This window comes from Sparus aurata, chromosome 7 (genome assembly GCF_900880675.1).
Source record: "Sparus aurata chromosome 7, fSpaAur1.1, whole genome shotgun sequence".
Lineage (NCBI taxonomy): Eukaryota > Metazoa > Chordata > Actinopteri > Spariformes > Sparidae > Sparus > Sparus aurata.
Genome location: NC_044193.1, coordinates 27146221 through 27419371, shown reverse-complemented (window position 1 = coordinate 27419371; position 273151 = coordinate 27146221). Strand labels below are relative to the sequence as shown.

The following is a 273151-nucleotide window of genomic DNA, read 5'->3' as shown; positions in this document are numbered from 1 at the left end:
TGTGTGTGTCAGCGCATAAGAAGGAACTGATTAAGCAGTTGTTGAAGGGAACAAGCTGCTTGCAAAAAGAAAAACGAACTATAATAATCTGTGGTGGGTTGATGGAGTTGTTGATCAATACCTTATTCATTAGTCAGGTTCTTGGGATCTCGGGCTGTTCTGTGTTGGGAGTAAAACTTCACCTACTGGAGCCAAAACACGAGTCACATAAGGCTTGTTCTCCATGCAAAAGCATCAGATTGCATCAAATCGTGCCAAATCACCTCTTACCTTGATTCTGTTTCTGATGGTGCTGTTGGATCCAATTAACCCCCTCACCACTCTCTACTCATTAAACATGGACTTAAAGGTCCAATTTGTAAGATAGTTGATTGGTGACTCTCAGTGCCAACTCCTCAAATACTGATGCTTTGGGTTTCCGAACGCGATCTACCAACACAAAGCGCCAGTATTTGACGAGTTTTGACTCAACAATCAACTGTCTTGCCAATTGGACCTGTGACGGTACCTCGAAGGGCCGTTTACTTGCCGTAGTATGATGGAGAAGAGGAAGACAAATTAAACAGGATGTCGGATCACCCAATGATTAAAGCAACATTATCCATGAAGTGGTATTTTTATGATTTGGACAGCTGCATTGTTAGAATTACAGTACTTACATCAAGCAAATGAAACACTCCAACCAACAGCAAGCCAGCTAATATTACTTACTAGTCCAATAGCAACAGGTCTACCTCAGCGTCCGTCTGGCAGCCTTTTGTTTCACAAAGCTCTCACATATGACTGTAAATCCATCTCATCCGTCTTAGCCTCTCACTCAGTCACTGTATCTTTTTGTCGTCTTGGTTTTCGCCATTTACACCTCTTTGGTCTCTTTGAGTCTCTCATGAAGTCTGTAGAGGCTGCTGTGCCCGGTTCTGTTGCCCGCTTGCCTGATTCCAGCTCTGGTTTCCATTCCAGCGCTGCACCTCGCCAGTGTTGTCCGCTTCAGGCCTGGAAACCAACTCCCACCACTCAATCCTGATTGCACAAAGGTCCTGTGCTAGTTCTGTGAAGACCAACAGTCCCTAGTGCTCCAAGCTCCCAGTTTAGTCCAGGCAGAGTCAGCTAGCTGCACAGCTAACTGAGCTAACTAGTTAATGGCAGCTACAGTGGTTAATTAAGCACCAAGTAAAGCTGTCATCCATCAGGAAATTACAGCGAATGGGGGCAGAGCAGCAGAAGAAAAGTCAGATAAATTTTCCCCATGAAATATGTTCCAGTTTCAACAACATAGTTGGCGGTATCTGACTTTGTGCCATGCAATTCTCGCAGGAGATCACATAATTCCACACAAGTTACATAGTGCAAAAACAGGTGTTCAAGGCGTGGTGTGGGAATGGAAGAGACACCATTCTCCCTATAACAACCACCACATGAAGCTGTTAAAGCTGTTACATAATGTTGCTTTAAGAGATTCAATGATGCCGAATAAGTATTCGACAAAACATGTTATTGCCCCATAAACGGCACTAATGAGGGTTTGTCAGTTTCCTGCAAAACCCGTTAAAGAAAAAGAGGATTCATTTGTTTTCTGATCTTATGTCTCTATATGACAAAAATTCGTTGGATTTGGAATCTAAAGCTATGCAAGCTAGAAAGTCTATGGCAGCCCATCCAATAGTTTTTGAGACAATGAAGTCTTGGTTATGGTTCAGAAAATATTGCAGTGAGATAACACGAATGTTGGAAATGATAAGCAAAGACAAGGCAGTCCTGTGTATCAAGGTCACCAAGCCAAGCCTGCTGCTGTTGCTTTCCTTGAGGGGAAAGATTGCTCACAAAATGAGAGGACATTTTTACACATGCATTTCACTAACATCTGGTGGTTGGTGGAGCTCTGAAATGAAACAGTTCACTAGTGAAAGACAGGGATAGAGACGACTGCTAGGATGCAAAACAAAGCAGGAAACACACCGCAGCCGCCAAATCAAAGCTTCAACCTTCATCGACTTTCATTCATCTTGGAGAAAAACTATATTTCTCCTGTGCTGCGTTTACGCAATGTGGCCAACCTAAAACAAAATGTAATGTCAAATTCTAATGAGTATCAGTGCAGGCTGACGCTTGACATGCAGTTCGAAATGCTCTTCAGCTGTAAATGTCCTGCACATATTGTTCAGTCACAGGGAAGTCTACTGTTGCACAAGTTTGGTGGACGTGCCAGATATTCATTGTTGTTGCCAAAAGAGTTTAAAGTCTATAAATATTACTGTAACAGCCCCATGACACAGTACAGATTTAACTGCAGCGCAGTGAGATGTGCCTTTTTTCTGCTTCAATAGAAAAAGACGGAGCATGTTTTGGTTTGCTGTTTGACATTTAGACAGATCACTTTGTGTTACGCTGAAGGAGCTCTCGCAGTTGTATTTACGCAAGCTCTCCTGTGACAAGTTAAGTACAGAGAGTATTGAATAGCCATATGAGCTGGGAATGAAGGTCATCCAACATCATCTATTTTTTACATTACATCAACACTTTTAATTTATAGCTTTACAGTCCAGTTGTTAAAGCGCTAAACGCTAATTAAGGCTGAGCCTTTTTTCTCTCTGCGGAGGTTTCTCTGACAGCCCTCCAAAGAAAACAATGCAGGATGAGTCAAAATCACTAAAATCAGGGTGGGGGTGCAGAACGCAGAGTTTATATGATGAGAATCAGTTGTTGGACTGACTTTGTTCCCCTCCCAGGTTCCTTGAACTGGACCTACGAACCTAAAGTATTTTGCCGGCCTGCTTCTGGCAGGTCCCACCAGAACACAAGTTAGCAATATGAACTGTGGGTCCCACGGTAAGACACTAGAGTCTCATTTGGATCCAGGGGATGAAATTTTTCAATAAAAAAACCTTGCTTTAATTTGAAGCAAGAGGTCAGATCTGCAGGCTTTTCCACTGATTCAGTGAAACGCAGCCTGATGAAGCGGCTGGCTCGCTGCAGGTTGTTTATCAGACCCGCTCAACACATCTGAGTCTCATTTTGGCCAAATAAAACAACGCTGTGCATCACTGTCAGATGCATGGAAAACATACGGAGTGTGTGTCCTCATGCATGTGTGTGAATGAGTGTGTGTTTGAAAAAGAGAGAGAATATGTTTGTCATTAAAATGACTGAATACGAGGGCGAGGTCCCTTTGGAGGGGTGGGTAGCTACATATCTACACACACACACACACACACACACACACACACACGCACGCACGTATTTTTGAATGTTTTTTCACTTCTTGAAGTTCAACGATGTCACATGGTGAATTTGTTGATGTCACTATCAGGAATCAAACCAGCAACCTCTCAGACTTCTGTGCAACATCAACAAACCACAGACACATACATCTTTGTCCTAACCACACACACACACAAACCGTCACACACCTTTCTGACGGTCTCTCTGACTAACTCCTGTTCACACTCGTCGTCTCCCGCTCACACACACATGGAAAGATGACTCCAGATGTGGGTGTGATGCTTGTACACACTGATTAGTGAGCGAGAGCTCGCTGTGTTGTGTGTTTCCACCTCCCCTCCTCTGTTTTGGTTACCGGCCTCGTCTGCTCAGTCTCACTAATCAGTCCCGCTGTCAGGAAGAGAAATACAAGATACAGAGGCCTGAACGCTCAGAACAATTCACAGACAATGGACCGTCCTGTCAATCACAGGATTCCCCACACAGCAAAACGACCTTCAGAAAGTAAACTTACAGCCTTTCGGATTATCCACAACCTGGAAGATTCATCATTCATTTCCCTTTGGAGGAAATTCACTACATGGTAATGCAGATAGTAATAAGAATCATCTGTATGGTTTGACATTGAGATTCCAGTTAGTCTAATCAGATGCAGTGAGAAATGTATGTTCACTTTGATAGATATTTGGAAAAAAAGCCCATAACTAGCAGCCCAGTCACCAAGTCAGATAACATTTCTGCAAACCACCTATACTTCCATACGTGCCAGTGGCCACGTACCATACTGTCATATCCCGTTCACATTGCATGTTTATCACCTGGCCGTATTATCTGGGTGTAGAAGGGATGGTGGTGTGGTTAAAGGCGACAGTGCAGGCAAGCAGGTGACCGCAGTTCGAGTCGGCGTTTTCTGAATTTGTAAATGAGAAACTACTGAATATCTTTGGTGCAGAGCCACAACATTTCAACATTTGTAAGTGTCACACCCGTGTATATTTGTTAAGGAGACCTCGTCCTCTGGGCACCTCCAGGCATGTTTGTAGCCAAAAAAATGAGGAATTTTAAGCAAAAGCATAACGTTCTCTTAACCCTTACCAGGTGTTTTTTTGTGACTAATTCTAACCAGAGAGTAAGCACAGCACTGACAAATGGAAAATTGACCTTAGAGAGTTGCAGAGATGCAACAGTTTTTACTTATCTGTGTTTTTTGCAGAAACATACTTTGCCAACATTTAGTCTGGCGATTTGGTTAATAACTTGCTTTCAGTTGATTGATTAGAATTTCCACTGCTTGAAATGTTATCAACCCCACTTGTCTCTCATCAGGATTATGGTGGCTGAGGGAAAGGATAAGAAAGACTTCAATAAGAAAATCGTCCTGAAAAATAAAACAAATATACAGCCTGGGGGAACATGATGCCTGGGACACAAAAGTAGAGCTGCACTATTCAATAACTTAATATGAACAACGGATCATATGACTACAGTGTGTTTAATGTCAAAAAGGTCACTTGTAGTGAGAAACCCGTGAAGAGTTATCATCCTGCTTCACAGGTCCTTTTAACTCTATGAAGCTTTTAAGCCTCTTTTACTCATTGTTTTGGTTTTCTTACCTGTCTTATTAACTTCACTGACAGCACCATGTGGCTGGAGAGGAAAAGGACTGATGAACCCCACTGTACACTCCCTGCCTAGCATCATTTACCACAGACTGACACAATTAGTGGCTATAAGTGGAGTATTTAGCAGATAAAGAGAGAGCAGAGTGAGAAATGCATTTGCACTCATCGAATGGCCAAACAAATCAGAGTCCAAATGAATGCTTCTGTTAGATGCATAAATAATTACTTGCTACACTGACTGCCTCAGGTCAACAGAGCGTTTCGATGGCTTTCAAGTCCAACTTCTGTTTTACTTCTCTGCTCTGGTTCACTCTCACCTGTTGCGTCAGCCCCTTTTTCCAGTGGCAGGATTTGGTTTTCCGCACAAAAAATGTAAATAAACCCGCTGTGTGATAAACTACGCTGAAGTATGCGACTACACTGCCAGATATTTCCCTCAGGAGTTTTGGGATTACATAGCGGGGCTAATGGAGAGTTAATGTTGGATTATCATTCACCAGTCGGGCAGACTCACACCTCCAAACAAATGCTAATGTTGTGGGGTTTTTTTTTAGTTTTTTTTTTAGTTGGAAGCAAAATGATCTTTCAGTGAAGCTCTTAGAGTGATCAAGCTCCTCACCTGTTGCCCGGTGGACACCTGAGACTCGGTCTATCCATCAAATGAAGGGGTGGGAACTTCCTCTACGAGCCACTCTGCAATGAAACCCAGATGTAAACAATGTGGTCCAGTTATGTAAACCTGAAAAGTCAAGATGTTCCAAACAACTGAAAGTTAATAGCTTCAGTCAACACAGTCCGCCCAGACTATTGACTCACTCTGCATGAGTAAAATGATGAAGTTAAACCAATCCATGTTTGTTTGTCGGGGAGACGCTGCAGGTAAAGTTTAGACAAGTAGACAGCTGCGGCTATGGAGATGGTTTAGATTAGGCAACTAAAACTACTTGGTTGGGATTAGGTTGAGAGCATGTGGAGACAAAGAATGATGTAATGATGTGGGAGTAAAACCAACACAAGGAAAGGAAAGGAAAGGAAAGGAAAGGAAAGGAAAGGAAAGGAAAGTAGCAGCAGGACAAAGAGGAGGTGGAGCAGGAGGAGGAAGGAGGGGATAAGATGGGGTCCAGACCCCTGATCCCAGCAGCTGCTGCTGTTTTGTGGGTCAGCATTACATCAGTAGGTTTATGGAAAAGGCTGGGAATCACTTCTCTACTTGACCTACTTAAAGAATGTTAGTGTTAGGTGACATGCAATACTCCCCGACTTCCCAGCACTCACTCACTCACTTCCTACCCAACACGCTGCAACACACATTGTTTTGTCATCTTGTTTTATTAGCAGTTGCTGAAAGACTGCATAATTTAGGAAGCGGGGCCTCTAAAACGTTGGCGAGGTGAATTGTTATGAATTTTCTAACCTTTGTTTCTTCAGTTCTTTTACGTCCGCACATTTTATGTTCTGATATTTTTTTTCAACGCAGTGCTTGTCGACTGAGCTTCGGATACAACATCTGCTCAGTTCATTTTTTCATTTTTTTTTTTTTTAGAAAAAACGTCAAGAACATCATCATCCACAAAAATAACATTTCACCAGCGATTTTATTTTTTTTTCCTTTCTTGAGCGCAAAAACTCAGCCCACGCTTCTCACTTCTTATCAAAAATGTAACAGAGCCGCTTGAACCCCCGGTGTCAGAGTGCACGGCTCGTCAATATCACGCTCGATTTAACGTGCCAGCTCTCTTTTCAGGGAGAATTATGGTTTTAGCTTCTTATAAAAACCAGCATCAAACCCAGAGGAGTCAGAACAATTCTGCGGAAAAAAACTGAAATGTGTTGCTCAAGAATTTATAGGTCTGTTTGAATTTATGTCGTCCATATGTTGGGGGAATTTACGGTGAATGGATGCGGTGAGGGCCCTGTGTGTGTGTGTGTGTGTGTGTGTGTGTGTGTGTGTGTGTGTGTGTGTGTGTGCACGTGTGCATGTGTGTTTGTGTGTATGTTATGCCGAGGTTAAGTGGTGTGGTTCTGGCTTCTCAGGCAGCAGCCTTCCTACATGGGTCATGTCTTTTTCTTCACTACTAGTTAACCACATGGGGCACACACACACACACACACACACACATGCACACACACACAGATCCTATAGCACACATGAGGTCACCAACAGCATAAAGCTGCTGCACCACCAGCTGCATATTTGTCTGACAGCGTGAATTATGAAGGAGAGGATTTGGCCAAATCACCCATGGGTGCTGTCGTTGTGGCAACAAAAGCCGCCGTACACTCCTTCATACACACCTAATGAGGCGTATCCAGGGTTTACTTCTTGATGACATCATGAAGACAGAGCTGTCTCTCAGGAGACTTTGTTGATAGTCACAAATCCAGGTTCAAAGAACAGTGTGCCGTTCTTTAAGCCAGAGCGACATCACCATTTGTGCACCAGTTGTGTAACAGTCCATCTGACAAAAGAAACACAGATATGAATCAGCCTAACAACAGCGCATTGTTCGAGTGCGCGGGCCGCACTGTCATATTTCAGTGTGTTTAACAGCTTGTTGTTAGGGCCTAACGTGAATGTAAATAAACCCTGGATTCATCCAAACATCAGTGTCTACGTGACGCTGCCAGTGATGTACACAAGTGTCACGGAGGCAATGAAGACAGTTTATTCTGTCCAGCGCTTTACAGCTGTTTAAGACAGCAACGGCGTCATAAAACAGTGTAGGAAATAACTGAAGGCACATAAAAACTCCTCGGTCAGAGAAGGACAAAATGAAGAAGAAGGGACATTAACCTGTAAATGAATGAAAAGGTCACTAATAACCTGTTTAAGAGATCTAACAGTGACCGATGGCCGAGCACAAAACAAGCGCGTCAACCAGCCTATAATCTGTGATGGGAAAAAAATGAGCATTAAAGCGTGTCGTGGCATGTGCACAGACTGGTGTGTGTGTGATTTTAGGGTCTAGCGTGCGATAGCATGTGTGAATTTAGACATCTGGATATGACAAGCACATTTGATATAGTCCATTAAAATGACACGTTAGTTATACAGCAGCTCTGTGGATACAGTGGCAGCACCTGTGGGTGATTTATACAGAGGCACAATGTTATGCAATGAGCCTGAAAAATGGGCTGAGGCGCAGATTGTAGTCACTTTCAGCGGCTGCAAACAGAGGTGGCGAAGACAAGCAGAGAGCTGAACTTGTGGCCATTAGTGACTGGAGTGTGTTCATCTCTGGTCTTAATGCTGGTAAGACTCTGCACTTTTGAAAGGATTGTGAGGATGGTGGACCAAGGGAACCTTCATAAAGTTGGGGGACGAGAGAGACAGATTTAAAAAGGACCACTAAAATCGAATCAGCAGACGCCCTCTTACAGTAATATGATCTGTACCTGCTGTATTATCTGGACATCTGATCATAGGCAATTACATGCATACCTGATATGAGGAAATGTTCTCCTCAGCTTGAGTGTTGCCACATCGGGACTGTATCTCAGTATGCAAATTATTTGGGACTTATAATAATAATGCAATAAGCATGATTCATTTCTGAATCACTTTTTACAAGGAAGTGACTGCTTACTATGGCTACTACTGTAGTTTTAGCTGCTGGGTTTGTTTAGGCTAGCAAGCCACCTCCACATGTGGTCTGTCTGATTTAATCACATCACGATCAAGAACGCCTCGAGGGAATTTCTTCAAATTGTGCCCACATATCTAATATGATAAAATGGCTCCGGCTGTCACCGTCTTGGTAGTGCTTGACTCTGCCAAGCCTCTGCCTTATCCAAAAATGAGCATAGAGGTAGAGTGTGGGTGGAGCTGAGGAAGGCTGAATGAAGGCTGTCAATCAAAGAATTCTTTAAGACTTAATATAAATGAGTGAGTTATATAAACATTTACCCAATTTACAGTCGCCATGACTGTGAAAATGTGCTGTAAACATGTTTATTTCAGCTGTTAAATTAGGCATTAGTAGCTCAGGGTCTCCTGGTGATTCACTAGCCCTTTTTAGATGGAAAAGGCGGCACATTTGCTCCAATGTAAGGGCGGCAATGTGCCGGCCTGTCTTTCTAAAATGGAGGCGTAATATTCCTCCTTTTCCAAAAGCCGCCTCAGAGGTAGGCGTAAGCATGTGACGTGACGTGAAGCTCGAAGTTGGGCAGTGAACGGTGACATAGAATTTGTCTTCAAAATAAGAGCTTTACATTGCACCCCATTGGAGTTGAGAACTGGGTTCTTAGCGGGGGGCTTTTAATTTGATAGTAGCGACCGTCCTTAGCTTTCCGACACAACATCAAGCTAACACAACAAAACAGCTACAGAGACCGAGGAGACGCTAGCATCTCCTGGATCTCAGCAGCTGTCCAGTTGTTCATCTTAATGTCCGCGGGTGAAGTGATGGACTGACTGCTGAAATCAGCTGTTTCTTGGTTTTAAAACTCCCCGGCTGTGGGTCGCAATACAGTGCAGGTCATTGACACCTCCGCCCACCTCACGCAGAGGCCGGCACATTTCCGCCTTGTTTTTAGATAGCAGTCTCTGCGGAAATAAGTGTACCCTCCAAGGCGGAAAATCGGCGGACCACAACAGACCCCCAATTTGCCGCCCTCTGTCTAAAACCGCGGACCGAGCTGCCAAAAGGACGGGCAAATTGGCGGCTTGGTGCCCTGTCTAAAAACGGCTACTGTCTCTTAGAGACAGCCTCAAGTGGCCTTTCGAAGTACTGCAGTTTTTGCTACTTCCACATTGGCTTCATTTTTAGCCCCGGAGGGTTGCCTCTAGATCAAGATCCAAAATTAATGGATTATACATTTCCCATAATGCAACTAACTCACCGACCCGCTCAGTCAGCTAATGCCACATCTTCAAGCTTCATGACCTCGTCTTGTATCGCAAAACTTTTGTTGAAAAAGAACCAGTCCAGACAACGTGTTGGACTCGAGGATGTGGCCACACCTGAAGCGCGCCACCATATTAATAATATGTGATAAAACGTCAATATTAAGATAAGGAGACGCCCATTTTCATACTGTCTCCAATGGAAGGCAGTCACAGTGTTGCACTGTACACAAGAAAAGTGACGGAAATAATTGTGTAACGAAGGAAAAAATGAACGTTTGAGAGGGAGAAAATCTTGGTTCTGATTGCTTGATTTTGGGAAAGTTACAGAAGACGTTGGACCCAGCCAACCCAGTTTCCAACATGGGAAAGGTGTGGGGTGAGGGGGTTTCCAAACATCTCTCACCAGCCAAAAAAGATACCGGCGATTTAATGATCTGGACTGTAGTGGCTGTGAACGACACGCTGCGTTACCGAACCTTCAAACCGGCCAGAAGGGGATGAAAACAGATACTCTGTGTTCTGGTATTCAGCCAAAGAAAATAATTGAGACGATAAAAGGGACCAAAATAGAAAGTCGTGCTCAAAACAAGACATTTCCTGTGTCCATGTATCTTAATTTAGAAACATATCTACTTTATCAGCCTGTTTCACTCAGAGCGAGACAGAAAAGAACTCTGTCCAAACCACAGCCGTCTTTTCAGAGGCATAATATCCCTGTTATATATTTAGAAACTATTTACACGCGGCCAACTCTCCGCTTGACGAAGCCAGATGGGGCTGATAGATTTGCGATATCCGAATGCCGAGCACGGATCTGCCGAGGATGTGGAGATGGATGGACGGAGGAAGGAGGTGAAGAGGGAACACAATGGGTCTGGGAGAAAGGGAGGACGGAGGCTCTCTCAGGGGGAAACTGGAAGGGGATTTTTTTCCTCCTGCCTCTCCATCTCCCATCCTCTCATTCACGTCTCCCCCACCTCCTTCATTCAGAATCTAGCTTTTCCTATCTGTAGCTCTCTCTCTCTCTCTCACACACACACATCTACACACACACACACACACACACACACACACACACACACACACAGATGAGGTTTTGTCTGGAGGAGGCAGCAGTGTGAGTAAGAGCAACAGCTGCAGGGATTAGAGACAACGGAGGGAAATGGAAGAAGGAGTGTGTGTTTGCGTGTGTGGGCGAGTGTGTAGGGGTCGAGAGAGACAAAATGTTGTCAAGCGAGGTGTGTGTGTGCGAAGATAAAGATAGAGTTGTGGGTGAGAGAGACATATGTGACGGAAAGAGAGATTTCTGTGTATACTCACATGTAGCATGTGTGTGTGTGTGTGTGTGCAGATAACATCAGCAGCAGCACCACAGACCCTATACATGCAAAGGTCTATTGCAAGTGTCTATACGTTGGTTTGTCTTGGTGGTGGGCTCGTGGTTTAGAGGCAGTGTGTGTGTGTGTGTGTGTGTGTGTGTGTGTGATCAGACACTTTGTTGTCAGAAAACACCTGTAACTCCACCGAGCCAGCAGTCGACAGTGTCACACGTGTGGAAGATGTAATCTGCAGCGGCTCGCTCCTCTCTGCAGGAGTTCCCTGTGAGGGATTTTAAACGGAGAGCGCGGGGGGGGGGTCTCGCCAAAATATCACTTGATCACACATCTGGATGTGGGACTGCTTCCATTATATGATTATCTGTTTTTAATCCTATCTGTGGAATGGAAATCTTACACAAAGGAGGTTTGCAAGATGAATAAATCTAAAGGTAAAAAGAGCAAGTTGGAAAACTTTCAGCTTGGTTCTCGCCTTCCAGATGTATTTTGCTTGTTCATTTGCTGTTGCATCAGACATTGGGTGATCAATGCTGTCGGGATTCAGAGAGCTGAAGCCATCGCCCCCCTCCGGTTTGCCCCACGCGACCTTATGTCGGGAAGAAGCTGACCTTCATCAGCAGCTGCTGAATCACCCGATCTTTATGGGACTTTCAAGCACTTCTCAACCACGTCAGCTTCAAACAGCTCCACCTGCTGATGAAAGATCATTGACAGCGGTTAGCAATCCAAACAGCAGGTTCATGCTCTCTGCACGCTCAGACCGGACCGCCTCTCTATGGAGTTCTTTGTCCTGATTGGATGAGGTGGGCAGGGATACCAGCAAATGTATTTTCTCACGAGCAGGAGGAGGGATTGTGCTCCAGAACAGATAGATTGTTGAGATCGTTTTCCTCTACAGCCTCCTCCAGGGTCAAGAATGAACTTTGAAACTCAGATTTCAGGCCAACATATTATAGAAATCCTCAATGGAAAAGTTCAAACACAATGGAAGATTCAGTCATTATTTACTCACGTTCGTGCTGATGGGAAGGCGGGTTGAAGTTTTGTAGTCTGCGTAATATTTCTGGAGCTTCACAGCAGAACAGCAGAGCAGCAGAACAGCAGGACAGCGTTCCCCTAAACTTGGATTGGACAATAGAAAAACCACAGGAAAATAAAAACATAAAATGGCTACAAGCAGCTCTTTAAAGTGTCGAGAAAGACATGTTATTTGTACGTCTACAAGTCCATGACAACCGAACAAACTCCATCCGTCTACGAGGATGTGATGAAGATCGTGTGCTCTAGAATGGCTAATAAATGAGCCTTGTGGTGAGACCAGGGCCGCGACCTTTTTCTATCTGACAACTGATGATCATTTTCATTATCATGTAATCTACCAGTTATTTTGTCTGATTGATTCATTGCTTTGTCTATAAAATGTCAAAGAATCTTGGAGCATGCCCAGTATAATTTCCCAACTCAACCCACAGTGATGAATTCAGATCGTTTTATTCATTTAAAGGTCCCTATATTATGAAAAACACGTTTTCTCTGGTCTCTACATATATAAGCTGGTCCTCCCTGAACCTACTAACTCCCAGAATGAGGAAAACAAGCGATTCTTGCATGGTCTCTGCAGCCCACTCACTGGTAAAACAGCGCTCCTACGTGCTGTTCAGATTCAGCTCCTTTCGTTACGTAACGAAAGGGGTCATTTTCATAGTCCGGCCTCCTCAGCGCGGTGATAGGAGATATCCGAGAGGGGGGCGTTCATCCCTGAGGTGAAGTTCGGTGTGTAATCGGTAAGATAGCAGTGTTTCGCAATGTCATAGCTCAGAGTTAGACACGCAAATTGCTCTGTTGTTGGTTGTAATAATCAACATAAGTGCCTATATTCTGTCCCAGCTACAGAACAAAAGAAGAGACAGTGGTTGCGTTCCATTTTTAAAGACAACGTGCTGGCTACGGTTCGTGTTAGCTTGTATGTGTGTGCTAACCACTTCACATCGGACTGCTTCAGTAACGAGGGTCAGTACAAAGCTGGCTTTGCCTCGACACTGACCCTCGTAAAAGGATCAGTCCCAGCAACTGCACCCGAGCTACAGGTAAGTGTCCCCACGTTTTGATAGTATTTACAGTTGCCTACGAGTGTGGTGAAGTCAGCTGGAAATTTGCTAACTAGTTAGCTCTGCTTCGGTCCGCTATGTAATGGCATTTGAAGCAGGTTTAATGTTAACAATATTACGATGGAGCTTGTCACAGTAAAAAGTCTGGAAACATGTGCAGACTGGAGACAGAGACGATGCGAACAGTATCCAGGAGTTTGGAGACTGTGTTGGAGACAAACACAGCTTTCGCTAGCTGTAAGCCATTGGTAGTAACGTGGTAGTAACTGTAACAACACATTATTTAGACACTAACCATTCTGAAATGTCCTGCTGCAGCCGCAGAGTCTGTACTTCTTCTGGGTCCGATTCTGGGTCAAACTGATATGGTTGAACTACAGCATCTTGGCGAGCAATAGCGTAAACATTAGCGCATGCTACCGCTAGCGTAAGCAGCATCCTCTCCCTGAGAGGGGCCTGTCGCAGCAAGGCAGACGTTGACAGACGGAGCTCATTAGCATTTAAAGGTGCAGGCACAGAAACAGCCTGCTCTCAGTAGAGCTCACTTGAGCAACTTTTAGACAGCTGAAATTCAGGACCACGGATGGGTTTGGGGCAATGCATTTCGAATACAGTGTTGCTGGACCTCTGACAGTTGTGTGAAATTGATGAAAACCAATATAGTATGGGACCTTTAAAATCTCTGTTAACTATATCTAACGTGTCTTTCTAGCACTCGTCCCTGACATTCATAGAGCTGTATTCATTCACAGATGGGATTTGCCAGCACAAGTGGCCCACTCTGCAGCTGTACAAGAGCAGATGGACGATCAGGGTTGCTTCTATAACCTCCCTGTCATTAAACCGCCACTTAGAGACAAATCAAAGAAAGAAAAAAAGTGTCTTATGAGTGGTTTCTTCAGCACCAGCAAACAAGAGCAGCTTCAGTTCTCGTTTACGGAACCTCCAGGGGCTCACAGGGGGGGTTATAAACTCTCTCTTGATTACACATTTCACTCAAAAACGTAAAGTCTATCTACAGTACATCTCAGTGTTGTTTTATTGACCCAAGAGACCCATTCAGGCGTCCGGCAGGAGTGGGGACGTGCAGCCCAAATGTGGGCCCTGACCTGTAGGTTGAGAAAATATAATTTCCCCCCAAAAGTACTCAAAAATCTGGAGGTGCTATTTTAAGAGCGTCTGTCGGATGGAAATGTAGTGGAAATGATAGTCACGTAACATAAAAGTGTCCGCCCTGAGGTACACTTCAAATGAAGCACAGTGTTTACTTCCTGTTATTTTGGTCACACGCACACACACACACACACACACATACACACAAACAAAGTGAAGGCAGACAAGCAACCACGCTGTGCAAATAAGGACAACAAGCTTATCAACCACTGTGGAGAAAATGTGCACTAACACATGGAGAGGACCTTGAGTCAACATACACAGTTTATTTAGACCCAAACACACACACACACACACACACATTCTTCCTGTGTGTGTGTTTCAGACTGTCATTACGTGGTGCTCTGGGACTATTTAGCTGAGGGAACAGCTCAGCGAGGGAGTCGTCAAAACAGGAAGTGTTTTATGTAGCTGAAACATTCCATTTTTAACTCTCACACAGGCTGGCTAAAATAAATAACACACTCAGCACCCGACCTGGGAGGTGACAGGACGGAGTGTGTGTGTGTGTGTGTGTGTGTGTTTAAAGTGCCTTCATGTGTGCCTTGTTTTGTTTGCTGTGTTTTTTACACATGCAATTGTGCATTTGTGTGTGGCAGCCTGCTGTGCACATTCATGCATGATTGCAGATCTTTGCAGGTGTGTGTGTGTGTGTGTGTGTTTCTGTGTGTGTGTGAGTGTGTGTGTGCATACCAGCCCTCCCCCCGGGCACGGCAGAGGCCTCACGGTCTCGTGAAGTCATTTCCTCTTTGATGGGGGACCTTGACTCTGTGGCTGCACACACACACACACACACACACACACAGATTTACAGTCCTCTAGACCAGGACTCACTGTAAGATCCAGGTACCTTTAGTCCAGTGAAGCCCCAAACCACCTCTGGTCCAGTCTGTGTCATGATGATGGATTTGATGCATTTCATAAACTGACTATAGGACTGATTGATACTACACTGTCTCTCTGACAGGCTGCAATCTCAGCTGATCGAGAGGTTCGTTAAAGGTTTAGAAGGTTATTCATAATTGGTAAGATATCCGTCCCCACATCTGTCCAGCAGTAGTTTCACTGACTTCAGTATCTGAGGTGACAAGCAGCTTTTAAAAACACATTAATCCTCTGACCAGGTCGGAGGGCAGAGACCTTCTCCTGACCTGTAAAAAAAAAAAGGAACTCCGGGAATGCTCGCCACTCTGTTTAGAGGTTTAAATGACAGAGTCAATTATAGATGATGAAGACAGCTAGACAAACAATTCAGTGAGTGAGGGAAACTATGAACACACGTTATGTTGATCCTCAAATCATATTTTCCAAAAGCTTAAAAAAATTCAACCAACTTGATGTCCAGCCTGTCACTCAAAGGTCAAGTGTTTTCTTCTGAACAAAGTCCAGAGAAATGTGTCTCTATATGTAGGGTTGGGTAGCGTTCACATTAGAATCAATGCCACCACGCTGAACTTGAATATTGGTTATTCCCTACTTTACTTTATGGAATTTCAGTTGTTAAAAAAGGAATGTGGGAGTTTTGGCTAACGCTAGTCAGAAATGCTAAGATAACGCCCAACAAGACAGTGAGAAAAGTCTAGTTATCTCAAACAACAACCCTTCCAGCCTGCTAATTAATCACACGGAGATGTGGATGAAGACGTTGCTGCTTTGCTAATCATGCAGGAGGGTTGGACTCTCTGTGAAGCAGCACAGCTCTGGCTGCGGCTGGTGCAGCGGACCTGGCTTCCACCCTTTGAAACATGGGACGCTTTATCAGCTTTTCGATATATATTTCATGTTTGACGAGGTCTCTCCTCAGGTACCTTTGAGTTTTTTTGCATAACGAATTTTGTAGTGAGTGTTGCCTTGACTTGCTGCTGCAGGAGCGATCTGGCTCTCTCTTCCTCTTACTGTAAGATGCATTCTTGGACCGCGATTGATTTGACATCAATTGGAACTCAGTGTTTCCAACATAACTTGGCCAATATCCTTATAACCCTTTGTTTTAGTGTCTTGCATTGTATATTTGGCATGATTACATGTTTGCATTTCTTTGCTGATGATTCAAATAAAACAAATACATGAATAAAATGTTAAGATTGAGTTATTTTGTCAAGTTCAGCTCATCTGCACCACCGGCCCTTTTCACAGCAGACATATTGAGTCATCGCAGGAGTTTCCCAGGTGTTACTTATCACAATAACAATGGCTCTGTTGTATCAAAGTGTGCCAGCCTGTCATAACAGTGTGACAGTGAGCCAGCACAAACAATGCCATGAGTTTCTGCCATCGTTCATTTTCTTTTATTTCCAACTGTGCTTTTCCTGCTGCCACAAGTCAAACTGTTTTTCTGTGGAAAAAAAAGGACTTGCTTTGTGAAGACCACAGGTCGAGGAGCTTAGCTGCTTCATGGCCTTATCCCAACCTGATAGTCACAATAAATGTTGGCACAATGTACTTTACGTTTCTTTATGTGGCAACTTGACGTTTCTTTATGTTCAATTATCAACTTTATGTTGTGATGACACTGTGCTTACGCTCTGGTCAGTTTTAGGCACAAAACCACTAGGTTAGGGTTCGGAAAAAACAAAATGTTTTAGCCACAAACACTGCCGCAAATTGCAAAAATACGACGTTTTGTTGCACTGACATGGCTGGAAATTGACCGGAAAGACAGCAAATTGTCCCCACGTCGCATCAAAATTAAACTTTTGAATGTCCAAAGAATGAGAATGAGAATGTCAAAATGATTTGTCAAAAACATTCAGTTTCTGAATGCTTACAAATGTTGAACTACCATCTATAATAGTATTTGCTGCATCATATTATTTTCACTTTGTTTTGTTTTTTTTTGGGGGGGGGGGGGTTGTTGTCTTAACATTTGGTAAAAAGTCAAAACTTTAAAGTGATGACTAATGTTTGGTCTCACTTCCTGGTCATGCATTGGCTAAGGTCATGAATCACTGGATCTCATGTTTCACTTCTTTCATCATTTGAGAAAAGACAGTCTTTCTGGCTCAAGTGTTTGATTGCTGTTTGTTAACATTCTGCATTAGAGGATTAGTTTGACACTAGTAGGCTTACTCACTGTCTTTCCGAGAGTCAGATGAGTAGACTGATATCACTCACACGTCCGTCCAGTAAATTTGTAGCCGGAACTTTCTCAATTTACACAGGAGGACCAAAATACAAGACGCACAGAGGTGAACAATAACATGCCAGCTGACAAAAACTTGCCACAAAATGCATGCAAAGGAAACATGTTAAAGTAATACAAATCTGAGGAAAAAAACGGAAAAACACAGGGAACAACCAGGAACACGAGGAACACAGGAGGGAAACAGAACACTGGGAACACAGGTGAGAAGGAACTAGAGAGTGGCAGCAAGACACAAGAGGATACAACTGCAGAATAAAACAGGAAGTCAACAAACCAAAAAACCCAAACCATGGAGGGAACCAGCACCTAGTTAGCTTATCTTAGCATAAAGACAGCTAGTCTGGCTGCATCTAAAGGTTAAGAATGCCTACCAGCGCCTCTACACTCATTCCCTCAGTTGTTTGTCGGATGATTCCTTGGTTTTAATTTTGTGCTAAGCTAAGCTAGCATTCTCCTTGCTCCAGCTTCACACTGGACAGAACGGGGACAGTAGCGATCAACCGTCAGAAAGATCATTTTCTTGTCTTGACCAATTACATCAGCTTTAAACTGACAAAATGACAATTAAATATCACTTGAGGTTCATTGGGATAAAGAAAAACATCATATTTTAAGTTTTATTTCAAACAATGAGTTTACTTTAAGTACAATAACACGTCATTATAAGCAGCCACGTTGACTCACATTGCGCTGATAATGCTCCTGTACCACCAAACAAAGTCTTTAACGAACATCTGTCTCTTCATTCTAGGTGTTTCGGTTCTATGCTCTCCTTGTCTCTGGTTCCAATCAGCACTGCAGCCTTCACACAACCACTTTGTATATCAAACAGAATCCAAGCTATGTTTTGAATATGAATTTCTCCCGCAAACACCCGAACGAATGCTCCGCCCTGCCTCCTCTTTAAGGACTTGTGAACCCAAGCGCCAGCGCTCTTGTGCAACATAACACCGCCTGTACATTTGTTGGTATTTGTGCACTTGCACATGTTTCTTATTAGTCACAGTGACAGCAGCCTGCTCAGTCCTAGCCACACCCAAGTGACCGGCTGAGTGAAGAAAGCTGTGGTCAGTGCTGACGTGGACATAAAGCTGCTCGCAGGCGACATGCTAAAGCAAAGTGAGCGAGGGCAGTCGTGATAGAATACTGCATTTCAGCCACTTACAGCTGTTGCTCATCTTAAAGGTAAAGTTTTGCTCCTGCGGTTTGCGCTCTTAAGCGGCTGTTGTCCCCGAGTTATTTTATTTCATTTTTATGTATCACACTTCTGCCCCAGTTCACCACATATCTCCACTCTGCATTACACCAGTAACTGCTGATGGCAACAGAGCAACAGCTACCAACCACAGACATCCCCTTTTTGTTTCCAACTAAATGTCTGCTCAGACACCAGCCCACGCATTTAGGAGTGTCAATCACAGGGCAAGGCGAGATGAGACTGGAAATGATCACTTTGACACCACTGTCACTGCAAGAAAACGGATTTGAGCTGTTTCACCTTCACACTTTGATGATGATTTGTCATTTTAGATTGAACTCTGTAATGAATAAAGAAAATACACTGCTGTCATTACCACTCTTCTTATGCAGCAGATACTGACGGATCCCGAGCATGCCTGGGTTTTGCTTTACTATGTTGAGAGGTTTTTTTTTTTTATTGTCTCCTTTACTTGGTAATTCTGATGAAATCAGTTTCCGGACTTTTTTTAAACTTAAGTCAACTTTTAGAATTTACAGCATAGGTTCAGGGACAACAGTGATCATCATCAAAGCTCTACATATCTGACCTGAAATCTTAAATCTTTATTTGAATATTTGTATTTGAATACTTTGGGGATTTTACTTGCTCTAATTTATCTTTTTTCAAGAGGAGGGAGACATTGTGTCAGCTACACCCACGAAGGGTCAGAAGACCAAAATAAAAGGTTCTTGTCTGACACTTACGATTGTTTCCTCATTTCTTTCTCAGGTCCTCCAACAATCATCTTATTTAACGAAACAAACTAGTTGTGGACTGAATGTCTCCAGCTCTTCTTGAACATATACATTTGAATTGTGAACACACACTTTGCTAGTTGAAGCCTATTATGCTTGTATGTATAGAGACATTTTATTTGGTTTGTTATCTGTATACGGTCACATTGTAAAATTCTTCCCCAAAATGGTTTTCAGGGCAGCATTAGTCTTGACTTTGTCCCTAATACACGTCACACCTCAGCAATGCTGCACATCTCCTTAATGCACCTTAATAGCAGCCGTGCATTAAGCCCAAGCTGCTGCCTGCTAATCGTTCACTTATTTTAAATCCCCATCTTTTCAGGCTATATGTTGAGATTAACCTGAGATTAACGTGACGACCACGCTTCGACATCGTTGGACTTTTTATTTTGATTTCTTCTTCTGCAAATGTCCTGCAGAACCACATAATACATTATAAAAGTAGAAGTATAAAAGTAGAACTCCTCATGACTAGAAAACCGATTTTTATTTGTAATATCTGCACAGCGCCTCTTTAAAGTAGCACTATGTAGTTTCGGAGAAGAAATTCAATTCACTGTTTATTTGGTTTATTCAGTGATGAAAACACAGAGAGTTTGTTCATTTAGTGTGATTAAAATGTCTTCTCTAAAACTACACAGTGCACCTTTAATAATGACATTTCTGGATTTCTTTTTAGATGATTTTTCAAAATAAAAGCTCCTAAAAATTTGCCTGAAAGTCATGTGCATGCTTGGAACGGGAACACGCATGGAAAAGACATTGCCCTCAAGTAACACGCATCTATTGGCATATACTGAAAAATATAATATGTTGACAAACTATTTCAGTGCATGCCAATATATTCTCGTTGCTATGAGAATATATTATAAAGTACAATTAATTACTGAAATGAATTTAGATATATACATACAAATATTTTGCATCTATTACTTGTTTTGGTAAATATATTGTATTTCTTCTACTTAATATGAAAAAGGGCAATTATTTGTATATTTTGTCAAAATACATCCTTTGATATATTCAATAATACATTACAAATACATTACTGAAGATATATATATATATATATATATATATATATATATATACATATATATATTTACATATCCCAAACTCGAGCCTGTGTCAACTCTTCATATCATTGTAATTTGAATTACAAGGTTAATATATTGTCAAAATACTGTTTAATTGACACAACTGATGGACAAAAAAAGATATATGATCTACATATATGGAAAATATATTTCTGTTGCATTGTGGGAAGTAAATAGTATTGAGACAGGGATGCAATTTGAAGATTTTAATGTTGACTATTTGCAAATATCCAAGGTTCAGCTGCAGGATTTAGACCAACACGAGGCACCAATCCCCTCCACTGAAAGCTCTAACATTCTTCCCGGGTGTGTTGACAGCTTCATGGCAAGGCGAGCCTTCAGACTCATTCACTGGTCGGAAAACTCACATCACTGCCTTTGAGCGAAGAACGAATTGTCAAAGGTCAGAGGTTTCGCGGGGAAGAGCCTCCACAAAATATCGATGACAGCTCTGGACGAAGGCCAGTATCAGCAAAGTCAAATATCATAAAGACTTCTGCAGGTTAGCAGCAGTAAGACTCCGGGTGAACAAAACAATTTGCTCGCCCACCATCCCCCCTTGATGCAATCTGAGCAGGTCGCCCACCCTGCACAGGAACCGTTTCCATGAATGCAGCAGCAGCAGCGGTAGTAGTAGTAGTAGATTGCCGTAGCAGACATCATGTTAAACACAGGTCAAACCGAGAAGTCAGAGCGGAGGAGGCTTTTTTTCCTATCCCAGAATTCCTCCCAACCCACACACACATCCTACAGTGACAGCCATCGAGTTCAGCTGAAAGGGAAGCAGGAGGGAGAGTGGAGGAGAGTTTTACAAAGGGATGACAGAGATTAATCATCCCCGAGGAGCAGATTGACATACAGCGGCAGGAGGAGGAGACGAGGAGTGATTTGTTTGATCTGTCAAAAGCAGCGCTTTGGGGGAAGTAATTATCGGTGCTAATTGTTTGGAGAAATTACAGTGATATTAAAAAATGGCGACCGGCCGCTGTGGTTGCCTTTCTATTGTGTCTAAAACGAGACCCAAATTGTTGTTTTCACGTGCTCTGCAGAATGGAAACGGAGGAAGAAAAAAACAAACAAACAAACAAACAAAAGAAAGAAATGAGTGATGATCCCTCCCGTCCTGTCCCGGCTTACAGAGAGCGGGACCCTCAGGAGATGCTCGCCAATCCTTAACTCCATTCCCCAAAAAAAGACTTTCCTATTTTTACCCTGCGCCGGCGCGGATGATCCCCCTGAGGGAAAGCACCCGCTCCGGGCCGTTTGGTTTTCCCGCAGATATGTCGTCCCTCAAGAGAACCCAAAATAAACATGCGGAAAACCACGAGGATAAATTTGGCTGCTTGTGCGGAAAAGCTTGGAGTCTCCGTGATTGCGCTCCCTCACATGCTCCTTACAACAACAAAAAAGGAAGAAGAAGAAGAAGAAGAAGAAAGGTAGCTGAGAGGCACCGAGTCGGAGATGAGGAGACATGGGAAGGAAAACAAGGGCTGACGGGGGGGAAAGTGAGGACTCCTGTCGAAAGTTTGTGACATGAGTCAACATTGCGAGCACACGGGGAAAAGTACACTGAGGAGTGCAGCATAAAAATCATCTTACAAAGATATTCTCCAAACTATTCTGAAGACATGCTTCAAAATATCTGGATATTAGAGGGGCACTGTGCGGTTTTGGAGAAGAAATTCAAACTCAGAATTTTGATATTATTGATATTAATGAGGCAATAATACAAACTCAGAAATGTTTATTGTTTCCATAGCTGAATAAGCAAGTTGTTCCCCGAGGAAAATACGGTCCCCAGAACACAGTTTGAAGCGAAAAAAGGTGGCAGGGTCCGCCACATATAACCAAGGAAAACGGACTGAAATTGTGTCAGTTTGTTCATTCAGTCATGAAAACAAAGAGTTTATTCATTATGATTGTTTACGCATAAAAATAAAATAAAGACATAAAAAAAAAATCAACTCCCCAAAACTGCGCAGTGCTCCTTTAACCCATAAGGACCCATTTAGGGACATTCCAAGTGTTTGTTACGAGCGTGTCACCATGGTTTCTTATGGGTTAAGTAAGAAAGAAACCATGACATGGGGATGAAAGGGAACTATTTGACTACACAATGGCACAGAAGGCCCCCCACCAAAGCTTCAAAAAAAAAAAAAAAAAAAAGCATCGCAGCCGTGCCAAACAATAAAGGATGCCTCGTGTGATTGGAAGATTTCCATCAGCCGCTTCTGGAAAACAGAAGGAAAAAGGCAGCGCTCGGATTCAAACTAAAAATAGGCCCTCCTGCAGAGTATTTCTGAATTCCTGTTTACATGACCTCCGATCTGCTGTTTATCTGCCTCGGCAGGAAATCAACCGCGTGCTTCACCGCGGCGACACACATACCAAGCGTTCAGGACAAGGGGAAGAGTTGGGTTGGATTTCCGATTGAAGATACCATCCCATAGAAAGAGAGAGAGGGAGAGAGAGAAAAGAGCGTCTGGAAACTGAATTTCAATGGTGTGAGTCTGAGTTTGAGGATGGAAGCACTCTGCTGAGGGAAAAGGAAAAATAATGACTTGTGCATTTGGTTAAGCAGAAGAAAAGAAGAAAAAAAAAATGTTTACTGTATGGTATGAATCCCTCCATCTGTCGGCTCCACCCAAAACTTGAACTTCTCTTCCCTGACAAGAGAGCATAGATGTAGCCCGAAGCCAGACGAGCCAAACTTGCAGGCTGAGGAATGAGGCGCTGCGCTTTGAAATGGTTTTGCATGAACGTTTTATTATCATGAACTCTGAAATGTAAGACGTTGATCATCACGAGGAAAGTTTTTTTTTTTTTTTCCTTCTTATGTTTGACTCCAGAGTAGGTGGGACATACTGTAAGAGGCAGTCACGTGCAAATGAGAATATGCATCATCATTTTTCAGCGTCTCTGATGTTCTTGGTGAACTTCTGGTAAATGATCGAGCGCCCTCACGGAACCCCCGGGGGTTCACGTTCGGGGCGGATGGGCCGAAGACAAAAGCGAGGAGGTCGAGGAGGAGGAGTGACGCAACAATGTACTTTTTCAGCATTGTCGGTATCTTGTAGAATCATCAGCAGCGTGGAGCAGGGAGGATCGGATAAACACTCAAACTGCTTACTCTGCTTAACACTGTCGAAGCTGCCCCCGGCCGCATCCCAACACTCCCAGTCCCGTTTGTATGACTACAACCTGACCAGCACGACACCAGTCTGGTTCTCAGCCGACTCGCACTCCCTCTGTGATTCATGGGGCTGAAGCTAGTAGACTATCATGTCAAGAAATGTAAGACAAAAATTATGGAAAAACTATATTAAATGAAATTGCATATTTAGGAAGCTTAAAGGAGAACTTCGGTCGATTTAAACATGCAGCTTCATTGCTCAAGCTACCCTTGACTTGCCAGTACCGAAGACGCGAACAAATTTGGTCCAACCATTACAGAGCCCCGTGAACGAAGACTTAGCATTGAACGCTAACAGCATGGGGTCAGAACTTTACACTGTGTTTTAACCGTCTTAACATGCTCCACATCTCACACCAAAAGTTATGCAACATCAGCAGACACCTTAGCACACAGCACTGTAGCGTGTATGACTCAAAATGAATAAAAAAGTAGTTAAAATAGTGTGTTTGTGCAAGCAGCTACATACCTGTTTGTTGACATCCGTGTGTTCCAGTAGCTAGACCAAACTAGCATATCCATCGAGTGTACACTTAACAGGCTTAAGAGGCTATTGTAAGGCTCATGGCTCATGACAGGCTGTAACATGGACATGTACATTATGAACATAAACACGAAAATGCTGGATTACATTTCCGTCTCCGCCAGTGAGGGAGTAAGTGCACGCTCGACGGATTGACTAGTTTGGTCTAGCTACCGGAACACACGGATGTCAACAAACAGGTAAGTAGCTGCTTGCACAAACACACTGTTTTAACTACTTTTTTATTCAGTTTGAGTCATACACGCTACAGTGCTGTGTGCTAAGGTGTCTGCTGATGTTGCATACCTTTTGGTGTGAGATGTGGAGCATGTTAAGACGCTTACAACACAGTGTAAAGTTCTGACCCCATGCTGTTAGCTGTCAATGCTAAATCTCCGTTCACGGAGCTCTGTAATGGTTTGACCAAATGTGTTCGCGTCTTCGGTACTGGCAAGTCAAGGGTAGCTTGAGCAATGAAGCTGCATGTTTAAATCGACCGAAGTTCTCCTTTAAAGGGCACATTTATAACATTTTTATGTAGAAAATTCTTTTAACATACATTTACAGAGCTTGTAGAAAGGACTAAAAGTTTCTCTTTTCCAGCTTCTAACGAGGTTTGGGAGCCAGTAGTTTAATGCCACTGGCATCAGGTGGTATCTTGTGTTTCGTCAGCATTAGCAGTCTCGGTAGTTTGTGGAAATATAGCATTGGATGTAGATTTATGGTGGATTTATGTGCTGAAAATAAATAATAAACTACATGAAATAAGACCAACCGTGCGCATTCTAGCAGCCGCTTGACCCCGTTACACTAACTACAGTCCAAAAAGAGAAGGCCGCCAAGACACTGAATGCAACTCAAGACTGGGTTTCAACATTTGTAAGGGTGACACCACTGGATACTTTGAAGGAGGACAGATATTTTAAGCCAAAACACGGTGAAACCTAAGTAGACCAAAAGCAAAGTACAATATGCAACGCAATATGTAATACAAAAATTTAATCTAAATGAATATAAAGTGTCTATAATCCGCGTTAGCAGAAACCTTGTGATCTGTTCTGCAGGACAGGTTGTAACTGACTTTGTTCGCCGTTTTGGCGGTTCTGTAAAAGGTTTCACAGATGTTGCTTTCATGCTCCACAGGGAAAATACTTCTTTGTCCAATTAAACTGGCAGCAAGGCTCAGAGGAGGCATCGTATCCAGCTCTCTTAATACATACATACTTTTTTTTCTTTCAACTATTTCAACTTCCTGGACGGATCGTGTTTTGTCCTTCAGTGTGGCACGGCAGACGGATATGAATACTACAACACCCAGTAGCAATTCCCTGCTGTTGTCATGGAGAAGGGGCCGGTTAGAGGTGCACATCTGAGCAGGAGCGATTTCCAACTCACAGTTCGAAGGCACGCTTGCGATGCTGAACCTTGTAAAATCCGTTTGCTCTTCGGTTTCAGTTTCGCGCCCACTGGTGCACGTAACAGCTTGTTTGCCTCTTGTTAAAATGCGTCTCATCAACGGGGGTTTGTACCTGAGTTTTAACTTTGTGCGATGATTTTACTTTCTCAGTCAGTTCTTCATGTTTTGATGACTGAAAAGAGAGAGTTTCATATTCCTTGTGGCCGCAGAACTGCGTCCACAGTGAGTTAAGGAACGTTGTGGGGAAAACTGAATTCGAATTTACTTCCGGAACAAGAATTAAGTCGCCCTACTTCATAACTTTGTTGGCTGATTTGTTCACGCCTTCACCATCGCTCTCAGCAAGTGCATGTGAGGCGTTCTCTCCAGTCTCTCCTTTCTAACCTGTGAGTGAACAGACCTGTTGGTCATCATTCCCACCCTAACCTCTCCACCTGCTGCTGCTGCTGCTGCTGCTGCTGCTTCATGTCACGGCTTGTCTTCTTGGGTTACCCTGGTTAGTTTGACTTTTTCACCCCGCCGTACTTCGGTTCTGCCTTAGTTTGTTTGGCCTTTTTCTGAAGTGTTTGAGTTATTTAAACCGACTGGTGAGTCTTTTTGGTTTCATTGTTATTTGAGGAGGAGGAGGAGGAGGAGGAGGAGGAGGGGGGAGGAGGAGGAGGAGGAGGAGGAGTGTCTGGGGTTTGGTCATGGTCCCTTGTGGTAATATTTAATAACAAACATTAAAAATACCACAGAAATCCTTCACCACATTCCCACGCTCCGACTGGCCAGAACACACACACACACACATGTTCACATAAGCATGCAACCGCCACACACACACACACACACATGCGCAGCCTGTATACATACCGATGAGGCCGTCTATCTGTCTCACTTGCAGGGAGAGTGCGCACGCAAACACAACAGATGCGTGTGTTCACATCCCTGTGCAAAAATAAAAACACTCGAGGGGTCACGCAAAGCATTACAGACACAGAGAGGCACACCCCCACACACACACACACACACCCACACACACACACACACCGTGTATCGGACGAATCACAAATCATATACAACATGAAACAGTGTGCGTGCCGCATTTATGGTGGAAAGCTGCACAATAGAAAGGGCTCGGTCAGACTGTCAAACACAGCCGCACAAACAGCCAAAACATAATCCATTCAACACACTGGCTAATGTCAGAATGCATGTAGCCGTAAACACACATACACACACACACACACACACACACACACACACATCAGCACACAGGAGGGGAGAGGAGCAGGACTGGAGGAGTGCTGACAGAGGGCTGTCCCACAGAAACAAACCCTCACTCCACTTTTTTATCAAAAATAATGTCTTCTGAAGGTGTGTGTGTGTGTGTGTGTGTGTGTGTGTATGAGAGGGGAGGGGGGGCGCTTTGGGTTCACCACTCTGTTCCCTCGCTCCCCTTGGCTTCATGATCATGACCCCATCAATGATTATCACCTATTAAACTACTATTTACTGTTATTATTACTCCGGTGTGTGTGTGTGTGTGTGTGCGTGCGTGCGTGTGTGTTCGTCATGTCGCCAGTGGCTTTCTGACCTCGTCTCGAGGTTTGGTGATCTCTGCCAGAGATTCCTTTCCATGCCTCCCTCCCCTCCGCGTTTCACATGTGCGTCAGCAATGTTACCGCAACCTTCCCCCCCCTTCTGTAACCCCATGATCCTCCTTGTTTTAAAACTACCCCACCCTCCTGTTTTCACCCGACACCTCCTCGATCTCCCTCTCCGTCTCTCCCTTCTTTTTTTCCCCCCTCCACCATCCCCCTCTCCTTTTTTTTTTTTCTTCATCATCTTCCTAGACCGTCCTCTTTCTTTGCAACTTCCTCTCCCTCCATCTTGTCTTCTTTCTCTTCCTCTGCTTTCCCATCTTCAGCTCCAAATAAAGTCAGCGGGGGTCAAGGTAGGCTACAGCTCACCGCCTGACTTTCAGTTTCAGATTCCTAACGCCTCCTATTCCGGCTGTGGAAGGAAGATAGCAGTGTGGAAGCCTTAGCATGTAGCAAATTGCTTATTTCTTCAAGATGTCAAACAAAAACCACCATAAATCCACCAGTGTGCCCATCAAAACCAGGACACATGGCACAGCAGACTACTGTTCACACACTCAGATCTTGACTGATTTTGTCACAGTACAGCCGGACTCTTCAGTTCCTCTTCGCTGCACAGAGCATTTTAACATCTTTCAGCGTGTTGTTACCGTTTTTTGCTTTACCGGTTGGTTCATCCTCAAGGGCGTTATAGACACCAACGTGACGATGGCACCATGGCAGCAGCCACACACGAGGGGCGGTAGCTCCTCCACATTTTGCTACATCACCCATGACAGAAATACATTTATTAGCATTGGAGAAGAGAATGCAGGTTTCCGATTAGTGCTTGTTTCGAAATACGAGCAGCAAAGCTGAAGACGATCGCTGGCATTTATCCACCGTCCAACCAACCCAGGGAGGAGAGGGCGCGAAGAACCAGGATGGGAGTGGTGCTGATCCGGCGTGGAGTTACGGCTGCTGATGTCTGGTCCAGACTGTTGTGCCCACACCTTTACAGAGACCTGACTCCACCCCGACGCCCCCGATCAAGCTGTTGAACTTGACAGGTGGACCGCGTTCCAGGCCGACAGAGCGCAGGACTACAGAGAAAGAGGAACTCAACCCCGAGGAACAACAGACAAAGGAATGTTAGCGACTAGCTGGTGAACATCGTGCAGCGTCTAATGTCTAAAGGGACGAGTAAGCAGGCGCGCAACTGTTTGCCGACACATTCACTGCCACCTAAATTTATAAGGTAATAATAAGTCAGTTTTGTGTTTCCACTGCTTCCAAATTAGATTAAGGGGAAACAGGGGGAACAAATGGTCATAAAGTTATAAAAGAAATGCTGCATGTTATTTTATTTCACCGCGCCTGAAAGGCAAAGAGATAACATGAGCGCCGCTGAACTGGCTGACTTCCTGGGGCTTTTATTTGTCTTTTCTTTTAAATGGAAGCTCTGGACATTTGGAATCATAAGGCCACTTCTGCGTTTTTACCGCTGCGGAGAGAGAGAGAGGTTAACATTTGTTATACAATTGAAGTAGAAAAATCCAGCTGCATCTGAAGCAGATAACAACTGACATCTGCTCAGCTGGTTACACTTGCGGTCGGATTTTGACACAGACAAACACCCAAAGAGATCTGGATCTTTATTAACATGTACTGTAAAGAAGTGAGGGGATCTGCCTCTGGTTGTGGAGCTGTGTGAGTGTGTGTGTGTGTGTGTGTGTGTGACGCAAGGAAGATTGCTGTATGTCACACTGTGTGACGTTTCTCATGTAAAGACGTGAGCGCGAGCCTGATCAAGTGTGAGAAACGGGAGGTGTAAATATAAATGTGATTCTGACGAGGCGACTCCCTCTCCATTTGTCTGCAGCCGCAGCTGTGGATGTCGGACGCTTGGCCGCGGAGACAAGAATCTTATTCACTAAAACACTCCTCCTCCTCTGGGAAACGTTGACGTGAAAATGAGACAAGCAAGAAATGCTGGAGGTGACTCCCTTCTGGGCTTGGACGGCTCTACATACGGCGTCCTGGGGCCAGAAATACATATGTGTCTTAATCCGCTGCTGGAAGCGGTCACCGACTAAAGCAGTGTTTACTCCCGACAGAGTGAAGCTGGGCGGCCAGCTGTTTGAGGAGATTACTGAGCCTGTTCCATGAATGAGATTTTACATTTCGGGACTTGTAAAGACACATGTCTTTTTAGAACTTGGCTGCATGGAACATAAAGTCAAGGGAGTCAGAAAGCACCGAGAGACGGACGGACATATAAACTGTGGTTTCACGGAGATTCCATCTGTTTGCATGGATGCTAAATAAAGTGCTGCACTGAGACGTGCGTTAACAGGCTGCAGAGCGTTGATTCAGAATAAACATTTGACGCGCACGCTGTGAGGCGCCTGATGTGTCTGAAATACAACAGAAGAATAATGACAAGTTCTTGGTAACACTTTCTATGGAGCCCGTGTCTGTCATGATGTGTTATAATGGCCTATAATGCTGTGTTATAATAGTTATACGAGCACACAATCACAATAATCATAACTCATAATGAGGCAAGTGTCTATTATAAATCAAAAACATACTATAGTTGTAAAAAAAATGTCTTATAGATCATTTTAAAATGAAGTGGAGACAGTGTGACGGAGTTAGGGCGACCAGACGTCCTGAAAAATGAGGAAGAGTCCCAGATTACAAGCCTTCATCCTAAATCCTGAACCTGTTGGTCCCCATAATTCAACTAAGTCAGCCTAATAAAACACTGAATAATAAAACATTATTTTGGTGTTTCCATAGAGGGGCACTGTTCTTGTGCTCTATTGTCCACAACAGAGACTGAAGGGTGATCTTTTCAAATGTAAACATCTGTCCCTCATGACTGCTGTAATTTTTATTCATTCACTTATTTATTTTGCCGTGTAGAGCAAACTGTGAATGGGCTGCCGTTGATGAGCCTCACCCAGACAGATCCAGCAGGCGCTGCACTGATGAACTGCTTATATGAAATCACTTAAAGGATAATTATTTACACACAAGCTGCATACAACACAGTCATTGTTCCGGATGACAGACAGTTGACTCAATGAATTTTGGCATTCCATTTTAAATTTGACACATTCTACTGTTCGTTAACATTGAATGTAAGCCTCGGGTTGTTTGGTTGTTTCTGTCCCTCCCGGCAGCAACGTCAGCTAATGTTAGCCCCAAGCTAATATTTCCTTATTTGACGTCCGGGGCCTTAATGCCACTGGGGGGGCCCAGCTAGAGGAGAAAAGAAGCTGCCTACATAAAATAATGTTTAACATAAATTTAACAAATGTATCCAACATCTGAAATAATATAGTCATGTTTAAGTAGATTTCTTTGTTTACCAAATATCAAAATGTGCGTGTAGGGAGACCAGAAACATACAGTAATCTGTCCGTTGAGCCCGGCCCTGACACCACCCCTCTCCGTCTGATTGAAAATTCATTCAGATCGAGCCAGATTGGATCAGTTTCTTCAGATTAAGTCGTTTACATGAGACATTTTCATTCCGTCTTGGCTGTAAGTGGAACATTAGGGTCTAATAACTTGAGTGCTAATTTGGATTTTAGTTCTAGTGTCTCAAATGGGTTCCAGAGGTTTTTTCAATCCTGACTGAAACAGAAATTCGGCGATCTTTGCTTTAAAAAAGCTCAAAGTCAAAGATCCTGAATCCCAGCATTGGCACTGGCTTTTCAAAAACCAACATGTGCCCCTCCCGTGCGGAAAAAAGGCAAACAACTCCCAATAATGACTGAATAAGACACGTCTCATGTCTCTCGCGTGCCTCTTAAAAATGACTTCAGTCAGACTTCGTCAAGTCCTGATTTGCAGCGGCGTTGCGCACCGTCGTCGTCAGAGCAGATTCCCGACACCGCCGTGTGCACTACTTCTGCAGGAATGTGACTAGTAACACTTCAGACGCCCCGTCCCGACTGTAACTCTGTTTATGTCAGCCGTGGAAGCCAGTGAGATAATAGTCAATCAGCGCAGAGCGGCGTGAGCCATTAGCATCTGGTCGGCGGTCGGAGGACTTAATATGGGAGAAGCAGTCGTTATGGGAACCGCAACGGGTGGAATACAGTGGAAGTGTTGACGGCAGCCTCCCCGTAGTTTATTTCAAGCCTGAGAACACAGTCATCCGAGCATGGGGAGCTGTGTCATTAACATAAACAAAGGGAGCACACTCACTAAACTCAGAGGGAGGCCGAGCATTGTTGTCATTTTTGTCATGAGAGCGGTCACACTGAAAAGACACTCAGTAATTACATCAGCTTTCTAAAAACATTCGTCAATCAAGGACGTCTCCCCTCCCCTCCCCTCCGTCGCCCTTCTTCTCTCTCACCAGCCCTCCTTGTTTGTCTGTCTTTCCAAGGAGTCCCAAGATCTGCATGTGAGGCGTCTCCAGCAGGAGTCACATGGAGGAAATTGTCGCTAATGTTGTTTGGATGACTCTCATCACAGACGGGCCAAGGCACTCTGTCATCCTCCCGCTGACCGCCCCCCCCGGGTCACAGAAGGGTCTGCGCACAACTCCCAGCCGCTTTTTGTTTCATCCTGCCCGCCGGGTGGGGTTCGTAAACGCGTAAATCAGGAGGAGCGTCAACTTTGTCTGCAATCAAAGAGAGCTCAGAAATGATTCTTACACTTTCCCCCCAGCTCTTGTTGAATTATGACATGCTGATCTCCATCCATCTTGTGCCGTTTACATCACGTCAAACAGGCCGTCTTCTTCTCTTCCCTTTAATCGTGCCTCGGCTGCTTTCTTATCGCAAGAAGGGGGGGGGGGGAGAAAAGACAACCAACAAACCGCCAGGAGGAAAGTGAATGTGACATCCTTTAGAAACAGGGAATATCACCTTTTCTGTTTCTGAGAGTGAAATGATGGAGATTTGTAAAGAACTGCTGGATCGTTAAAAATGTAAAGGGGCAGTGTGGCAGGTTGGTATGTGGTTTTAAGGAAGACATTTTAATTGGAACAGAAAGATCTATTTTTTTTATGCTTAAACAAACCTAATACACAAACTGATGTTAAAGGAAAACACAATTTCATTTCACTGTTTAACTTTTCAAAAAAAAATTTACATGTGGCGGACCCTGCCACCTTTCTAGCTTCAAACAGTGTTCTGGGGACCTCGTCTTACTTTGAGAACAGCCTGTTTATTCACTTACGGAAAAGCGAAATGTTCCTGAGTTTGTATTATTACCTCATTCACATTGCGAGTATTAAAATTCTGAGGGTTGAATTTCTTCTCCAAAACTACACACTGCCCCTTTAATATTTTTTATAATCTGGAAAGCTGCATCATTTGAAGGTGGTGTGTTTTTGAAACATTATCCTCGGTGGAATTTTATATTTCAAGGGAGGTATGCAACAAACTTCAATATTAGATTAGGTAGAAAGTAAACAGTGTAAGGAGGCTTCCCAATGGATCTGCTGTAAAACAAGAAGGAGCCACTAAATGTTCGCCAAAATTAAACGTGACAGTATTTCACGGCATTGTGTCATCGATAATTCCCCCCCGCAAGTCACAGCTTCGACTCGTATCTTAGCTAAAAGCGGAACTTTTACTACGAGACGTTTGCCCCTTTGAGATTGTTCAATATGATGGATTTTTAGAAGCCTGAAGTATCCAGTATTTCACAAGTAAAAACATTTCCATAAATCAATTGCGTGGATATTATTAAGCAACTTGGTTCTCATCAAACGTGACTAACCTGTCTTTAGAAAATGTGTCATTTCCACATCCTGTTTTAAAGCAGAAATATGTGACGAATAAAGAATTTTCTTAAACTTTTTAAATTGTGACTTTTAATGAAGCCTTTCAAAATAGAAAATAAGGGGTATTGTGTACTCTCTTTTGTATGCGCGCACACACACACACACACACACTGACCTATTCTACAAGTCTATCCGCTCATGTTCATGACTACTACGGCGTGTTAGCACCCTCCACTGGCCAAACACAAGTACTTGCGCAACATTCAAACACTATCTGACTGTAGAGTGTTATTGTACGCGCCATGTTCAGCGTTGTGATTTAAAAACAAGCAGAGGGCCTGAGGGTCTGTGATGGATACTAGAGAGAATAAACTGAACTGAGGATACATTCATGCATTGTTGTGTATGCTTTTTTTTCTCTCCTTTTTCCTCTTCTCTTTTATAACTTCTGGCTTTTCTCAGTGTCAAGACAAATACAACGGCGATGAAGGGCTTCTCACTTGTGGTGCTCACAGAAACAAAGACATTAAAATTCCAGAACAACATGTCTATCCTGCAGGGGGAAAAAATGTTCCAATTATTCTAAATTGCTGTGAACAATTTTTATTACTTCCTCTTAGGAGGTTTTTTGTTTTTCCGGCCGTGTCCTTTTGCTGGTTTGTTCGTCAGCAGCAGGATTACACAAAAACCACAGAATGGATTTTCATGAAACTTGGATGGAGGATGGGTCTCTGGCCAGAATAAATCCCATGATGTTTGGGTGCATCGCAAGCTAGGACATGTTTGTTAACTTCTCAGGGATAATGCACTGTTCTTGTTGAAAAGAAATCAAGCGTTTACAGGAAGCCAGTGAGGACATTTTGATGTGGATCCGAATAAAAATCTGGATCTGGCAGATTTGAATATGTTTTTATTTGATAAAAGCTTGAAGGAATTAAAGGGGACTGTTGGGCGTTGGTGGAGGTAAGCGCTTCACTTGGTGGAATCCTAGTTGGAACTGCTACCAAAGAAACGTTCACAGTGTGTCCAGTGGATTATTGAGAGGAGCAGGGTCGTTGTCTCTGGAAAGCAGTTTTGCCTTTTAAAAGGCTGCGAACGTCACAAGAGAAACGTCATTAATCTCTGTTTTACAGTGACAAACATGTCAGATGCTGGAGAAACAAACCCCAGTTTGAGATACATAACTGACGACCAACAACTCAAACTCAAGGAACCGTCGTACAAAACAGAGCCAGGAACACGTGGGATGCTTTGCATAATTATGTACAGCTGTTTTATTTGTGATTTCCCCCAAACATTATCAGTATTTTACTACATACAATGCATGTAATCAAAGTACAATGGATCAACTTCAAAGACAAGAAGAGCAAAAAAGAAAAGAGCAAAAAAAACAAAAAAACAGGCCGTGATTTTGACCACGAAGAGAGACGTTGGTTAAGGTACTGTATGTATAACATTATTTCTTCTATATAGGGCTATTGATGGTGCCATCAACAGCGACGCTATGGCAACTATATGTGTTGAAAAGACAAGTTTCTGCTAGAAACACTGAGGTTTGGTGAGTTTTACTTTACTGCATGGTGGTGCGCATGTGTTGAGGGGAGGGTACTTATCTTGGGACTCTGCTGAGATCAACTACAATTTTATTTGTCAACTTGGTTTCTTTTCCTCTTCTTTCGTTCTCCTGATGATGAGAGGAGTTGGTGCTGCGCGAGGTCGCCGTCTGCTGGATGTTCTTTAATTAGGTCGAATTCAACAATCAAGAAGTTTCATTCGACTTGGTTTCATCAGAAACGGTTCTACTTGACACTTGACTTTTTTTTTTTTTTTTCAGGGGGGGGGGGAAACAGGTAGGCTTTACAGGAACCATCTGTCACTGAAAAACGAGCTGAGGGGGAATCAATGGGACTGAACGAGACAAAAGAACAAACCAGCAGAGAAAACACTGACGCAGCACACCCCAATGCGCCTCCCGACGGCACGCTACTGTTGACTCATAAAACTGATACAACAACGGCAGACTCTACCAAATGTGTGGATATGAGGAGAGGAAAAAAGAAATAAACAGCCACTGAAACTAAATGAAACTGTCTTAACATCAGTAATACAGATTGTCCTGTATTCTGGTTTAAAACCCCTGATATTGTCCCAAAATAAGGCTGTGGGTTCTAGGCACACCAAGGTACAACTGAGCTGAGCAATATGTGCATTTATGTTCTTTTTTAAAAAAGACATGAAACTTCTTTTTCCTTTACGTACTAGATGAATTAATATTCAATTTATCCCTATCCGCCTGGCTAGCCCAGGTCTTACTATCGAGATTAGAGTTTTGTTGTTTTTTTTTTATTCAAAGAAGAAAAAACAAAGATGACGACAACAAATCATTTTCTAGACATCACACGTTTTGCAGAGCATTAAGAGACAAAAACACAAGTGCATCATTGGCAAAAACTGCTGGTGAGGGAGAAAGAAGTGCACACTAGGGTGCGCTGTGTGTGTGTGTGTGTGTCTGTGTATGTGTGTGTTGTGTTCAGTGTCTGTCTTTTTCCATCAGTCCGTATGAGTGTATGTTCGCCTGTGAGCGCCGTTTGTTGAAGTGCGTGTGTGTGTGTGTGTGTGTGTGTCTGAGCAAGCGCATATTTAAAGAGGTAGCAGAGAAATGCAATCAGAGCAACAGATGATAGTCCGTCGTAAATGACAACCATCCATCTGTCACGAAAAAAAAAAAAAAAAAAAAGCTGACCGTCTATCTGCCTGCTCTCCTCAGGTCCATGCGCGGGCGACGACATTTAAGTACGAGCCACAGAGCGTAACCGAGGCAACTCCAAACTGAGATCTACTCAAAAATCTGTCGAAAAACAGCGTCAATATTCAGTCTGTTGATTTTCATTTCATTTTTTAGGATACAGTTAATTTAAGTGTAAACACTGAATCAACAAATAAGCTTCCTAACATCTGTTTCAAATGGCTTTTCGTTTATCTTTTTTTTTGCTTTTTGCTTAAAGTCAGTTGATGAATCGGGCGCCACTCCATCCATGTGAAACTGAATCCTTTTTTTTTTTTTTTTTTTTTTTTCCATTTTTTAGAAAAAGGCCATGAAACAGATAACATGCTTAACACAGTACTATGAAATAAAATCAGTCAATCTGTGAGTTTCCATTTCGGACCAAAGTTTTTTTCCACTAACAGCAGCTGGTAGCAGTAAATGTATTGGTTACTTCTGCATGCTGTGAGCTGAGACGTGATTCATTAGTCGATATAATAATAATACAAGAGTGATCACTAAAGGCTTGGTGTGTCATTCACAGCATATCTGAAGGCCTGGTTTTCTGAACGTTTGAGTGTAAAGCAGCAACATAAAGTTGGTGGTGTGAGTTAGAAGAAGGCAGAGTGCGGAGGTTGGGGTTGAGCAGTGTGTGTGAGACTTGGCTGGCTGCTCAGTAGACAAAAAAAAAAAAAACTCAACAAAATGATACACACACTATTTGTATCTAGGATATCTAAAATGGGATCCCAATGTTACAAACCCTTTTTGGAGGACAGCTACAGCTACGGACAAACAAAAAGGAAAAACCTTAAATACCAAAGCGAAGCAGACTGAGGGGGACACCAAGGTGTTGGGTGTTAAGTTCAGGCCACTACTTTTTACACGTGGGGTGTTATGACAGAGCAGTTATCAAAGTCTAACTACCACTCCCCTTTTCTGAGTCAGTGCGAACCAATTCAGAGACCTCCATCTGTGTCTGAACAGATGTGTGAAGCCGAAGGCCCGATCCAGATGTTTTGGACTGTGCCACATCAACCTCTTAACTTTTTAATTTTTAACAACTGGCAGCTCTGTAGAGTCCCATCAGACGAACACAACATACAAGACTTCTGGCCCAATCAGGTGGCGAGTAACGACAACACCTGTTAGCTTAGTAGCATCAAAGTATCTTGAAGGAGGAGCAGCTGCTTCCTGTTGGCAGAGTCCAAATTCTCTTGGTTAACCGTTTGCCTCTGAAGTTGCGCACGGCTGAGCCTCCATGGCCTCATGCTACATTCACATAGCAGGCTTTCAAGCTCAGTTTCAATTTGCAGATGGTCTCTGAAATTTGTGGAACCTTTCTATTCTAGGATTCTCTAAATTAGTCTCAAGCCAACGGTCTGTTTTGCTTAAATGTGTGTGTGTTTGGATTGCTTTGTCATTTAGTTTTGTCTTTTATTGACTTGGCTACTTTCCAATATTTTGCCGTTTTTTTGTTTCTTGTTGACAATTAGCTACAAAAAATAATTTAAAAAATACTACCACTCATATCTGTATGTCAAGTATGAAGCCACAGACCGGGGGCAGTTAGCTTAGCTTAGCATAAAGAATAGAATCGATGGAAAACGGCTCTGTCAGAGGGTAAAAACTACCTCTAAAGTTCAGCCATGCTAGCTAAGCTAAGCATCTTATTGTTACAGCTTCACTCTTAGGCTTTTATTTATTCATTTGTTCACACCTCTTAGCTGTCCAGCAGAGTTAGCTATAAGCTACGCATCTTTACCACTTGTTTGACTCACTGTCTGTTTATAAACCAGGCTAATAAACTTGGCTTTGTATAGATAACTGTATGGACAAAGCCAACAGTTCATAGTTGATTTTCAGTTACACAATGCATCTTCCAGTTTTAACTGTATCAAAATGATACCAAACACCAATCACATCAGCGATCTGGCTTTCTTTCTGATGTGTCCAATCCTTTTTTTTTTTTTTCCAGTAGCCGAGAAGCTACTGTGGCGGCTTAATCATGAAGCAACATAAACTTGTGCCTTTGCTACACAGATCTGAGCTGTCCAGATTAAAAAATTAACAAATTTGATGTGGTTCTTGCTGTTGAAAATGATTAGAAAATATCATATCTATGTCATATATGACAGAGTTAAAAGAAACTGGGCCCTTTCAGCTGCTATGTGAACGTAGACTTACTTCCACGCAAAGATCTTAACATGCATTTACACACTTCAGTGATGACGTGATTCTAAAGAGGCCTCTGATTTACTGACTTTAAGTTTTGTAGGCTTGTATTGAAATTTGAGGTAAAAAAAAATGTTTTTTAAAAAAGAGAAAATCATCCAGCATCTGAAAAGAGAAACGAGATAAAAATGAATATACTGTACATATACATAAAAAAAAACCTTCTAAATTAGTGTTAAAATAAGAATGGATGCTGTATCATAAACATAATTATGCTGCAACAAAAAAATATATATTTCTATATATGTGCGGAAGGGAGAGGTAGTATGTTTGGTTAAACGCAGCGCCAAAGCTTAGCGGCACGTCATCTGTTTGTAGAGACAACAAAGACAAGAAAAAAAAAATACACAGAATGAGGCAGAGATGAGGATCAAATGAGTAAAGCAGAAGAACAGAGATAGTTGATGGTTAACATTTAGAAACATTGGGATCCACTCATATACTGACTAGACTACTGGCAAGAGGACTCTACTGGACAACCTTCTTCTTTACACAACTGGCAACTAGTTGATTGTACGTCTGAAAACGTAAAAACACTGCAGAGGTTGCTGAGGAGAGTAGTTGTTGTTTTTGTGTGTGTAAGTGTGTGAGTTTATGTTTGGTTCCCTTAAAGGCTATTGTGAAAAGTCATCCTGTAAATTATTGAGGTATCTGTTAAACGTTTCCAGCTGAGTGAGGTTTCTGTAAGTAAGGCTACTGAGGTGGAGCTGCTGACCTGGGTTCAGGGGACGAGGGCTTGAGAGGGCAGAGCCTGCTGCTTTGTTTGGGTTCATTTGAGCCCGAATAGCCTCTCGCTATTAGGTACAATGCTCATGTTAACCATTGTTGTACACATTTTGAGCCAGATCTGTCTATTGGTGTTCCTGTAAGACCCAAAATGTAACCATAAAAGATCTAGTTTTAAAAAAGTTTAAAAAGTTAAATAGCCAATATTTCGCTCTGAGAACCTGTAAAGCTGAGCAGACTCTGGCCATCACCCCGTCCTGCATTCCTTTTGTAATGGTTGATGTAAATGTTGATGTAAAATGTCTAACTCTCATTTCACTATTCTTCAACAAATGATCTTTTTAAAAACTTGAATTTCAAGAGCTGCGATGCGACACAAAGAGTAGTGAGAAAGGTAAAATGTCACACTTTGGATTTAGGAGGCGACATCTCGCCTGTCAGTCACGGCACACTCCGCCTGTACAGCACGTCACCACATCTGCCTGCGGCCATCCTCATTTAAAAAATACTTTTTTTTATCTCCTAAGATCTTCTACACAGATTCTACACAGTCTTCTGGAGGTCTGAGCCGAGCATTTTCTGGGTCAAGCAGGACAAAAACGAGGAGCCGTGTCCGCGCCGTCTTTTTCACAGTAGTGTGACAATCCCACAGCAGCCGTTCGACTTAACCCTCAGACTCCCATCAGCCCTTGGTGCACCACAGTTTTTGTCCAAAAAGCAGAGCCTGACTGGCTGCTGAGTTAAAGCTATGAAGAGTAATCCTGCTGTAATTGGCTATTGCAGAAGTAGAGGCGGTTAGATGGTTGAGTGATGAATGAAGAGGCACGCCCATGCTGCTGCGGCAACTGTTTTCCATTGGCTAAATCCTGTGTCAGTCAGTTGAGGCAGTGTTAGTTCATGATCACTTGATTGTGTTTGACATCGTGCTTCTGAAAAAAACAGATTTAGATGGGGGTTTTTTTTGTGTGTGTGTTTGTTTTCGTTTAGTTTTTTTTAAAAACAGAGCTGGGGACTGCCTTTTCCGTTGACGATGAAAAAGATTTGGCTCCACTGTGTTCCTTCCCCTCGGGTCACAGCTCCAGGTGTAACTCGGGCTGCTCTGACGAGTCTGTTTGTATTCCATTAGGAAAAACAACGAGGGAGAATGAGTGCCAGTGTACCTTCCCTGCCCCGACAAGAGAGTGAAGCCGCATCTTTGGATCCACTCACTTGAAATCAAGGTAATCGAAGGGGAGCTTGTTCATCTGCACTCGGGAAACAGGCTCCGGGAGTCCACCACGCTCATCTCTGCTTCTCTAAAACGACGTCCCAGCGGAGCAAGCCAAGCGCTAGCTAGACAGCAAACTCTGACACGCATTAAAAATTGACAATCTTGAAAAAAAGAACAAAAGAGGAAAAACAAAAAAAGAAAGATCTTCCCGAAATGAAAATATTCTGGGTATACTGTATAATTGTCAGAAGCTCATCGATAGACTTTAGAAAGAGAGAGAAAAGATGTACATCCATAAGCTTGGAATGGACAGAGAGGACACTTCCCGCTGATACTGACTCGGCGGCCGCCTTTAAAAAGGCTGACGGAGAGCTGAAGATGCTCGTACTGATGTTTGAGATTGTTCGAGACTCAGCCGGTTGGAATGCTCAACACAACCACCACTGGGAATGTTCAGTCACATAAAGCCTTTGCAATAATTACACATCAGATTTGCGAGTCCGACCGCACGAGTAAGAGCATCGTCCCAGCTAGGGCTGGGCCTTTGAATGTAATTTATTGATGAGGAAATGAATAAAATTTAGCTCAATCTTGGCCTAAGATTTAAGTCAGTGATATCAGCTTCACTGATCAAACTCAAATCCGACAGCCTTCCTCGCTGCAGCCTGAGCCGACTCAGTAACCTGACCGGGACCGCCTCCTCTGTCCATTCTGAATACAACATAAGAGTCATCTCCTACTTGCATATAGTGCTGTATCTCCAGAGCATCTTGCCATCAACAATTGAATTCTCTTAGTATTTTGCCTACATTTATGTCTAACTATGTACAGACTTAGCAAGTGGTATTTACAAAGTTCGTCCACAAGGGGGTGATCCAGGCCTGCGTGAGGGATGAGCATGCACTGTGTCGACAGAAAACATTATTATGATATGTAGTGACGTTGAAAAGTAACATCCTAAACCTCGCTTATGTGGCTGGTGTTGAAATGATATAAATGTGACAAAAGGTATGAGGCTTGATTTTATAGTTTATATAAAAAGGTTGTTTTTTTTCCTGCTGTTAGGAGCATTTGAAAGCTCCAGAAACACTCCAGGCTATATATCATTTGATTACTGTACATTGCTACCACCTGTAGAATACTCACTTTGCCCTGAAATAAATCAAACCAAGCTAAACTTAAGGCTGATATCAATCAATCTATGTTTTAACACAGATGACTTTGCTTTAAAATGTAACCATTTAATGATCTCTAATGGATCGTACAATCATGCAAACCATTTTAAAAGAGTTTTGAATTGAGAAGATAAGCTTAGGAATGAAAGTCTTGTAGTTTTTGAAAAAGTTTCACTTTTAGCTTACTTATACTGTTACTAGTATGATTAGAAATCACAGTGATGCCTAGAGCTTCATAAACAATCTCTGTCTTATGATTGTAAGCTTACGCCACACACACCATAAACACCGAGTACACAATATCATCAGACAAACTTTTCCCTGAGGCAACAGCCGATAGTTGGTTTCAGTCCAACTATCCAGCCCTAACTGTCTTAGCAGCAATCTAACCAGCCGAACAAATAGTTTGGGATAATCACTATCCACGAAAATGTGACGTTGTGTTTGCGTATGTCAGTCTACAAACTTCACAGGTCCAAAAAACGACAAAATCCAACAGAGAAGTGCTTCCCTGCACTAAACCCTCAGTCAGAGCCTGCGCACACACCCCCTTGTGGTCCATCAATATTCTCATGTACTGTACACACATCACAAAAATAGAAGGACTCCTCGCACACTTGTCAGTGCTTTCTTATGTGTGTGTACATAAGTCTTTGAAAAGATGACACATACATACACACACACAACTGAGGAGACACCTTCAAATCCTCTACATTATACAACACTCAGAACTATTTGCTTCCATGGAAGCAACCATGTTTCACTCTCTTAAATATATATATTTATATTTATATATATCTATCAGCTTATACGTATCATTTATATTTATATAGCATTATACATACATTCTTGTTTTGTGAAATTCCCTTTTGTCTTGTGAACAGGGAATTCCAACCATCTCCCTCCATCTGTCCAACCTCCTTTACCCATTCCTCCAAATATCCCCTTTCTTCCCAGCATACTTTAACTTCTGTTCTTCACTTGAGCTGACCATCTGAGACCTCTCTTTGCACATACACAGATACACAGGGCTAAGCAGGAAAAACACACCTGCTAGACTCCATCTTAGCAAAGTATTTTTCAACTAGTAAACCAAGTATTTACTTTACATGAAGCTTGCCCATGGCTGGCCATCTTGATGTTTAATATATTTGGATATCTCTGCTGTCAAATAGTTCATAGCTATCTAACATTAGTGTAGTAACATTGCAAGCAATTAATCTGTACTTCACAAGTGCTGGCACGGTTAATAAGATGTAGCTCTGTGTATGTATTCCTGTTTGTCATCGCCATGGCGTGAACATGGAGCAATGTTATGATGATGGTGGTGGTAAGAAGGGATGTGAAAGTCACATCTGTCAAGCTGTCTCCACTGAAAAAAAATTGGCAGGAATCTAGCAGTGATGTCTGGGGAGAGGTTGTGACGAGGAAAGGTGATTTTTGGAGTTGGTGGATGTGGATGGACCAGAGATGTCTGTCTGTTCCAGATGTGGTACTGAGATCCAGAGGTTTAAATAGAATCTGGTTATCCAAGCGCTGTAGAAAATCAACAGCATATTCAGCTGACTTAAATCCATAAATCCAGAGGTCCAGGCATGTTGCTGCTTGAGGTCCGGAGGAGAAGGAGGAGGAGGAGGAGGAGGAGGAGGATGATGAGGAGGATGGCAAGATGACAATGAGCTGAAGGTTACTGTCTACCTATCTGATTATCCATCTTTCTCCCATATGTCCAGGTATATCAGGGCTGGGTTTTCTGGTGGAAAAGGCGGTAAGGGTGGTAATGAGTGTGCACGAGTGCGAGCATGTCCTCCTCCTTTGCTACGACACCTCGCTGCCAAACACCTCCAGCACCAGCGGGGTGAGCTGCATGCTGTGCTCGGGCTGGAAGGAGAGCGAGCGGTACTGCTTGGAGTGCTCCTCGTTCAGGCTGCGCAGGTCAGCCAGCTTCTGGATCATCTTGGCGTAGAGGAGGCGTCCACCTGGGTGGTTGACACGGATGTAGGCCTGCAGCGTCTCTGACAGATGGTCCTGGAGCTTCTCGATGCGGCCATGGTCTTGGACACCTGGACGATCTGCCACCGGGGAGTGCAGGGGGTGCATGTGCCCGTTATGAGAGAGGAGGGAGCAGGGAGAGGCACAGCGAGGAAGTAGAGGAGAGAGAGGCGGGGAGGAACGGAAAGAAAAAGAGAATGTCAGTCAGAAAGATGGCTTGTAATCGTGGTCTATGGACAACTTTATTGATCATGGTCAAAAGTTTTTAAAAATTGTATAAAGGCATCGACACAACATTTACGTTTCTCTGACATCACTTGTCCCTCAACACAACTTTCACAAGTTTCACTGTTGGACACGAGTCCATGTCAGGGAGGTCTTATGCCATCTCAAAGCGGTGGTGGGATTTAGATTAATGTGTTTAGAAACGTTAATAAAACTTAAAAAAAAGAAAAAAAGATATTACAAGCGAATATCTTTGAATTGAAGGAATTAATGAATATTTAACAAATGTTTTAATAAATGTGAGTTGATACATGTTCAGTATTTGGAGCGACGCATGCTTTTTGTTTATCTAAATCATTTCATTGTAGAAAGCACTTCCTTCAGGACCGATTAAATTGTATTCCGGAATGGTGTTGAAAACAGTTGAGTCAAGGTTCTGACTTTTAATACTCAAGGAATCTTGTCTCATCTTTCAAAAAGAGTTTTCCATGATGTCAATTCATGAACATTCAGTTTATAAAAGGATCGATTTGAATGTGGCAGTGGAAAGAGTTTAAGATGTTTTTCACGTTTTGTCGGCACTGTTATGACGAGACTTCCTTCATCCCATTTGTTTTAAGTTTTTGTACTCTTACATCAATGAAAGAAGTTTTGAAGTGGAAGACCATAAACATCTATCTAAATGGCTCATTCATTCACTACATTGTAAGACTGTCAACAGTAGATCAATAAAAGTTTGAGATATCGATACTGAGACTGCATAATCTATTCTTGTGAAGGGCCTTGCTGCTCAGTGGCCTCATTCAGTGATTACACACATTCATTATTTTCAACCTTTCGCTGAATGTTCACAAGCGTGAATTTTTGATGTTTGTAACTTTATACTTTAATCTGTTGCACAGAACATTTTCTCTTCCAAGAAAAGCTTAAAAAGCTTCCAGTGTGTTACTGGCAGCATCAGAAAAACACACTAATGCTTGGGTGAATCAAGGTCAGCGAGCAACACGAATCCTGTGCTTAGTCGTCAGTCAATCTGCTAACAATCCAACTCTTAAAAATTGCCTCAGCTGGAAATACACCTAACTAGGAACACGCAGACGAACACATAAACACAGGCAGTACCTGGGGAGAGCAGGCAGATGGCCATGAGCAGCACGTGTTCCTCCTCGTGCAGGTTGAGTTTCTTCAGGCCGACCTGGAACTTCACCAGTGGCTCCAGCAGCTCCAAAGTGTGACCCGCTGTGGAGGACGACACAAACACAACGTCAGCCACAGCTCCACGCGCTGAGACACGCAAGAAAATATTGTGCGTTTTTTTATTGACTTTAATCATTTAAACACTTTCTGCAGCAGTGACATAAGACTCATTATTATCTATGTGTATTTATACATTGTGGACAGAGAGCATTACTTCCTGGCCTGCATTTGTGAAGGACTAAGAACTGTGTGTGTGTTTGTGGCTGCTTTATTGCTTCAATGAAAATACCTGAAGTCAAAACCTCACAGTAATGTGCAAGTGTGCGTAAAAAAGGAGTGTGTGTGTGCGTATGTGTGTGTGTGTGTGTGTATGATCCTTGTAAGGTCCTCTTATATAAAGTGGGGGAAAGAAAAGAAAAAAAAACCCAGCTGTGTCATCAGCTCCAACATTGAACGCTTTTCTCTCCCTCAGAGTGTGTGCTTGTGTGCACAGTCACGTTTCATCAGTGCTGTACTTGGTAATGCGGCCTTCGTGGAAACTTCCAGAGGATTGGGCCCACGAGGAAGATGAGGAATGTGTGTACTGATGGCGATGTGTGATCAATAGGCAAGGTCTCAGGCAAGGACATGCTTTGTGTGAATGTGTGCGTGTGTGTGTGTGTGTGTGTGTAGTCATGCAAGTCAAAACATGCTGCTTATGTGTTCATGTACTGATGCAGTGCAGCTCGGCTGTTTCACTGCAGCACTGTGACAGATGGGATGCAAACCAACCCTTTGTAACATCAGTGATGCAGTATTTGAAGTCAGGCCCTCCGCAGCTCCAGGACATGTCCTCCAGACTGAATGACTGGTTTGAACGCAGCATGATGATCTCAATGGCACTCGACTTCAAGAGAGCGATCTGGTCTTCTGCTGTCAGCTCTCTGGAACAAACAGTCACAGATACAGAGTGTTACTGGACTGACATGTTTAAAGTCGGACACGGGCACGGTTAAATAAAAGGCCTGTTCTGAGACAATGTTATGGAAGCCATCTTTATTGGTGTCTTTTCATCAGCTTTAACCTCTTTGTACTGTATCAACTCTCATACTCATTTCACTTTAGTTATAGGAGCTGCAATGTCATTCTCAATTTTAGAGCTAGCCCAATAAATCAGCGCAATAAATAACAACATAGTGGAGAACAGAAATGGAGGAAGTTTTGCGACAGTGCCTATTTCACTCTCTCTCCATCAGAGAGCAGCGTCATGTTCACATTTCACTCAATAGATATCTAGGTCATCTAAAATGTGGAATTAAAAGAATCAAAGTTATCCTTACCAGAAAACATTTGTTTATGTCTTCCATTGTGTTAAAAATGAATAATGGCTGATGTACTGTTCACAGGTTATTCCTACTCTGCAAATATCAACACCATTATCAGTCTTAAAGAGCCACTATAGGTATCTGGCTTTAGAAAATGAGCAACTAGCAACCTGGGCAATCAAGCAGTTAGCCAACAAAGTTAACAACAGAAAATACTTTCTAAATAACAAGGACACATACACTTGCAAGCTTTAGTTCAATCAAACTGCCAGATAACACTCCTAATGACTAAATGTCAGAGTCAGATAGTTTTATTATTATGTGAAAAGGTAAGTGCTCCAACCCTGAAAAGACTACAAAGTGCAAGAAAGTGTAGCAGGAAGGATGTCTTGATTTGCATTCAGACTGAGGGGAAAAAAAAAAAAAACTGAGGTACACACATTCCAGCATGAGTACTTACTGCACTCACAGTTAAGAGACATGAACAAGAAAGGCCGAAACAAATCATTCCGAGATATTAGCTCACACTGTGTCCTGCCAGGAAGAACAGCACATATCTCTGTTCCCCCATGCCCCCATGACCAGCCCCAGGTTTCGAAGAAAATTTGACAGAGGCCAAAATCGTGCAATTGCGTCACCTGACATACACTGGCTCTACCATTGACCTTTCCCATAGCACTTTGATAGGAACTACTGGGGCTTCATCTCTGACTCTGTGTGTGATAAAAAAGCAGTGACTGCAAAACACGAGTTAAAGTGCTGCAAATTAAGTGGGATGAAAATTCACTTGAAACTGCAAACACAAATAAAACAGCCACCACACACACACACACACACACACACACACCCTAAAATTTCAACTTACTCACCACTAACACTTGGAATTGTGTTTGCCTATTTTTGTGCGTGTGTAACTGATAAGCACAGCATTCACAATGAATGTATTATGTGGTTACTGTAGCAACAGAGTGTCCAACCACAGGCTTTATGTTGTCACTTGCGCAGATGCAAGTACAGTACACAAGCATGGTCTATCTTTAGCAAACCCTCTCCTCAAGCTCCCTTTAATTACATTAAAATTAACTGTACCTACAGAACTACACTATGTGAATTTCATGCTAAATAGACTGTCCTGTACCGTCTTTTTTTTAGTACTCCTACTATTCATAAGCTGACAAAGTAAGTTGGGACACACGTTTTGCTAAACAATTCATATTTCATAATATAGCTTCTAAAAATTCCAGCCTCTTTTATATTCCTATGGAAAACACCCCTTGTACCCATGATGCACTGCAACAAGGCCAACAGTAAGACCACATTTATGTTAATATTAAGCCAAATACATATCGGTATTATTCCACAACATGCAAACACACGTAGGCATTATGTATCCTCATATTGCAGATGTGTCTTCCCTATTCCTTAATTATGTGGTCTTTGCATGTGCGTACATTTATGAAGTTATCTCTCAGCCCAGCATGTATTTAAAAAGCTACAGCCTGTTCCAGCGGTTTCTTGGAAGAGCTTGCTTGTTTGGAAGTGATAATAGTATTACACCTTGCCCAATGATATCCCACCTACACGTAGGCAGAAAAATCAATGTGCTGTGCATGTGGGTGGGAAGCTCAGTCGGGCTGCTAGAGTTTTTGCCTGTACGTTCTGCTGGTTGGATGCAGCAACCAGTCACCTGTAAACAAAACATAACCACAACAACAGCAGACAACTGCAGAGGTAAAGAAGCTTAATTTTCAATATGGCTACAATATGAGTCATGGTACCAAAGGATTATAGAGTATGTTGCATATCAATATAAAAGCCCCTCTGAGCCAATCAAAGATGACCTGCAGCTACAGGTCAGCGTCAGCAGTCTGCTGTGACTCCAAGGGATTTCAGTAAGAAACTCACATTAACAAGAGATCATTAAAAGCATTTATTCATTTAAAGGTATATTATGCAGGATTTCCTGTTAAACCATGTTCAGACAATAAACCAAAATGGCCCTCTGTAGAATTTTAATTGGGATCTGCATTACATTTTACTCAAAATGCCTTGATCTGCCCATTCATCTGGACGAAAACTTAATGGGCTCTAGCCCTCATTGTTCATCCAAGATTCATGAAAATCTGTTTGGAAGTTAATGTGTAATCCTTCTGACAAACCAACTAACCAACCAACCAATCAACCAACAAACAAACCAAAAAGACGAGGGTGGGGAAACTTTACCTTCATGATAATTTCTGTTTCAGGCAAACATCAACAAATCCTCACATCTTGTAAGCTGGAACTAGCAAATGTTTGGCAATTTTGCTTGAATATTGACTCCAATGATTACAATTATGATTATGCAGATTCATTTTTCTGTCAGTCAACATTGTGTAACAAGTGATTAATGCTGCTGTCACAAGTCTGAATCGGGGTCCAGCTACAGTACTTCTCAGAAACAACCTTGAGTTACAAATGATTTCTTAAAGCCCCACAGTGACATATTAAAGGGGCGATGCGTAAGAATATGTTGCCTGTCAAATTCCTACTCCAAACAAACAGGGTGCATTTCACCAGAGTAACTCAGGGTTTCCTCCAGGTGGCCCGCCAGGCTTAAATTTCCCACCGCCAGGCTAAGCATTGTTTATTTATTTATTCAAAATAGGTTTGTATACATCAGTTACAAAGCAGAAAGCTCAATGGTGACGTCTTATGGTCAACACATGAACACATAGGTCTGAGGTCAGGTGTCTTTTTCATCAGCTAACACCCCACACCCCACAAACCATTGCTACTGTCATTACACGCAAACTAGGCTACTTGTGATTGAACATAACGGGAGGTCATAAAGAAATGGCCAAAAAAGGCGGAGACGTTAAACCCGCTGGTTCACCTGTTGAACAGGAGTGCAGCGGCACGAAGTTGGCTGAGCCACGGGTCTATGAGGCAGCTAGCATGGATGTAGCATGGATGTTAGCTCGTTGTTTGCTGAAGTGGCAGAGCAGCCTTCTCCGTGCCGCGATGGGAAACAGTGGATTTAATTAAATAAAAATATTAAAGATTAAAAATGTGTTGGTGGACCAGAAATTCAGCGGGTGGCTGTACCTGACCAATTATAGTAAGTTATGTTTTGTTTGTTTTGTTCTACGTGAAAATATTAACAATATTACGTGCACTAATTTCAAAGTGGTTTAGTCGTACAACGCCACTGTTAAATTCAGCATTAGATAAGCTATGGCCGTAGCTGTTTTAATAAAGTCAAAGTTTCGGTTTTAGGTATGTTTTGCCGAATCTGTCGCAGCCACCGCCAGTGGGCAACGCAGGGATCCTCAACCAGAACTTTTATTGAAGCTCCTCACACTACTTATAGGCAAGATGCGCTAAATGCTCATGTTGGGTCTCTCCACCATCACACCAGCATCAATATGGCAGCAAGCAGAATGCTACATTGTTTCAAATGTAAATATATGTCAGTGATTATAATAAAATATCCATTATGCAAAATCCAATAGTTAGCTTGCACTGTTTTCATGTTGTAGGCTTGTCAATCACTGCAGCATTCTAGCCAGTGATTAATATGGACCATGAAGCCATAATTGGTGGTATTAAATGCCTTAACTGGCTCCTAAAGCACGTAATTTCCCATCTATTAACTTTTAACATTGATTTAATGCAAAGCAGTATGGAACCACTCTAAATTCTACCATATCATGAATCTGTTACCTATAGGGCACTGCCATTAGTCAGTGACATAACATCAGCGCTGTTGTTTCTTCATACTCCCTTTATAAATTTAAGTAATTCTTTTAATGTTCAACATCAGAATTCTTAAGAGAAGTCTGACTACCTGGATAAGACACTGTAGCAGGAAGCAATGTATGCTGCAACACTGTATTGATGTCCCCAAAATTAAATCAAACTCAGTTACTGCAGTGCCTGTAGTTTGTACCTGAAGCCTGGGATCATCTTGGCAAAGCCTATGACCTTCTGGATGCTGTAGGAGACCAGGTCGGCCAGGTGGGGCAGCATGGAGAGCTTTGTGTCCTCCTCATTAGAGTCTGGACTGCTTGCACCATCCTGATACATCATTAACAGGCTGTTGAAGTTCATCTTGGTGTCCACCGACTCTGTTTGAGAAGCGGATTAGGAGAAAAGTTGAGTGCAGGGTAGCAGAGTAAGAAAAGGGGAGGGGCAAGTAAAGAAGTGATTGAAAGGAAGCATTTTGAAGTCAGAGATAGCAAAGAGCCAGCAAGAGGTTATATCAGGCAAGATAGCAATTGAGTTTAAAGTGGACGAGAAAATACAGCCAAGAGTATTGAAGAATGACTGCAGTTTCTATAGATAATTTTGTTTAGTTTTTTTGAAATGAACAACAAAAACAATAAGTTGGCAAAAAAAAATCATATGACTTGCGACCATAACAAAGCCACAGTTTTAAAACTAAAATGAGAAAAATGAGACACATTAAAATAAACTTAGCTGAGTGCAAATATACTCAGTGTGGTGGAACAAATATGACATTTTTGTATGAAAGGCAATTAAAAAGTCTGAAAAGGTTTGTGGCAGCCAAACCAAAGACTTTTAAAGACCAATATATGCTGTCATAGCCACATTAAACAACATGAATAAGAACATAAATACTTCCTGTCTTCAAAATTACACTCATTAGTCCCCATGCTGGCACTTTCGTGCAAACTAACACACAAAGTTATATATCTGACTCCTGCTGCAAGCTATTTATTTGTAACAACAGCAAAATTAAGGTCTTGCAATATGAAACACAAAGAATTTAACGTCTTGAGTGTGCAAACATATGCATACATGCATATTTGCTAAGGCACACTCCAACGCAGTATGCAAGCAGAGGCAGACAGTGGGGGCGGAATACCTGCCTGTGTTTGTGTTTTCAATCAATGGATGTCTTCATCAGAGTGTCCTTGGTCAAGTTAACCATGAAGTATGAAAGAAAACAAGGACAGGACGAGAAGGACCCTGTGTGCATCTCACCTGGTGAGTGGTTGAATGAGTCAGAAGAGGCATCAGACAGAGAGTGAAGGGAGGCGGCTCTGCTGGCACTGCGTGTAACTGGGCCTTCACGCACTGGAGGCTGCGAACACACACAGAGAAACATAGATATTAATATCCTCACTGTAATACTGTCAAAGCTAAGTGCACCCTGGGCTCCCGCCACCTGGAGCTGAGGAATCAAATCCTTTGCAAGAAGAAGTAATCACCACACACCAGGAGACAGTTTCACAAAGCAGTGTTAACAGGTTACCCAATTATGTTCTTTTTACTTTATCCCATGTTCCACATGTGTGCAAGTTAGCTTGCATTAAAAAAAGAGTCAGCAATGTAATGTAACAAAGTAAATTTACTCAAGTACAATTTTGGCGTACTGTGGAGCACTGCATACTTCATTTGAGTGTATCCATTTTCTGTTAATCTATATATAATTGATTTAATTTGTAATTGGCCAAATTTGCTCAAGTATGACTTTAAAAGGTCCTTTTTTAAAAACACTGCCAGAAGTACATCACAAGTTCTTTTATACTAAAAAAAATGAAGCCAGCCACCGCAAGATAAAAATCTCTACAGTTTTTAAATCTGGAGTCAGAGGCAATAGGTTCTGCGTTGGCGTCATGAGAACATTGGCAGGGTTAGTGTTATAACACTCAATGTCATAGGGGGAGACAAAAGTCCCAGACTGCAGGTTTTAATGAAACAATTGCTTATTATTTCCAAAGCACACCCTAGTTTTCAGTCTGGTCAGAAGTTCAGTTTTTGTATATTTTGGTTTTAGGATTACTTCATTTTGCAAGGTTCACACTCAGTTCAAAGTGACAACCACAGCTCAATATCTGGAAAACTGAGTCATTGCATATCTGCTACCCAACTGGAGCGTGGTTGTGGCTGTCTGAACAGTGTGTGCTAAATCACAGACGCATGGAAGGTTGTGTTTTGAAACCTTCTCACACGTTCCATCATATCTGTGTCCTCCATTTCATTCACTTTGGTGACCCACTTGTAGTCTGCAGAGAGAACGTCATCTGAAAGTATCAAGTTCATGACTTGGGAGGAAAAAAATAGGCTGTTGGGCAGACAAACACTTCTGCTGACTAGTGTTACTGGTGTCAAGTATTGTTTATTGGAAACACAAACGGGAAATGGTGGTTGAGGTGCTGATCTGTAGTTAGCTTCACTATGATTACAGACACTGTTTACAGCTATCTCAAGATCACAGGGATGATGCTGAGTCCCATTAAATGATTAACAGTACAACACATATGTTGATACACCACAAAGAGAATAAATCTGGCTGTTACTACCACCTCACATGTGTATATGGCTTGTGTGATCTTTACTGATATGAAGACAAGAGAAGATAAATTAGAACAAAGAGGCACAGTTGCGCAACAAGCTTGCTAATAGCTTGAGCAAAATACTCACCTAACCATGTGGAACACTTTGGTCATGGCTTATTAGAGGCCTGCGACAGCCACAGACACTTTTGTTGGTCAAAGCATTTGATTTATTGATTGCTGTCAGGGAGAGCTTTTTCTGACCTTCCAGCCGTTAGTTGGACACAAATAATGCCATCTCCAAGATCACAGCTAAGCCTTTTTGTTACTGCCCTTATACTAGAGCATTAACTTAAAACTACCAGATTTATGGCGTCTGTTTATACTGTGTGGTTACTAAAAGTTAAACTATGCCTTCCAGCCAATCTCAATGGCCTGGCCATGGTCAAAATGGCTGGAAATTAAACATGAAGTTGCAGCCTTTCCTGGCGTTTCAGTTGTAATTGTAACCTACTTCAGCCAATTACAGTCACGGGTACAAACTACAAGAGAGAATGCCAAGGTCTGTAGTGTTGTGGTAAACCAGAGCAGATGTTATCCATGTCCTATGATTACATTTTCTTTGAACATTAGTTCTTCAGCATTTGATCTCCAATTAATTGACTTTGCATGGTGGCAGGCTGCTAACCTAAGAGTACAACAAACATACTGCTGTTTGCAACCTGTGTTGCTTTTTTGTGGAAAATGCAGCTTGATGCTGTGCTTTAAGCAACCCTCCCTTCTGCATGACATCATGACCTGCTCCACCCAAATTCACGGTGGAGAACAAAGTGAGTTTGGCTGCAACACTGTCAGCGTGGTTTTGGTGAAGGGAGAAACTTTGTACTGAACTAACCCTGAAGCGGGAGAAGTCTGAATAGGAGGCATCGTAGGTCTTGTGGTGAGCTTCCACCAAGGAGGAGATGATCCTGGCCTGCTCCTCATTCAGACGTGGCCTCATTGCCTCCCGGGCTGCCTCCTCCTCTTTCCTCTTTATTATCATGTCCTTCTTCCTCTGGACTTCCTCGTCTGTCAGGATGACTGCAATATAGACAGGAAGAGAGGATATGTCAAATATCTTGCAATACACCGATGGAAAAATTCACCAGCACACACACGCAATTATTTTCCTACATCATATATTGATTTCTTTATAAAGATGGCTTGCAGTCATGACAGAACAAATGTTCAAAATCTGTATTTTGGACTGATGTTTTTCGACATGTTTGAATCCATCAAAAAAGGCCTACATTACGGTAAGTATCACTAAGTGCTGTAATTGATCTGGTCTCCCCACACTGTGTCTAATTTAGTGGAAGTAAACACACGCACGAACCCGCACGCATGATGTAATGATGTCACATAGTGCAGAGACAACACAATCCCTTCACACTGACTGCACTACCAATGGTGTTGTACACTGGAGAAAATCGAAGGTAACAATAGGTCAGAGACAGCTTTTGTGCAGTATTGGTGCACACAGTTACAAAAATCTTGTCAACTGATAGAAATATTTACATTTTTGCATGAATCCCCTTAGTCCTTTTGCTATATAGCTCCTCATGTGTCAGTTATTATTTCTGCTTATTGTCTTATCTCCAATTTTTCTTTTAATGGTTACATTTACATTCTACGGCATGGATTTCACAGGAGCTTATAGCTAATTTTAGGGTTGCAGTAAAACTAATATTGTTCTTTATTCATTATTCATTTCTTCTGTATCTGTCCACAAATTACGGGTTATAAGATGAGTTTCAAGCAAAAAAATCAAACAGGTAAATTGAAGGTATGACCAACACTTTAGTTAGTATTTGCTTATTCTCAGCATGTAAGGACACGGTCTGAACGCAGGCTATGATAACGGAAAATTGAAAACAGTTTCAAGATGAATTGCAGATTGTGGCAAACAAAGTACTACTTGTCAGCTGTAAAATGAAGTTAGCTTTCAAAACCAGATGGAGGAGTTGTAATGTAAGCTCCAAACATTTCCATCCTGGGTTACATGGACCATACCCCTTAGCCTTGCATGCAGAAAAAGCCTGCCATGTCTGCTGCCTTTTAATATAGCTGATGCAGCGGGTGTTGGATGTTGGATGTTTAAGTGCCTTTTGCCTTATTCATGCTGCAGCACTAGACTGCAGGCACAGTGGTGCAGAATGGATTATACATACTGTTTATAGTGGCTCTTTTGGGTATGACTAGTTGAGAGGTTCCTTTGGTAATTCCTGAGTTTGCATGCCACCACCACATGTCCTGGAGCATTACGCTACGTTTTAATCTTTTACTCACACTCATTATTCATCACAGATCACAACAGATTGAAATTTCTATTGGATTCAAAACAGTGTTTCCCTCACATAGACTTTACTTGGGTGGGTCATCCAAAATTGTAATAAACACTCGCGAACATTGTGAACCGTTTTAGAATTCTTTAGTTTCTTTTCATCTGTCTGAGACATTACCACCTGTGATAGATTAAGTAGCGGACAATCTCCACTCGCTCTTCCCCTCCCAACTACTGACAATTGTACATGCTCTACAGAAACACAGTGGAAATCGACAACTTTGAAAATTTGAAAATCAATATCAATCCCAGGATGACCACAGTATGACTGTGAACACTGTAAAACACAATGCTCTCCAAGACAAATCATGAATGTTGCACATTTATATTTAGAATTGACCACATCTGTTTAAAATCTGACCCCTGTGACCATAATAAGATGTCGGAGTTGTTATAAAACTTATTTTGTTGTTTTAACAAACGTCAAGACAAAGAATGCTAAAGAATCAATGTTTGAAAAATAAAACTTTTGGCAAAGAAAGCGGAACTTACTCTTTTTGTCAGCATTTCCTGAGCTGGCGTGACAATATAGGTAAACCACTGATTTTGTATCAACCCCTCCTGTCGCTTTACACATTAAACATTAGCTTAATGCAGCAAAATTACACAACAGAACAAGGCACAGCTGAAATTATTGAAATACCATGTGAATGACAGAGCAACTGACGCCAAGCAGTGATAAGTGGCAATATTGTGCACTGAAAATTCTGCTATGGCGGGGCGCCATTAGTGTTAAGTATAGCAGAAACACTGAGTCACATTAGGCCCAGTCTATTCGGTTTTTTTTTTAATTCAAATTTGAACACGTAGTGCAGATGCAGTCTATGGCAGCCCTCCGAGTACTACTCTTAGTATGATCATCATTGTGCTCTGTTCATTATTTTGATTTAGTTTAGTACGAGTAATACGCACAACTCCTGCAGTATAGCAATTTTCTTTTAAAAAACAGGAAATGTGCTGTGCCTGAAGATGTTATATCAACATGAAAAACAAATGTGAAGTGTGTGGATGTAATATCTGTAAAAAGATGGTTTGAAAAAGTCCTCTGCCATTATATTTCTTGTTAGACTACTTTACACTTCAGCACTATGTCATCATCATCATTTCAAAAGTGTTATATGATCATACTTGTCATAACACACAAACAATGCATGTACAACATGCTTCATTGTGAAAGAACAAACTGAACAAACACATCAAAACACACCTTATATACGCATATATATCAAAATTCAAAATGCTGTGCTCAGGTATGCGTTTGTCTCCTACATGTTCTGAATATGATGTTAACTTTCAAGCCCACAGAGAGAAGCAGGAGGAGTTTGACGTCATCAGTGTTTGATGCTGTTGATGACTATGTGAAAAATTACAGGCTTCCAAGTGCACACAGGAAACTGTGCAGAGTATACTGTTGTACTATTACATACTAAGAGCAAATATTAGCCACCAAAAAAGATACACTATATTTGCTAAACCATGCTTCATATCTTGATTGTTATGTCCAGACAGTAAATCTCACGTGACCTTTCTTCCTCAGTTTATTGTAGTAACCTGAACATAACACAGGATATAGAAATAAGACATTAAAGTTCATTTTGTACTTGTTTATTGAAAAAAACAACCAATCACTTTGTGAAAAACACTATTGTGGTCTGGTATGAGGTAAATAAATATCTTTTGGGGGCAATGAACATTTCAGCCCAGCCAAGAGTAATTTGGGATTTAAAAGTTGGTTAAATAAGGGTATAACTAAGCTTTTAGACCTATATAAGGACAATACACTGATGTCGTTTGACGATCTAAAAGTGAAGTTCGACATCCCAAAAAAGAATTTCTTTAAGTATTTGCAACTTAGAAGTTTTATTCTGACTCGCCTCAAACGTTCATTTCGGCAACCTCCACTGTCCACACTGGAGTCATTGTCCACACAGAACTGTTTCAGTAAGGGATGGGTTGTGCAGTTATACAAAATTTTGGTAAATAACAACAAAGATAATACAGAGAGAAAGAGACAAGATTGGATACAAGACTTAAAAGAGGTAATATCACTGGAGGAATGGGGTACAATATGTTCAAAGGCCCAATCACAGACCATTAACACCCGACTACGCTTGATACAATACAAGTGGATAATGAGATTATACACTACCCCTGTAAAATTAAATAGATTCGACCCTAATATTCCTGATCTTTGTTATAAGTGCAGTGAATATAAAGGTACTCTGTATCATTGCTTATGGGAATGTGAGGAAATTCAAAACATTTTGGAGATTAGTGACACAGTATATCTCACAAATTACCTCTACCTTGATTCCTCTAAATCCCAAATTGTGTGTTCTGGGTGTCTATCCTACCAGTTGCTCTCTGGCCAATAGAGAAAAAAAGATGGTGGATTTGTGTCTACTACAGGCTAGACGGTCAATTGCCCTGCGCTGGAAAAATATTAATGGTCCTAACCTTTGCTTTTGGCTGAGAAATCTAACATCAAGTCTGGCTTTAGAAAGACTCACTTATACTATCAGGAAAAAAACCTCTGAAGTTAAAGACATTTGGGAAAGATTCTTAAACTTTGTTAAACGTGGTGATATTGAAGAAGTAAATATGAATGTGTCTATGATGTGATGTGAAGTGTTGTGATCATTTGACGTACCGTGGGGATAAATCAGTAAGTGTCCAATGTTATATGCTGCCTGTACGATTGGGGAAGTTGGATTGTTTTGCTGTGTGATTGTTGTTGTTGCTTGTCTTTGAGTTAAATGTGCTAAATGTGAAAAATTTAATAAAGAAATGTTAAAAAAAAAAAAAAAAAAAAAGGCAAAGTTCAGGTCAGTATTCTCGTCATCCAGGTCTGTCAGTCACAGCTGGAGTAATGCACTGACCCCTCAATGCCTCGGCACATATTATCCTCTTGACTCTCTGCCACAGTGACTGATTGCCCATGAAGCGCTCAACTGTGCAGACAGAGAGACGGACAGACGGACAGACAGACAGCATGACTGCCAGACAGACCGCGACTGCCAAAGAGACACAGGCCCAGAGCCATGAGGTCACAACACTTGCAGATATGACAGCAAGTCTGGGGCTCTGGCAGCTAGGGAGCAACTCTCTCACTATTCATACTTACTGACATTAAATTTAGCTTCACTAAATGATGTTGTTTGCTTAAAGTTATGGCAGAGCCCTTGCTCATGCCGGCTGAATGCAGGGTAAAAGCTCCTCACAGTATTTTCTTTGCCATAGTAACCTCCTCAAAAATAGCTTTTGACTGGTTGAACTGATTTAACGTCTTCACCTGTTAATACAGCAATCCCTGATGGTTAACCAAATGTCATTAAAATATGTTGTCATGTGGCAAACTACAACTTTTATCCTTTACAATGGTAAGGACATATTTGGATCAAAGGAATAAGGACACCAAATAAATACATGCTTTGTCAGTAACTGCTAATTAAAGAGACCAATGTGATGGCATGGATGACTCTAAATTAAATAGTGCTCAGATCATGCACTTCATACTAAATACTGGTTGTTTTCCTGGAAGCTGTAAACAACTATATTTGAAGTGGATTTTCAGTGATTGCACCCTGGACTGCAACCACAGCAGCAGAGTTACATAACCACATAATGTGGCAATGCAGACGACAACAACAACAGTTTGGCTACACAGGCTTAAAAAGGCAACTGAATTAATCTGACTGCTTAGCTAACCAGAGAATTTACTTGGCTTTCATCTCTTTTGACCCACCGTCATTAATTAGGCTTTGGCTGTGCTCCAATGTCCATCCAGTCCCAAGCCAGGAGCGGACTGCCCAAAACCACTCCTTGTGGTGAGGACATCCAAGTATGCAGCACGGAGCCCAATCATGAATAGGCACAGTTTGGTCAAAGTTTGGCACAGGCTGACAAAGCAGCTATTCTAAGGCTGGGACATGATTGGACCAGTCAGTCTCAAGCCAAGTTTGAGCCCTAGATGGCATCACCACGGCAGGAGTCCACCAAAAACAACAGACCATCAAAGGAACATCTTGACCACCCAACAGCGCTTGGCAGGCGCACAGCAGTTTACCAAAAAGACAGTTTGCTGTTTGGGAAGCAACTGATTGGAAGTGGTGATGTGGTGCCCTGCATGGCAGAGAGGAGCAGAGAAAGAAAGACACACAGTAAGCGTCTGGGCAACACTAGTAATGCCAGAGACACCGACAAAGAGGGAAAGGCAGAGTCTGCCTGTTGCAGAGGCCAGAGGTTCACAGCAGGTATACTCATTAGCCCTCAGACCGACCAGTTAAACACAAAAGAGGCGGCTACAACTCAGATTTGGTGTGATATATGTCACGCTGGATTTGGTGTGCAGCCAATATTTGTCCATTGCTGCCCTGGGTCTGCGATGTTTCAAGAGGTAAAATCAGGTCAGCCAGGCGTGGAGGCACCCACACATGCTGAGTGTGACGCAGAACAGCTTATCAAAAGATCACAATGGAAGTGTGCAGGGTGGCAAGAGGGCATGGGGTAAAAAACACACTAGGCGGCACTTGATTGTGTCTACTCAGCAATTTGAGAAGAAAAAATAAAAAAATAAAAAATGTAATCATGAGGGCTATATTTGAGTTAACAATTCAGGATATGCTAAACCAAAAGTGATATATGGCAAAAAAAAGAGTGCAAAGAGTCCAAATAGCTTACAAAAAAGGATGGCAATGCTTTTAAAAAGATAAGCTAAATAGTCTCAGAGTCTGTGTTTTTGGAATTCATATTATTATACCAGTGGTGGAAAGTAACTAGGTACACTTTTTTAAGCAATATTCTTAAGTTAAAATTTATGGTTCTTAATTTCCTGGAGTATTTCCAGTTTCTGCGACTTCATACTTCTACTCCACTTAAGTTAGGAGGCAAATATTGCATTTTTTATTCATTCATTATTTTATTCTACTTTGGAGATTCAGTTTAATACAAAATATAATCGACACATAAATTAAGATGTAGTATCATAAATTAAGATACTGTAAAATAAACTCAGTCTTTGAAAGTATACAGCACTAATTAACTAATAATCAAAGTGACACATTCATGCATTCATACTGTACTTATTTGTTATATTAATAACATAACATACATTATAAGAAATGCCATGCCATTACTTGTGTACTTTACTTACTCTACACTGTGGTATTGCTACTTTTACTGAAATGCAAGATCTGAGTATCTCTCCCACCTCTGAATATTTGATAAGGTAAAAAACTACTTCAACGGATGTTGTGATTGCAATATGATTCTCAGTAAAAGAGGAATGATGTTTTATGCATCACAAATTTCATTTCAACTTACACTGAAAAGAACTATCAAAATAATGATCTTTGAAATTTGTTGTGGTCCGTCCCAAGCAAATTACATCTGAAGAACAGGATTTGTAGGCCAGGGAATCTCTGCTATAAAAAGGTACTTTGTCAAACAATTTACCGGATTTAAAACAACTGCAGCTTGTGATTTGGCTATAGCACTTGGCTGTATTGCAATTTTGATAATATTGTGATTAATAGTGCAGCCATAATTAGAAGTTTATTTATAGGGAACATTAAAAACGTGTAAAGCCAAAATGTATTTCAATCTACACCTCGTTTGACATATTTTTGATATATCCAACTATAAATAGAGCACCTGGCACTTATGGTAATGCAGGTGTAAAGGGCATCAAAGAGACAGAATACAAAAGACTCAGAGAGAGGATGAAGAATATGAATTGGGGAGGCAAACGGAGGGCAGCTCTGCAGGAGAAGCTTTGCTTATGAAAGGCACAGAGGGCGGGAATTCATTCCTCTAAAGGCTAAAACATTTCAAACACTCCTGCGATTCTAATCCTGTTACAAATACACACCCGCGCAAACAGACAAACACGGCAAGCAAATACATACACTCACACACTCACAGGCGGGGAGGTCTTTTCCTGGCATCTCTCTAAACTCTGTCAAACAAGGACAGCGGAGGGGTGTTTACTACGAACTCAGCTGGCACCACTCGCAGAGGGCACACACACACACACACACACACACACACACACAACATAGTTCTGAACTGAATGGTGGTGAAGCTTGGACAAAGCTGCCAGTATAAAGAAAGGATAGCACAAAAGGCAGACACACACACATACCAGCAGGAACAGGGTAAGTGAATTGTAATTTATCCTCAAAGATGCATTCATGAATACAATCTTCCAAAAAGAGGTAAAAATCTAACTCTGAAAACAATGAATGATTACAGCCCGACACCTGATCCAAACTGGTGTGGTCACTCAACAACTTCTAAGAAGCCACAAGAAATGTATTTTAGAAGTTATCCAGAGAACGATCGCATCTCATCTTAGTAGAGGTCACTCTCTGCCAGTCCAACAAGTGATAAATGACAGTATCAAATTCTTCAGGATACAGCAGACAGTCCCTTTCTATGCTTGTCAGTGTCTTGTTTGTTAGTGCTGTCAAGATTAATAGTGACACGGATTGATAAAACACAACATGTATAGTAGAAATATGCACAAATGCTTGTTTTCCTCCCGTCACAGGAGTGACAGTCACAGGACCAAGAGACATGCTCCTTATGACCACCACGAAAACACAAAACAACAACATGGAAGTCATCATGGCCATGTCTTCGTAATTAACTCCACATTCTGGTCTGCATCCGTCTCTGCCTTTGGACAGAGAAACAAATGCTCTATGGTTGGTTGTGAATCTTCAAGCTTCCCACAGATTAACACCCAGTGCCACATCCTCATCTATTCATTATTTTGCGCTGCTTTAATATGTTTACACAGCCACACAAACACAGAACACCACAAGGCCGCACACTAACAAAGGATGTGGCGAAGATGACACATCGACTGCGACCTACTGAACCTGGATTTATTTATTTTTGACAGGAAAATAAACTTCAGCATGGGCGAGGTCATGAGCAAATGCACAAGGCCACATCCACACAGACGGAGTGGGAGGACGCTTCTGGCATTTTTGTGATCGGAGGCACAAGCTTCAGTCTATATGGTCTTTGCACCAGTTACCCACACTGTTAAAGTCTCTTGTCCACTTCATAATGATTGTGTTACAGCTGTGAATTCAGACGTAACAAAGGACTGTTGTTGCCATTCTTGCTTTGCATTCGCAATTTGTTTTCAACATATGTATGTTGCTGGACAGAGGAGGAATCTTTCGAACAGTTTACATCACAACGAAACCATATTAAATCAACTTCAGCACAGGGATGACTGATGGATTGATTTTCTTTTTAAATAAAACAATTCTGACTTCCACTGAGTAAACTGAAGCTGCGTATACTACCAGGATATAAATCATTAGTTACATGTACACAAGAGAGTACAAGTTTGTGTGGTTATTCTGAAGCTGCCAGTGGTTATTGTGCAATATTTTATCAGTGTAACTAGTGGATCTGTAGTGGGTAACATTTAGACTGCAGATGAACACAAACCTGCTGCCTTCAGGCAAATGTGATGGGAATTAATCAAAGCTAATAATGCAAATTATGCTTTTATGCACTAATTACTGGTGTATCGTCCTGCCTAATTCTCAGCACCACCCGGGAGTGATTGTGCCTCTGCAATTACAGTTGGTATTAATTAAAAAAACAAACAGGTTTGTTATCACAGAGGATTATGTACAGGAAAAACAGAATATGAAATAAGCTGTTGCCTTTAAGTTCTGTACAGTATGTGGAGGGGGGAGAATCAATGCTCACGGTAGAAGCAGAGGAGTGGGGAAGTACAAGCTGTGAGAAACAAAGAGACTGTTTTATACTGATAAGTCTCTCTCTCTTCCTCTCCTCCTGCTTGCTCCGCTCTCATCTTTTCTCAATGAAATACAGACACTTCAGTGTCATCATGTGGTTCTTTGTGGTGAACCCTGCCCTGCATCATCTCTGTTTGACACAAATACAACGTGCTTGTGAATGAAATGTGGGCCAGACTATTGTGTGTCACTTTAAAGAAAGAGAGCCATTGTTGAACAGGACTTTAACCCCATTTGGCTTCTTTCCTTTCCTTTCCTTCCTTTCTCTCATTCTCCCCTGTCATCTACTGCTTGTCATGGTTAAGGTGATGCACTGCTTTTGGTGCCAAGTCCTGCTCATAGGTTAGTTTTTTATTAAGTGTTTTTCAATGTTTATAAAAGTGGGATTCAGGACTGATGACATAACAACTGGATAATATGATGATTTTCGACAGGCAGGATAAAGACTCCCCTCAGTGTTAGTTATTATAAATCATTTGCGTTGTCACTTTGTATTAAAATGGGGTGAGATGATGTCTCATTCTCTCTTTGCGTGTTCGAGTTGTATTACTTCCTGGTACTGTATGCATAAACAACATGGTTAAGATTGTGTCAAACAGCCTTTCAAACACAGAAGACAAAGCGATATCAATCTCCTTAAGCTATATCACAACACTTTTGTCAACACCTTGTAAAATGCACTGATGATAGAAACTCCACGTAGTAAACAGGATCAAATCCACTAGTTAAAATGTTCTATTATCCGACCCAAGCCTTAGTTTGCCATATGGTACAGCCTGCCTCATGATTATCAACTATTGGCAGCCTCTTTGTTGCAAATCAGATCAATTTACACCTAACCATTGATTCTATTGGCTGCTGCTTCTTCCTGATGTCTTTAAATATTAGATTAAATGCAATGCAAGCAGGAAACCAGTTTACCACTTGCACCAGCCTACCTGTAACTGATCTCTCTCTGCAGTTGGTGCATTGCAAAATGACTCTACTTGCATTTATTTAGCTTTTCTGCACAAAGATAAAACAATCAATGGATAAAAGATCAAATTTAATAAGAACGATAACAGCAAGCCGAAGAGCTTCAATAAGAAAATAACAGTAAAATATAATGTCATCCTGCAAGTGGCTTTATGTGCAATAAACAGGGGAACATGAAGAAGCATGAAAAGCAGCTGCTCTACTTTAGACACCAACATGAATATTACATCAAAGGGATGTCAAGAGGAGGCGTGGAGGAGATGTTACATCCTGCCTTAAAATCACCTCAGTATCAACCTTTAGAAATCTTATCTACTGTAAGTGGAGATGTCAGATGTCATGATGTTAGTATGTCTTCTTAAATCATTGAATCTGGTTATGAGACTTTAACCTGAAGTAAGTTTAGGCAAGCAATTTTCTATGGGGTGATATGTGAATTTAGAGGATTATAGATATTACTGTTACTGTCTCACAAATTCTGTGTTTGTCAAAACACTATTAATGGACAGCTGACAACCAATTACAATAATGAATAAACACAGTGAAGACGAGTCACAGGGTATCACGACAAAGCTCACTAACTTGCAGCTGAACTTGTATTTTCATCTGAAGTTTTGACTCAATGTCAAAAATGTCAACTCACACTCTTTCATCATGCCGATGTCGATGCAGCGCTTCAGACGACAGGCCTGGCAGTGACGTCGGTTGTCCTTGGTGATGGTGCAGCTCCCGTTGAAGGGACAGGTGAAAGAGGCTTTACGCTTCATACTGCGCCTGTAGGATGAAATTTGTAATGAATCCATTACTCTGGTTCGAATATTCCATTGCAGGGACAGAAGGAGGTGACTTTATGCTTCATGTTAAAGAGATATACAAGTAGTGATACCCTAATTTATTGTCTGAAAAATCGGTATCAACCAAAAAAATGTATAAGAAAATGTTAGCCTTGTCCTAAGTACTGTCTCTGATAAAGATCAGTGACATGGACTTTCCAAGTTATTACAGTGACCTTTCTGATGTGATCTCCTCGGTCAGAGCTCTGAGATGTCTTGTGGAGGCTGACACAAATCATGGTGTTAGAACAACTAACACTGCATTATTAGAGGCTGTGAACAAGAGCTTTGCTTGCAAATCAAGAGTTGTATAGAAGGCTAAAAAGGCTATGAAGCAGTTTAGTTTTCAAAAAAAAGAATCAAAAGAATATTTTATATTTCATTTCGGTTAAGGCCATTATTTAAAGGTTTTTAAATATGTATGATTGAATTTGTTTATTCTACATAAACATTATTCTAAACATTTGTATTGTTCCAATATTTCCAAATGGGTGCATGGATGTGATCTGCTGTTATTAACGTTAGCAGTCCGGCAGGGAGAGCAGCCTCTCTACCGCACTCTTAGCTCCAGGGGGTCTGTCGCTGTACAAGACGCTGAACAGAAGCAGATTTTTGAGCAGAGTTATTTTCTTCACCACAGAGTTTGTTTAACACGTTGAATGTTGCAGTGTGTGTTTGTAAGCAATCATGTGGCCTGCTTAATGTTCGTCTATCAAAGTTAAATATCCAGTAATGAAATAAAAGAAACAGTTGCAACTGCTGCCTTTTATAAAGATGAACTTCAAGATAACCCCAGCGTATGCTAGCCTAACTTGTCCAGGTGCTGCACTACACTCTCACAGGTCAGTTTCACCTTTTTCATTCCATCAACATCACACTACAAATTAACTTCCAGAAAATCTTCAATATATGCGGGAGATAAGAATCACGATGCGATTTGTTTCTTTGCCCATCCCAATCCTGAACAATGAATAATGAAGTAACTGTTATGAATGATAATCCAACTAAAATGACCCTTGAAGACATGTTGTGCAAAGCATCACCATTTCAGGAAAATTAACTGAAAACTATTCAGATATAAGCAGCCAGCTAAAACACTTTGTTGGGTAAATATTTGAAATATGTAAGAATAGGAACAAGCAGAAGAACATTAGGAAAGCACTGCCCAATTTGTATACACTGTATCTATCGTACACAAAACCTTTAGCTTGTAAAAATGCCTTGACTCATATCAAAAATCAATGTTTGATTGAAGGGATGGTGTCTTTAATACGCTCTCTTCGGCTGATAAGGTTTAATTTAATTATGATGCTTCATTATTTTTGAATCTGCGTGCATTGTGTGTGTCCCTCTGTGTGTGTGTAGGTGTGCATGAGTGAGAGCGAGTATGAGCAGGAAAAGGGGAAACGAGGCAAAGACAGAGTAGGATTATGGACTCGACTAAATAATTCATATTGTTCTAAAAACACTGCATGAATGTTCACACAGGCAGACAGAAAACACACGTACTGTACCGTAACATTGAAAACAGTGTGTACTGGCAGGCAGTCATGCATACTCCTCTTTAAATGTTTATTTGCCTCTGGATAATGGCAACATGTTGAAGAGACGCAGCCAGAAGAACCAGCCAATGGCATAACTTGATATTGCTGATATTCAACAAAAACATTTATCTCAAAAATAAATGAATTATTTAGGATAAACAAAATAATTGGTGCCTGTTTGATTAATACATTATTGATATACAGTTATGTGAAACTGAAAAGACCGACACAAAGTATCTGCATCCTTTCTATCAGAAAAAATAGACTGATTGTAACTGAACACGAGCAATGACGGTACGGAAAAATCCTGTTTTTAAGTATATAATGATCAGAATACATACTGTGAACATCTCCTCCACATGACAAGGATGCATATAACACCTCACACTTGAGAAACACACAAACTCACACACTTAATCTTTAACCCCATCAGTAGATAACACTTAAAAACTCCAAAGTACACACAAACCCAAAAAAACAGACAACGTGTAAACTACACAGGGTCCACACCCACCTGAAGAATCCCTTGCAGCCTTCGCACGTCATAGCGTTGAAATGGAAGCCAGTGGCCTTGTCGCCGCACACGCCGCAAATCCGCGGGGCATTGCGGTCAAACTCCTCCGGTCCGACCACCGACGTCGTCACCGTCATGGGCTCCATCACTGTCGAGAACAAGAAATGAAAACAGAAGAGAGTTAAGAGCTTGTTTCACACTGCTGGCCTGCTCCTCGTTTTGAAATGACACGCAAACATTAAAAGATGGACTGTCACAGGCTTTCCCTGTGCGCGTCTATGAATTTGAACAACCTCGGACAAAGCTTACAAATCAGTTCTTGTCCTCTGCTCGGGTGCTGTGTGGGAGTGTCAGAGCGAGTGCTTGATGGGGAGGGGTGTGTTTTCCTCTTCTTATACAAACAGGTGTCGGGCTATTAGCATATTTAGCAAAAGGCATTGACAGCCACATTCTGCATCTTGCAGCTATTGGCTGAGTGACTCAGCAGACGCAGGGTCACACACACACACACACACACACACACACACACACACACACACACACACACACACACACACACACACACACACACACACACACACACACACACACACACACACACACACACACACACACACGCTACATACATTCAGAGCATTAAAAATCATGAAATTACAATGTTAATTGGAAAGAGAATTAATGACAGAAAGAGAGCCATATGCCAAAGGTGAGGAAATGACTGATGCATTTAATACTGCCAAGATGAAATATTCTCTACAGTGCTCATTTTTCAATACACATTCACACCATCTGGTTGTCCCTATGAAATAAACAGCAGTAGAGTAACACACACCGGCCGACTGTGACCTAATCCATATCAATGTGTACAGAGAGATCCTCTGTCTGAAGTCTGATTTAAGAGGTAACCGCACTCTGAGGAAGTCAAAAAGGAAAGGAAAGAAATTATGCAGGATGAAAGAAACGGAGTATAGTAAGTTTGATGAGTGGGTTCAAGTGGGTGTACTGACACTATATAAAATGAGTATTGAAAACGTCTCAAAAATTGAGGAACGATATGTATCAATCCTTTTGACAATACTAGATGCGATCTTATGAGTATGTTTCAGCTGAACTGACCAAACTGTATAAAGCCTTTGCAAGAAAAGAAATCAGCCTAAAAGTAGACACACAAAACAAGATTAGTAGCGTTAGGGCACCAACCCAAAGCAGCCGTATTTGATTACCTGGGGCTGGGACTCAACAATCAACCATCTCTTCAGGAAGTTACATTTTGTTGCTTTAAAATTTTACTTGATTCTTTCAATAATTGGATTCAATTAAATTAGATAGATGATTATGAAGATACAGACAGGAAGCACGGGGAAAGAGCCCAGGGTCATATGGTACACCCTTCTCAAATCATTAAGCTACCAGCCGATGCCCACTCCCCTTTTTATGTCATTTCTTATTAATTTTGACTGAACAAGGCTAATGAAAGAACACAAGACAAAGGCGATGTGATGAGTGACTAACTGTTTGCATGAAACGGTTTCATACTGCATAATATCTGTGTCTCTTCCCTTAATATACATTTAAGGATGGCTTATTGGCTTATTTACAGCGCTCATATGGTGTTATTCAGTTTTTGTTGTGGGAGATGAAATCATGAGTGGGGGGGGGGGGCTGGTTGTTGTGATGAGAGGGAAAGTAAAATGGCTTCTTAAAAGCCCTAATATGATGTTATTTCAGTTGTTGTTGCAGGGAAAAACATGGGAAGGGGAGTAATGCTGGTTTTTTGATCGGAGGGGTAAAACAATGACTTAAACTTAAGAGACAGCTTTATTTGTTAGATTTTTTTTATTCAAGCCGAGTAGTACAATATGCAGTTCAAATATGCCCCAGTTTAAATTCAGACTTTCGTTGACTTTTTCCTCTCAGGCAACAACAGGGAACAGGTAGCCCGATGTAATATTACACCACCACACTCTTCTGTATTAGCTTAACGCTATGAATGAATATCAATGTGCTGAATGGAAATTTGTTTGAATTTAATAGAAGCCTCCAAACGTAACAAAGAGATAGAATTGTTCAACATAGAAACACATGGTTAGAAGGTGTATGGTGTTGTTACTGTGTGTGCAGAGAAAGACATCTGCGCATGTACACCAATAACACTATGGAGAAATCCTGTATGTAAGAGACGAGAAAGGTCATGTGAGGGGAAGACAACAAAATGAGGACAAAGAGAGGAGGGGGTACATGCACTGAACTCAGGCTCAGCGGGAGGGGAAACGCATCACGTGGCTGCAGAATATAGCCTGTGGGGATTTGATGTGCAAAAGAAGAAGGACTCCGATAGTGTCATTTGAGGGGAACGCGATATGAGGACTGGTGTGGAGGAGCTGCGTGTGACGAGAGAGAATTAATGAAAGAAAGGAGGCGGGTGAGGACACAAGCGGAGGATGGAGAAAAACAAAGTGGGACGCCATTAGCTCTCATTACATCTGGGCTAGATGAAGCTACGGCACCGCTTCCCAGGAAAACACACATATGCATGAGAAAGGAGCGACTGGCTGTGTAGCATCAATACCCAGAATGCATCCACACCATGAAGCAACACGCAGGCTGTGTCCGAAATCACTCGCTACTCCCTATATAGTGCACTACATAGTGACTTCGCCATTTTGTAGCGCTGTCCAAATGTCTTGTGGGAAATGTTATACCCTATATAGTGGACTCAAAGTATCCCACAATGCATCGCGAAAAAGTAGTGTACGGCCGATGGTTACTTACCAAACAATATCTACCATCATGCATTGCACTGCAGATGAACGCATGGAGGTTTCAATTCACGTTTCAACTGTGCGACACTAGTGACGTCCTTAAAGGCGCCTAAGCAGTGTCCGAAAGTGCGTTTTTCTTTCTGCCGATGAGCTCACTATATAGTCCACTATGTTGGACTCCCTATGTAGTGAAGGGAATGAGTGGGTGATTTCGGACACAGCCGCACATTTCAATACAGCTGGCCTATCACTTTAAACGTGTGTTGTTTATCTATGCTTGTGTGTGTGTGTGTGTGGTTTACATTAGAGTACAGAGGGGTTTCTCATTCACAAACATACGATGGTGATTTCATGTTTCAGTGTTTGTATGGGGTGGGTGTGTGGGAGAGGAGTGCGTGACAGGACAGACAAACAACACACTCGCCATTAGTCATTCTGTCACAAAAAACAGCTTTTTTCCCCCTAATGCAGGAAGCAGCAGGTGAATAATGAAAAAGGTGGAGGGACGGCGTGTCAAACGTTCCTACAAAAACACAAAAACAACCTGCACTTTCATTAGTGCTGCTGATTAACAGCAGTGTGAACAGGCTCCAGGTCCGTCATTAACAACTCTGCTGTTATTTCACCTTTATTACTTCTCTGTCACTGTTTTTTTCCCCTTTATGTGTTTTTCTCTCACTCGTTTCTCATTTGTAACACTGTTTAATAATTAGCGCTTTCATTAATTCATAGTCAGCATGATTAGTAGGTAGAGAGAAGGGAACCAGTCTGACAGGTAATTGTATCTAAACTCTTTCCCCCCACCGCTTTAACAACTTTTGTTGTACTTTCAAATGCATACACTTTTTATATACAAATATTGCTACTAAATCTGTCACTACTTAATACTGAAGATCATGGTCAAAACCATGATCTTCAGTATTAAGTAGTGACAGATTTAGCAGTATCTGTTATGTCATGATCAGTGTGTCAGTAACATCTTTAATTAACACTTACTTTATGTGAAAACTACGGTGGATCAGACTCTTTATCAGAGTTACAGCCACACCAGGGCTTGTTTGAGCCCGAAATACTTGATCGGGACATCCATCATTTTGATTAAATTGATTCAATCCCACTAAACCAGGTTGTGCTGTTTATTTTTTGTTAATGTATTCAATTTCTATGCTTATTTTGATGGTCAGGCACCAGTTAATATGACATCCACGCCAACAAAACAAATTGGAAGTGACCTGGAAGGAACAAGAGAGGCAATGTTGCTGGACAAAACAGAACTCAGCTATGTATAATGGATTCTTCACGGATCCATTTTCATTCAGAGAGAGAGAGAGGGAGAGAGGGAGAGAGGGAGAGAGAGAGAGAGAGAGAGAGAGAGAGAGAGAGAGAGAGAGAGAGAGAGAGTGGCTAAGGTCAGAGCATCTCTGTGTATGAGGAAGAAAAACACATAGACAGGTTCAAAAAGAGATGAGTATAATTTTAGTGTTACTCATTCGCACCCTGTTCCCCTCTAGGCACACTTAAAAGCGCCATTAGTGAGCGCTGACAGTAATTCATAATAACTAAATTACTCTTATTCATGAACACATACTGTGAAGCCTCCAGTTTCATTATGTTGTTAATACAGGAGGGAAGAACTTATATTGTTGTGAAAGTGAATTACCACTGTAAGTCTTTAGCCATGCATTATAAACACACTTCCCATCTTTAAAGAACTGTAAGTAGAAACCTTAATTTAACCTATTTCCATTTTTTTATTTAGATCTACACATTCATCTGTATTTTTGAGGTGATTACTAACGGCATCTTTATTTGGATATCAAGCCATTTACAAAAGAAATGTGACATCATGACAGATATATATTCTACAACACTACCCAAACCACTATCGAGTCATATAAATGTCTAATTTAAGTCCAGGTGTGTACAACTTTTCTTGCTGCTGACATCACAGCAGACTACCTCTACATAGTAACTTCCAGTCTCTCCGAAGAAGAGCTGATTTAGGTTCACAGTTAGCCATCTGACTGCCCAAGGATGGCTTGTTTATAATGTACAATTGGATCTGTGTTGTTTTGTCAAGCTAGCCCCACCACTGTTCAACCAGTATCCCCCATTAACAGCCTTGTGACTCCCATCACTTACTGCACCCACAGGCCTTGCTGGTGTTGACACACAACAAAATCCAATGCTACATCAATACTGTTCCAAAGACTGCAGACTGAAAACTGACGTCTGCAAACTTTTAGACTTTCAACAACTTTGACTAAATACTGTCCACAAGATGAATTCCCACCTCAGAGTCATGTCTGAGGATGTGCATATGCAGAAACACTGGTACAGTCAGATATCTGGTGCCATGGCCTCAACAGTCAACACACCGTTGCCCGTCATCCCATCTTAAATTTCTGTGTGTTTCATTCCTCTTTGTTAGATTCTCATTTCCTTTCCCAACAATGTCCCTCTCCACCCTCACATGTAAAGACATTTGTTCATGGTTCTTGGGATAGCTAAGTAGAGTCGGCTACAAGTGACATCTAATGTCAATAGATGAAACATTTTGTGAGAGGGATCATCAGGGCCGGATTACAGCTGAGCCACTCAGTCTGTGTTTTACTAATGCTGATGACATTTTCCTCTTCAGAAAAGAGAGCAGTGCATGTGACTGCAATCTCACATGTAAAGCCCCTGCATGTAAACATTTAGTCCCATTAAGACAAAACATTAAGACCATGTCACAATTTAGTGTGAAACATTCACTGAAGGAGAGGAAGGAGTAGAGCTTCTCTTTCAGCAAAGTTGCAAGAAGCATTCAATTCAGAAAGTGCATCAGAAAACAGCCAAGTCTGTTTAAAAGCAGAACTCTCAAACATAATAACAGCCATCACAACAGGACCAGCCTGTGAATACAACGCTGTGCTGAAAGCTTCTGGAGAGGTACTTGTTGCCTAAACAAAAAACATGTTTGTCTTCTTTAGTGAATTCTGTGATGTATCATAGCAAACATATAAACAAGGACTTCTACATGTTCCAACTGCACATTAATGACAACAATACAAACACTCCATTTTTTTTATGGCAAATTATAACAAAAAAGATGACATTTAATATACATTTCTTTAAAGCGTTAAGTAAAATAATGCTACTTAATGCTGTTTGAGAGGCTTTTCAGCAGATGTGAGTTGAGTGGAAAGAAACACCAAATCCCTAACACGAGTGCATGAAAAAGTTCAAATTTAACAATATGAAAATGTTTAAAACCCTTAGCTGTGCACTCCGAAGCAAAAAATACACATCAGTAATTATACCAATGAATGTCATATTGATGCTCAATAAACAGTCCCTAATGAGTTGGTAAGTGCTCTACAAACATGGACAAAGCCATCTTAGCCAGTGTAGAAGCTGTTGTACCTCTTACAACACTTCCATGTAGCCCTCTTTTGCCTTTCTGTCTGCTTTTCTTTACTCTCCAGCCTCTTCTGTGCCCCTTGGAGGCCAGTCAAACTGCTGAGCTGCGTTTGCCGTCATGGTTCCCTCCAATCATAAATCTGATGTTCTGGTTTGCAAAACCTATGCAGCCCATGAGTTGCTAAAACAACAAGACTACCTGAGTGAGGAGGAGGGCAGAGAAACATGCCCGATATATAAGGATTAGTATGTAATGTATGCATTATGCTATGACACTCAAGGAGGCTTGGACTACCAGCCTCTGAGCTAGTGTGTGTGTGTTACTGTGTGTGAGGCTTTCTGTTAAATGGAGCATGACATGGACTTATCAATGTATTGATAAACCTGCAGCAGAGCCATCGAAAATCACCACCATGATTGAGTATTTTGTCATTACAACACCGACACCGAGCCTGATAATTAATGATGATCTTGAACCAGAATGTGCTGTTTTCATGGAGACAGAGAAATGTTTTCTGAAACTACGGGTCAACAAACTGATTACTGTGGATTTTGTTGTGAAGAAAAATATGTCAAATTTGCTGAATAACAAATTGGAAAGAATCAGCATGGATGAAATGTTTTTAACCATTTTTTACTCTGCTTCAAAAGCTGTTTCAGCAGAGAAAAAGCTGAGTATAAATGGAGAAGGGAGGTTTGTGTACAGAAACAATGAGTCACACAATATTTTTTTTAATATCTTTAAAATCCTGTACTGTAATACTGGCGACATGGGAACACAGAGGTTTAAGAGAGTGTCCCTTAACTGAGGACCTGAGTTCACGCCATCATACCACCAATTGTCTGCACTGCAGAAGTCCCTGAACTACTGCACCCAAACCTCAACCAGCTGCAGGTCTGCTGCTCCGTGGATGACCCTGACCTCTAACCTCCCAGTGGAGGTGGCAAGAGAAAAGACAATTTCCCCACAGGGATCAATAAAATATCACAGCATTGTCTGAAGGAGGACACGCTTTGTTTAAATTGCTGCCTACTTATAGAAAAGAAGAAGATGTATGTTCAGCTAGAACTACACAAAATATGGAAATTTGTCTTTTGGAATTCTGCTGAGAAGATGCCAAAGACTTGTTGCTTTCATCTTTGTATCCCACACTGAGGTTTTGACCTGGGGTAGGTTGTTGGGGTTTACATGCTCACACGCTACTCCTCTGCGATTTCTAAACTTACCTTTGATGAGGATTTACAATAAAGAGCCAAAACAGGAACCAAATATCTATAAATGTACCGCATAAATATACATCTATTACAACTATGTGTCTATTTAAGGCATACAAATCTGATGCAAATTAGAGCTCAGTCATTTTTAAAGCCCAAATGTCAGACATTTGCTTATTCTGATTTCTTAAATGTAAGAATTTGCATGTTTTCCTTGTCATTCCTTGAGATTTGGAATTTGTAAATTTGCTTTTTTGTTTGTTGGATTGTTTATTTACATTTGACACTTTATAGACTACAACTTAATCATGAAAATAATCAGCAGATTTCTCAATAATGATAACGTTGCAGCCGTAGTAGCTGCAGTTTGATCCAAATACTGGTGGGATCTGACTCAAAGCTGGACATGCTGTGCAACATTTCGATATATCAGCGAGGAAAATAAAGACCACCCACTGATATTTTGTAGTGGATGTCCTGATGTGAGTCTGTGAGTCCTGCAATAATCAAATCTTAACCAATTTCGCCATAATCATTCATATTTTCCTACATAATACAGCTACATGCAGCAAACTGTAAACCCAAGTTAAAATTAGACGAGACAAGCCTCCTCTCCCTCTCTGCTCTCTCAGGTGGGCTGTCCTTCATAAGAATTTCAGGCTGAGTAGTTCAACACAGTATTTTCCACCTACATTTCCTTTCTGTCGAGTCTCACTCTCAGTCCCTCCCTTTGCATAGTTTCTCTTCAAAGCAGTAACCCAGCACTGCCCAGTCCTGTATAAGGCTCAGTATATGAGGGTACCATAGGAAACGGAATCTGTTGCGTATAGAGGGGTTCACTCTATAGGAGGCACAACAGGGAGCATGGCCTACTTTTACCACCAGCTGCCTCACAGTGGGCCTCACTAACAGCTAACAGCAATAAACCCCAGTCCAGTGCAATACAACAAAGCGGCAGCCGGGCCAGAGCTTAGCACGCACACACACGCTAAAAAAAAAACAACGAACCGCAGCTCCGTAAGTATCCTCACGTTGATGTAACACACAGACTTCTGGCTCTGCCATCTTCGAGTTTGTCTTGATTTGTTAACTGAGCTGGGCAGTCACAACATCACAGGTGAAATTGTGTTTGAGCACAGTGTTTTTTCTTCCTACAAGTCCCCAGGTATTCAGTTCCCGTTTTGGCTCTTTACTGTAAGTCCTCATCAAAGGTAAGTTTAGAAATCGCAGAGGAGTAGCGTGTGAGCATGTAAACCCCAACAACCTACTCTGGGTCCAAACCTCAGTGTGGGACACAAAGATGAAAGCAACAGGTCTTTGGTCTTTGAGTTTGAAGCCAACAGCCTGTTATGGAGAGATTATGGCAGGTCCACAGGTATTCTCCCAAAGCAGCTAGTCCATGTAATCTCAGACTGAACATTATACTAAGTTGGATTTAGTCTAACAAACTACTAGATTTTACTTTCTGTCCCTCATATTTACATCTATAAATGGAGACAAAATCACCTCTCGCTATATTATATAAAAATATTGTATAGAAACATGCAAAGAATTTGAAATACTACCACACACTAAGACAGTCATGTATGTAAATGCATAAAAATGAGAAATGAAATACACTATCAATAGGCTATAGTGGGATTCAGTACAGTACTGTACGATACAGTGAGGACACAAGAGCTTTTATTCATACAAACAGATGCCACAACAATCCAACAATGATCCTGAGGCCATTAAAAGAAAGGAAGGGTTCTGAGTAAGCGTCTGTGTGTTTGAGTACTGTATGTGCGTGTGTGGCCATTTGAAAGATAATGGAGTGTCCCCATTGGCTGTGGAAGTATGCTACACAGAGGGACCGACATGATTGGCTGGAATGTGGCGCACCCCCCGACACATGCACAAATACGCTCAAACACAGTCTCGCAATTAAGCTGCCCTCAAAACAACAAATTTGGATAAGGCTTAATCACAAAGCTACTGCACAACGTATCAAACAAACACTCACGCAAAGATGCACACCACAAATCAATGACAGCTTTGTATTATTGCCTTTATTTATAGGCTATAATTTCACCAATACAATAAAAAGTATGTTTGTATGGTGTGTCACTAATAAATTCTTAACTTCCTCAACATGCTCTAATGCACATGCAACATAAAACCTCTCTGTGCATTTACTCTAAATACAGGCTCCACTCGAAGGTGCTGATCCTTCCTTTCTCCCCAGCATAGCAGCAGAACCAAATCAGGTTGTTTTGTTTTTTTTTCCCTCCTTCACACACGCCCACTCACCAGCAGGAAACTGCTGAAGATGCTGATAATTGTCTGTACGGTGTGGCAGCTTATGTACAACTAAGTGGGCGGGTTTTTTATACAGACACTATAACAGGGCAGGGGCTGGAGAGAGCTGAGCTGGGATAAATACAGGTGCCTCACTCTCCCTCTCAATTCATCTCTTAATGGTGCAGGTGGAAGCACACAAAAACACGGACATTTCCAACATGGGAACAGCCCTGAACAACCCAGCTGTGCAAATGAATAATATGTTAATGAAATTAAATCACACACATGTGAGCACTGTGGGTATACAGAACTGGCAGGCCGCTGGGAAGTGAAATGACTAGCCAACTGAAATATATTTGCCTCACTCAGATTTAAAAACACACACAAAGTGCCATTTTTAAGATATCCCACAAGTGTCCCCTTTTAAGGCTCTATGTAAAAAAAAACACATGTAAGAAAGTACACTTGGTTTGTGCTCCTGACTCACCTCCTCTTACTCCTCTCCTACCTCATATTCACCTAGAATATACACATAAATATACACTGACAGTATACGTGGCCCCTAATCTATCTAAGGTTGTCTGTTTGAGAGGCATTGCTACACAAACACAATCCACATGTAATTTTGATCTTTTCTGGCATGGAAATGTTAAAAACTATGAGTAATCAATCTCCCTACTTTATTCACCTAATTTACAAGTAATTACATGTACCGAAATGGAAATGCAATGTCTGATTAGATTGAAATTCCATCTATTTAAGACGATATTTAAATAAGTTTTCTCCTCCTTTCGCCTCCTTCGGTGTAGCCTCTACAGCCGCCAATCCACAACAGCAGCTTTGAACTTTAGACCTTGTTTTCTAGGCAGACGATGAAAACGAACAGGCCGTCGGGCTCTTGGCAGACTGACAAGGAGACAGAGAGGGAGGAGCGAGGGGAAGAGAGGCAGAGACAGAGAGGAGCTTGTAAAGAAAGGAATGAAGTAATGAAAAAAAATTACGGCGGGAAGAGAGGAATGAAAGGAGAAAGTGAGAGAAAATGAGCGGAGAATGAAGGAAAAGGCCTGGAAAAGAGAACCAGAAATGTAGAAAAGATGATAATGAGGACACACGTTTAAATAAAAAAAAAAGGTATAAAAATAAAGAGGAAAGCAAGTGGACAAACGGAACAAAATCGTGAAGGTCAACCCTTTCCATTACATGCCACATGAGCTTTCTTCAAGAGCCACCCTCATGCTAAAATGTCACAACCAACTTTTTGGTTTTGTAAGTGTGACGGTCAGAAAATAATCGTCATTGTTTACAGCGGGTCCTTTTAATGAAGTGTATTGCAGAGAGTCTGTGCTCTGCCTGAGGGTGTCAAGTGATCTACCCAGTGCTGTTCCTGACAGCTTCATTGTGGTGGCTGAGGAACTGAAGCTGTAATATACTTAGCACACTCTGACAGACAACATGTTTCTAGCCCATTCATCTTCTAAGTGTGATTCATTTTGTTTTGTAGGAATTCAAAGCAAATAGGCATATGAGGTGTACATACTGAAGTGTTGCGGGCACAAGTCCAACCACAGGAGAGTTCATGTAATACTGTGCAGCTGAAGGCTTTATATATTTGTAGTGTGTACTCTCAGATTGTTTACACTGTCTCTAATTGTGCTGAATGTAAAATTTCCAAAACCAGATCTATAGCTGGACACGACTGTGTGCACGCACAGCTAAGCCGAGGCTCACTCATCACTGATCAATACATTCTTGTCAATTGCTGACCTCGAATATGTGACTGAGGATACCAGCTGACAGACTGGACATCATGTCATGCAGAGTCAAAGTATGAATCCATCCACACACAAACAGGCTGACAATTCTGCTTTCAATCTGATGTGCTTAAAGGGCCACTTCACCGTTGTTACCATTGAATGCTATTAGTGTGACCTGAATGTAAAGATGAAACATTTCGATAGTAAATTTTAAAAAAGTTCACTACCAAAGCTTCACTCATTAAGATCTGAGGTCTTATGTCACAATGACACTCCACTGAACACTATTCAGGGTTCGTACACATTTTTCAAGGTCAAATTCAAGCACTTTTCAAGCACTTTTAAGGGTCATTTTCAAGATTTTCCTGCACCTTATTGCTGGGGTAAAATACGTATCTACAGGAATATATAAACTAATTATTTTTTCACTAGGGTTAGGGTTAGGGTTATTTCACTTTTTATCACAATTATGTACACTGTATTATGCTGTAAACATCTAAAATTATGTTTCATAATAGCAAAAACTTCAGAAATTAATTATCCAGTCTGATCCCAATTTTGTGAAAAAGACAGAGTTTTAATGTCAAGCACTTTCAAGCACTTAAACTAAAATCCAAGCACTTTTCAGACCTTGAAAACACAACATTGAAATTCAAGTACTTTCAAGGATTTCAAGCACCCATACGAACCCTGACTATTTGAACTGGGGTGTCACTATTGTTAATTTCCTAAAATTGTAGTGTTAGCAGCAGTATCTAGCATATAGCATGTTTTACATGGTTTACAAAAGTAAAATGCAAAATGTTCACTGTGTTCATAGAAGAATTTAGAGGAGTGAATTGAGGAATTCTGAATATTTGACTTGTTTTTGTTAGATTTTGTCAGAGAATCAACAGTAGGTTTTGAAGATACATTGGCCTTCACTATGGGGTGAGCCAAGTAAAACAAATAACACATTAATAGGAGCTATAATTCAGGCCAGATCTCTGCTGACGTAAACTGTGATCCGTGAATAGCAGACAGAGGTGGAGACACAGAGCACCAGTGGTATATGTCAGATTGGTGCATGTCCACAGAGGTGAAAAGGTTTCTGAGCTATTCCACATGAGTCAAATTGTACACGCATTAAAACATCCCACATTCAATTAATTAATTTTATGTTCCTCTGTAAATACATATAACAAAAATAACATCAAATATGACCTTGTTCTTGCAGAGAAGCCCACCCACCACTTCCACAGAGAAACATTTTCATTACATAAAATATGGCCTAAGCACACACTCCTACTGATTCAAAGTCAGACTCCAAGCTAAATATGTAGTGTCAACATTAGGATAAATTATTAGTTGTTTTCTCTAAAGATCTGTACAAGCCTCCGTTTCCCTGTTTCTTGCTCCTCACTCAGGCGAGAGAAGAAGCTGTCTGAGCATTCATCCAGTGAAGCTGACAGGACAGAGCGTTTCTGTGTGGTCTCTGAGTGTGCGTGCGTGTACACGTGCGCGCGCATGCGTGTGTGTGTGTGTGACAACAAGCAGCTCTGCAAAAGCAAACTGAACGTGTGGATTCATCTATCCACGACCAAACAGACTAATAAATATTGCACAAACTACAATCTATTACTTTAATTACACTGACAGTACAGAGAAAAGGCTTTATATTACTGTTTGATCTGGGCCTGAGGAAAAAGGACAAAGCATTATGCAATATCCACATAATAGAACAAATAGAACAATGTTTAGGGGCTTATATTCCTCATAGAGTGTTACAGTAGCTCAGTTGGGAGGCAGAGCAAACTGTTGTGCCAGTACTAGCCCACGCATTTGGCTTTTCCTTTTCTTGGTTTTATGTCATGCCAAATCAGTTGTATATAGATTTATTTTGTTGTTTTATTTATTCCAATTCAGTTTTCTCTGCCAAAAGTTCCCATTTGAAAATGTTCTGTTGTTTGAATTTCCATGGCTGTGTACAGAATGACAAGGTCTGAACAGGTTATGATTTGGAAGGAGGGCAGTCTCCTGTGGACTGAGAGGGGCCCTAGTGACATGGTGACTGAGTGAGGTCCGGTACAATAATTCTGACGAGCACAGCGAATACAAACCAGGTCATGGACCTCACTGGCTACTTTGTATTCTGTTGTAACCCTCCTGGCTCTGGTTATGGCTGCTATGAGGAGTATAAATGCAGTTTAGAAAGAGAATGTTACACTGTTCTTGAATGCATACCAACATGTATTTTCTCAAATTAGTGCCTTCCTTATCAGGCTATTGATTGCTTAACCCATTCATAGGCCACTTCACAAAAACCCTCATAATACCGAATATTGAACCAGTATGCTGAGTTAGTCAAGTGAGCAGAAAGTTTGTCTAAAAAATGCTTAGCCTTAGTTTTTTACTTCTTGTCTTTTATACAACTTGAAATTATGGGGGGAAATTGGAGACTGAATAGACAGGAACAGAATTTACAGCCGACATGAAGTCCCGTTGGTGTCTGTCTGTTTGTTTGTCAGTTTTTAACCATCTCTATTTTTCTGTTTTGATTTTCTGGTTAGTTCTCGACCAGTCTGGTTTTGGTGAAGTCTATTCTTGTCCTCAAGATGCATGCTGATTCAATTGCAAAACAGAGTAATCATAACATTATATGCCTATTAAAATACACCAAATCATTTGCTGGCATATCCTGTCATGAGTCATACTGATTATGTTGTGACTCAATGATCAAAAACACAACAACAATAAATTCAGATGAAAATACTTTCTCTATAGATATTATTACCATTCTCTATATCTTTCATCTTTCATCCTCATGTCCGTCTAAAAATTAATAAAAGTTTGTGCGTATATATGCATGCACATGATTTTAACGTTACCAAACAATTAATAAAGACACTTCCCTAATCCAAAATAACACTGAAATTGATTAACTTCATCTGCCTTTGGTGAATAAACCGACAAAGATGAATAATATCTGATACAAGGAAGCAACATGACACCTTACCAAACCCAGCAGCATGGGCAGCTACCACTGATCTTTTACTACTGTGAGAGAGCTTCCTCCATTTTCCTCCCAGCAGCCAAACAGTAGCTCACAGTCGACACTTCTCCAGACAAAATCTCCCTGCAGGTTGCAGAGGTATAAATCCCACTTCAGGCTCTTCTTCTGCCCTCCCTCCTCTGGTTTAACTCTTTAGCCGCTTCAGTGATTTCAGACATTCATTGATACTCCCTACGCTCCCACGCTTTACCGCTTCCTGTACACCTTGACTGTTTCCTCCCACCACACCAATAACTTCCTCTTATTCTCTTCCTCTCTCTTCAACAAAACTTGCATATTTGATGCAGCAGAAACACATGCAGCCTGTAGCTGTGTCAGTGATGACAAGGAGTGGGGGCAAAGGGCCAACAAGGTGAAACCTCTAAGTTAATGGTTAATCTGGTAATTGGAGTGTGCGGATTGAGGTCAAACTCCACAAATATAGTACAAACCATCAGTGACATGAGGAAAGGGGATGACAGGACGGGTGAGAGACGGAGAAGGGAGTGGAGGGGACGAGAGTGGGACAAACAGTGAAGAATGTTAAGAGGAAAAAGGGGGGGTGAAGATGACCATGTAAAAAAAAAAAAAAGTAAAATCTGAAAGGCAAGGCAAGTAATAGAAAGAAGCAGATGAAGTTGAATGAGTTTCAAAATCTTTAAAAAAGCACAAAATAAGGAAAAGGGACAGAGAAAAGGAAACTAGGAGAAAGTGAAAGCAGGCAGAAATGAGGTAGTCATGGAAAACAAAAACAAAAGAAAGAAGAAGGATTCCCTGAACTGAGGGGGAAATGGACAAAAATAACCTCTGGGCAAACACTCCTACACTTTGAATTGCAGTTATCTCAGTAAGTGTACCACCATGATGTCATTAAATCAAGGGAGAGTGATTAAAGGTCATAAAAGTTCAATAAGACTGTTGGCAACTTTGTTTTACAACCCATAATTAAAAAAGAATTCAAGATTAGAACAATGTGTTAGGCATCAACAAAATGGTCCAATTCAGATGCTTGGATGCAGTGCGCTCTTTGATGTAGCAGTTTTTACTGCCATTTTTTAGATAAATACGTTAACAACTGCTGCATCTTGGCAACACCATACCACGTTTACTGAAGCTATGAGTAAATGACAGTTTATAGTAACAAAAGTTTTAAACCAGTAGACTCATCTTTTGTTTTTATCTAAACTCAAGATAAATAAAACAACTTGAAAACAGTCCGACATGAGGTAGTATGTGATATTAGTGATCCAAATTCAAGTTCAGATGTCTATTTTGAAAAGCCCAGTCCCGTCTTGGTGAGTTTTCACGCATCCCTTGTAAAACAAAGCACCCTTCTGTACTTGCATAAGACCTTTAAAGATTTAAATATTAGTCATCTTAATAAATTAAAGCAATATTATCTGCCTTTATGTTCACAAAGATATTTTCACCTTACAGAGTTGATATGAACATGTTAGCACACATTCGCCTATCTACACACACACAGCAGACAAAGCAACATTAGCATTGATATAAAGACGTGTCTGGCTGCCTGACAAATCTATAATAAGTGTAACATTCACTCTTCTCCTGTTTTGGGAGTGAAGTACTGAGTTAATTATCAGGCTCTTTAGCTGCTCAATGTTAAACTATTCACTATGTTCACTTGCTAGTCACAATGCACACAATATGTTATTTTTTGAAAGCTTTTTAAAACCAAAACAACAAGCTGATGGATGCTTACATACTTTTGTAGAGCTGAGGGAGAGTACATGCAACATCTCTCACATTACTAGTAAAGTACTTACACTGAGCAATGACCTGAAAACATTACAGGTATCAAAAGCATACCATCACGGAACAAAATAGTATTAGCCAACCTCTAGCTGAAGTCACCTTTGGAGCCATATGAACTGAATAAACATGGTCTGGTGACCTTTAAGTTGGCAACATTGGCCCTATAAGCTAAGGGTGCAACCACATGACACTGGAATGCGATAGGGCAGTGAACTTTAGGTATAAGAATTTTCTAAGCCTCAAGTAGCCTGAGGAAGTCAATAACACGATTAGCCATTTCAAATTAAGACATACTAATGATGAAAGGGCCCATCCCCAACAGTAAAAACAGCTGTGTTGGTTGTCTGTGCAAGGAGCATATTAAAAGCCATATTTATGTTTATTGTTAAGCAGCAACATTATGGCTGTTGTCATTATGATGGGAGCAAAGGATGAAGGTTGGTTTGGCGTTTGGAGCAGATGAAAGGGTCAAAGAAACCCACACTTTTACAGAAGAAACCACTTTTCGTGTCCAGTATGAAACCAAGTCAAGGATGACTGATCCAAATTTCTGTAACATTTTTGTGACTCATGCATAATGTAACTAAAGTTAGGTACATAAGTTCAGTAATGATGTACTTATTTGAACCCTAAGCAAAATCTTTTCCTGAACCTGATGATCAAGTTTTGGTGCCTCAACTTAACCAAACTGTGACCATTTCAACGATAACCCTGTGACAATGGCAATCATCATTTTTATGAGGATATGTTGAAAGGGAACATGGAGGAGGACAAGAATCAGAGTTTTATTGCTGGATATATTGTGTGTGACAGATGGCAATGACAGTTTTAGCAAGACAGCAGTAGTGCATCTTACTCTACTTCGGTGACTGAACAGTTTACCATATCAGTAACTTGTGGTCTTCAAGGTCCAACCATCCTATTTGACAAAGCCTTTAGCAGCATAACAGCAGTGTTTTTCATATAATGTAAATATTTGGACAGCTTGCCCAAGACCCCCCACAGCAAATCATGTTATGATTTCATGCTGGACATGCAGTGATTTTCATGGTCTATCAGATATTTCTATCTATCTATCCATCCATCCATCTATCTACACACACACACACACACACACATACACACACATACACACACACATACACACACTGACTGCTGTATATTAGACTGATATACACTTTTTATAATGCTAGTGATTCAGTTAATGGATATGACTGATGTACTCTAAATGCTGACATGATGACAACTGATCTTAGGACATCTAAAATATTATACATTCAAAAGGCTTCTGACAGAGACAGTAAGTGAGCATGCAAGAGTTTTATATATGAAAATCACCTAAAAATCTTATCTAAACAGCTATTAATGTACTGACTTTTCAACACATTTTCCTTTAAGCTGCTCATATGTAAGAATATGAAATCATCTGTGTTTAACATATTAAACCATGAAGGCATGAAACAACCGTTTTTCCTAATCACCTGTACCATTACACTGTTTAAAATCGAACATCATTTGCCAGTTTAACTTGCAGCACAATCTACAATGCAGAGTCCCAGTGATTTCATCACTCCATTGCTGTTTCAAACAAAGGTTAAAAAAAAGGTTCTGCCTCTGCCAAAATCTCCATGTCAAAGTGAAAAAAAAAGGCAATAGGCCAAAACTAACATATTAGCTCACTGAAAAATAGGGGTGCTTAATGTTGGCAGACAGCTCTTAAAGGGAACTTTCTCTCACTTTACCGGCAAATCAACAATGTTTTTAGTGTTCCAAACAGACTCATCAGAAAATAGTTTCCTTTCCTCCCTTTATTATTGGGTAATTTCTTCATTAGATGAGGTCTGAGTGGCATATCCTAAATATTTGAGGCTACAGCACACATCACATAAAAAGCTCTTCCTGAGGGCATCTCTTGCTATTAATTTCCTTTAAAAAACAAAATAGTGGAAGGTCTGCCTGTGTTAGTTTACTGAATTAAACACATGTTTGCTGTTAAAAATGTGGCAGCAATGTAGAGCAAGAACATATTACCTGGATCAACTTTAATGACAAAATATGAACTCTTGTCTACTGTTGTTACAGTGTGTGTTCATCTTGTCTGGCAGAGGAAAAGATGTTTTGCAGGTTTGTTTTATTTATCAATTTATTTTTTAAAACCAGAATAATAGCATGTTAACATATTCCCACTAACACTATGAACTTAACATGGTGATGTGGATGTGTGATTAAAAACTGCCTGGGCGTTGAATTTTATCTACCTAGCGTTTTAAAAAAAGAAACAAATGATGCTATGATGGGATGGTAAACTATTTTCTGTGGTTGAACTGAATAGTATGAATGGAGAAATAGCATCTACATTGAACACAATTTTCAAAATTTAGATTCCATTTTGTATTAGGAGTAACTTGAGAAGGATCCTTTAATTTGCCATTTCTAACTTGGACTTTGGAGGGAAATACAACCTTGTTCTTTCCTAAGTTGAAAACTAAGCACGCTGTTCTTTGTGTGTGGGGAGTCCATTTGTGTAGCCTCTAACAGCCAAAAGTACAGGATAAGCCCGCCCGGTATGCAACTCTAGTCCATAGCTCCCTTCATCCTCTCTAAAGGCAGAAAGGTGAATTCCTTTGTGTATTATTTCCACGTGTTACTGGTAGCAGGTGGCGGAGTGAGGAGAAACAGATACACAGCAGTTAGGTTAAACGGTTATGAGCTATGTCTGAAACGCGTATTAACTGACAATCTAGCCAAAGATCCATACAACTCTGTGATAATCATGCAAAGAATGCTTCCCATGTTTTCCCTGATACCAATTCCAGTTTCCTGTCATTCTGAGACTTGACACAGTGGGCACGGTGACGGCCCAGTGTACAGATGCCAGCACCTTTGTTCTGCAGGTAATAATAGTTATAATAGTAACATTAAGCCAAGTATCAGTTTATCTTCCACTGCAGTATTGTGCTGAGGACTCCTCCCAGCTTGTCTAGACTGCCAAGTATGCAGGTGTAAATCAATACACCCACCACCAACAACACACACACTCAAAGTTCACATTTAAACTTCACTGGAATTTGAAGTGTATTTAACAGAGTGCTCTCAGCAAGCTTTACAACAGTAAAACAAACTCACTTCAACGAATATACAAACAAATAGATAACACAGGATAGACAGAAACAGATCAGATGTGAGAGCGCCGCCTCATAAAAACCAGGTAATCGCGATAGCGGACATGGTTCAGGGTCAGGGCAGGGGTTAAGATACATCAAACTGAAGTGATGGATCTTGAGTCTGTGCTTGAAAACAGACTCTTTCACATTCCCTGATGTGGCTTGGCACGCTGTTAAAGGGAGAGGAGCTCTGAAGGAGAAGGGCCTGGCACTCACTGAGGCAGAAGGGCCTCTTACTGAAGAAGAAGAGCCTGACTTTTTCTAGATAATAGTGAGTGTTGAAACATCCAGCAGCTCTTCCCTGTAATTTCATGAATTCAGGGGTACCAGACTTGGGTTGTTTTTTTTTTTTAAATATTAGCCACAATTTGTTTCCAGTTATTTCAACACTGACAAAATTATCATGTAGTGAGTGATAAAGAATGGACAAATTATGTCTCCAAAGAACTTGTTGCAGAATAACAGAAAAACCTTGAAGGCAAACCATCAACTCTGAGATGTTGTGATAAAGTAAATAATGTGCTGGCTGTGCCAACAAAAGTAAAGAAATGTGTTGAATAAGAATTTCATCATAAACATTAAATGTTAATTATGAACATTAACTGTCCAGTAACACAAACCGAAGAGTTAAAGACACAGAATACAGTTTTTATGTTGTAGTTCAGTGGAGTTTAACTGCCAGTATCTAGGGTGGATACATAATGACATACTAATTTTATGGCAATGCTTACAAGGATGCTTCTACATACTGTTGTGGAAATGAAAGACAGTGGATTTGTGTTTGAATAAGTTTCAAGTGTCACTTTCAGATTTCCCACAACCACACTACAAGTGTCACCACACAGGCCTCAATTTTTAATGCCTCTGATCCAAGCAAGCTATCACAGATAAGCACTTTGATACTTGATCATGACACACAGAGACTGATGCACGCATAGGAAGGGGAGGATCAACCAGCCACACTTTTTATCTCACAACACAGACAGGAGGTATCCAGTTTTATCCAAAGTAAAACCCAGCATTTAACATTACTTTAGTTGTTTGTTTTATATGTTTTACGAAGTCATTGTCTTAGTGCATGCTGCCATGGCAGACACAGAAATGTAGCACACATCTAATTAAAGGTCAAGTAAAAAAAATGTGTTAAAGCTGCAGTGCAGAGCTCTGCCACCTTAAACAAAAACTGACAAAAAGCATAAAAAGAAGCAATTCAACGGAACCATCTTGAGCCAAAGACTATAAACTGGAGAACATTGAGACTATGTAACTTTTTCAGATGTGATGTTGCAAATGAGTGTGCGAGTCCAAGATCGGTAAAATGGTTTTATCAACCTCTGTCCCCTCGACTTACAGATCAGAGCAGTAGACATGCACAATATGGATGTTTTTCGGTTGATGCTGATAACCCATAATTGCTTGCTTCTGTTGGCGGATAACCGAAAGTTTCATATTTTTGTATTGTAAAAAGAAGTTCTGAAGCTTTAGTTTATGCACACCTGAGGGTAAGAAAGACAAGTGAGCAAAGACGGACAGTTTATTATATTCCTTAGCTCTACCAAAATTTGCTGTTTTTTTATATAGTTTAAGCTGTTTGACTTAAGTGTGTTCCATGCTTCTATATAGAGGCCAGAGGTTGACCAATACTGGATTTTTAAATTAGCGTGTGCGATTTCATTTCATGAATGGATGATCAGTTAGGTGGCTGGATTATTATGAAATAGAGAACATCACATTGGTAAATACAGTATTAAGTAACGTAATGTCAACAGAGTGGTTTCTTTTCCTGCCTGCCTGGCTGCCTTCAGTGCCCTGTCCCCATCTTGGAAGAGGTGATGGTGTCGCATTATATATTCAAGACTAGATAAACTGAAAACAGGTCAGATGAGAGAGGTCTGGCTATGCGAAACGAGATATGAGCAGAATGCCACACTTGTCAGCCCCCTGTAAAATCAGCTATTCACGTTTAAAGTTACGTCGGTACCATATTTTCTAACCTCATTGCGAGAGTAAGAAGGTATTTCATTGAGTGGAAAATTATTTTATGGAAAAATATCTTTGAACTAACGTTAGTCTCTCTGAATCTACATTGAAAAACTGTCGCGCATGTACGGCTGCTGCATATCTAACCTTTACCTACTGCAGCTACCTGTCTATGTCAATTTGTTAATTTACGATTAAAAGGGAGAGAGAGATTAAGAGGATTTAGATATTTTCAGCAGCAGTGATGATGACTGACTCAGTGAATCCTCCACTCAGCCATCGGCAACTATCAGAGCCAGGTCAAGCCAATAACAATGGTTTGTCAAAAGGTCCTATCGGCGCCGCTAAAGTGGCCAAACCAATTAATAGGTCGACCTCTAGTAGAGGCCCTTTCAAATTAATGCATGTGCCTGCATGTGAGTGTTGTGTGATGTATGAGCATTCAAGAACACAGAATCAGCTGGTGGGTAATTTGCCAAGCACTATGTTAAGCTCCATAGAAATCAGACATTAAACAAAGCATGTACTGATAACATGTTAAGGAAGGGCTGGTATTGGAGTCATATACATATGTATCCAAACACACATGACAGATTGTCGTTCATAGTGACTGTGAGCCTGAACAAGGTAGTTTGTTTAACTGTGAATGTTCAGTTGGGATTCCAGAATAATTGATAGAAGTATATCGGACATTTAGTACTATAGATAAAGGATGAATGGAGATGAATGCCACTCTCAACAATGGCCTACTGTGAAAGACCAGCCCATAATCTTAGACGAGTCATGGCGGGAAAGAAGTGGTTACAGTGTAGCGGCCGGGCCAGAGATTAGCCACTGTGATAAAAAGAAGAAACTCTCACAGGCAGCTTAACAGAGTGTAAATGACCCCTCCAAAAGGCTACTTCAGACCCAAACACAGACATAAGCTTCCATTCAAACTCTTATTATCTAACTCAATTCCATTCCATCTGTCTTTTGATTCAGTTTAATGCATTCTGCTGCTAATCTAATACTGCTCGATTCTTTTCTATTCAGTGTCACAGAAGTATTCACAGGAAGTTTCAGGGCTAGCATCTTCAACACCACAGTCTGTCAATCAAGCAGAGAACAGTAGAGCTCTCGCAAATTAAATATTCACTTCTTCCATGAGATCATAAAGTTAACTTCTCTGGTGCTACCCCCGAGCTCTGTTAAGATGATCACTGTGAAATTACAATCTTACAGGAGACATGTCACATCATGTCTGTGACCAGTTAAGCAACAGAGCCATTTCTTCAAATTTAGGGGCATTCTTTCTGGAATCATCGTAAATCAGGTATGAGTTTAATGAAACTCTGCCCTACCTCCACAACGATGTACAGTTACGGAATGATAATGATGTTCTCTACAAACTTGTCAACCCTTTCAACACTGACTCATCCATACTTGTATATATTCCCAATAAAGTTAACCAAGTTAACTCCCAAATGATGTGACTGAATGGGTATGTGCAGACTACTTGAACAATATCTCCTTCACTCTGCTGTTGACTGTGTTGCAACTTGCAATCTATTAGTGCACAGATTTTGATGACGTTGCACGCTACAACTTGTGTGGCAATGTGCAGGTTTGAGATGAGCAGATGTGGACTCTAAGGCTGTAATCAACCACAGAAATCCTTGGTCAACCGAAGCCATGAAATTACGGCTAAAAATCGGGGGGGAAGGGGGATGTCTTGGTAGCCTTCCACCTAATTAATTAAAAATAAACATGAAGACTAGGAGTCTATTTGATTCTGGCTCTGACAGCGTTTTGCATCAGGTGCATCTGCGCAATATCATAGCCCATGATTTACAAAAATATACTATGTCAACTAGTGATATCAGCACAAGAACTGTTGCGGAATATTTAGACAATTGTTTTTGTCATGTTATAATAATTGACAGACACTATCCATTCACACACAGGAGCTCAGCTCCGTGGCTGAGACACGAACTATTAGCCTAAACACAACTTACTCTTAAACACAAAAGGCAAGTCCACTTTAAGAAAAAATAATTGTTCATATACTTAAAACGGACGGAGCAACCTAACGCAGACAAGTCAGCTTACCGTTTTTAGTTGATATTCCATGTTTGTAGTAGAGCTGTGATATACAAGCTGTTGCTTGCAAACTTTGCATTCAACTTTTTTTCCATTTTTATAAAATGCTGCCACACTGCTGATGTCTTTGACATGGTAGAATAGGAATGACTGTAAATTAAACGCTTAAAAATAAATAAATATTTAACAAACCACCGGACCTAGACCTTCTAGTACATTCTTCAATCTGTTTGTCAGTAGTGGGTTCGGCTAATCCAAAATAATGAAAACAAGGGGGGTGTTCTTAAGACACACTGTTACCTGTGAAACAGGGGTGCTCTGAAAACACCCCCATTAGCAAATATGCCATATGCAGGACACACTGCATTGGCCATAGCAGCATGTAATTAACACGCCAAAAATTAACCAATCAGAATTTTGGTCGAGCCAGAACATATAGACCAATAAATCGACCAGTCAACTAGGAGATTACAGCCCTATTGGACTCAATTGCAATTTGCCATGAATACAAGCACATACTGCTTCTGCCGGCTTGAATCGATGGCTTTGAGAAGACAAGACAAACAAACATGTTTCAAATGCGTTGGCATGAGTGAATCTAAATGGAAAAGGTACTCTATGGCTTCTGCCAGCACTTAAAATTTAGTACAGCATCTTCCCTACATGCTGCTATTCAATTTAAATTTAAACTTTATTCATATTATTTTACCGATGCCATAATCCAGACTGATAAGATGTGCAGTTGATATAACATCACCATCACATCAACAATACCTTCATTACCACAACTACTAGTTACAATATATCAATTTAAAGCCCTGTCAGGATACCATTAGCATGAGACAAGCACTTTTGTATATAAAAGGGTCGTCTCGTAGTGACAAACCCACACCAAACTCTGCAGTTCCGCTCAGCTCAACTGACATTTACGGCGTCAATTTATTGTTTTGGTTTTACGGCCCCCAACTTAACTGTTTTGGTTCATTGTCATAGGGTTGTTCTTTGCTGCAGCAGGCAGCTGTTTTCAGTGATGAAGCTCTGAAAAACCCACCCGTAAAGCATCAAACAACAGATACAGACACAAGCAGTGAATGAGAGACATTTCTCAAATTTAGACAGAGCTAAAGGCGAGTGAATATTGGATTTAAATTCATTTTGTGGCTAGAACATGAAACAAAACAAATGCTAATATTGCTCCATATTGGCTGGATGTGTAAAGAAGCAACTCTCTGCTAGCATGTCAACTTTATGCCCCCAAGAAAAATAAAGGTTATTGCAGATTTGGAAAGAGACAGGGGGCACTGATTTCATTCTTTCACTCAGTATACTTGTGCCAAACCATTCACCATTGTCCGTAGCCCGGTGGACTTCAATATGAAAAAAAACTTGGAAATTAAGCTGATCTGAAGTATTTTCATTTTAAAACCGCAAGAATGAATACATGAAAGAATTAATGATTTTTTGGTCCGTTAATATTATTTCAAATCCATTTTAGAGATTTAAGAATCAATAATTAATCATATGAGACATTAACCATTTTTTGTACTCAGCCCTATTCTGAAACACTATAACAACCTTGAGCATTTCAATATACCAAACCACAACTTTTAATTTTACACTAAGCAATTTCACAAAACATGTTTTGGTCTATGTGAAGACGGAGAAGAGGGTTTCGTAGGGACAAGTCCAGGCAAATGTTTCAAGTTCAACCACAGTCTGCCTCCATTATAAAATTACACCAAATGTGAAAATCAAAAAAAGGGACTCTTTTTCCACCCACTACCTGGCATCCATTTATGAGCGAAAATAACTGGGCTTAGTGGAAAACAACAGTGTCTGACAGAGAAAATGACTCATCTCTCGCTCCATCCCTCCATCTCCCGCTCTCTCCCTTCCTCTTTACTAGTTACCAGCTCCAGCACACCCTGTACATAAAAACAGAGCTGAACTTCAATGAGAACACAGACGCCAACACTGAGCACAACAAGCTTACCACTCTGTTCCAAGAACTGATGGGGCAGACTGACAGAGTTAAGGAAATAAACACAGGGTCCAAATGATGAGTCAAATAAATGTTACATGTTCTTTTAAAATTAGAAAAGAGGAGAGGAAAAGTGAATAAGAGAGCTCAGAAAGAAAATGAAAGGACAAAAGTGTTCAACCTTATGTTCACGTATTACTCATAGGGGTGGGATATCTGTAATGGACATGTTACTTGCCAAGGTTTTAACAGTAGCTGTGGCAGCCTAGTTTCTTTCCACTATCAGCTGATATATTCTGATATCAATAATGCATGGTGAAGAACTACAGTTAAGAGTAGAACTTGAGATAAAATTAATTTCCTCTCTCTCTCATGGAAGCTCTACAGGTTACGTAAAAGCTATTGAAGGTAAACTGCATTTTGAGCCGCAGAAAGGATATATGCAGAGACTACACCTAAATCTGTTGTCCGTTCTTGTTGGTGAGGAATTGCAATGAGGAGAGGATGAGTCTCAGGCTGCTTGTGTCAAACCAGATCTATATTCTAGTTTTACTTTAAAGTTCACTTTTTGGTATTGTTGTGAATAAAAACAAAAGACACCTATTTATAACCCTAACCCCCTCTCCAGCCTCAGCTGGTCTGATCACTGCTACTTTGTCCTTGTCAGCACCCTTGCCTGTTGCAGTTTTCTGTTTAAAAAAAAAAAAAAGATCGACAGAATTGTCCTCGTTCTTAAGATGAAAAAAACCTGTAAACTAGCGAAGGAAAGAAACAAGATTTTGCTCCACAGCCTGCAGGGTTACGAGGATTTATAGAGGCAGGTTTTTCGATCACTCGTCCATGTTGTGATATTGTCTGGGATCAGGGCAAAAATCTAAGTGAGCATTATAGGAGACTGGGAGGAAAAACAGGAAAAGAAAATAAAGTGTGTCCCTGAGTAATTGTGGCATCTCTCTAGCAGGAAAATAAAACATCATAGTAAGAAGTCTACACTGACTGCTTTCAGTATTTAACAGCAGTGTTAACTTGGTCCAGGGGTTATTATTTACTCTAGTTTTATATATTTATACGTCATTTCAAAGATCAACAAAAGAAAAGCTGAGGTTGGCAAATCATTTCCTGAAATCATCACTTCAGGAAACTAGAATTTCTTTGATCCTGAAATGATGTGAAAAACTTGAAAATACAACATCCTTTTTCTGTGGAGTCATTGTCCTGACTGCTACCGCTTTGGTGGATTATCATTTCTGAAAAACTGTGGTCTCACCAACCAAAACCTTCACAGGACACAAACACACATCGGAAGTACAGCAAGTCACAATAGTAATTGTAAATCAAGTCTCAGATGAAGTCATACAGTACACATCTGTCAAACATGATGTCTGTTTTTTAAACAGGCGGTCTGAATCACCACATGTGAAAGAGCAATCTGATTGTGAGTGACAGTTTCAACTCTGTGGTGACCAGCACAACTGTAAACAAGTGGGATGAGGGAGTAATCAGGAAGGGCAGTGTGTGTTAGTGTGCGTGTATGTCTGTGTGTATGTGTGTCTGTGTGCGTGTGCGCGTGTTAGGGCTGGGCAATATGGCCCAAAAATGTAATGCCTGATTTTTTTCACACCAAACTTGATTTATGATTTTAATAGATGTTTTTTCCTCCTTAAAAACAAACTACAAATCACAAAGAAATATTCAAAAAACATTGCTTTTATTTTAATGCTTTTACTGTAAACAAAATTGCCCTGCCATTTTCAACAGTGCACCTTTACACTCACTAAAGGTGTCCCTTTTTGATAAAAATGCTGTCAGATTGCAAAAGAGCAAATAAGCAAATGAGCCTGAATTAATGCATTGATGTCTGTCATCGCATGTGTGTGTACAATCGCTTTGCATTTCCCAACCTGCATGAGGTCTTCACCAAATCACTACATACACACAGGGCTGCAGCATACAAAACCACAACCAACCAACGCCATATGGAGAGTAAAGAGAGAGAGTGGGATAAGAGGGGGGTGGAGGAGTTTAAATCATTACCTCTGTTTAGGCTTGTTGTGGCTGTTGTTTGTTGCTTGGTTTTCCCTCTCTGGGTAAATGAGCATACATCTTCGGAAAACATAACCACTCTCTCCTGGTTTCAAGCCGCTGTGTATACATACACACAAATACACAAACACGCACACACAGACAGACAAAGAATCATGTTCACTGGAACAAGACTGTATGTTGTCTCAGGTAGGCTAACAAAACACCACTCTTGGCCTCTGCTCTCCAGCTTAATTCAATGGGGTGGTTCAGAATGAGACATTTTGATCAAACGACTGTCTAACTTTCATCACATTCCAATGCTACCACTCTAAGATAAAGTAGAAGCAGTAACTTAGGAAGCTGTTTACAGTTCACACAAGCTGGAAACGTTTGGCTCTGTGCTGACAGGCCCAGAAGGAGAGCCCAGGATGAATCATCAGGGGCTTGCTAATTGCACTGGACTAGATCCACAAATGTGTATCACTGCCATGAATCCTGTTGTTGTGACTCTCACCACCTATGAAGATTGACAGAGAGTTTTCAGTTGCCTAAAATCTTTATAGATGAATGTAGGGCTAGGCAATATTGATAATATATATTGCTACAGTGATATGAGACTGTACACAGTAGTACCATCCTAGATTTGGGATATTGTTCAATCATGATATGAAGTGTTGTTTTTTCCTTATTTTAAAGTGCATTACATTACACATTATGTAATTTTCTGAACGTACCAGACTGTTTGACTTGTTCCAATTCTTGCCTTTACCTACATGGTCATTATATTCACATTACTGATGATTATTGAGCAGCAATCGCATTGTGTTAATATTTTGTGTAAGTATAAATAGTCAACCCTACAATATTTTCCCAGTATCAGTATTCAAGGTATTTATTCATCCAGTCCTAACATTTATTGAGTGTTGTTGTAGACGTTTAAAAATATTGAGATATATATCGAAGAAGGGCTGGGCGATTAAACGATCTCGAACCGGGCTCATGATCAAATCTATGTCAAATTTGGTGATAAGCCTAGTACATTTTTACTCACCATAGATAGATCTTACCGCCTATCACTTGGTAAAAATAAACGTGACTGCAGCCAGGGACCAAGTCTGCTAACTTTTGGTTTAGTGCAAGGCTAACTTAAATGGGGATGAAATACTTTAAATCAGGCGACTCTTCTAGACTTTCAAAATTGTATTGGATGGAACGGCTCTAATCCCAAAAGTAACACAAGCCATTTATCCACCATTTTACAGACTTTCATTATGTTAGCGTATGACAAGTCATAGCCACATCACCCAGCCCTAAATGAATGCAACAAATTTATCAGTGTACAATAACAGTGGAGGAATTTTACACATAATGAATATTGCTCTAGAGCTAGATTATCATTGTTTACCAGTTAGCACAGCTGTGTTTGTCACATCTCTCCCTCAAATTAGTAAGAAAATGTAAACAATGCTTAATGACATCCATTGATGACATCACTCTCATTAGGGCATGAAAAAAAATCAACAATCTCAGGGAACAGTCCTTAATTTTCATACACACGTGAGGTGGCCCTCATAAGTCAACTGATCAGCCAGTAAAGACAACAAGATAATTCATCAATCTATCCTCATCAGTAATCCAGCCAAATGATGAGTGACTCCTGAGAATAAAAAGGAACAAACCCTCAGTTCAAAGATAAATATGTGGAAAAACCTAAACTAGGTTACAAGGCATTCATGGAATGACAGTGTTATGTAACATGATGCTGACTCCAGTCAAAGCTCCCAGCAGGAAGGCTGGATAGAATAGACCTCAGTTCACCTTATTTCTGATCATGGGCTAAGAAAAGTTCCATTCAATCATTAACGTTTATTTCATGAAAAACATACTTGAATGTGGACACAATAACAGGACTGCTGTTAAAGAAAGTGTCCGCACCCACTTCTCTTTAGTGAACAGGTATATGGCCTGCAGCCTATACTGCTCTTTTCAAACTTAAACTGTAGTAAGCTCTGAACAGCCAGACCTTCGCATTAATTCACCACTTGCGAGCATAATACGTAAATATTTTCCATAAATGTAATCTGTAAAATGATGACTAACATGTGCGACATAGCTCACAGCTTACTTCAAGAGCCTGTTGGCTAAAATAGAACTTCATATCGACTCAAAATGGTATTCCTCTTTTTGCCATCGACTCTGATGTCAGCACTACATTAGGAGGATATATTCAACAGCTGTTGTATCACAGGGAAAAAATGACAAGTCAATCTGCACACATGATATGATTTACTATTAGATTACTTTAAACAAAAGCTGTTTTACATTTAACTGTACAGCTGTAGGCTGGTTTAAAAAGTCTTGTCCTAAAAAGTTTCAAACTACAAAACAAACTACTTTATTCGGCCTAAACAAGTAACTCTGAGTCAATTTGGTAAGTTGTGATTCAGATATATCCCAAATATTATGTGACCAGCTCTTCCCATCAAAAGCATAAGTGTAACATCGTGCACAGCAAAGCCATTATGTGCTCTCCCACACAGCTAGGAAAGAAATAGTTCAACGCACACTGACCGGATTTTCCACCAGGTCTTGCAGAAAAAGTTCAATTAAATTGACCTTTGATCCTAAATACACACAATGGGTGTCTAGTGGGATTCTGGCATTTCAAGAAAGAGGGAGTTACGACAGCAAAAATTTCACTGTACAGAGTAATGGAGGAAAAGCTGTGTTTCTCTGAACTGAAGAGATGTATTAGAGCATTGGGGTACCAGATAGAAAATGTAGCTCCTGTCACTTACTACAGTAAGTGAGCAGTCAAATCAACATCAAGTTCATCTGTCAGACAGTCCATTAATAACACCACCTTTCCCCCCAAAATGAATCAAGTCTGTTACTTTGGTTAGTTAGGTTTGTTGAATAGCATCTACACTGCACAAAAGTTATTTCCATTGTTTGATTCACTCCGGTGCAAACAATTTCCTTTCCTGGCTAAGGTGAATTAAAATACCTCACCTCCATGCTACCCCTGGCTCTTAGCCAGCTGAGGGGCCTCTCGCCCCGGATGACGGGGGCTGAAAGCCTCTATTTTACCCTAACGGAGAATCACAGGGCTTCCTTCTATGGATCTTTGTGCAATTTATTGTGTATTAAAAAAAATTTAAAAAAATAAAATGTGAATTTTTTTTTGCTTGCTGTAAGAGTTTTATTCGAGAGAGACCATTTATAATAAGCAATGATGTAAAGTAGCAATACATCCTCTAAGAAATGTGTTAATCCTTCCAAGTAATCCATACCGTGTGTGGCTGTTTAAGGACTCTGTCCTTAGTCTGGTTTTCAGGGAGTGAAAAACATGTTGGACTGAGGTCAAGCGACCGAACTTGACCAGTCCAAAACATTCCACTATTTGGCCACAACAGAAGAAAAGTCATTGTTTTTGCTGTGTGTCGAGTATCATTGTCCTGCTGCATTGTCATAAAATTCAGAACTGTGCATAATTAAAAGGGATACAAGTACACCGGCAACCCAGTACGGACATAAACTGCCCTAAACACTTTTAAAGCCCAAACTTCAAGGGTCTCAAGTCATCATGCTAGAGCAAGAGGCCAAAACACTAAAGAATGTGTCATTCTCCCACTACATAAGCCACACACATACATCTGAAACAAACTGATTTACATTCTTGTTGTTCTTACATTTCACATGTTTGCGAAAGAGGGGACAAATGTAGCTGCGGTGTATTGCCTTCATTTGCTGTGGCTTTACACTCCACAGTATGTTTTACAAAGTAGACACTGTCTCGTGGCGCTCTCTGCTGATTATCTGTCAACTTTGATGACTTCCTTCCATATCATTGTCTAATCCGCTTTGTCCATGGGGAGAGAAGTGAGTTATACCACACTCACTTGGTATAAAATGGTATTTCAAAGGTTTAATGGTTGAAGGACATCAGTACAAATCTGTGAAATGTTCAATTACAATCTTTTGTACCCACCATGACAGCCTAAGGCATTCAGCTTCAAAATTTTGATAAATGAAAATGGAAAGTTTGATTTTCCTGAGGAGTGAAATATCCCCGTAAAATGTGCGTCATTCTAAAACTGAACTATCCATGGCTTATGTTAGAGCGGTCAATATATCTATATTATATCATTATCAAAATATGAGACTTTATATTAAAGCCCGACAAATTTTGTATTTTTGGGGCTGCTGCTCAAATATAAATTAAAATTAAATATCTAATTAATATATATTCAATTGTTAACATTTTGTTAAAGTACCAAGAGTCATCTCTACAACACTGTTGCATACTGATGGACAAATGTGTTCAAAAATATTGTGATATTTGATTTTGTCGCCCAGTCCTCCTTGCATTCATAAAGTGCTAAAGACACAGATATTGCAATATTATTTGAATGGGCCACATCGCTTGCTGTAGCTTCCATTACCCATTTCATACATGGTTATATCTGACCCTGATTCTTTAATGCACAACCAATTTGCATGCAATTCATACGTGTATGTTCTTTTATGCATAAAAGACACCATAAATATAATATTCATCAACTTAAATTCTGTGTTCAAAAGCAAACAATACAAGCTTACCAACAGGACACACAAATTGAATCTGTGCAACAGAGTGGGAGGACAGACAGAAAGAGAAAATCGAAGAAAGTGAGACACAGGAAAAAAAAAAAGTGATAGAGAGTTGATTGGAGCAGAGCCATGGAGTGAAACTGTAGATAGTGTGGAGAAACAGTGTGGTTACTGTGAAACAGCTGTGTCAGCTTTCAGCGCACTCACTGGACAAAGTCAAACACGTATGCATTGCCTGTGATACACAAGTTACAGCCATAGAGTAACCGACAAACACACATACGTAGACACGCACCCACACACGCTCCAAGTGTAAGGAGGCTGCCAGATCAAAGCATGAGACATCTTGCACACACCCACAAACACCAACATTGACATAAGTGTCATCCACATACACTTCCATCTGACTGCCACACACAGACACACACGCACACAAAAAAACTGAAATAAACAGAAATATCACACAAAGACATAGACAGTCTGCACAACATACTTATCTATCCATCCAAATCTAACTGAACCCTCAGACTGTGCCTAACAAACAAAGCATGGATGTGGATGGTGGATGAATGAGAGGGAGTGTTGTGAGAGCCAGCCCGGTAAATAGGCCATCTGCGCTGCTCAGGTCTAATTTGGGAAACGCAGGGAATGAGCTGAAACGACTGGTGTCAAAACTCCTGTGAGTAGCCAGAGACTCGAGCCAGTCTGTACAGTGGAGAAACATCCCGACACAAATACCAGGTGGAAGGAGGTAGCACTATGTTACAAGAAATTCAATAAATAAAAACATGACAGATACACCTTGCTGGTTCATAGCCATGACAGACACAAAACATTACTGTTAAATACTGCAAATATCAACACAAGAAGTCACATTTCCTCTATGTTGATGCCTTGAGGCCTGAAGGGTAATCCAGTAATGCCACCGCTCTAACCAAAGAATGTAATTGTATCAAAGTAGTGGCGTGTGGTTTGATACAATGATGACAAGGTTTTACCTGGTGAACCCCGGGGCACAGATACAAGACAAAACATAATCTTGTCTCTGGGGCTGCAGCCAGGTTAATAAAGAGAAATAAATCCAGATATTAGGATTATTATTACTACATTCTCTGTAATGGTTATTTTTTGTTGTTGTTGTTCATTTTTGTGTCCATTTGTGGGAGCTAGGAGAGGATCGGTGCTATGACAGCACTCAGTCACAGCTGCAAGTAATAAGTAATTAGGAACGATGACAGTTTATTTCCTTTCGGTGTGGCTGGAGCCACGAGGCTGCCAACTACACCCACCACCAGCATGCTTGTCTGCAAAGGGAGCATTTCATAGACTTTCAGGATGATGGTCAGTGTGAGTTTTAGTTTATGAGATCAGCCTTGGTGGCCTGAGCTCTCCTACTCTTCATGTGTGCATCCCTCCCTGCCAACTCTGCGTATGTGTGTGTGTGTGTGTGTGTGTGTGCGCGCGCGCAATTAATTTGATTCAGATGTGCCCAATCATTTTTGATCTGATCCCAAAGAGAAACATACAAACTGTTCTGTACTTTAAGGAAGGAGAAATTATCCAATTAGATAAAATCAGTGTATAGCCGACCATTCTGATAATATGTTTCATTCAGACAAAGAAATGCATGTTTTTAAGTCAAATATTTTTTTAAAGATTAGATAAATTCAGTCACCTTTGTCTCACAGAGGCTTTCAACAAATTGTATAATTTGTTTTGTTGCCTTTGATCAGTATAATGTAATTACAGTAAAAACTTGCATTAATAGCATCGCATTAATAAATATCAATTAGGTACTAGGGATAAAAAAAGAAAATAAGTTGATTCTGGTGAATTTTCTGTATCAGAAAAATCATAAATATCATCACAAGAAGTTTGAAGAATATTTTGAAGATTATAGGAATAATGTTGTGAATCACAATTGTGCTGGACAGGGTAATCGTGTCTTTCATATCCCATGCCTATTATCTATATTATTAACAAAACGGATGTATGAAAGACAGTCTAGTCCAAAGAAACCATGTACATGTCCACATACAAACACAATAACACATGAACGAGGCCAATTCAATGTCTTTCATGGTCTTCCACATGTGTCACTTTCACAAATGAGTCAGTCAGAGGGGCGAGGTAACATGCACTGTGCATGTTAAAGAGAGAGAGTATGTGTGTGTATGGGGCTGTGTTTTTTCTTCTGCTGCATACTCTGGGGCATACAGTGTACTACAAGCCACAATCAGTGCAGCGCTGAAAACAAATCTGACCCAAGCAGACTCCAGCTCCTGCCAAAAGCAAATAGAGTCTTAAACGCTCCATAATACAGCACGCAGCAGGAGTGAAAAAGGGGAACAGGATAGAGTAACACAGAAAAAGCATAACAAGGAAAAAACACAGTATGCGCAAAGAAGGGCAGAGAGAGGGAAAGAGAGGGGGGACAGAAAGAGAATAACAAGCGTAAAATGCTGGCGGTGGAGGAGAGGAAGACGGGCAAATGACAACAGGAGGAAATGAGGCAGAGACAGTCTGTAAGAGGAACGAGACGGAGCACGTTTAAAAGGCAAATTAAGACCTAACTGCTACCAGGGACTTTGATTTACAACCAATTTATTACCCAAAACAAAAAAACAGTGAAAGCTGTGTTGCATTAAACCCATTCTGTAGTAACAGTGGACAAGCATGCAGAAACCTCCTTTGACCATCTGAGGTGGAGTTGGACACATGCATACATATTATACAAAAAAACAAATATTGCTGCATGTCCATTTCTATTGTTGTTGTTCTATTGTAAAATTCAGCCTGATTTCATTTGCCTTTAATTAAGGTATTCAATTATTTTTATTTTTTAAAGACTGGTATAATAACAATTGGTTTTGGTGTGACATAACCCAATAATCAATTACTGACTTAACTTGACTGTGGATTTAAATGAATATAGGAGAGAATATTGAGCTCAGCCTTTATGTAACACTGCTGTACACACTACATTAGGTACAGTATGTACAGACTGCTTTCCACACAGGAACAACTAACCATGGATCAGAGCACCAAAACCATAAAACTAGGCTTGGTAATGTGGTGTGAAGCATTTCTACTTATATTTTGTAGAAAATCTATTATTATCCCGACAGCAATCAATAAATCAAAAGATCTGACATAAAAAACAAAAACACCATCGAATCATTTAAATTGGCCCGAATAAAATGACTTAACGGCTTACCTGCTAGTCTACCTACGTAAGTTATTGTAACTGATAAACTGGGATTTCTGCAATTGAGTATTTCAGCATGTAACTTACTCTCGTCGGTTTCCCCAACTTTACCAACTCCAACTTTAAAAAAACAAGAATATGAAACCGGGAAGGAGCATGGAATCAGTGAACCTTATTCTCCTGCACTTCTCATTCCGTTCCTGTGTTCCCTGATAATGCAAAGTGGAGGTTGGCATGACATTTCGGAGGTGGGCAGGTTGCATCTCACACACACACACACACACACACACACACACACACACACACACACACACACACACACACACAGACAGAGCTTTGGGTACTACACTAGATTGACAAACACAAGGTAGTGAGGTACAGAGAAGGCACAGTGCAGACGAGGAATTACTGAGGTACCCACCTGTAATTATCACAGGGGTCGAATGCTCAGAATTATCAGAATATCTGAAAGTCTTATGAAGCCAATAAGATTTATAAATCAGTTTTGTATTTGAAAGGATGGACACACTGGTAGATCCATCAGAGTAAAATAGCTAAAATACACAAAAGCAGAAAGTGGGATGTAAAGTATGAGTCAAGCTTTTTCTTGGTTTAATAGATTTACAGAGAGGATATAGATTCCAGCTTTCAGGGAGCCAATTTTAGGACTTTCCAAGACATTTGTTATTCTACTGGGACCTGAGTTTAAGACCAATTATAAATCCAAATCGAGACATTAAGCTGTCAAATCTAGCTCGTCTACAGTTCATTGTGAAGCTATAAACAAACAGGATAAAAAGACAGACAGGAGGTTGTTAACAGATCTCCAGACTGAAACCCTTTATTCACATTTTCACCCATTTTGGAGGCAGCTTTGAGTGTTTAAAAATGCCAAGGAGTTAAAAAGGGAAGGGAGAGAGAGACAATTTTCACCAGGATAAATGTCTTGTTGTTTTTTGGTGTTCTTCCAAGTACTGGCACTGTACTGGTATCAGTGCTCCATGTGAGAAAAGTTATTCTAGAGCCCTGTTAAGGGACATGAAGTCCTGCTGAGTTTAAAACAGCAGACTAGATCCAGAATGAAACAGTGACTCAGTTCTGGACTTATCTGGACAGTCTATGTACAATAACATGATGAAAATGAAAATGTTTGTTTTTAAGACAGCAATGCATCATGCTGAATTTTTGCTGACAGCTGATATGCATATATTTGCTGTGTCTTTGTATGTGGGTGCATCTGCGCGTGTGTGTGGGAGGGAGGGAGCAAAAGTGTTACAGCTCTAAGCCAAAACATGCTTCGTCCTGTCCTGTGGGCTTTGGTCTGCTGTTCTTCATTTACACTGGATCCATGGGGTGTGCGTGTACACGTGTCAAAATAGATGCAAGTGAGCGGAAGGCAGTGATGCCTGAAATATTCATGCCAATAGTAATAAGGGATATTGACCCTGATTGCATTTGGAGCGCGTGTGTGCATGCAGCTGGGTGCCCCGTCATCTACAACACTTTTGGATGACTAACTGACCCACAAACGAGACCGGATGGGTGGAGCCTTCTGTGGGGGGCCTGTTAAGCTACAGCCAATCGCCCTAAGTGGGCTTGTCTCTCCGTCTCTATGCTACAGTAGCATCAGGAAAGAGAAAATGAGGAATGGAGGGGGAAAAAAAAGGCTGAGAAGGAGCCCCTTACACTGGGCCTCAACAGAAAGACACAGAAAGAGTAAGCAAGGAGACAGAAGCTGAATCCCATTTAAGAGTGTTTTATGTTCCCTCCTTACTCTGGGATAGTTCCCCGCAAGATCCAGAAATGTTAACACCCCCTTTATGGAAAATATAAATAAATGATGGCAATCACAAGATGACGTCATTTCCTTCGTATTTTTAAGTGTGTTCAAGCAGGGGGAAACAGTTTGCTCTCTAACAACAAGCATCTTGTTTCTCTTACCCTCATAAACAGAAATATAAAAATGTCAATTTATGGTTTCAGGGAGAGCTCCATTCTCGGAATTGAATTTATGTGCTCTCCAAATGATGACACATCTGACAGCATGTAGGGCTTACCACCTAAACCATCAAGGATCAGAAAAGAGCCCAAATGATTGGATGATTTATCACTTATTCTATAGTCGGCTGGATCCAGCTTCTTAATTTGAGGATTTACCGTTTCTCTTTTCCTTTCTTTCTGATAGTAAATAAAGTCTTTTGGTTCTGGACTGTTGGCAGGACAACATAAGCAATTTGAAGATGGTACTACGGGCTCTGGGATATTGTGTTAAGAATTTCTCACTTTTTTTCGACATTTTAGTAACAACACAAGTTAAAAGTTAGCAACAGCTATAAACTCTCTCTGTAGCACATCAGTTGCATTCTTTGCATACAATTAGTATTCATGAAATTTATCAAATATCTATAGATAAAGCAAAGCATGAACCACATCTTTCTGCTAACTGCTGAAAGATATGAAAACACACCATAGAGCTGAGAGACGCTGCAGATTCGGGTGATTATTCTCTCTAGGTTTGTCAGCACAAGCGACTCATTTCCTGTTAAAAGCAGTCATTTGATCCGCTGTCAACATGCATGTATTGATTACTGCTGCTTTGAGTCATAATCACGAGGCAAAAAATGCAGAGATTGTGCAGCAGTATCACACAGGAACAACTCACACACTTGACTGAAGGCTGAAGACTGAAAGTAAAGGGCACGCAGTCCCTCTTCTCTTATAGTCCACAGAGACGATTAAATACCTACACTGCTTCAAGTCCACAAGAGACCACTTCATGCATCTACACACATACACTCCTAGGTTTAATGAGTGGCTGCACTAATGAGCTAGTTGTGCTTTTAGTGTGGCAGTAAAAGACGTTAAAGTTAAGTCTCACATCAGTCTAATTAAAAGGCCTCAGTTTAAATCAATGGATAATGAATCTGATTCATTCACAAAGAAGGCAGTGATGGTATTAATGACTTTTGGCTGCTTACCGAAATATCTTTAGCGTTGAGTTTGGTAGTCTGATTCCAATTAAATCAAATCAAAGTCACCAAATGAGCTTTGTATTGTAGGAAACACAGGCAGACTTTGATGACTCCTTGGTAAAGGCCTGTGTTTGTGTCATAGGGGAAACGATGGGGTTTTTTGCTTGTTTGTGACACTAAAATTTCACAACTTTTTCACATGACTGTTCCAACATGTCATACAGCACAAGTTGTGCGAATAAAATTTGACCGGGTTGTATTTGCGACCCCAATGCCAAATTCCTAGGCCACCTCACTCGTTGAAACAGAAAGGTGATGAATAAACTACTCAGGCCTTGACAAAATCTTCCAGAAATCACTTTTTTTCCCCTTTAGAAGACTACATCAGGGACAGGCAATTGGCAAAAATCAACTGCAGATGGGCTGTTTTTTCTGCCAATTTAAATAACCAAAATTCAACCTTTGTATGTCAGCCTCATCAGCATGCAAACTGTAAAATGTGATGCACAAAATGAACCTCTAAAAAGCATAATTTGTGTGGTGGTGGGTGGCAACGGAAGCTTGATTCTCTAAACAGCCTGTGGCAGCACAAAGTCCTACGCTGATGAAGAACTTACTTCAGCGATCGAATGTAGCTTTAAAAAAATAAAAAAACATTATGCAGGGTAAGGGTTAGAAAGTGTTTTATCTATCAACAACTTCTTCGCTTGGCCACTTTAAACATTCAGCTTCTGAAGCAGGCATCTCACATGCATTAGAGCAGTAAGGAAGTGTCTGGGCCAATAAGATATGTTTGCGTCAGGCCTTTACTCTTCCATGTATTATTTTAGAACTTGGCATGGGATTACTGCCACCTAAACGCCAATCCAGATCTGCTGGCCAAGTTATCTCTGCAGAGACAGATTGATCGTGATTTTCGACTCTTGCTAAGCATTTAAGCCGTTCTCTGGCCACGTTAAGACCTGAACAGCTATGCTTAAGGAACAGTGGGCCTGTGCTTTCCCTTTAAGTCAACCTGACAGGTAAAATGTTACACGGCTGGTCAGCAGATATGTGCCTGAAGGGACTTGCTTGGTACAGCATTGCAAATATTCATCAGACTTACAAGCCAATTCAATTTGTATAGATTTTGCTGGATCGGTTAAGTTGAGGACTAGAGAAATATCCCTGTATTTGAGTATTTCAGGGTTAGGTGAAGGTTAAAACGAAACATTTGGTTAACCCTAACCCTAACTAACCCTGGGTGCATTAAATTGATAAATAATATCCTCAATTTAGTATGAGAAAAAACATACTGTTCACAGGGGGTCATGAAATAGTGATTGTCAGGGGTCTGTTTACAAAGTGCATGCATGTTTTAATGAAAATATTTTTATTTGACATTAATTATCAGAAATCAAACCACAAGAGACGGCTTAGTGATTCTAATTATATTTTCTCTCAGCCTTAATTGTAAGTTCAGACAATTCCTATTAGCCACATCATCTTACATTTCCAATATTTTGCCATATGGGAATGGAACCTTCACCACTGGCACAGGTCGTGTTGTGCTAACCTAAACACAACATTCTGCATGAACCATGTGAACTCTTTGTTCTATGCTATTTTTTACCACCACAGAGTCATTCATATGTTGAACCCTGAGAACTTTTAATTCTATAAGCACTATTTGTATGGTAGCCTGTGACCTCAAACTGTGAGGTGAGTTGCTATTGACGTTTATCTCACTGAGCCCCTTAGGGGCTTCAAACAAGACCTAATCACACCAGCCACAACAGCAGAGCCTCCACTGCATTTATGTTGTAGCTACACAATTACCTCTCATAAGGAATCCATTAGCCCCTGTTCACATTTAGAGGGCAGAGGGGGGGGGGGATGACTGACGCTGCGGGTATAAAGGAATAAAAAAAGAGCAATCCGTGACATGTGTATGTCACAAAGCAGATTGTTTTCCTCCTCTCTGATGCCGATTTATTCAACAAAATCGTGATTGAACCTCTGGCCAACTCATTCAAACTTTTAATTCTGTTATTGCAAACACCTGGTGTCTGGTAGCTCTTTCCTGGGGGAGACCTCTACCACACAGGGAGTGATTTGTTTTGTTTAACAGACAAAGGGAAAATTCAAGAGAAAAGACAACAGAGTACCGAGCTGTTTGAATGACAGGAGAACTCAGAAGTGCAGACATAATGCGTCAATAAGCACTTCCAACAATAAATGGAGACAAACAAAAAAAATAAGGGGGAGATTATTGCTACTGTCATCTCATAATTTCCCAGTCTGGGATCATTAAAGTAATTCTATCTATCTATCTATCTATCTATCTATCTATCTATCTATCTATCTATGTGCAACTCAATAAATCTGTAACTATATGGCATAGTACTAGGCATGGTCATATCTTCTCTGATAGGGGTGCAGGAAGTGAGAAATCTTTGATAGATTATTATTTTGCTCACGGTTGTCTGTGAAACACATTATGGGAGAGGTTCCATCCCTGAAGATCAGCATCAGAGACAATACATGCATATTTAATGGATCGCCATTGGCTAAAATAAATATGATCATATTCTGATGTAGTGTGTTTTGTTCAACACAGCCTGTTAGTGCTGTAGCACTGCACTGCTTTGAGATAGCCTGGTTCTACAGTGTAAGATGAGAGTGAATATTAAAGGTTTAGGTTAAACATTATTTGGGTGCAGCAGGGACTGACTCTGAGTTCTGACACTGAGGTTGGCAATATTCATACTGACACCAACAAATCTGTTATCTCTCCTTGCTTCTTACTAACCAACAGCACTGTGCCAAAACACACAAGTAGTAACTTTGACTGTTGCTTCTGCTGGTTTTTTTGTCAAACCCTAAATGTCAGATAGATATTCAAACAACAATTTGGTGAAAAGAAGTATCAGCTCAGTCTCGGCATCAATACCAAGCTGTTTTCAAACATCATTTAGCTCAGTCAGAGCCTCTTTGACAAGGGATTGTAACAATCACACATCTGACAGAAGAGCAGATTAAACTGGAATCAGTATCCAAATATTTGTATGAACTTTGAAAACCCCTATCTACAGTGTTGATTCAGGACTGAGACCGGGCCAAACCCTCATCAAAGCCAGCCACATAAATAAAATCACTGGCATCAACACACCCCCAAACAATCGCAAACTGTTGTTGGACATCATCAACAGGCAACACTATTACCCATCTGCACAGACCTAGCACATACTCACCACTACACTTGGTAATAATGTACTCTATAGATATTGACAGGGTCTACACACTTCAGCCCCAAATCCCACTCCTGATGCTTAATGTAGTAAGGCCAACAATAAAAATCAGCAGTGTCTGTATTAGCAATAAAACAACATATACCAGTGAAGCAATCAAAATTGCACAAATGTTAACAAAAACTTTGATTTTTCAAGTATTTGATTTGAAAAGAACGAGTTTGATTTTTTCTTGTGACACATCTGTAATCACAAAGGTGCCTGAAAAACAGAGAAGAGTAGAAAGCAGTATACAATCTATGTCATCTGACTTCATCCATTAAAAATAAAAAAGTCTTCAATAATCAATCAAGTGAGACAGCTTGTTTCTTTCTCATCTCTGTTGAGAGTTGCACATGTACAGTGCCATTTAGGCTGCAGCTTAGGATCTGGTACTGACAAGGTAGCCACTGATAATATCACAGTGGTTACTTTTTAAATAGTTTTTACTTCAGTATATCTTTCAAACTCACCGCTGACTGAAAGATGTTCAAGCGCTGCTTGTACAGAGACAGCTGGATAAATATTAACAAGCCAGTTCCCTTAACTTTAACATTAGGCCTGAAAAGGAGTGAAAATTACCGTGTTCACCCAGGTGTTGAGTTTTTATCACCGCCAATCGACACTAGACTTGATAAATACTCATGACTGTTGCAGATTCATTTGATGCATGAATGCGGATTGTATCCATTCTCATTAAAAACAAAAGCCAGATTTAAGTGAGTGTGAGTGGCTTTTTTCTCAAGAGTAGAAAGGGCTTGTTGTATCAACCTTTTATTAAAAAGTCGATTTTTTATGCCCTTAATGTAGGTAACATTTCTTAACTGCTGCTTGGACAAACAAGTATTTTTATAGACCAAACAAAAATTAACAATTATGATAATCACCAGATGTATCCATAGTTACAATAACTTTTAGCTGCAGCTATACTAGTCTCCTAACTGTAATGATCAGGACATCCTACGGCTCAAGACCTAAACTGTCAATCCATATCAGGGCACATACTCATCTTAGGTATGATAACGCATTCGATCTTAAACATCTGCTCCCAAGATCACTTGTGACATATGTGATGACCAAGCTGAAAAGTCTTCAAAGAATCAGCTCCAACTTTAAGCTCAGTGAACTAAATGAAAACAGAGGAGTCATTTTACTCAAAGAAACAAAGTCTGTAAGTGTGCAGACCCTTAGGTATTTGTGAAAATCTGTGAGTGTGAGTGTGTGTGAGTGTGTGTGTGTGTGTGTGTGTGTGTGTGTGTGTGTGTGTGTGTGTGTGTATCTGTGCACACACATGCATTCCATATTGCCGGGAATTAGCGTACATTTCAAAATAGTGTGCTGCACCTTGAGGCCTCCATGCATCTGTTATCATTTTACAACCTGCCTGTAACTCAGCAGAGTACAAACCTCCTGAGCACAATGTGCTCCACTAAGCACCTCATTATAGAAAAAGGCCTTTTGTATCCCACTGAGGTAATAGGTGGGTGGGAGGATCCTTTAGATGAAGGAATCAACACAGCAAAGTGATTGCCCTTTCAAGACCATACCTCTCCACTTCCAGCTATTTCTAGATGCACAAAACTGTGATAAATTGGATGTCAGCTCTACGGAATCGGTACATGATGTAAGATCTCTCAGCTGGTGACACTGAGAAACATACTGTAGGACTGTGATTGGTCCGCTCAGAACGTCATTTCCGGGAGTTGCTTTTCCGGTCAACAGTATGACAGCATTTGTTGTTCAATATCCACGAGCTCCATCTCCAAAAACACCCGCTCCATCTCAGTTGCCATTGTTTACTGTCTGACTGGAAGAAAACCAAGGAATCCGATGTGAACCCCCCGAAACCAAACAAAGACACAACCACACCCCCCTAGCGGCTTGGCGGTGAATTGCAGAACAACGCGTTCCCTTGACGCAGAACTTCGAATGCTCAATGACGGCGTAGGGTCGACGACGTAGCTACGCCGTCGCCGCGACGCAGAAGCATAAACCAGGCTTAAGAGTTACATGTTTTTGGTCCAACAGTGGCGGGAAGTAAGTGGTCATTGACTCAAGTTATTGCAGGGTGAAGTACAGAGTGTTTACTCACAATGTAGGAGAGCAGCAGCCCAGTAAAATCACAATGTGCCAAAACAAGGCGAAAACAAGCAAACATACAAATAGAGCCACGCAGCTTTAGTGTGCAAAATAGCACACTACGTTCTTCAATTAATTCAATGTTACATTTTTTAATTTCTGAAATGCTGTTTCATCAAATCGACATTCTACAAGGTACATTATCTTTCATCATATCCAGGCAACAGTACAAAGGAGACTGGAACAGTCCCTGTGATTCCAGCTCTGTACTACACACAGCATTACAGCTAGAAGGTCTTACAAAAAATCCAACAGTAAATATTACTGTTTTCAATACCATCATCAATGCCACTGCGAAAGACTGACACAACATTGAGGGCACACAATTTGTGATTCCTCTGAAAAGATAAATACATGAAGGCCATGCCAGTTCAATGACCACAACCTTTCTTTTCTTGGCTAGTAGCAGTGAACTGCAGAAAGACTGTAGTAAACATTAAATATGCCAATTTTAGAAACGTTTGTTTTTTTCTTTATGGATTAGCCCTTGAAGGCGATGTGCCATTGGACAGAAGAGAGCAAAAAAGCTCAGCAGTTTTCAATACAGAAAATAGTATTGAAACCAATTCAACTATAATCAAAAATCCGTTTAATTTCTTCCTTTCTCAGCTCGACTCTTAGCCTGAGCTGAAACACTCCTAAAAATCCATTATGTCCATACTCGAGCTAATAACACTCTTTCAACAAGATTTAGATAATTACCCATTCTTATTCAAATCTGGACTGATGTCTTTCTTCTTACTTTAACACTTGTGCTGGCTGAACATTCACTTCACACATTAAGGATTAATAATGCCACAACAGTTCCACAACAGCAAGAGTGTTACAGAATGAACAAAAATATCGAATGGTGCCTCTCCTCAACACTCCTGTTGTACTCCGGACAACTTGGAAGTTCTCATTATCTAATAATAAACATGCAGGGTGCCAAACAATATAGAATAACTTATCAGCACACTGTCTAAATCATGTCTAAGGTTGTCCTAAGAGTCACACAACAGCATGTTCTCTAACTGACTGAAGTCTGTCCGGGTCCATTCTACTCCAGTCCAGCTCCATGCAAATGTGTCCCTTTGTCTTCCCCGCCTGCAGAGAGGAGCAGCCTCCTCCACATCTCAGTCCCTCTGACAACATGCAGGACGGAAGGCGTGCAACACCTCCGTACACTACTGAAAAACCACATCACAACATCAGCCAGTCAGTCTGCACACTGACACACACTAAACAGGAAAAAAAAAAAAAAAAAAGAGAGAAAACACGGTGATTAAATGCAGTATAAAAGCCTCCTATTGGGTTTATTTTCCTATCGGCGTTTTTTGGATTTGCAGGGATTTGCGCACTGGCCCTGCTGCAGGCAGGCAGGCATACACATGTGGAATGTGGAGGGAAGCACCCGCCTTTAACAATAACACCATACACAAAACATAACCGGGGACGAGGCTAGCGTAGAAGTTTGTGCTGAAATGTGTGAAATCAATCTGCAATGTGAAATGCCATGTGGCCTCCGCGCACGTCAACACGGTATAGCAAGGGAACAAAGAGAGAAGCTGCACAATCTTTATTGCGGCTAGCTTCCAGCATCTCATGCTAACCGACTCTTCGGTGCGTCCCTGTCACAAAACCAAGCTAAGTGGATTCACTCTTACCTGATGTGGCATATCAACCTTCACTTCGAGCAGTAGCAGAGGGGGCCCGAAATGTAGGAGCCAGGTCGCCGAATTTCCCGAGCCAGTGGAGTTGAAGGCGGCTTTTTAACAATTTCCCCCACGCCGAAAAACTTTTCCTCCGTATAAAACCAAACTGTCAACAGAGAAGAAAGGAGGAATGATGAGGCAGGGCTACCTAACGGTCAGTCGGGGGGCTGGGGATTGGGTAACGTTAGAGCCTCGATGACGTCCCGTTATTTCTTGCAGGGACACTCTGTTACGCCAAACGTCATTCAATAAATCTGGCAGCGAGACAGTTGCCTCGCTCAGACAGAGGTAAACACTTTTGGGAACAAGACTTAGACCTTCGGAGAATCACTTACGGGACTTCTGGGGCATTCGGCACACGAGTTACACATAATGCAGCACTTAACCCACACAGCTTTAAAGTTGTATAATTGTTCGCACCGCTTGCTGCCGTCCTCGCAGGGAGCATGAATTAAATGTTAGAATGTGAACTCGGTTAAAGGAGTAGAGGAGGAATAATACTTCATACGTCTGAAGTCATGTTCCGTGGGGTTTGTACGTTTGCCAACACGCACGGCCATATTCAATTGCCACATTTTTAAAAGGGGTTTCGTCGTCCCCTTTTGTCCACACATAAACGGACAGGCACTGGCTAACAAAAAAAAAAAAAAAAAAAAAAAAAGCCAGCGGTGCCAGCAGTTACAAAACGAACACGTCCTTCAATACTCACACACCGTGGGTGTAATAGCGACAGTGGAATTGCCTCTCTACGTGACAGTACGCCTGTGGGCTGACTGTTTGTGTCAGCGGCATGTCAAAATATTGCAGCCCGCTGGAAAGCCATAACAACAGCTAGCGCTACGTTAACACAAGCACACTTTACTGGCCTCAAACGTGCGCGTGTGCCTCTCGGCCCGAAAGCACTTCTCAGCAAAATGTAACCGAGAGAGAGCAAAAAACTATAATGCTAATGCAGCGCTGTGCCACCCTTCACTACACGAAACCCTACCAAAGGTACAGGAACGAGTGTAATAACTTACATTAGTCCATGCGAAGAGAAACGTAAGCACACGCTGTGTTAGTCCAGTTTTTTAGATCTGTATCAACATAGATGGACTGCACTTCTCCATAGTCCCGCCCCCACGGTTTACCAGCAGGCATATCTATACATATATATAATCGCCTCAGTGTCCAATCACAGCTCTCCACTCTGGAGTAGTGTCTGCTCCCATTGGTCGACACGCGGATCAGTCTCCGGCTGACTCTCCAGCTGTCTCCTCACCATATAGGGGTGTGTCGTGACGTAGCAGGCAGCCTGATAGGTGGTAAACAATTTCGTTAAAAATAATAGATAATAAAAATAAATACAAAATATGTAAATAGACATATTCAAAATAAAGATGCGAGTCGTATTCCCGAATCTGAGACGTTCAGTGAGTTTACTTTCCTGCATTTATGGAAACTGGAGAGTTGGTGAGAAATGTCACAAGAATCTTTATAATTTGTTCATGCATTGAGTGTGAAAATATGTGCATTAGCAATGTTGACACTGAATGCAAAATGGTCTATCTAACTCCACATTTCTCATCATGAATGATTAATGATTTACCTATACATAATATATGAAAGTTCCAGCATCCTCTTTTCTCTCTTTCTGATCTCTCTGCCCTGGAAACTGGTGGTAACTGATAGTGTGTACACATAGCAAGAACATAAGAGGTCAGCGAAAATATTTTCACCAGCCACCACGATCTAAACTATCTCTAAATGTGGAGACACAGCAGAGCTAATCTGTACTTGGAAGAATAAATTAGTGGCAAAGATAGGGACCTGAAGTGTTATACTATGTATCCCCTGGGGGGGGGGGTTATTATAGCACTTCAATCACCACGCTACCCACTCTGTAATTAGGAATCATTCTCGTCTTATATGTCTTGTCATTTCCTTGGATGGGCCATGCAGTGCAGGGTGCCAGCCTGGAGGAGTTGGACTATGGTGTCTTTTTTTATCGAGGGCACATAACTGAACTTCAGGCCATGTGGCTGTTGCAAAGATCCAACTCATAACCTCTAAGTATAATTAAGGATCGTGTTGGCAACATTCTAATCAGAGATTCATAACTTGTCATTTGTTCCAGGCACTGATACAACACTAGAAACAGTACATAAGCCCCTTTCTTACAGATGAAAAAAGGCAACTTGATGCCTGATTATGTGTGGCTTTGAGCTCTCTGTGAAAGGATTAGGGTGTTTCAAAGTTTGTTTTCTGCGCTGTTAAAAGGAGCTTTTGAAAAGCTAGTCTTTTCTCGTCATGTGATTCAAGACATGTTGTTATACATGTTGAGAAACAACTATGTCCTCATGTGGATCACATGCCTGGCTTTTTATACTATACTATTCTATACTAAACTACTATTCTGTACCATACTATAAAATACTATAAATCACTGTTAAATACTATATATCATACTATACTATTTTATACTGTTCAATGCTATACTATACTATACTATACTATACTATACTATACTATACAATTCATACTATTCTATAATTCATACTATTCTATACTATACTATACATTACTGTTAAATACTATACCATACTATACTATACTATACTATACAATTCATACTATTCTATAATTCATACTATTCTATACTATACTATACATTACTGTTAAATACTATACTATACTATACTATACCATACCATCTGCTGTTCCACAATAATATATGCCATACTGTTCCATACCATATGAAGCTATGCTGTACTATACTATATTATTACACTCTGTGTTACATCAATATTATTGTGGTAGCAGAAATCGAAGAGGCAAGTAAATTAAATGTGCACATGAAACTAAAATGGGCAGAATGACTTGATACCACACAAAGTGTGTGTGAGAGATATTGTTGAAACAACCCTTTCTCCTCTATTTCCCCCCTCAGGTTCTTCCATGAGAAGACTGTCGCCCTCAGGCTCTACAGTTATCTCCCTTTAGGCTGATTTAACTGTTTTCAACCATTATGATGCTAATCCTGTAAGATGTTTTGAGAAGTGCTTTAACATAATTGGTTATGGGCACGTATAGTCATACAACGGTGTATATGGGGTGTGACAAAGATCAATCAACCGTTGTAACTCCAATAAATGCATAAATCCCATTTAAAACAGTGCGACTCTGTGCAGCTCAGACCTGCCTGTGCCCTCAAAATCCTGTAACACCTTTCCTTTCTCTGTGTTTAAAGCCCCCATTGTAAACATCACACTTCAGAAGTACAATTCAGCATAAATCAGTGTTGACAATCTATGCAAAAAGAAACTGTAACTGTATGTGTATGTACATATATACTGTCTTTTAACTTGTATGCATGCATTATATTTTTCCTTGCGGGCTGCTTGTGTGTGCATGTGCTGGAATCTAGGCCATCCCTTGTGGCTTTGTGTCTGAGAGGCGGATCAGCCTATATGAGGGGCAGCCAGGCATATGGGCGTGTTTGTGTTGGGGCATGCGCACGTAGGACTTCATCTTCCTCTGTGTGTGTAGGAGCCAGAGAGAGAGTATAGTGTGAGGTGCCTTGGTTTTCTAGGGGTGTTTCCACTGTGCAAACACGCCACAGCGTATTAGGTACAGGAGACACTCACTTAGATTGCACACACACACACACACACACACACACACACACACACACACACACAGACGCACACACACTTTCTTTGTTGCTTTCTCTTCCTCACTATCTTCCTTCCTAGAGCCCAGAATCTCTCCATCTCACTTCAACGCCCCCACTCCCCACCTCCAAACCAACAAACACATGCATATACACACCACTTTCTCTCCCACTCACAGGGTGAGTCTAGGAAACAGCTGGAAAAGCAAATAGTCGCAAGCAGGCCGAGCCCTGGCCCACTGGCTCTCACACATGACTGGACCTTTACTTAGATGAATGCAGTCCTCACACTGATTTTTCAGCTGCAGTCGGAAAGCACAAGGAGCAGCGCAATTGCACAAACCTAAAGGAATGCTGCAGCAGTTGGCAAACACACTCTTTGATCAACTTGGCAGTGTGCGGCGAGAAGATTGGTAGCAGCGTCACCCTCGTGTGCCACAAGTTTCTCAGGGATATTTTGGCAGCCGCGGCCACACAGAGGATCTCACAGTCCAGGGAGGGAGTTGTCTCACTAACAACCGGGCCTTTCCTCCGTGGCATGCTCCTCGGCTCTGCCTCGTCCTCCAACTCCTCAACAATGTCATCATCAGCTTCCAACGTCAATAAACTCGACCCATATTCACAACATATTAGCTGCATTCCTTCCGATCAGACATGATGGAATTTGATAGCTGAGCATAACTGGAACACAGGGTCAGTAAGTCAGTACTGTGCTGTGCAATACTGTGCGCTGCACCTACAGTAAGTCCCGTTTTCAGCGGAAGCTGCGTTTCTATGGACTAATGATCAGAATAAAAATGCCTCGTGCAAAAACCACCTCAGTTGGATAATTCCGATTGGAATTATTTCATTGGAGTTGAGAGGAGTGATGTAAACCTTTGATAATGTGATCAATATGGAAATATAATCATGTAGGCCAAATCCTTAATCTGATCCGTTCTCTCTGGTTGGAATAAATCTGTTCTATTTTTTACTTGTTTTCTCTACATAGGAGTCAAATGAGGTGACATGAATGAGTTTCAGGGAGGGACAGATATATTGCAAATGTACTGACATAACAACACACTTGTACTGGAAGACCTATCACTAAGGAGTATCACTCACAACAACAGAATATCATTTTTTGTAGTTGGTCTGCCCGTTGTTGCCAGGACAACTTATTGTTGCCGGCAAATTGATATTACTTGATATTACTAGTCTTGAGGTTGTAAAGTTGTACAAAAGTTCTGTCCAAAAAACTATAGCTTTGTCAAAAGTGTACAAGCCGAATTTACAAGAAGTTCATTCTTAATTGCAAGTCAACATGTTATGCCTAGTGTTAAATGTGTACATTTGCTGATTTGCTTAAAAGATATATAATTATATGCTTTTAAAAAAGGGGATTTGCTATAGTGGGCTCCCCGTGGACCAGAACAAACCAAGTTCCATTCAAAAAACACTTTATAGATTTCTGTGCCTTATCCATTGATGTACAGTATATCAGCAGATTAGACATTTAATAGTGGGCCAAGCTCCTATGCACATGTAAAAAAAATAAATAAAATAATAATAATAATATATATACATATATATATATGTATACACATCATATTCTGCTTTCTACATCATATTGGATCACTTTATTCAGCATCCATGTAACAGTTAGGTTCGAGTCTTTAATCGGAATGATTTCAATCAGGTTGAAAAAATATTTGATTAAAATCCATAGGATGTTGTGATTTCATGAGTAGTGTTCCAGTGCTGTTTACATTTGTATTTTGTAATTGCTGACATGCATATGAAAGTAAATTAAATTGTTTATTAAATGATTTTATCACTGTAGATTTATGAACTTCTATTCTATTACTACTATCTATTCTAAAAACACAGTTAAAAGTATTTCACATGCAAAACAAATATAGATGGGATCTCACAAAATGAACAGAACATATGGATGATACTGAAGGCGGCTCTGTATTCAAAAGGGTAAGAGCACACTACTCATGCCTACATCACACCCTCCATAATTCCCCTCCTACTTATCCGGCCCTCCTGTCTTCTGCTTGGGAGTACATCAAAATGCCAGAAAATGTGTTGGACAGGTTTCAAGAATGTGGAATGTAACGCATTCAGCTTATGACAGAGCACCCTACAGAAACAGAGGCACCTTGCTACAACCTGCCATTCCAACCGGTCAAACAGGCAAGCAAGCTTGTGGCTGTATGGTCCATCATTTAGGTGGAGCGATTCTTGAGGAACAGTTGATTGTTGAACAAACCCGGGAAAGAGACTCACAATAAACTATCCTTCTTCAGAGTCACTCATTCAACTTTCAAACCCAAAGGAGAATTTTGTCCGCGCACAAGCAGACATCACCTGTTAACACCTAGAACATCTGCACCTGTTGTTCATTACACTTTTATTTGATCTTTTCTGTTAGCTCATGTTCTTGTTTTGAAAATATTTCTTTACACAAATTATTCAGCTGTTTTTTTTCTTCATTTTTTTCTTTTTCTTGTTTTTTGTCTTCTTGATTTTATGTTTTTTTAATGTAATTTATTTTTTCATAATTTTACATATAATCAATAATTGGCAGCCTGATCTGTTAATATATTCTATTTATATACTTTTCTCACTCAGGTAACCTTCAGGAATGTTTTCTTTGATTTCTACTTTTTCTGTGTATGAAATGCCAAAGAACTAATTCGGTTTAATGTCTTTCCTGTTTCTAGGGACACATGTGTGAAAGATATTTCCTGAGGAAGTCCTGCGGCACTAAATGCGTCACCTGCGTCGATGACACATTGCGCCGCGTTTGTGTTCACTGCCTCTAAAGCTCATTTTATTTGTGCGCCATCTGAGCAATTAAATATGTTTGCTTTTGCATTCAAGTGAATTCCACTTTTCTTTTGCTGTCGGTCCAAAATCAAATCCAAGTAAATACCAGCACATGTTGTGTTGCATCCACTTGGCTGAGGGGGAAATATATTTGATGGATTATTTCCACTCATTTCAGCTCTTCAGGAAGCGCTTAATGTGAAGTGGCTGGGCTGCGGAGAGGATACACACCAAGCGCCGACACTTCCAGCCAGATTGAATGCAGTGGCTCACTGCACAGCCATAAATCAGCTCTATCATAATACACCACCTGTGTATAGCAAGTGTCAGCAAAAATAGTTTCCACCAGTGTTCCTGTACTGAGAAAAAGAAAATAGTGTTTTCAGTGAAAAGAAGAAATAGAAGAATGTACTCATTTTCTGTTTCTCAGACTAAAGGAATTTATTGTGGGCCTTTTTCTGGGAAAATTTTTATACAACCCATGGGTATGTGAAACACCTGACAAAGGGCCCAGAGTAGACATTAATATTTTATAACAGGTCACGAGCCAAAAAGACTGAGAAGCTCTGGTTTAATATCTGGAAACGCAGAAAAATTGTTACTAATATAACTTTTTTCCTTGTAAAAATCTTAAGATGAAAAGTAACCAGTACTTGTAGCTTTAACATAAATGTAGTGGAGTAAAAATGTTACAAGAGTTCCCTTTCAAGTGTAGTGTAAAGAAAGTGTTAAGCATAAATTGGAACTGGTCAGATAAAGTAAAAGTACCTTAAAGCTGCCACAGGGTACTTTCATTTTGTGCGGAATCTGGCGACCCCTGTGGACAAAAGCGGCATTAAAGTGTCACCACCTACCGACGTAAAGATCTTCATCTAGCATGTGCATGTATTTCTTTTGAAAGCACATGAAAAAAAGATGCAAACTATTTTTGATAATATTTGTCTTGTTGGCAGCTTATATTGTGACAAGGTAATGTATCTATTTCAATAGCTGTATTATGATGATGGTGAAACAAAGTCAACTTTTTATTAGTGCCGTAGCACTAGACTACAGAGCAGTATACTTTGGAGGGTAACTCTACTAGTTGTGTGTTTATGTGTTTATGTGAAAAAAAAGTGTAAAGCCTTTTGTGGCTCCACAGGAAGCTGCATGTAATCTGATAACTTACCTCCAGTTGCATTATGGGCATCGAAGGCAGCAGGTCTTTGAAAAGGTCCACTGGTCCAACATTGGACTCCTTTAACACTGTTGGGCTCATGATAGTCAGTTAAAAAAACAAATGATCAAAATCAATACAGCACCAGCGATATCACCTCTTTTTTTTCTTTTTTTATTCAACACATTCTTATTCTTTCTCAAAACCTGGCACCTACAATACCCACAATCCAATGCAGCCACTGAACGACATCACTGGAGGCAATTTATAAGATCACACGCAGCTTCCCCTTGAGCCACAAAAGGCTTTATTCTACCTTTCTGACATATGCAGTACTCCCCAAGACCTGTGTTTGAATATGTTGGAGTTATCCTATCAGTTCTTATATCAAATGTTTTAATAACTAATAATAACTATATAGAAATGGCTTTTGGCATAATGGTGGCGTTTGCTGATGAAGTTCATAAACAGGCATCAATATCAAAGATGAGGTCCAATAACTAGTTAAAAGTTATAGGTAGCAGTTTAAAATTGTAGTTCAGTACATTTGCTATATTAACTATATTTATCTAATGCTTTAATCAGATTTGGTTTTGACTTGTTTATTCATATCAGCAAGTGAAATATCAGCAAATAATGAATTCAAGTGACTTTAATCGCAACAAAAGCAAAGATATATATATATATATATATATATATATATATATATATATATATATAACAATGGACACAACCAGACACATGCAAATATAAAATACCAAGATCAGTTTGCAGTCAATTGATTGGGCACATGTTTTCAAAATAGAGGTTGTGGAAATCCTCAAGTTAAGAGCCCTCGCAACAAAGCCGAAGTCCAGTCCGAGCTGTTACGACTCTTTTATGGCCACCATCATTTAGAGGTTTTTATAACACGCTGACAGATGGAGGAGAAAAGTTTCTGGGTGGGGAGAGTTGAGGGATGGGAAGGCAGAGAAGAGAGAGCCTGCACGCCGCGGACCGATGAGACAATAGGCTGCCGCGTCACCATTCGACAGCCCTGATCAATGTCGAGCTGTTGCACAACACCAAACCCCCCTCTGCTTTTGTCTCACTCTCTTGCTTCACTTCTTGCTGGCCCACATGCTTTCCCTCCTGCTCACTCAGCAGCAGAAGTGGTTCAGTGAAAACGGGACGCATGGAAAAACTGCAACAGTTTGATGTTTTGAACGGGCGAAATGAAGCCAGAAACAGGTTATTTAATCAGCGTTCAAATAGTTCCTTGTGTGTCCCCTCATTTTTGATACCAAAGCTAGTATTTTTCTCTACACATTTTCTCTCATATGGATACCGACTAAGAGGAAAATGACAATGCATACAACGGGTCTCCCTTGTATGTTCTTGGCTTGCTGTTGTCATTCCTTCCCCCCCCCCCCTCCCCGGTCTACCCCGTCACCCTCCCTCAGCTCCCCCATGACCTCTGCCCCAGTGGGATTCATCACGAGTGGCAAAGACAAAGCCCAAAATCTTCAAGTGAATCTGCCCGTGTTTGGAAACACTGAAGATCCCCCTCCCCACAACAAACACTTCGGAGCAGACGTCTGGAAACACAGTCGAAATTCCAGTCTAATTGCTCGGATCCTCCGCAGTCAGACGTCTTTGAACACACATCACCCTTCTGAAGTCATCCCTCACCGCTGGACTCGATTCCATGTTTCATGTAACGCTCCGCCAGCGCCGCGTCACGCCCCAAAATGGATCCCGACATGACAGGAGTTTGTCCACAGTTGCGACGCGCTTTCTCACGAGGATCCACAGCCAGAACAAGCCCGACAACTGCTGCTATGATATAAACTCCATGTATAAAAGATGAGGATTTGCCTTTTTATAACACGGAGGGAGCAGAGCTGCCCGCCTGGGTAAGACTTTCCTTTTTACTGAGTGCATTTCTCGCCCCCACCCATTTTTTTTAGATCTTTTGTGGCATTTTTGTCCCTTTTTTTTTTTGATTCAGTTTCAGTGAACTATGAAATCATACACTTTCACGCCACGCTGGCAGTTTCCTACCGCCGAGATTTCTGTTTTTTATGAAGTGCACCACACGTCCCACACTGATTCCCTACGGCCCGGAGACTGGCAGGGAGGAGGACGGTGCCAGTGTCCCTTCAACTGGTCTACCTTCAACCTAGCACTTTTGACTACAATATTTTTTTTTGTGGCTCAGGTCGGTCGCCATTTCCTTCCACTGCAGGCCCTGCGGTGTCATTATCTTGTTTTTGTTCCCTCCACTTCTTGTTTTCTCTTCTGCATTCTCGCGCCCAGATTCTCATCGGTCACATATCACTCACAGTTGTCACATTCTCATTGTACGTCGGCCTTTTTTTTTTTCTTCTTCTTCTTCTTCTTCTTTCTCTCATCTCGGTCCTGCACAAACAAGTTCTCTTTCCAGCTCTCAACAAGGGACGGTCTCAGGGCAAACCATATGGATGTCATTCCCCCCCTGTTGGTCATGTATAGCCTGTTTTTCGAGCGTGAACATTAGAGCATTCATGAGCACACGCATGTGACACAGATCACAACATCCTGAAGCACATGCTTAGCTCTAGGGGTTAAAGAGAGCACGGGGCATGTGACCGCAAAGATCATATGTGAGGAGGGGGAAGGCGGAGGTGACGGTATGGATTGTTATTGATTTGTTGTTGTTGTATTCATGATGCATTGCGGATATTTATTGCTCACAAGCACCGATTGATTATTTGCGTAGGCGGCGTGGCTTTTGGTCCCACACAGCTAAGGTGGAATTGAACTGATCTATCTTCAGTGGAGTCAAATGAGGTGAGCGGAGCGAAAACTGTGTTGGACCAAGCGGAGGCTTCACTCTCACGTTAACAAATAGGACCGCGCTCGTCACATTGCGCACACATGTGACTCGGCATGTGACCTGACATGTGACTCGGTGCTTTGAGGCTGTTTTGTTTGCAGCACTAATAAAAATAAATCACTTATGTAATCTGGGATTGTCATTATCATGCCTGATGCAATGATTTAGATGATTAACTAATATAAATTAAAAATGACTGGGTTAACACTGGGCAGCAGCGGTGGCTCGGTTTAACCCAGCGTCCTTTTTTTTTATTGTTTCATTTGTCCAAACTACAATATGTTATAGACATGTGACCTTTGCCACATTTTTAGTAGTACAAAATATCATGCATGACGTTCATAACTGCAAAACAATTATCATAAAAAAAAAAAATATGTCAAAAACAAGGATGAATGTTTAAAAAGAGCTACAGAAGCAACCACATAAATAACCCCACAGTAATAAGGGAAATTTTTCACTGACCCCGGGTCAAAGCAACCACTGGTCTTGTGGTTTTCTACCCTACGGGCCCTGTGTCCAGAAAAACCCCAAATTAAATCAGTTTTGATGCAGTGTGCATTTCGTTTGTATTCGTTTGAAGCCTTTGTCAGGCAAATATGCCAAACATTCTCCAGTTCCAGCTTTTTCTCATGTGAGGATTTTGCTGCTTCATAATATTTGAAATGGAATATATTTTGGTGTTGGACTGCTGGTCTCATCAAGATGAGCAATTTGAAGAGGGCACCTTCGTCTCTGGGAAAATGTTATTAAAGGGTACGTTTCACTGTTTTTGTGATGTTTGTCTATACATTTAACTGAATAATCCCCCCCCCCAAAATATTCCTGAATTGGTAGTTTAATAAAAATTCTGAAATGCATCCACGATCTTTGAACCTTGTGACTTCTTCTGCACGGCTGTCCAGTGCTGTCGTCACACTTGTCACGTTTGCAAAAAGATGGCAACTTCATGTCCAAGTGCACTTGGAAGGACAGATGTTTGCATCAAGGTTATAGTGAACTAAAGTAAACTAAACAAAAATAAGAATAGGCTGAAAAGACATTTCAGTGAACTGAAACAGAAATAAAAAACTACACTTTCAAAATAAAAGAGAAAACTAACTGGAATAATTTTTGCACATTTACAAAGTCACTCAAAATGAATCAGAAGAGGAAGATCTTCTGATTTTTATTTATGCCTACACAACCGAAACTAACAAACTCTTCATTCTCACAACTAAATAAACAAATAACAACACAATTTCATACTGTCTTACTTTGTTTATATTTTTTTTTTGTGTTTGTGTTAGTCTCTGTTAATGTATAGAATTATTGATATTTTTAAACACAAACTAAAAACCTATTTATTCAGACTGGCTTGTAACTGCATGGTTTTAATGAGTTAACATATTTGAATGAATTTGTTTTTGTCAGAACCCTTTCTTCTTTTGATCAATATTCCATATGGATTTTCATCTATATTTTACTCTTTACCATTGTTGGTTTTATTGTTATATTCTATTTTATCTTATTAACATTTCTAACACGTTTTTTTAATGTAATACTTTATTTCGCTGACATTACATCGCTTGCATTTATCTTTAATTCTCTGTCTTTTTTATTTTACAAGTCCATTCTTGTTTTCCAAATATCCCATGTTTTTTCACTCACTTGCAATGCACTTTGAATTGTGTTTCTAATTTGTTTGAAAGGTGATATATATATATATAAAAAAAAAGTTTGAGTAACACAGATCTGCAGATGATTATAATACAACCACATAATTTATTTAGGCAAACAATCCAATTGTAATAAAGGAAACATTTCACCAACACTCCACTAACACTGCACTTACACTTGTCTCGGGTGGTTTTGCTATCCATGGGCCCTGGGTTGATTGGATCACTTCTGAAGCAGTGATTCTGAGTGTGTCTTCATTTGAATGCCTTTTCAAGCAAAACAAGTTACACATTCTCAGATTCCAGTTTGTGTCGTGCATGTGCATTCACTGCTTTATATCATTCAAATCTGAACATGATCTGGTGTTTGCTGTTGGGTGGATCGAAATGAACCATGCGACGAGGACACCTTGGTCTCAGGGAAATTAGAATTGGAATTTCTCACCTACTCAGCGAGCAGCCCCTGGGCCAAATGCGGCCCTTTACCAGCCTCATTATGGCCCTTTGAGCGTTTTGTTGTTAGGCTTGTTAGCCCATTAGTTAGTTATGACTGTTGCCAAGAACAACAACACTCACTTAAACGTTTTGACTCAGGCTCTTTAACCAGAGGGACATTACAGGAATCAAACTGACAAGCTTCTTCGCAGATTGAAAAGGTGCATTGTTTCTGTTCTTTTTTGAGTTTCTTTTTTAAATGAATAAAAGCAGAGGAAACACGTAAAAGTGCATCGTTTGAACACATTTAAATTCCTAGCTTCACAGGTCAAAAAAAGGGGATAGTCCAGCCCATTGGCACTTTTTTTTTTTTAAATCAGGCCCTTGCTGTTTTAAAATGGGCCTGGTCTGCAAACTTAATCAAATAAAAAAATGTTTTAATTCGGAATGCATCGGTAATCTATAAATAATTGATTGCTAGATGCATCCACGCTCACTGTACCTCATGGATTCTCTTGGACGTCTGGAACTTTTGTCCCGTGTCCTCTTCAGCCTCTGCACGTACGCAAAAAGTTCACGTCCATAGGGACGCTTGGAAGGATGGACGCGTGTCTGCATCGAGGTCGGTCAACTTTAACCAAACTCGAACTAAAACTTGGCGCAAAAACAGACATTTCAGTCAGACTTTCTGAACAAAAAGCGAGAGCTGACTGAAACAACATTGCGCCCTTGCGAAGCTAATGAAGTCAGGTCAAGTTCGAGTTTATTCCTGGAGCACATTTAAAAAGAAACAAAAAAAAACAAAAAAACAAACGCTGACCAAAGTGCTTTACGAGGAGATTACATAAAACACAGGAATTTCCAAATAAAAACGCAAGAATTTAAATAAAACACAGGGATAGACAACAAAAAAAAGATAACAACCAGCGTGACATTACATCAAATAAGAAAATAAAACACAGGAGACGATACAAACCAAAGAGTGATGAGGCACTTTTATAATTGAATTCCTAGGCTGGAGGACAGAGATGGGATTTTTCGGCGGGTTTTGAATGCATCAGCGGAGGGGGGTGATTAAGCTGTTTGTGGCAAACTATTCCACAGTTCGGGGCCAACGACTGAATCACTGTTGGAGTCGAGCTGAGCGCGTGGACCGGAGGAGCCGGCAGACGGTCAGCGGCTCTGAGTGGCGGGGAGGTGGAGCGAGGGACGAGCAGGTCTGAACACGGAACCTGGTGCCAGTCCACGCGGGGGCTTTTAAAAAAAACAAACAAAAGAAACTTGAAATCCATCGTGGTCGCCATGGAAGGGAGGCCAGAACAATAACAAGGTCTCTTTGCCTAAATAAAAAAATCCACCAGCAATTTCTTCGGTTTCAGTCTCTGTCGGTTTGTTTAAAAGCTGTCTAAACAACAAGCTTAAGGAGGCACTGGTGTACGTGTATATTTATTTAGACTGGGAAGTCTCCATGTCTGCGAGTGAAATTGCATTCAGGAAGAGCGAGTTGTAATCTTCTTTAATCTTGCCCCTGACAATTGTCTCCTATTTTCTCATAAGAATAAATAGAAAAATCATACAGCTCTTACTAAAAGTAAACCGAAAACTAAACCGAAATGGGACAGGGGGGGGAAAAAAAAAACTAAATAAAAATAAAAGCTAACGAAAAATATAATAACTGTGGTTTTCATGCGTTTGGTTATGTCTCCGTGTGGCTTGACATCGCTGACTTTACTGCCCCTGTCCCCCTGGCCATACCCCGGTAAAGTACAGGCTGTCTTCAGATGTTTTTGTCCTCCTTCCAAGACAACAGGTGCAAATCTGTATAAGCTCCACTGCTTTCTACATTATCCTGCATAATTTCCCCAGAGGGAGAGCGGGAGGATTAAAGGAGGTAAGGGAGACTTGAGAAAGTGTTCCTTTTCTTTCAGGCTGCGGGGCCAAAAGGAGAACTAATATGTGTTCCCTGAAGTCACGTGAGCGTGCAGTATGTGCTCGTTCGTTCACAGGAACCTGTGTGCTCCTGCGTTGTGTGTGGTGTGTGTTTTCGATCTCCTTTTTCGCAGATAAAAAAGGAGAAAAACACAAACTGGCAACCCTGACCGTAATGCCTCAGAGCCAGAGTTATACATAGAAAATTACACACTGGTTTGCCAACCCCTCCTGACTCGAGCCTGCAACAGAGAGAGAGAGAGAGAGACACACACACACACAAACATAGAAACGCCCCACATAGATGCACACTTTCGATAGAGTCAAGCACATGACGTTTTTTTTTTTTTTTTTACGACATTGACTAATGCGACCTCTGGAAATTCTCTTTTTCATAACCGCTCAGAACTTTGCCCTTTACATCCTGGCTCCATATTTACACTGATGAAGTTGTGCTGCTGCTGCTGCTGTTGGTGGTTCATAACCACCCGACTGTTACGCAACACGAGGCGACACGCTTTTTAATTTTTTAAACGTGGAGCTTTAAAAAAAAGGCTGCGAGGTAAAAGAGGAAACCGGCTATTGTCGGAGCACTCCAGGCAAAAGCAATGAGCTCCCTGACATGCCAGGGTTAAATCTTTCATGCGAGACGGGGGGCAGAGGGAGCTGTTTGTTTGGGTGTGCGTGTGCACGAGTGACAGGCAAGGCAGGGGAAAGCCCGGTCGATCTGGATGAATGTTTAAGGCCGTCTTTGAGTCGTCGAGCGTAGGCGCTGGTGATCTGATGCAAAAGTAAAAGCTATGAGCTCGTGCGTGTGAATGTTTGACGCGCACTTGTGCTGTGTTCATTCAAAATGTGTGGTGGGACAATTTTGACTCGTGGGAGAGGACAGAGAGGGGGCTGCTGAAGGCCCCCTAGACAGCGCTGTTGGCTCCCTGACCTGCCTTTGGTAAATGTTTGACTAAGAGCGTCCCCGCTTGCTGGATTTGTTGCACGCTAGTGTGCAGAGGAGGCCTGAGAGGGGGGGGAGGAGACACTGATGTCACCAAGAAAGTCAGGCGCTGGGAGGAAGCACGCACAGACTGAACCTGAACTGAACTTTTTCGCAGATTCCTCTCGAATTATTATTCCTTCTGTGGCCGTTCACGCTGTGCACACACTCCTGTTTACTGGGGCCGTGTGTACGTTTTTGCGGTCTCTTGTTGACTTAATCACTCCTGCATGTACCCACCACCTCAGCACACACCGGCTGTTTTATGTATCTATTTACTCACTCATGCACTCCATGTATTGCTCACTTACTGTATGGGCTTAAGCACGGTGACTGCCGGGTTTTTTGTTTGTGTTCCCCTGCACATAATATGCACTTAAGGCATACCCTAGTTACCCACTTAGCTCGTCAATCGTGTTTTTTACGTACTCCACTGACTCTCTGACACCTAGCAGCTAAAGTAAGTCCTCTTGGAGATGATATAATGAAGAACAGGGCAATGCAAGAATAGATAAAAATAAGAAAACACAGACAGAAAGCACATCCATTTCGCTACCGTATAGAGTTACAGTAATTAATCATAACCAGGGAAAATAATAAGCGTTTTCCGTTTGCTTTCCTCATGCAGGAAATCTAATAGTTTCCCTTATGATTCCCTTAAAAAAAAAAAATGTTTTAAAAACTAAAACATGGCAATCGATAACAACAGTAAGGCACCAATAATTATGGCGCATGAACAACAGGAGGAGGTAGACAGATTTATTCACCCTGGGGGCATAATTACTGTGCTCAGAGGAACAGAGGAAGATGTCAGAATGCCAGAATGGGAAAAGCAAGAACAGCATTCAGCCTCCTAAACAACGTCTGGAAAACGAAGGAAAACCCCTCGCACTTAAAGAGGCAATTTGTAAAACCTGGCCAGAAAATTTAGTTCAGAACATTAAAATAAAAATAAAAAAATAGCCCAACATTGTCAACAGAGACTGAAGAAACAACAGTGTCGACATCACGCCAAAGACAGCTACCGCGCTGCAGGGTTGTCATTGAAAGCTAGCGGGCTAACCAGCTAGCTCCGGCATGTCCTGTCTCAATAAAATGTAATGTAGTATCACCGCCACAACAGGCCACAACAGGCGATAGCCCCTGTGCTTTCATTCAACCAGGAGATGCAAAAAGAAATGCGTTTGCAATTCAGTCTAATAAGTAAACAGAATAAACAGAAAAAAAAAAAAAAAAAAAAAGAACGTAGAAATACAACAGTACGCCGTCCGAACAAAACTCGACATGAATGAAACAAAACTCACCAAACCATTCCTGGTGTGTCCTTACACCACCACTTCTTCTGGTTTGGTTGAAATAAATCCTCATTTCGCAAAGTCAGATGTGAAAGTGTCCTGGCTCTAATCGCAGCCCGCCGCGCATACCAGCCTTTTGAAAGTCTGCTGGCCGAACACCATCTCCATCACCATCACCATGACCAAAAACAGTGGGAACACACCCAGCAAGCGCCCATGGAACCTCAAAAAAGGCGAAGGGAGTGGTGCTGGAAAGGGCCCACGGTCGTAAGACAAAATAAGGCAATCACCAAGCATGGAAACAGAGGGAGACTAAGATCTAGAGTACAGACGATGGAGGGCTTTTGCTCATGGCTGAAGTTCCTTTGGGAATTCAAAAGCCTAAGTAATAATCTTTGCTTTTTTTATGTAAGATACTGTAAAGTTTTACACTATCAGACCACTAAAAATATGTCAAATGAAAGCTTCGGCTGAGGGGAAAAAAATCTGTCTTCAATTGCACTGTTTACAACACGCAGACATAAAACATATACGACATATTCATAATGGTGAGTCAGGAAACCGATAGAGTCCGATACAGAGAATTCCCCCTCCTTTGAATGGATGCAGGGGGTCGCCCGCACTGTCTTGAGAAGCTGCCAACCTTAAAGACACCTAATAAGTCTGAGCTTCAGTGGAACGTGAATGTCTCACGGTGGCCGACATGCTCCTCCAGAGGCAGGAAACACTGACCCTCTTTTCATTTGGGGGCATTAAAAAAAAAAAAAAATAGAGAATCTTTGGTCAAAATTCTGAGCTGGCCACAGACTTGCACATGGACCTCTTACAAATCAAGAGCATGAAGTCCAGTGTGTGGTCACACAAGTCTTAAAGTGCTAAAATGAGACCATTAACACTGTTCTTCTGTGCAGCAAACCACTTAACATGCCCTAACCTGGAGTGGATAACGGTGCCGGGACTCTCTAAGTCAATCAGAGGAGAGGAATCCCCGGAGGAACCGTCACAGCAGAGTTTCTTCCAGGGTAGAAATGGGGGGGAAATCTCTGGGAAAGAGTTTCAAATTTAGATTATTTCTTATTATTTCCACTGCTATTTTACTTTTGTGCTGCGATTCTGCATAAATGAGCGGTGTAGGAAACCTCTCACATTTTAAAAAAATGTGCTTAAAAAGTATCATTTTGATGGAGGCATATTTTACGTTTTCTGAAAAACATGTATTCCCCTTCTTGCTTGAGAAGACAGATATTAAACAAAAGACTGTTGTAATTTAAGGTACTGTAAACACACATGTATTTTCTTCCTGAGATGCTTTCCCTTATGTCTCAGTTTTATTTGTCTGACCGTCTCCCTCCACACACACACACACACACACACACACACGCTCTCACACACATAACTCACAGTATAAGCCTGTCTGTGGGAGTTCTCCTGGGTACAGTATGCAGTCTGTGGGTTTTATCAGAGGTGTTCCACCTGGAGGGAGTCTGGGAGCAAAAACACAGCTTCAGACAGATTTAGAGCTCTTTCTGCTCCGCAGGAATGAGCGGGCAGTGTTTGTGCTGCGCGGTGTTTGAATAGTGCCCTTTCTGGAGTGAGCCTCCCATTGGTGAGTGGCTTCTGGAGTGTGAGGATGCATAATGACGCTGTCGGATAAAAGTCTTTTGCATCTGTGAAAATGTCAACACACAGAATCGGCCGAAGAAAAGCCGGACACTGATTCGTCTGTGTTCTTTAAACGATGTTCAATAACGAGTTGCCGTTGAATCGCCTTTGTACCTTACTTACAAACGGCACTCCACTCTGTCATTTATGATTTGCAGGCTGCAGAATGAAAGCTTTTCATGGAGAGAGAGGAATGACAAAAACTCTATTGAAGCTTTTCTTTTTTTTTTTTTTTTTTTTTGGATCAGTTGGAATCAAGGATGTTTTTGTCCTGCGCATCATTATCCTTCCTGCGCTGGCTCATTTTATTCATTTTTTTCCCCCCTCGTTCAAATTTCTTCCCCGGGTTTTTTTTTTTGCACCTAATTTGATGCCGGGAAAAATGGAGCGCTTAAGAAATGTAGGCCACATAATTGTGTCAGTATAACAAAATTAAAACACTGTAAATTGGAGCTGCAGGCGTACTGTATGTCTGGATGTGATGAAGCAGCCATGTGTCCGGCAGCTGTCTTTGTCAAAGAGCTGTGTGTCTTCTTAAAATACAGTCCGGGACCCGGAATAAGTCACGGAGCAGTTTTGGGGGCCTGGTGCGGTGTGTGACCGGGATTAAATTAAATCAGGCTCACTAAGATCGAATGCAAATTTAAAACAGGTAGAGCACAAAAACAACTTCCCCTTGTGTTGGTTATTCATCCATTTCAAACTATGCTTTAATTGTGTTACGTTCATGTGAAGCATGTGTACTGTGCTACTTTAATCATTTGATATTATTACATGTGGTTATGATTGTGGTGTGTGTGTGTGTGTGTGTGTGTGAGCTTTGTAAAACATCTCATATGAAACAGATTGTAAGCCTTCAACAGCGTAATGACACATGGTTATAATAAACCTAATGCTCTTCATGCATTATACGCAAACATAAAACCGCACCTTTAAAAGTGACTATGGTTAGAAAGATTCTATAAAAAATATATGTACTGGAAATGTTGTACATGTCAAATCTTCCGTGCATTTCATGATCTTATTTTTTTGTTGTTTCCTATATTTTTTCTTATAAACATTTTTCACTTTTACTTTTTTCTCATTGAACAGGGACTGTTGTTTTTTTGTTGTCTTTTACCTGATCTGACTTTGGCTGATGTATGCTTCATATTTACTGTGAGGGCTATGACCGGATATCGACATTTTTCTGTTAAAGACATTTTTTTTTGCTCTGAAGACGTCAGAATGCTGAAGTGCTGATCAGATCCTCAAAGGTGCAATACGTGAGCATTTTAGTTGAAACCTCAAAAAATAACATGTGAAGAAATTACAGGAGAAATCCGCGTATATTTATTGAAATTCACATATCGCTCATTTTTGTTTTGTTTCGTTTATTTTTATTGTTGCCTGTGTCCAGTTGATTTTGATTTGAGTTGCTTATTTGATGTGTTGCTTTTGTGTGGTCATTTGATGGTTTTACTGCTGTTTGTTCGTGGGTTTGGTTTTGGAGAAGCAAAATAAAATATTCTAATAAAAATAAGCATTTATAAGGAATTTTAAATAAACACATTTTATACATCAAACATTGAATTTATATGCAGCAACATTTTTGACTGGGTGTATTTATGATTTTTCCTCCAATGAACCCGACGAGCAACTCTGAAGGAATGCTGCGCCATCTTGGAAACTGGTATCCATTTCTACATATCATATTTTTAGTCAAGGGAGGTTCAACTAGAAAAGAGTTAAGTCCACCTTTAGCAACAAATCATTTCACATGAACACTTTCTTTGGGATAAGAAGGAAACAGTAAAACTTTGAAATATGGAAAATAGAAAACAATTTACTGTGAACATTTCTATATTGAGTCTTTTATGAAGACATTTGCATCTACTGTTAACATTTAGGGATAAACAGTCTGACAAGATTCTGATTCAATGCAAACATAATGCTGCTGCTGGTTGTCACAAGGTCATTGAAGCCACTAAGCCGAGAGAATCTTTTTTGAGATCCGAGGAAACATAGTGTGATAATAAACACTTAGGAGGTGGCAGCCTGCCAAATAAGATAATGAAATCTTTTGATTTGTACATTTTTCACATTCTTTGCGGCGAGTAGGCGCGGGATGCTGTTACATCCTCGATTTTGATCAAAAGATATCACACCTTGGTTCAGAAGCCGCGTCGTTTGTTACTTGGCGAGTCACCAGATGTTCATTTTAGGCCCTGGCAGCCACACACACAAAAAAAGTGTCGGGGTAGATTAATAACGATCCTTTTAAAGCACAGCTGCAACCTTTGATTCTGAACATTGATTACAGCGCAGAACACAAACAGATAAGACAGTCGGAAACAAAAGAGAGCAGAGATGCAGGACGGCGGCATGAGCAGTCAGGCAGGATCCAAGGACAGTCCTGGGACGAATTAAACAAGGAGATGAAAGGAGTGCTTATCGAGAGGTCTCGTTAACTGTTGTGTTTCCAGTATTGTGTGTTTTATTAGACTCAGCGTGCCCCCTTCAACGGAATTGCGGCAGTGTAATAAAAGAGATGATGATACAACAATAAACAGTGATGAAACAACATATTGAACAATTTAAATTTAAAACGCACAATACGTCACGTCTGATCGAAAGTCAGGTGCGGAGCCAGATGTTCTGGAGTAATCAACACCCTTTTAAACTTCAAAAGTGGATTCCTCTTCACTGCTGTTTGTCAACCTGACTGCAGCGGCGATCAGCGGAGGTGACCTCCATTATCAGGTGTTAACGGTCAGTATTGTCGACTGGTGACCGAAGCTGGAGGGGAAAATATACTACACAAACAACGTTAGAGAGGCGATGGGGGGAAGACAAGAGAGAGAAACAGAGTGCTGAGTTTGGTGGGGGGTTGACCTGAACAGGAACCCTTGGTGCGTGACACTGCCCGCTAGCTTACGGCTAATGCACAGTAGAGCGATCTGGCCGTTGGGGGCTAATGGACACGAGAGTAAGCGCAAATCACTACTAGCATTGATGATAGAAATGGATCTGACCTGACTCAGGCACATGTGTTCACAGATTAAGTAATGGTGAGTATTAGTGACTTTACACTTAGTCTCGTTCTCTGACTTCCTGTAGCGACAGGTCACCATTGGTGTAAACATTTGGGAAAATGTAAGCACACAACTCAACAAAATATATAATAAAGAAAGTAAATGTTATGTGTACATATATATATATATATATATATATATATATATATATATATATATATATATATATATATACATACATATGTATATGTAACCCATATCTTCTAATTTACATTTTAAAAGTGTCACAGCATGGAGGCTGATAATATAATGGCACACTTAAGAGAATATTGTCTTAAATGTATCTGTACACATCTTAGCAATAGTGATACATATCTTTTTTCAATCTAAAAAAAATAACTAATTTTGTGGTTTTGCCAAATGGCCTTATAATGTCTCTTCTGGCTATTTTCTTCTCAATTGTCCGTGACATTATTGACGGTTGTCAGTAGCAGAACACACTGTGCTCGTGTCCCGGCTGCTCTGTCACACCAGGCCAAAATAAACTCTTGAGCAACAATGCAGCAATCAAAAAGCACAAACTGTTTAGTATCTAAAATACCAGCAATCAAATGAAGTCAGCAAAATAGGCTTATAAATAACCAACACAAAATCTGAAGTCATGATCTCAAGAGGATTTTTTTTTTTTTTTTTTTTTCAGAACAGTGGTCAACGGCGACTTCCACCACAACATCCGCCCAGAGCTGATGGTTGACTGTCTTTGTTTGCCTGACATTGCTACTGTCTCCTCTGTATAGGTCGAACAAGGTGACTGTCTCCGCAGCCAAGTGGGTGTGAAGCCAGGACTGTGAGTGACTAGATCAGATGTGACAGAAGTGCAATGAAGGAACATTGCATGCCAAAAGAGTGGAGGGAGAGGAAGGCAGGGGGGCGAGGTGATGGAAGGAACAAAGGACGGGGAGGAGGGGCGAGACGTGGAGACTCAGAAGGGAAAATGGCCAGTCGCTGCCCCGGGGAAGCGGGGGGAAAAAACGAAAGCTCGTGTACTGTACTGTACCCTCAAAGACACATATACAGGATTTTACATCACAGGAAGGCATGAGAGTGGGAGGAAAGACATGCATGACAGCGGGGGGGGGGGGGAGAAAAATCACTGGCCGCCATGAGACGACCTGCCCAGTAAATGAGAGGGAGGGAGAGAGGTGTCAAAATGAGATCAAGAGATTATAAGAGCGAGGCTGAGAAGGGGAGCGCGGGTCCAAAGGTGCTAATCTGAGGCTGTGCGTGTTACATAAACAGTCTCTGCCTTCCTGCCAGGTTGAAGTCAGGTTGCGCGATCCAACCAGAGCATGTCAGGTCACAGTCACAGCCAGGCCACTATGTACAGCCAAGACGAGACACAGCAGGAGGACACCGCAAGAACGTGAATGAAAACGCCGGGGTGACAACAACAAGGGTTCACCACAGGGCTGGGAAATTAGTCCTCAGGCTTGTTGCCTCATAGCAGAACCCCTTTGTAGCGGAGTGCTCACGTGGGTAGACTCCACAGTGTGGTCACACCGTAATGTGTCGGTGTCGAAAGGCCGACTAATCTTATCAATTGGATTAGTCAGCCTTTTAAATGTTATAATAATGTTGATGTTAGCTTTTAACATTTCTGCAAACCACAGACACGTCCAAGGCTGTACCATACGTGGCACGTCACGTCCACATTATATTCTTATCAGCACAAGGCTGCAAAGGTGGTTATTATTATTATTATTTCTATTATTTGAACAGGGAAAGTGCGCAATAAAACATTAACCCATAACAAGGAGAGATGCTATGCACCGGGTTTTAGCAAGTTGCTATTTTTCACCCGTTTTTTTGTGCCTTAACCTTAGACCCAAGAAGACCAAAATCACAGCATTGTGACGACAGGGAAATAGAAAATTGAACCTTAAGAAACAAAAAGTTGAAACATAAAGACATGTTTAGTTCTAACATGTGATTGTGCAGACACATACATAGCTGGGTTGTGATATTGATACCACCGATAAAAAAGCCAAAATGTGATCTTTTCCTAACCCTAACCGAGAAGTTTTTGCGCCTAAACCCAACTAGATCATTAGCACAGCCTTAGTCACAACATAGAGCAGAAAACTGAGCCTAAAGAAAGACTGCAACATAAAGAAGTGTGAGGTTTTAACAGTTTATTCATGGTTTGCAGAAATGTACATTGATTCTGGCAACTGGGCTGCAATTAACCAAAGCAGAGCAGTTTGAGCAGAATGCTAACTAAGCTGGCTGACATTCTCAAAATTACAATGCTTAAATGCTGATGTTTAACTAGCAGGTAATGTTGACCGTGTTCAATTCCAATGACATTGAAAGAAATCTTGAGAGAGACCTTCGATCATTGATAAAACTCAACTTTTGATAATACACTAAACAATTCAGAGGTGAAGTGAGTGTGACAATGACTGCTTTATATTAAAATTGGTTTTCGGGGGGATTTGATTCTGTCTACCACTACAAAGGGCAAAGCAAGGTTTGTGCGTGTTGCTTTCGACCCAATGTTGACCATGTTCACCATTTTACCTTAGCTTCTTAGCTTGCTAACATTTGCTAAGCAGCTCCAACCCATCCAATAGCTAGAGTTAAGGGTGGTTTCACTTAAAACCTCAAATCACTGCTAAAACAAAACAAGATGACAACTGATTGACCCATACAACATTATCCATGTGGGACTCACTGTCATTGCACGCTGCCTCATTATCTCTTGAACACCTGTGGCTACACATTTTCAGAGCTTGGCTAACATCAGAGCTTGGTGGATAAAATGCACATTGGACATACTTCACAAGCACCAGGTGCTCTCAAGGTCAATCAAACCTTTCATTTAACCTGAATCCAAACCTAATCTTAACCCTGTGCGCGGCAGATGTGTCTCTGTTTTGACCCCTGGCCCTTTGTTAGCCTGTTGCTGATATCTGGCTAATATTGCACACATTTTCTAAAAAGCATCTATTGAAGCAAGCGATTGGGCACGGCCGCGAGCTGAGAAAAGACTGCGGGGTTAAGTAAAACAAGCTAAAGCTAAAGTTACCAATACACCCTGGGTCCAGTTTTATCTCCAAAACAAATGTTTCAACCAATAACAAACATCCTCAGCGGTTAACTCAGGAACCACCTCCTGTCAGTCTCATCCAGCTGAAAACAAACTAGGCACACCACAGCAAGACGCTTCTGCTGGTTATAGCCTGTGACGTTAGGGGAAAGATAGAGCCGCTGTTCTCTTGTTCACCGGGAGGTAGTTATATTATTTGCACAGTTTCAGGAGGTAAAAATAAAAAAGAAGGAAGCCTGAGACTGTTAAAATCAAAGAGGAATACTTTTTGCACACCAGTGGATGGACAGGCGCATGGGAGAGGACCGGAGATCGACCAAATCACGACAAAAAACTCCTGAACGTCGTCTTCAGTAGCAATCAGGGAAATTTAATACCAGCATTTTGGTGTGAGACAGCTAAGCTAGCATTTAGCTCAAAACACAACTCTGCCCATTTACCCTTTACTTCCACTCATATCAGAAAACTACAAAGATGTTGGAACAACATGACAGACATGATGACTGGACCAAACATACCAAAAAAAAAAAAAAAAAGCCAAATTCAGTATAAAAAAAGATTAGTTTTAAAAAGTGAGATTATCAAAGTGCAACCAAAGTGAAAACTATGTCACCCCCACCACTTCATAATTAATTTAACAAGCATTAAAAACCAATTGCAGCTGTCATCTTGTCAAATGTACGTAATAGTTAAAATGACACTTCCTTTGTTGGCTTTCCTTTTGTTCACCTTTCACAGTAATTGTCTCAAGAAGCAGTGGTCAGGCTCGCTTTGTTATCTTAATGCTCCCATCTGCAGCGTGACTGAAAGGATTTTTATAGAAGAGCAGCATTTCATTTGTAAAGCGTGCACTTGATGACTTTTTCCCTCTGAATCGGTCGCACATATTCCCAAATTGCCGCTTATGATTGCTCAAAGTGGGGAATCGAAGCGGAATGTTCCTACACATCTTTGGGATGCAATCTTACAGTCAACTCCCTTCGTTTTGTCATGCTCAGTGCTCAAGGGTTGTTCGGGGAGAATGACAGTTGTAGTCCCTTTAAGCTACACGAGAAAAAGCTATTTCATGACGGAGTGTGGGGGCTGAGTAAACGAGTCCCGCAGCCTGGGGACAGAAGCTGCTCTGTATGTTGGAGGTATGGCAGAAGATAGTTCTGTCCGGACTGTGGCGGGGATGGCTGTTTTATTCTTTTGGTATCCTTTCGGCTCTTAAATAATTTTATCCCTATTCCAGTAAGCCGGGGGGTAAACCGGATGTCTCTAATGCGGGGGGGATCCTCGGAAATTATGTCCAGGAAGTCAAACTTCTTCGGGCTTTGTGAGCCACTGAGCGGTCTCCATGCGAAACAGGGCTCCAATGCCGTATCCATTTCTCATGATAGGTCACTTTACCAATATCACTGATGCCCTGTAGATGGTACCAGTGATTTTCAGCACGGTTTTAATCACCTGCTGCAGAGCCCTTCCTGTCCTCGGCCGTGCAAGAGCCATGCCAGTAAGGATTATATTTAGAGTATGCTCTAAATTTAACTTTGATTTATTTTTCACTCGTGCATTTTTCACAGTGTGTTTCACTGGCGCTGCTATTTTCAGTCGACTTTCTGTATACTACATGCGATACCGCAGCTATCTGTCATTGTGTTTGATCTACCTTCATCTGGCGGCTATCGAAATGATTATATTGGCACCGTGAACATTTGGAACTGTTTTGGGCCTCCTCAAAAGAAGCTCTCTTCGTTTCACACTTTTACACTGAGTTAAGTTGACAGACTCTAAAACTGGACCAAAGGGAAACCTGCTGGGTCCCAGTGACACACTGACCAGCCGCTTGTTTGGACTGCACCCAGGTCAGGTTCTAGGAACCCTGTGTAGAACTAACCCTGAGCCAACAAGGGATAACACTGGATGAGATAAACGTTATTGATAAGTGTCGCAGCAGCAGAGGGCGGACAGATGCTGTATAGATGAATCACATTAAAAAAGGCCTACATTATGAACATTTACTCTGTGCAATCAAAGTATGAAAAAGAAATGGTTGTACACACCAACACAAACACAAATGTGCAGCAGAAAACACAGGGCCTTGCTCAACTGAAAACGGAATAAGAGGTCGTGAGATAACGTCTGTACGCTTCTCAACATGTCACAGTTAGTGGCAGGTACTGTCACACACTAATCCATTTTATCTCACTGGCTCCGGTTGTTGACCAACTCCAATTATGCAAAAGTTGAGATTATCTCTAAAACAGGATTTAGCTGACCGACTGAGATTACTCGGGGGGGGGGGGGGGGGGGGGGAGGGGGGGGGAAAGAACAGAGACCCTTCTACATGCTGGGTGTGACTCTGCCTGCACAGCATGTATTAAGTGTGCACCTTTGTGTTAAATTCACATTTGCTTGTCCTCACAAGGTTTCTCTCCTCAACGCTCCGTACAATCAATTTGGTCATGAAAGTGAGAAAACCTTCCATTTTTCATCCCTCTCCATGCGGCCATTTCATTATTCCGTTTGTGTCGCAGTGCTTCAAATATTTCCTTTTTTCATCAAACGTGAAAGGATCCGCTGTTGACCTCACCTGATACCAGGCTGATTGTTTAGGATCGCTGTGAGAAATTATGAATCACATGGGGGGGGACTGAGGACAAATAGTCATTCAATATTAATTCCTTTCTGCGTGGTTGACCTACTTCCAGCGCATGAGGTATAGGTTGACCGAGCAGCAGTGACGGTCTGTACGATCAGACAGCCTTGCATCCTATTGATCTCAGTCATATTCATGCATCCAAAGTCCAGCACCGAATTGATTTACAATCCCTCTTCACTGGTCAAATGTGTGTCTGCGTGTGTTTCTGTCTAACCATCCCTGTGCCTGTGTGTATGTGTGTATGTGTGTGGGTGTGTGTGTGCATACTGGTCTTTAATGGGACTAAAGGAGCAGCCGGTCAAGGGAGTGGGTCGCTCACGTGTTAGGGATTGTGGTGACATGGAGTGTGTGTGCATTAAGCTGTTGGTATAGGCTAAGCTGTGGGACATCGGGTTAACGTATCCTCTCAGCACTCTTTCTGTTGAGCTATGGGTGGATGGAGCCGCAGAGAGCGCGCGCGAGAGAGACACTGTGCCATTACAAACAATCAAGCCTCTTTAACTGTAATGCGGAGGATCAGTGAGCGTGGTAATGTGAACTGAAGTATAAGATTTAATGACATGTATTATAATAATGATAATGAGTTATTATCATCATCACCATATGGAGAACGTGTGCAAGTGGAAGTTGGAGTGCAGGTACGCTGAACATGATGTAACCAGTATTCCTGGGTGTAGAGACACAGCTCAAGGAAAGATTTATCTTCGCATTGATTAAGGCAGGCTAGAAAATATGACCTTGTAACCAGCAGTGGCCAACAAGCTCATAAGGCTGGAAATCCCTCACTATAGCCTACAACCCAAATAGATAGATAGACAGACAGACAGACAGACAGACAAATAGACAGATAGATAGATAGATAGATAGATAGATAGATAGATGGATAGATAGACAGACAGATAAATAGATGTTCTGCTGCCCCCATGTGGCAGTTTCAGCTACTACAACCGAGCAATAACCACACAACCACTATCTTAACATTCAAACACTTATCCTTGTTGAATGTACATGCCATATTATAATCATAGTGATAATAACTATAATCATATCATAAAATGTATACTGATATACATAAACCTCATACAGTTTAAAGGCCTCGTCTGCGCCTGTGTGGTTTGCCTTTAGCTATAACCAAAGATACATAGGTATCAAGATGGGTCATACCCCGTTACAACCTATAGATGGCTAGAAGTATCTTGAAAACCTTTAATCCCAAATGAGTGGACTATATACGTGCAATGTATGAAAGAGAGAGGGAAGGCTGAAGGCACAAGAGACCTCAACCACAGTGGTTTAGCTAAACTGTGAAATAACGCGAGAACAGACTGCTCCAGTCTACGCAGCGTTCCTGGCTTTTACTAACGAAACACAAGTTGAGAGGGAGCACACTATCTGGTCGTGCTCGCATGCTATGTTGTTGTAGTTTGCGTCGTTTCCAGTCTAAAGCAATGGATTCAGTGGCGTGTATGGACGGCAAAATGAGCCCCTTAACCTTCGGCCACTTTGAGTTAGCTTGTCGGTAGCATTAGAGCGGGTCTTCGGAGCTAAAGCACGGTTGTCAGCTAAACTGCACTCAGATGTAGCAGACGTCAGCTAGCAAGCTAATTCCACTGTAACCTCAAGAGTAAGCGTCATGTCGTCGCATCCCAGTTAAAGGTCATGAATAGGTTTTAAAACGCAGGTATACTCACGGCCCTATATATCTATATGTGGAAAGAAGAATCCGTGTGTGAGTTTCACTTACGTTTTATAAACTCACGACTCGTCTTGGCGGTACCATCCGGTCCCATGGTGTAATGGTTAGCACTCTGGACTTTGAATCCAGCGATCCGAGTTCAAATCTCGGTGGGACCTCGTCATTTTGCGTGCAGACAGGCAACAATACTGCAAAAGTGAATGAACAGCAGCTGATGAATCGGCACATTGGTTAAACTGTAACTTTCACAAACCAAACAGCAGATTTGCCATTTGCCTCGTTTGTCGCTCATCATTGAAACCCTCTCTGACCACTTCACCTCTATACCTGCTACCTAAAATCTAAATGTCAGATCTCCACTCATGGTAGGCTAGAGTGGAATTAATTTTAAATAGTTGATATAGTGTTATATGTTTTTTTTAATCTACATTAAGCCATCGTATTGAATAATTTGTCCATGTACTTTTTTATGGAAATCTATCTGCACGGTAACTCAACATACTTTATATCAAAATTCCCTTCTATGACAGTAGAAGTGTAGTATAGTAGGTGCTGTATAAAATTGTAACAAAGACATTTATCAACCTTGGAAAATCATACTGTGACAAATAATTTCACCCAGAAGAACAGCTCGCAGGGTTTATGTTCAAACAACTTTATTTCCACGCATAAAAGGCAGTGTTAAAAATATATATACAATCATATTCTTAAATCGAACATTTCTTTTGAGCTTTTATTGGAATGTTTGTCAAATTTCTCCACAAATATGACCATGACAGCTTTTTTCCCTACTGGGCAGCATTGTTCAGGGTGGGATCCCTGTGCAGAATGAAATGAGGGAGAACCTGCAGGCCTTTTAACAGAACTTTCTCATACTCGTCTCTTTTCTTACCACAGTATTGCTTTGTTCCCCCTGCGTCAGTGTACCCTGCTGTATCCACACCGGATCATCTGTGTTCCCAGTGCAATGTGCTTTGGAGAGAACACCAAATAAATGTGCTACCGTGTCACCTTCGAGCACAAGGCTTGGTCAGCATTCCAAATTCAAAGGGTGCCGGTGTACGTACAGCACGGTACATGTGCAATGGAAAAACTATTAAATTAAAGGGGCAGTGATTGTGCATTGTTGTATTTGAAAAAATCAAAGCATATTGTAACGATAATAAAAATAGGGAAACAGTCTATTTTTTAGGATCAAAACAACAATAACAGAATATTACAAAGCATTTGGACACTGTAATAATAAAGACACCACACATCTTTGAAATTGTCTCCTTCTCATGCTGACGGGCGAGAGATGGGCAAAAAATGTATTCCTAACATTTCATACACTGACTTGCAACATGTGGTTTTGTCTGTAAAAAGCTGTATTTGGCACAGAAACATTTTAAAATGGAATTCTAGACATGGAGCGCGATGTCATGTTTTCTGTTTGTTTTCATCAGATGTATTATAATAAAATGAATTGTAGGAGATTCCCCCCCCCCCCCCCAAATCAACTGTAACAAAGCTGGATGGTCTACAGTGTTTTTTACATGTACTACAAAACACCCCCCGACACTGTGTTTTTAATGGAGTGAGTGAAGAGAGTCAGTAGGGGTGAAATGATTGCAGCACCCCACAGCTCGATTATCTCTGCACCAGTAATTCTCCTGTACTCAAAACTCTGCTCCCATTTTCAATGTAGGACAGTTTGTAACCCATAATGTTTCAGCACAAAATTTAGTCCCGGAAGTAAATCAGTTCAAATTAGGTGAGGCTCCATATAAGGGGTAGGGTCCTTAAACGCATCTTTAGCTGTCGGGTAGGCAGCATGTTGTGTCCAAAACAAAAAAAAAAACGTGGAAAAGATGGCTTCTGTTTTTAACTTTGCCCTACAAAGGAAAATCGAATGAACTACAAAAAACTGGGTAGCCTTCTTGCCATTTTTAACTAGTTTGTTTAAGAAAGTCCAGTTATGCATTGGCATAAATGTATATCTTTTTTAAAAGGCCCCTGTCTGTCCACTTTATACTGAAATGTGTAGTGCTTTACAATTTAATGATTTTACATTTGATTTGACGGTAACAAAACCACAGCAAAAACAATATGAATTTTGTGAGGCTAGAGTCAAAAAGCTAAAGACACGACTGCTACTGTGCTAGTTTACTGTTAGCAGGATTTTTAGCTAGGTAATGTTTGCGTTTTTTTCTTCACCCACTGTCTCATTTAGTTTTATGGAATAACAATTACTGAATAACAAGATGTCATTAAAATAGATAGTTCCCAAATACATGTAACGACTGGGTAATCAGCAGGCCTAAATAAATGCAGGTTTAGCTTTAGCTGAAGCTAGCTGTGATTATTCACTAGCTGTAAATTGTTATAACCACAGGCATGTTAACTGTTTTGTTTTAGCTAATGAATTGCTTTAGCTACTATGTTGCTGTAGCTAACTTGCTTTAGCGAACATGTTGCTGTAGCTAACTTGCTTTAGCGAACATGTTGCTTTAGCTACCATTTTGCTTTAGCTAACAACTTGCTTTAGCTAACTTGCTTTAGCTAATGTTTAGGCTGGCTGTGACAGAGATTGCAGTAAGTGCAGGGGCGGTTCTGGGGGGGGGGCAACAGGGGCCAGTGCCCCCTTAACTTTGCGTCTGGACCCCCCTGTGGCCCCCTGACAGGGAGTCTGCATTAATAATACAATGACAGATTTCTTGCAATGATTTTGTTCTGAAGGGAAAGGCAGAAATAAAGTGTCTCAGCAGTTTACTACCCAATCAAAATTGCTGAAATTGTAAACACTGCTTTGTCTGAATGAGGGATTTATCCTTTTTTCCAGGTTGTATGTGCCCCCTAACAAAAAAGCCGGCCCCAACCTGGCCCCCCTATGAAAACTGGTCTAGAACCGCCACTGAGTAAGTGTGATGACACTATAACACTACTACTCAAAGTCCTGGCAATACTCCACCTGAAGGCAGTTACTACACGTTGTATTTTAGCTCAATGTTTCAGTTACATCCTGTATTAGTATATAAGAGGTTTTCTATATGCAAATATACATTTTTATACATTAAAACAAATAAGTCAGATTTTTGGGTCTTTCCTCAAATTCTGTCAAACATACAGGCCTAGTTACGTTTTTGCCTGCTTAGGGCAGACTAGACCAAAATGCATAAAAAAAAAAAAAGTAGTAAATGTTCAAAACGCAAAGCCCTCCAGCCACTGAACACTTCCTCTGACTGAGGGTAATTAACATTTTTCTTACACGTATAGAGGAACTCTTGAACAATGATTGTGTTTTGCTTTTGTTGTCTACCATGTTAACACAAGATATGGGATTTTCTGAAACCCCCCAGGTGTAACTACACCTTCACATAACGAGTTCAAGGACCCCGGGTCTCCTCTCTTCCTGTTTATCTGCATGGCATTTATTTATTTATTTATTTATCCCCCGCCCCCCCCCCCCCCCCCCCAAAAAAACAGCCTAAATGTGGATATTGTCTTTCTGCAGGCCAGTGAAGATTCTATTATCTGTCTTAGATAAAAGCATGTAAAAGAACATTTAGATCACATCAGTGGGCTATGACGTTCATTGGTCACAGTGGAGCACTGGTTAAGCATGCAGAGGCTTCATAAGGCAAGATTACACAAACGCAGCTCTGCATTTGTGATATCAGAAATCGCAGGTTTGCCCTTTTCTCCGTTCTGATAGGAAATACATTTTAAAAACTAGAACAAAAATACTGAAACACACAAGTGGACTTCATGACACCATAATATAAATGATTTTTAGATTTTTTGGAAAAGTTTTACTCACTGTAAAAACGTGTGTGTGTTTGTGTGTGTGTGAGCACCACATGTGTTTTTTTTAAGTGCTTTGCAGAACTTTTGTACAATCACATAACCTTTATTTTGAAAATTCACCTGCAATCTCTGTATTTCTCTTTCTGTGTCCACACATATAAGTGAGCGTGTTTGCTTTTGGTACCACAACCGTCACCTCTTGGCTTGCTACGGTCAGATGTCAGTGGTCTCCAGCTTGCTGAACACGTCTACCTCCCCGTTGCTGCACGTCTTGCTGTTCTTCTGCTCCCCGTTGGACAGGAAGTTTTCGTTGTGTCCAGAAGGTGCAGGAACGGGCGCCTCCAAGCTGATGGTGGCGCGGCTGGTTTCGGTGATAGAGGAGCTGTGGTAGTTGAAGTGGTTGTTGGTGATGGGTGTGTTTCCCCAGCCGGTTTTACCCCAGGCAGACTTCCACTGAACCCACTTCCTCCGCAGCGCTGTCTGGGCCTGAACGTCAACAATAATAGTCAACTTAAATACATTTCTCAAAAACCTATTTCATCTTATTTTTTTGGTTATTTTAAATGTTTGCTTTAGTTTTAGACATTAACATGCCTGATCTTCTCTCAGGATCATAGTTAATGATTTTTCGTGGGGTCTCTGTTACAGCTCTTAGCTATTAACAGTGTCTTTGAAACATGAAGCAGTTGATTTAACTTACCTCAGCATTGCAGAAACAGAATATAATCGCCACCAGGAGTCCCTGCAATGTTATAGAACATACATTAAATATGCATACATCAACAGATGTCAGTGAGATAATCCTATAAATAAATAATATAAAATAATAAGTGAATCCACTCAGTTTATGTATTTATTTCAAGTGGACCAAATGAAGCATAGTTCCTTTTTCTCTAGTTGCTGTGAATTTTATAATTGGTTCTACTTAGTATTAATACAAGCAGCATCTGAATGTGGAGTTTCCAAAAGCAGGAGGCCAAATAGCATTTGTTCAGGGTAGAGTGGCTATATCATGCTCTACAGTGCTCCTTAATTTGATGTTGATGCTTAATGAAAACGGAGGAGGGTTTAATTGTGTTTATTAGCAAGAAAAGCAAACACCCTGTGTTTGAAACAGAGCATTTACTTGTAAATCGAGATGTATTCACGAGGAACGCCCTGCCGATCAGTGGCGTTAGTATCGTTGATTCTGTACCTGGAAGTGGCTAAGGATGTGAATAAAGAAATCATAGATGGCCCTGCTGATGCGTCCGTCTGGTCTCCAGGGGAAAATGATGAATTGGACTCCCAGCAGAGGGACGAGGATGAGGGTGGCTCTCACTGCCTTCATGTAGGCCGTGCTCTCGGCGCAGTGGGTTTCTTTCAGCTTGGTGATCAGGACCCGGACGATGTTCAGGAGGAAGAAAAGGTTCACCTAGGAGAAGGAAGTGAAAGTCGGAAGAGACGGGACAGAGACAGAACGTGTATGTTTCTGATATACAGCAAGGGAAAGCACATTTTTGCACAACATCTAAGGAGCTACAACAATTGGCCAGACGGTGGCAGTGTAACTACACCTTCACATAACAAGTTCAAGGACCCCGGGTCTCCTCTCATCCTGCATGGCATTTATTTATTTATTTATTTTAATGTTTGTTTAACAGGGACGATACATACAACATTGCCACAGAAAATGGGAAAATGTGATGTATATAAGACGTCTAGCTTCAGCTAATTTGCAGTCTTTGTCCCTGGTCAGGCTTTAGAATAGAATAAAATATTCTGAATACAATAAATGCAATTATACAAAGGCAGTGGATAATACAGTGAATAGGTACAAATAAACACAGCTGCAGTTATACATTTCAGATTAAAACACAAGTTAAATTTAGCATTAAACATAGAATAAAGTACTGTACGGACAATGACTTGAGAGAAGTTAATGTTCACATTTCTGCTGCTGCTTGAGCCACAGTTTAACTTTCACACTAAACGTCTTTCATTCTATAATTCTATTTCAATGGAGAAAGTGCACATCTTATTTTGAGTTCTGTCGTAAACATTTCCTGCCAATAGGCATGTTCAGCCTCTTCAAGTGCGCTGCGTTTTCACCACATTTTGTCCTACAGCCCTACAAAATGATGTCGCGTTTCAGACAACTCATAACCCCGCCACTCAAAGTCGGATGCCTGATGTCACACAACAATGGCAGCACCCATGGGGAGGGGGTATGATGTATTTGTAGCTGACGGTATTTCTATTAGGCTCGTGATTTGAATACTTACATTTCTGTCTCTCACGTGTCGGTCCTGTCAAATGAAATGCATGATGGCGCCTGTTACCTCACGTGTTGTTAATATGGAGGTTCCTGTGCTTTACTCGAGTATTTACATTTTCTGCTACTTCATATTTCCACTCCACAACAATTCTGAGGCAAATATTGTACTTTTACTACATTTATCATTATCAGTCGACCCATAGCATACAGTATCAACTTAATGTAGAAATATATGTATTATGTACTTTTGACACTTAAGTACATTTTATATCAGATACTTTAAGACTTTTACTCAAGTACTATTTGTATAGGTGACTATCACTGACACCAAAGTAATACCTTAACACAGTATCTCTACTTTTACTCAATAATGACTTCTTTGTACTTTATATAACACTGCCAGAGCCATTATTTTGTTTTTTATCGTTCACTTGTAGCGTTGTGCACCTGAAACATTTGGAGGTCGGAATCTGGACTTGGCTGGAAAGCAGCATTAAAAACTGACTGATAACTGCCAGTTGTGTGTTTGTATCAACTCTGTATTTGCATCTTTATTGCGGAGGTCATTTACATTTTGAGTTTCAGGTAAAAGAACTCACCCAGTCGGTATTTAAGAAGCTTTAGAGGTCATTTTTTTGGTTGATTATTTCATAGGAGTATAAAACGTATACTTTGATTAATTACTCACAAGCAGTGCAGCTTGAACGGGCCCGTGGATGATATACAGCAGGTGTGTCTCTGAGCTGATCCAACACCTGAAACGAGCAAGAAAAAAGTGACACCTTTCCGAAGAGCTTTCACATGCGTAGTGACATAACAGGGCTCAATGAAAGCATCATTAGCACCACACTCAGCAGACAGAGGGCTCACACAAACACCACTTGAGGCTTATCGATATCTTTCACTCCCTCTGTCTGAAAATGATCAAACAGTGATCTGAGAGGAAGGTCACAAGAAGGTGAGAGAGGGAGAAACCCCATTCTGAAGTGATTATACAGTCGAGTGCATACTGCAACATTCCTGGTCCTGATCTTGGCTTGGACATACAGGTGAGGCCATAAAATATTTGTAGACATAAAATATCTTACTTGTCGTTAAAGTACAGCCCACGAGCCACAGCGAATGTGACAGCAGGAACGATGGGAAAACCTTTGAAGTGAAAGAAGAGAAAACACAAAGAGCCTGACATCCTGAATCTCTGCACAGAGATCTGCAGCTGCATCATAATATTAAAAACAACATAAAAAGTAAACCAGCACCTTAAAATGATAATAGAATATTCAGTCATTAGAGTTGTTTACATTAACAATACTGTTTTATTAGTACAGTACTTTTAACTAACTTTCGAGGTATAGACCATGTTCACACGGCAGCCATTTTCCTCAGGTTGGGAAGCACTAATGCCGAGATAATGTTATGCTGCTGTGTTCCACGTTGCCAGACGGACACATGTCGGTAATCTGACAGTTTGTTATCATTTCACCAGTTTCAAATTGATATGCAACTAAAAAGATGACGGACAGTGAAAATCTGGAGGTGCATCCGGCTATATTTAAAGTTAAAACTTTTTATTTCTTTATAAAAGCCATTAGCTAACATTAGCTTTCATTTTCACTTCCACGCTTGATATAGATGTTGATATTTCAGAATGAATTCACACCTTTTCTGTGATATCTGGTAATACTATCAAACAGTGTTACAGAATGATGCTAGCTAGGAAGTGATAGAATGCTAAGGTTAGCTGTTAGCTGTCTAATGGATGCCAATTTATTATCAAAAATGTTTGTGAGAAACAGCCTGATGGTCGCTCAGATTTTCATCTGATCAATCAGGAAACAGTAAAATTATAACGACTTGTCAGATTCACTAGGCTGCGATTATGGGACCTAGAACACAGCAGTATCACATTCAAGCTTCCCACCCTGAGCATGACATCAGAAGAAAATGGCCGCTGTGTGAGTGTGGTCAATAGTTTCAACATTGTGGGAAGCTTCCTTGCCGAGAGTCAGATGTGTCATGGTCCTGAGTTGAATGTGATTTCCAGTTTTATGTTGAAAGCCTCACCTCGTGTGTCATGTTTTACTTTCCACTTCCTGTCTTTGTCTTTTTCCTGCTTGTTTTCTATGCTCACCTGTGTGTCATTTCCTTCTTTTTCCCCGTGTGCTCACATTTGGGTCCCTTTTGTGTTGAACGATAACAAAATGAAAAGATCAATAGATCTCTGTCTGTTCACAATTAAGCTACAATCAGGAGACAGCTTCTTAGCTTAGCATAAAGAGTGGAAACAGGGGGAAACAGTTAGCCTGTGTCACAAACTTAGACAGAATACTGTTTGACGTTTTGTTGATTCCTACTTGGGGTATGTATTGTTGATTTTCAACAAACAAATTGCGTGAATTACACAAATGAGATATAATTTCTTTCTGTGCTAAACTAAGCTAACCAGTTGCTGACTGTAGCTTCATATTGCTCATACTGACATGAGAGCAGTATCAATCTTCTAATCTAAGTCCAGGCAAGAAAACTACTCAATGAATCTCCCAAAATGTTACACTATTCCTTTAAATAAGTAACTTTAGTTCGCTTTCTCAACTGCACACGGGCGATGCCCATTACAGGCAGGCCATACCGTACAGATATAAAAAGATTTGAGCTGTGAGAGACATAAAATAATCCATTACTAATACATAAGAGCTGGTTGCTCCATTAGAGATAAAATGGAAAGAACACTTATCTAAGCACGTCTACATCCAGGCTTCAAGGGTACATTTTTGCACTGAATCAAGGTTGAAAATGGATGTTCTCAGTGCAACAAAAGCATTGAAGTGTAAAGTATAGTGTAAAATTGCTCTCATATATTCAAGTGGACTTTTAAGTATATAATTGTTTGCCACTTGGAAGACTTTCATTTCTGTGTTTGTGGGGGATAATGCAGTAACTCTGCACTCAAGAGTGGTACTCAGGAGGTATCCTGAGGTATTGCAAGTGCACTATGACACTTAAATGTTGTCACTGTAGACATTGTATGAATTATTGGAAATCAGCGCAGTTATAGGCATGTATGTTGTTGATATGGACATGACCACAAGATCTGTACACAAAACAAAATGAAATAGTTTTGGAGATGCCAGCAAAATATCACATCCTCCTGACTCACCCCATCCCAGGACGTAGTACCAGAAAAGCTGCTGTTCCCCAACAAAGACGGCCACTATGATTAGTGTATGGAGGTAGATGCCTTCACACAGCATCCAGAAGTAGTTGGAAGTAGACGTATAGTGAACCAGGACAGCTAGGATCTTACAGCTCACCTGACAGACATAGAATAGTAAGACTTCGCTTAACGAAGAGCCACCCACAGTTTGAGTTATGCCCTAAGATTCGGCTTATAGGATCTAATGAGCACACCATTATGTTAAATATGTTAGTAAGTTGAAATAGACATAAAGTCAGTGGCTCACTTGGTTGCCGGCATTGATTTCTGGGTTATAGGCCACAAGTGAGAGCCACATTATAGTAATAATGGAGTTGAGGATAAAGGAGAGAAACATGTTCTTGTGGAGGGAGATTCTCTGGCAACTCAGACTCCTGAAAAACAAATACAGACAGAGAAACTAAATGAAAAGTTTGTTGGTTAAGGTTTCTTTAGATACAATACATTTGTATATTGGATATATAAACATTTTTGACTTAAAGGTGTAATATGTAACGATTTTAGCTTAAAAGAACTTTAAAATCAACTTAAATTATCAACAGAATGTGAAGAAATGTGAAGAACAGTTTTAATATTACGTAAAAATAAATTTTTGTATTGCATTGTAGATTATCCACTGAAGTTAGCATGCTAACCAGCTAGCCTTGGACCTGAAAACCTCTTACTCCCTGTGCTCGCTGCACAGCTAACTGAGCTAACAAGCAAACAGTAGCTACAGTGACAAACTTAATACAGTTAGCAGCAGTTAGCTTCTCTGGTGATATGCCGATATGTGTTCAGCGGGTCTTTACATTTCTACAGGTGGTATTTTAAATCCGACTACACCAAATTTCACATACCTTATTTTATTGCCAATATTTAAAAACTTCTAAAAAATCCTATTTTTCATTGCTCAATGTCTTTTAAATCTCTTCTTTAAAGTCACTTACTGTATACAGTTGTTGTTTTTTTACAAACTTTTGATCTTTTTCGTATCTCAAGTATTTAGTCTTATTATTACATGTTAAACCGTAAAGAACTTCTACATAAATACAGTAATATTATTATTATTATATTTAAGCGTATTTAAGTGTTATTCATTATATAATGGTAACTCTACTGACCACATTTGTGATTATGTCATAAAACATCAATTGTTGCCATATCTTGGTCTTCAAAATAAGTAGCTTCGAAACCATCACTCACACACTGACATTGAAATAGGTCCAATAAAGTAAGAGAAGTAAATGAAGACTGCAGAACTGTTAAGGCAGATCAGATGTCAGAGAAGTCCTTACTCACTTGAAGTAGGAGAAGATGATCAGACAGATGATCAGGGACATAATGGACAGGACGTGACCCACCACAGCCAGGTAGTAGAGACTGATGGCAAACTGGACGGATAAAATGTTTTATTACATGATAAATCTACATAAATTCACCTCCTATGAGGGATGTTTATAAGTTATGTTTAAGTGAGAATCCAGGCGAAAGCAGGTACGGCGTTTGCATCTTTACAGTATGTCATTAAAAGCGCAGTCTCTTATCTGCAGCACGAAAAAAAGCAAAGGAAACATCTGTAAAAAAAAACAGTCCTTTAGGAAAATTGAGAAAGGAAAGTGTTTCCTGAATGGCCACAGATGTAGGTGTTGGCCAAATGTCATGGCAATTAAATTAGATTCATGGAACAATGTCTAAGACTGCCTTTACAACAATAGAAATATCTGCGAGCCTTGCCCTCCACCAGGTGGACCAAACCCTAAATGACTTGCAAGTCAGTACAGCCTGCACTTATAACCATGAGGTGAGTTAAAGCCATTTTTCCTCCATGAAAAAGCGGTGCGAAGGACAAAAATTGGCCTCCAAATCATCAAAAACTTGATAAGGTTCAAAGTGTAGCATATCATTTTAATTCAGACGGCCTGATTCACCTGTGGCTGGGTGGTGTCAGAGCGTCTTTATGAAATAAGATGTAATGAATACCATCCTCACTCCCCTGGGACAATCAAAGTGCGTGTAACTTCTGACTATCAGATATCAACATCTGTTAGGAATGCATGTGTTGTTGTTTCCTGTAGTCTGTACTCTGTCTGTACTTAGATTCATTTGCAACAATATTGAAAAAATGAGTCATCACTCTAGGGAGTGCACTAAAACACACTTGAGGGCGTTGTTCAAAGTCTCATGGTAACTATGCATCAGTCCACATGAAAGAGGACTGAGAGCCTCGATTTTTGGTTCTGATTATCCAATAAATTACCCTAATTTGCCGCAAAGAGCCAGACTAAATGTGTTCCTAACTGTTACAAACATGGCAAACGCTTTGAAACCTTCTCACAAACAGTACTTTTGATTGTGTTTTACCTTGAGTTTGTCCCTGGTGTAGAACTGACACTGGGTGTAGTTAGTCCAGACTCTGTTGCTCTCTGGATGGTGGAACCACTGGCCATCAGAATTACACACTTTGGTAACCTTCTCTGTTGAAGACGTTTTCATTTCCATTACATTTACATGTTTCATGGTTTGAATTAGGTGATTTCAGATGAAATGATCACTTGTGAATTAGGGGTCGACCGACATGGCTTTTTCAGGGCCGATAGCGACATCGATTATTAGAAAACAAGCAGACTGAAAACCAATATTTAGGACCGATATTTGCACAAAAATGAAAACTCTTGTGTCAGAAGTATTGTTCTTAAGTACCATTTTGAGCTACTTTACTGATTTCCCTTTCATGCATCGTCATACTACCTCTCCACTAGATTTTATTGTAAATGTAGGTACCACTGACTTTGCACATTCCTATTATTCAGTATTCATAGACTATTAATTAGGATGTTACCAATCAGATGGTGTTGTGGGTAGAACATTGTGAGAGAGGACGTTGCATCAGAGCAAAAAGTAGCACATTTTAAAATTTAAATATATATATATATATATATATGCTGAATATCGGCCCTGATAATCTGCCAGGGACGATAATCGGTCTACCCCTACTGTAAATACTAACTATAATTTGCAGGTGTTTCTGCATTGGTGTAGCTTTTATTTGTTTTTTATTTTTAATTTGTTGCAAATAAACCAACAAAATGCAAAACAACTTTTGACGGGAGCAAGTTTAAAATGACAAAAAAAAAAAAGTCCATATCAGTGCAAACAAAAAATAAAAAATAAGACGTGCATAATTGACAGCAGTATTTAATTATGCGCGTGTGTGTTTGTATTTTAAAGCCTCACCAGCAGGGTCAAAGTCAGTGAAGTATCCTGGACACATCTGCATAACAGTCCCTGGACCTGAATCCCCCCAGCACAGCCAGCCGTCCCACGTACGGTTACAGTACGATCCTACAGAGGGCAGCAAACATTGTACCAGAGTAACCCATTCATTTATTGTAACCAGGCAAAGATATTATACGTTTGGATCACATTTAGAAAAATTTGAGAAAACACCAACCAAAACTGAAGGCTACTGTAAGGTGTAATCCCTTAAACACATACATTTACAACAGCTGTGTAATAAGTTTGCCCTGTCGTCAGCTCACACGTCAACACAGAATCATGAAGGTACGGACCTTTTAAAATCTTAATAAAGTCCCTGCATGGATGGATGAATCATATAAATTATCTATTCAACATAAGTTCTGTGTTACACGTCTATTAACTACGTGCCTAACCTCAGCTGGCCCACACAAAGCGCGTTAACAATAGCAGGAAACCTGGTCGTACCAGGTTGCACAGTGGCATGCTGGGAAATGGAGCACAAAATAACATTTCAAAGGCAGTGAAGTACTGAGAGGGAGTAACAACCACTGGGAAAGAGACAAAGGGCAAGTTTCCTTTCTTTCAGACTCACTTCCCCTATCTCTCTCTCTCAGTGTGTGCACACACTGGAAACTGTAAGAAGGTAGGACAACCAGTATGCGGTCCAGTAAGTCAGTTAACTAAGTAAGTTATTTCAAAATTGCATGTGCGTATGCTTTATTCAATAAGGCGTATCATTTTTTTTTACATTTATGTTCTGACTTGTGTGTGCTTATGTTCAAATAGCATGGGAATATGAGGTGTTTACTAATAGCCTGAACATTGTATTGAGCAGAGGTGAAATGTAAAGAAGAAGCTATTTCAAATGAATGTGTGTGAAATGATGAGTTCATAAGGTAAAATTAAAATAATTAAGCTGCTTGTCCGCTATAAAAAATGTTAGAGATGAAAAGAAGCAGAAGTGCTATATCAGGCTCAATTTTCACAATGGTACAATAATGGCAATCTTTTGCTTCGCCCTACAGGAGGCTGAAAATCCACCAGCAGTTTTATATTATCAGAGCAATTAACTGATAAACTAAGACAGTTAATAACTTTAGAGCCCCTATATGGATTTGACAGTGTCTTACTTAGACAACTCCCATTTGTTATATCCAAATAGAGACTATGGCAGAAGGTCATGCAGGCCAGTAGATGTCCCAACGCCACTCAGATCTGACCCAAGGACCCTGACAAGGCTAAAAATGCCATTTGCACTGGACCAATTTTCATGAGGAATGTCTTACTCTTTCTTTAATCAACAACAAATGCAATCAGAATTTCAAAGATCCTACTATATAGTGAATGCCCCAAGGAAGAATGCCAGGCTTTGAAGCCAATTTAACATAGTGGCCATACTGTGTAACAACAATGTCACATGATGCATGACAATATTTCATGCATCAATATTTCACAGAAGCAACTGTTGTTATAGATAACATTGAGGCACTAAATGTAGCATTCCATCGCCCAGAAAGACTTTTTTAACATCACAACCTCCCGTAAAATGACTCACAAGCAAGCAAACATTTGCTAATTAGCAGTAAGAACAAAGTTCAGCTAAGGCGGACGGAAATGACATTAGTTTTGGTAAGAAAGTATTCAAGTTTAAGATATCAAAGTATTAACCAAAATGTCAACCTTATGGCGGCAGTCGAGGTTATCAAATCAGGAGTTACCCATAGTCAGATGCATTCAGCCTCTGGAGACTGTGACTGTAGGCCATACAATGTAATGGCATCCGATAGTTCCTGACATATTTCTAGTCTAAACCTAACTGGTGGATCCATTTACCTAAAATGTTCTACACAGTGGTTCAAGGTTGACATAAAGCTTTAATGAGATGAATCGTTTATTGTAGCGAGAAGTATCTTATAGATGCATCTATTTATTCATTCATTTATCTGAGAATCTTCTTTTTTTAAGAATCCTTTCATGGTGATAACTGGCTGAGAAACAGTTTTTCTTCATTCTTATCTAATCATCTAACTTGTGGATTCAAGCATGTAGCGCTAAAGAACGTTGTCTTCCACTTGGCACCTATTTCAGGCGGCGTTCCCCCTTTTCCTTTCCGCGATCTGCCAATTACTGTTCTAAAAACACTCGTCGCTACAGGAAACACCAACAACCAGCGAGCTCCTACACGCTAGAAATGGTAAGTCACGATAACATTTACCTTGTTGCTAACGATACGAACATAAACAAGCGAGCAACAGCCAGCTAGCATTTACTTTGCATTGATTTAGCTTTCTCCCCATGAGAAAAAACATTCCCCCCCCCGAAACCATTTTGTAGGGTTCGTGCCACCCAAGACGACTGGTCATGGGTGGTAGAAATATAAAAAGACAGAGCATTTTTTTTTTCCCCTTGCACCACAACAAGCGAGCACTGACACAGCGCTTTAAAGATTGGAGCCCAAAAAAGCTATCTAAGCACAATGAAAAAGGATTAGTTTTGAAAAGGATATCCTGCCATTCAGTGTTTTACTGGTAATATTAGTGATAACAATAGCACAGGGAGCCATTTCATTAAACTATCAGCACTCAAACTTGTGATTCATGAGATTAAAGTTTATCTGCCATCCGGTAAAGGCAAAACATGTTTATACCATCAAGGATATGTTAGTCCCAGATGGACAACTGTTATCAGCTGGACTGCGATTATGGAAATAATAGAACAATAGGTTCTGTCGTATCACCTTCTTCTGTAAATGGTGGATCATGGATTATCTTCAGGTAGCACTCAAACTGAGCAGCCAGGATCTGTAGGCGGGAGGTTCCGAGTACATAGGCCATGTCATTGAAATTCTCCTCTTGCTCCTCCGCCTTGTTGACAGCCAGCATGGACCCCACATCTTCAGACTGGGACACCTGGGTAAAAATTCACTGACACTTTAAAATTGTAAGAATGCTGAATGTGTCCTATTGACACAACCTTTGTGGTTCAACTCCAATATCACTTCAGATTACAAAGAAACTGAGATTTTATTACTACATGTAAATGATAAAAACTTGGATATTTTAGAGGTGTTATTGATAATATTAAGCCACTTAATGAAGCATGACATCCCTCCATCCATCTTCCATTGCATTCACATCACAACATCGCTGTTGTTCAAGTCATCTGCACCCTCCAGAGGTTTCCTGGCTAGCATTGCTAACACTAGCAAATAGGGATGTCCCGATCAGGTTTTTTTTACCCCGATACCGATCCGCGTCCGATCCTGAAAATCGGATCGGGGCATCCCTACTAGCAAGCAAACATTTTTTAAATAATAGGGCGGGCTTGATACATTGACCTTATTTAGTCTATGATTTGCTATGGCGCTTTGTGAGCCAGTGGGGTTTGAGCATTGGCAGCAGGGTTCTGTTGTAAGAAGTAGGCTAATAAGCAACCCAGCAGCTGAATGGTATCTTTATTGTATATTAGCTACACAAGGTCTCTGACTTTTCTAAGGCAGGGGCAGTACGGCACTGCCCGTGTTAAGGTTAAACCAGTGACCATGTTAACTGGTGACTCTCAACAGAATACAGAAGTTAGCTTGCTAGCAACTGCAGTGTTGAGTTGAAGATGTTAGCAACACCACTTTGTAGTAACTTGTAGTAACTTTAGTAGTGGCTAGCTAGCTTCCTGAAACTACGATACAGTGCAAGCTAACAAGCTTACATTTCATCTGTGCTTTGAGCTGTGCTGTCATGTTAATTCACTCAGTGCTATGATACAGGTTCCGTTGCTCCGATAGGTTTATAAGCGTCAATCCGGAGGCATTTTGATCTGCCGCCCGTTGATAATGCCCCTTGGAAAATAAAAATGAATTGAGATGCCAGGCTTGAAAGAAGTATTTCTGGAGGTGAAAGCATACCTAGTGTGCACATTTAGGCTGTCAAAAAGTCATTTGCTGATATGACTAGAGAATGACAAGAGGAGAAACACACTCACCTCTGTGCCCAATGCCAGTGCAACTATCAGTGAGAGTGTGAGGGTCCTCCACATGTTTCTGATGGGGAGACAAGAACAAGACAATGCGATTATTAGACATTTGTACACCAGATCCCCAAATAGCTGTTATCTATTTAAAAACTGTGGATCTTATAATAAGCAATGTATTCAATAAATGCAGTTTTATATAATACCAAATCTACACTAGAAGCTGTGTCAGACTGTACTGCCAGTACAGCACAGTCGTTCTTTAAGCTAAATGCTAATATCGGCATGCTATATGAATATGTTTACCTTGTTCACTGGCTTTAACGTGTTGCCATGCTAACATCAGCCAATTCCATTGATTTTAATTATTTTTTCCAGCTCAAAATCACCGATCACAATGCTTCAGGTAACTTCACATCTTTATCTGTATAATGTGTGACACCCTCTGTTCACAGACGCTTGATTTGAGTGACTGGCATTAAATACAAATAAAGCTAAGATTGATCAGGATGTCATTCATTTTGACAGGTAACCTGACCTGACCTGTAGGGGGCGCTACAGGAAAAGTCAGGGCATCGCAAAAGTCACAGGATTCACGGCAGTCAATATATCAGTCTGGACAAAAAAACGCCTTTATCCCTAACACTTACATCAAATTCATTATTTAATTTTTATGAATAAAAACGTCATATATTTCAAAATGGAGGACTAAGGCCTAATGTGTCCGAGGGTCCACGTGGGAGGGTCCAAAGAACGTGCGCATTTGTATGTTTATTTAGAGTAAGCTTATGTGTATTTTCTCATCTATCAGAACAGGAAGTTCATGCTCCACCAGTCATTCCTCTCACTCGCTCAGGGTCACCGAAACAGATGTGTGTTTATTATTATTTTAGGGTGGGTTAGGGGTAGGGGCAGCAAGTTCCCTTTAGTGTTTCCTCTTGAGTCAAATGAGCCAAACAAGGGTGAAATAAATACTTAGCTTAAGGAGCTGTGAGAGAGGTGACAATGGCAGCGTGCTGATTGTGCTGCTGTGCGTTACGACCATGACCATGACCGAGATTACAGTGCACTGGGCTGAGATGAGGAAAAAGGAGCCAATCAGCTTCTGCCGTTGTAAACCTGATCTTCCTGAATTACAGGCAAATGACATACATTGATATTAACATTAAAGTTCACACATAAAAATGATGAATGGTTTTGAGTATTCAAGTGATGATATGAACTGTCAAACTGTTTTGTCTCAATAACTGTGAATGACATTTAAGTGGAATATTGGAAGTATATGGGTTCAAGCTGAAGTGATTAACGCTTAGATAGGCAGGAAGTCAAGTCAAAATCCAAGCCAAGAAGCTCCAGTAACACAAACATTTGGACAGAGTACGGGAGAGAGAGAGATGAAGAAATACACGAGAAAGAAATGTGGGAACGTTTTGCGTCAGCGGGTGTGAGAGTTTCAGGAACCAGGGCCTTGAATAGTATGAAAAAAAACAAGTTTCATTCCTTCTTTGGAATATCTTAATTTTTTTTTCTTTCTTCCTCTACTTGCTCACACGGAGCAGCAGCTGCGTAGCTTGTGCGTGTCGTGATTGTTGACGAGCATAATAGAGGGAAAAGGTAGCCCAGATTCAACTGAAACGGAACATTTTAATAAATGATGATCAGTGAGCATTCAAAGCATAATTTCATGCATAAGGTTCAGTGATTTTGTGTCATGGCTCACACCCAAAGGGAACAATGTGCAAAGGTTGTACAGGAGTAAGCTCTGCGGACTCAATCAGACACACAAAAGTAATTATTAATACATTTGCAGTGAGTAATGTGTCAGTGCTGAAGAATGCATTATTTATGTGTGGTTCACCACTCGGTAAATGTCTGCAGTGAGTCATGTTTTGATGCCAGTAAGGAACAAGATGTTGCACAAATGACAGAGAACGTAGTTGTGATTTTTCCTTCCACAAAACACAATCTGAGGCTAATAGGCAAACGTGGCAGGTATCATCAGCCAATGCGTGATCTTTTCTCAGCCCTCACCGGGTCATTTTTGCGCCTAAACCTAACAAGAGCACAGGTCGTGGTCACAAGATAAAACTGAATAGTCAACTTGCGTGTGAAAAGTTTTAAAATATCTAGCGCTTTCAGAGACGTACATTGACAACATTTGTTCCGGCTACATTAATGGACCTGTGGGAGTCAAGGGCCGGTGGTTCAGGATGGTTGGGTGAACAAAGTCCGGGACAGGTCACATCAGAATCCAGGGTTCCCATCCAGGCTGTGGTAAGGTTAAGTCAACAAATCACTGTGGTTAAATTTAGGAAAAGGTTTCTTCAGTTTGTTTACTAGTCACGAAATGTCACCTTTGGGATTCATTTTGGTTGAGTTTAGGGTAAGGCTGTGATTTTGTTTGTATATTAATTAAAATCCATTCGTGAAATACTGACAAAATGTCATCTTTAGGATACGTGTACATGGAGACAGTAGATGTGAAACTGGGCCTGTGATACTGTATCATGTATTTGTAAATGTTTCCCCACCGCTGGTTGATTTTTCAGCACAAGGCTCATCGGAAAAACAACCATATAGGTCAAATATGGAAGCAGCTTATTGAAACCCATATTAAGGTGTCTTGTTAAGCAGTGACCTCTCTCTGACTCTGGTAATAATAACATCTGCAAAGGAGAAAGTGAGGGGAAGAAGTATAAAGGGCAAAAAGTCTGTTTAGGGAGGAAGTTGCGCGATGGATGATCAGGTGAAACAAGTTTCATTCAAGTGAAAACGCTGTTCATGTTCCAGCGTGAAAACCAGAAGCCGTAGGTTATGCCTGAACAGTCCTGGTGATTTGGGAACTGCTGACATTCGACCTGTTCAATTAATGTGATGCGAAGATGTGTTGTAATGTTTGCATTTCACGCAGTACAGTGACATCTTTTCCCTCGGACTGCAGATTGAATTTTCTGTAGGCGATGACGACTTTTCACAAACACCCACAAACAGACATTCATTTATAATCACAACTCTATTCAGCAAGAAACCCAAACAATGAATGCCTCTCTATCTATTATGTACACAGTCGCCTCTGACATGGTATTGTTCTCGATCAGGACATCGTAAACCCAAGGACACGCACACTCACATTATAATATCTTGGCAGCGCTCGCCGTACGCCATTGTCACCAACAAACACTGCGGACAAGCCGTCTGTGAACTGTGGCCAAGTACTTTGGTTTGTCTTTGTTTTCTGGTAACGATACAAACTGAAAGGCTGCCCCTCTTCTCACTTCCTCTGTCCTCGTCTTTTTGTCCTTTCCACAGGGTCATCACCGATAAATATTTGTAGAGGTGATCGCGAGTATCAGGCATGAGGAAATACTGTGTAATTAAAAAAAAAAAAAACGAGGGTACCGAATACAGCGAGGGAGGCGCAAACGCTCGAAAGAATCACAGCAAAATGAAAGCATGTCTTGGAAGCTATGGGGTAACATTTGGGTTTTAAAAGTCGATAAGATAAAGCATACTTTACACGGACTAAATGTATGGACATATATTTGTGTGTGTAGATCCATTGGGGTTTGCGTGTTCGATCGGTTCCCAAACTCCCTTTTCTTGTCCGTGCTGAGATGCATGTGTGTGTGTTCATCACTCTCTGGATAAACTTCTTCCTTTGTGTTCAGACATTCCCCCCGTAGGGCGACACGACGGAGAGAGGAGTTTAAATTCAGGTTAAACTAACACAGACAGTCAGACACAGACACAGACACCCACATCAACTCTGCCACTCATTCTGTCTTTCTCCGCTCTCATGTTGTCTCTAGGTTTACTCTCATTGTTGTTCTTTGACGGCCCCTTTTTTCTCAGCCCGCCTCTGTCGTCTCTGTTTTTTCTCTCCCGCACTGCCGTCTATCAACATTTATCTCAGGCAGTCTGTCTCTTGTGTAGCCTGTGTGTGTTCCTTACTCTGGACTTTCACTTTTGTTTCATGTTGCGCCGGTCGGCTTAACTCGGGGCAGTGGTGAGGTTATAGCCAGTGTTAAGGCTCGTTACACAAAAAAGTAATATATTACACATTACTCTCAAAAATAGTTGTGCCTTACATTACATGATTACTCCCTGAAGAAAGTAATTAGTTACATTACTCTTTACATTACTCTTTACATTCATGTTGCTCCGAGCTTCCTTAGCAACAAGCTTTGTGTGTGCGTGCTGTCTCTGTAGGTGCTTCCGTGTGCTTCGTTAAGTTTGAGGTAGTGTTAGCAGCGGCAGAGAGAAGTTTCCAACACGGTGTGCACCTTACAGTCAAGTTATTTTCCTAACGTTCAACAAATTCAAAGTAATGTTTGTATCTCCAACCGTCAAAAGTGGCTTTACACAGCGGGGGGGACTTCAGGCAAGTCGCATGCAGCAGCATGTTCTGCTCGTGTTGTTGACGCTACCATTGTTATCCCATCTCCCCTTGCGGGTGGCGACTAGCCAATCGGTGATGGTGAAAGATACCTTGTGCAAAACCCCAACCAATCACTGTTCCATTGTCGACGCCCCCCCCCCCCCCCCCAAACACCCTGTGTGTGAAGCGTGCGACTAGCAATGTCACGTAAGGAACGAGCTTGGCGAACTGTAATGTGATTACTACATTCAGAACAGTAATGCCTTACACTAATCGTTACTGAAAAAAGTAATGTGATTACTGATTACAGTAGTTATAGCCCACGAAAATCACGCAGGTGGCGATGACAAGTAGTGTCTGTGAATGCAAAGCCTGATATCTTATTCCCCTGCGCCATTGTTCTCCATTGTTGTCCAAAACCACATCAGTGGGCACTGGGTGACATGTTCCTTCATTACAAGGAACATTGGCACTGTATTTCATTTTGAGTTGATACCACACACCGTCTTGCTCGAATAAAAATCAAGATCCGCAACTGCAAATAGTCGCCAACAAATACACTATTTGCGCCAGTTGAAGTAACATTTGCTAAAAGCAACAGTGGCAAGATAATTTAGGAGATGACGTAGTCTTTTTCACGAGTTAAAGGAGACATTTAAGTTCATTTTCAGCTTAGTTATTTATTGTGGGTTACCCAGGCTCCTCTGATTGGTCAGCTCACACACGCCTGAGCCAGCACGTGAGCTACTGTAGGGTCGGACTTTGACCTTTTTAATTTGCAAGACCTCTACATGCACAGGAACCTATTTGAACACAGAGGCAAAGTAATTGGTCTCTTAAAGCATTGTACCAACCATTAAATTATCCAGATGTAAAACACTGGTTATTGTTGGTCTCTATCAGCCGACAAATCTCCCGATAACTCTGTGTATTCCTTTAAAGGAGCCCTGATTTCTTTCTCCACGAGATGTTTAGACGGTCTGAGAGCGGTCATTGTCAAACTGGAATGCACGCTCTGCTTGTCTGGTAACAGCTGTAGAAACAACACTGAGCCACGAGTACACCATGAGTAGGAGACTTAGACTCATAATAACACAGAATCCCATCAGAATACAGAAGAAAGTCAGGCGCTTTTGGCAGCTTTGATTATAAAAATATCAGAGTATCAGCCTTGAAAAATCCCACATCGGACCCTGCAATGCCAGTCATCTGTGTGAAACGATCTACCGTCAGAGCTACTGCCAGCTGCTGAAAACAACTGCTGAAAGAGCTGCAGCGGTGTCTCTTGGCAACCAGCACTCAAGGTAAGTGATGTGTCTGATGAATGTGTCTCTCGTGTGCGGTAATCACACACGTCACACACACAACAAACACAATGATGAGACAGTCCAATTGGCTGTGGACTCACACACACATGCACCACAAATGCTGGAAACAGCGTCCTAATGCGACTTCACAATGGTTTAAAGCAAAGAGGAGGGAGGTATGATATTTTGTGCACAGTGTATCAGTGCATCCTGACTGGCTTACTTTATATCCACAAGCATTCCAAAGGAGACAAACCCCAACTGAGGGAAATTAAACACACATGTCCTGAGCCAAAAGTTCATGTGATGGTGTATGATAGTTGGACAAGTCAGCGTGTCTAAACTTTGATTTTCTGCTAAAAACAAAAGGGTTTCTGACAGTTTTTGATAAGTCATGGGTTGAAAATAAATAAGAAGCAGACTGTGTGGGGGCGAGAAATGTGAGAGTCAACACAGCATGTCAAAAAAAACAGTTTTACATTACTGAGACTTTTTTTTTTTTATCAAACTCAACTGTATCTGCTAAATATATCTCATTTAAATATGACATTTATGTTTGGTGAGAAACCCACCACAGTGGAAAGAATTTAATTGTTGTTAGGCTGATTTGCACTTTCAAACCTTTTATATATTTAATGTTAAAATCCAGAGTATGGCTAGCACTCCACATCCTTAAACCTCACTGTGGTAGTGTTACTGCTCTCATGGGGTCACAGGTCATCAGATGGAATGATGGGAAATCCAAATATTGTTGTTTTGCAACACCAGATTTAGGTTTATTGGCCTTTGCAACCAGTGAAATGGACTGCAGATGCTGATGTGACGTAAAGCAGGCCTGGAGGTCATTAGTTTACAGCTTGAGGGACAATATGAGCAGAAGTGGTTAAAAAAAAGGCCTGTAATTGTTTGCAAGCCGTTGTGGAATTTTCACCGTTTTCAGGCTTGCATTTTTGTAGATTGATATACACTGTAGGGAAGCGTAAAATTGCCTTAGCAAATAAATTGGATACAATTGCTCTTGAGAAGAACTTCCCTTCATTTGAGAAGATCCAGACACACAAATATAAAAAAAAAATGCAGAACAAAGGAGCAGAACAAAAGCATGGAAAAACTGTCACATTAAACAACAGCCTGAATGGCAAACAGCTGACTGAAATCCTTCCACTGATGGCAACAACAAAAACACGAGATATCGTTTCATAATTTAATTATGTTTTGGTTTTTTTGAAGATAACCAAAGCAAACACAACTAAACGGAAAAATAACAATGTGCTGCAGATGGGAGGGCTTGCCAGAGATAAGATAAAATACCAGAAACTCAACACAAGGGAAAACCAGAGGAAGCGAAAAGACACAGCCAATTACAACAGAGCTGAGCAAGAAGAACAAATAGTGGGCTTAACCAGTCTCTTTGATGGTGGTGCAGTGAAAGGGCAGCACAATAATAACCTCCATGCAGTTATTGTGTTTTAAACAGCTATTGCTTCAAGGGAAAAAAATTACAAGTTTTCAACCAACTGCAGACTATTACGGAATCTGCTAATATTAATTCAAAGGACAAAGGACTTGCTTGTTTTACAAAGAAGACATTTGCTAAGATCGCGTCAAAAAGTTTCAAGACTTTTTTGCTTGAAAAACTATTCTATCTAGTTAGCTCTTCAAACTACAATGTACTATGTCCATGCATATTTCCAATAATTTACCTAAGTAAGAGTACCAATACAACAATATGAAAACACTCTGTATTCAAATTCTGTATTCAAAGTATTTTATTATTATCAACAAAATGTACATACAGTATCAAAAGTAAAAGCACTTAAAAGCACAATAAATGGCCTTTGTGACAAATATACTAGTGTGTAAGTAGCATTTCACTGCTGTAGTTGGTTGAGGTGGAGCTAGTTTATATACTTACATAAAGAAGGTTAATTGAGTCTAGTGGTTAACAATTTAGGGTAAGGAACCCCCAGAATAAAAAAGTACAATGTCTTCCTGAGAAATAGTGGAGTAGTGTATATAAAGTAGCACCAAATGGAGATAATCAAGTAAAGTACAAGCACCTTAAAGGGTAACTCCACCACATTTAGAAATGCACCTCATTTATGTATGAACACTCTTATGGGCCTCTTAACCATAAAGGTGCAATGTGTAACTGTCCATCTGTCAAATTCATAGTACTCAAAACCAATAGAGGGTAGCATATTGCTAGAGCAACTGCTAACTGCTGCTTGGCTAACTGTAGCTGCTGCTAGCCAGTTAGCTCAGTTAGCTGTGCAGCTAGCGGTCCAGACTGAGAGCAAGGAGAACATGATCGACCCAGAGGTGCCAGGGATAGCTGGTTAGCATGCTAACTCTGCTACTTAATTTATAAACATCTCTCAGTAGCCGTTTTCAGACAGGGCACCAAGCCACCAATTTGCCCTTCCTTTTGGCGGCTCGGTCCGTGGTTTTAGACAGAGGCCGGCAAATTTAGGGTCATTTTCGGCATACTTATTTCCGCCTCGCCTGCTATCTAAAAACGAGGCTTCAATGTGCTGGCCTCTGCGTGAGGTGCGCGGAGGTGTCAATGACTTGCACTGTTGTGCGACCCAGGAAACCAGGAAACAGATGATCCAAGGAACAATGTCCACGGATGAAACAGTCATTTCATCCGTGGACATAAAGATGAGCAACTGGACTGCCGCTGAGATCACGGAGATGCTAGCTTCTCCTCGGTCTCTGTAGCTGTTTGGTTGTGTTAGCTTGTTGTTGTGTCGGCAAGCTAAGACCGGTCGCTACTTTCATATTAAAAGCCCCCCCGCTAAGAACCCAGTTCTAAAATCCAATGGGGTGCAATGTAAAGCTCTTATATGGAAGACAAATTTGTTGTCACTGTTCACTGCCCAACTTTGAGCTTCACGTCATGTCACACGTTTACGCCTACCTCAGAGGCGGCTTTGGAATATTACGCCTCCATTTTAGAAAGACAGGCCGACACATTGCCGTCCTTACCGTGGAGGAAATGTGCCGCCTTTTCTATCTAAAAAGGGCTAGTGTCTCTCAATTTCATGTTGGATGTCAGATGAGAAAGCAGCTGATACAAGTGATTGTGGCTCTGTTTTCCTGTCAGACTTACTTTAAGTTTCAGCACTGACACTGACTTCATAACTCTACAGTTTTCTCAGGTTCCCTCTAACACGCTGCTCCAGTTCACCGTCTTATAGGTCAAACTGTCGGAGCTCCAGGGATCAAGGAAGTGTGTGTTTTTGTCAGCTACTTCTTGTCTGTGTGCATCTGTTCACACATTATTATTCCTACTTATTTTTATTTGTCACCGAGGGATCCAGAGAACCATGGAGAAGCAACACAAATCCCAAGAGTGTGTGAGTGTGTGTGTGTATGTGTGTGTGTGTGTGAGGGGAAGGTGGAGGAAGGATGAAGGTTGAGGAGGATGCTATTATCTTCCTCTGTCATCCTGCAACCACTTCCTCCCTTCTCTCCCCTCTCCACTTCTAAACAGCCCCACAGGTTAAAAATAAGCCATTGTTACACACATACAAAGGGACATTCATAAGGGACAGAGCTAACATCCTTATAGACATGGAAAGGTGAGGAGGTTTATCACTGCAGAGTGAAAAATCGTATATCTGAATTAGGGCTCAACAAATTATTATTTACATCATTGATTATTTTCTCAATTCATCGATTAAGTTTTTGGTCTATAAGATACCGACAATTTGAGAAAAAAGTCCATAACGAGCCTCAAATGTGACATTTTAAACCATTTTGTCCAATATAAAGTAACAAGACATGCACTTTTTACTGTGAGAAGTCTCTAGACGCAGCAACTGACGCATATTACTCAGCAGTCTCGCATCAACAATAGCAAAGCTACACAATATGCTTGGACACACAGCAAGGCCAACTATGGTCTTCCTTATCTCTCCTGGCTTTCATCACAGGACAAATGAGCAGTAACACTGTTGTGACGGCACACAAGGAGATGCGAAGCTACCCAACAGAGACGACGATTCGACAACGTCAGCCTTGGACCCACTGCTCCTATAAAACAATGAGAGCTTGCAAGCAATAAAACATTTTGAAACCACTGTTTGGCTGTGCAAAGCAGCTACATGACAAACTTGCCTTTTGAAGGGCACAAGTTACACTCCGGACTCATTGTGTCCTGCTGGTGTCGTCCTTATATGGACTACAGTTTAGACTGAGGGTCAAGAAACTGACTGGTGCAGTACAGGAAACCCAACTGCTGCACTGGGGAAAAAAAACAGTCAATAATATATCGTCTCCTCTTCTTTGTCAACATTAATAAGACAGATATTGATCAAGGTTTCTTTCTTTAGACTACAGTGTTGTTATGTTTAAGCAAAAAGGACCCAAACGCAAGATGGACACGAAGCCAGACGGGAAGACGTTACAAAAAGCGAACCTTAATTACTAAGCTGAATCCAAACATGAAGGCAGGTAACAGATGCTAGAATCCAAGAGCAAAAAATATAACCTCAACTGAGCACAAGCCGGGATAACATGAGGAACAAAGGCAGCAAACACAGTAAAGACATGTGGACGAAACAGGACCAGGGAACAGACATTCAAACACAGACGAGCTAACAAGGTGGGAGAGAAATCCCTGTCTTAACGGTGCATTCCACTGCACTCAGAACTCGGAAAAAATACCTCCGACATGAAAAAGTGCAACAGAGTGGTCATCAATGTCGGAATTCCGAGTCAAATTGCCGACATAAATGCACATGGCATCCCAGCAGTGTGGCGGTGCACATAGTTAACAATTGCTTTTCACCCCTTCATCACGTTTTACTACATATGTCGTTTGATTTGTGAAACATGCAGTAAACACAAACAAGTTTATGGTCGTCATTTTCCTCTTTCATGCAATTCATTTGTGCTCAATAGAAGTGTTGGGAAGTATGCGTTGGGAGACTTCGCAGACTTGCCGTTCAGCGTTCTTGCCACGAGGGTGCGTGTATTTTGCAGATGCAATGGGACACAAGATTGGAAGTTGGGAATACAGACTTCAAAATGACGGCTTCCGTCTTGCGGTGGAACGCACCACAAATACACAGCGGCTAATTGATAAATAAAACACAGGTGAACAGGGTGAAAGGCGGGAAAAAGACAAAGACAGGAAGTGTAAGACGAGACATGACACATGATGATAAAACCTACAAAATAAAACAGGAAACAATTCAATTGAAACCCAAAACCGTGACAATTTGAGTCTCGTCTTTTCTTTTCGTCAACAATATCGCCTGCTGAAATAGCATTTAATGCAGTGGTCCCATCCCGTCATTTTCTCATCTTATTCATGAATATAAAGGTCACAGACAAACATGCAGTAATAATTTTTATTAACAAAACTAACAGCACTCACCAAATGATCAATGTAAGTTCAGTAATTAGTCTCCTTTTAGCTAAGGTTTAGTTTACAACAACTGCTAAGAAAAATATTTGGTTCTTTAGATTGCATGGCTCGGTGTCTGAGTTTCTCTACTAACAGATTTTCACCAAAATCAGCTGCCTGCTGATTATATGCAATTATAAATATGGAATAGTGCAAAAAATGTTTGCCTTTGTTAGATAGAAAAACTGTAGACAGACAGGCAAGTGGATAGAGAGAGGTGAAGACGTGCAGCAAAGGGCCACAGGCAGGAATCAAACCCCGGCTGCTAGTGAGTACTGAACCAGTGCACATGGGGCGCACGCTCTACCGGGTGAGCTTAGCTGCCAGGGCACCCCAGGGATAATGCATCTTTAAGGGCAGCTAGTTTGAAAGGCAACACACACATAAAAAAAAAATATATATATATATGATCTGCTAACCAAGTATGTAGCACAGCGAGAGCCAAAAACCAGTGAACACCACAAGGTCCTGTTATGCAATGACCACAAGGGGGTTCAATTACAGGTCAAACGGGATACTAGAACCTGCAGTCAGGGGGTGACTGAGGAAGAGGGGATGCACTGCACCTTTACAGAACACATTTCTTTTTATCAGTTTCCCAGTTAAACACTTTAGAAACTTACTTGTCTGGAAGATGCATTTATCTGCAAACAACATAGTTTTTGCACATCCGTCATTTGACAGCTCCTCTTCCCAGCGTTGACTTCCAGCATTTCTGGGTTCACGCACTGTGAAAAGTGGGTTCCTAATGCTGTCCGATCCCGCGAATCACTTGTGACAGCCGGCACACCAGCAGCAGCAGGATTTACAGCAACCGAGCTGTCCTCGTATGAATGATCACCGACTTGGTTATTTTCCCATAGCTGGACCCTAAAATAGCTCCCCCAGTTTGGCGCTGCGCCAAGTGGTCTCTTGTGATTTTTTTTTTTTTTTATTTGTATTTTTTGTCCCTGGAGGTATAAAAGCAGCGCGGGCAGTGAGTAAGAAGAGAACAGATGAGAGGCATTGCTCTCAAGACACGAAATGATCACCCCCGCAACTCCTCTATTAACCAAACGCATGCTTTCCCACCACAAAGCCAACTGCTGATGCCTTTGGGCTGTGTTGAGAGAGAAGAAGATCAACACCAGCAGCACGACAGTAACCATGCCAGCCTTAGCACTCTCCCCCACCTATCAGTCAGTGTGGGAGCCAGCACACTCTGACACAGTTCTCAGATATGGTCAGCCTGACACCACTTTAACCACTAAAGTATCTACACTCATTCTTTTTTCATCCCATTTCATCTCACTGAGGTCTTTCCTGAGTTTCCCCACGAGAAGAAGCAAACCGTGCCTGTCCCCCTTTTTATCGCTCGTTCTCAACCGGACACAGGGAGCCCCCCACATGTTTCCTCGTTGTAGAAAATGGGATGCAATTCAAGTTTCAGAAGCAAGATGGTTCCCCATTGTTTAAGCTGTCTTAAAAACCTTAATGGTGCACTATGTAGTTTGGGGGATGGGATTTTAATCAGAAGACAAATCTCTTTATTGACTGATTTTATGGCTAAACTAGTTAAATAAACAAACTTGCTTCATTTTTATGACTGAATAAACTGAATAAACAAACTGAATAAACAAACTGACCTTAAAGGACAACACAATCTCATACTGTTTGACTTTGTTTATATGTGGCGGACCCTGCAACGTTTCTAGCTTCAACAGTGTTATGGAGGCCTTCTTTTCCTCTGAGAACGGCTTGTTCGTTCATTTACGGACAACATAAATAATTCTGAGGTTATATCAATACCTCTAAAATATTGTAAAAATTGGAACAATTAAGATTGTCAAAATGAACATAATATACAGACTTGGTTTCAATGAGAACAGTGGCTATAAAGGTGCAATTTGTGAGAAACGGCCACCTGGGAGCAGCTTATAACTGTTAACTGCTGTTAACTAGTTAGCTTAGTTAGCCTTGAAGCTAGTGGTCCAGTCATAGATACCATATATATGTAATCTGCCCAGACTGGAAGCTCAGAGCGATGGGGAAGTGTTATATAATTTTTTTCAGGCCAATGGTGACCATAGAAATCTTTGACAAAATATCAAAACTGTTATTTCCTCATATCATGATATTCAGTTTACTTTTTGAATGTTTTAAACGTGCAATATGTAAGAATAGGCCACCTTAAGTTCATACTAGTACTTGCTAACTGCTGCCAAATATATTCTCTCTAACCATCCATGAACTGTAGCTGCTGTTAGCCATGCAGCTAGCCAGACTGCCAGGGGAGGGTTGGCACAGGAGCCTTGGACTGCTCCGAGAAAGAGGTTTTCAGGCCCGGGGCTAGCTGATGAGCATGCTTCATTAGCAATCTGTTCAACACGATAAATAGACGTCTTTGACTTCAATTAATCATACCTACATATTGCGCCTTTAAAACCCCCAATCTCAACAATGGGAATTTCAAGGTAGTCTGTCATTTCCTATTGTGCAAAACAATCTTTGCCACTCTGAAAACAACCCCTGCGCCCGTTAGTATGCAACCCTGACGTGTCAGTTGTCTCCCACTGATCCCAAAATAAGCACATGTTTTTTTTCAGGTACTCTGGGTGGGGTGGGGGGCGCTTGTTGGCTTGTTTGTGTTATGAAAGGGGCGATGACTGGAGAGTGAAGTGGGGGGTTGGGACCGAAGTAGAAGCCAAGGCACCTATTAATACACTGATAGCTGCCTGGCGAGGGCAGGCTGTTCCAGCCAAAGACAACGCTGGGTGGGGTTTGGGGTGAAAGTTTCCCACGAGCAGACGCGCTTGAGTCCAGGAGTCCAGGAATCATTCTGAGGTATTCATAAGTCAAGTTAGGACCTGATCTCAGATCGATGTCTCGGGTGTGAAGGATTACAACTTGGCATCAGTAGACGGAGGAGGGAAAGGCTGTTCCTGAAGACACTTGACTGACATAGAAACACACAAAGCAAACATGGAAATAGCCTCTGCCAGTGTAATAAAAGCTGGCATGCAAATTTTGCAGAGGCAAGGACGATGCGCAGGGTGGCATTAGAATAACATTAGTGAGTGTCTCTCTCTTACAGAGAGACAGCTAAGGAATATCAATACTTTATAGGTTTCCTTTTCTACGTGGATCAGGTACATCAAGCAGCATGAAATGACTTCTACGAACAGAGCATCTTGCTATTTGTGATCGCTAACATGCATGTAAAAGTGCATGAAAATCACCCAGGAGAAATGCAAATTCGTGGGAGAAAACAGCATAGCAGTTGTCAGCGCAGCTAGCCTGCTGGGAACAGATTCAAGGTACCTACACCACCGTGTAACCTCCATTGTTTTACTTTACGTTCCTACTTTGGATGTGAACTGAACGGCAAGTGGAAAAGTACACCCAGGCAAAGGAATTCAGCTATATTGTTTTAATGTGTACTATTTTCTTTTTTTTTTAAATCAAACTCTACAAGTCTGCAAACAAGATATGTTTTAGCCTTTAAGTGATGATTTTGAGTGGTTTCAGGCAAAGCTAAAACCGTCATCATTGATTTTTACAACATTTCAAACATAACTTCTGCTACTGTACGGGAAGCCGTTTACAACTCGATAGCCTCAGCGCTCTGCAATGACAGACAACACTACCAGCTTCCAGTTAATGACTGAATGACTGCAATAATGCCCATCCTGACTATCTCCTGTCATCCACTTTTGGCTCTGTGTAGCGTCCATTATGTTGACCAAGGACTCATCTGCCATCTGTTGTCTTTCGTGTTAATGGAGATAATCACAGTGACACCCTGTTCAACTCTATTCTGTTTCTATTTCTATTCATATGGTACTCAGAATTGCAACTGTAGAAGGAGGCAACAAGCCAGCTCAGGGTTTGACCTTCCCTTAACCTGCACTCATCCTCAATGATATATACTGTACAGAATTAAAGTTATATTTCTTCTCCGTTACTATAAGGACTTTAATTGTGTAGTGTGGCAGTCATTAACTACTTTACAATGATCTTAATATGGTTTGCGATAATAAACACAGTCCCATATTGCTACCAGTCTTCTTATGGAAGCTATAAGTCTATGGTGATCAAATGTGAGTTATGGATCATACAGTACTTTATGTTGTGTTGTACTTCCTCATCCTCATCATGTTCCTAAAATCACTTAAAATTTTACCTAACTTTTCTTTTAAAGCAAAGTTGTTTTATACCACTCTCACATTTGTAACTGTCTGTTATATTGCAGTGGTTCGTTTTCATGAGAATTAAACTGCATCACATCCTGAGTTTTATGGACACATTTCACACAACCACATTCGAGTGAAGCCTCACAAAAACCTACAGCAATAAGTGAGACCTGACCTGTCCCCAGTATCTGGCTTTTGAGTAACAAACAGACACTTTGTTGCTTACCTTTGCTTTGAGTGAGCTGTCAAACTGTCTTTTCCTCCAAAAATCCCCATGCTTGCATGATCCGAGCAGAGGAGGGTCTCATGCTGCTCTACTGTCAACACTGACCAACCTCGGCCACTCAGCTACTGCAGTCAAGCGCAGAATAGGAGCACATGCACATTTTCCTGCTGTCACTTTCAAAATAAAATGCTCTCTGCACGTTGCCATTATTGTTTGGAATATACTAATGAGCGTCTTCAGACACAGAGGAAGCCACGAAGCCACACATGCTAGTAAACTTTATGTCCACCAATGCTTTTCACACCACTCTGATGTACAGGTTTTACAGTTATGGGCAAGGAAATTGGACATCGGCACGGAACATCTTCATTTCCATATTATGTTGTGTAAATAATTTGTTAAATAGCAATCATGAAGCCGTGTTTCATTTTGCATATTCGGAATAAAAAATAAATAAATAAAAAAAAAAGTTAATTTGCTGAAGGCAGGACTGAACGTAGATCTTAATGAGTGACGATATATGACGTGGAATAAACCTAAGAAATAAACCTTTCTTATAGATCATTACATTGCCTATACTGTGTTTGAGTTCATATTTGTGCAGTGTGACAAATGCGATGCTTTTATTTTGACGGCAAGGATTAAATACTTAAATCACCATAAATGAAAGAAAAAGAAGGATTATAACTGCTGTTTTCTGGAAATGATAATGCAATAAAAAAAAATTTAAGGATATGAAACTATCATGATAAATGCTTTTCATTATTATTTAGCTTCCAAAGTCAATGAGTGAAGATAAAACCATTAGTGAGTTATATTGTGTTCTGTAGTAGGCTTGTAGTAGTTTTGCTGTGAGGCACAACAATGCCACCTGCTGTTTGTAATTGGTGACAGCTGGACCATAAACGGCAAATACCAAAATACAGGAGACTGTAACAGCAATGTACACGAAGTATAGCTATTAACATCATGTAATATCTGAATACTTTGCGAATCCTGTGACGTTTGAAGAGTCTGTTTATCTCAGGTAATGCTGCCTTAACGTGCTGCCACGCCTGTTTTAATCTGCAAGTATTTTGTTACACTTTAAAAGACTATGTGCGGTGTACAACACAAACACACAAACAGTTTTGTACCACAGCAGCGCTGCCGAAGTTAAGTTCAGTTTAGTTTTGGAGCTTTATCAGGTTTCACATTATTTGCAGTGGAGATTCATAAAAGTCAGGTGAACATGGGATTCAAAAAAATAATTGTGCCGTGTAACTTTCTACTGTGTGCGATGGGGAGCAACACAATATAATTTCATGCAAATCCGGAAAAACATTCCACTAATCAGCAAGCGTTTATTTTTTAGTAGAACACAAATCCCGCAAATGCTGCACTGTGTCAAATTATTTCGTTCATATTATTTCACCGCAAAAAGCTTCCATGCCACTTGAATTAGACCATAAACGCATCACCATGTTTACTGGCCGTCCATTGGTCCATCGTGGTCCAACTCTGGTCCAATCACAGCGCAACGGTGCAGAAGCGTGCGCCCCACCTTGTTTCGGTCACGTGACGTCAGCTTACGAAGATGGTGGAAGTTTCTTCTTCCTTGAAGTGAAGCCCCGACTGAAACCTAAACATCCTGCAGACCGAGGGCTGGGAGTTAACTGCAGCGTTACCAGTTTGATTTCACAGCTTCCCTCCTGATCCTGGTAAGCGATAGAAGCCGACAGCAGCAACACTTATTTGTTTTTTCATGGCCTTTCTGACTTTGGAATTTCCAGCCAGCCATGATGATGACACGAGCTAGTCCGCTAGCAGTTAGCCGGGCTGGGATGGCAGCAGGCTGTCAGAACCGGCGGCCAGCTGACATTCAACACGTACTCAGCAACTCCGGTGACCACACCGTCACTGTCAACATACACAGTGTTAAGCGTCAGTGCAGTACATTAGCTAGCCAGAACATGCTGTTCCGCACTGTGCGGCTAACTTGAGTTAGCGTTAGCTCGTTATCCAGCTCTAGTTGGCTAAAATTATGTAATCTTAACCAACATTTGTTAGCTTAGCATATCTGAAATGGAATGTGGAAGGATAATGCTTAGCTAAGCTACATCGGTGATTGTTGTCTGTAACTAATGCACATGTCGGCTGGCGCAGTTAGAATTGAAGTGGCTGGAGTTGTTTTGCCTTGGTACGTCTTCTCAGACAGAGAGGACAGTACGCCAAACTCCATTAAGTATATGGTTGTTTTATGTCGCCGCGTTCGTTGGCAAAGTTCCAAGCTTTGTAGGACACACAATATGATACCGAGCCAGCCACTCTTTAGTACGACATGTCGTATATTTTATGCAGTAAGGTGCAAAGTCGTTACTTGTAAGTACTGTTTCTTCGCTCGAGTTAAGTGAACCGGTTATAGGAAACATCGAGCTGGTATTTGAAACGTCATCAAGCTGTTATGGAAAACGGTGTTTCCTTCTTTCCAGTTTCCCCGACCTGCCGCAGTTCTGACTGCATACTTCTGTCTGCTTGGATAATTGCAGTTATGTGGGAGTAACGGAGACAAAGAAGGAGTGAGACAATGATATTTTTGTCACAGTTGTTAGTCATCTGCTACTTGGCAAGGTTATGTTGGTTTGTGTCCTCGTTTCCCACTGTTGTTATCTATAGACAGTATAACGTTGAGTAATCTGGTGACTGAACCGGGCAGCTGGCGGCTGTTTTCCTGTCTGTTTTTCCTGTTATTGGATATTTTTTGACTCTTAATAAGCCATCACAAGATTACCAACACTATCGCCTAACTTGAGAGAACCTTGCTATTGACTCTCATTAGGGGTCAGCCAATATGGCTTTTTTTAGGGCAGATGCTAATATCGGTTCTTCGAAATCAAGGAGATTGAAAATCTATATGGGACCGATATTCATTTGCAGTAAAAACTGTTTGTGTCAAAACACCCAGTCGATCAACCAGTGATCGATTAAACCCAAGTACAATTTACAGTATAAAGTACTGTTATTAAGTACAATTTTGAGGTACTTTACTTGAGTATTTCCATTTTCTGCTAGTTTATAGTTCCTTTCCACTTTATCTCCACTTTAGTTACTTTGCAGATTCAGATTATTCAGGGTTTATAAGATATTATTTGTGACGTGTTACCCATCAGATATTGTTGTGAGCGGGACATTGTGTGAGAGGATGCTGCATCAGAGCCAAGGTAGCACATTTTTAAATTGGATTATTTAATCAGCAATCTGACAGAAAATCACTGATACAATTAATCTGAAATTGCTGAATGTCCGCCCCGACAATTGACCTAGGGGCCAACCTCTAATTTTCATTGGAGACTTAGTAAGTGATCACATCAGGTGATCACTTACTAAGTCTCCAATATGTGCTATTGCATATTTTAAAATAGAAATAGAAAACTCATTGTATTTGAATATTATATAGAATGAGTTACTTCCCTGAGTATGGACTGTGATCAACATCACTTTGATGTAAAACTCTTGAGATTTGTTTCCTCTAAGCTTCATAAAAGAACCTGTTTGTCCCTTTATCTGCCAATCAAGTTGATCATCGTGAAGTTGCGTTTGAGCGATATGCACTATTGTTTTTTTTTAACACTTAGTCATGATGTAAACAGTTTATCTCAATGGGGCAACCAGTCCATGGAGTTAACAGTTAAGGGAATACAACTGTGGCTTTTGCCGAGGAAATGGTACCATACAAGCTCAAACTCACTTTCTAATGCCTGAAGTCGATGATGTTATTTAGCTGGTTAAAAAAAAAGTCTATGGCACGTCATAGTAGCGTTTAATATGCAGTGAGTACCCTCTTCTGCAAAACACGTTCAGCCTGCTTGCAAGGCTGCAAAGTCAGCAGTTGCAATTAATTATTGACAGAGACTAAAGCAGTAGCCAAAGTGAAAGTTTACCCAGGAGCTCCTCACTTTCTCCTGCTCTGCCATGTGCATACTGGACGAGATAGACGGGGGAACATGCATTATTCAGCAACGCATCAAGATAAGGCACCAGATTCTAGGAAAGATCACAGGACCTGACTCTCGCACTCACCTGTTCTTTTACTTTCCCTATGAATGACACGTTGTACATGTCTGCTTTTTTTCTATACATCGAACATTATATGGCAGGTGTTACCTTCTTTTTTTATAAGCAAAATGAACCAAACCAATTAACCCTGTTGTCAGGGTGTCTTAGAATGACACTTCTATTACAGCTGATATCATATAGATATCATATAGACATATTTTGCAGTGATCCTTGAAATGCAGTTATCACATGCTTGTGACAACGATACGTAGCGAACACATATTAAACAGTTTAAAATCACACCAGTTGCCAGAGACATTAAACCTCAGTTTTGGTCGAGCTCTGTTGAGCAGTGAATAAGCAAAGGTTTACTAACTGTATCGGCTTGTTTGTGGTCCTTTATCAGTGTAAAATGAAGGCAATCAAACTATAGTGAAAAAAAACATTACAAACATGTGGTTAGCGGCTGGTATAGCCAGATAATGATCGATGGGTGGTTAGATGTTTCAAGTTAAAATACAAATAAATATTTACCAAGAGCAGCACCTGCTTTAGGTGTAACCCTTTATGCATTCAGTTGTTGTTTTCAGTTGTGTGGACACTTTATGTGGTTGTGTTTGCAGCCAGGTGCATCTCGCTCTCAGACACAGAGCAGGAACATAGACACAGGTGGTAATTTAAAGTTGAAGGTGAAAAAATGATGAGCTGACAATTGCGGAGAACAGCACTTCACAGACTTCAGGCCTGACCTTCGTCTCCTTTTACTGCCTAAAATGACAGTGCACTTTCTGACAAGATTGTCAACCTTGTTTGACTTGATGTGTACAGTGTGTCTGTTGTTTTGTTGCTGAATGCAAGAGCCAGCATCATTCTTTCTGTGCTGAGGGTAGATTCTAGGAAGGGAAGACAAATCCTAGCCTCTCCATCTATTGGAATTGATGCTCCTGATGAGAGTTGCTACATTAAATTGTAAGACTTACCATTTGGCAGAAATGTTTGAGTGCATTTGATGTCACCTTAAATTGGGCGTGCAGTAATAGTATGTGTTAGTATTATAATAGTATTCTTGTGGCTGAAGGCTGTTCTGGAGGTTTGGTGTGCTGCAGTATGTTTGACCTGGTTGAGTCCAGATCATTTGCCTTTTTTAATTCTGTACTATGAATAAAAGCAGGGAGAGTCTGTTTTATTTCACATTTGATTTCAAAACAGATTCATGCTCCAAGTGGAAACTGATAAAAGCTATTGTGCGCAGTCAGATGTCATGAATACAGGCAAAACATGTGTACATATGGGAAGTGCACATGAGGTCATTTACAGGCAATAAGAAGATTCTTATGTTATTAATTTAGGCAACAATAGGAGATAGTCTTATTGAGCATGATATGTTTTATGCCTCTTGCCTCAAAGTCTACACTATGAACCACATATTTCGAATAAGTACAATTAAGGCAGCACGTTTGCTCACTGATGCCGGTTTGATTCCCAGCTGGCTTTCTCTGTTCTCCCTATGCTTGCACTTGTTTCACTGACATTGCACGCAATATGTTTGTGTGTGGCCAATAAAGATTCTTATAGTAATGATTGTCTGATGTTATGCAGTCAGTATAATGTGTCCGAATGCTGAACTATACTTGATTCTTATACTTAATAGGAAAAGTGATGCTAGTTAAAGGAAATAAAGCTTAATTAGGCTAGTGCGCAAGTGTTATTGTTCACCTATTCACTGTAAGCATTAGTAAACTTTGAGGCGGGTTAGTGAAGTTTTTTTTTTTTTTTTTTACTTGTTAACAGAACAACATTTTAGTGAAGTTTTTTTTTTTTTAACTTGAAGGATATTAATGTGTATTCATGTATATGCTGGTCATCTACAGCAGTGGGAAACCAGTTTGCAGTTTGTCATCACCGTAATGATATGTTTTCTGTGCTACAGGCCTTCCGCCCAGCCCTATGTCATGGCCAGTGGAGTCGCCAAGCCGGGCACTTCCAACGGATACCCCATGAAGGCACAACTACAAATTATTGGTGAGCCACAAAAAGTTAGGTTCAGTTGTTTCTTTGTTTTGTTTTTTTTATGTTTGTGTATTTTTTCCTCTCATTTTGCATTCAAAGTTATGTCATATATGTTCAAAACATGATTAACATGGCTTTTTTAATACTGTAAACAAAGAAGTAAATAACAATTTAAATAATTACCATAACATTATAATAGTAAATGAAAGTTGGCTGAATTCCATTCAGCTGCCCCAGTATCAGGGTTCTGATGATGTGCTTGCTGGCTCACTGTCACACTGTCATGGCTTACTCGGACACTTAATGGTGGAATATGGATAAAGTGGCCACCTATCAAATTCACATGAAAGGTACACTATGTAGAATTTTAATCAGAAGACATCACGGATTAATTTCCTTTCTTCCGAAACAAACTGAATAAACAAACTGACCTTAAGTGACAACATAATTTTACTTCATTTCCCCCTGAGAACAGCGTGTTTATTCACGTTATGGAAACGTTTTTATTATTAATATTCAATTATTATACTCATTAATATTGTAAATATTGAAATTCGGAGTTTGAAATTCTTCTCCAAAACTACATATTGCCCCTTTTTAAAACAAATAAGGGGTAGCCGATCAACAGAGTTAACTGTAGCTTCTGTTTACTTTTTGGATGTTACAAAGAATATTCTTTCATATTGCACCTTTTACAGAGCCATTGTTAATGTCTCTAATAAAACCTGCGCACTTACTGTGAGATGTAAAAATGTCTGCTTTATTGTCAGAACTGTCTCGTTTGCATTTTGAGGTAGTCATTACTGCTGCCTCATCAGCTTAAATTCATTTTGCACTGTTTTTTTTTTATGTCAGCTGTTACAGGACAGAATGAATCACAAATCATACTCTTGTGTTCTGCTTTTATATTTAAAAATGTGTGCTTTATTTCCTTGTTCCTGAATATTGCGTGGTTCCTTATCCTCATCTCCATGTTTCAGTGCTGTCAGCAAAACTAAAAGAGAACAAGAAAAACTGGTTTGGTCCCAGTCCCTATGTGGAAGTGACGGTCGACGGCCAGTCCAAGAAAACTGAGAAATGCAACAACACCCACAGCCCCAAATGGAAGCAGCCGCTCACTGTGTGAGTTATAATCTTGCCAGGATTACCAGAACCATATGACATTTGATCACATTTTTGATGATCATACTCAATTGTTGTGTTCTAATTTGAGCTCCAACAATTAGTTTAATAATGTTGAATTAATCGATTAATTTAAGTTGTCAAATTAGCTGCCATCCATTTTCATCAGTTAGTTGTAGCTCTAGTTCCAACCATACCTGTTTTTAAAATGATGGTGCTTGCTCTGTTCTGCTGTGTGCATGCTCGGATTTGGCACACAGGACACTGAGTGAATTGTACTGTTTGAACGTTTACAGGAAATGTATTCAGCTTTGGTAGGCATCTTACCCTGATTATGAGTGATCCCGTTGTGTTTAATGTCCCCATACTGGTGTTCCAGGAAGCTCAAAACAACCCTGTTCCTTGTAAAAGCTATCAGCACTTTGCACTTGTTGTTAAAACTCTGAGGTAGCACTTCAAACTGTTCAAGAAACTACAATTACTGTCCTTGGGTGTCTAGCCATAATTGACCATCATTGAGACAGTACAAGAAATGATTAAGAAAGATTAGTTTAGTTGTATCACTTGTTTCAGGTTTAAGTTGATCATTCAAAATGTTTGGAAGCTGATAAAGAAACAACCATGCAGTACATGGTAATCACTACTTGCACTTCTGGGTCAAATAAAGTTCAACCCAATGGACAAACACTTGTACAAGTCTGCTGATGGTCTCGGTGTAATAAGCCTTTCTGGCTAATCATGAGATTGCTCATCGTCCCCAGAGATTGAATCAAGTAATTACAGTAATCAGTGTATTTTTTGGATGTTTGGTTTTGGGGAAGAAGAATGTTTTTTTTTTTTTATATTCTTGCTGACTATAGTATTAAGTGTTGCACATCAACATTTCATCATTAAACTGTCCAGGCCTTGAAGAGTTTCTCAAAAGCCTTCAAAAATAGACTTCCTTCTAATTGTTTAAAAATTGCTGGCGTAACAGCTGATCTTGATCAAGATGTCTTGCCTCAAGCAAGTTTCTTTCCGAATGAGTCACCAGGACTTGGTTTTCGGGAAGGATTTTTTTCTCTAGAGTAACTCAGAGTTCAGGAGAATGGTGTGTACAGTTGAAAGAAATGATATGCTATCTCCCTCGGGTTAGCACTTACAAGGAAAATGCCACATGGAGGTGAGGGAGTGTGTCCGGTTCACTTACAGGAATCCTGTTTCTAAACATATGCTGTACACTTGGTGCACTCCCTGCAGTGCAACATATTCACACATCAGATGTCCTCTTAATTTTAGCCTGGGCAGGATCCTTCTTAATATAGAGCTCTCCTACAGTTTCCCCCGGACCCATGGGGGGCAGAGTTATTACATAACAAGTGTTTACTATGGGATGTAATGGGACCTGAGTCCATCTGTCCACAAATGTTTTTTTTCCTGGGGGCGCTGAGGGTGCTAGCTAAACAACTGTCATAGTGATGGTTATAGACACTCGTTGTCCCCGAATAACTTCTGAACTTTATTGTCTGTGGTGCTTTCACAACCAGACTCTGGCTGCTCACAGCTGCTCAAACCTGCTCAAACCTGCTGAAGTTGAAGTCATTTTTTGTCCTTGTTGGTATCTGTTACACAGCTTTCTTTCACAATATCAATTTAACCAGACGCTCATAAATAGATGGAGATGTCGGGTGGTGGCAGCTGTGACATCAAGCTACCTTAGATTACCATTTTTTTGCTAAAAAAGAGGAAATAAAGGTCAGAGAAAATCTGTGATTAATAAAATGATTATGCTGTCTGTGAAGTCCTGATAGTTAGATCCCGGAGAGCTTTCTGAAATCGGATCCTCAGTAGATAAGAGCAAGGCACAGCTCCTTTTACCCTTCAAAAGTATCAATGTACGTTCCAAATGAACTGTTTGTTTCGACAGGATCGTGACTCCATTCAGCAAACTGGTGTTTCGCGTGTGGAGCCACCAGACCCTGAAGTCAGACGTATTGTTGGGTTTGGCCACGCTGGACATCAGTGACACGCTCAAGTCTAACGACATGAAAAGTGAGTGTATGATACAAAGACACGCTGAAAACACACACAGCTGTTCTGCGTATGCTTTTCACTTCCTGTTTCACTACATGCTATGAATATTTTCTTTGTTTCTTTCAAAACAATATGTGCAAACGCTGTCAGTGTGCTCTATGCATGTGCATTTGTTCCCCAGAACTTGTAGATTTAATTGACAGAGACACACTTGGTGTTCTTTTAGAGATGTGTGATCAGGCAAACATACCTCCTGAATGATTGGAGGCTAGTTTCAACCCAAAATCTTTACCAGCACATGCAGCACCAACTCTTCTGCACTTCAAACCAAACTAAGATAAATGCTACAACACATAGCTCAGATTGTTAAAATGTCAAAATGAAATAGTGTATGTAGATCAATACTTAGTCTTTGGCCACCTAAACATATTTGTGTTTATTTACTTATTGATTAACATTATTTCGGGGACGTGTTCATGTGTTCTAATATGATCTTTATTCTGTGTATGTAACAAAAAATGTGTGTTGCCTTTTCTTGGTCGATTTGCCAAACAGTGCATGTTTTTGTTTATCAAATGGTTTCGGTGGTATGTTCTTTGTTTTCCTGTTGCTGGAACTTTTGAAGCTGGGTCATTGTTCATTTATTTGAGTCTGCTGTTGCAGTTGCAAGAAATGTAAAGTGCATCACATCCTGCACATCTGAGGTTTTTGCAATGCCTTATCTGCTATCTATGTAATGTGGTGCGTGTTGATGCAACTTTGTGCCAGCAGTCAAACAGAATGTAGAAACAGTAGGAGGCTATTAAGTCCTTGATCAACAACCACACAACCCTATTTTCAAAGCATTTGCACATGTGGATTATCAGCTGTTTGAGTGAGTGAAAAATAAATCAATGAGGCAGTGCACTCAACATTTCTGGAGCAGGCTGCTGGTTTTTGTCAACCCCCTTTTCCCTTGTAGATTTTTATCTTTGGTTTGTTTCTCAAAGACTCCATTCACTCTCCTGCCTGGTCATTTTTTATGCATGGACCCTGTCCAGCAGTGCTACTGACGGAGAACTCTGGGTACAAATCACATGGCATGAGCTGATTGACGTTCCATGTCAGAGCAGGATAATACGCTCTGACCTCCGTATGTTTGTAATTTCAGTGACTCAGAGATTTGATTTCATGTTTGAGCCCATGATTATCTGAGCAAAACAGCAACATTTAGCCTGAACTGGAACAGCTGATCGAAAAGTGTTGTCGTGTTCCTCTCATTTATTTAGATAATTTATCTTAATTTTAACTGTAATGTCCCTCTACACTGAGCCAAGGAAAAGACTACTAATATAGTTATGGAATGGGGATACTGGAAATATTAAATATAACATAATTGGCAATAAAACATATATTTCAAATGTATTTCTTGATGTTAATAATCTATTTGGTGTTGCTGCTATATATCACTGGTTTTACTTTGAGGAAATGTAAAGGGTCTATGCATCATATCAATGATTGGCTCAAGGTATGCCTATGTCATTAACAGCACAAGATATATTTCATTTGTCATTGTCTTACCTGTTTTATTTTTGTTGTCTTGCTGTAGTCTCTGAGGTGGTGCAGACCTTACAGCTGTGTGCGGACAGAGACCAGTCAGATGTGGTGGGAGATTTATCAGTCTGCCTGGACGGCATGACAGTCGACCCAGAGATGTTTGCCACAGCCGAGGCTGAGAATCACAGTGAGTCGCAACTGAGCCACAAGCTAGATTGACTTTATTGACTACTGTAAAAATTCCCGCCTTTTTCTGGTTGAAACGGAATTAACACATTCAGAAATATTTTTCATTCTGTCAGAACCATTTTTTACTTTAATTCAGTTCAGTAATGTGAAGTAAGCAAGCACAACATCAGTCACAATATTTTTAGTTTAGATGATGATGGACAATATATATTTTTGTATTTTGAAATCTCGTCAGGAGCACTTCAGAAAAGTTCGGACAGGGGACAAAATCAAACATCACGATGTTTTTCAGTACATCAATATCAATATTGCAACAATATTGTAGGGATGACTTTTGGTACTGACACAAAACATTAACACAATGAGATTTTTATAAATGATTAATGTGGATGTAATGCCTAAGTGGGTAAAGTCAAGTACTGGAGCCAGCAGTAACAGCCTGTTAGGTCAAAAAAGCTAAATCACTTGATGGTTCTTAAGGGCTGTCCACACCAATAATGACAATGACCACTATAACAAAAACAATGGTGAGCATCCACACTGATGAACGACAGTGTTGTGGAAACAGTGCCGCTGAGCAGCTGTCTCGACAGCCTCAGAAATAGGATATTGATGGCCTGTTGCTTTATGTTGCACAGAGATACAACAAAAAGAAAACCCCCAGAAGGATATGGTTTTATGCAATTCTTCAAAGATGGGGAGTGAAGAGAATCAAACACGTTTGTTAGGAGAGGTGCAGTATTTTGAAGACAAATTTATGTATTTATAGTTAAGCCAAGTCAACATCAAAACAAAATTCAGAAACCCCGTCAGTATGTCTCAAGTGAAAAGATGTGTTTTATGAGTGATTTGCAGCCTAATATAGGTTACGTAAGCATTTTAATAAATTGATAAGACTGAGATACTAGAGTAGACCTTCTAAAGAATGTCTCCTGCCATCCATTACCTTACATAAAAGAGGTCAGCTACAGTTGGAAACCAATATTATAAGCACTGCTGCAACATTATTTTGTAGGAAAATGTTCAAACTGTTCGACTAGTGTATGCTGGTTGGCTGTTTGAGTTTCCGCTGTTCATCAAAATGCTCTGAAAATGATCCGAGCATAGCGTTCCCTATTGTTGTTGTCATGTGGTGTGTGCAATACCATGCACGTTTGTTACAAAGATTTCTAAAACAACGTCTTAATAGTTTTCTTCATAGTTGTCATTCTTGGTGTGGATGGCCCTTTTTACTACATAATGATGTATAACTAAATCTAAAATCTAAGAGTGTCCTATCACAGCAACGATTTACTATCAATATATTGGCCAGCACACAAGATTTCTCTGAGTGAAAACAAAACAAGCCTAATTTTTTGTTGCGTGTTTTTTACCTCAGGTAAATCAAATGGGGAAACACAACCAAATGGGGATCATGTCTTAAGGTGACGTATCCGTTCCCATCTTCAGTCGAGCATCACAAGTTTCACATTTCCATTTTATTTTCCTGATTTATTTATCTTCATCCACCCCTCTTGTTTTCAGGCGGAGTCGAGACAACTCTCCAGCTGTGGATGGTGTAGAGCACAAGTCTTCTCCCAGTGGCCGGAAGTCAACGAACAGCACAGGGTCTCCCTCGGTGTCATCCAGGCCTCTCCGACCACCCAGACCATCCAGACCTCCTCCTCCAACGCCCCGCAGACCCACCTCTTCACCAGGTCAGACATTTACTTAAGGAAGGATCTGTTCCCGACACTTTTCAATTAAGAAGGAAAGAGAAGGATCAGGTGCTCTCCTCTTCACAGACTGTCACAATCTAATCATTGTCAAACATTTACCATACAGCTCTCACACACTAAATGACTTTTGTACACCCACTTCACTTTAATACCAACCATATTCACACAAGGCAACAGTGAGGAGCAGAAACTATAATTAGGGCAAAATAAAAATAAGATATATTTTATGAAGTCTATTGTTGTACCTTTGCCCTCTCTAGCTGCAAAGCCATCCCGTCTTGATTAGAAACAATAGGATCTAACTCTGTGATGTCTCATTATTTCCTCAGCATCTTCCAGCAACGGTTCTGCACCAGCTGATGGCAGCGATGGTCAGTCAGGCTCTGATACACCGGTGCGAACGCCTGCCTCAGGACCCTCCCCAGCTCCAGACTCAAGTCCATCGACTGGCTCGGACAGGAACTCCGCCTCAGCCTCTGCATCAGCCTCAGCCTCTGCATCAGCCTCAGCCTCTGCATCAGCCTCAGCCTCAGCCTCAGCCTCAGCCACAGCCTCAGCTTCCACCTCCGCCTCTGGAGCTGCAGCAACCAGACAGCCAACCAGCAGCATCACCCCTGCTGTCACTCCCAGGGTCCCTGCTGTCAACGCTGGACCATTGCCACCTGGGTCAGCTCTCATTTTGTTGTTTTTGCAGAAGAGGTTATGCTGGTTTGGGTGAAAGAATAATCAAAACAATATTTGTTGGGGCACAAATGTCACCAATGCAAATTAATGTGTCTTTATCATGAAAAATGTGTTCATTACACAAAGGAGCAAAACATACAACCAGCCTTTTCACATAACATTTGTCAAAGAAACGGAACAAGCGGCAAACTTCATCAACAGAAAGTTCAAGAAGAAAAAGATTGATTAAACTCTTCAACGGGATTAATGAATTGCAAAAAAAAAACTGGGTCATCTTTGAGTAAAAAGTCCTGAATAACCTTTACAGCAGCCCAGCACATTGCAGCAGTGAGGGAGAGTTTGGTGATTTGTTAAGTTCTGAAGCCACATCTGGATAAATGGATGTGTGTGCACTTTAAGAACACAAGGATGCATGAGAGAGGAGACAACATGAAGTGGGATTACTGGTTGGTTTAGTTTCAAAACCTTCACTGAAATCCCGACGAAAACATTTTAAAACCAACACAAAGCAGGTACTCTATGTTTGCAGGAACAAGTCATAAATGTGAAGGTAGAGAAACACGCAGCATATCATAATTGACAGGAAAGGGTTGATTATACCACAGAAAGTTGATTACATCTATTAGTTTGTCACTGAAGGCATTTTACATTTTTACTGTAGTTGTGACTTACTCACTCCCTTATTATCACCATAATTGCTGCTGTTTCAGTGTCAATATGACAACATTGTGACCTTCACTAGTTATTTTCTGCTTTTCGTAGCAGGGTGACTCATACTGCTCAAGCTGTTTTTAAATCCCAAGATAAGCTAACTGGTCAGAGCCGTGCACCATTACCTAATGTTCTCTGTTTTACTGCTGTTTTATTATCCAGGTGGGAACAGAGGGTGGATCAGAACGGCAGGCTGTATTTTGTCGACCATGTGGAAAAGAGAACAACGTGGGAGCGCCCTGAGCCACTGCCCGCTGGGTAAAAACTCCTCCTCTTTTGATCCTTCTCTTCTTAGATACAGCTAGTATTTTCCTTGACTACTAGAATACTGGCTCATGTCCAGTTTTAACTTCCTGATCATGTTATCTACATTATTTTCAATTAATTTAGCTGACACTTTTATCCAAAGATATTTACACTAAGTGCATCCAACCCTGCCAACAACTGTGTGACGCAAGTACAGCAAACATCATCATTTATGCAGAAAAGTGCTACACTTTGAACAATAAGATAAAAAAAAAAAAAAAAATCACTTTGAGATGTTTAGGTTGACCTGTATTCACAATTTTTTCATTCTCCGATTGTCTTCTCTCGTTTCATTCATCTCTAGCTGGGAGCGTCGTGTCGACCAGATGGGGAGGGTCTACTTTGTCGACCACATCACGCGAACCACCACGTGGCAGCGCCCCACAATGGAGACGGTGCGGAACTACGAGCAGTGGCAGCACCAGCGCAGCCAGCTCCAGGGCGCCATGCAGCAGTTCAACCAGAGGTTCATATTTGGGGTAAGACTTCCTCTTTGTAATGTGAAACTGCGGTAATGTGGGCGTTAATAAACTGAAATGTGGTGACTATTATTGCCTGTAACAGCATATTTGGTTGTCCCGTGTGCAATGAAACAGAAGGACGACACCACCATAAGAATTTAAAACATTTTTGATGAAAAGCTACTTTTGCAAGTTGAAAATCTTTGTGTTATCAATACACAATGTTAATAGGCAACTTATCGTTGAAGTATTTACGTAATCTGCTGCATGTTTTTATGTATGTGACATAAATGTCTAATGTTGACAACCAGTTGCATCAAAGATGTAAATTTGGTTTAATCTGATGTTTGTATTAACATGACTCTTCCCTAAAAATATGTCTTGTGAAACTGAATTAACTCCATTCTTTTGTTTGTATATCAAAAAAGACACAACAAACGCTGTTTTCGTTCTCTCGATGCTTTTCGAGTTATATGAATTCCTCTGATTCTCTGCTGTGTAGGTACAAGACCAGCCCGCAGCCACTCAGAAAAACGAGTTTGATCCTCTAGGTCCTCTTCCGCATGGATGGGGTAAGATCTTTAAGGCTTTTTACATTATCTACAATAGCTTTATTCCATCCTGCGAGTGTGTGTTCAATTACTCCACATAACTTTCCCTTTTGGAACTTGATAAAGAAGTTTGTTTTAAATGAGTTACGTCCTACAACAGAGTTGTAGCTGAATTCCTCTAAAAAAGTTGTCTCACAAACTTTTCTGAATGTCGATGCCTTTTAGCTACTGTGCACATGTATGTATGATGATGGACCTTTTGATTATTGATTGATCACTTGCCTTATACAGTATACGACCTCGCATCCAAACTAGTTGCCCAAAGTAATCGTGGTGCAGCCAATTTATGTAGCTGATTTAGTTACAAACCAACTATTAGTGACTAAGCCTCTAGTGTTAGTTGTACACTCTAACTCGCCGTAGGAGAGAGCGGGCACAAAGCTGGTGCTACCAAGTGCACTTGAATTATAATCAAAACATCCCAGGAATCCTACACATAATTATTAGTGTTTAAGTGTTGACTTCAACACTTGATAGAAATTGGACGATATCCCATAGAGGCCTAAGTACATAGATTGAGGCTATTACAGTTGGGTAATAGGAAATTAGGGAATCCATCCAAATCTCAAATTTCTCAAATTAACACCATAAAGTAAGTTATAAATTTGACATGTGGGCACCTTCCAATTTTTTATGAGTGCATTCAAGTAATGTGTTAATGAGTAATTGACTGATTGTTTCTGTTTCAGAGAAAAGAACGGACTCAAACGGCAGAGTTTACTTTGTACATCACCCTACAAGGACAACACAGTGGGAGGACCCGCGAACACAAGGGTCAGTTTGTGTGTGTTTCAGATGACCTGCATCGCAGATGAACATTTAAATGCACCATACGTGTGTTTGCTGTGTCTTTTTATCTTCTCCTGAAATAATCCATCACTAAATGTTGATGTAATCTCGTGTTTTAGGTTGCTGAATGAGAAGCCACTTCCAGAGGGCTGGGAGATGAGGTTCACTGTGGATGGTATCCCTTACTTCGTAGATCACAACCGGAGAACGACCACCTACATCGACCCTCGCACTGGAAAATCCTCACTGTACGTCTTCCACCATTTTGTTTACGATCTAGAGCAGACGATCAACTGCTAATGAAGAGAGTAGTTCATTTTTTTTTTATTGATCGGAACTTCAGTTCAGTTCTCAATATCTTTTTCATAACTTAATGCTTTTAAAACATATAATAGAGGAATTCAGAACAGAGTTAATTTTTGAATATAACTAAATATTGTTTCTAGAGCAGCAACAATAACTTTACAACAGTAAAATAATCCTTTATATCTCATTGGAAACAAATCTGAAATGGGACTGAATAATATTCCTGACATTGAAATACTGAGTGAAGTTCAGATGGAAAGAATTACACAGACACCAGTCAGTATCAGTCCTCCTCCCTCTGCTGAGGTGATTCACTGCCTGCAGGTAGTGCTGGTAGAGGGAGGAGGAGCTGGTTTGTCTCAGCTAGCAGAAGTTTACAAGAATTTGCCAGTTTAATAATTTGACTCACTCACACCTAGGTTTTATTTGCTCTTACTGTAAAAAGAGCTAAGTTAGCCCCGGGGCCTGTTTAATACCAGGTGCCAGTGCACATCCCTGAGTATAACACCTTTAGAAATTATACCCGTGCAACAGCAAACGCCTTCTCATAGCACCATCATTATTTTTTTATATTCTTGTTTTCCAAAGACATTCTGAGAAATTAGGAAATCACTGACTGGCAGGAGCAGACGAAGCAGGTTTAGAGGAAGCGTGTACAACAGTGTGTCATTAAATAACAAAAGAATTTTCTGTTTAGGTGAGCAACTTGATAGAAACAAAGAGTAAAAAGTGCATACTAGTAGGTTCTTTGTAGCTGTTACATCTTGGATACATGTTGCTTGGAGTCAAGTCAGTAAGCTTCTGGTTTCAGTCTTTCCAGTCCTCTTCTGCATTCCAGAAATGAATGTGTGACGTGTGGTTCCCGCCAGAGAAAAGTGCGGGTGTCATAACGTTCTGAATAAACTAATTAACGTGACGTGACAGGACTGGTATTGGAACAAATATTTTCCTTGATCATAATAGGAATGTAATGTTTTTTTTTTTTCAAAAAAGATTTTTTTATCAACCCAACTTATCTCTGAATTTAGTTTATATTTGACACACCTCACCAAATAATGCCATTCCACCAGTTACTTCTGTCTCTACTGTTTTTTTGTTGTTGTTTTTTTTAGCTAAATGTGTAGCTGCCTCTGAAATCCCTCTCTATTTTTAGAAACTGTGACACATAATCTTGATGTGACTAATGTGTCACCTGTTGTCTTTTGCTTTCATTCTGTTTTTCCTCACAGAGGAAACACCTTAGTTGATTCATGATAATAACTTGCTAGCATAACATGACTGAGAGTAATGATTATGGTTTGGTCCCAGTGGTGGAAGAACCAGTTTTGGTTAATGAGGATAAGAATGTGATGGTGTGAACCGACAGGAGCTTTGACATACTGGCCAAATAACCTGAACATACTTGAACCCCTTTGAAGATATTCACATCAGTGGTAGCTGGTTACCATGTTCACCGTTTAAGATTAGAATGTTAGCATGCTATCATTTTCTAAGTAGCACTTTTATAATATTAGTCCGTCTCTCCTTTTTTTCCCTCACAGTGAAAACGGACCTCAGATCACCTACGTTCGAGACTTCAAGGCCAAAGTACAGTACTTCAGATTTTGGTGCCAGGTAAGGGTCATATTAGTGGACAGGGTCGAATAAAATCTTGATTGCAATCGATATCAGACTGTATGAACTTTGAGTCATGTCAGTAGGATGAATCACGGTGCTTTGATGCATCATTTCAGTTTGTATTCTTATCAGTCAGAAGACTACATGATGGAGTGCCCCAGTAGCTCCGTTGGTAGAGCGTGCACCCCATGTAAAGAGGCTGTGGTCACCCTGCAGTGGCCGAGGATTAGAGTCCAACTTGTTGCCCTTTTCTGAATGTCATCCCCCCTTCTCTCTCGCCCTGCTTCCTGTCTCACCCCTTTTAATTTTGAGATGGTCTTTTTTGCTCCGAATCATTGAATCTGAGTCCACCGTCTTTGGTGGACATTTCTCATCGTGCAGTCGAGGTCCAGCATTTAAAGATAATAATGCAATTTGTGAATGTTTTAATTGGCCATTTTATAGCACATTGATTATCATTAACTCTTTAACTTCTGAGTAAACAAATTTGTCTAAACCAGTGCAGTCCGTTTACAGCTACGTAAAATCACCATCAAGATGCTTTCAAATGACTGCACTTTACTCTGTGTAATATGTGTATGTGTGTTGAATTTCAAATGACTCATGACTCTGGCAGGTGTTGTCGTGCTGAAACAACATGCGCTCCCCAAGTGCTTCTGACATTTTCCCTTTTTCTCCAGCAACTGTCGATGCCTCAACACATCAAGATCACCGTAACCAGAAAAACCCTCTTTGAGGACTCCTTCCAACAGGTATTCATCACTCAGAGCTCACTCAACTGTGAGAAGATGTTTTTTACACTCAGACAATTGTTCCATTTGCCACTGAGAGGATATGCTCACCTACAGCTGAAGTCCTGTTGTTTTGGACGTTACTTTTTCCAAGTGTAAACTTCAATCGGTGTATAAACCTCCTGAATATAATCCACAAGGGAGTGTCTGATGATCTTCAGAAATGTAGATGTGTTTTGAATGATGCAAACTTTAGTATACCCATGTCTAACAGCACTGAATAAAGCTTTATTTCTATTAAGGGAAGATCCATAAGATCTTTATTACTACCACTGCACGATTTTACAGTTTTTCTCAGTTGCTCTGGCACAATTGCTGGAAGAAAATAATAATTCTCAAAATGGGGTGACCAATTCTCATGTCTACAGTTAACAGATGCAAATTCTCAGCTCTTATTTATCAAACCCACTCACAAATGGGATGAGACAGGGATTTACCTGGGTACCAGTGAAAACAGCCCACTTATTCAGAGGCAAGGAATGGACTCTGTATGTGATGCCCTGCTAGGGAGGGCTGGATACACAGGGAAGCCACACCATAGATTTCTTTTGTGTATTTGCCTAAGCAAGTGAGAAAAAAACTCTGATTTCCCCAGTGCACTCGATTACTACTGTGTAATGCAGTGATTACCCCTTGAATACATCAATACATTGTCTGGTTTTTTTAGATAATGAGCTTCAATGCTCAAGATCTGCGAAGGAGACTGTGGATCATCTTCCCTGGAGAAGAAGGCCTCGACTATGGAGGTGTTGCCAGGTAAGTTAGAATATAGCTGAATAAAAAAATGGTTGCAAATGCCTGCTCGCATGTAGTAAAGTAAATGTGTTATGGTGTTTTATAAATTAAAAAAAAATGTTTATTATAGTTATTTTAGTCCATCAGTCACACCTCTGAGTAATTATTCCTATGATGCATTGGATTTACTTTATTTTCAGAAAAGAGGCAAACCAAGACTGTTGTCAGAGATGTCTTTGATGTCTGTGTCTAAGATGCCTCTGCAGTGTCACTTGTGTAATTTCACCTTGTTTATGTTATTCTGCACCGATTGGAAGGCGCCCTACTATGTAATAACTCAGCGAGTCCTCTACATGGTACTGTCATTTTCATATTTCTGTGGCGTCCTGTCTTACAGGGAGTGGTTCTTCCTGCTGTCCCACGAAGTTTTGAACCCCATGTACTGCCTGTTCGAATACGCTGGTAAAGATAACTACTGTCTCCAGATCAACCCGGCCTCTTACATCAACCCTGACCATCTCAAGTATTTCAAGTTCATAGGACGCTTCATAGCCATGGTTTGTCATTTTTCAATATGTTGATTCCTCTTTATTATTATGTCCAGAACAAATAGTTTTAGGGTTTTGTGCCATACAGAGAAGGTTATTCCTGCACAGCAACTTGTGGAATGTGAACACTATTCAAGCTGCATGTGTCTCTGTCCCTCAGGCTCTTTTCCACGGCAAGTTCATCGACACTGGTTTCTCACTGCCGTTTTACAAGCGTATCCTGAACAAGCCGCTGGCCCTCAAAGACCTGGAGTCGATAGATCCAGAGTTCTACAACTCCCTCATGTGGATCAAGTGAGTACACGTCGACATGGGGACAGCATTTTTACAGAGGTGTTTTTACTTTCACACCTTTCTTATTCTGTAGTTAATCATTAAACAGAATTCTAACAGGATTGATGGTTTTAAATCACCACTAGATAGGCAGCCCTCCAGGCTAACTTTTTCCACTCTTAGCACTGGTGCTCCTTTACTGAAAGCTTTTGATAAGTTCAATCATCAAGAAAACGCAATCCATTCATCGTTTTTCCATAACTTTATTACTGATAGAATATTTGGTGAGGAAAACTTTTTTTTCGACTTTTGAGAAGTAATGATCCCCTTTATTGAACTATGATATTTAACCTTAAAGACGGACGAGTGCAGACACCTGTGAGGATCCATTTGATTCAGCTGCAATGACGATGACTGAATTATCACCTTGTATATTTGCTTTACTGTAAATAATCAGAGAAGCAACATCTGGAAGTCTTGGCAGGTACGGGAAAACAACTCGGTAGTCTGCATTGAGTTGAATTCAACAGCCACCATGTCTCACCCGTCCACATTACAGGGACATGCTGTATAAATTATCTCTTACAATCTTTATGCAACTTTTTATTTCTCGATGACCATGTCTGTCAAACATCCACTTGTCAAATGAAGGATGTTCCATGAATGACATACAGTGATGTAATACTTGTGCTGTAACTGCCAATGCTGCTCTTTAGGGATAACGACATTGAGGAGTGTTGTCTGGAGATGTTCTTCTCCGTTGACAAAGAGATCCTGGGGGAAATCTCCACCCATGAGCTGAAACCAGGAGGAGGAGACATCCAAGTCACTGAGGAGAACAAGGAGGAGTACATCAGGTGGGTTTGTCGAAAAATACGATCAGTCATTTTCAAAACTCACGCATTAGATTGTGTCTGGTTGTTTTTTTTTTTAGTTTAATGGGGTGGAGTTTTAATGTCTGTGTGTGTGTCTCCCCCTGCAGGCTGGTAGCAGAGTGGAGGCTGTCCAGAGGCGTGGAGGAGCAGACACAGGCTTTCTTTGAAGGCTTCAACGAGGTCCTCCCTCAGCAGTACCTGCAGTACTTTGACGCTAAAGAGCTCGAGGTATGGCTGAACTGTCAATCAGCCCGTTGACGTGACCTAAGTTTTATGTGAACTTTGTGTTGAAGAAAGATTAGTCGATTTCACTGTAATATCTTTTTCTGGAGAAATGATATGATTCTTTTTATATGAAAAATGTTCATATTTGATGTACTGATATTCATACGTTGTTTCCTGTCACAGGTGATGCTGTGTGGCATGCAGGAGATCGACCTCACAGACTGGCAGAGAAACACCATCTACAGACACTACGCTCGCAGCAGCAAACAGATCGTCTGGTTTTGGCAGGTGGGTGCGCACCAAAGAAACATGAACCCAAACATCCTAAGAAGTAACCTAAAGGATCATCTAGACTGATATTTCATTGTGTGATTTGTAGATAGTTGCTTAGAAGCTCAGGTTCATATATTGTGGTTTCTCTGAAAAATCCAAGAAACACTCTGTATTAAATTCCATAAGCAACCGACACCTTTCCCCTTTTTGTGTATAGGTTAAATATTGAAAGTAGAAACTAAAAAAAGTCCTGAACATGTTTTTATCTCGTCATAGTCCTTTACTTTAAAACACTGAAATGTCTCAAGAGAAAATATATATTGAATTATGTAAGAGAGAGATAAACAGTATGTCACTTTGTCCTGCAGTTTATAAAGGAGATGGACAATGAGAAGAGGATGAGGCTGCTGCAGTTTGTCACCGGCACCTGTCGTCTGCCTGTTGGAGGCTTTGCGGACCTCATGGGTAATAATTACACCAATATAACCATTTTAAGTTGGCATTTATTTTAAAATGCGGATGAAATATGCATCTAGACCGGTGTCTGCATTATCCTCCAAGGCCTTGGTCTGTTTTGGTTTCCTGCAAACATATTCTGGAATTAGATCTGTCTTCTGTTTATTTAGAACTTACAGCGGCACATGTTTACATTTATATTTGTCTAAGATTAAGCTATTCTTAAGTATGTTGGCTCAGAAAGGCTATGTATTATGTTGCAATGATATTTGTCATCTTTAAAAACAGACTCAGACTAACATCAAGCCTAATTTCAGTTGTTGTATCAGTTTCACAGATGGTACAGTTTGGTATCAGCGGGATCTGATTCTGTTTGTCCCGGTGTGATGGTGTGTTAAAAATACCGTGATCATCCTAGCTTTTATTCAACTGTGCTTCGCTTTACAGGAAGCAATGGTCCCCAGAAGTTCTGCATTGAGAAGGTGGGAAAAGAAAACTGGCTTCCCAGAAGTCACACATGGTGAGTTCAACCTGCGGCGGATTAACTCAGTGATTAAAAAGAGCAAAAAACAAACAAACCGTGAAGTACTGAATATGCTAAGGTCCAGTCTGTAGCTGCTCATCACCGGAAGCTGAGGTGTTTCCCGCTTTAGTTTGTTTTGTTAGTGATGCCACTGATTTCCTTTCCGAACTGATACAAAGTAAAAGCCGGGCTTTTATCGCCTATTCCAATACGATACAAATACTTACAAAATGCTTCCTAGTGTACCAAACAAAAATAGGTCCGTCTATTTGATTGATTGAATAATGAATGCAATAAAAAAACTAATGGTAACAATTTATAGAAATCTACAATTTGGAGAGAAACTCGATAATAAAATTGTTATAATTTACACTTGATGTTGCTCATTCATAGGCTGGCGCCTGCATGTCCCAGTGTTGTGGCTGTTTAGAGATTAGTGTTTTTGGCACAGAGCTGATTAGATTGCCCCTAACTGAATTAAGTAAAGTAAATACAATCAACCAATTTCTAAAAAAAACTAAGTTTCATGAAAATTGGTTAAAAAAATTGGCCTCTAAATGCACTTTGTATTTGTTCACTGGCGGATCTTGACCTCTGCAATCTGGCACACAAGTACGCCAAATTGTGAAGGCAATATCTAGCACAAGAATCTATAGGTATGGAGAGGATGTAGTTCTTCGGGGGTGAAATTAGTGTGTTGTTCGATGCTCATTCAGCTGTTTGTAAAGATCTTCTCTTAAATAAACACTAGAGGACAATCAGTCCAATGTCGAACTGAAATGCAGTAATTTTTACATTTTACTTTCCCAGCTTCAACCGACTGGACTTGCCACCGTACAAAAGCTACGAGCAACTGAAGGAGAAGCTGATGTTTGCCATCGAGGAGACGGAAGGCTTCGGACAGGAGTGAGAGGAACCGGGAGAGGTCGGAAAAGTGGGTGCGGGAGTCTGAAGGAATAAAAGACCACCAGTGTTCAAATCAGGGAGCCTCTTTAAAAAAAAAAAAAGGGCGAGCGTTTCGTGTGATTGTGCTCTTGCATGCATGCACACACCTGCGTGGTACTTGTACTGGTGTGTGCGTGAGAGCCTGCATGTTGTTGCAGACAAGCTGGGATGTGCGTCTCAATTTTCCCAGCGTGGCCGAGAACATTTTGTATTCTTTTAAACCAAAACGCGGAAGCTGCTCCTGTCTCGTAGAATGTGCAGCAAAATATGCATGGGATCCTGAAAACTCCCCCTCTTGACATCTGCAGTAGTGTTTCTTCCCTGCACGTGATCATGTAATCGCAGGCAACGGGAAGGCCTCGGGATTACAGTCATCTCTTAACCAGAAGGGCCACAGGTTCTAACGGTGGCGTCTTCTCAATCTGTCCTTAACAACCTGATTTGTTCTTAAGTTGCTCTGCATTACAGCATCTGGTAAATGTCAAAGTATTGCGCTTTAAAGCGACATGTTAGAGGGTTTGTTTTTTTTCCTGAAACGGGGTTAATTTTAACCAAAAAAAATGCAAACTTTGTTGCTCTAAGATTGTTCGTTTCATTAGAACGAGCTGCATCTGTTTTCCTCATCATGCCCTCAAATCTCTCACAATTTCATCTGCAGCTCTACTGGGGACTTGGATGGATCCTTTTTCGAAGTGATCGGTAACACTCGGCAATATAAGATGATAGCTTTGCTCCAAATTAACCCTTAAATAGCGGGCAGTCTTGGTGCTTTAAAAGACATGTGGGAGACATGGCTAATAGAAGTAACGAGAGAGATAAACGTTTGTATAAGTATTGATCTGTGAATCACTTAATGATTGTGAAAAGTGTTGTAACCTCCATTATTTATAGCGTTGGGACATGTGGAAGATTTAAAAAAAAACAAAAAAAAAACAGACCTTCAACCGACCCTAGTTTTATAGGGCCGGAGTTTGTGCACTGTGAGGTGGGATTGGGCGTCTAGGATAAGAGTAACGCGGGAGAAGTTAATCATCTCGTTATCAGCCTCTTTCTTTCAGTTCATGGTCTTTTTTAAAAACAGGATCTTGTTGATGAAGTAAGTATTTCCAGGCGGTGTTCAGCAGATTCAGTACTCAACATGTGCTTGATCTTATGTGTGAAAAAACACCAAATGCAAGTTAAACCAAATCCACTTTAAGTTTAGGTCAAAAAAATCTTACATGACATTTTGAATGCAAACTCCGAAAGAAAAAGCATGTAGCTCCTCACACATATGTAGCATTCGATGGAGTGAACTCTTGTCTTGCCTCGAAACAAACCGAGAGATTAATAAGAAAAATGCAGTTTTTCTATTCATTTGAAAATCTGTCAGAAAAAGAGTATTTCCACTTTTTGACGGTCAAATTTCTTCTGATCCATTGACTCGTTTACAGTTTTATGGACAAAGATCCCGCTTTAAATTGAATTTTCTAACACACACGATGGAATAATGTGTGTGGCTCTGTTTTCCTTCTTTTTTTTTTTTTTTTTTAAGGATGTGTTCAGGACAAGTTAAGATTGTCTTTGTGGTGTTTATGAATTGCCGAGAACAGCTTTTATTTTTTGTGAGCATAAAGGCGCCTCTGGAATGCTTTACCAATGTGGAATCTGCATCAAGTGTGCAAAGAAGACATCTTTATATTGCAATCTTCTGTTTGGTTTGGGTGACACGACATCTGATCATCAATAATCGAAGATGATTAATCTCATTTATCCGTTTGAAATATAAACCCCAGGTATAGTGTGGTTGCTCATTTTGGAGTGTCCTTTTTGAATGAATGAGTTACACACTGAAAAGACAGGCGTGGTTACTGAGAAGCATCGGGTTCAGGTGTGTTTAGTCTGACAAAGCACAGCACTTTTAGAAATAATAATAAAAAAAATTAAAAAAAAATCCCTCCACTTTCTTGCAGCATGTGGTAACTCTAGGCTGTTTGTTTCCACATGCGGGGTGAGGTGGTCTTAAGTGTTTGTCACTAGCCTTCAGGTAGCCTTATCTCCACCTTCGTAACACTCTGGACTCTGGTCAGTCCTTCTTGACCCTGGTGTGGAGGAAGCAACCAGACCAGGAGGAGGCTGACGAGTTCTTTTTGAAGAAACTGCTCCAGTGTGTGAAAAGCTGCGACACTTAAGCTGATGGCACGCGGCCTGTTTCAACGGCTCCGTGTCCCTTCAGCTGAGACAACTACTGAGACAAAGTCAGTGTAATATAATGAATGTATCATGATGAAAAGTTGACCGGTAGAGTTGCCTATTTACATTTTTGCCTCAGATGGTTCCTCCTGATGCAGTGCGTTTGTTTTTAATCTTGTTCTGGGTCGATCACATATTAAAATCCTGGGGACACGGTAGTTAAGCAATTATGTAAATATCCTGATGCACTGCTTTTCTTTTCCTCCGGAATTTTTCCATGTACAACTAAACCACTGTCATTCTCCTGTATATGAAAACAAGTTGTAAATGGTGTCAATAACAGATTTTCTTTTGTAAAAGAAAGGTTTTAATAAGAGTTTTATGGTAACACTATATTTTCTTTTCCCTGGTTAATTTCTGATGTACATGAAAGATGTGTAATATAGAAATTGTCACCTTAATAAATTAAATTAAAAATGTGTGTACGTGTGTGTGTGTTTGTGCTGGAGAGGAATGAGAGTATTTGTGTAAGTCGATGAATCTGGTCGATTTATAAATATGATGTGTGGTCATTTCCAGCTCTTAACCAGCTCACACCAGGGAGAGAAGTAGGCAAGTGAAGTAGAAATGAATAAATTCAGAAAAAGCCAGGGCTGGATTAAATGAATAGATTACACTGGGCAGACTGTATTTCAGGGCCCCCTACACTTGTGTGTTGACAATTAGTAACTCCCAAATGATTATTTTTATGCCTAAATAACATTATCTTTTTACATTTTGCTTTAATTATTCAGATTATGAGATTAAAGCGCAAAACTTCAGTTTACAGATGCTTTCTCGTAACATTCCATGAGGCAAAACCATTTGGATAGTTCTCTTGCACACTGACACAATGTTCAGTTTAAATAAATATATAAACAGTTTTTAAAAATTCAGATTTAAAATGTATGTTAAATATGATTTAATGTAGGCAGTTCATGTTCTTCTCCCTTCGGGCTTGGGCCCCCCCGGTGGTCAGGATGTGCTGAGAATGCCTGCGACTGGATCCAGCCCAGGTTATATCGATGACACTTAAACAGAAACACAATTATCAAACTGATCACACGTCACATTAAAAGGGTATGCAATGACATTTATAAGGGTGCAAATATACTTTAAAACTTTAAATAAATTAGTTATTGTGACACAAAATTAGAAAAAAAAATGTTGCCGTTGCTTTTGACATCGTGACATTTGAAATGAACCACTGTGCATTCGTTTGCACAAAGGTTGCACACAAGAACAACAATGGTGCACTGGTTATTTTGGCCATATAGTTACTATATCCCACAAATGACTTACAGTAAACGCAGTAAAAGCAGTGCGTATAATTTAATAACGTTTTAATTTAAAACAAATAATGAGAGAATTTCCCAGAGATCATTGTTTTTTGTTTTTTTTTCTCAAATGAATGGAGTGTGTTTGGTCCGTGTCCAGTATTTGGACCCGTTCCAATGAAGATGACGTTTAAAACTACAAACATGGCTGCTGCAAACAGTTTTGGTCGTTGCTCTGAATCTGCTCCAGAGCCTCGCCGCCATGCTCCATCCTGTCATCCTCCTCCCCTCTTTCCGTCTGTCCTTCAATGGAAGTGATAGACATTGCAGCCTGACAGCCCTCATCCACCCTCCTCCCCTGTCCCTCCTCCTCCTCCTCCTCTTCTTCATCCTCGTCCTCCTCCTCCTCTTCCTCCTCCTCTTCCTCCCCGTGTGTGTCCTCGTGCTCCTGGCTGTCCTTTGAGCTGTCGTCCTTCTCTCCGTCGTCTCCCCCAGTCCTCGGCCTTTTTGCCTTCCTCGCGAACCTGCTTCTCCTCCCGTCATCCTCTCCATCCTTCTCCTCCGCCATCAACTCTCCTGCGACCTCGTCTCCCTCGGCCTCTCCGGCCCCTCCGGCCCCTCCGTCAGATCCTGTCCCGTTCCCAGCGGCGGGACATTTGTGGTCTCTGTAGTAGCTTTGCCTGGTGAATCCCTTGTTGCAGGTGGGACATCTGAAGCGGTAGTTATCTGTGTGGGACTGCTGATGCTCGAGCATGTGAGCTCTGCGGCTGAACGCCTTCTGACAGAACAGACACTTGTAGGGTTTGATACCTGAGGAGAGAGGACTTTATGAGAATTTGTCGTTTTTGAGGCCTCGGTGATACAAACAGTTATTGGATTTTCAAGATCCTATTGGTGTAACTTAATCAAATGTATTTTAATTTGCAGTCAAGTCTCAGGTCATTTATCCAACAGCAATATTTCTACATCTAGGTAACCGCCAATATTTGAATTGGTCAGTCTGTTCACTGATTTTCATATAAATCTGTTCAGTCAAATACACTCTGCTCACAGACTGGATTGGAACGGGCGGATGATTCACTATGAGAACATCATCTTTTTTTGATTAAAAATCTCAGGCATTGTTCTCTCACCAGAATGTGACAGAATGTGGGCCTTGAGTTTGTCCGGCCTGTTGAATTCTTTGGTGCAGCCTACGTGTGTCCTGGGGAGTAAAAAAACACAGAAGCATAATATTAAATTAAATAACATGTAAGAGAGCTGAGGCAGACTGGAAGGCGAGAATCGAAAGAAAGATAAGACTAAAAATAAGGGACAGAAATGTACAAGAGAAGAGGGGAAGGAGAGAAAAGTTAGATGTAAGAAAAACTAAGACCAATAGGGAAGGAGAGAAGGAGGAATTAAAAGCGGGACCACTGAAGAGCCTCACCTAAAGGGACACTTGTACTTCTTAAAGGGTTCATGGATGAGCATGTGTCGCTTCACTTTGTCCTTCCTGTTGAACGTCGCCTCACAGAGGGAGCATTTGTATGGCTTTTCACCTGGAAAATGGAATTCAGCGTCAAAGTCACGCCTTTACTTTGATTAATGATTTAGTTGCACAATAACTACTTTGATGACATGATACACAAATGGTTGGGAACACGATTCAAGTGTTCAAATTCTCTGTAATTGCTTAGCCTTTGAAGGTGTTCTAATAGCTAGTAGCTGAGGAGTTTACTCAGATATAATTAAGGGACTAGGGGTGTGCCAAAATATCGTTACTACGATATATCGCGATATTTCGTCTTGAGGTACGTTATCGATACACTGGTGCCAAATATCGATATTTAAATTTTTTTTTTTTAAATAAATAAATAAAATAAATATATATACATATTTTTTTTTTTGGCCCACCACCACCACCTCTCTTCGGAGGACAGCTTTATCTTTATTCAAACATAGGTATGCAACCAAATAAAATTTTTTAAAAATGGTTTAAGTAGCTCTGAAACCCACACATATAGATATTTAATGATAGTTGTAGTCAGTGTGTGTGTTAAGAAGAGACACTGTGCAATACACTCTTTGTTTACTTGGCTGTCATTCATGTGAAATTGATTGACAATGTTTTGTAATTCCTGTGAAATGGATTCAGTGCAGTCAATAAATTCTGAATTTCTTCAGTGACACAGATATCGTGATGTATTGTGGATGAAATTCCTTGCAATATATCGATTATCGCAGAATCGCTGTATCGTGATATTATCGTTATCGTGGGCAAAATATCGTGATAGTATCGTATCGCGAGGTACCTGGTGATACCTAGCCCTATAAGGGACAATGAAGCCATTAGTTGTTTTAGCAGTAGGCTCTTCTGTCTGATGTGGCAAAATTGTCTGGAGCAGAACTTGTTTGTTAGCCTGAGCAACAACAACAGTTGTCATGGCTAAACAGACAGCAGAAATAGCAACACATCAGCCGCTGACTGGGGTCTCCACGCAAATCATATCAGAAGGACAAGAAGAGCGCTTCACGACAGTCTTTCGGACCTGAGTGGATACGGGTGTGCAGCTTGAGGTAGTGCTCTGTCTTGAAGGCCTTCTTGCAGATCTGACACTTGAACCTCCCTCCAATGCCGTGAGTGGGGAGGTGGCGTCTGAAGTACCTTTCACACGGGAAAACCTGACGGGGACAAGAAAAACAGATCAAATGCTGCACCGAGGCCTTAAAATGTCACACGGAAAACAAAAGCCCTAAAGCTCTCGTACCCATAAGCATGGAATACTTAGACTACTTTTACTGGGGTCAAAACATCAATATAATAATAGCTAACCATACTGTAAAGTGCAACTTTACAAATTCCAAACAATTATAGCTTGCATGTGTTCACATCAGTGTGTCTGGTACCTTTTGACAGTGTGGGCAGGGGAAGCTGTGTGAGGCCGTCAGCAGGTGTTGCTCCAGTGCCTCCTGGGTAGAATACCTGCTCTGACACTTCGCACACCTTGAAGTAAACACAAGAAAGAAGGTGGTGACTGCTTTGCAAACCAACTACAGCAGCTGACTAGCCATACCAGACACAACCCGTGAATCCTTTTCGACCTACATTCAACTGAATGCAGTGTAAACTTATAAACTTTGTTGTTTTTTTGTAAATGTTCAGAATCGCAACATCCCATCGAGGTTGTATAAGGAGCTGAGGACAAACTGCAGCCTTGAGGGAGGAGGGTCAGATTTTTGACATTTGTTTCTGTAATCAGTATGAACAGCAGAGAAGAAGAAGAAAAGTCCATCACGCTCAGTTTAACTGACAGAAGCAAAGGATACTGAATTTGTTTTGAATGTCTCTGTTGCAAAATCTGCAAAGGATAAGGCTATCCTTAAATCCAAATCCTAAAAACCAAACGACTCCCTGTATTTTCTATTCCCTACTTCTCTACCCCAATCTGTGGCACTCAGCCCAAAACCCCATTCAGTCTTACTAAAGATGGAAATGCCTAATAAGTATATAGTTTGCAAATCGATTGCTAAAAAAGCTGGGCCACATAGTTAAATGTTGTTCAAACAGAAATAATTTGCAATTTTCGGGGACTGGTTTTAGGTGCGGATTAATACACAATTGCTGCACTTGTGAGTATTTGTAACTGCAGTATGGTCCCTCCAGGACTGACTCGATATAAACCACAATGCCCCTGTTCGCTGGTTGACATCCATTATTCAGCCAGCTCAGCTGACCCCTGCACGCCTGTGTTCTCTCCTCTGTTGAACTATAAAGAGTAATCAGCAGACAGTGACAGGTGGCTGTGCTGACCTGTAGACGGTGGTCTCCTTGCGCGTGTTCTGTTGCGGGCAGAAGCAGTGGGAGTACTGGTGGACTCCCAGTTCAAACAGTGAGGGGAACACCTTGCTGCAGAGGTGGCAGCGGTAGGTCAGCTGCTCCTGGTGCGTCCGGATGTGCTCCAGGAACTGATCCAACTTCTGGAAGGTCTGGGAGCACGACTTCAACACGCACTTGTAAACCTGCAGGGGAATGAGAGCGGCCATTCGTCTCGTCGCGTAAGATAACACAAATGTAGTGTGTTTACATGTCTCGTCCCATTTACTGCCCGCCATTTTCCGATGCATATCCCTTTCGTATTTGTGCATGGACGGTTCCACCACTTCCTATTACAAAGATTGAAGAATAAAAACACATCGAGATAGGAAACTTGTACGACTACTGTAAGGCTGGAAAAAACAGTGCACAGGCAGACTTTTCAAACCAATCTTTCAACTGCAGGTCCACATATTGAAAAAAATTAATAAAAATCAAAGACAGTGGTCACTTCAATGTATTATCTTTCCACACATCCTTCCCGCTGCGCTCACCTGCTCCCCTTTGTGCTGCGTCAGGTGGGACTTGAGCTGGAAGTAGGTCTTGAACTTGCTGGCGCAGAACTGGCACTGGTAGGAGCTGTCGATCACGACTATCTGCTTGGTCGGAGCTTGGCACTGCGGGTTCTGGCTGGACTGCATCTGTACCTGGGGATGCCCGTTCTGCATGGCCTCCCCTCGGCTGCCCTCTGGATCGGCCTGAGCCTCCGTCACACTTTCCTCCAGCTCCCCTGGAGCTTCTGTAACGAGGTACTGGATTTACTGAAAAATAACTTTTTGGTCCTCAGTAGCACGTGAAAGTAGGATGTATTGCATCCTAGTGTATGTGACTTTTAGTTTTAGCTGGTATCTAATAAACAGGCCACTCAAGCAGATGCGTTTCCGAGCGAATTAATGTTTGGATGTTTGCCGTATTTAACACGTGTTACCTGTTTGAGCTGCTGCCTCCTCTTCTGCTTGCGTTTGAATGTTCGGCTGCTGTGACCCCTCTTCCTCCACTTCACCTTGCTGCTGCTGCTGCTCCCCGCCTCCCTCCTCTTCATTGGATGACATTGGTACCACCTTCACTGTGATTGGTAATCTCGAAACTGTGCTGGCCACTCCCATAGGCCACACCTTTAACATAAAAACTGTTGTTATAACTGTGTTGTTTGCACTACGCCGCATAATGGCACTTAAGCTGGTACAGCAACAGTAGCTTGGGGGGCACGCAGGTTCATAATCAGTTCTAGGTTACTACTAGAATAGGTTTACATGCCTACTGGCTTTAAATAACACATCAGTTTTGTCAAACTGTTTTAGCTCCCGTCTCTTTAAGGTCCCCCCTCCCAAATACTCAATCTCCTCTGATTGGTCAGCTCACACACAACACACGCCCAACCCAACCTGGCACCGCTAACAACAACAGAGCAGCTGTGCTGAATCAATTCTAACGTGCTTTAACAGCTGTTAGGCAGAAGTTAAGCAAATGTGTGACATGGTGTGATGTCACAAAGTCACGGAATTAAAGGAGCAACTACTGACGAGGCGTTTCAGTGTTTTCTGTGGGAGAGAGGAGCTTCTGCTGGACTTTGTCTTGATCTTTTTACCTTTCCAGATCTTTTACATGCACACATACATTTTGTGTGGACGGTACAGACTTTTAAAAAACACATTGAATTTATGCCAGAAAGCGTTACAATGAACCTTGTGTGTCTGCATGTGTTTCTTCACGTTGGACTTTTGGGCAAAGGCTCGTCCGCAGACGATGCACTGGAACGGTTTCTCTCCTGTGTGACTGTAGGAAGAAAACAGTGAGAGGTCAGAAGCGTTTTTTTCGATGGGTGCAGTGTGTCATGCTGGCCAGTAACTCACCTCCTAATGTGCTGCTGAAGATCAAAGTTTTTGGAGAAGATCTTGTCGCAGAAATTACACTTCAGCTTCGGACCTTTTCCTTTCAGCTGCTCTGCTGAGTGAAATTCGGGGGGGAATGAGCATTTATCCCACGATCATCAGAAAGTTCCTATCCGTGGACAATTTAATCAACTGATCAGTGTTGTTTGCTCTCTTCCCTCACGTACCTGTCGCTCCGTCTGGGCTTTTTTTGCTGCTCCGTGGTCGTTTGGGGATGATGACCTTTTCAAAGTCGCCAAGCTCTGTCAGGTTGGTGGTGATGCTGCAGATCTTTGTTTTGGTGCACTGCTTCCCGGGGCTGTAGACGGGAGGCGTGGTGAACGACTGGCTCTCCACACACTGACTGGGCACCTGAGGGAGACAAACGGTCTCAGTGCTTTGTCTTCTGCTGCTTTTTACTCGAATGAATGTCATAATTAATACAGTGACGGTGGCCAAACAGCAAGCTTTACCCACTTGTACAGGATGGAAGGGCTGCAGACCCAGCGTGTGGATCTCTGCACCACCACCCCCAGCCATATGGGGCAGTGTGCTGTACACCTGGACCACTGAGTTGCTGTGGCTCACTGGGACTTGTGAAGAGAGCGACTGCTGCGAGGGCTGTCCAGCTGGCAGGGGGTGTGCTGGAGCCTGACTGGAGGGCAGGGGGTGGGACGACTGCTGCTGCTGCTGCTGCTGCTGCTGCTGTTGCTGCTGCTGCTGTTGCTGCTGCTGTTGTTGCTGTTGCTGGTGATGATGGTGATGATGATGGTGGTGGTGATGGTGCTGCAGATAGGATACACCAGCTGTGTGCATGCTCAAGTTACTCTGCAATAAAAAAAAAAGATATCACTGATGATATTTCTTATGTATATTGTGGTGCCTTTATAAAAAAACCTGATACACAGTGCCTGGCAGGGGTGCGATCTATCTACTATGTAGTGCTGTGCTGTAATACCTGTATAGGCGTCTGCATGGTGGCCATGGGCTGGTCGATGGAGGTAAAGGCCGAGATGGCGGACATGAGAACATCGTCACTGACCAGCACATTGCCTTGGACCAGGGTGTGTGTCAGAGGGGATGGAGGGACTGTGATGTAGGTGGATACCTGATGCAGAAGTGGAGAGTGATACACAACGTATGAATTAAATTTGTGGTTTGGGTTCAGAAAAAACACAAACCAGTGAAAAAGCAAGCACGGCTGGATAGAAGCTAAACTTCTTATCAACCATGCTGAATACTACCATTACAATTAACGACATATGCACTTCCTGGTACACGTGGTCAACTAACTGATTCACTATTAACTTGATACTACTTAGAGACAGTTCCTCAATCACCTGTCTGTTGGCGGGAGTCTGTGGTCCCGAGCTGATTGATGGGACGGGTGTGTATGCGTTGGTTGAGGCCAGGGACACTGTGGACAGGGAGGGCGCACTGGACTGGCACTGCTCCCTCTTGTGTGTCATGAAGGCTGGCAGAGAGTTGAACTGTTTCTTACACTTTCCACACAGGAACACATCCTCGTCGTCTGTAGGGAGGACAAACACGGAGGCTGTAGGCACACGGAGCAACGGAGTGGAAGAATAACAGTCTTATGGCGCTGTACGCTGCAGCCAAACATCCAGATTTTCCCTGTAAATAAAATATCATTTCCACGGTTATGTAGGGATATTTAAAGATTATTTCAATTCTGAACTCCATAGAGGTCTCTGAATCATCCTGACTCTCAACTGGGACCAGCTTGCTTTATGAGACCCTACCAGGTCCTGTTACCCCCGACAACACAGCTCCAAGGGTCAAAGGGAGAAACAAAAGCGTCTCCTGCTATATAAGGTGGCAGATAGGACGGGACTGTCCTTAACTTGTGTAGCACAACAAGCATGATTTTTTAATATGTGACACATGCAAAAAGTTCATTCTGAGGTAGATGAGCTAAAAACTTAAATGCAGCTACTAAACGAGCACTAATCAATAATAAGCGTATTTGTGGCCGACTTGTGACTAGACGCATAAATAAACAAATAAACATATCCAAATAAAAGTAAATAAAACATTAACCTCTTTGAAAAAAAAAAAAGGGCAGAAACGCTATTTCATGCACAAAACTCTGTATATTGAAGAAGTGTATTTATTTGTTTACGTCGACATTCACCAACTAAATGAACTGATTTGAGACCAAATTTGTCACGGTCTGGGTGGCATGTGGATGTCCAATGAACAATTTCCTTAGTGCGCACGGTGCGATAGTCATCAAAATACTCCCAAAACTTTAGAGCAAAAAATAATATTGCACTCAAACGTACCAGAGTCGCTTCAACATTAGATTTTATCAGGAAACAAATATGTTTATTGCATCACAGACCGGATACACATCTTTAAAATGAAATATGACAGTAACAATATCTGAGTGCTTCTTGTCACCCTCGTCATTAAATACCCATTGACTGGATGGTGGACGTTCCCGAAACGTTCTGGTTGTTTGGGTCAGGAACTCCGCCTTGGCCGTCCAGCAGGGACTGGACCGCCAACACTGTCTGGTTGTCCATGCCTGAAGAGGACGGAATGGAAGGAGGGCGAAGAAACACGTTAATAAGTCACACGCTGCAAATCTCCACTGCATTCTGGGCACTCGTGGCTGTGTGTTTCACTGAAATGTGGTTTTCGAGTCTTTTTCTGGGTTTCTAGGTTATAAGCTGACAGGGAAGAACACTTTCTGGCCCTGGAGATGGAAGGGATCCTGCGTCGTGTTAAAACACATTTCAACAGGGGTTAAAAGGGAGGTTGAATAACAATCTGCTGAACATTCAGACGCAAAATAAAAAAAAAAAATGGAGGCTTCAAATCAAGATTAGAAGCTTTTACATAAAGCTTTTTCAGCCACTTCACCTATACTTACTCTATAATAATTTCATAACAACCTTGCTAGATGCTAGTAATGATTAAAGTCTCAGGACAACAAAATACAAAAAGCTAGATGACTAACACAGGCACAGCATTAGTCTTTTAAAGTGCTGTAGCAGAAATACAGTGTATTTTTCACAGAAGGGCCTCCTGCAAAACTGTAACATGCAGTCTCAGTAGCAAGAAGAGACCCACGTCGTTTTACTGCCTGCCTGCCTGCCTGCAGTGCTATGAGAATGGCCTACAGTCATAAGCAGTCCTTTTGGTTTGTAAAACAGATAATCTGTTTGTTTACAGTCAGTCACTATCCCCTCTATGGGATGTTTTGATTGTTATAACCCCCACAGACGCATTACATCGTCTCAAAATGAGTTTTCAACACATATTGATAGCTACATTATACTGACGTTGTTTAAAACACACGTTCGCGTTTAATTCCAGTTGTAGTTACGTGGTTATTAACAAATTGTTCCTACCTTCTAGCACTTCAAATATTGCCTGCGCCATCTTGTAGCTCTTCCGCTGCGCTATGGGCGCTCGATTAGCAGGGGCTGCCTGTTGAGGTGCGCCTCTTTCAACTCACTGCAGGTACAAAGAAAAATCAAACCTAAGAAGTCGGGACAGTCATTCGCCCAAATAGTGTTCAGGATAAACAAATGATAGTACAAGATATAAAATACAAAAGGAAATGTATCTGCTGGAAATGCAGCTTGTTTGTCGATCCGAATCAAAACATTGTGTCTCATGTTTTTCGTAGCTCCAAATAACATTTTTCTGCGTAACACACAATTGAACGTAAGTTTAAGAATGCCAATGAAACGAGCAATAGTTTTAATCTGGAACAACCTGCGAGATATGAAGTGTACGAAATTGTCTGTTCATTTCACGTAAATTGACAAATCGAAGGTGAAACTAGGAAGTTTATTTATGCCGTGGAACCTGAACGCACCTTCGGAGCGATGGCTCTGCGCTCGGTGAAATGACAGACCATCGTTTACACCAATCAGAGGCCGTCCACCCTGCCTTGCGGAAAGCGAAGCTTCTCGACCAATGGTACCCCTCGGATTTGTGCACGTGCCGGTTTCGCGGCAAAAAAGATTTCGCGCGAAAACCGTCCGAGCCTTGTTTAGATGTAGATCAGCTGGGACAATAACAACAATAACAGCCGATAACGGGGTCGGGACGGCGCTTTTATACGTGGACGGCGTGCGGTGTGAGCAACCGAAGGACCCGCTGCTGCCGTTTTAGAGGATGCGTGTGTACTTCCCCGCTTTCTTTGCTTACATTTCCAGTTTTGTCGGACTGCTTCCTGCGTGCCCCAACAAAACGAGGGGGTTGAAGAATTGCGGCTAATAACTTAGCTAGCATGCTAATCTGCCCTATATTCCATAGTCGTCGAAATACGTGTGTACTCTGGCGAACTACCTGTGGCTTCATCACACACACTGGCAGAGGGGCTTCTGAGCTGTGGTGATGCCTTTTGCGCTGTGGATATTTTATTTCGATAGCTCACTTCTGGAATGCTGCTATAAAGTTTTAATAGCCATTTAATTAAGCTCTGTCTTAGCTGTATGGAGAAATAATTGTGTTCTGTATAATTAAATGGGTAGCTAGCCTGCTACGTCGGGTTTGTTGTGAACTTGTGCCGGTCTTTGTTGTTTGGACACAAGCTAGCTCGCTAGCAGGGCTGGTAGCTGTGTTGAGGGCAGTGTGGCCAGGCCTCGCGGCTCTACTGTACTGACAGGAGAGATGATAACAAAAGATTAGCTTGCTCTCTTGCTAGCTCGCTAACCTCCAGCGTGTATTACTGCCATTTATCCCTGCTTTCTTTAGTAATATCTCAGCGGCTCAAGCCTCGGCTCGCGGAGGTTGCGCGCATTCTGTAATATCATTTCATTTGCCAGATTTCCTGTTTGGCAGAACATCCTGTCTTTTGCTGTTTCACCGTCACCTTAAAGTAGTTTCCAGCTGCTAGCTTCCACTATGTTATCCTTTGTGTTTAAGTTATGTAGTTAGTCATAAATTACTTGTAGTAGGTCGATTATAAACATTAAGGTGGGCAAAGAGAGATATAGGAACTTTTTAGAGAAATGTTCAAGCTGCCTGTAAACACCTGCAGGCAAACTTTCAGAAGATCTCATCACTGCTCCTTAAATTGACTGAGCACACCCAGTAGGTGTTGATCCTGTTTTAGTTCGTGGCCCCTCAGCACCCCTCAAGGGCTCCTCAGTGACACACTGCCATGTCAGAGACCCTGATAACAGGCCAGACATCGGAGGATCTGTTGGCCGACTTTGAGACTTTGCTCAACTCTGGGAGTATTAATCTGGGTGAGGACCACCAGATAGTGATCATCACCAGCCCCAGCAATGAGGGACTCCACCCGGCCGCTGCTCCCTCCAGCACGGGGGAAATTCTGCTGTTTGCCACGCCGCAGGGCCCCGCTGATGTGGGGATCCAGGACAAGAGACGACCAGTGCTGGGAAGACCTCCGGTGAGGAGGGGAGGGTGGAGGCGTGGAAAGGACTTGCTTATAAGTGCTTATACCTGAGGGGTGTAGAACATACAAGTCCATCCACCTGTTGCTTTATGATGTCCTGCATTTCATTCAGCTGGGCTTATTTTTCGTCTGTGCTTCTTCTTAATATAATAAGTACATCCTTGTGCTAACATGTGATATAATTATCATAGTTTTTTGACAATGTTTCCTCCGCTGCGTTCTGTATCTCTTCAGGTAAAGAGGAAGTTGGACCTGGACAGTGACCATCAGTATGTCAGCACAACTCGACCGTCCATAGGCCAAGCACCACCCTCCACACCTGCACCTCCCAGAGGTACACACACACACACACACACACACACACCCCTGCAGCTTACTCTGCTGATTCTTCCTCATTGCTGCCCAAAATTCACAGCAGAAGCGACACGTCAGCCGTCCAATCCATACGTGCTGCTCTGACCTTTGCTTCCGCCGTCATTGTCCTAAAAAACAGCTGTCCCTTTATGAGGGCAGACAACAGCCTGCCAACGTGTCTTTGTCTTCAGCAGGCTGACCTCGCATCAGAAATATTTAAATGACAAAAGAGATTTTTTGAGCTCACAGGAAGACAGTGTGCGTTCTTATTCATTCATTCACATAGTTTTCCCCTTGAATAATCATTCTGATTCACAAGTTAAAAATGGAAAGTATGAGCTGTGAATGGTTGCTTATGGAGTCCCATGTCACAACATGCACAAGAAACTAAACTGAAGACAAAGTCGGGGTGTAAGAGACAGGACAGGGTCACATTTTGGAACATGAATTTTTCTCTTCTGTCTTAAAATGGGAAAAGAACAAGAAGACATAATGTTGTGACAACCAGTGCTATCATCAGTTGTGGGAAGGGAAGTGTATCGCAAAAAGTGCAAACGCGGTAGATTCGGTTCGAGGGAGGCTGATTCATGAAAGTTTTGCATGCGGTAGACACTGGAGCAAGACATTTAGTATGAATGTAAAACTGGAATGGCTCAAAAAGTGACACAGTCGTTAAATCAGTCATGAAATCCTCTGTCTCACATTTTCCTTGGAAGTGGAACTGAGAGGGATTCGAGGCAACATTCAGGAACAGTTGTAGAGACGCGTCTCTGTGCCGCCAAGATGTTCCTCGGAGTATCTGGATGTCACGTCCGCTGCATTTAAAATTAAAATTTCGAGAACAAAACTGAACCGAACTTGGTGATGAAATGACGCTTTGATAAATGTCAGGATTTGCTGCGATTTTTCATAAAAGGAGGAAGATATACACGAAAATGACACAAATCATGTTTCTCTGCTTCTGAGAAAATAACTCCGGATGGAAGTAATATATTCATTATGCTACAGAAAATAAGGCAAACACATTTAAATTCAAAGTTAAAACCATTACGCTGGCACCAGGTCTTACAAAACTTGACCAATAATGACATTAAAGGGTAAAAATAACGTAACAGTTCCATTAGAAACTAAACTTGAGCATTTGTAATAAAACATGAGTAAATGAGCATCGCACTTCCCCTTGCCACAGGACGTTACATAGGAGGGAACACAAAGCTGTTCAAACTGAGGACATGTTGGTTAGAGAGAGAGGAGTTCTTGTTTGATGGTTGAGGGTGTTTAGATATGTTTGTATAAGCAGGTATGACATATAAGAAATGTACTGTTTTCTACGAATGTCATGGAGCTGTAACCTAGTAGACTATTCTGCATGTACAGTAGAACTACAGATGACTTTCTAAACAGATAGTCTATATACTATAGTACATGAAGCAGCTACTTTGAGTAATATGTCATTTAAAAGTGACTTATACACATTATCTTGTACACCTTGCCCTTGCCTTAGAGCCCATCATACATAAACATTATTCTGAGTGCCTCCCAGTCTGTCCCAGTCTGTAAAACCACAATTTTTAAACTGATGTTTGTTTCTAAATTTTTTTATTTCCAGTTCCTCGAAGCACAGCGGAGAAGTCGCGTTACGACACGTCCTTGAACCTGACCACCAAGCGCTTTCTGAACCTGCTGTCCCAGTCGGCCGACGGCGTGGTGGATCTGAACTGGGCCTCGCAGGTCCTCGATGTCCAGAAGAGACGCATCTACGACATAACCAACGTCCTGGAGGGAATCCAGCTCATCTCCAAGAAGTCCAAGAACAACATCCAGTGGCTGTGAGTGAAAAAAAAACAAAACAAAAAAACAATACTGTTGTGAGGAAACTGGTGAATTCTTGCAGTAGAAAACAGAAATACATACTGGATATCCATGACTACATCAAATTGGTGTATTGGTCTGTTATTTCAAATTTGCTGCGTTATCTTCCCGTGCAGGGGCAATCGAGTCGATACAGCTTTGGTTTCCCGGCATAAGGAGTTGCAGAGGGAGGTGTGTGACCTCACGGAGGCTGAGGAGCAGCTGGACGAACTCATTTCCAAATGCAACCTGCAGCTCCGAATGCTCACAGAGGACCCGCAGAACAAGAAATATCCTTTTGGTGGCAGGTGATGGCGTTAGGATTGGATCCAAAAAGGGGGAAATCCTGGAAAGGCTAAGTGGCTCGAAAGCAATGATGGGCCGAGGTTCACCGCTTTTTTCGAAACACATTATTGTATAAAAGATATTGCTACACGGGCTCACTTCTCAGTAAGACACCACTGGCTGCTTGTACCCCTTAACCGCTTTGTTCACGTTAGGCTATGTGCGCTGTCAAGACTTGAGGAAGTCGTTTGATTCCCCAGACCAGCTCGTCATGGTGATCAGAGCTCCACCAGAGACCCAGATGCAAGTAACAGAACCCAGCAAGGTACGGCCCTCAAATGTGATTCAGCTTTTTTCTAATAACCTTCATTTCCTGGGTGCGGGATGTTTAACACGTTGGCTTCATCTCTCCAGGGTTACCAGGTGTCCCTGAAGAGCACGCGGGGTCCAATCGACGTCTTCCTCTGTCCAGACGACAGTTCCGGCGTCTGCAGCCCCGTGACAGGAAGCAGTCCCTCGAAACCCAATGCCGACCCCTCCCTGGTCCAACCTCCCGCACAAACCGCAGACCAATCACAAGCCAGAACGTCCACGACCGCCCTGGAAGTGGGTTTATCATCGCCAGCGTCCACGTCGTCCACGGTGACGGCGGCCTCGCAGCAGGACCCCTCGACACTGGTGTTAGGTGGTGACACGGGTGAGTGTTCACGTCTGTCAGAAGTGTTCAGAAACTATTTAAGTGATACTCGTCCCAAAATCCTGAAGGGTAGCCATAAAAAAGCTCTTTCTGGAGCACGCAGGCTGTGGTCAACTTGAATTCATGGCGGTCGACGCTGTTAAATACACAGAGAACAGGAAAGAGGTAAAGTAACTGCAGTCAATTAGAAGGGTTTTGCGGTAATGCGAGTGTCAGTAAATGACGAAATATCTAAATATTTAAGCATAAAAAGGAACCGTAGAGGGTGTGTGCATCCAGTTGAGTTCAGGTGCAGGACAACGAAGAGGCGGCCAGCGAGTTACAACCTACAAGAAATAACAAACAAACTCAAGAATAACAAAGAGATTTGAATAGAAAAATTAAAGGATGCGTTGATAGGATGACTATAAATGTTGGTACAAACAAAGATGAGCCTGTTGAGTGAAGTTTGGAGGTGGAGGAAATATTTGAGGCATCGAGTAACTAGAAGTGTCACTGCTCTTCAGTATTTCTGACCTCTGGCTTTCTGTAACAGAGTCGCTCCTGGGAGGCGACCCGTTTGCCAGCCTCGGAGACATGCCTGACTTTGACTTCTCGCCGCTCTCCTCCTCGGACTTCCTGAACGGAGAGGGCTTCTCTCTCCCGGACGGTTTCATCAACCTGTCGCCCCCTCACAGCCACGACTACCACTTTGGACTGGAGGACCACGAAGGCATCAGTGAACTGTTCGACTGTGACTTTGGGGACCTATCGCAGGTTTTGGGGGACAGTTAGACGGAGAAGGAGGCGAGGAGCTTGTGGGCTTCCCCTGTTTAGGACGTTTCCTCTTTTCCCTCGGGGGGGGGGCTTCTAAAGGAGGATTGGAAATCAACGTTTTATGGACAGATCTTTGACAAAAACCCAGACGGTGTGTTGCAGGGTGTGGGGAAAATGTTTTGCGTCGTGATTGGTTGTCATTCCTGAAATGCTTCTTCCAAAATCTCAAAATAGTCCCCGAAATTGTACAGCACATGATTAGCACTTCTCTTTGGCCATCTAAACATTTTAGACCAAGACTTTAGCTTTAGTATAGCTATTTAAATTATTTATATGAATGTTATTTTGATAATTCGTATCGAGTGAGTTTGTTTGTTTGTTTGTTGCTGTTGTTGATAATGTTTTATCCGAGCGGATTGTGCAGGTGTTGGTGTGTGGAGTATGAACTCATCAGGCTGGTTTCCTTAACACAGATTAGCTTACATGCTACAGCTCATAAGGCCGGTTTCTCGGACGGATCCGGTCTGAGGTTTTTTTCTCTCAAAAGTGGAAACGCTTCTTCGGTGAAACCAGCGTTATGAGCTGAGCCGATTCAGTGCTGGGCTGTCCCAAAAGCATCTTGGAGCTATGTTTCTTCCATAGCGATAAAAGTCATCACAGGCACAAACGTAAAGGCTTCTCCATTGATTATCAATTTTCGTCCAAAACACTGGAATCCTAAATGACTGCTTTGTCTAAAGTCTGTGCGTCTGACAGCGACATTCGAGGTATCGTTGCCACCAACTTGATGGTAAGAGGTCCGGCTCGAGGTCCAGTTTTGATTGCCCCCCGAACCCCCTCTGACCAACAGATGGGCCGTCTCGATGGATCTGAACACAAACAAGGACTAAAGATGCTTTTGGGGACCCTCATCTTTCTTCAAATTGTTTGCAACAATATTTAGGTGACTATGAAAGAGAGTTAGGGCCACTAACTCTCAGGTGACAATTATTTCAGACTTTTTTTTCCCCGCATAATTCTGATTTTTAAACTTTCTTTTTAAACAGAAAAAAGAATCTGTTTAAAAATGAGAAAAAAAAAGTCAGAATTGTGACTGTGGATATTTTGTATTTTTCTTCAAAAGACACATTTCCTTTGGTCATCCGGAGAAAAGCCATTTCAAGAGTCTGGAGGACAGGGGCAGAGACGCTGATGTGGTTTTGAAGGAAACACAAACAAATCAAATCTGAAAGGTCAACATGTTGAGTTGGTGTGTCGGGAAACCAGGAAACCATAATAGTTTGCTGCGGTCATGTTAGCAAAGTCCAAACTAATACTGAACCTGCTGTTTCTCTATTAGTTTGCTAGGCGTTTAGCCATAGTCTCAGGTGTTCGGAGCAGAGCGAAGTCTTAAATCGATTGTTTGTTTGTTTTTTCGAATCGCAAGCGTGTGTGAGAGTGTAACCGTTTTAGATGCATCTCATGGGTGTCGTGTAGGTTGATAATAGGTTTTTACAGGTGTGGAAAACGCTTGCAGACGGTGTGTGTGTGTGTGTGTGTTTTATTGTTTTTTTTCTTTCAACCATGGGTTCAAAAGAAAAAGGGTCACAGATGCCTGCAGGTGAATGATCCCCAAACGACCACTCTGTTATTGTCACGTGGACAACTCGTACATTCGCGACTGCACGTCTTTCTGAAAGCACTCGGTGTTGTCTGTTTATCATGGTAGGGGATTTACATACGGCTGCTTTGCTTTTGCAGATCTGATCAGTGGTAAAGCAGCGATGACTCCACGGAAGGGTTGAGTAGACGCGATGGACTCCTGTTATGTTAAATGTGCACTTCAAATCATTCGAGTAAGTTAATGTTTATGCCTTAAATCAATGACCTCTGCCTTGTGAAGGGAGGTACCTGTGATATCCTATCTCGGCCCCCCAGTAGGATCAATTCCTTCTTGTTTTTGTACAATAGTCGCGTCAGGCTCCGTCTTCACTTTCATTGATTTCCAGTCGAAACAAGCAGCAATAACTAAAGACTTTTTCTTTCACATCATTTACTCAGAGTATGAGGTGGCTACGCGTCTCTACTGTTCTGGTTAGAAATGTCTTCATCAAACTTCTTTTCTGTTTTCTTTTTTGTTCCAAGTTATGTAAGCTAATTTTGCATTCCTGAAGTATTTGGTTTTAGTGTGGGTGTGTGTGTGTGTGTGTGGAAATTGTTTGTTGAATTTCATATTTATTTAAAAAAAGTTTTAAGAGGAAAAAAAAGGTACATTTTTTTTTTTTTTTCATTAATTTTCTGGCAGGAAGCAACCTTAGACCTTTTACGTGGTAAATTTAAGCTAATTGTGCATTTACAAATGTGTCCTTTAGTGGTGAGAAGAAGTACTTTGTCTGTAAATTAGCATCTCATTAGTTAAGTTTATATTTTGCCATGTTTTGTCTCCCATAGAGAATATATTCCCCTGTCCTACCTGTTGTGCATGTGCAACCTTTGCATTGGTAAATGATGCAAAAAAAACAAAAAAAAAATGTTTCAAAAGACAAATATTCAGAAATACAGAATATTTGTAATTTTGACTGAACTGACTAATGTGTAACTTAATGAATATTGTCTTTAATCAGGGCTTTCTCTGTCACATCACGTTAGACTGAAGTGATCTCTATGTTGCAGGCAACATTGCTAATCTAAGGTTGTACATGTATTATATTGTAGCCTTTGGGTGCCTCAGACTGCCGCGTCAATGTGTGAAAACCTTACAACTAGTCATCTTTTGTTTTCTTAAATGTGTCCTCTCGTGTCAGCTCTCTGGAAACCCGAGAATCCAGTGTGTAATATCAACAGCATCAGAGGAGTTCTCAAGTGACGGCAGCGCTGCGGGCCACTGAAATGTTAGGCTTCATTTATAACCTGTGTAACCCTTAGATTGTATCGTATTCTTTTGAAACTGATCAACTTTATTCGCAGAGTGTGAGCAGTTCATCTTGTCAGCGTTTGTCGGATTGTTTTGTCATGTTTTGGTTCTCCGCAGGACGAACGCAGTGCCTTGTTGAGGTGAAACATTTATTGTTAACGGATATTCAATCAGGATTTTGTTGTGAGTGCGGCCGTGGTGATGGAATGCAATGTTTTGAGGTGTTTTGTTTGAAAAAAAAAAAAGTTCAAGTTTTAATTGTACCAGGGTTGAAATCAAATCGCCTTCAGTAAAACTAAAAGAAGATACTTCATTGCATGTATCTTTGGGAATTTTAGGAGTCAAGGCACAACCTATTATTCTGAAAAAAATGGGTGAGGGCTAATACATAATGTAATACGACATTTGATCCAAGGTATACAACACTATAAATATCAGTAAAGCGTGAAAACATTTCTGTGGTTAAACAGATTGAAAGTGAATTGACTTCAACCCTGATCCAGTCGCTATTCAAAGTGCTTTTAAGGGAAACTTATCCAGCAACTTAACAATCAATCACAGTTATTCAGTTTTTTGTTCTACAAATCTTATTTTTGTCACTACATACTGGGTAAAAACAAAACAAAAAAAAATGACAGGTTTGTACTTGCAAATTATTAATGGGCCTCAATATGCCCTTTTGTATCAAATTTGCTTTGACAAAAATAAAAAGTTAACTATTTTTATTCGACCCATTCGTACCACATCTTGTTTTTCTGTGACGGGAACGTCAATCTGACGCAAAGAACACGCCGTCCGATTTGAAAATTTGCTTTGTTAAACTGACCCATCTGTGAAGGAGCTGTCGGAGACTGTTTGGAAAGGAGGCGGACTCTTTTTAAGAAATTCTTGGCAGGTGATTGGACAAAACTACGGGAGAGTATTAGGGCCATGGATGTTGGGACAAAATGAGAGGAGGAGGTTTTTTTTTATTTTGAAAAAAGTCAAAATGTGGAGAGTAAAGTCAACTCTTCTGGACCCTCAAATCCAGTGAGGGGAGCGACTGACAGCAGCTATGCGAGCTGCCCGAGCATCCGGTCTCTGCCATCACTGTATCCTTTCAATTTGAGCTTGCGCGTATGCGGCCACCTCTTCCATGACTGTGTGGTTTTTCATTCTGAACAGACAAAAGCTTTCAGCACAATCTTGTGGAAGTATACTGACAACTTCAGTATGAGCTAAAAGAGAAATCATGTCTTTGTTACTAAAGCCGATTCTTACGTACAGTTTCACCAGTTCATCTACACAAGGCATTTTGTTGAGGCAGTCATACGCGCTGGTTCTCCAAAGGTCAACTTTAATCTTGAAAATAGCAACTTTATTTTCGACATTTCGACTTTTTTCTTGAGGTGCATAATGAAAATGTAAAACAACTTCCTCCTGAAATTTTTTTTCTCACCCGTAGCCCTTATACCCTTCCATACAAAACCCTCTGTCCGTCACTGGCAAAATTCAACCAATCAGGTTATATTATTGTAATAAATGTGTTTTGACTGATCGACCCACAGAGGGAGCTGTAGAGCTGCCAGACAGGTTCCCAGTCACTCACCCCACCTTTCAAGAAAAGTTATGCTAGTGGATGTGCACACCACTAAGACACATTGCCACAAGACAACATATGGTACTGCTTGTGGGCATGTAGTGGATGAGTCCTCCGTCAGTGTGTGGAAATGAGTGACATGATGAAACTCATTAACATAAACTGAAACGAGTCCAATTGCCCATGGCACAGCACTTGCAATTACCATGAACTGGATGACTGAGAACCTTCATCAACAACCGATGATCTCTTTATGTAAAGCTTAGTGAATGGGATTGCGTCAGGTTGAGGTCACCACACCTGCAGACGCTGTAAAACCAGATGGGTTTTCACTTTTCCAGCTAAAGGTGTGTCATCGCGGGCATCATTACATATTGTTTCTCCATGGACAGCACATGTGGAAAAACTTTGATTAACCGCCGTACATGTGGACATTTTTGAAACTCTGAAACGTGGGGTTAGCGATCAGTATTTGCTGTAAAAGAGAAGTAAAACAAGAGGTAGACTTTTTAAAGTGCTGTCAACTCAGAGTCTTTTTGTGGGCATACCAAAATAAAAAAAATGAGTAAAAAATCCTTGGCAACTCACAGTGTCTTTGAGCACTAGAGCGAAAATGCTGCACCAAAACCAATTTACAGTTCAGTCGCAACTTCGCCACGCCACCGTCGATGCAAGTCCAGCCTTTCTAGAGAAAGATGTGTCAAGAGATTTCCTTCCAAAGAAAAAATGCAGGTGTGTGTGTTTGCTGTAACCACTGCCATTAGTCATCTATCAGTGTGTGATAATGGGTGACATTTTGAGGGTCGTCTTCAATCTTCTGTATTGGTTGTAAGCGACTGACTGCATTAAAAGACGCAGGCTTTGACTCATAAACTCTGTAGCTGTAATTTAGTTCTCCAACAGCTCAACATTTATTATTATTGACTTGTAAAAACCTTTGTCTCTCATCTTGCTCCATCATGAGGTCAAAATTATTAAAACACTTTACTTTAGGGCATAAAGACATTTTCACACAGACAGAACTATCTGGGGAAAAAAAATTTGGGGTCAGATGTCAAAATAAACATTCCTTTCTCTATTAAATGTGACTCTAGCGCCTTCAGTAAAACTAAAAGAAGATACTTCATTGCATGTATCTTTAGGAATTTTAGGAGTCAAGGCACAACCTATTATTCTGAAAAAATGGGTGAGGGCTAATTCATGATGTAATACGACATTTGATCCAAGGTATACAACACTATAAATATCAGTAAAGCGTGAAAACATTTCTGTGGTTAAACAGATTGAAAGTGAATTGACTTCAACCCTGATCCAGTTGCTATTCAAAGTGCTTTTAAGGGAAACTTATCCAGCAACTTAACAATCAATCACAGTTATTCAGTTTTTTGTTCTACAAATCTTATTTTTGTCACTAAATACTGGGTAAAAACAAAACAAAAAAAAATGACAGGTTTGTACTTGCAAATTATTAATGGGCCTCAATATGCCCTTTTGTATCAAATTTGCTTTGACAAAAATAAAAAGTTAACTATTTTTATTCGACCCATTCGTACCACATCTTGTTTTTCTGTGACGCGAACGTCAATCTGACGCAAAGAACACGCCGTCCAATTTGAAAATTTGCTTTGTTAAACTGACCCATCTGTGAAGGAGCTGTCGGAGACTGTTTGGAAAGGAGGCGGACACTTTTTAAGAAATTCTTGGCAGGTGATTGAACAAAACTACGGGAGAGTATTAGGGCCATGGATGTTGGGACAAAATGAGAGGAGGAGGTTTTTTTTTATTTTGTGAAAAAAGTCAAAATGTGGAGAGTAAAGTCAACTCTTCTGGACCCTCAAATCCAGTGAGGGGAGCGACTGACAGCAGCTATGTGAGCTGCCCGAGCATCCGGTCTCTGCCATCACTATATCCTTTCAATTTGAGCTTGCGCGTATGCGGCCACCTCTTCCATGACTGTGAGGTTTTCCATTCTGAACAGACAAAAGCTTTCGGCACAATCTTGTCGAAGTATACTGACAACTTCAGTATGAGCCAAAAGAGAAATCACGTCTTTGTTACTAAAGCCGATTCTTACGTACAGTTTCACCAGTTCATCTACACAAGGCATTTTGTTGAGGCAGTCATACGCGCCAGCTCTCCAAAGGTCAACTTTAATCTTGAAAATGTCAACTTTATTTTTCGACATTTCGACTTTTTTCTCGAGGTGCATAATGAAAATATAAAATCTTTTTTTCTCACCCATGGCCCTAATACTCTACCTTACAAAACCCTCTGTCCGTCGATGGCTACATTCAACCAATCAGGTCATATTATCGTAATAAATGTGTTTTGACTGATCGACCCACAGAGGGAGCTGTAGAGCTGCCAGACAGATTCCCAGTCACTCACCCCACCTTTCAAGAAAAGTTATGCTAGTGGATGTGCACACCGCTAAGACACATTGCCACAAGACAACATATGGTACTGCTTGTGGGCATGTAGTGGATGAGTCCTCCGTCAGTGTGTGGAAATGAGTGACATGATGAAACTCATTAACATTAACTGAAACGAGTCCAATTGCCCATGGCACAGCACTTGCAATTACCATGAACTGGATGACTGAGAACCTTCATCAGCAACCCATGATCTCTTTTTGTAAAGCTTAGTGAATGGGATTGCGTCAGACGCTGTAAAACCAGATGGGTTTTCACTTTTCCAGTTAAAGGTGTGTCATCGCGGGCATCATTACATATTGTTTCTCCATGGACAGCACATGTGGAAAAACTTTGATTAACCGCCGTACATGTGGACATTTTTGAAACTCTGAAACGTGGGGTTAGCGATCAGTATTTGCTGTAAAAGAGAAGTAAAACAAGAGGTAGACTTTTTAAAGTGCTGTCAACTCAGAGTCTTTTTGTGGGCATACCAAAATAAAAAAAATGAGTAAGAAATCCTTGGCAACTCACAGTGTCTTTGAGCACTAGAGCGAAAATGCTGCACCAAAACCAATTTACAGTTCAGTCGCAACTTCGCCACGCCACCGTCGATGCAAGTCCAGCCTTTCTAGAGAAAGATGTGTCACGAGATTTCTTTCCAAAGAAAAAATGCAAGTGTGTGTGATTGCTGTAACCACTGCCATTAGTCATCTATCAGTGTGTGATAATGGGTGACATTTTGAAGGTCGTCTTCAATCTTCTTCTGCATTGGTTGTAAGCGACTGACTGCATTAAAAGACGCAGGCTTTGACTCAAACTCTGTAGCTGTAATTTAGTTCTCCAACAACTCAACATTTATTATTATTGACTTGTAATAACTTTTGACTATCATCTTGCTCCATCATGAGGTCAAAATTATTAAAACACTTTACTTTGGGGCATAAAGACATTTTCACACAGACAGAACTATCTGGAAAAAAAAAAAAAATTGGGGTTTGTCTATTAAATGTAACTCTAGCGATGAGTCTTTGCAGTGGTGTGGTAATAAAAACACGACCTCAAATCAATGAGCATCATGCGACAGACAGCCTCATATTACATTATGCCTGAACGTGAACCCGAGGCTGTGGTAAGCTATCGTGAGTGAACATTTTGTAGTTCAATTAGCAACCCTCTGACTGTGTCAGAACTAATAAACAAATATTATACATTGGTAGTATTTATCCCAGGGCTGTTGCACTGGACTTCATTGCGCTTGTTTTGGCTGTTTACTCCTGCTGCAATCATCCCCCTTTCTGGTGATTTGGGTGTGTCGAGATCCATTGGAAGGTCTTTGCATAAACTGAACGTGAGGTAAACTGGATTTTTTTTAAAACCACCATCATCACTTGCTGCTGCTCCCCAGGCTGTTATTAACTCCCCTGGTTTAAAAAAAATGTTGCTAGTTAACGCTTGCTTCTATGCTCAATGGGTGTGGTTTGCCACTGATGACCAATATAAGTGAGAGCGAGTGAGATGCTTATCAGTGCAGTGTTGGATTCTGCTTGTCATTCCTTCGGACACTTGCAACTCTGTCACACCTTCAGACAATGGACTACATGCAACAGACTGTAAAAAACATCTGTGGTGAGTTCACTCTGTGTATCTTACCGCTCTGCTGTTTCTCTGCTCCAGACAAAGTTATGTGCATGCTTCTGACTTTTGACTCTAAAATTCAAATTAAGTTCTGTTTGATATGATTGACATCATTTTCGAAGATTTTTATACATTTTTCATCCACAACTCAGTCATATTATCTCTGGCTTGTCTAACAAACCTTAAAGTTATCCCAGGTTAGATTAATCAAGTGCAGCTATTATTTCAACGCAAATCGAGTTTAAATGATTGAGTCAGAAGGAGTATCAGGATGTTCCATTGAAGAATCTTCATATTTCTTTTTTTTGTGTGTACATTGTTGACTCAAGTTTTTCACTTCACAAGTCTTCAAGTGCACAAAGACTTCCAGGTATGAATGTACATAAATAGCATGGTCATAAACAAAGCAGAGCTTGTGACAGAAATGTGAGGATGGTCTGTTAAAGGTATGTGACACGGAGGCATTGAAGTCTTTCAACATGTGCACAACAATGTGAAAAGAAACAGCCCAAATGGGTTAAAACCAATGAATTAGTCTTTTAGATTAGACTTTTACTTTTTCTATTTTGTTTTGGTACTCTCTAGTGACCAGAAACCTTTTTTTCACAGGTAACACTACTTGGATACTCTGCCGATAGAATTGTTTGTAATATACCTCAGCTGTATTCCTGTATACCCTATACCTCTCTTTCTTCTACTTGTAAGCTGCTGGAAATTCAATTTCCTTGCGGGAGTCATCCCAAAAGGATCAATAAAGAGAAGTCTAAGTCTAGTCTAAGTCTAGTCTAAGTCTAAGTCTAAATATTGAAACAGTTCATCAATTGAAATTCAATAATTTAGCTTTTTTGCTTTGACTGTAAGTGTTTAACATATGACCTATAGAGCTTTTGTGACAGTTCCTGAACACCTACATATTTTCAGAATTATATTGGTGAACTATTCATTCAACCTGCTATACAAATGAATCTTGAATCTTCGGTGAACATTCTAATTCTACTTTGACATTCAACATCATATACACAGATGTTCAACAACACATAGTTCACTAACAAGACCACACCACAATTTAAGGTAGTTTATTTAAATTGGTAGAAGATTTAGGAGAGGGTAGGAAATGGGGATCTGGGTTGTTGGGTGAGGGAAAAGGAGGGTTCAAGGTTGGTGGATGAAGAGGGAGGTTTGAGTGGGTGCGGATTGGCGGGACCGTCTAGAAACCAGGGAGGTTGAGACTCAGAATGGGGGTATGTCTCGATGGGCGCAAGTCTTGATCGGCGTGGCTTCATCATCCATGGTTCCTGTGCTGGAATGGCCTGGGTTCGTGTTCTGCAGGATCTTCTTGACATGGGATGTCGATGTCAAAGGCTTGGCTGAGAGGATAGTGGAGAAGGAGAGTGACGGGGGGGTGGGTTATAGGAAATTGATTTTAACTGGAGAGAACTTGTTAGACTAGGTGGCTGAGTTAAAAAAGGCACAGGTGGTTTGGTGAGACTCAGGTGGTTGGATTGGCTGGGCCTGGGTCGCAGATCAGCGTGGAGGAGTGGCGTGGTCAACAAACTTTTTACCATGTCTTTTGCTGTTGTTTTTTCAATGCTGAACACGTTGAACAATATAGTGTTACCGTTCACTGACACACATGTGGGACCAAAATGTCTTGGACATTCATCTCCCAACATCCCTTCTTCCCTCCTCTTTTATTTCTACTCCTGCTCCTCTCCCATCGTTCTCTATTGATCACCGTGATGGTTCCTGAAAGTGGGAACAGTGTTTCATCTAGTCTTCAGATCAGTGCGCCGTTTACATGTACTGCTTTTACAGGCACTGACACGGGCAACCGCCAACTGAAGCTTGTGAACTTTGAGGCTCATGACAACCACGCTGCCCATGACACAGAGGGGCTCAGCAAACAGCACCTGGTGGTGCGACGAGGGAGACCGTTTAAAATCCAGCTGCTGTTTGGACAGGGGTGGAACCCTCACGCTCAGATCCTCGTCCTGGAGGTTTGGCTAGGTATAAAGAATAAAATGAGTCACTCTTACAAATAAAATACTCACTTCTACGTCTACAAGCATAGTAGCACATCTTTCCTAATAATAGCAAACTTACACTAACACTATTACTGAGTCAGTTTGCTGACGTCATGGCTCTTCAAGTCATGAAGTCATAAGGAAATATGAATATGCTATGCCAGGCTAATTTATTGTTATTGCATGATTTAAATGTTTAACTCATTCAAAGGTGTTTTCCTTCATCATCCAGGCGACATGTCCGAGAAGTTTCAAGCCCACTTCTCTGGTGATCAGTTCGACCCAGAGAGGTGGTCCGCCAGAATCTTCTCCGACGACGTGACTCTTCAGTCAGTCACCATCCACATCTGCTCCCCTGTTCTGTCCTCGGTGGGTCTGTACCACCTCCAGCTCCACATAATGACCTCAAGTAGCAGAATTAGCTACCTAGTTGGATCATTCGTGCTGCTCTGCAACCCTTGGCTGAAAGGTGGGCCCATGTACTCGGTACTCCCGGTACTCCTTCCTGTTAGTGCCTCCAGTTTCTGCTATTATGTCGCCATAGAAGTCCTTCCACAACACTGTCATTGCTTTTCAGATGATCCCGTGTACATGCCACTGGATGCCCAAATAGGAGAGTACATCACGAGTGATTATGGGGTGCTGTTTATGGGTAGCCACTCGAATGTTAGTAGGCGTCCCTGGTCGTTTGGTCAGGTATGTGACACCCAACTGTTGTCAATCAAATGTGACAAAAAGGCCAAGTTGAGAAGGCAAGAGGTCATACTGAATTCAGGACAGCTCCACCTGTGTTTCCATGTGTGCAGTATGAGCCTGGGGTCCTGGAAGCATGTCTGCAGCTCCTACAGGTCAGCCCACAGCACCTCAGTGACAAGAACAGAGACTACTCCCGACGAGCAGACCCTGTCTACCTCAGCAGGGTGATCTGTGCCATGGTGAGAGACAACAATCGCGAATACTGAATGTACCTTGTGTGACATAGATATGCTCAAACATGCACGTGCACTCCCTCTCATGCCAGAGCTGTCGTCACTATTATCGTCATGACTGAAATGTATCGAGCAATTTTCTCTGCGGTTGATGAAAGAAGGAAAGGTCACCAAAGTTTCTCCTCCTGTCTCAGGTAAATTGTAACGATGACCTGGGCATATTGACGGGTAAGTGGTCGGGCAGCTACAAGGATGGTGTCAGGCCTACGGACTGGAGCGGCAGCGCAGACATCCTTCACCGCTGGGTCTCGTCCAATTGCAACCCGGTGCGCTATGGCCAGTGCTGGGTCTTTGCATCTGTCCTCTGCACAGGTACTTTAAACGATTGTGACACAAAAGCGCATTTAGGCCATTTAAGTGTTATTGAGCTTTCCCCCAATGCAGAGCTGTTGCCCAGCATCTCATTGAATTTTAACTGGTACATTGTCCGTTCAAGACATGCAGCTTTTCACAGATTATCCAGTAGTGTGAGGGAACCAATACCATGATTAATTAAAGGGATGGATGGTTTATTTCATTATCCTGGTCCATCAAACATTCAAGGCTGACACCTTTTTTTTTCTTCTTTTTTTTTTCCCCAGTGATGAGGGTGCTGGGGATTCCCTCCAGGGTGGTGACAGTTTTTAACGCAGCCCATGACACTGACAGCAACACGACAATTGAAGAATATTACTCGAGTACAGGAGAGAAGCTCAACATCTCCAAGGACAGCATTTGGTTGGTGTCTCTTGCATTCAAAGACAGTTAAACCTTTATACTTACTTTTAAACTGCATTCTTCAATAAGCACCATATTGTTTGTTTGTTTTTCAGCTACAATCCAGTAAATTGTTGCCTCTTAACCTAATGATAAATGAGTCTAGAGAAAAGCGGAGGCCTGCTGCTCCATGTCGACATCTGAGACGTATTTGTACTGTCTGCTTTGTCTTTCTTGCGGTACATTTGGCTGTGTCATGTATTCTGTTCTGAGCGGGCATGTCCATGTTCATTGGTGTATGCATTACTGGTGTGTATGTGTTTACATCCATTAGCGTGTGTCTTTTGGCAGGAACTTCCATGTGTGGGTGGAGTGCTGGATGAGGAGACCAGACCTCGGTCCGGAGTTTGATGGCTGGCAGGTGGTGGATCCGACCCCCCAGGAGAGGAGTGGAGGTCTGTGCCTCAAGTGGCTTTTAACTTAGTGCCGTCATGTATTTGGATTTCAATATTATTAAAGGAGCACTATGTATTTTTGGGGAAGAATTTTTATTTTTTTTTATGCCTAAACAAACTAAATAAACCGACTCTTCATTTTCATGATTGATTAAACTGAAAGTGGAAATTAACGGATCAAACACACCATTCGCTGCAGGGATATTCCGCTGTGGCCCTTGTCCCGTGGTTGCCGTCCAGCAACACTGCTTCAGCACCCCTTACGACACTCCATTCATCTATGCCTCTGTTGATGCTGACGTTGTCCGGCTGATCCTGCGCAATGGACAGGTGGTGGGGAGGAAGGTGGACAGTGAGCAGGTTGGACAGCTCATCTACACCAAGAGCATCGGCTCAGACAAACCACAGAACCTGGCACGGACTTATAAAGGCAAGAAAAGTAAGACAGGGTCCTCTGTCTTCGGGGCTTTCTATAAAGAGAAATCTACTGAATTAGAGATGAAAAACAAGTCTGATACAGAAATGTTTTCTCAACATACAGTATGTGATTTCCTCACCATTTCCTTTCCTTTTCCAGGGCCGCAACCATCAGACTCCCCTCCAGTCTCGGGGATGCTAGGTCAGTGGTTGTGTAACAAATCGTTTTCACCCTCACAAGAATTTGCCTCTTTTTTTCACCACGTGTTTTATAAAGTTATTTTTTTCCTTTTTCCGCCCTTTTTCAATGGAACAACAAGGACAGCCACGAAGCCTCATGATGAGTGGTAAGTGAGTGTAACCTGGCGCCTACATTACCAACAATGCAACGTATCCACTGAGTGACGTTAACGGTGGCAATTTTTTTGATTACATTCAGCTTCAAATAGATTCACAAAAAAAGAAAACTTCACATGATTTTTTTTTCACATGTGCAGGAGTACTCCCCAAGCCCTGTAAACACACTTTAATGTGACAAATTGAAGGAGTTACCCTTTAAATAGGTCCCTCAACCAGAAGTCGGTCTTGTCCATCATCTTGCAGGCCATCCCAAAGCTCTGATTTGGGTCTGAGGTGCGATCAGCCTTCACTTATCTCTACCAGCTGACATTCCCCCTTATTGGAAATCATTTATTTATTTATTGGACGCTGTGAGGGAAACGTTGATTCAATTATGGCTGGAGTTTATGTCAGCAAGGAAAAACCATTCACCAGTTTTAGCTTGGGCACTGATACATTTCCGCAAGACGAGCTTTTCAACTCGGCTGCACAGCCGTAGATGACAGCCGTCTCTCCATCACTCCATCAGACATCTACAAAGCTCATCAGTTGTTCTAAAAACCTTAAATTCCTCCTTTAATATCCACATACCTGTTACTGTGTAATTATAAGACAAGAAATAGGTATTCTTACTTCCATTTCAAGCTCCTTTTCACAGAGCCTTATTTTCATAATGCTACTTTTCAAAGATTCTTCTTTTCGTGACAAAATATATCTCTCTTTTTACAGAGAAGTGCACAACATATTCGCGGTCCTGTCTGATGAGTGGATCAGGTAAGCTTCCATTCTGTTCATGCTATCACAATATAGTGACACTGTCTATACTGGCTTCATTTTTATAATTCCACAGGTCCTTTTCCACTGAAAAGTACGAAGACTGTCATAGTCAAAGCTTAGATTCCTTCTGGTACCATACCTACTAGAAATGCATATTCTAATAAGTAGTTACATGCTTAGCAGTAGTGATAACAATGCATAACATAATCAACCCTCTTAACTCGGTTCTTTAGTCAGCACTTTGGCATTCGTGAATCATCGTCATTTGCCATGCCTCACCACTGACTTCCATAAGACTGGTAGACTACTATCAAAGGCGAAGCTATGCACTTCAGGTATTCAGGTCATCCAGCTGAAAATATTTCCATTGTTGAACTAAAGCAAGTTGCTTGAGACCAAAACTCTCCAACGTGTGAAAGGCTCTCAAGTCAGTCTGAATGCAAACAGCTTGTACTGATTATTCGGACCAGGAAACATGGATGAATAGCCCTTTAATTTGAGCTGTGACAACATTCTTTTTGTTTAATGTGTCCGTACAAGGAGGTCAAATATGACATGCCAAACGGGACTTTTTATATTGATACAAGATCCAATAGCAATACATTGGCTGGTATGAATAGTGATATAGGCAAGATATTGTGCAGCTTAACAATAAACTTTATAGCCCAAACCACAAACTTTAGTGGGATGTTAATTTTAAATAACGCAATCTTTTTCTGCATTATAAATAATAAAAGTTTTCATATTGGAATTATGTCTACGATATATCCAAAATCCAATATCGGCCAACTGACGTATCTATATGCCTGATTCAAGGGCAGACACTAAAGGTCAACAGGGTACATTTTTAAACTAGCTATCACTATGAGACGTCCCCAGCTGATGACTCACATTAATAATTGTTTGTGTTCCAAGTTTGCTGAAATGTTATGTTTAAATATGCAAGCCATGCATTGTCAAAAATGAGAAAGGCAAACATTTTCATAACAGAAATCTGTTTATAAAGCCAGGTTAAAAATTCTAGTTTTATTGTCTTGACATACATTTAAATACGGGATTTATCAGACGCTTCTGTCCAAAGCGACTTACAGTAATTCATAATCTGATGGCGGTGGCTGCCATGCAAGGTGCCGACCAGCACATCAGGAGCAGTTTTGGGCTCAGTATTTTGCCCAAGGACACTTTGACATGCAGACCAGGGGAATCGAACTAGCACCCTACCAAAAACAAGACGCTGGCTCTACCCCCTGAGCCACAGCCACCCCGAAATATAACAGTCAAGGTTATTTCAGAGGGAATTCTCGATGTCTTGTTTTATCACGCCATTCATCAGAAAATACTGCAAAAAGTGCTTAAAAAAACAATAAGAATTGACGTGGTTTTAGGAAGAAAATCTTTCATAAATCGGGCTCTGACAGGTTTAACACTTACATACATTTTTAAAACAAAATGTGGTAACAGGTAAAAAGTCTAACTATCACCATGAAACTTTTTATTTTATACAATTATTTTTTATCTTACAAGTTTTCCACATACTATTTGCCATGTCCTTTTTGATCAAACATTAAAAAAAATGTTTTGTAACAGCCTTGTAAGCATGCACAGTTAGAACACAGTAGTTTATCTTTCAGATGTAACAATAATGCACTCTGTTTCCCATGGGTTTATCTGGTAGCTGTGTCTCATGAAGAAGCCTCATCCGATTTGGAGGTGTCCCTAAATGTAGACGGGGAGCCGACAGTGGGTGAGAATATTGCCATTTGTGTGACGGTCACGAACCGGTCGGGCGGCCCGAGGGACCTGATGGTGCACCTCGACGCTCAGCTCAAGGAGTACAACAGCAGCGCGCAGCAGAGCTTCTGGAAGGAGCAGAAGGAAGTGCACATCCAGCCGGATGATGGTGAGGCAGTGTGAAAGTGTACGGTGTCTGACACTATTGCTGCATGATCGTATTTAGTGGTATTTAATTTTTTTTTTTTCTAACAAATTTTATTCGCTTTGCTCCTCTTCTGTTATTTTTTTTTAACCCCGACATCTTTTATGCTGGCTGCAGTTTTGAAGCTGCGCCACACCATCCCTTCCTCTGAGCATGAGTCGGTCCTGGCAGGCGATGACATGGTGAACGTGGCAGTGGTCGTAAAGGACGTCAGGGCCAAAGAAAGAGTCCTGGATACGCAGGAGTTCAGCATGAGCTCACCGCAGATTACCATAGAGGTACCAGCAGCATCCTGCATCAAGTACTGCCGATGCATTTTGCGCCTTTTCTCTGACTTCTACACCTTTCTGCACTCTGGTCTCTTTCGTGGGTGTCAGTCGTTCACGACAGGTTGCAGCTGTTGTAGGGCGAACACAGAAATTCATATCAGAGAAGTGTTCGGCATCGATCCGCGCTCACTGGTCATCTGTGAAGCACAGTTTGGTGACCTAAACCTTCAAACCTCTCAAACGCGCTAATTCATATCATGATGTTTATTTGACATCATGTAAGATGCGCATAATTTGCCATGTACAACAGTTTTGAGTGAGTTTATTTCCACCGTAAACCAGTCTTTTAGTCTTAAGAGGTCACCATCGTCCAGTCAAGATTATATGTACTAGCGCTTCTAGCTGTGGGTCTGTCTGTCGAGCGCCAGAGCTGATTATTATCTAATGTCTCTTCAATGTGTCTTTTCTAACAGATTGAAGGAGGGGACAGCATCGAGATGAGGAAGGAGTACACAGCCCAGGTGTCCTTCACCAACACCTTTCCCAAAACTCTGAACAGAGCTGTGCTGACGGTCGAGGGATTCGGCTTGTTACAGGACAAACAGGAGGCCAGGTAAGACTTCAACACGTGCAGTAAATCATCATTCTCAAGTGACAGTTCTGTTTGTTGGTTTGTTGCGTGCCTGATGCCAAGGATAACAGAGGTGTTGCAAAACAAAAGATAAAAAAAAAAAGACTCTCCTCCATCTGAACTGTGAGAAAAGGAGAACAAGACAGTTTGCTGTTTAAGAGCCTGAGTATGCAGCCCAGGAATGTTGTCAGGCGTGTTTTTGCAGCAGCAGGAGCAAAGTATTCAAGTACTTTAGCTCTCTGGTTAGAGAGAGGCACCCGGAGCTCAAGGATTAAATCTACTAATGTATTCATGTGATGACCCTCTTCTTTATCTCTTCTCCTTAAAATTAATATCATACTCATACCCTCTTAACAGTAAAATATCCAATCAATGACTTTTTCAAGAACATGTAATACTACACATTTACGTAATATATCAATCAACATATTGTGGGGAAACCAGGGTGTCTTAGGACGAGCTATACAATAAACAACATCAAAACGTGCCAGACTATCTGACCTGGGAGCCGTCTTTTGTCTCCCCTTCTTTGTGCTTGACATGGCTCTCAAAGAGGTTATTTAAAAAAAACGCTGTATTAAGTCAGGACTGTGAACACAAAGCAACGTAATGAAAGCTGCATGCTCGAACACTCCGTTTTCCTTGATCATGTTTTTATACATATAATATACATCATAAACCGTTATATCTGTTTCTAATCTCTTAAAGTGAATAGTTTGAACAAACTTATATTTATTTTCAGACAATTTCCTTTATAGTCATGACTTGAGTCATTAGTTAAAAAAAACCCATATGAATACTATATTTGTACACTGCAAAATCAAAGTGACTTTACTGAATGAAATGAGAAAATTATTCCCTCAAAATGACCAAATACAGAAGACTAATAATTGTTGTTGAAAATGTTTTAGCTCATACAGCTTTACAAAAGTAAAGTCTACTTTACTTCACTGATGTAGCGTACTCTCAAAGTTTTCGGGCATTTGTCCCAAAATCTTCGCAGACATGGCGTAGGTTGTCTTCATGAGCGTCACCCAACAACAGAAAAAGCAACCTGCACTGTTCAACAAAAGTTGACTTTACTTTAAAAGTAAAATACAAATGACAATTCAGTTTAAGTTGTAAGATTTAAAAAGTTGCCTCATTTGTTCTTTGAAGTGAAGTCACTTTGTCAGATTGTGCAGTGTGCTGAAGACAAACAAATGAAAGAATATGCGGCGTATGAAAAGCTGCCAATAGCTTAATATTTGGCTGTAAAGATGAGGACTCCAGAAAAAACATACAAGAAAAGGCTGAATGACGAAACAGTTCAGCTTCATGTGTCACTCAGGTTGTCATGGCACCCGTGTTTCACCTCGGGCTGTGACATGTGGGTCAACAGGTTGAATCGCCACCTGCCAGTTACATTTTCTCTGGGTTGCCAGGCCTGTCTGTGTTGACCAAGTGTCAACAGTCAGGCTCAGTGCCAGAGTTGTATTCTGCCTCTGCTGCTCTGTGACGCTTGCTATTGTCTCTTCAGTGCTAAATGGCTTTTATGTTTTTGCTTAAATGAGCCAAAAAAAGACTATCTGTAGCAGATAAGAGGTCACCTTGTGGTTAAAGACATGGAAAGCATTCTTCTATCATGAGCATCTGCCATGAAATGCAGCATCACTACATTGTTCAGTATATTTAACTTTCTTCTTGTCTCTTCTTCCCATTACCACTGGACAAACTTTGTCAATGAAACTCTGATAAGTTCCAAATTGTCTTTTCCTGGTTTGGTCCCATTTCCCTCGTGCCCTGGTGGCTTTCTATTGGCACGGACAATGAAGCAAAAGTTTCACCCCGGAGAGGAATACGTTAGCTAATTAGAGGGGAGATTCAGCAGACACATCTAGTTAGGAGGTAATACATCACCGCGCTAAATGCTGGAACAATTGAACTGCTTTGGCATTTGCTTTTTCTGGCTTGAGAAAGGGCAGAACGTGAAGCCAGTGGGAGCCAGAAAAATCTCTCTACCTGGCTGCGGAGTTGTGGAATAATTGGTGATATTAATCAACACTCATCACCCCCACACACTCAGAAAAAAATTATCTTTCTCTGCTGTGGAACACTGGATATCTCGCCAATTGCCCCCTTTTTTTTTTTAAACATACAATAGTTCCAATATTACCCACTCATGTGCAAAGCAGTAGTTCTCCTGGGGATATTCTGTGTTTGTCTTTGTGAGTGCTGAAATTTGGAAAAGATTACATTACTCTTCTCTTCGCTCTCTCTCTCTCTCTCTCTCTCCCAGACTGACTCTCCTGCAGCCGGGCGACAAGATAGAGAAGAAGGTGTCCATCACGGCCACTTCACCTGGCACCAAAGTGCTGATAGCCACTTTCTCACACAGCAACAGCCCCAGTGTTGTTTCCAGGTGCTTCCACAAAGTGTCTATAACCAGGGAATGACAGTGAAGAGTTCACCGTGCCAAAAAGCTTCAGCAACAAAAAACTGCAAAAGCACACGTTCATTTTGTTACACTCCGACATGTCATCTGTCTGCTTTCTTTATCCTTGCAATGTTGTATTTAGATTTTTTTTTTCATAACACTCAGGAAAGTTGATATATTGATATTTGTTGTATATATAATAATACAGTGTTTCTGTATTTGACCAAATAGGAGTGTGAACAGATTTATTGTAAGACTTATACATACACAAAAACATAATGGTACAGTATATGAATAGTGTGAGTGGGGACGTAATACATACATGCATGCAAGACGCATTACACAATAAAAGCTGTAATGCAAAATAACATGTAGGAATGCTGTCATCGGCCAAAATGGTGGAAGTCAGTGCTGCATTGTGGGTGGGTGATAAGTAATGTCATAGGCCACCTCTGTTCAAAGACGGTTGTTCCAGTGTGACATAGATGGATTCTTTCTTTCAAACCATCTGCCAGAGAAAACAGTCCTTAACGACTCTGTAAGGGTACTCCCACACATAGTTTAAAAGCCTGCAACCCCCCTCCAGTTAGTTAGAACTGAAGAAGCCTCCTGGATGAGAGCTGAAGTGCCCTCAAGTAACTGAAATAAGTCCAGTTGCCTATGATATAGCATTTATGAATACACTCCCCCTAATGTAACGGCATGGCTCCCTGCCTAGTACATGACTGGTCTTTCATACTCTCTGTTCGCAACACAAATGATGCCATATGAGGAACTGCTGAGATTATATTGTGAATTGTTTTTGATGTGACAAAAATTGGTGGATTGTCCCTTTTATAGCTGAGGACGGACTGTGCTGCGTTGCTGTAACTCAGTAATACCACTAGGTGGCAGCAACTATCCACTTGTATGTCTGACGTTTAACTTCTAACGTCTAACTAATAACTGAGACTAATAACACTTTCACGATGAAGAAAATACAAACAATTCTGTTTCTTCTGCACTTTTGATAATCTCTTATGTGCTGCTGCCTGTGTTTTGTGATTATAATGTGTTAATATAATATGTTTGGGCCTGTTTTTCACTTTTTCAAGGAAACCACTGGCTACTGAAGGGCTGCAGTGGCAAAGTTTCTAAAGTTTTACACAAGAATTTTCCCTGCACAATGCTACACTCTTTTTTAAGAAATCAGATGTTGAGCATCGCTGATGTTAACACACCCTTTTCTGTCATATGTCAAATAAGAACTACGTCTTTAAAAAACGCGTTTATAAACTGATGAACTTTCACATCGTCCAAAAAACATCAGGAATTTAGCAAAATCAATTCATTTTTAGCCATGAAATTAAAGTAAATGAATGTTTTTTTTAATTGTCTTGAAATGTTGAATAAATGTACTGATCAAATTAAGACGCATGCTCAAGCAGGGAGCAGGAGGCTTTGCTGCAGCATTCATTATTAAAACCTGTTTTGTAGTTTAAAGGAAACATACACATGTGTCTTTAGCATGTTAAGATACATCATGGTTGCTTGTTCTGATGATGAGGAATACGCTGTTACAATGAAGGTTAATACCAAATTCAGTCGTTAGGCCTACATGTAACTGTGCAGTCACTGGCAGCAGCCTCAACAGCTGGATTCACAGTGACAGCAGCCACAGCATGAAATCCTTCATCACATGAAGAACTGACTCTTCAAACTGAGAAAACAAATCTGACAATGAGTCCTCCGAAGTAAACAACAAAGTCCATTGCTTGACATATAGAAGCACTTTATGATCTGAAGACACCATTGGCAGGATAACATCTGCTGTCTGTGCCTTCCAAAGTGGTTACAATCACAGTCGATAGATTAGAAATGATCTGTTTTATGATGTAAAGAAGCTATGGTGTAGGATTGGTGGGGTTCAGGCACAGAGCTGACTTGGTTAAGATGAGGGAAACACTGTAGTTTGGGTTAATATGACGACTTCATTTACATTATGGAGCGTTGCCATTATGATAAAAACAGCCTGATAGACATGTGGTTATGGTTCAGGGATGAACATCAACTGCCAGGTATTAAACTACAGTTTAACCCTTCGACAAGGGTCGTCCATTTTTCTTTTTCATTCTTGTGGCCTCTGTCTACAAAAGATACAAAAGAAACTTTGCTCAAGTGCTTGAAGGGATATTCCGGTGTAAGTTTAATCCATGCTCTAAACCACTGCGAAATTGTGTTAGACTCCCTCTCGAGAGATCAAGTTAGCAGACCGCTAATTTACAGAGTTTTATCAACCTCAGAAACGACCGCACGACAACAATACACTGCAGTAAATGGATCCAAACCGCCACCAAAAAGCCACAAATAATGCTCAGAACAGCACCAAACTTCAGCAACAGTTCAGGGTCTCAGCACATAGTCCGGGGCATCTAACCTCCGCTAGCTTAGCTAGGGAAGCTATTGGGATGCTAAAAACAGAGTTCAACTCTCCTCCATCAGCTTCCGGGTTGGGGAAGTCCCGACGCGATGATTACCGAGTGCGGTTAGAAATGCTCAATTCCGTTCTTTTCCCTGTCCGCTCTCGATAATAACTGTTATAAACTGGCAGGTAAGACACATGAACTTTGATTGCTTTTCCATTGAGTCATTATCATACATTTTCATCCATGAGCCGCGGAACTCTACTGCACTCGGTAATCGAGTCATCGGGACTTCCCGTCAACAGGAAGCTGCTGCAGAAGAGAGGTAAATTTAGTCAGCTTTTCAGTAGAAATCCAGCTAAGCTAGCGGAGATTAGATGCCCTGGACTATGTGCTGAGACCCTATTTGTACTGTTGCCAATGTTTGGTGCTGTTCTGAGCATTATTTGTGGCTTTTTGGTGGCGGTTTATATTTGGACCCATTAACTGCAGTGTATTGCTGTCGTGTGTTCGTTTCTGAGGTTGATAAAACTCTGTAAATTAGCGGCCTGCTAACTTGATCTCTCGAGAGGGAGTGTAACACAGTTTCATGGTGATTTAGACCATGGATTAAATTTACACCGGAATATTCCTTTAATCATCTTCAGCAATAAAAAATTATCTTCATTTTATTTTTTATCTGACCTTTGGAAAAAATGGAATCGGATAGAATCACTATATTAATTATAAAGAATATTTTTTGGCTGATGTAGGATATGTAGAGGCATCAGTAGACATAACAGGCTCATTTTCAGGATTGTGGTTTTATTTTGGGTAACTACTTGGATAGTTTTTCATACTTCAGGGTTTAAAAAAAACTTATCAGTTTTCTCGTACTATCCAGTATGGAAGAGGATTAGGGCCACATGTGAATTTTTTTTTTAGTTCTGACTTTAAAGTCAGAATTCTGAGAAAAAAGTCAGAATTCTGACTTTAATCTCAGAATTCTGACTTTTTTCCTCAGAATTCTGACTTTTTTCTCAGAATTCTGACTTTAAAGTCAGAACTAAAAAAAAAATTCACATGTGGCCCTAATCCTCTTCCGTAATCCAGTGCTGCAGCACTATATGCCTAAAAAATTTCTAAAATCTGAAACGTTCTCTTTTTAGCTACTGTCTCTTTAACGGTCCCCCTTCTGATTGGTCAGCTCACACACACACCTGATCCGGCATTGCTAACAACAACAGAGCAGCTGTGCTAAATCAACTCTCACGTGCTAAACTATTTATTTTACAAATGTACGACGTGGTGATGCAGTGTGATGTCACAAAGTCACAGAAAAATAAAAGGCGGGACTACTGACGAGGCATTTCAGGATTTGTGTTTGCTGTGGGAGAAGGGAGCTTCTGTTGGTGAGAGCTTTAATAACTGAAAAAAAAAACAGGAACACAGTTCTTATTTAAATTGAGACTGTTTAGTAACTACTTCAAAGTTCCTTGTAGTGCGTAACTTACATATTTCATAACTCAACAAATTATCCAGCTTAAGTTCAGTTAAGTCTTATGTTAAGGCAACAGGGAAACTCATTTATCTTAAGTTGAACAAACTTAAATTGTCTTCTACATCAACAGTATGTGGGGTCTAATATGAGGGAAGCTTAATTTAATTATTACATTATACAAGTGTAATCCTGATTCTGGACGAGAAGTGGCTGAAAGGGCAGCAAGTTTACTGTAAGAGATCAAGTCATTCCTTCCTCTGCTCTGAAATGGGCCCATCAGATCAGCCTGTAAAACTATACTGAGTGAGCTCGGACAAAGGCACTTTACTGCACGTCCTGCACTTCTCCCAGTCAGTGTAATGGTCTTATAAATGGAATAATATAGAAGATCAGAGGTCTGTATTTGGGCATTTAATTTCAGGAAGCTCTGAGAGACTCTGAGATCCTTTACACGGAGATACTGACGCGGCTTATGGACGAGGATTGTTCTCACCTAAAGGATCCAGGGCTGACATGTGTGTACCGAACAGCTTGTGATCTCACCTCGGTGTCAGGGAGATGGAGGCAGAGGCGTTGGCAGACGGAGACGATAATCAGACTCCACGCTCGCTGATTTTCAGACAAATTAAACGTCAGGGGAAAGCAGGGAGCGGGACCGCTGGGCTGCTTTGAAAAGCTGAGGCTATCATAAATTATTAATGGCTCCCCGTCACGGCCTCCCTCTCTTCATCCCTCGCTCTTTTCAACCATCCCGCTCTTCATCCATCTCTCCCTCTTGGCTCCTCAATGTTGATCACGCTTCTTCTTTACTTTGTTTCTCCTCCCTCTCTCTCCCTCTCCCTGTCCTTCCTCCCTTTGTCCTTAATTTATGTTTTCTGCCTCCTCCGTGCCAATCACCTGTTCTATTCATCCCTCCTTCCCCCCTCCTTTGTCTTCAGTCCGTATCTGTCTTCCCTCCCTCTGTTCTCCCTCCTCCCTGCCTCCCTTTTGACTCCACTGATTTCCATCCCTCCCATCAAGCTGCTCTTCATTAGCTCTTCCCTCCTTAATCTTGATCACTTTCTGCGTATCCCTCCTTCCTTCGCTTTACACCCTCCGTCTCTCGGTCCCTTCTCTTTAACCCCTCTCGCCTCCTGTTTCCTGTTTGTTTTTCCTTGTTTCTCACCCTCTTTTTCAGTTTTACACCTACCATTAACTTTTTTTGCCACGGGGATGTCGGAGCAGCCATTTTGTTCCAGCTTCTTCACTTCCGTATCCTTTGATTTTTAGAATTAGAGAGTCACATTTAGCATCGTAACCTTTTCTTTTCTGAGCAGTTTATTCAGAGCCGTTGTTTTATTTCCTCTCAAGACTGGCTGTTATTTCACCCTGGGCTTCTATATCTCTATCTCTGTCCGTCCACTAATCAGAAACCAGACAAACTGACTCCGTCTGTGCTTCATCTAGCTTTATGTCACTCCCCTCTCTTCGAGTTTGCACCGGATGAGGAAATGAAGAGGTTCGTCTCGGGTTACGCTGAATTTTCCCATATTGATCTTTAACCTCCTGTCAGAAGGCCGCTATCATGTCATGTCATGAAAAGAAAATCCCTTTGTCTGTGAATCCTAATGCCGTACAAGTACGCTAAGCTTGGTGTTCACTTAGCACTCGTCTTTTTTGCTGAGTGACCTGAAAGGACGGTTGAGCCTGCAGCACTGCATCATGCAGAAAGAGACAGATTCCTGTGCCACCCCGAAGAGAAAACTGGTCTAAGTCTGGCCTCCGCTGTGAGACTTGTTTGGCTCCACCTCTGTTTTTGCATCAATCACCTTTTGTCATGTCCTCTCTCTGCCCTTCAGTGCCCTTTGTCCCATCCCACTTCATCTATTGTTCCTCCCTCATTCCATTCTCCATTTTTAATGCCAAAAAATGATACATCAGAATTTTGGCGTCACCCCTGTTGTAATATCAAACTGAAGACGTAGCTGTCAAAAAACGATCCATCGATTAATTTATTTTCCTTGATTGAATAATGGCTTAAAGGCTGACATTGGTGATTGATGCTTTTCAGTTTCTAGGTGCATTCTGATGTGGTTACAGATATTAAAAAAACCCATAGCTTTACAATTATAATTCATGAAGTCACGTCAATACTAATTACATCTCTGCCAGCCTGGACTTTCACCAGCTTTCAGAACCAAAGGAGCCACAAAGAATGTCATATCTACTGTCCTTCACTCAGTCTCCAGACACCTGGAGAACAACAACACTTACATCAGAATGATGTCTGTTGATTTCAGCTCAGCATCACCCGTGGGGCTGTTAACTTCACACTGAGGTGAAGCTCAAGGTTCCTTGGAATTGCTGTCATTAGCCGTTTTTAGACAGGGCACCAAGCCGCCAATTTGCCCGTCCTTTTGGCGGCTAGGTCCGCGGGTTTAGACAGAGGCTGGCAAATTGGGGGTCTGTTTTGGTCCGCTGATTTTCCACCTCGGAGGGTACACTTATTTCCACCTCGCCTGCTATCTAAAAACGAGGCGGCAATGTGACGGCCCCTGCGTCTAGAGGGCGGAGGTGTCAATGACCTGCGCTATTGTGCGACCCACAGCCCGGAGTTTTAAAAACCAAGAAACAGCTGATCACAGCAGTCAGTCCATCATTTCATCCACGGACATTAAAATGAGCAACTGGACAGCCGCTGAGATCCAGGAGATGCTAGCGTCTCCTCGATCTTAGTTGTGTTAGCTTGTTGTTGTAGCAGCAAGCTAGGAACGGTCGCTACTTTTAAATTAAAAGCCCCCTGCTGAGAACCCAGTTCTAAACTCCAATGGGGTGCAATATAAAGCTCTTATTTTGAAGTCAACTTCGTTGTCATTGTTCACAGCCCAACTTTGAGCTTCACGTCACGTCACATGTTTACGCCTACCTCAGAGGCGGCTTTTGGAAAAGGAGGAATATTATGCCTCCGTTTTAGAAAGACAGGCCGGCACATTGCCGCCCTTACCTTGGAGTAAATGTGCCGCCTTTTCTATCTAAAAAGGGCTGTTGAAAACATATCTTGGTCATCACCACCAGAAACTGAGGGGGATAAAGGTTAAATTCTGCGTCCGGATTATGGTGAACTTTTCCAGAGGAGCCATAGAAAGTATCCTGACTCGAAACATCACAAACACAAAAGGACAGCAAGGCTCAACAAGTGATTCAAACCGACCAGAACATCACTGGTACCCGTCTACAGAGCATCAGTAGTATGCCGTACCTCCTGCTGCCTGGCAAAAGATACAGAGAGAGACTACAGACTACAGAACAGCTTCATTCCTCAGGCTGTGAACGCCATACGCTATCATCAACACTTCCATTTTCCAAAACACACGCACAAAAGACTTAGACATAGTTTTGTTTTGAAACCCTTGTGCTTTAAAAATGACAATAAATCGACCTTGGGCTGTTCACAACGACACTATTTCGACCCGCTCCGTCCTGCCAATCCACTCCTCCCTCTGTTTTGCAGCCTGAGACGCAGAAGTTTGTAAACTTCCTGCTGCAAGTCGACAAGAGAGGGAGCGAGGAGGGAGCAGATTGATGGATCGGAGTTTGATGGATTCCACTGAACAGATGGAACAGCTGCAAAGCCCTGAAGTGGCCGTCCATCGTCAAACTCGTGCGAGCAAGCCGAGACAGGATCTGTAATGGGCCCATTCACCAGATTTAAAGCTAGAGCTTCAATCCATGGTGGTTAAAAAAAAAAATAATAAAAAAAATAATTAAAAATTCTACAGGGGGGAAAATGGACTCGACCAAATATTATTTGAAAGTGCAGGCCTCCTTATTACAGTGGATAAAATATGAGAGAATTCTAGTAAAAATGCTGCGAGCCATGGTACAAGCGAGGAGATAATATTTCACAGTATTGTAATGGTCTATAACTGGTTGTAACGCTCTCTGTCTTGTGCTTCCACTCACACACACACACACACACACACACACACACACAAGCATGCACCTCGACCAGCAACCCCGGCGAGCTGCAATAAAGGCGGTGCTGATAATTATGATAATGAATCTAGCTTCTGTCTGCCGTCTATTGTCACCTGGTAATGAGTTTGTCCCGAAGGTCAGTGCTGTAATAGCTCATTAGCAACGCTGGCTAATGCTGCTCTGTGATGTAGCCCACAATTGCCCGGGGTGCATTGGTCAGCCAGGCTATTTGTTTGCTGTAGTGGCGTAATCGCTGCTCCACTGGCCTGTCTTTCACCATTGATCAGAGTGGGTTTCATTACCGCTGAAGGACAATGTGGCCGCGCGTGTTTGTGTCTGAGTGTGTGTGAGTGCCTTTGTTCACTCCTGTTCGTGGTGCTACATGTTCATGAATGCCTGCATGCCCATTCATGTGTGTTCTGCAGCGTATTTCTACATGTTTCTTTATCCTGTTTGTGTGTTCATGATCTAACTTGTATCTAAAAGACTGAATTGGTTGATTGTCAGCGTCTTAAATAACGACCATGTGTCACCGTTCTCAAAACGACTTGACCGTCCACAGCGGTGGTTGTATGGTCGCAGTTTGGTAAGAAATCTGGCAATAGCAAGAAATTTGCTCGGTTAGATTTAGGAAAACATCATTGTTTGGGTTGAAATCACTATGTTACTTCTAAAAATTTTGGTTACAAAACTGAACTATGTTACAGAAGTTTCTTACTTATGTTACATTATATACGTGACGTAACTTTAACATAGCATGTTTAAAGAAGTCACTGTTGACTTCCGGTTTCGCATTGGACAGAAACAGTGGTCTTCTGAATGAGAGTCCTGTGCTTGTTGCTTAACCTCACCATCCATTCCAAACCTCCTCCCTCCTACGGACTTTTCACTTTTCACCTGCTTCCTCCTTTGCAGCTGTTGCAGGCTGCTGCCTTACGACAAACGACAATATTGGCTGTAATAGGCTGCTTTCATTGTCCTACGACCTACGTGGTTATTATTACAAAATAATATATGCATTTACATATAGCATTTAAAAAAAACAGAACTCAGAAAATAAGTTTCAGTGAACACAACAATGTTTCAGAAAATATATTATTTAAAGATATGTGATGTTTCACACTAAAGTCCAAAAGTTTCCAACACTGTTTAAACCCAGAGAAATCCATAATCTTATTCAAGGTTTAATTTTGGCATGATTCTCTGTCCTGTATGTGGTGTGTATGTTCACGAGTGCACGAGCGAGACAGTGTGTGAGTGTGTTCTAATATGACCAATACTCGGCGCACAGCCCTGGCTCATTAGCTCGGAGCAGATGGATGTCCCCGGTCACTGCATTTTCCCGTAGACAAACTCTTACCATTGCTGCCCATGGGGCATCCTAATACAAATGAATTGGCCCCAGCAGGTTCTTGCACAGGCACTTGGCAGCCCACCGATAACACATTTGCTCTCTAATGCAGGCCTTATTTCTCAGCTTGGGACCCGTATGACAAATTCATTCTCCTTCTGGGACCAAGGCTCAGGAGAATGTATCGCTAATTTTGCCATAGGTCATTTTGTGTTTGCTAAGACACGGTGCACAGACAAGGGGGAGTCCATCTAAATCTTGTGAGATGTGATAAAATGTCGAGGATATATGTATCAACATAATCCTGTCACGTATTATAGTTATAGTTCTGGCCCTAAAAATAAATTATAGACTTACTTTTGCTGGATGCCTGCAGGAAAAATAAAAGTAGGTTTTGTTACTGTGAGAGTGTCAGAGAGTGCGTTATCATTGTATTATTTCTTATTTAGGCAGGGTTAGTATAGTAGTAGGTAAGTAGTTAGGCACGGTGGTGCTTTGGGCTAAATGACAGGTATGTTTAGCATGTTAACCACGTTTGCACTGTAATACATATATTAGATAATGATACAGATTTTATAAACTGTATACATGTAAGTCCATTTGCCACAATAGTTGTTGAGATGTTTCAGTCTGAACTGAAGGACCAACAGACCAACACATCAACAAGGCTGTCTCTGGAACCATGCAGCTATTGGGGCTAATCATTTGAATCCAAGCTTTAGAAACCATTTAAAAAAAAAAGCATTTATAAAAACATTTATGAAAATACTGCATCTAAGTGTCTCCCTCCCCAAAATTGGAAGCCGTGTTTTGCAGTCCTTTGTAAATTAACCTTTGTTCACCAACAACTGTTTTACGAAGTGTTCCAAAACCCATGTAGTAATATCCTTTATACAATCATGTGTTTAACAAAGCGGTGAACCTCACTTCATCCTTTGTTGTGAACGACTGAGCCCTTTTCATCACTTGTTACCAACAAACCTGTTTGCCTGTGGAATGCTCCAAACAGGTGTTGAGGTGGTGAGCTTTCCACAACTTCCCCCCAGACACATCCTCATACCTAGGCGAGTGAGTAGGTCAGGTTACCAGTGACCTCCAAGAGATACATCACCGCTTCCAACACAGCATGACCGCAGCAGCATACCAGTGACAGGCATAACAGGCCTTCATCGAACGGTCGCAGTTATGTTAGAGTTTAGGCGAGAAAACTACTTGGTTAGGATTTAGAAAACATTCTGGTTCGTCTTAAAATAACTACTTTTTGTACATACTATCCGTAGGTGTCAATTTACGTCGTGTACACACATTCAGTAAAATAACTTGACACACTAGACATGAACAGTGGTCACCCGGACAAAAGTCCTGTGCTTGTTGGACTCCACCATCCTTCCCTGACCTCCTTCCTTAGTGGACCGTATCGATCTTTATAGTATTTCGCCTGACTTCCTCCCTTGCTGCCGTAATGATTACAACAGACACTAGAGGTCACTTCCTAACAAGAAACTCTTGAGTTGATGCTTTTGCTTTATATGCTTCTTTTACAGTTGACCTGCAGAATATGGTCATTCTATTGATGAGGCTGACTCTCCTAGTCTTTTGTTGCCCCTGTCCCAACTTGTTTGAAGCATAAAGCACCTTAACCTTTAATTTCATTGTTTATTTTTTTTACTATAATTATTGTTTTTTTTGTAATATTACTATCCTTTGGCTGCTGTGGCAAAGACATTTCCCCGTTTACGGGAAAATAAAGGAATTCTGATTCTGATTAAAATTCAGAATGAACATATATTTCCAAAAATCAATTAACTTGATGAGGTAAAACATTGAATAAGTTGTCTTTGTACTACTTTCAAATAGTCAAAAAGGATCAGCAAATTATCACATTTGTTTTACACGGCGTCCCAACCTTTTTTCTTAATCAGAGTGGCATCAGTCTCTGACAGCAGATGAACAGCATGTTCTTCTGAAAATGCATTATGCATAGTAAAGATACAATTATTTGTTTACAATTCTGCATGTTTTATGATTACAAAAGAACGTGTGAGGATGAGGTCCTGCAGACAGAATATGCCTCGCCGTCTCCCTACGTGCTCGATGTCAAATATGAAGAAAAGGGGAGAGAAAAGAACACAGTGACCATAAAAGTCAATGAAATTGGATTGCATTCTGCCATTTTGCACCCAGAATATGTGTCACCGTTTAATGAGTCAGTCAGCCATTTTGGCTTCTGGAGACATGACTTAATCAGTCAATTAGAGCGGCGGTTGATTAATATGACTGGACTGGGAGCAACCGCAGCCAAGAGAGAAATGGGCCGGTGAATGAATAATCACCACTGGAGTGCTGGAGCGAAGCGGCGTGAGTCATGATCATCAAAGATTAAAGGGGGAATAAACTCAAACTTTAAATATGGTCCTGGCTCACAGTTTCTGATAATGATGATCCATGGGCCATTTTTCTGAACGAGTGCAGCAGAGAAAAAGTTCAAAGACAGTTATTTGCCAATTGAACAATAAGGATACCTTTGGGGGCTATAAGGAACAAAGTAATGAATAGAAAAGTACTGGCTATAATTCACACTCTCCTACTTCACATTAAGAGGCTGAGTGGCCCTAAGACGCCAGGAAACGGAATCGTATGTTTTAATAATCAATATTTTATATGATACAAAGTAATTTTCATTTCCTTTCAGCTACTTTTCGGTCATACGCGAACCAGGATATATCATCATTGAGCCGCTGCTTTGGAAGTGCTATTAGACCATCAAAACTGATCGATTACTCGGGCTGCCTCTGGGGCAGCAGCGCTGTGAAATTCAATTGCTGAAATGTAATACCGGAACTTTGTCACAACTTTCATATTTTCCAAACAGTAAGTTATTGCATATGGGGCTGATATTGCATCCGTTGCTGCCCTGTGTGAGCTGATGTCATTTAAGGACAAGTGCTGAAAGAAGGATTTCAGTCTACTGTCTCAGATCTAATAATGTCAACCAGACTGAGCGTCAGTGCATGCTCTTATTATTATACAGTCATACTGATGCTATATTCTGTCCTGACAACAGAATAAGAAGGAAATGCTTTATGACGGGTTAAAACCAAGTCATTTCTGTGTCTAAACCTAACAATACAGCACCCGTCTCACATTGTAAAAGTCAGACTATGTCATAATGTGTACTGTTTGTCAGCCAGCTTTATTTTGAAAGTCTAACCAGACAGTGTATAGTACTTTGTATAGATTGACAACGCAGCCTCTTCACATGCAAAACTGAGCTTAGAGGGGTGGCTGGAGTGTCACAGTTTGCAGCTTAAGGCCACTTGCATCTTATTACATGCAAGCAAAACAGGGGTCACACGCTTTAAGCCAGTCATTAACTAGAAGTAAACTCTTTAATTGTAGAAGCCCAGATAAGTTGTGAGCTGCGGGCAAAAACATTTTTGGATCACTTAATTTCTGAAACTGCGATCTTTAATTCCCACATTGACAGTTACAGCTCTTCGCACCACAGAAGAAGCTGTCAGTAGTCACGGAGGCTCAGCGCGGGATTTCTGCAATGCGAGGTCGCCGGATGATGCTTCAATTGTGTCTTAGAATCAGCTTTTGCTCTCACTTTTCCTTCTTTGTCTGAAGTTGGAGCTATGTGTATTCATGTTGGCCTCGAAAAAAGAAGTGAAAAATTGACAACTTTAAAAAAGTTTACATTCAATAAACAGCACATTTAACTTGACAAATGGCCTTGTCCCGGATATAATGAATTGATATAAACTTGTAATATAAATGCAATCAAAACGTACACAGTCTGTTACCTCTGCACTGTTGATTTTATGATGAATCTCTTTGATTTGTTTGTTTGTTAAGTTGATAAAACCTACATTTAAAAGCCTAATGAAAGACTTGAGTTGCAAATTGGCTTCGGCTAGATACTCTAAACATCTGGGCGTTACGTCTTTCTCTTTTTTACAACAAGGTCAGGTTAGTTCAGACGAGGTCATTGGGAATTAGAGCAAGAAATCAGAATGCCTGATAAAAAAGGTATCTGACGGGACTCCAGATGGGGGCACAAATGTTCACGGACGAGGTGATGTTTTTAAAATTCATTCACGTTCCATTTATGGGAAGGGATGTGGAGGCAGTGGAGGATTACAAGTACCTGGGTGTTACCATCAACCACAGACTGGACTGGAGATCTAACACCGAAGCTGTTTACAAGAAGGGGATGAGCAGACTTTACTTCCTGAGGAAGCTGAGATCCTTCAACGTGTGCAGCAAGATGTTGGAGATCTTTTATCAGTCTGTGGTGGCCAGTGTGCTTTTCTTTGCTGTTGTTTGTTGGGGAAGCAGCATCGGAGCCAGCGACGCCAACAGACTTAACAAACTCATCAGGAAGGCTGGCTCTGTGATTGGCTATAAACAGGACACTCTGGAGGCTGTGGTGGAGAGGAGGACACTGAAAAAACTGTTATCCATCATGGATAATCCTCTCCACCCACTCCAACTCACACTGGTCAGACAGCGGAGCACCTTCTCCGAAAGGCTGCTTCAGCTAAGCTGTCGTAACAACAGATACAGGAAATCTTTCCTGCCACAAGCCATCACCTTACACAATAACTATCTCACCTCTGGCTGACAGAGAGAATTCTGATCTCTCTACTGTTTTGTTGTATATATCATTATTGTTTATTGTTCATAGTATATTTTGCACTGTATTTATATATTTTGTGTATATCTTTCTTTCTGTTTATGTTATGTACAGAATGTTTTTTTTGCGGACCCACTGCTGCTGTGACAAAATAATTTCCCATTCTGGGATCAATAAAGTAATTCTATCTATTCTATCTATCTATTTAGTCACGTTCGCCAGCTTCCTGTGACAGGCGACCATTTTTTCTCTGGGTTTGAACATGCCGGAAACGTTTTCGAGATGTGTCAGTACACAACCCAACAAAATAAGGAAGAGTTTTTTTGAAAATATTTGAATGCAGAACTTTTACGTATTATTCTTTATAAACGTTTCACGCTTTTTCTTTATCTCTGTTTTAGCTACGGATCATATCGATTGTGACTGTGACTGCAGGCCACATCAAGGGCCTTTAAATGACACGATCAGATCAAGTACTTACCCTTACCACGGAAAAATCGGTTCAAATTTGAAGAAACACAAGGATCCTCTGAGACTCTGACTGTGCACAAGAACAGAAAAGTTAATAAAGTGTCAGAGAAAAACACTGAGCTCTCTTCAGCGCGGCAGCCGCATTCCCAGAGGAAAGAGTCATGTATGCCGAAACAATAATAATAGCTGGATAATTCCACCGTGAAGGAAAATAAGTGTAAAAAGTGTTTTCATCGCAGAGCCTTGGACCAACTCCAACCTCATCAGAGGGGCAAATTTATTTCGGAGTCAGAAATGCATTGGCTTTAATTTCACGCTGCACGCATTTCGATACCAGCAAGAGGGCGTAAAAAGAGAGGGCATGCGGAGAGAGACAAAGAGGAAGACAGAATATATGAAGTTTAATTTTCTGCCAAAAGTCACCATACCAAAGAGAATTAAAGTCGATACTCTTACAAACAAAGGAGGGAGCGAGGGGAAAATAAGATAAGGCAACAGGGAGAGGGTTTATATTGAGGTTATGTAAATTCGAGGGAGGTAATTGGAATTTTGTTTCAGAAATAATTGAATTCATACAGTGTTTGATGTTTGTCTTCAGCTGTGTGCAACTGATCGGCACGAATGCTGCCGCGCTTTAAAAAAAAAAAAGTTCTTCATTTTATGTCTGGGAGCGGAGTCAAAGAGAGGTTGTGAACACAAGGAAAAGGCAGCGTTGGTGCTGTTTTTGCTGTTAGTGATGGCTCCTTGTGGACGGTGAGATGAGGGGACAAAGGAGGAAAGCACTTGTACACCACAATATGCCCGCGGTTGGAAATTAAATGTTTACCTCCGACGCTTTTCATATTGAACATCAGAAAAAAAAACAATACGCACAAATCAAAACAATCCACTCCGTGCTCTGAGGTTTGAGGGGCTTTTTGCCTCTTGGTGCTTTACTATTCGCCCCTTCCAGCATAATCCCACTTTGCAGGTAACACCCTACGTCACTCAACCAAGCGGCTGGGTTTGGCCGAGATTTGCAGAGTGACTGGCTCACATTGGATGTGCGAAGATTAAAGACCGTATAAAGGCTGCTGATAGACAGTCCAATTTGCTGATGTGTCTTCATGATTAATATTCGAATCAGACCAGCTCAAACTGAGGCGTGTCGCTGCTGACACACAGCACGCAGCTCCACAACACGGTTATAAGAGTTGTAAAACAGGGCAGCTTGATAACATCATGCCCTGTAGGTTTTATTAACATGGAGGATAGCTGGAATATCCAGCCATCGTTATCTTGAAGCGCTTATCCTTTGGAGGACTGTGGGGAGATGGAGCTCATCCCAGCTGTGATTGGGCGTGAGCCGGGCCACCTCATCAGGTCAAATATTTAATTAGTCCATTACTTTGATTTATGACTACTGCAAAACTATAATGACATTCCTCTCAGCCTCAGCTGCAATTTGTGTCCAGCGCTAATTAGCAAAGGCTGGAATTTTACCATGCTTAACCATGATAGAGAACACGCTAAACATCTGCAAAACATTAGCATATTAGCATCGCCATTGTTAACGTAACGCAGATCAAGGCAAAATGTAATCAAGTACAATGGAAATACATCATGACACGTGACTCTTGAATGTTTCTCAAATGAACACATGAAACACACTTTACGATTCCGTCATGTCCAGATGGACTTGAGCCGAAACTGAGCCGGATCAAAGCACATGCCTATGGCCTCCATGCTAGTTGAGGGCCGGTACAAAGGTAAGGGAACGTAAAGTGCCGACACTAAATAATAATCTTAAACATGATGTCAATGTTTACATTATACTAATTCATGTTTTCTTCAAATATACACAAAAGCTTCAGTTTGTGAGAAAAAAAGGATCGCATTAGTTGTTTCACCTCATCTAAAATTCAAGAAAAAGCATGTTTAGCTTTCATTTAAAGGTTCAACATGTATGAATTTTTAAATATTAAATAACAGCTTTGGTGTTATGTCAGCGGCATCTCCCCCGGGCCTTAAAACCTTCTCCACCCAGCGGTCCATAGGTCCTGGGCTGGTAGTTTGAACAATACTAACACACCCCTACTGCAGATACTACAGTATCTAAAATAAGAGCGCTAGCTGCATGGCTAAGCAGGACCACCAAAATACACTCTACAATGTAATCTATTCATCTACTTCAGCCCTGCTTTTAAGGATTAACGTGCACTTTTAATTACACTGTCTCGTTGCACTGTGCACTAGACAGAAAAATTAGCGCCGCAGTCTGTTTATGTTGATGCACCTGACTTTGAGTATTCACATGATGGAACTCCACATTAACGCACATTTTTTTTAGCAGCAATTTTTTTCTTTCTAAAAAATTCAGTTTATCCAAAACTTGGATGGAAGTTTGACTCGGTGTGTGTTTATGTTCTTATCAGCCCCCGACAGATCTCAGAACTTAGAGCAGCTCCGGGTCTTTCTGTTATTTCCCTCCTGCCTCTAAGTTTCCTTCTCTCATCCGGTGTGCCTATGAAGACAGTTCCCGGGATAAGTCAAACTTTTTTTTTGTCTTAAGTTGAAACATTTTGAACTCATGGGGTTGTGTCTTTGTTGCAGCTGTGCTCCCCGTAAAGTTCTCCTCGCTCTCTGTCTGATAGTTGGTCTTGCTTTAGTTTCAAACTACGTTTCCATGCATAAAGTGCGTGATGTTGGTGGAGACGGATATCTCTCTTTCTTGAGTGGTAAAAGTTGAGTGTTCGTGAAAGTATAAGTTTCTCTTTTGACAGCCGCTTTGTGTCGCAAGCTTCAGCTCGTTCGTCATGTGGGCTGAGCTGCTGATACATAATGTCATCATTTACCACCTCGGCTCACCCACTGTTGACACAAACACAGAGGTATGTGAAGTATTAGGATGGATGACGGAGAAGATTCCATATACTGTGTGTGTGGACCTCTACGTCGATACACATTCACCAACAGGGGACTTTAATGCAAACTGGAAAGATGTTTAAGGGTCCTGTGTTGGTCATGCCGTCCACTGTTGGCAATGTAGGGATGTATCTGTGTGTGTGTGTGTGTGTGTGTGTTCGTGTGTGTGCTTGCTGTCATACAAATTGTAAAATGGAAACACCAAAAAAGGGTGTCGGTTGAAAGTGGTTGCACATTGTGTGTTGTTCCAGGTTTTCAGTTGGAATAACATTCCAATTTCATCGTTGCCAAGTTGAATCCACATGAGAAACACTCTGAAAAACAATAATTTGGTCGTTATTTCCACGAATAAAAACCACTAAATATATCCTCAGTGGTTGTGCATTCATCTGATTATTCTTGCTCTCTTTCCAAAAATCCATGGTGTGCCATTAGAAGCCCTCAGTACCCCAGAACTCTCTTCAGCTCTGTCACTCCGTGCCTCAGTCTGCATCCAGCAGCCTCCTCCCTGCTTTACTGTACCTGCCAAGAGCTGCTTCTATTTATGGAGCTGAGCAAACTGTCAAAAGGACTTCATAACACAACATGCATGACAATACAAAACAGGGCATCATACGGTGACAATCAGGGTCCTAATTAGCGACAGAAATTCAGACCAGAAAGTATAGCAGTATGTTTTTGAGAGATCTCGCGTGACAAGGATTACTGCATTCCTCAGATCAGCCCTTGACCCCGTCTGTTTTTATCTGAACTGAATAAGCTTTAAAGTGCCCTATAGATGATGACTGCACAGGAAGCTTGTTCCACAGTAACACCTGAGTCACCGGTCTGCTGCTCCGTGTTAAGAGACTCATGTACAAGGTAGACGAGAGCAGGCTGCAGAGGGCACGAACCCACAGCAGCAACACGATCAGTCCCCCTTCAGGCACAGCTCCTGAGAATTTATTCTGTTTATATGCCTTCCCCAACAGTGAAATGAAATCTCCACCCTTGCTTTAAAGTAAAGCTTGTGCCCCTTATTGAATACTGCAGAATGTGATGTTCAGTAGGCTTAATGGTTATATATTCAGAGATTAAGACAGCTTTATCTGATGTATGTTTCCCACTTTTCTGGCAGAAAAAACACAGAAGTACACTACTTTTTAAACCAATGTTAAACCATTGAGAGGTAGTAGCACCATGTTTAATGACTCTTTGTATAAAATCATGTAAGAATAATCGTATTTCAGAAACACATATACATGTCAATGCTACCACGGATGGTTAGGCGTACTGAATAAATCTGCCACAGTTCACCTGTTTCACCAAACTCACTTCTCTCATGTCATGAGTTGTGTTTCAAATTACACAAGGATTTGACATCAGGTCTGGTGTGATCTGGTGTGTTCATCTCATCAGTGTAGGTCCAGTACTCATTAATTCAATCTCTGATTTTGGTCTTCCACTTTTCCTGAGGGGAAATTTCTGGCTCTTTAGCACTCAGTGTGCCATGATATTCACAAGCTGCCTTCTTTCTTCTGTTAATGCTGCACAAGGAGGTTATGTTTTTAACCCGTGTCTGTTTGTTGGTGGGTAGGATTGCACAAAAAACTACTGAATGGATTTCCTGCTAAACTTGGTTGGAGGGTGGGTCCCAGCCGGGAATAGATGCCATTAACTTTTGGTAAAGATGTAGATGAATGCAAACAGGGATTTTCTTTCACTTCCTTCAACATTGAGAGACAGGGTGAATGGTAATTCTGTGGTCCATCAGTATGAGCAACACCTGTCACATCTCATATCTTATAAAAGATATGATCTTCCGTGAGCTTGACCGCAGCTAACCACGCTGTTTTTCTCCTCCACCCACGTTTTGAGTAACAAGTCTACTTTTAAGTTATTTCAGCTTGCTGCTACTTCATCAGAAAAGATGCAGTGATAAGAAAAACATTATCAAAGCAGACTGTTAATTAGCCTGTTAACTTTGCATCTACATTTCACTCTGTAGGTATCGTCTGGGTCTTCATCACTGGACACGGACAGAACAGACCCGAGACACAAGGGTGTAAATGCAACTGAAAGGACCAGCAAATGGACTGAGCGCCCACCCACCCACACCCACACACACACCCACACACACACACACACACACACACTCTCTTGGGTATTCATCCTGACACATAAAGGAGGAAATTGCAGCCATCAGAACATAATGTGCATCTATCTTCACCACATGCTCATTTTGAAATTTAATATGTGCTACATTCTGCGTGACGACACGAGGACAATGATGGATGACTTTATAAACCAAGTCCAGCATGAAGAACCATGTTCTACATGCTCAAACGAGAAAGCAATTACAGCGGAGATAATTCTCATATATACACAAATGCCAGCTCACTCCTCGTTGTCGAACGTCCTCTGTCTGTCTCTTTCTCCCTCACGACCACTCACTGTTTCAAATATTGGAGCTAGTAGAGCTGCACTCTGGGTATCTGACAGGAAAAGTCAGCAGGCTTGAAATGAAATACATCGTTTCATGACAAGGAAACTTAGACATTGGCTTTATTTGTTTGAAATCAACTACTTGTCAGTAAATCATTACAACCAATTGTAATTTTGAACCATCAGTGACTTTTGCAGCTGGAGGAGCTCATAGCAGGCAGAAGAGCAGTGTTTTGTATTCAATGTGTTTCAGATTCTGCAAGAAAATCACCCAGAGTGGACCAAGTGGAGACTGAATATGTTTTTCAATCAAGGAAAGTGGTTGTTTGAATAAACATCTGATACTATTGTTAACCGCCTTTCCTGAGTGCACTGATTTTGAAGAGGATAATCCGTTTCTTTAGCTTGCAGTAGTTGTCCTCCTTCTGATTGCACAGCAGAGTGGAGGATGCTATCAGTTACTTTGATTAGAATGTGTTCAGCTTAGAGCCACACTGTTCTCATGGTGGGCAAAAATGCCTACAATCTTGAGCATTTACAAACTCCACATTCGGCCAAATTAGTAAACTTCGTCCGTTTCTCATGGAAATATGCTGTTGTATATAGTAATTTCTACACAATGTGTCGTTTTACGCTCACATTAAAAGTTTATGACCTTACTTTCATATCAGGAGGTGGAGGGGACAGTAGTGGAGTTACAGTAGAGAATGCTGCCAAGCTAGGGGCAGCAGATTGAGACTTTAAGGAGACCTCTGGAAAGTTTCAGCTGTATTTGTGGCCACCAAAACTTGCATTTTTATGCGTAATCATGATCTTTTCCTAACCTTTCCCAAGTGGTTTTGTCTTAATCTAACAAGACCATAAGCACAGTCTTTGGGGTGGGGTTTACAGAAACCTGTTTAAGCATCTCTGTTTACTTGATATAGTTTGGTTTTTAGTTCAGTTATTTCCTGTTTTATTTTGTAGGTTCTCTCCTCATGTTGTGTCATGTTTTACTTTCCACTTCCTGTCTTTGTCTGATTTTCTGCCTATGTTCCCAGCGTTGTGTTTCCCTGCTGTGCTCCTAGTGTTCCTGTGCTCCTCCCCAGCCTGATTTTCCCTCACACACCTCACACTGTGTTTTTCCCAGCTTGTGAACTCCTTCCCTGTCTCCTTGTTTCCTCCACTCGTTACCCTCACCTGTGTTTCTCCTCCTCTCTCCACTTGGTAGTTTAGTTTGTATTTAAGTTTAGTCTTTACCAATTTTTCTGAAATCTATGACTCACATCCACATGACTTGTTCTGATTTTTGGTAAAAGCCAGTCAGATAGCGGTCAGATCTGAGAATTTTGAATGGTCTGTGAAGAAATTTAAGGAAAATATGGTTCTTAAAAGAGGAACATCTCACATCTCAGCAGTATACATCGATTTTCTCTCCTGCACACTTCCCTTTCTTCCGACTTTTGTTCAATCTGTCCTTTCTTTTGCCTCCTCGCAATGCGGGAATCTACGCCGTCAGACACACCACGACAGAAACACAGAGATGCACATGCACACACTGCAAGAGACTGGGTTGCTATAGTAACATCAGAAGAGAGATACACAGAGCATCTTGTTTGGTCACTGCCCTTTTGAAATGATCGTACCCTTAGGCACTTTTCTGAGGAGATGGGAGTGCAAACTAAAGATATGGACTATAAGGCGGCCTCCATCCTGCATCTAGAGCAGAGATTTACAGATATCTCTGATCTCTGCTCCTCTCTCTGAGAGTGCTCTTACACATTTTTACTACATGTTTTGAGCAAATGTTTAATCAGATGTCAATAGCTCTCACACTTTTTACTTTTACACTTTTATTTTTATTTTAAACATACTATGCAGAGTTTTAAATGCTTATGAAACAGTCTCAATTTAATACTGATCCCTCTCTATGACCTACATAAGCAAACAAGTCCCTCAGTAAGAAGATACTACAAGAAATCTGCATTTTTGTGGTTGAAGTTTTGACTGGAGCTCGGCTGAAGAGCTGCAACATTGCAGGAAAAGCCAAACATTGGTTGTTGAGTGTCACCGTGGCAGTGAGAGTAAAGAGCCTCTATTTTCAGTCTCCAACTCCAGTGAACTGTGCTCCAAATAATTCCGTTTTGTTTTTACTCCATTGAATTACGAGATGAAAAATAATTGGTAGTTCAGCCAGTTGGCTTTGTTTAAGGTCACTGTCTGACTCATAACAAGGGAGCTAAATAAAAAGTGTGTGTGAATGAGAGTTTTTATTTTTATTTTAGAACAGTCAAAAGCAATAATTTTGAAGCCGGTTGCAGTCTCCTGGGGACAAATGCGTGTGTGTGTGTGTGTGTGTGTGTGTGTGTGTGTGTCTGTGTTTTTCCTCATATTCTGCCAGCATAATGTTTATAGCGATGGAAAAGAATAGATCTTTAGAGTCTTTGGATCGATTTCAAATAATGAAAAAATTGTAACTGAATTGATTTCAGCCTCAAAAGGAAGAGACATGTTGATGACCTAAATGAACTTCAAGTGTTGTTGTAAGACAGCAATATTTAAAAAAAAAAATATGGTGAGTTCAGTATTTGCCTATTTTAACGAGCCAGCATACAGTAGGTGTTAGCCAAAAAATCTAGAATAGAAACCCTTCAAATTATTTTGATGTCCATATGCAACATTTTCCCACATCTGAATTTTAGGTCCAGTGCCCACATTAGCTCTAGCCACTACCCTTCCCTGTAGCATCAGCCATATTGTATTTGCTATGTGCTGATATTATGAAAATCAAGAATCTTAAAAACGTTGGCATTAGACATAAAAACAAAATGTGACCATTATTAAATGTAATATAGTATGATTACCTGATATTCATGTTCAAGATAAGGCTTGTCAAATTGAAACATATGGACACTGTCTTTGATATGATGGACACTGTCTTTTTTTATGATGGGCACCCAATTTTCCAGCAAAGCAAAAGTCCACACTGTAAGAAAAGTTTATTTTGAGTCTTCTGCCCAACTTATCCAATACTGACGCTTTTGGAAGGTGACCGACCTGACCTACTATCCCAATTGTCAGTATATGATGAGTTGGGAATAAGTAAGTCTCTTTTAGAGATGTCCACAGTGTTTGCATGTCTTAAGTCAGATAGGAGATTCGGGGTTAGTTTCGGAAAACACCAGCAAACCCTGATAAGAGGCCCGTAAAGACCTGGTGGTGACACAGGGCTGAAGGAGATCTTGGATGTAGGCGGGCACCTGACCATGAAGCTCTCCATAAACGTTAGAACATTTTTTAAATTCGATTCTGTATTTGCCAGTGGAGAGCAATCAAAATGGGTGTCACATGAGACCTTTTGAAATATTTGGTCAACAGTTTAGCAGCAGCCTGGTCCATAGTGACACCAGATTTTTTTTATGTAGGATTTATCCGCCGATGTAAGGGACCAAAGAGCATCCGTTACCTTACAGACAAGACTAAGAGTGGGGGAAATGAATTCTATAAGAGTTTAATTGTTAGAAATGATCTGATATCCAGTTTTCACTTTCATTAACACAATTATTTAAAACTCAGTTTCGCTATGTTTCACGATTTAATGGAACATATTTCAAACAAACAAACATCGTCAGCTTAGCAGTGATAGGAAATACACTGAGAGTGCCTCATTATCTTTCCAAGGGAAGGCATAAGGCAAACAGAATAGGACCCAGCACTGAACCTTGAGGAACACAACTAGAAAGGTTCAGATGAGGAGTCTCTCAATTGGTGCTCAGTAACAAACACTGCATGGAGGGAAAAAACTTCTGCTGCTTCACTTTGTATCAGGCTACTCTTAAAGACTGTGATAAGAGCTGTTTCTGTTGAAGGTAACCTGCAGAAGCCAGACGCAAAATTTTGATAATGCTCATCTACAGCAGATGGGATCTGCTAAGCAACCACTTTTTTCGAAAAATATTAAAGCTAGGTCTATAATTTTGGGATAGAGAGGACCGAGGTTTGACTTTTTTAGTGAACTGAGCTGGAACATGACCAGATCAGTTACTAACCCCAACTTAACGACAGAGAGTAGTTGGTCATAGAGGCCACGGCAGGACCAAAACAGCCACTGACATCTACAAATAGCTGTTGGTGAGATCTTGGTTGGAAATATCCATCCTGGCACACGAAGACTGAAAGTGAACATTTCAAAGCACCGAAAGCGTGTGTTGTGTTGTTTATGGGGCGGTACAAGTCAATAAAGAGAAGGTGTTGCAGCGACACTGTTCACTCGCTGTATAGCCGGCGGCTCTATATGAATTCAGGCCGTGTGGGTGGTGAGGCACTGTGGTCGATAGGATTCACACTGGGCCTTCAATATCACAGCATCACACAGTCTCCTCAGCTCAAAGCTCCATCTTAACAGAGGTAATCATTTATCCTCTGCGGATCCACTGAAACGCCACACACACACACACACACACACACACACACACACACACACGCACGCACGCACGCACGCACACGCACACACACGCACGCACACAAACATTAGTCAATTCTCGCTCCCTCTGCTGACACCATCACAGATAGAGTGATGAAATGATTTTCTCCTCCAGTGCTTTTCAATTCACATTAGGGGGAATATTGTGCTCCCCTTTTAAAACGACCGTAGGTAAATCAAACTATATTGGGTCCACTGAAAGCCAACCCTTGTCTCTTTATCAGCGTGATCTACAGAGGGCCATATATGTGATTGCATATCTAGCTTTCTTTAAAGTGGAGAATAATTTTTATTACAGAACATAGTATAGGTGCAATGGGATTTTTATGTGCAGTCTAAATTATAATCATTTACCTTTCTTTTTTCTTGTTTTTATGGCAATGCTTTAGCACATGACTGAGTGTGAGAATTGGACAGCATTTGTTAAACTATAGAAAGTCTTACTGGGTGTTGGATATGTGCAAAGAAATCTGCTGCCAGTCATGCTCATTTTCTTTCTTTGCTCAGACCTGGAATTGGCACAACTTCATCAGCAACAACGTGCATAAACCCCTAACGAGACACACACACGGACACACACACACACACACGTGTACACAAACTCCAAGAAAACAGAGATTTCTGTTAAAAGTGGCTGCAGAGAAGCTGATGAACAAACAGTCCTCTGAACAAGAACAAAGCACTACAAAGCAAATCAACACTCGATGCCAGCGTAATGACATCAGGGAATTAAATCACTTTAGAGCGCTGCAGTCAGGTATTACCATCCCAACTAAAAAAAAAAACTAAAAAAAAACACACCAAGAAACTGCAATTCAAATTTACGGCACAGAGTCAAAACTCTCTTTCTTTTCTCTTTCCACCTGGCAGAGGATTGATGTAGTGACAGCTGTTTTGTTCAAACGCTCGCCAGCAATTTGTTTTACTGGCACAGTATCTCTAAATGCAGTTTGCAGTTTATATATGCATCTCTTTTTTTATCGCCTATAGATAGTAGCCTTAAAAATCCCCTTTAAAGAAAGCAGCAAATAGCATTTACCGACTGTGTAAATGATGACACATTTGAATCAAGCAGTCTTGGAGGAGGTGGCACCATTTGTTGATGATTTGATAGAGTGCTCATTCACATTATACAAGGTGCACAAACTGTTTCCAAGTGAAAGATGCTAATTTCCAACACATAAAAATGTGAAAGACCGCACACCTATAACTAAAAACCTGCATTAAAAACTGGAAGCATTGAGTTTTTTAAGACATAGACATACAAGACATACAAAAGACACAAGAGTTGCATTGTGGGAAATTGAGGATCCAGCATTATGGGGTGTTTTTGACCCATTGTCAGAGTGCGATACTAAATCACAGGAGCACCCCTTTGACTTCCAGTCCATCCCTGTGACGAGCTTACCCGACCTCTGTTAGCTACTTTTCACCCCTGCTTGAGTTTAGAGCCTTGAGGCTACTTTGGCCGCTACTAGCATAGCTCACCTGAATCCACAACCAAACTGTTAGCCGTCGAGTTGCATCATGGGTAATTAAGCCGTCAGCTTTTGGGAGGGAAGGAGAATTTACAGTATGGAACAAAAGAACCACATCCCTGGTTTTGCATTCATGTAATACCTTTTGAGGACTGTCCATCATGAGTCGGACAAAGTTAGATGATGAATCCCAACAGGTTCGGTTATCCATGCTCAAGCTGCCAGTGGAAGTGGAACCTAACAAAAACGCACACATCTAAAAGACACAGACACACATGCAATCATTTTCCGCATTTGTTCCATATTTGTTGTTACAGCTATTGTGAATTCATAGTTTCATAAATCTGTTATTAATAGGAGTTGACAATCAATCCAAAAACCTCGTCACATCCCCTGCTGTTTATATTACAGTTGAATTTATCACCAACTGGCCACAGGAATTGTTGACTGTGTTTCTCTTTACAAGCGTTGGCAAGTTCATTCACCTTGGTTGGAAGGTGAAGCAGTGACAGCTCCTGTTTAACAATACAGCATTACAGCACTGCAGCAGCTATGCGCCGATACACACCGGATACAGAACAGACGTGACTAACAGTGATTATCACTGGAAGAGAGTCACGCTTCAAAACCAAGAACCAGATTATGGAAATCTCATTAACATTTTATCGATGACTCTGGTTAGTTTCGCCCCAGACATTAACATAACATGCTCTTTTATCTAAGCTTCCCCCCCCCTTTAATCTAAATTTGGTCCTTTTATCATCACAGCTGTTCATCAGAGACTACATCGCTTGAGCAGCTCACAAAATAGAAAAATATTCAGTTAGTACGATCAAATCGTACCGAGGTAATTATTTGGATTGATTTATCTGTCATAAACAGGGGATATTTTCCCTTTCCCTCAGCCTCCCTTACAAAACAGGTAGTGTTAGGAATGATGGGAGTTGTGGGCCCAGCGTAATTACCCAGAGTTCTCTGTGGGACATCTGTTCGTCTGATAAGACTTGGGTTCCTCTATCTCTCTTAAAAATCAGTTGGCTGTGAGAAATTGTCGTGAACCCCTGGCATGGAAAGACCTGGTGTGGTCTTGGGGTTGAAGTTTGTGTGTGTGTGTGTGTGTGTCTGTGTCTGTGTGTGTGTCTGTATGTGTGTCTGTGTGGAAGATGTAACCTCTTTTGAAAGTTTATTTAGGAAATTGACAAGCAAACAGAGCCAAACATCAAGTAAAGTAAAGTAAGTAAGCATATAAATTAGCAAGCAAGTTAATATTACTAAACTAGTCCAACAGCAAAAAAGTCTAGCTTGATCTGTTGTCTGTATTTGCAGCTCTTTATTGAGTGAAGCAGTCAGCGACAACTGAGAGGCATGCTAAAAAAAAACCTGTGGTTGATAAAACATGTTATAGTGCCCTCAAGGCTGCCCTTCCAATGGAGAAAACGTGGTGAAGTACCCTCTAGCGGGAAAAGTGTAATGACGTTCTGTGCACTGGTATGCCTCCATACAGGTGATGCCCTTTTTTATTTTTTATTTTTTGCCCCTCAAACATCCTTAGTCCTCCACTGGTTTTGAAGCGGCTATTTTAAGGGAAAATGATTACATGACATTGCTTTAAGGTTCCAGGATCCACAAGAAACAAAACACTGGTTTCCCAAAAGTCTGATGTTTCGTTTGGCCAACTAACGGCTGTATGAGCAGATCAACTTGCCTTGGAATCGTACTTTTCCTCAAAGTTAGGCGAACATACTGAGCCTGTATGAACACAGAGACAACAAAGAGCTGCGAGACTTTAGAGAAATGGAAGAAATCACATTTCTGCTGCTCATATTCACAGAGCTCTGAACAAAGCCATTTGGAGAATTTGCCAATTTACTTAATGCAGTGAAATTAGTTGTAAAACTACTTTCCTATGATGTCTAATATAGAGAGGGTATGGATCCGTAGCGGCATGAAGAGAAAATAATGAAATATGCCGCAACATTATGAGCAGCCGAATCCATGTGGGAATGATGCATTTAGAGAGATTTATCAGCATTTAATGACTTTGTTAAGCATTTTCAAAACAAACTAATTCACAGCAATACATCTGTTTTACACCCAGAGCGGAGAAATCTGAGGCATTAAGGCAGGCAGCCAGAGAATAAAGAAAAACAGTGTACAGAAAAGACAGGCAAGTTAAGAGAAAGAGAGATTGCCACCTTCAATTCTCTGCCCAGGGATAAAGAGATCGCTACCCTCCATTTCACAAGTCTGTCCCTGATGAGCTGGTTTAGTCGGTTCTGCTTAGAGGTGGGCCAGCCACAATTACTGGCAATCCACTTAACTCATGACAGCTTCCCTAAACGTGATAAATTACAGTGGCCGGGTAGAAATAACATTCTAAACTTTTGTTTGATGAATTTGGTCTCTGTTTTGTTCCAAAACTTTGCAAGGTAATGAACAAAGTCCCACAACTCCCGAGGTTTTAATTGGTGTGTTTTGTCAGGATTGTTATTCTCTGAGAGGTGTAGGAGAGCGTTATTGTCATCAGTATCTATCTATCTATCTATCTATCTATCATGGTTAAAGATGATTCATACAACGCAGGGTTGCATAAAATAAATTAACTCCATACACAAACATATAATATGTATAATATAGTCGGCTATAAAGTCAACAAATAATTCTAAAGTGCATTTGTTAAATTTACATTGCCTCGAATATTAACAGCAGCAACAAGATCCTGATCATAATATGGTCAGGCAGTGTCCATCAACTCTGACTGTGTGTGAGCAGCAAGCATCAACGACGTAAACACACAATCCACTTCTCCCGCTGTATTCCTGCTCTCTGCCGGCTCAGAACACGGTCCGCTACTCAAGTTCAAAGGCTCGATCCAAGATGTTGAGGTGCAGACAGGTTTCTGTAAAGATGTAATTTTTCTCTTGCTTGGCCAGAATGAGTCTCCTTTAATTCACTTTATTTTCCTGTGACCAGACATTAGCAAGGTGCAGCCTTCAAATGTAGCTGGATTAGCATGTCTCTTATCCTTGCTCCCTGGGGCTGTCCAGCTGGTCCGGTTGAATAGTTGAAAGATGCCTTGGGCAGTGATCGCCTGAAAGTCCAATGCTCTTGGTCCAAAACCTTTGCCTTCTTCCTTAATGCTCACTAATTTGATTCTGCCATGGGCAATACAGTTTTACATTTGTTTATGTCAGCCAAGTCACTGTTCGGTGTAACGTCAGCTGGAGAAGAGAGAGAACTTCCTGGATCATTCCTCCCTGTTCTGTATCATTTAGTATTAGGGTACAAAAACTTAGCATGAAGTTACTGTAACAACACTGTTGTGGCTTCGTGCTGACTTCATCAATACTGCCTCATACAATCATGTCCAACACACAAGATGTAATTCCACTAAGTGTTTCCTCAGATGTCCAAATTGTTCTGAAGCCAGCCAGTTTGAAGGTCAACAGCAGGAACGTCACTCCCGCAACTTCCTCGATTGGCTTTGAAAGCTAATGCCAGTCTCGGCTCCTCGGGCTACACAATGTCACTGCAGCACGCCAACTGACAAGTTGATGACTGGAGTGAAGAACCAAGAAACATCAGAGAAAAGGCTTTGGCTGCAAGGGCCTGGCAAAATGAAAGACCAGCACTTGTTGGGAAGCCTGTGTGCCTTGCTGTGTATGCAGCAGCAGCAGCAGTGGACTCCTCTCTCTGAATCCTAAAGACTTCATGAATACAAGTGTACCAATATTTCCAGCTGTGGATTTGAAATTTGAAATATAGTAGACAGATAAAAGCATCACACTCTATCTTTCTCTCTCTCTGTCTGACTTTCTGGGACAATAGATTGGTTCCCATTTGTGTTTTCATTCATCCATCCATCTGACACTGGCACACACAAACACTGCAGATCAGATTTTGATGTCACAGGGGAAATGATGCATATCACCACTTCTCTCCACTATACTCAAAACTGGGTAAGAAATACATGGTTGAGTGTTTTAAGTTGGCGCCTACTTGCTTTCTTTCCAAAAGTAAAAAGAGAAGCTTGTTTGTTAACTTACAGAGCTGCATCGAGACATATTTAGCCTAGCTTAGCATAAAGACTAAACAGTCAAAAACATGCCTTCCAGAAGCTCTAATGCCAAGTCAACACACTCTGTCTCAACTGTACATGAACTGAAGTGTGCAAACAATAATTTGTGATTAAAAGTTGCCTACTCTGGAACTATACTTGATTTCCAAAGAAAAGGTTACACCATGTAACTCCCTTGTCAGTTTGAGTATTCTTAAACTTCAGACAGATCCAGTCTAGGTGTGCCCCACCCTTTTCAGTCTTTATGCTAAGCTAGGCTAACCGTATCCTGACTCAGCTTTTACTTAGACATGCAGTATGTAATTTCTGCCACTAGGGGCCTCTCAATCCCGACTAAACAAAGGTCATAAGTAGTGTGGGATCATGTTGTTGTATTCACTGTTAAACAACCAGAGTTCGAAGTTTTTCGGCAGCCAATGGAAGCTGTGACAATGACTGCACGTCACCACCAAGCCTCCAGGGGGCGTAGTAGAATCCTGCAACAGCTATGTTCGTTTAGAGCACGACCCACAAATGTGTAAAAAGTTGTTTCAGGAGTCGTGTTCACTGTTAGTTCACTGTTCGTAACTCTAATAGCGGAGTCACTTTGTTAGCGGTGATTCTTTGATGGTAATAGGGGGATCGGCACAAGCACATAATTGGTTTAAGACACACCTTCAAACAATTAGCCCAGTTGTGGTGGAAATGTAAAACAGAGGCCGCGCTGGGTTGCCGCCAAACCGAGAATAGCCAGGCCGGCAGATGTAATGGAAAAGAAGTATATGTAGCCCTCTCTGACAGGAAGTTCAACCCCTGCTATTGTTAATTTATTTATCTCTACCCCTAAGGCTAGAGATCCTCCAGAAAGCGCAGATTGTAGCTCAAATTCAGCAAAAACTCACCATTGCTGAAGAAAATCCCTCGACTTGACTCTGGCAGAAATGTTCAAGGCTGAAGTAATGTTTTAAAGTTTTATTCATGTTATGTTTAGTCACATTTGCTGAATTCCTTCCTCATTCTCTGACTCTATCCTGGAAGTTATTGTGATACACGTCCAAATGAAGAAGACTGTAAAAGTACAGATCAACTCAGGAATTGAACTTTATTGAAAACGTTTAGGATAATGTACACAGCACAACAAGAATTACTCTTAATGCAGAAACATTACAGACTAAATCTTAAATGCACAGACAAAATACTCTTGTCATCTCCCTTGCTCTTGAATTCACTCTTCTCTAGTGTGAGAATTAAAGATTTCAAAGAAATGTCTCGGTGATTGACCCAAAAGGGGATTTATTCATTTATGAGGTCGTCCATGTTTGCCTTTGCTTTCATTCTTCACGGTTATTCTTTCTCTTTCTTGCGGTGTCTCTTGTGCATATCTCCTTTCCGACACACACTGAATCACTGACATTTTCGCCCTTCTTTCTCCCTCTCTCTCCCTCCCTCCACCTTCACCCAGCCTCTCTCTGCCCCATCTCATTCTGATGCATGGCTGTATATTTGGCCTTTGTAGAGACAGCCTCGCTCCTGGAGGATTCTCCTGGAATCAATTTACCCTGCCTGTGCCAAGCCACTGATCAACAATTTACAGGCCATCAACTGCTGGGGCTGCTGGGAGGCTGTTTAACCGGTATATTAGGTGTCTGACATGACAGAGCGTTTACGGCAGGTATAGATCCTGCTTTAAACACAAAGAGTGCAGCGCATAAAGAAAACCTTTGATATCGGGTCGCACTGTGTTTGCACAATTGCATATTATCATCACCACTTTTATTTAACCTGCAGTCCCTCTCCTATTCGCCGTCATGCTGCCTTTAGGGACCTGAGCAAATCGATTGAGGTTTAGTGTGTTACACAAACATGCTGCAGCAAAGTGTTTTCAGAGTTCTGAGCCTGGATCCTGCAATCCAAATATTTTCAGATCTGGCCGATCAGCCAAGGTTTTCTTTGCTTGCACTTCGGCATTCCATTTGAAACATTTGAATTGTATTTGTGGGGGAAACGTCGCGGAGAGGCAGGAAGTTCGAGGCAAAATGACACTTTTATTCAGAGTAACAATGTAAGACACGCAACACCCACGCGGCGGCACAACGAACAAACACATTCCACCAGAGACAATTACATGAACACATTTCAAAAAGATTGCAGCGCTGGAGTTGAAGCCTGCACGGATACACTTCGGACATGTAAAACCCCATTACAGAGCCCTCACATGTCACTGCTTCCTTTTGTTGAGCTTTGCAAAATAACAGTACACACCTTAAAACTCAGCTCTGTCTCCATGGAGATTAATTAGATTCATTGGGGCTCTCTCTCTCTCTCTCTCTCTCTCTCTCTCTCTCTCTCTCTCCAGACCCTCTGTGCGTGCAGAGAAAGGAAAAGAGACAGAGTGGGAAAAAAAAAAAAAAAACAAGAGAGGAAGTGTGAGAGACAGTCAGGCAGTCCACACGACAGACAGGCAGATAGTGGTTGCCATGCGACGGCCATAGAGTGGTGATGGCCGTGGTAATGCTACCTGGCGTTCTGTTCAGTGATTTAATCAGCTCGCCCAGCCAGCCATAAATCATCATCAGGCCGGGTTACAAAAACTTAAAGGAGAACCACCGACAAACACCAGAAGTCACCGTCGGTGGAGGGAGAAGCTTGTTGCTCTGACTTCGGAGTTTAAGTCGAATTACACGGTCCAGCGCGTGGTGAGTGGTGGTTCGCAAAACTTGGGTACGTGGAAGTTTTTGAGATCAATCACCTTTGTAAAGGAATTAAATTACATGTTTTTCTCAGAAATCGTCAGCCTTATCTTATCAATGTCTCTGTTTTGATGGTCAAAAATAAATAGTTTGTAATATCAGTTTGATCCAAATTGCCTGAGAGGCTTGTAACCAGCTGGTGGCTGTAGCCGCGGATCCAACAAGGGAAATCTGGATACAGTGTTGGAGGTGGTACCCCGTTCATTCTTAAGAAAGCTGCTCAGCGGCCCATGAAAAAGCCCAAAAACGCTTGACCGCCCAGGTATAGAATCACTTCTTATCTTCTGTGTTGTGGGGCCCAGAGAGCCTTAGCACTACAGAATTCTTCCAGCTGAGTTTCAGTTTGGCTCACGGCTATCGTGAACGGAGATGAAATGGTTTGACCCGGCACCTTTTCGAGACTATCTAAATGTGTTTGGACCGAATGGATCCAATTATGACAGGAAACGAGTCATTTCGCTGGAATTGTGATTCACAGCCCAGCGCCCACCCATGGTATTGCTGCCCAAAATTCCCCTGCTGCCCAAAAAGCATTTTCCCCCATGGACCTTTATAAAATATACGTCTGCACAACTGTTGACAGAACACCTTGAACGGCAAACAAAGTCAGTTGCGACTCTTTTATGAATTTTTGAACCCTGGATGTTTTATATTTGTAAAGCATTCCTCGAGGGAAGAAAAGCAATTCAAAATTCTGTGGGGTATGATTTTTTCAGTCCGTTATCTAGATCTTGTAGTACATCCGCGGTTGAACAAGAGGCACAAAAGAGAGATTTGTGCTTTATTCAAAGAGTTTTCAAATTGCATTTTTTTAGTTTTGCGACAGAAAAAAAAACATTAAATGTATTCATAAAGCGTGTTAAAAAACAACACATTTTAGTGCTTTACAGACACAAAAAGACGTAATATATATATAATCATAAAAACACAGCAGCTCACACAACACCAATGTGTGACCAGTCTTGTCTTTATTAAAAAGCTAAAGAAAATATTGTAGACTTTAGACCTTATATCATCGGAGGTTGCAGATCTGATATTGAGGTTTAAACTGTTTCACAGGTGTGGGCCCACGATGCCAGATCGCCTTTGGATTTTAACAGTGAAATGAAGCGCAGTGGTTGGTCAGTAAATCGAGGAGTCTGGAGGTGAATGAGAGGATGAGGAGTGAACCTCCTAAATTTGCAGGAAATCCCCATCGCCCTCATAAAGGAGATCCCCTGCTGTATTTGACCAGCTCCTGGCATCTACTGTCAGAAATTACAGGCTTCGCTCGGTGTTATCAGTTTATGAAAGACTCACTAACAAGATGATAGGAACAGCGTGGGCAAATTGGATTTTTGCTGTGATCAGTAATTAAAAAACGAACCTAACGGCCATTTTGGAGGGTAACTCACGGGGCAAGGAGATGAGGTACATTTGTTTAATGCTTCTCTCGTGTGTTTCACTGCATCTAACAAACTCCAGGTGCTACAAAATACATTGTCACAGTGGCCCGCTTTCTCTGTCAGGATTAAAGTATCTATTGTCTTCGTAATCAACATCATCTCATATTTCAGTGGTGAGATTTAGTCTCCCATATAGCGGCCTTGATGCTGTGTTCAGGCTTTCGGAGTGTAGTCGGGATTTTTAAAATACTAACTGCCATGAACTGAGCGCAAGACTTCCTCTCCTATTAAATGTTTAGTAACATCTATAAATTGTTATCTTATTTTCTATCAGCAACACCTAGTGTGATTGTCGTATATGCAGAGTTTGACATCAGAAGGCTATTTTCACATTTATTTCTCAAAGTGTGAATTTTCTCTCTATGCTCATTAATAGTCAGATTTTTAACAGGTGAGTCTATATATGAACATCGTTTGTCACATCAGAAATAGTTTGAAGCTAATATTCAGCATAACACCTCCAGCGTAGGAAGTAGGAGGCATCTTGTGTGCAACTTGTTCATGTGTTCATCGTGTGAATTTTAATGATGGAGTAGGAGTAGACAGCTGACATTTTAATCTGATCAATCAGACACATACTAAGGATTGACAACTTTTTATGTATGCATTAATAGATGGTGATGGTGGTGGTGGTGGTGGGGGGGTCTCTAATAATTAGTCTATAATACACACTATGATTAAGATTAAATAATTACAACACTTCTTTTCAAGAATTCATAACTGGTGTATAGATTAATTCAGTGACCAATTTGTGTGTTCCACCACCCAGCGTCGCCGCCATTACTGCGGTGGCTGCTGCTGCCAGCTGCAAATGAAAGCATTGTGGTTAGTTTAGAAGAAATTAAACAGAGGCTCGTCTGTATGAATATTTGAGACTGGTAACAGCAATAGCTGGAATAGATAAATGAGAAATAGAGCAAATACTGGACTGCATAATGCACTACCATGATCTTACTAGCATAAATATCAAATCAAATCATGAGCTTCAATCATTACATACAATTACAAATATACATACACACATACATATACATATATGTGTATATATATATATATATATATATATATATATATATATATATATATATATATATATATATATATATATATATATGAATGTGTGTTTTTAATAAAATGATTTCACCAATTGCTTACAGGTCACTCATAGAGGGACATAATTGCTAAAATGATAATGTTAATTAATCCATAACAAACGTAATATTCTTGATCCACTTTTGTTGAACATCTTGGTCTTCATGTCCAGGTTTCAGACAGGCGCAGTCCTCATGAAATAAAGGCTTATGTATTCTGCTATCAGATTTTCTGAGCATTAAGATATTGTGTCAAGATGCCACCATGGTAATGCCGACTCCTCTACTTCAGGTACTTTTCTGGATTGGTTTTCAAACATTTTTTTTCTTTTACAACACACTGTAAGGGTTTATGTATGACATCAAATAGCGTAATGTATAATTACATCCGTGTATATGATTTATTAACAGTTAATGAATCATAAACATAAATGTAGTCATAATACATTCTTGGTGACACCCAATGTCCTGACTGCTTTGTTTTGTGTTAAAAAGAAAATGGTTCCCTCTATGAAAGAACATATCTTAAGATGATTATGTAATTGTTCTCAAGTTGTGAAACCAAATAAAGGAAAAACATTTGAAAAAATTAAATAAATTTTTTTGCGTGTGATTAACCATTTACCAAGTGCCTTTATATTGCTTATGAATGTTAAATTTGGGAGGCTAAATCAAAACATTTTTGACATGCAAAAAAAGATAAACTTCATTTAACCATTTGACGGCATTCCATATCAGATCACAGCACTCTGTTCAGCCTGGTAGAACTTTGACTGTATGTATGTCATGCCTGCAATGCCCACGATCCCGTCAGCCCTGCAGAGAGACTTGAAACCCCTCGACAACTCACTCAACTGGCAAACAGCATGCAAAGCCACCTCTGCCTGTGACACTGGCACCCCCCCACCTCTTGGCATCTTCTATCCTCATGGGAGGAGAGTCTGCCTCTGTGTGCTCGAATCCTTTCATATTTAGAAAAAATGCAGCTACAGAAATACTGTCTTCTGCATGTGATCAATGAGTTCAGTCAGGACAAAGGGTACATTTTCGATGGCAATTAAAGAATGTGCAGCCGTGAGTGTACGTTGGAAGGAGCTGCACAAGTATTGACAGAACTTTCCTCCAGTCGTACAGCAGCAATTATTGGTTTCTGTAGTGTTTGATTTGGTAATATTGCTGGATTTAGCATGGAGCGCGAAGAAATCCTCATCCCTGTCTATAAAGTAGCGCCCTCCAACTCCCCTTTAAGTACAGGACAGATGGCTCCACTGTCAAGTAAGCTGTTTGAAGAAAGAAGGCAACACACACAGCCACACGCATGCACACAAACACACCTGCAGGTAGACTTGAACCGTAGGTCTTATCAGGATGCCCCAGCTGTGTTGCCAGACGCTGGCCTCCACTCTCCGTCTGTCTGCCGGAGTTAAACTGGGGGTGTTTAAAATTAGATTTAACATCGATCATTTCCCCGGCCTGAATGGGGCCCAATGTCAGAGGCTGGCAGGGGCAATCCCTCACCCACCGTCCGTCTGCCTCACCTCAACACACCATCAGTCAGGCCTGGGAGAGACGGAGGGAGGTAAGGAGAGGGAAGCATAACAAGTGAGGGCGAGGGAATGAAGAAGGGGCAGTGGGGAGAAAGGTAGGAAGACGTGAAAGGGAGGAGGAGAGAAGAACACTAGAGAGATGAAGGAAGGAGAGACCAGGAGAGGGAGGGATGGAGGGAAATGAAGACATATTTACAAATCATGTCTTGATTCTTTCATTCTACCTACGCTGTGGATCAATTTAGCACTCTATATTTCATGAAAACAACTTTCATCCTCACAAAAAAAAAAAAAACACTCCAAGTGCTGAGCAAACGTGGGTTCGGACAGAGTTTAAAACATTTACTTAGATTTATAACATCATCCCAGCCACTGAATGGATAGCGGAGATTGGACAGCGGTGATGGGACTGCACCTTCCAATAGTGCTGTCATTCACATGACTTATTTGCATGTTAATTGTATTTTCATGCTACGTTTCCCTTTATGTAGTGTCACCACCGAGCAAAAGGAGGGAGGTGATCTGCATATTAACAGGTCACACGGCCCGTGATGGCATAATGTTGGATAATAGAATAATACTGTGTAATCGTACATAATCGGTGTCTCTCGTCGTTGAGGTTGTGTTTGAAGGAGAACTTGAGGTGGTTTTATTGAGCGGGATGGGTAAATGTGTTTAAAGACAAGATACTTCTTATGTCTGACAACAATATCATCTGGGACACGTTCGGCCCCCCAGAAACAGATCCGCTGCACAACAGGTCCAAAAAGCATCCCTTCAGTGTACGATGAAGGGTTACAGTCCAGATAAGTTCTACATGATTTGTCGCCAAATCCTTGAACAAAACATAGATGCAGCCAATGCAAAGTAACACCTGCTTACCTGATGATTTGTTTGGGTTTACAGAATATAGACAGGTCTGGAAAAGTTAGGATACTGCTTGACTGTAGCCTGAATGAGAGATTTTCTTTCACTGTTAATTTGGAAATGGTTTTCTAATTAAGGATATTGCTTCAAAATGAGTTAAGTCCAGAAGGCCTGGCACATTTAGAAAAGAGTAGAAAAAGAAAATAATGAAAACAATTTTCTTGTGACTCAAATGTGACTGTCGACATAAAAAGTTAAAATGCTGAAACAATGATTCCAAGTCACAAACTATAGGCTGATGTTTTTGTTTGTTTTTTGCGATTTGTCTCTGTGCCGACAAAAAATTGACAGTCGCCGCTGTACGACTGACACTGCTCCTTCACTGTGTACCATCTGTTTGTCTTTTATTCGGCATCAGCACATCACAGCAAGGATAATGTGGGTGCATGACGTGATCTGTAGGAGACAAAAAATGTTGGTGAGTATTGTCGCCTTGGCCAGGATGAAGAAAAAGAGCGCTGGTGACGTCAGCAGCAACTTTCTGAAAAGTTAAGAAATTTTCATCTAGAGGTGCTCAGAGCGGCGGCACTATAAAGGCAGAGCACTCTGGAAAATAATGTATGTATGTCATTACTTAAAGGAGAACTTCGGTCGATTTAAACATGCAGCTTCATTGCTCAAGCTACCCTTGACTTGCCAGTACCGAAGACGCGAACAAATTTGGTCAAGCCATTACAGAGCTCCGTGAACGCAGATTTAGCATTGAACGCTAACAGCATGGGGTCAGAACTTTACACTGTGTTTTAAGTGTCTTAACATGCTCCACATCTCACACCAAAAGTTATGCAACATCAGCAGACACCTTAGCACACAGCACTGTAGCGTGTATGACTCAAACTGAATGAAAAAGTAGTTAAAACAGTGTGTTTGTGCAAGGAGCTACCTACATGTTTGTTGACATCGGCGTCTTCCGGTAGCTAGACTAAACTAGCTGATCCGTCGAGCGTGCACTTACTCCCTCACTGGCGGAGACGGAAACGTAATCCAGCATTTTCGTGTTTATGTTCATAATGTACATGTCCATGTTACAGCCTGTCATGAGCCATGAGCCTTACAATAGCCTGTTAAGCCTTTTAAGTGCACACTCGATGGATATGCTAGTTTGGTCTAGCTACCGGAACACGCGGATGTCAACAAACAGGTAAGTAGCTCCTTGCACAAACACACTATTTTAACTACTTTTTTATTCATTTTGAGTCATACACGCTACAGTGCTGTGTTGTAAGGTGTCTGCTGATGTTGCATAACTTTTGGTGTGAGATGTGGAGCATGTTAAGACGCTTAAAACACAGTGTAAAGTTCTGACCCCATGCTGTTAGCGTTCAATGCTACATCTCCGTTCCCGGAGCTCTGTAATGGCTGGACCAAATTTGTTTGCGTCTTCGGTACTGGCAAGTCAAGGGTAGCTTGAGCAATGAAGCTGCATGTTTAAATCGACCGAAGTTCTCCTTTAAGCCACATAAATAATGTAGTTTTTTTACTCACATAAAAACATATGACAAATGTCCTGGGCCCGTCACTGGTTCGCTGCAGCAGTCGTGTTCTTTTTGGAATGATGATATATGTCGCTTTGGAAGTCATTGGCAATCAGCCTATTCAGTTATTTACCAGGATGTGTTG

The 273151-nt window shown here is 41.2% G+C and overlaps 6 protein-coding genes and 1 non-coding gene across 12 annotated transcripts; 4 read left to right on the top strand and 3 right to left on the bottom strand.

The window, feature by feature from the left end:
• Positions 1-34248: 34248 nt before the first annotated feature.
• LOC115585272 (vitamin D3 receptor A) lies at positions 34249-140611 on the bottom strand. 5 transcript variants are annotated; one of them, XM_030423536.1, is made up of 11 exons: positions 112502-112618; positions 111435-111588; positions 93617-93724; positions 66150-66297; positions 63902-64032; positions 53009-53193; positions 50819-50918; positions 49761-49938; positions 45297-45448; positions 44451-44567; positions 34249-43183 (listed from the first exon to the last, which is right to left on the bottom strand). In XM_030423536.1, exons 3-11 carry the CDS (start codon positions 93696-93698, stop codon positions 42930-42932), a joined length of 1347 nt encoding a protein of 448 aa, XP_030279396.1. In that variant the 5' UTR covers positions 93699-93724; positions 111435-111588; positions 112502-112618; the 3' UTR covers positions 34249-42929. The 5 variants fall into 5 exon arrangements, with proteins under 5 accessions (XP_030279396.1, XP_030279399.1, XP_030279398.1 ...); XM_030423539.1 differs by lacking the exon at positions 93617-93724; XM_030423538.1 differs by lacking the exons at positions 93617-93724; positions 111435-111588; positions 112502-112618 and adding an exon at positions 140446-140611.
• trnaq-uug (transfer RNA glutamine (anticodon UUG)) lies at positions 140484-140555 on the top strand. The gene has a single exon. It is a non-coding gene; the product is annotated as a tRNA-Gln (tRNA).
• Positions 140612-143847: 3236 nt separating the features above from the next.
• calcrl2 (calcitonin receptor-like 2) lies at positions 143848-172495 on the bottom strand. Its single transcript, XM_030423321.1, has 13 exons — positions 172363-172495; positions 156873-156930; positions 155632-155803; positions 152871-152978; positions 151998-152110; positions 150936-151027; positions 149902-150028; positions 149598-149751; positions 147529-147589; positions 147129-147195; positions 145379-145597; positions 144884-144925; positions 143848-144669 (listed from the first exon to the last, which is right to left on the bottom strand). Exons 1-13 carry the CDS (start codon positions 172410-172412, stop codon positions 144397-144399), a joined length of 1536 nt encoding a protein of 511 aa, XP_030279181.1. The 5' UTR covers positions 172413-172495; the 3' UTR covers positions 143848-144396.
• Positions 172496-173908: 1413 nt separating this feature from the next.
• itchb (itchy E3 ubiquitin protein ligase b) lies at positions 173909-198028 on the top strand. The gene is made up of 24 exons (XM_030423113.1): positions 173909-174062; positions 178328-178419; positions 179388-179529; positions 181436-181560; positions 183131-183265; positions 184646-184691; positions 184792-184964; positions 185315-185651; positions 186543-186638; positions 186991-187165; positions 187650-187719; positions 188448-188532; positions 188667-188795; positions 190395-190467; positions 191151-191222; positions 191929-192017; positions 192394-192553; positions 192705-192838; positions 193534-193674; positions 193800-193920; positions 194101-194205; positions 194559-194655; positions 195094-195166; positions 195980-198028. Exons 2-24 carry the CDS (start codon positions 178350-178352, stop codon positions 196077-196079), a joined length of 2748 nt encoding a protein of 915 aa, XP_030278973.1. The 5' UTR covers positions 173909-174062; positions 178328-178349; the 3' UTR covers positions 196080-198028.
• A 1020-nt stretch (positions 198029-199048) lies between these two features.
• Positions 199049-208815, bottom strand: znf341 (zinc finger protein 341). Of its 2 annotated transcripts, none has more exons than XM_030423111.1 (16): positions 208710-208815; positions 207770-207880; positions 206670-206860; positions 206288-206437; positions 205807-206157; positions 205518-205701; positions 205312-205405; positions 205144-205234; positions 204387-204573; positions 203953-204197; positions 203396-203604; positions 202492-202588; positions 202134-202266; positions 201032-201143; positions 200736-200806; positions 199049-200412 (listed from the first exon to the last, which is right to left on the bottom strand). In XM_030423111.1, the coding sequence occupies exons 1-16, from the start codon at positions 208738-208740 to the stop codon at positions 199799-199801; spliced, it is 2871 nt and encodes a 956-aa protein (XP_030278971.1). In that variant the 5' UTR covers positions 208741-208815; the 3' UTR covers positions 199049-199798. The 2 variants fall into 2 exon arrangements, with proteins under 2 accessions (XP_030278971.1, XP_030278972.1); XM_030423112.1 differs by having other exon boundaries at positions 205312-205402.
• Positions 208816-209331: 516 nt separating this feature from the next.
• On the top strand, positions 209332-218299 carry e2f1 (E2F transcription factor 1). Its single transcript, XM_030424225.1, has 7 exons — positions 209332-210727; positions 210968-211067; positions 212697-212916; positions 213076-213228; positions 213434-213548; positions 213638-213920; positions 214456-218299. The coding sequence occupies exons 1-7, from the start codon at positions 210476-210478 to the stop codon at positions 214692-214694; spliced, it is 1362 nt and encodes a 453-aa protein (XP_030280085.1). The 5' UTR covers positions 209332-210475; the 3' UTR covers positions 214695-218299.
• A 4831-nt stretch (positions 218300-223130) lies between these two features.
• On the top strand, positions 223131-235556 carry LOC115584574 (protein-glutamine gamma-glutamyltransferase E-like). Its single transcript, XM_030422095.1, has 16 exons — positions 223131-223188; positions 225013-225204; positions 225454-225690; positions 225799-225917; positions 226028-226156; positions 226345-226522; positions 226792-226927; positions 227258-227361; positions 227561-227800; positions 227939-227980; positions 228099-228125; positions 228847-228891; positions 230570-230794; positions 230948-231108; positions 231573-231712; positions 234009-235556. The coding sequence occupies exons 1-16, from the start codon at positions 223152-223154 to the stop codon at positions 234163-234165; spliced, it is 2169 nt and encodes a 722-aa protein (XP_030277955.1). The 5' UTR covers positions 223131-223151; the 3' UTR covers positions 234166-235556.
• The last annotated feature ends 37595 nt before the right edge of the window (positions 235557-273151 follow it).

What these genes read in the sequence shown, in the direction of transcription:
- LOC115585272 (XM_030423536.1), bottom strand. Translation starts at nt 93,698, where the DNA reads ATGTTTTCCGAAGATGTATGCTCATTTACCCAGAGAGGGAAAACCAAG. An exon ending in CATCACTGATGTTACAAAGG is followed by an intron (nt 44,568 to 45,296) that starts GTTGGTTTGCAT and finishes CGTCCTCCACAG; the next exon opens with CGGGTCACACTTTGGAGCTG. An exon ending in CATCTGCCTGCTCTCCCCAG is followed by an intron (nt 43,184 to 44,450) that starts GTACTGCCTGTG and finishes CCCCGGTGGCAG; the next exon opens with ATCGTCCAGGTGTCCAAGAC.
- calcrl2 (XM_030423321.1), bottom strand. Translation starts at nt 172,412, where the DNA reads ATGGGGATTTTTGGAGGAAAAGACAGTTTGACAGCTCACTCAAAGCAA. An exon ending in ACAGCTCACTCAAAGCAAAG is followed by an intron (nt 156,931 to 172,362) that starts GTAAGCAACAAA and finishes TCTCCCCATCAG; the next exon opens with AAACATGTGGAGGACCCTCA. An exon ending in CCGTTCAAGCTGCACTGCTT is followed by an intron (nt 145,598 to 147,128) that starts GTGAGTAATTAA and finishes TCCTTCTCCTAG; the next exon opens with GTGAACCTTTTCTTCCTCCT.
- znf341 (XM_030423111.1), bottom strand. Translation starts at nt 208,740, where the DNA reads ATGGCGCAGGCAATATTTGAAGTGCTAGAAG. An exon ending in GCACACCCGTATCCACTCAG is followed by an intron (nt 201,144 to 202,133) that starts GTCCGAAAGACT and finishes TCCATTTTCCAG; the next exon opens with GTGAAAAGCCATACAAATGC. An exon ending in CCACATTCTGTCACATTCTG is followed by an intron (nt 200,413 to 200,735) that starts GTGAGAGAACAA and finishes CTCTCTCCTCAG; the next exon opens with GTATCAAACCCTACAAGTGT.
- itchb (XM_030423113.1), top strand. Translation starts at nt 178,350, where the DNA reads ATGGCCAGTGGAGTCGCCAAGCCGGGCACTTCCAACGGATACCCCATG. An exon ending in CAGACCCACCTCTTCACCAG is followed by an intron (nt 184,965 to 185,314) that starts GTCAGACATTTA and finishes TTATTTCCTCAG; the next exon opens with CATCTTCCAGCAACGGTTCT. An exon ending in AGATCGTCTGGTTTTGGCAG is followed by an intron (nt 194,206 to 194,558) that starts GTGGGTGCGCAC and finishes TTTGTCCTGCAG; the next exon opens with TTTATAAAGGAGATGGACAA.
- e2f1 (XM_030424225.1), top strand. Translation starts at nt 210,476, where the DNA reads ATGTCAGAGACCCTGATAACAGGCCAGACATCGGAGGATCTGTTGGCC. An exon ending in CACACCTGCACCTCCCAGAG is followed by an intron (nt 211,068 to 212,696) that starts GTACACACACAC and finishes TTTTATTTCCAG; the next exon opens with TTCCTCGAAGCACAGCGGAG. An exon ending in GAGGACCCGCAGAACAAGAA is followed by an intron (nt 213,229 to 213,433) that starts ATATCCTTTTGG and finishes CGCTTTGTTCAC; the next exon opens with GTTAGGCTATGTGCGCTGTC.
- LOC115584574 (XM_030422095.1), top strand. Translation starts at nt 223,152, where the DNA reads ATGGACTACATGCAACAGACTGTAAAAAACATCTGTG. An exon ending in GACTGTAAAAAACATCTGTG is followed by an intron (nt 223,189 to 225,012) that starts GTGAGTTCACTC and finishes CTGCTTTTACAG; the next exon opens with GCACTGACACGGGCAACCGC. An exon ending in GCAGGGTGATCTGTGCCATG is followed by an intron (nt 226,157 to 226,344) that starts GTGAGAGACAAC and finishes CTCCTGTCTCAG; the next exon opens with GTAAATTGTAACGATGACCT.